This window comes from Lepisma saccharinum, chromosome 12, assembly GCF_977018435.1.
Source record: "Lepisma saccharinum chromosome 12, izLepSacc3.1, whole genome shotgun sequence".
NCBI lineage: Eukaryota > Metazoa > Arthropoda > Insecta > Zygentoma > Lepismatidae > Lepisma > Lepisma saccharinum.
Genome location: NC_139240.1, coordinates 63,195,368 through 63,414,034, shown reverse-complemented (window position 1 = coordinate 63,414,034; position 218,667 = coordinate 63,195,368). Strand labels below are relative to the sequence as shown.

At 37.9% G+C, this 218,667-nt stretch overlaps 8 protein-coding genes and 1 non-coding gene across 11 annotated transcripts; 5 read left to right on the top strand and 4 right to left on the bottom strand.

Moving 5' to 3' along the window:
• Nucleotides 1-5,001: 5,001 nt before the first annotated feature.
• On the bottom strand, nt 5,002-28,810 carry Pink1 (PTEN-induced putative kinase 1). The gene is made up of 9 exons (XM_083132499.1): nt 28,214-28,810; nt 25,351-25,507; nt 22,354-22,540; nt 17,894-18,073; nt 16,463-16,585; nt 13,989-14,160; nt 12,311-12,550; nt 7,721-7,819; nt 5,002-6,019 (listed from the first exon to the last, which is right to left on the bottom strand). The coding sequence occupies exons 1-9, from the start codon at nt 28,610-28,612 to the stop codon at nt 5,846-5,848; spliced, it is 1,731 nt and encodes a 576-aa protein (XP_082988625.1). The 5' UTR covers nt 28,613-28,810; the 3' UTR covers nt 5,002-5,845.
• A 180-nt stretch (nt 28,811-28,990) lies between these two features.
• LOC145996156 (ubiquitin-conjugating enzyme E2 J2-like) lies at nt 28,991-41,360 on the top strand. The gene is made up of 6 exons (XM_083132500.1): nt 28,991-29,311; nt 29,833-29,993; nt 32,760-32,885; nt 36,507-36,615; nt 38,046-38,174; nt 40,744-41,360. The coding sequence occupies exons 2-6, from the start codon at nt 29,878-29,880 to the stop codon at nt 40,969-40,971; spliced, it is 708 nt and encodes a 235-aa protein (XP_082988626.1). The 5' UTR covers nt 28,991-29,311; nt 29,833-29,877; the 3' UTR covers nt 40,972-41,360.
• A 3,796-nt stretch (nt 41,361-45,156) lies between these two features.
• LOC145996154 (U11/U12 small nuclear ribonucleoprotein 35 kDa protein-like) lies at nt 45,157-54,816 on the bottom strand. Of its 3 annotated transcripts, none has more exons than XM_083132496.1 (4): nt 54,728-54,794; nt 52,771-52,992; nt 50,369-50,582; nt 45,157-45,960 (listed from the first exon to the last, which is right to left on the bottom strand). In XM_083132496.1, the coding sequence occupies exons 1-4, from the start codon at nt 54,737-54,739 to the stop codon at nt 45,734-45,736; spliced, it is 675 nt and encodes a 224-aa protein (XP_082988622.1). In that variant the 5' UTR covers nt 54,740-54,794; the 3' UTR covers nt 45,157-45,733. The 3 variants fall into 3 exon arrangements, with proteins under 3 accessions (XP_082988622.1, XP_082988624.1, XP_082988623.1); XM_083132498.1 differs by having other exon boundaries at nt 45,158-45,960; nt 54,717-54,816; XM_083132497.1 differs by lacking the exon at nt 54,728-54,794 and adding an exon at nt 54,609-54,704 and having other exon boundaries at nt 45,161-45,960.
• A 192-nt stretch (nt 54,817-55,008) lies between these two features.
• Rrp6 (exosome component Rrp6) lies at nt 55,009-115,249 on the top strand. Its single transcript, XM_083132493.1, has 16 exons — nt 55,009-55,305; nt 59,309-59,442; nt 64,643-64,754; nt 70,678-70,788; nt 73,838-74,031; nt 81,880-82,066; nt 82,678-82,821; nt 84,901-85,091; nt 86,638-86,794; nt 88,647-88,795; nt 93,368-93,530; nt 96,380-96,610; nt 100,636-100,800; nt 105,354-105,524; nt 110,171-110,467; nt 115,126-115,249. The coding sequence occupies exons 1-16, from the start codon at nt 55,201-55,203 to the stop codon at nt 115,192-115,194; spliced, it is 2,580 nt and encodes an 859-aa protein (XP_082988619.1). The 5' UTR covers nt 55,009-55,200; the 3' UTR covers nt 115,195-115,249.
• Nucleotides 115,250-123,407: 8,158 nt separating this feature from the next.
• LOC145996509 (transmembrane protein 98-like) lies at nt 123,408-140,867 on the top strand. The gene is made up of 5 exons (XM_083133012.1): nt 123,408-123,521; nt 133,823-134,005; nt 136,001-136,229; nt 137,321-137,530; nt 140,677-140,867. The coding sequence occupies exons 2-5, from the start codon at nt 133,836-133,838 to the stop codon at nt 140,755-140,757; spliced, it is 690 nt and encodes a 229-aa protein (XP_082989138.1). The 5' UTR covers nt 123,408-123,521; nt 133,823-133,835; the 3' UTR covers nt 140,758-140,867.
• Nucleotides 140,868-146,640: 5,773 nt separating this feature from the next.
• Nucleotides 146,641-151,658, bottom strand: LOC145996151 (uncharacterized). The gene is made up of 2 exons (XM_083132492.1): nt 151,573-151,658; nt 146,641-148,776 (listed from the first exon to the last, which is right to left on the bottom strand). Exon 2 carries the CDS (start codon nt 148,766-148,768, stop codon nt 147,185-147,187), a length of 1,584 nt encoding a protein of 527 aa, XP_082988618.1. The 5' UTR covers nt 148,769-148,776; nt 151,573-151,658; the 3' UTR covers nt 146,641-147,184.
• A 261-nt stretch (nt 151,659-151,919) lies between these two features.
• LOC145996150 (uncharacterized) lies at nt 151,920-161,809 on the top strand. Its single transcript, XM_083132491.1, has 2 exons — nt 151,920-152,058; nt 157,704-161,809. The coding sequence occupies exon 2, from the start codon at nt 157,716-157,718 to the stop codon at nt 159,345-159,347; it is 1,632 nt and encodes a 543-aa protein (XP_082988617.1). The 5' UTR covers nt 151,920-152,058; nt 157,704-157,715; the 3' UTR covers nt 159,348-161,809.
• On the bottom strand, nt 161,691-196,692 carry LOC145996149 (methylmalonyl-CoA mutase, mitochondrial-like). Its single transcript, XM_083132490.1, has 15 exons — nt 196,439-196,692; nt 194,629-194,801; nt 193,617-193,811; nt 192,492-192,675; nt 190,325-190,459; nt 188,412-188,609; nt 186,608-186,739; nt 184,672-184,848; nt 183,225-183,414; nt 180,313-180,422; nt 178,384-178,536; nt 173,768-173,863; nt 170,788-170,934; nt 169,419-169,635; nt 161,691-161,975 (listed from the first exon to the last, which is right to left on the bottom strand). The coding sequence occupies exons 1-15, from the start codon at nt 196,490-196,492 to the stop codon at nt 161,899-161,901; spliced, it is 2,238 nt and encodes a 745-aa protein (XP_082988616.1). The 5' UTR covers nt 196,493-196,692; the 3' UTR covers nt 161,691-161,898.
• Nucleotides 196,693-197,397: 705 nt separating this feature from the next.
• On the top strand, nt 197,398-197,559 carry LOC145996619 (U1 spliceosomal RNA). Its single transcript, XR_014442808.1, has one exon. It is a non-coding gene; the product is annotated as a U1 spliceosomal RNA (small nuclear RNA).
• The last annotated feature ends 21,108 nt before the right edge of the window (nt 197,560-218,667 follow it).

The window sequence follows — 218,667 nt, the reverse complement described above, 5'->3', positions numbered from 1 at the left end:
TCTCATTCTCTCTCTCTCTGTGGTTTCCTCTTCCTTCCTGCTTCTTTCTTTCTTCTATTTTCCTCTAGAGAGAGAGAGAGAGAGAGAGAGAGAGAGAGTAGGAAAGAAAGAAAGAAGGTGATTTGAGAGAGAGAGAGAGAGAGAGAGAAAGAGAACTCTCCTCCCCCTCTTGGCCCTCTTTCTCTTCCTTCTCTCTTCTCTGGGAGAGAGAAAGAGAGAACAAAGAAAGAGAAGTATTGTTCTCTCTTTCTCTCCTTTCTTTCAAGAAAGAAAGAAAGAGAGAGTAAGAAAGACTACTCTCTCTCTCTCTCTCTCTCCAACCCCCCCCCCCCCCCCCCCCGGTGATCAAACCAAAAAAGAGGAAAGAAGAAGAAGCCTTTCCTTCCCCCCTCTCTCTCTCTCTATCTTCCAAGAAAATACAAGATAAAATGCTTTTTATTCAAGAAGAGAATAAATGGATAAAACAAGCAAGTTATCGTCAATTTTTGCGTAAATGTTTCATGTGAGAAATACGACAATATTTTTTACTTTTTCCGGGCCCCTTTAGGCTTGTATGTTACGCCTCTCATTTGACGTATTCATTAAAATTATAACATTAAACTAAAATTTAAAGTCAGAAAATAACTGCAGCTTTTAATTTTACTGTCCATAAAAATAGCCTTTTCCATCTATTTTTCTCTCTCTTCCATTTATTACATTTTTCGTATGAACCCCATCGGATGCGAGGACCCGTTCGGTTGCCCAATTTGCCCTTCCCTTGCTACGCCACTGCTCCCAATGAACATGCTAGAGGATAAGTGAGTATGCATGAAGGAGAAAATGTGACTGCTGCTACCAATTGTTTGCAGGAGCATGAGCTGCTTTGCTCTGTCCAATTACTTTCTCTCCTCCAGTTGTTACGGAGGGGCTAGGTTCACAGATCCTATACATGAACAGCACTTGTCATTAGATTTATTTCATCCATGAATCACGTGTTTGCTTTTGCATCACATGTCATTAAAATTGTTAGATGATAGGGGAGGGATGTGTGCTCAAGCCTTGGTGCAAAAATGGTTTAAGCAAGAAAATGGTATGCAATGGTGACAATGAAAACGGCAGGAGTTATATATTTTCACTTTGAACAGAGGCGTCTCATGAACGCATGCATCAATTATGGAAAAAAGGACAGCTTGCTCTGCGACGACATTCATGAATTTTCTACATTCTAATTTCTTCATATAGGAGAAGTATTTATTTTACACCAGAGCTCTGAACTAACTTTCTTGGATCTGAAGTGACGCATGCATCAATTGTGGGAAAAGAATTATATTACTTTCTTTCACTTCAGATCCAAGAAATGTATTATAAGCTTAGTTCAGAGCTCTCGTGTAAAATAAATACTTCTCCTATATGAAGAAATTAGAATGTAGAAATGCTCATGAATGTCGTCGCAGAGCAAGCTGTCCTTTTTCCCCACAATTGACGCATGCATAGCATGCACTGCATGCTTTCACGAGATGCCTCTGACTTTGAACATCATTATGCTATGCTATAAAATTGAATATTACATATTGATGTGTTTATATTATGGAGCTGTACTATATTTCATGAATGTATTCTTGTTTCATGTATAAGAGCAGTGTGATAATAATTTGAAAATTTTCTAGTGTGTATGTGGGGGATTCCACTATCTACTCTTGAGTTTTTGTTTTCAGTCTACTATATGTACAGATAGACTAATCGGGACTGTGCCTGTAGTTTAAAATGGAATCTGGGCCTCCACTGGGTATCGATCCTGGAACCCCTTCATTACAAGTGGAGGATGAAGGAAGTAAGTGACAAAAGATAATCTTTCAGCATCTCAAAGTATAAAAAATATTTTTCTACAGGGTGGAAATCATGAATGGACAGGTTGGAGTAATTGCTGAATGTAACTCTTTTACGATTTGTTTTCAAAACCAATAAATGATGGATAAATATAACTTCTTCTGTTGGTGGAGCCATGATGGTCTAGTTGGTAGGGTGTCCGACTGCTACACAGGAGACCCGGGTTCGATTCCCAGAGCAGGTGATCTGAGTTCTGATTTTTTCCAGGCTTGTCCCTGCATAAAGGAGGTCTGGGGCTCACCTAGCCTCAATCAAATGGGTACCCGAGGGTAACCCTAGGGGGTAAAGGTGGCCAGTGTGGTGCTGATCACATCACCTCCAACGTGGCACATTTATACAGAATGTGTGCAGCCCACTCCCACTACATATGGTTTGGTGCATAGTGGACAGGGAACTTTACCTTGCATTTTATTTGTTAGTGTAAAAAAATCTACAGCTCCCTATGAATACTATGAAATTCTGCTTCTTCCATTGACGTTACAGCCCAGGGTGGGCCAAAGCCTCCTTGAAGAGCGTCTGCCATTCCTCACGATTAGTCCTTTTCTTCCAGTTTCTAGACCCTGCTCTCGCTGCATTCTCTTCAAAGTTTCGGCCAAGAAGTAATTTTTTTAATAATTCTCATATTAATAATGTGGTCTACTCGGTAGGGTGTTCAACTACCATGCAGGAGACCCATGTTCTTTTCCGTGGTGGGTGATCGAAGGTTGTAATTTTTCAGACTTAGTCTCTGCACAAAGCAGTTCTGGGTTTCACCACCCTCCAATAGGTACCTGGGGTACAGCACCTTGAATAACGTAGTGTGGAAAACGACCCAAGAAACTGGTTCCTGACACGATGACAATATAGATGGCAGTGCGATCCGTACAGGTGCTAATTTTGTTATGAAAGTAATGCGGCTTAGTTAGCTTTTGGAATATATTGTGTAGATTTGTTTGTCTTGAAAGGCGATAAGTGAATTGATGGAAACAGTTATATTTGTGGAGTGATTTGTAGTCACGAAATGGCATTAATTTACACAGAAAAGTAACATAAATACGTTTTATGTGCAACGCAACACAAGCAGCAACATCGCAATGTGAGGCTGGACATCGAACGTTTGTTTACATTTTTCCAGTAAGCGGGAAACGAAAAGTGTCACATTTCACGCTTGCGAGTTTTTGGGCAGTAAGTTAGAAAACACGCGAGTAAATGTAAAGCAGATCTTTGAAAAATAAACCAGTATTGTCTGTGTGAATTTCCATAAAAATAATGTTTGTGACAATGACAATATTAATGAACCTTTCAGGATAATGCATACACAATATTAATTCTCGCGGCAATTGTCATATTACGAGTTACGACTAACAATCCATACCTATGTTTTCTTCCGTATTGTCAATAAAAAATTCAAGGACGACAGGTCATGATCGACGGTTCAGAATGTTTTAATATTTTCACGACTACTGTACCAAATATTATAACAATTTTCTGATACAAAGAAACGTTACAAGGAAAAGAATCATATGTTGCAGCAAAAACTCTATTTACTTCCATTATAAGCAGACGAATGCCATGCACCTGTACAGACACCAGTGCCTCTAGCGGTATCATTTCAGACTAGAACCTGCCCGAGAGGCCAGAACCGTCCATTTTCCACACTACGTTATTCAAGGCACTGTACCTGGGGTAACCCTGGGTGGTAAGGGTGACCATCACATCACCTCCAAAATTGGTCAAGATCAAGAATGTGTAGGTGCCTACTAGTGTGCTGCATCGAAGCCTTTTTGCTCGATCATTTAATAGTTTACACGGATGACACTAGATGGCTTACGGAATGGACAGTTTCTTCGCTCAAACATTCAAAGGATCAGCATACGCTCGACGAAACCCAGTAGTTCACATGCAACCGTAACTTTTCTGTAGTATTGACCCTTCAAACATGGATCATGTAGTGAAAGATGCCGTGAAATTGAAACTGAAGTGAACATAGTCATCATCTTCATGTTCAAATGAAATTTAGTCCATCTTTACAACACATGAAAATAGATAATTATGGGCTGAAACTACCAAGATGGATTTTTACACACATATTTGTACGATTATTGTCCCATTAAAATATTTGATATTCGAGCTAATTATGCTTGAGCGTGGGAGATTCGATCAAGTATTTTCGAGCGAAAGTGGTCCAATGCAGTACTCTAGTGACTACCTTACCATCCCCTATATGGATCTTCACGACATTGTGCAATGTGAGCCAGCCTCGGTGTCTGAATTGTTAGCACAGTATGCTATGACTGCAGGGGTCACGGATTTGAATCCAAGGCAGGGTTGGGTTTCATCATATCACTCATCACCATCTTTGCGATTAGCCAAAAGTGGCAGAAAAGTGAAGTAAAACAAATCAATCGACAGTGCAATGTGTACGGAGAACTTTATCATGCTACAAAATATGCTGAAGGTAAAGTGTATCTATCGTTACTTATCCAAACTCTACAGAGTGTACCAGGAGTGATAGCACAAATTGAAACTGAAAAGTACACGACAGTACAAGCAAAGAAGTCTCAGTAAACATGGAGTCGCAAACAAACCATTTACGAGATAATTGTGAATGTATGGTTATGATTTGGCACCGATTTGTTTGTACACATGCTTTTCAGGTATGAGGTGCCATAGTCCTACTTAGTAACAAATGGCAGAATTAAAGGGTTCAATATGTTCCAGTTTTAAGCAAAGAAACCTCGGAACGTGCAAGGAGACAAGAGTACAATGTGTACAATCAACTAAATGGCAGATCGTAACCATACGTTCACAATTATCTCGCAAACTGTTTGTTTGCTACTCCCATGTTTACCGAGACTTTTTGCTTCTACTGTTGTATAATTTTCAGTTTCAGTTTGCACTATCACTTCTGATACACCCTGTATACTTGCTAATAACTTTAAGACATGTAAACTGTAAAAAAATGACTGACATGCAGAAATAATTCTGAGGTGGGGAGTGGACACAATATCCCTCCCACGAGGGGAAAGGGTTAATTTTGGATACACTATACATACCAAGAACGTTGAAAGAACAGATAGCATTATGAAGTTTGGTATTTTTTTTTATTTGCTTCTTTTAATATTTACATCTACTAAGTACATAACACTTCATAACACTTCACCACCTCTTTAAGTTTTTCTGTCAAATTCTATTAAGACACTAATGTCTTTTACTTGAAAGGATCTCTCAAAATATTTGGTACAACAATCAGATTACATTATAATATAACAAAGAAACTTTCCATAGCATATACATATATACAAACTTCAGTCATGGTAATGACAGAAAGCAATTTTGTGTCAGAACAATGCTTCAAATGTCATCACTAATTTCTCTCTATACATTTTGCCATACGTTCACTACATGTTGTTACTCACTGGTGGAAATTTTGTTTCTATTTTGTCAAATGTGCAGAATGTATTTCAAGACACTGCGGATATAAGTTTGAAACCTCTTACATTTATATCTACTGCAGCTACGGGTTTGTGCATTTGTGATTTTAAAATAAATAAAAAAAAGACTGCAAAATTAATTTTAAAAGTAGCTCATGTTGTGTACTGCGTTGAAATGTACACAATATCAACCACTGTTTTCTTGTTTGTTTGTTTGTTTGTTAAAGCACTTTGCACTTGCAAGGGGCTAAACAAGAGATTTCAAAATACTTTTCCTACATGTAAGAAAATATTTTAATAGGAAGTTCCATACATTTTAATCAACCTAATACCAAATGCATATACAATGCATAAAAATTAAATAACTCTATACAGTGTAGGTTAACATCATGTATGCACTTCAATAATTCAATATGATCTGTTCATATTTGAAAACTACATTAATAAACAAACCACTCATCGCTAATGAAAAAAAATATTCATAAAACAAAATGTATGCAACATGCCTACAGTGAAATGCATTTCACATGCACTCGACATTCAATGTTACACTTTATGCCAGATATCTATTCATAGTGAATCCAATACAGTGCTTCTCGAATCTCGTAGAGCTTTACTCTTTTCAAAAAAGTGGCAATCAGCTGATATTCTGGATAGCTCCTCCTCCCGCCTTGTTGGGGCACTCGTAATCTTCCCTCACACAGCACTTTCGTTGTGAGGCAAAGTATCCATTGCAGGATCTGCAAAAGTCAATTCAACTTTAGTAACCATTGGCAACGACGGCAGTTGGCGAAACAACTGTATGTGAAAGCAAGCAAAACACAACTATATTTTAAGATGCAGACCGACTACTGTATTATTGAGCAAGGCTCACTCTGAAAGAAGTGAATGGCGCTGTACAGAAAAACCTTGTGGTGTATTTTATGTAACCATAAAGCCAAAATGTAGAAAACTACATTACCAACTACAGGAAACCCTCGTTAATCCCGACTTTGCTTAATCCAGACAGGCAAAAGGAAAAAAAAGCAGAATGCAAGGTTTTAAATGTGGCTAGAAGTCAACTTTATACTGTACTGTATTTAGGCCTATGCCCTTTAAATACACCATAACAAATGTGTTTTGTTGGTATAAACGGAGTTTTAATGCACTTTCTACTGTTCTTTTAGGTTATTTCAGTTAATACAGACTTTCAGTAAACCGGTCAACTTATCCCCCCATTAGTCCGGATTAACGAGGTTTTACTGTAACTGCTTTTTTCTCTTTGCTTCAGTAGTTTAATTCATCAAACAACGCCTTTCTAATCAAATCATTCAACTACTCTCGTGTAATTTATGAAAAAATCAAGCTTTCATTTTGTTAATGAAAATTATATTTATGTCATTTTTAAATTTTTAGGTCATTCTATTGTTTTTTTAAAGATTTTTTAGTTCAACTTCCATGCAATAATTATAACAATAAGCATGAATGCACATGGAAAAAAACACCAATCGTAAGTGTTTACGCTGGTTAATTTTAGAAGTACAGCAACACCTCGTTAATCTGGACTAATGGGGGAGATAAGTTGATGTGTTTAACGAAAGTCCGGATTAACTGAAATAACCTAAAAGAACAGTAGAAAGTGCATTAAAACTCCATGTATAGCAACAAAAGAAGTTTATTATGGTGTATTTAAAGTGCATAGGCCTAAATACACTATACAGTACAGTACAAAGTCTGCAGGAAACAGAATTTCATCAGTGGTTGACTGCCTTTTCTTTGGGAAGTTCTCTCGTTGACTTCTAACCACATTTAAAACCTTGCATTCTGCCTTTTTCCCCCCTTGCCTTTTGCCTGTCCGGATTAAGCAAAGTCTGGCTTACCGGGTCTAGATTAACGAAGTTTTACTGTATAAACATATCAAGTCACTCCCAGTGCCCCTCCAGACGAATCTGAAAACTTGACCACGATATAAGCGAGCCTCCACAATAGTGTAGAGGCTAATTTTGTCACATTGTAATCAAGGAGTCCTGGGCTCAATCCCCATTTTGTATGCATGATGTAGTCTAGTTCTGGGCACAGTCAACCTAAAATAAACTTTGGCCATCTTTCTGGACAGTATTAACTCTTTGCTAACAATGTTCACAAGTATTTCACAAACTTCTTGTTACGTTTCACCAGTCACTACTTTGTGATCAAATATGGCAGCAAAAATGTCCCTCAATTTCTAAAACTTTAAAACTTAATTGCAATGTGTTATCTCGCTTTCTTCCTTCTGTTAAAAATAAAATAGGTACAGTGCAACCCCAATTTTACATTTTCCCGTACTATACATTCAACCTTGATGGTCCCAACATTTTTTACCACATTTTCAGCTTGGTCCCCTGAAAAACATAAAACTGAGGTTCTATTGCATATCCCTGATAATTAGCAGTAAAGTAATTGACAGTAAACATTATATTTACCTCAGCACTTGATGGTATCTTAGGTGAAGTACTCAACCAAGAACTTGGGGCCCACAAAAACAGCTGACATATCGTTGCCGCTAGTTCTGCAGTCAAGCGCTGAAATTGTACAAGAATCAGAACTTTGTGACAGAGATATAGTTAAATCATTACTAAATTTAAGAGATTTTACTAAACTAAAGTCACTGTCTAATTGCAGTTGAAAGTAACATGTGAAAGTGAGACTATTAAAAGTTTTGTTTCTTAAACAAATGAAAGATTCAAATAAAATTTACATGAATTTATTTGTGAAGAAATTAAATATCTTTTCCAACCAATGGAGAGTTTATCTTACATCTTACCTTAAGGGTTTTACGCAACATTAAAAATCAACTTTAAATTAAATAATAAACTTTCTCAATAATAATAAATATGACCAAAGTATCTCAATTCAATTTTACCAAAAAATTACAACAAAGGCACCATTATACTTCACTTAATCTTGTTTAAGAGATCTAAATTAATGGAAGGGGGACAAATTACGGATTCAGTAATGTAAGTGAGATGAAGCAACCTATGTTCACGTAAATAAAGGGAAAACGAAGGAAAGTAGAAACTCCAAAATAATAAGAAATCTACACGAAGGAAGTGCCACTTCACTCCATCATGCATTACCAAATCCTCATAAACCTGATGAAAAGCAAAGTGGCGTGACAAAGAGTTTGCATCGAAGGAGAGTGAGACCAGGAACAGCTACGTATTTCCGCACCTGCAGGTCCCGTGATGTCACTCCTTCCCTATCATACAAGGGTGCCCTTTCTCTTTACTTCTGAGAAACTTAAGATTTTGATTTGTTTTTGGAAGAATTTACCTTTATGGTGTATAAGTGGTTACAACTTCAATACACTAACATACATGTATACAATCTGAATAATGATAATATTTAATTGAACTATAAAATTAAATTAACAGTTCAAAAATGAGAGAAGAGCATTGCTGCTTCCATGGTTTCCCACATCATCTTTAGACGAAAGTAACAAGCAAGAAGAATTAAATTAGCAGTTCCAAACAGATTTGATACAAAAAAAAAATTATGGTGTGTACTGTAAAAGATCAGCCAATCTGTCATCTATTAGAGATGTATAACCAAATAAAGGTTCACAGGAATAAAGACTTCCAAAAAGGTTGTTACTAGCTGTTCTTAAGCTGAGGTATGTGTTGACTCAATGTACAACTCCGTTTAATTTTGACTAAATTCGATTTTAAAATGTTGGGTGCGTCACCACTTAGGTATACGGGGTCCAGCCCCTTACCGTTACAAATAACAACTTTAACGTTGCATAACTAAAAACTTAAAATATTCTAACTTCCGTTAAAAGCTTGAGGCTGTAAACAAGAACTCAGCACACATAAGGACAAAAAAAACAGACAACACATAGAATTATACTGGCCATAGGGGCAGTCGCCAGAGCCTCCTTTGTCTGCAAAATGCAGTCCAGGGTGTACTACGTGGAAGGTTACCCCTTACAACCCCAATTTTGACTAAATTGATTGATTTAGTTTATTTTACTTCGTGCTTTGTGCCTATTGGCTAATTTGCGAAGATGGAGATGAGTGATGAAATTGATGAATGGACATTCACAAACAACCAAGCCCGAGCGGGATTCGAACCTGGGACCCTTGGCATCGCAATGCGATGTGCTAACCAGTCGGCCACAGGGTCGGGCCCCAATTTTGACTAAAATACGAGGGTTGGAGCATAAGTCATGAACAGGGAATGGATTTATATGTAAATACAGGGTGATTCAAAAGTCTCTTGACATTTTCATCAAAAAGCTTTTTATTGACAAAATCGACAGTACTGCTGAAAAGAAGACAAACTCAGTACATTTCAATGTTGTTAGCCAGTAAGTCTAGGTATAGCACCCATCTCTCTTGCGTAAACCGTAACACATGCTCCAACATAGCTGGCGTGATCTCTCCCTGTTGCTGCAGCTATTCCCTGCGTCAGTTGCTCTATAGTGTTGATCTTTACTTGATACACCCTAGTCTTAATTAATCCCCAGAAAAAATGTCTAGGGGAGTCAGGTCTGAGAGCGAGTTGTCCAAAGTTTTGGTGAGCCACAGCCAATTCACCTATGGGGGAAGGTGTCAGTAAGGTAGTCCCGAACATTTCCTGCAAAATGGGGTGGTGCACCATCTTGGTGGAAAACAACAGTGTATTTTATACCAACCTCAACACGTTCGTTAGCGATATAAGGAAAATGTCAAGAGACTTTTGAATCACCCTGTACATATTTATGTATAAAGCTGAAATCAGTTATTTTCTGTATTATCTTTATGCATCATGGCACGTAGACTCGAAAAATTTAGTTTTCATTTTCCATATTTGCACATATTAGGTTTTGCCCACATTTTACTATATATTAGTTATTTTTACATATTATTTCCATATTTCAGGACAATTCTCAACATATATTCCATATTTGTGCAATAACTACATGTACCCATGTGACCAAAAGAGTTGTGTGAATTTGTTGCGAATAACTGAGGAAGTCTGAAGCAGCGTTAAGCAAACGAAAGTTTATGACTTTCTTTTACACCCTCCAATTGCGTTAATTACAAGTTTTTTGTCATCCGAAAAACTTTTTTTCCTCAATTTTACACCTCTCAATTGTTTGCTTTTGCTATTGTAAAATATTTCAAATTCCTGTTTATTTACAATTGTCAACAATAGAGAATGAGGACTCAAGCATTGGCTCCTGGTTGCTACAAATGTTATGTTGGCAATGATGGAAGAGAGCACAATGTAAGCAGCCCATAGATAATCTCAGCGGCGGCTCTAAGGGGAGAGCTGCCGTGCCATGGCTCTACCCTCAGAAAAAGAAATAGCATTTGCTTTGCCAAAATGTAGTTAAATTAATACATTTACGAACTAAGAGATTCGAATATCATAAGCGTTCCAGCTTACGGCCGCCTCAATTCCTTCGCTGCATTCCCAGCTGTTCTCTCACTTGCTCTGGGCCAGCATAGTCTGGCCTGCGTGCAGAGGCATGAAAAAGTCTCCGCAGTCAACGAGCGAGGAGGTGGGGTGGTAGCCCAGTGGCAGCCATGAGACAATCAACCAAGCCAGGTCACGTCGTGGCACGACGCGAGAGCTTTAGCATTGTGTTGACATAGTTGCAAACTTCACAGAGAAGTGACTAATCCTGACCATTTTGTAATATTCGTTGGAGAAGTAATTTGCTAGAAAGGTACTTTCCTGCATACTTGGCAAGAACGAACGTAATATCTTCCCCAAATGTATATAACCATTTAGATAGATGCGTCTAAAGAGCCATCCAGACTTTTTTGTTATTGATTTCTTCCTTACGAAAAGATATATCCCTTGCTCTCACGCACACAGACACTCATGTATTACAACTGACGTTGACAACATTGAAGACATATACTGTAAGTACAAAAGAATTGCCTAAATATCAAAGGGAATTCGCATCACCAGGGGATTTTTTACTTTAATATTCGTAAAAAATCACATGGAAAATCTATCAGTATAAGAATTTTACTTGGAGATATAATTCAATTTCTTGCATTGAATTCTAAAAATTGTAGATCTACAGTTCATTTAGCAGATAATCATATTTCAGTTGTTAGTAACACCAATCGTCTGCCGTTCTGGGGTTGCAAATTATAAACAAAGCAAGGCGAGAATACCGATCGACTCGGTGTCTCTAATTGTCCAGTGTTTTTCTTTTTAGTGAAGTGAAAGTGTCCGATGGTGTGTGAAAGGAAGGGTAGTTAGTAAAGATGAGTGAGATTAGAGCATTATTAAATACACTGTTTTCAGAGGAACTATACGATATTAAATTAAAAGTTAAATAACTTGGCTGTCCCATGCCAGATTTAAACATCAATTCTATTTAAAAATATCAAAAAAATGGTAAAGGTGACAGGTCGCATTTATTGCTTAGAAACTCTGGGCGACCTCCGCACAGCATGCTTCGACGCCAGGGATTGCGGGTTCGAATCTCGGCCTGGGCATCGGTGTTCTTTGTGAGTGTTCACTCATCCTTATCTTCGCGATTAGCCAAAAGTAGTACAAATGCGTAGTAAAATAAACCAATCTTAGGAACTCTTGAATTTTTGTCTGCAATTTTAGTAAACAAAGTTTCATTAAAATTACTTCTTTCATTAGATTTCTATGACATATGCTAGCGACAATTTTTCGATTTCTTGATCACGTTGGCACTACCCATCATACTAGGTGCCAATGGATAATCTCACCCTCGCTACTAGTATTGGATTCGATTCTAGTTTCTCTTCAAGACATTCACGTTAATAGTTACAATGCCGAGACTGTATTTTATATAGCTCATGTAGTGTCTTGTATTATTAAAAAGGCAAATTTTTACAATTTTAAGTCCATATTTAACCATATTTTGGTGAAAATAACTAAATATGTATTTACATATTACATATAAATCCGATCACTGGTTATAAACATGTATGCTTCGTGAACTTCTACAGTAGTCTTTATCTTGACTCTTTGAAGCACAAACTAGACGCAACCTCTCCACGCACCACAGTACTTATTCATACCCCAATACGTACCCTGGATGGATTCCTTAGCAGTAGATCGTTCACGAGTCTCTTAAAAAGTAGAGGAACTTCTTCCGGAAGAGGGGGGAGTTGGTCATCCTTGTACGTTCTGTTGGTCAGCCTTCCACTCTCTGCAGTTCCGTAAAATGGGTTAGACGCCCCAAATAACTCGTAGGCGATTGCACCAGCTGCCCACGCATCTGCATTGCTGTAGTTTATGCTTGTGAAGGGTCCTGGCACGGCACATACCACCTACAATTACAGAATGCAGGAACGTGAAAAGTGTACTCGCTACAATATGATTTGAAGGGCTTGGGAGAAAACATGGTGACATTTTGGTCATTATTGAGTTACAAAATAAAAAGAGCCACCCTTCAATTTTTAGCGTAATTGCCATGTCATGATATTTGCATTGGACTCATTGAACCCTTCTGAAATTGGTAAACACAACATGAAAACAATTAATGTACAATATATCTTTAATAACCTATCTGCTTAATAAACTCAATAATGACCACGTTTTACTCCCGAGTTTTCATTTAGCCTGCGTCAGGAAAGACAGTTTCTCTCAATCTGAAAAACTATGATATTTGAAATTATGAAAAATTACACACGATTTGATACTAATCACTAGGGGCATGCATATTTAGTTTTTGACGAAAAAACAAAATGTCAAAAAAAATATTGTAGTGTTAATTTTTCATGTTTTTGAAAGGTGCGACATGCATTTTGCTATCATGTTTTGTCACGAAATAATGCGAAATGAAGTGCAAAATGCGAAATTAACTCTTAAACACGAAATTTATGGTTTATTTACCGATGTGACAACTTCTGAGGTCTGAATTATCCTGTGAGTTATGCAATTCACGGAAAATTGATTAATTCTGTTGTTAATATTGGAGAAGCAAGAATGGATTACTTTACACAGAAATAAACTTAATAGTCTGATAACTACATAAATGTGCTATTAGAAGTGAAATGTTAATTTTGTGTAATAAGTGTAGTTTTTAAATCAATTTTAGAATTATATTCACAATTTTAAAATCAAAATCTATTTTTATATACCACTTTTCATCCAATTTTTCACTGCTATAACACCGAAATTTTATTTTATTTACTGCTTTTGAACTCAAAATCGACTGTTTTTGTACTATTTTTATTTACCAAAAATATGTGCCTCTAGTAATCACAAAACTATCAAAAATATCTAGGCAACAGAAAACCACACGAAGATTCACATAAATGCTCTGGAAGGAATTCTACGCAGATGTTATCTTTCAGATTTTGGAATATCATAGTGGTTTTTCAAAGGGAGACGAAAATTTTAAAATAAGTTGTCCTTGCGAAGGCCAAAGGTCCAGCCAAACCTTAAATGAAAGAAACAGAGAATCACTGAGACTTATGTGCCCCTTCCCAAAAACTATAATGCGATGGGATAAGTGTATCAATCTTGGTGGAGATTATGTTAAAAAAATAAAAATGGTTCTCCAGTCATTATCTCACTTGCCCCCATATATGAAAACAAGTGACAGGACAGCATAAAAAAGGCTAATTACAATATTATTACTCTCAATCACACTACACAGTTCTCTCTCAATACATGCTCAAAACATATGAACAGAAACAAACAACATCTGGCACATTGTTCACTACTGTTCCTTTCTTCAGCTTAACTAATTGAAACACACACCTCTGGTGCCATGAGTGCTGTGTTCCCGCCTCTGTCGGTGTCTGGTGAATGGTAGGGAAGGGACAATCCGTGGACTTTATCAGCCAGGCAGCAACCAAAGTCTGTGATGACCAACACAGGGCAGTCTTCTCCCTCCGACAAGTCAAGCAAGATGTTGTCACACTTCAAGTCCCTTCAAGAAAATTGTCAAATTTTTCAGTATAAAAACAAAACACTTTTAACTATATACTCCAATGCTTCCAGTTGCACAGAAATCATTAGAACAAGATAAAATATTTAAAGCATACACAAGATACTAATAAAAACTAGGACGGAGCCGATATTAAAGTCTATAACCTTTCCGATTCTCACCAATTGAACAATTCAAATTAACGTTTAAAAGTTTCTCCAAGTTGTTACGTATTAAACTGCAATTACACGCATCGATATGCAACAGTTTTCATTAAAATATTCCAAGAATTACATAGAAATATTAAAATAGCTGTCTTTAATCACAAAATGACCGGTGCTGTAGTCATGCAGTCAGAGATGTACGCTAGTTCGAGTCTTCTGGGGGTAAAGGTCACAACTTTTCTCCTGAGATTCCGGCCAGTCTATGCGACCACCGTCAGGAGGAAATTGGGGAGCTATGAACGAGTAGCATAAACCTATAACATCAACTGGGGGGGGGGGGGGGGGTATGTCATGCCGACAACACCGCAACAGGTTGGATGAGTTCCCACTTCTGCTGAGGCATGTGGAAGTGAGGCCGGCAGTTGGTAGGTAGGCCCTGACCTTCAAGGGTTGATGCACCATGGAGTTATCACAAAATACATTTTCCACACATTGCTGGTGTAAAATTAATGTAAATTATGAATTTTGCATATTTTCAGGATAATCAGACACTGCAAAAGTGTTGTTCATCATATTTGCAGAACTTACGACATACCCAGACTCCAAGAAAGAATTGGCTGGTAACAGTGAATCAATTTCGATCTATACTTTCTGATACGAACACCACTGATATTGGCTGATGCTGATGCTGATATATCGGCATCAGTATCAATTCAACCCTAATAACAAACTGTGAGCATATTAACCTTTACTAATATTTTGGTCGATATATCGACCATGCAGCTGATTACAAAATTCCTGTTTTTTATCATCTTGATACTTTTCTGTTCAGTCGGAAACACTTACAGTGGGTTAAACTAAACTTTGGCACGTCATGTGGATGCACCCCCCCCCCCCCCCCAGTCCAAAGTTACATATGGAAGTTGGCGCGAATTTTAAATTTGTACACTTATTTGACAAAAATGTTATAACTGGTAGACTATTTGACCAATCTACTTCGGGTAACTTTTGTTTTGCAGATAAAACATCAGGGCATGCAACCGTGCAGAAATCAAAATGCTAAAGCCAATAAGAGAGATTTTATGGGCAGTGGCCACCAACTTTCAATGAAAAAAATCATAAAAATGGGGAGTTTGCCCCTCTTCCCCTGCTATTTTGGGAAGGAGACGCAAACTTTAGCCTTATTTTCAAAGAATGGTCCTTTCTCAACTGAATGAAAGTCATTTCATGTTCCTGGGTGCATTACATTATCGAATATGTGGAACAAGCTACCCAATTTTATGATTTTTTCATTGCCAACCCCTCTTATTGGCTCTGGCCTTTTGCTTTCTGCATGGTTGCATGCCCTGATGTTTTAGCTACAAAACAAAAGTTACCCGAAGTAGATTGGTCAAATAGTCTAAGAGTTATAACATTTTTTGTCAAATAAGTCTACGAATTTAAAATTCACTCCAAAGGCCTCGGCGAACTCAGGGTTACTTTCTGACGACTCACTCGGCAGAGTAAAGGTTAAGCAAGACTTGAGAATTGCAACAGCTCCTATGGATAGCTAAAACTACCAAAACTTAATGTGATCATCCCCTTGATATCTGAAATTAAGTAATCACTCCTTCCCTTCCCAAAGACATAAAAATGGTAAAAAAAAAATTACCAAAGGACATCCTTGTTATTACTCTTTCATGAAGAAAGGTTGAAACAGCTGAAATATTGTGTTACAGCTAAACACGTGCATGAAATACCAATAAAGGTAAGTGTAAAAAATCACTTACACTATTCTTTAATAAAAATGTTTCTGCTACAGGTAAAAAGTGTGCTGAATGTACCAACTGTCAAATCTACTGAACAAAAATAAATTTCAATCTATTAAAATATTTTTTTGCATTGCAGAATTTTCATTTTTGATCAACATTTTTTACAAGTAAGAAAATATGTATTTTGATGTAAGATTTCGGGAGAATACAAATTGCAAATCTTCATATAATTATTTGAAATTTGATGCAGGAAGTGTAAGTTCTTCCAAAATATGTTTACTTACTTGTAACAACCATAAATTAGAAATAAAATGACTGATACCTAACATGAAAATGAAAAACAAGCACTTAGCATTTTCCTTTTGATATGTAATGGATACAGCATCTTACCTATGAGCAACTCCATGGGCATTCATGTGTGCAATTCCCTCAAGGAGCTGAGTAAGTAGCAAAATGGACACTCTAACAGGCAGGCGCTTCTCTTGCAGGAAATGCTTCAGACTTGTTTCATACCTAAAAGATAAGGTAATGTCAAATCTGACATGATACAATTACAAAATAAATTACCATGAACTAAAAAGTACACCCAGGAGTAGAAAAAAACTAAAAATAATTGAGGTGCCAGTCCTTTTTTCAGGAATCAGAATATTACATACGTGACATTTCGTACTTCCAAGTTGCACAATTTAATAGTTATTTCCTAAGCCTTCGAAAAAAGTAAAGTGCTCCGTGTGCTTTGCACCATGCCATGAAGGCATACAGAGGGTGTGGAGTTAGGGCCCCATACTTTCTTGATCACAGCCGAAGGTGGGAGTGATGTGATCAGCACGATGCACCTGGCTGCCTTTACCCTCCCGAATTTTATCCAGGTGCCCACTTTGTATGATGCTGGGTGAGCGCCAGAGCTGCTTGAACAGGTGGAAAAAATCCCGGTTCTCCCCCGCCAGGGATCGAACCCGAGTCTCTCGCATGGTAGTCAGATGCCCTAATGACTGAGCTACCGCGGCACCCTGAGCCTTTGAAATTAATCGGAAATAACTATTCAATTGTGCAAAGTGGAAATATAAAATTTCACATAGTTAATACTCAAACCGCATCCATCATGAAATCTGATTATTATTATTACTATTTTGCAAATACAGACAAGGAAAATCAATGAATCAAATTAAGATAAAGCTACACATTTTAGATGAGACCTTAAAACATCTAATTTATTAATTAATACAAGATTGAATTAAAAGTAAATTTTTAAGACACACTTACGAATATAATCATCAGTCAGCTCCGAGTTATTTCTAACAAAATTACATTATGTGTGTATTTGATTTTCCAACAAAGTATAGAAAATACACAAACAATAAAAATCAATACTGGACTCCACCAAGGGTTCCAGGTTCGAATCAAGTCCTGGCCAAGGTTGTTCTTTACAAGTATTCCTTCATCAATTTCATTATCACCACTCATCCTCATCTTTGCAAAAAAGTGCCAGAAAAGTGAAGCAAAATAAACATACTGTAACAGATTTTTTTTAAAAAAAGCAATGAAAATATCTATAAGCAAACTCAAAATATTAATAAAATATTTTTAGAACTAAATTTAAAAATTCAGACACATGGTGACCTTGTATTTTTCTACCCTTGATTATACCCAATATTATTTTTAACACCGAGAAACAGATTAATTTAAAAAAAACTTCAAACCCCTTCTATAAATTAGATATTATGGGTTAACACACAAAATATAAAAATTCCAGCAAGGAGATGAGCAAGCAAAGGAAAAATGTAGAAGTTGTAGGTCTCCAAGTACCTCTAAATATATTACCTCTTCATGACGAGAAACAGGCTCATGTTTCTTCCTGAGCCATCAGGATTGATTCGTACAGGAAGTGCATCAGGGTAGAGCACAAACGATCCAGGTAGTTCTGGCACTCGGTCGGCAAAGACGTAGTACATTTCGACAATATTCGAGTGAATGGGAAGGCTTTTATTTCGGTCTTGCACACTGAAAGGGAAAGGAAAATTGTTATCAACTGTCTGTAGATACAATAAAAAAAATCATACTACAAAGTACTGGAATGTATTTAACACACGAAACCTCTTTACGTCTTGTGCTCGAATAAACAGGGTTTCATGAACTTTTTGTACATGCAAAATAATCTAACAGTTATTTTTAGTGGCTTTTATTGATTTTATGTGACGTTTCGTTCTAGTTTCCCAGAACTTTCTCAAGCTACACCAAGATATACATACAAAAACACAACCTCACATGGCTAGTCACTCTACACTTCTAAGGCTAAACAGAAGGAGGGATTAGCCATGGGGAACCCCTTATCATGTTTGTTAGCCAATATATGTATACATTGGATAGAGAAGGGAGCAATGGAAACCTTGAAAAATGAGGTGATACTGTTCAAGAGATATGTGGATGATGTGATCTTCATAGTCAAAAGCAAAGAAACAACAGAAGAAATGTTTAGATTATTGAATGAAGGCCATGAAAGAATAAAGTACACAAAAGAAGAAATGGACAATGGAAAAATTAACTACCTGGATATATCCATTGAAGTGAAAGGGACTGAAACCAGGGTGTACCATAAAAAGTTAGTGGAGAGAAAGTATAACCACAAGGAATCTGCACATGAAAGGAGAACCAAAGACAACATTTGGGGAGAATTTTGTACGGAGAGAAACGAGATTATGCAAAAACAAAGCAAGCTATGACAGAGAAATGAAGTGGATAATGGAGGCAGCACAGGAAAATGGATACAAAGCAGGGGATATAATTCACATCATAAGAAGAACAGAAGAAAATGCAAAGAAGACAAACAATAAAGAAAAAGAAGAGGAGGAGAAAGTGCATCAGTGCAGGAGAAAACTTAATGTGTATCATCAGACCAAGCCAGGGTGTGGAATCCTGGGGGGACAGTAGGATCTCCCCATAACAATTTTGGCCTCAAAAATCCCCCAATCAAAAACTTTCGGGGGGAGAGTCTTTGTTACAAGAAACAAAAAAATAAACAATTACTTTTAATTTCAAATATACTGTACTAAGAATAATATTGAATACATACACAAATTAGTGTAGTTGTGAGTGTTCAATGCCTTTTCTCTCTCAAGAGATCATTAACAAATCTACATCAATACGCACAATAAAACAAGAATGCAAAACCATAAAACCTAATTGATTTATATTAACATAAAGCAAAAACTTAATAAAAACTTGCACATAATAAAACCACTTCAATTATTTCATAATTTATTAATATCTTTAAACACTTACTAAAGGAAGTAGTTTGCTACTTTATAATATCTGATGATATAATACCATATAATTTATATGTATGTTTGCGATGAGGGGAATTTGTAGATTAAGATCTTTCTCCCATCCACCATTCTTAAATGATTTCACACCCTGAACCAAGTCACCAATTGCTGTACAATGATGCTTTTGTAATAAGGTGGTGGTCGTCCATATTCCCTCCTAAAATTTAACTAGAGAAAATAACAAGTAACGAATGCATACCAATGAAGTGCAGGAAACTACACAGAGAAAAAAGAAAAAAGTTTATTAATACTCTTTTTCAGTAAAAAACAAAGACACACCTAAAGCAAACACAGCCTTGTTTTGCATTTCAATATCTGCTACATATTATTTTCTTTTAAAAAAAAGGATTGTTTTCTTGCCTTACATAATTTTGTAAAATAATGAAAACATTGTGAATAATTAGAAAAAAAGATTCTTAATAAATATTTGTTTCGCTCTAGTTTTCTACGCATCATTGGTTTGGCAAATGGCAAATTACAGACCAAGACAGGGGTTCCCAAACTTTTTTTGTTTCACGGCATCCTTATTGTTTCAAGATTTTTCCGCCATGCCCGAGTCAGAATGTAGGCCTATCTAACACTTGCAATGCTCAGTTACTGTGGTTAGGTTGCTTGCCTTAAGTTAAAAAATAAATACGAGGTTTATTTTTTAATTAGATGCAGTTTTGCGCTTAAGTTGGCAACACTGCGTGCTTAGTGTTTTGCGCATGTGCGTTACTTAAAGACATGCCTTGCATGTAAACAGACTCCATTTGCACGTTGTGAGATGCTTGTTGTGGTTGTGGTGGACAATGGAAGTGGTGCAGATGATTAAAAATCCCGCCGAGTGTGAGATACGACCAGTGATCAGGTTTTTGACCGCAATAAATGTGAAAGCGGCAGACATTTATCGCCAGTTACATGAGGTATATGGTGAGAATGTCATTGTTGAAAGCTAGGTGCACGAATGTTCATGACGAACCACGATCAGGATGCCCCTCAATCATGATGTTCTGGGACAGGTTCGGGGTGCTTCTGATTGAGTTTCTGCCGAATGGACAAACAGTTAATGCAGCCATGTATTGCCACACCCTCAAGAAACTTTGCCGATCAATACAGAATAAACAACGAGGAATGCTGTGTTCCAGTCATGTCGCTGCACAACAACGCATGGTCACACACTGCAGCTGCCACACAGTCGCTCATTGACTCATTTGGCTGGGAGCGGATGGACCACCCTCGCCCCTAGCAATTATCATCTATTCCTCCACTTGAAGACTTTTCAACAGAACCGATGAAGCCAAACAGACCATGACTGATTGCCTGTTTGACATGGAGGCAGATTTCTTTCATGAGGGTCTACAAAAGCTCATCTACCGCTATGACAAGTATCTCAACAACCATGGGAACTACGTTCAGAAGTAGCTGAATGTATAAATCAACAGCCACAGAGGTAATTAAATTTCTTCCTTTGCATGTTTTAGTTTTATTTCAAAATGGCCCCTAATTAAAAAATAAACCTTGTACATATTTCAAATTCAGAAATATTTTAAGGTATGTGTAAAAAGTACTAAATAAATACAAATTTGGAACATTTTGTGGTGCCCAGGCACTGCAGTGCACACTTTGGGAACCACTGGACTAAGCTGGAAACTGACTCTTGCTGACCCTGGACGAAGCTGGAAACTGACTCTTACTGACAATTTTCCACCCCCATGATCTCTTTCTGACTAATGATGTAAAGAAAAATTAAGGCACAATTCGAACGTCAGTTTGTACACACCCTGTTGTTCCAAGTTGTGTAAAAAAAAGTAAAAAAATTAAATGCTCCTATGTGCTTTGCACCACGTCCCTGGCTGGCTGTATCCCCCCATAGTTTCCTCCATGTAGCCACATTATACGATGCTGGGTGGGCACCAACGCCTCTTGAACAGGTGGAAAAAATTCAATTCTTCTCCACCGGGGATCAAACCTGGGTCTCTCCCATGATAGTCAGATGCCCTAATGACTGAGTTACCGCAGCTCTAAGCTGTGAAGTAGCATTATTGAGAAGTTGCAGCACCACTGCTTTCATGTAAAAATAGCTGTAGGAGCACTACATTCTGGACATTACAGGAGCTGTCACACACCCACACAAACAATCTTATTTGTTGCTTTCCAATCACTCTCAGGGCATCTACAAGTTTGTAAAAACAATATTCCTAGACTTTTCCAGATCAAGTCATTATGGCAATTTATGTATGTAAACATGTGTGTAAAGTCACTATATTTTAGCTAACCGCCAGACTTAGTATACCATATAACCAAGTTTTTAGAATATTAACTTCGCAAGTTCAGTGAGTTATTATGTAATACCTGTCACATATTAACTCAAGGTTAAACAAAGATAGCTTTTTTATTTAAAAAATTGTAACAATTAAAGCATAAATGATAACAAATACAGAAAAATTTAGAAATATATGTACTAATCCTACTATCAACCAAACACAACTCAAAAATTGCAAAAAGAAAATGGTAAATGACAAGAGCCACTTACTGTCTTACATTTCTACTTGAAAATAGTTCAAAACACGACTCATTTTCCTACAGCATTTTAGAGGTAATTTATACTATAACTACCGACAATATTCAGTTTAATGAACTTAAGTATAATTTGTCCACAACAAATTGAAAATTTCGCACTTGTCCCCCTTTTTCTTTGTTCAAAAACCTTCTTTTAGCGCACTACTACAAAAACAGTGATTCTTTCCAGAAACAGTACATTTCCCTGCCTTTCCAGATGGGTACACATCCCGATTCTTCCCTTAATGTGGTACTTCTTGCGTGTTAGCAAAAGGGTTGGTAACTTTAAGAATGCTATGAAAAAAATATATGTGCATATTTATTCTTACATCAGTACTTACTACAATGAGGTTATACTTCACCCAAGCAAGATTTCAAATATATAAAAAACTGATACTAATAGTTAATTTTCCTAACCTTCTCTCCCACTCGCTGATCTCTTCATTGCTGATGTGGTACTGTGCAGGAACTGTTTCTCTGTGCATTGCCCTCAAAATTGACATCGCATTGGACTCTGCATCATAGTTGAACATCATCTTCACAGCCAGAGGAAAAGACTCCACGCTTTCATCTGAGACTTCAATACTTTTAGCAGAATCCTCACCTGAAATGAAGAACAGGTAATGGCAAAGAATGAAAAATTGTAGTGATGTCAACATTAGCATTTAGCACGAAATCAGGCAACACTTTGTCAACTAACAGAAAACATCTGTGGAGACTTTTGGTTCAACCCTAGGTCACCTGTGCTGTACAAGAAACTCTCACCTGAGGGAACATGGCCTCATAGGCCCACACCTATTTCTATCATTAAATTAAAAAAACATTGTGTTATTGAATCACTGCTTCCTTTGTTGCTTACATAGGTGCAGTTATATATTAATTATAATAATTACAAAAATTACCTTCACTAATTAAAAAAACAATTATTGTATGAGTGTCGCATATATAATTATCATTCACTAAACCTCAAAAGCACAATAATAATTTAGCATTTATGCTTTTATCTTTATTTAGGTGTGGGCATTATAATAATTACAAGAATTACCATTAATTGTACACTCGCACTGGCATTAGTGTCTTGAAGAACATGCATCACAGTGTAAATTTTGCCCCACATGTACGTTATCTTTGTTTTTTTTAAAACAAAAGTAATATAGAAACATTGGAAACACCTTAGGTAAAAAGGTAAAGTGTTCCCCTGTGCATAGCACCACGCCATGAAGGCGCCCCACACTTTCTTGATCCGGTCGTGAGTGGGGGTGATGTGATCAGCATCATGCCCCTGACCGCCTTTACCCCCCAGGTACCCATGTTATTCGATGCTGGATGGGTGCCGGGGCCGCTTCCACCGTTAGAAAAGTTCCCGCATTTGAACCGACCGGGGATTGAACCCGGGACCTTGAGCATGGTAGTCAGACGCGTTACCGACTGAGCCACCGCGGCCACTCTTAGGAAACCATGTAATTTATTTTCATTTTTTAATTTACAATATAGAGAATGTCTCCAATTTAGTTTATATTTGGTATACTAACTAAATTTGGCCTTCTAATCACGAATCTGTTGTTGAAACGTGGGAGTCACATGTGGAAATCGGAAATTTTTAGAGCTGTATCGCATTGTTTTACGAACAAAATTTTAAGTAAGCTTGCCTTCATGGGGCTATCCGTGTATGGTTTGTGGGGCTACCTGTGCATAATGTACTGATTAGAAGGCCAAAATTAGTTAATATACCAAATATTAACAAAACTGGAGATTCTTTCTTACCCTAACCTTACCGAAAATTGTTCGTGGGGATATCAGTTAACTGTTTTACCAATGAGCACATATTGTAACAAAATATAAGTTTTGTAGCACTAGCTTCTTCACTGCGCAAGATGCCATTTTTCTAGAAGCACGCTCTAACACCGTTGCCAAACTTACATCTAATCAAAGTTCGCATTCCACATCCTCTTCTACCTCGTCGTTCTCTATTAATGCTCTGCAAGTAACAAAGCAAGTGTGGGAATGCTGTAGACAGCGCAACGAATACCGAACGTCACTTGTTCATATCATCAAACATGGTTTCTATGAGAATGATCGTGGTAATGAAGAATGTAATTTTGCAACATATATAGACGTAAATGTACAATTTCTACACGCCACCCCAAAATCTTAACTCCAGATACGTTACCAGGACTGCATATTTGTAAGTATAAGAAATTGGAAAGAAATTCGAGACATTCTCTGTGTTGTACATTCTTACCAAAACAAGATGTGGTGGGCCTGATAAGACCCCACAGAACCTTTACTCAAAGTGTTAATTATTTATGGTAAATGTCTGTTATATCGGAGACACATTTCTTCATTTTTACAGAGGAAACTACTTATGGAAATGAGTTTCTGTAGCATTTTGAAAGTTCGTGAAATGCTGCACAACTAGAAATAAGCACTGCGGAAATAAACTTGCATTTTGTGCAAAGCGACAACATTATGCCCTTGTTTCCATTATGTACCTGCAGACGGTGCAAGCGTCGAAAGTCACGTGGTCTCGCCAGTGTTTCCAATCGTGCCTTTTTTAACGAGATTTTTTCTTTAATTATGCTTACCTAACCTAACCCAACCTTGCCGGAAATGGTCCATGAGGCTATCGTGAATGGTTTTGGGGGCTTTCCTTGAATGGTTCATGGGGATATCGTGAATGGTTTTTGGGACTATCCGTCAATGGTTTGTGGAGCTATCGTGAATGGTTTTTGGGGCTATCCATCAATGATTTGTGATGACATAATGAACACGAAAGTAGGTATTTTTCGATTAAGAAGGTTGAAACAATGCATACCTACTCCAAATCGACAAAACACAAGCACGAATTGCAATGATCCACAACTTGTATGTTCCGCAAAGGAAGAAAGGAACCAAAAGAATTACTCGTAATGTGAAAAATTGGAGTTATTTTTGTGTAAAAAGCATAATGGCACCTTCAACTATGTTCCGCAATACACAATTGGTAAGTACGAACCATCCAAAACACAAAATATAAGATTTTAACGTCTCCGATATAACAGACATTTACCTTGTTTATTGCATCACGATTTTTAACCTAATGTGAAAATTTTCCTGTTTTTTCTAGTAAAACCAACATGGGTAAATTAGGCTAACCACCCTTGCAGACCTTGACCAAAAGGAAATCCAACAAGAGCCTTTGAATATGATCCCAAGATATCAGAAGCATACATTTTATTGAAACGTTCTCTTATGCAACTAAATGGCCAGTGTTTTTGTTTTGGTGAAGGGGATTCAATCTCAAACTGAAACTCGCAAATTCTTATGTTGATCTAACATCATGACAAACCAGAAGCTATTGGAAAAGAAGCTGCTATAATAATCATGCCCTGATATTTTCTCACATGTAGACCAAGATTTGAATTAAAAACTCACCATTATTCCACCTTGCAGCATGCACAACAGCACTGCAACCTTTAGCAATAACTGGTCCTAAGGTTAAGTTTTTAAGACCAATTTCCTTTCCTTCAACCTCAAGAAAGCAACTCAAGTCACCCTTTTCCTTTGGTAGCTTAAACCTTGACACTGCATCCTGTAAAATATAAGTTTCAAATCAAAGTTATTACATTTGCTCAATAATTAGAAGGACTAAATATACTATGTATTATTTTTCTAATATTCCACTGTTTCCACGATAAGAATTTACTATCCTTCGGACACCTATAACTCCTTAGTTTCGTCAATATATTCGACATTCGTACTTACCTATCTGCTTCGCGGAACATTCTTTAAGGTGTATTTAAGTTTTTTTCATCAAAGTAATTGCAATTTTTCACATTACAAGTATTTCTTTCTTGTAGTCTTTTCACTTGCCTGAGACATATTATGGTGCGTACACCTTCCCACATAATCGCGCGTTGTGCTTTTGTTTTGTTGATTTTCATTCATTATGCAGTGTTTCAACCTTCGGAACCCAAGAAATACCCGTGAACAAAGCTCATCTGATCTTTTTTTTTTTTTTTTTTTTTTCTTGAAGAAAATTGTAATGTTTCGTGGCACTATCCGTGAATGGTTTTTGGGGCTATCCATCCTGGAATCGGTGGGAAATTTAAACTAAAAAAATATTTTCGTTTGAAATTTTTTAATCCAAATTTCCCACCGAATCCGGTCTCTGCCTCTGGGGTAATTGACCTACCGCCCCCAACCGGTAAAGTGGCCCCGCCGTCTCTCCGCTCCATTAAGACTTTCTCTATAAAGTCCCTGTTAAAGGCATGTTAGAAATTGGCCGAAATCACCTGCCCCCAAATGAGACCCAAACTTTTAAATTTGAAGAAATCTGTTTCCAGGATATGGAAAACTAACCTGAATTTCACCACGCATCTACGACATGTCATATTAGGCATATACCCAGAGCCCATTCCTTCGAACAAGTCGCTTACATTCACTGTCACATTTTCGACATTCCTTTCCTTCCTTCACGATTCAGTGTTCAATTAAATCAAAAAATAAACTGGATCTTCCACACCCGGTACCACGCATCCACGACACGTCATGTTTCTAACTTTCGTTGCAAACACAGACAGTTCGAAACACTGGATACCCAATGAACATGAACAAAACACAATCACGACGCATGATGATGTACGAAGTTGTACGCACCAAAGGCTATTGTCAGTGGGAGAATTAATTTTCAACAATGAACATGAATTTCCCCTATCATACATTCCCACATCACACAAAACACCTTCCCGATGTTAAACAATACTACAGGAACTTATTACGGTAAGTAGTTTCTTCTGTAGAAATGAAGAAAACTGTCCGAACAATAGAAAACTAGTACAGTTTCCACAAATCTAATAATTGTTAACTTATGGAAAGTACTGATGAATACATCTGGCACTAAAGTTGGCTCGGGTACCCTTTTCTACACCCTCCATTTTTCGCACATTTCAAATATTCTCGTTACGAAAATTAGTTCTTCATAAGAAACGATGTTTCTAAATAGCGCAGAAAGTAATTTTTTTAGATCTACGTGCTAGGAAACTTACGTTTTTCAATATTTAGATTCCTTATGTAACGTCGAAACGGTTTTGCAGGGATTTGATCATGGCGCATCTTAGATTCATGTCACAGGCGCACGTCTGAACATTTTCTTTTTCTTCTTATCTTTGACTTGTGCAATGGGATAATTTGCAATTTTTTCTTGTTATGAATGACTTGTGCAATGGGATAATTTGCGATTTCAATATATTATTTATGTAATTTATTGGCGGATTGGATATTTGAGACATTGCAATTGTTTTGTGCGACTTTAGACATTGGAATTGATTTGTGTGACATTGAATTAAGACAAAAGGACTAAATATGAGATTGACACACGTTCAACGGATGAAGGTCATAGAGGACTTTGTTCGACGAGACATACGGGACATTGTAATTGACTTACAGGGAGATGGTCTGCTGCCCCACGAACCATTGGCGCTAGCCCCACGAACCATTGGTGCCAGCCCCACGAACCATTGGCGCTAGCCCCACGAACCATTGGCGCTAGCCCCACGAACCATTGGCGCTAGCCCCACGAACCATTGGCGCTAGCCCCACGAACCATTGGCGCTAGCCCCACGAACCATTGACGCTAGCCCCACGAACCATTGGCGCTAGCCCCACGAACCATTGACGCTAGCCCCACGAACCATTGGCGCTAGCCCCACGAACCATTGGCGCTAGCCCCACTAACCATTGACGCTAGGCCCACGAACCATTAGCGCTAGCCCCACGAACCATTGGCGCTAGCCCCACGAACCATTGACGCTAGCCCCACGAACCATTGACGCTAACCCCACGAACCATTGGCGCGTGGATAGGTTAGTTCAGTTAGGTTGAGATCGATAGTTAAAATTTGGTGTCGTGTTAGTATCACGATCTAGAAATTGGAAATAATTGCGAACCATTTCAAACGACAAAATTTCAACTTTAAACGGCTGTACAGTCGTAAATACTTCTTTCCGCGCTCCAATTTTTTGTTATTCACAAATAGGATCAAATAATGTTCATAATGAAAAAAAAATAATTTCAAAATTCGAGGGTGTAGAATAGGGTACCCGACCCCTAAAGTTTGACATACACTATGCAATGTCATGTTAAAACACACACACATAAAGAAAATGAAGCAATCATACACAAACATTTCATCATATAGGAAACCTATTTTGCTGTATGTAAGAATGAAAGATATGATTATGTTTCAAAAACACGGGAAAATATTTAATTACTAGTTGTTTGTAAACACAATACTTACCCTCACTTCCCAGCAAATGCCTTCCAGTTCATCGTCCTTTGTTAATATCCCAGTTCCTGACGCAAGACTAACACCTACTAATGCAAAAAATGGTGCTGAATCTCCAAATAGTAATCTTTTTGCAGCCCTTCTTCGTAAATCTGCTGCTAAAGAATTGGTGACACGGTTAAGTATGCTATCAACAAATAACCGACGGGCATGGGCTTGAACCTGTAGGCCGACATTTCGTACAGCACTACTCCCAAAATTTGTAAAAGTGGACTCTGATTTTACTCCCCACGGGAGATCATTTCCTCTGGCTTCTTCCACCACGTTTCTCGGATTTCTCTGGAATCTAAAATTTCGCCAAAGAAAACGTCCATTTTGTAAGAGTCGATTTACGACAACTCGAATAGACATTTCGGTGTCGTCAAAATGTAGCACCCGAATGGGCGCAAGTCTTTCAACTAGTACCCTCAGCTTAATGTTTGCGTCTGTCAACTTGACGATAATATATCAAACTATGACACGAAAGATAAACCAAATTTTTATACAAATGCAACTCTTCACTACACCTCTTGACCTTCCCCAATCTTCTCCAATCAAATGCGAGTCAGCTGTTAACGGAAATGGCGTCACAGGGGAAAGTAACTTTTTAAAATTAATTAGGCCACATAATTCAGCATTGATAGCAATCTCTGAAAAAATATTTTCATTATTAATACATATAAAGATTTATAATAGAAAATTATTTCGATTAAATACTTAATTACTAACTACCTCGTCTAAATAGTGACATTGCAATCGCAACTTCCGGAGTTGGGAATAGTTCCGTGCCTATGGGTCTAGGTTTCCTTATTATTAGTAGTTTAATGCAAACGTATCGTATGTTTGTTGAGAAACAGTATTTGAGCTTCAAAGCAGTATAAATTAAGTACCTCTACAGTTCTCTTGGCAATTGGTAATAGTTTTTATCCGTCGAAATGGTGAAAAAGACTGGCGAAAAATGGGTGCTGTGATAGCATAATGACACATTTGGCGTGTAGTTAATGCATATCATTTTGTCGGTGATGCAACAATAAACTTTGCTGGCATTAATAGGTGACAAATTTGCGTCAGGTAAGTCTTTCTTGAGACATTCAATTGTATAGTGCGTGACGGGTGTTGTGCCAAACAATAGATAGATTCGTATCGTAACCTTGAAAATTGCCTACCTACTCACCTTACTTCCAACCTAATTTTTTCGGCAATTGGGTCATTATATTAGACTCCCGATTATTGTTATTTAATTTTTGAAATTTGCTGCTTGCACATATGATTGAAAATAAAGGTCACTATATTTTATGCCATAGTCGAAACTTGTATCACTAGCCAGTTACACCTAGATGAAACTAGTAAAGTAAATACTCTGTTGTGAATAATTTACTCAAATTAGAACACGCTTTTAGGTTGAAGTGATTTCATTTTTTTTCCCCTGTTAAATTCTTATTTGTGAAGGTGAGAGAAGAGTGAAAGTAGATTATGATTTCATTAAATTGATTAGCCAATTAGCTCTTCTGCACAGAACTTAAGTAACTGGAATAGGAGATACTGCTTTTGAATACAGAGATATAATTTTAACATGTTTATTTTTGTTATAGGTAGTGCAGCTCAGAATGAAAAGATTGTAAAGTGTTTTCATCACCATGAGTCGAAAAACAAACAGTGCCACAGCTCGACTGAAGCAAGACTATTTGAGGCTAAAGAAGGATCCAGTACCATATGTCGTAGCCGAACCTCTGCCATCTAACATCCTAGAATGGTAACTTTTTGTGATACTTAAATTTGCATAATACCATATTCAGAGAATACTGATCAAGGTTGTTCTTACGTATGTCAGACAGATTACATCAAAATCAGCTCAGACATAAGAGTAAATATTTATTGTTCCATAAAAGTAATCAGTCTTTATTGCGTTCTTCAAAGATATGATTCGGGTTCGAATCCCACTGTATAGTGAAAAAAGAGACAAAATCGGGGGAACACTGGTTCATTTCACTTATTCCCACACCAAAGCTGATGTATTTGAAAGAGCTAAACAGGACCATATTTTGAAGAATTACATGAAAGCTAAACTTTAGTGTTGTAAGGGAAACGTCCAGATTAGAATCACCATGAATCTTTCAGAATATGACCAAGGTTATGAGAGTGGTTGCAGTTCACTGGAACTCCTTGAACTTGGTCAGTGTATTTGAGGGGTGTATGTACAATGTATGCTACCACATATAGATGAAGTCAATTATGACATAAGTGTATGTTTTCAAGAAGGGGTGGTAAATTTGGCAAAGGTTTTTGAAAACATTGGAATGCAGGAAACTTCCAAATATAGAATATGTCTGTACTGGCAAGAAGTCCATAGCTCAATGTGTAAAGTACTAGAACCGGAAATGCAGGACCATCCCTTTTGTTACTTAATTGATGGTCTGATTAAAACGACAGTATTTTGCCTGCTACAACCTTTAGAAACTGGAATTTTAATTTGCACACAAAGATCATACCACAAAAGATACGGCATGAGTTTACAATACTGGACCACTCTCCAATTGCTATAAAATTTCACCTACTTACTAATTTCGGTGTCCTGATGACGTATCTGTAGTTCATATTTGGCGGTCACTTGTTAAAATTGTACATTTACATGTAGAACTTGTAAAATATCCTTGCGATTTACCACGTTCATTGTCCATACACAGCAATTCGGAACCATCTTTCTTTTGCAGTTCGTTAATGCTCTTCCTTTACCCACAACAATCTTGCAACCTTGAATATTGACGTCAGATGAGGAATGCCTACAAGGTTAGGTTAGGCATGTTAGGTTAGGTTCCATTAGCATAAATACAAAGAAAAATTAATATTTTCGCTAAGAGACGCGTTACCTTGTATTGCCTAACATGATAAAGTTCTCTCCCGTGACGTCAGAACACAATGTTTCTACAGTGTTGTGCGATAAGTGACACCCATTCGGGGAAAATGGCATGTTCCGTGGGGCTGCTGTTCTTATGGTAGGGTTACGTTACATTAAGAAAACATAGTTTATTTAGTTTTTTATCGCTTTCCATACTTGACCGCCAATTATTACATGCAGATTCGTGATTAGGAGGTCTCAATTAGTAAGTAGGCGAAATTTCATAGCAATTGGAGAGTGGTCCGGTATTGTAAACTCGTTCCAAAGATACCAAGTATTACCAGCCTCTCGATATCTACTTCTTTTACCACAAATTGTTTGCACGATGCATGAAAGAGTACATACAATATTATGAGAAGGATGCTGTTAATCTGCATTCTTCATTTCCAACTTACATTCTGTTATGCATGGAAAGCATCTGGATACATGTCATATGACAGGCTGGTGTCATTCTGTAATGTTTTCGAAAAAAGTTTTACACAGCGAGTAGTTTTCAATGTTGCTGACTGTAATGTGAGTTCTGTCATTATCTGCTCCTGGTGTGAAAATCTGCTGTGTATTTCCATCTTATCACAACACATCGCCTTGAACTAGAATGACATAAGTTTTGATGGATTGAATTTTTACAGAGATAGGTTGCTCTGAACTGGACCTACAATTTAGAGTGGGATCCAAATGACTGTGCAATGTATGTTGTGGGTGAATGACATAATTTTTGTGTATTTCTTTTATAGATTTCAAACCATGAATGGTAATTTTCATAGTTTGTTATGTAACTTTAACCACCTAAATTTGTCATGAGGCTTTTCACATAAAAAATCCAATATTTACAATTTGGTATGACTTGAGATGACCGGACCCCTCTCCGATTTTCTTCATATTTGACATACTCACTAATTGAGGCCTCCTAATCACGAATCTTAAGTTAAAATTTGTCGGTCACGTCTAGAAATTGTGAACCATTGATACTAGTCTCACGAACCATTGGCACTAGCCCCATGAACCATTGGTGCGTGGTTAGGTTAGGCAAACAGTTAAAATTTGGTGTCGTGGTAGTATCAGGATCAAGAAATTGGAAATAATTGCGAACCATTGGTGCTAGCCCCATGAACCATTGGCACATGGTTAGGTTAGGCAAACATAGTTAAAATTTGGTGTCGTGGTAGTATCAGGAATATATATATTTGGTTGTGAAACAAAAAAATTCGCGAAAATCGACAGTTTTCATTCTGAAAACAAATGCCTTATTTTCGCTTATTTTGCAATTTCTAGACGTTTCAGACAAATTTTAACTTCAGATTCGTGATTAGGAGGCTTCAATTAGTGAGTATGCCAAATATGAAGAGCATCAGAGAGGGGTCCGGTCATCTCAAGTCGTTCCCCTGGTTTCCACATATTACACACTATGTTTCACGCTAGCACATTCCTTCCTTCGGTTATTCTGCTAGATTACCAATTATCTGAAATATATTTATTTTATCTACTATCAAACACAAGGTTTTAACTTTTTCCTGTAATCAAATCAGCGCTGTCAAATTCTGGGTGGAGGGTTCTTATAGTTAATTTCCCAGATTACTAGTTAACACAGAAGTTGAAATGATGAAGTGTTGCTTTATTCCGCAGGCACTATGTAGTTAAAGGACCTGAAGGTACTCCATATGAAGGAGGCCTGTATCATGGGAAATTAGTGTTCCCAAGGGAATTCCCTTTCAAACCTCCAAGCATCTATATGATCACACCTAATGGAAGGTAAGTTGATACTATATTGTGATAATGTACAATTTGCATCTTGTGTGAACTTAAAAAATAATAATAAATAAAATGCAAAAAAATATATACATATATTCAGCTTCAATGTTCGTACCATGTCAAAATGTTACAGAATAATTCTCACTAAAGGTTAGTCTTGAAGCTTTCCTGGCAACGAATGATGAAAAGATTCTCTCGGGCTATCGACCAGGTGAATTGTGGAAAAGATTCCAAGCTTTCGAGAGCTAACGTCACTCATCTTCAGGGTAGAAGTGCAGTCCTGAGCGTCAACCCGGTGTATATACACGTTCCTGGAAGGGGGGGATCCTGGTGAAGATGGTGGACCAATCTGGGTACAGTGTCTGCGCTTCTGGTTAACTATTGCCAGCCAGGCTGGGTCCAGTTTAAGACCCGTCTCCCGATTAAGATTATCTTTTTCTTCATGAATGGCTGTTGCTTCCTTGATAATGCGGTCCCAGTAGTTTCAACTTTTGGCTATGATTTCTGTGTTGCTGAAATCTAGTCTATGGTCTTCGTTGATTGAATGTTCAGCTAGTCCCGACTTTTCCGGATGGAAATTCACAATTGTCACTAAAGTTTTTATCCCCAAAAATGACAAAGGAAACAGGTTTGTCACGTTCCCCAAATCAATGGATACAGTGGGCGGGGTGGCTACTCACCGGGAATTCTGGGAATTATGCGTGATTTATTGGATCCAGGAATTGTGTGTGAATTTTTCTCTATAGAGCATGAAAAATTGCAACTTTCGTCAATCCAAATCCCATTTAATTTATATATATTTCTAAATGCCCTGAGGCAAGTTTTTCACAGTTTAGTTTTATCGAGGAAGGAAAAGAAAAGAAAGCTGCGTGGAAAATTAAACAGAAGTCTCTCAATCTGTTTGCTTTGTTAGCGTCCTTTGCAGAACAATCTCTCTGACAGATGGAAGATTATTGCAAGATATTTGAAGTTGATAGGTAATTTGAGTTTGAAATTCTTATACAAATAACAATTTTGCATAGATTAATTTCACTCATAACATTTGTAGATTTATTTCGAGTCGTTGGGTATATGAAGTCGCAAATATAAACTCCGCAACTTAAATTAAGTATTTAAAATATAAAGCATTAAATTGATACAATTAGGATTTTTGGATACATACACACACACACAGACCCTTTATATTGTTAATATATTTTCCTTTGTATGTGTGAGGGAGGTGAGAGGCGATAATACATAAGGTTGAAATAGAGAAAACATCTGCTTGTAGCCGTGAATTTTTTCATGGTCCTAGAGTGGACGACCGGATCAAGAAAGTGTGGAGCGTTACCTCCACACCCCCTATACGCCTTCATGGCATGGTGCTATGCACAGGGGAGCACTTTACCTTTTTACCTTTCTTACCTAGAGTGGCTACCATGGGGGACATTACAAAGTCTATATAGGTGAGGGAAGATCATGTAATGAAGAATAAATGGACATATAACTATAATGATAAACCAATATCTAAAATTAAAACTGCTTGTTGCCAGCCTAGGATGGAGTAAGAAGTCAGTAACAGGTCACTCTGGATTATCTTTCTTTTTTAACATCTTTTAACCCAACTTAACCTTTTTACATGTGTTAAACCTCAACAATTCTTTCCTTATCTGCTGAGGAGCCCACATATTAACCTGAACTGATCCATTTGACAGTTGATATTTTTTTTTAATTACTATTTGTTATAACTATAACACATGTGCACCATTGCATCGCAATTCGTATGATGATAAAGTTGCAGAATACATACAGATCTGGCTGCCCTTTCTTCTTAAAACATTTAGCCATCTCTAACACGTTCACGGCCAGAGTGGTTCACCAATTTTGCCTCCCGCGCCAAATTGGTTATTGGACTTCATTTCGAAAATTTCAGTTTTTTGCCTGTAAAACACTTTTGATGTGCACTCGACTCCCATGTCTTGTCAGTCATGCCTTATGCGCATCATTGTTATACTAGTCACAAACGTCACCCTAGGAACAAGAAGTCAAGCCACATGTTTCGATCATAATGACCGACATGATTGGTGTGTGCCAGTTTCGGTCATGTGACCAATGTGGCAGGTAACGTGTTGATCATGACAGTACATTTTTTTTAACGCTCTTTAAGGTTTTGCATTTATATTGCATAAACTATCTGGCATTGTCCATGCAAACTATTTGGTGCTCAAGTGAATTGCTTTTCCTGCAGCATTCTGTACATAGTTTTTATTGTATGTACGCATTGCTTGCATTATAGAATTTCCTGTAGTTTACGGTTATTACAAGCATAAGAAAACTGTCAAAATGAAAATAAATGTCTGATGGAAGGAGCGTGTGTTCTCCTGAAACGTCACAAAGAAAAACTGTTTTCTTATGCTTGTAATAACCGTAAACTACAGGAAACTAATTCTGTACATATTTTGACAACTTGGAAATATTTTTTCTTTTCTCAGCTTAAAATGTTGAAAGTTGACAAGCCATAATTTTGATAGTGAAAATAGTTCTCTTCTCAGTACCATTAAAAATAGGCCTTTATATTGTAAAGTTGCAAGAATAAAACAAACATTTTAAACAAAGGACAAACCACTTGACAAGTAATGTTGTGAATATACTAGTTTTAACTAAGTTGAACTGTAAATATTGTATCTTTTGACAAGCATGGTAAATAGTTTTATTTTGTGATTTCTAAGCCCCCTTAAGGGATGACCCTTTGCTAAGACACCCAAATATCCCTTCCCTGGACTGCATTTAGCAGACAAGCGTTGCTTAGGTGTATGGAACGGCCAGTATAAACTTCCGTAGAGCCCGTGATGTGTTGTCCATACATGTTTGCGATTCTTTTAATCCATTTCACTTTATCACCATTCCCTCTCATCTTCCCGATTAGCCAAAAGTTGCAGAATAGGGAAGTAAAATAAATCAAATCTCCATACCCCCTCCAAAAAAAACACATTCTTTCTAATCATCTCATTTGTCACAAGTGAATGAAACAGGATGAAAAGAACAATGCAAGTTACATTTTTTCAAAAATCATATTTTACATCGTATTTTAACACTCATTTAAGCTGATGTGCATACATTGGAAGTTAGCAATGAAAAATCTACACTCTTACCCAAGTCCACCCTCATATTTATGTGGATTTTTTTTATAAACAACGACATATGTATTTGTAGTTCAGTTTAAAAGTTGCAAGGGCACATTTGTGTGCATTTTCCTTTGTTTTCCTCCTCTGTGGTATCTGATCTCAGCACTAGGTTATCAGTTACAGTTATCAGTTCGTACAATGTAATATTTATGAACCAAGACAGTATTATATTCACATTTATAAGTGAAATCTTTTTCCTATATGTAATGTCAGCAGAGAAAGTTACTGGCAAGAGACTGAAAATGTATCTATAGTAATGAATTTTAACCATGGCAGCCTGTGTGGTAGAGTGGTTAGCATACCATGCTACGACACCAGGGTGTTCTCTGTGAGCATTCCTTAATTTCATCATATCATCTCACATTCTCAACTTTGCTATTAGCCAAAAGTGGCAGAAGAGTGAAGTAACATAAATCAGATTAATAAATTAAATTTTAATTTTCCTTTGCAATTTCAGGTTCAAGACAAACACAAGGCTGTGTTTGTCCATCAGTGACTTTCACCCAGACACGTGGAATCCAGCGTGGAGTGTTTCCACCATTCTAACAGGACTTCTTAGTTTCATGGTAATGTTAAAAATGCAGTGAGCGCAGATTGAGACTGGCATACTTTGAATATCAATAAGTAAATTAAAAGAAAGTAAGAACTTTTCTTCTGAGATTTCGGCCAGTGTATGGGACCGGTAGCCAACCACCTTCTTTAAGAAATTGTGGAGCTATGAATGAGTAGCGTAACCTGGTCATGAAAAGGTACATCGACTGGGGGTTCATCGTGCGGACTAGAGCCTGGATTTGTAAGCACAATCAAACAGTAAAATAAGCAAGTTAATAAGCAAAAAAATGAAAAAATAAGCACCAAAATAAGCATAAACAAATACAGGAAAATCTGAAAAAATATTTGTTTATTAGACTCTTACCTTATTCAAAACTGTTACAGTATGTAAGGAAGGTCATCCTGAGCTTCCTCGTGTGAAGCTCCTGCGTCTGGCAGTGAAGAATGATTTGTACAGTGAAAATGTTCTTTCCACGTAGCATGACATCACAGGCGCATGTGAAAAACACCACAGTTCTTCTTCGGTGAATTCCTCTTCAGTGTTTGTTTCTTCACCAGAAATCTTTTTATAGATTTGACACAGTGTTTTGTAACCGGGATTTTTCAGTAATACCTGACTGAGCTTGTCGGACACAATTTTACCAACACAGTGAGTTTCTGAAGACAACGTTACTGAAATTTCATCAATAAGAGAAAGCGAATGTTGCAATGTATTATTCTAGCTTTCAACTGTGTTATAATATCGGGTAATGTGGAAAAATGATTATGGATATACTGTATCTTTTCTTGGATGCCGTTTCTCATGTGGCTATTTAGAAGTATTGATCTTGTCATCGTCGTGTGATTGAAATATGACAGATTTGGGTAAAATATGCTATTTTAAACCAAAATCATAAAATAAGCAAGCATAACAGTTTCCTGCAGAAATAAGCATTTATAAGCACTTTCAACCTTAGTTAAATAGCTCATCAAGGTATGTAATACAAAGTATGACCTTTCTTCTTACCATTAGAAGTCTGGAAAAGAATATGCATATCGCTTATAAATCCGGGCTCTAGTACTGACCATGTCGTCCCATAAATGATTGGATGATCTCCCACCTCAGCTAAGGCATGTAGGAGTGAGGCCGGTACCTTGCAGGCCACGTGTTAAAATTTTTACTGATAATTATTTACTATAATGTGAACTCTTAATGCTGAAATCATGAGACGAATAATCATGATCATAATTTCAGTTAATTTATTTTTAAGTAAATTACATAAACATTTTTCTTTAGTTTGCTTTGTGTAACTGGCTGAAACAATACTCTGGATACTTTTAAAATAAAATAACAGCTTGAATACTGGTTACACAATTGAGTCATGTACATTGCTTGTATATTGCATATTACTCGAGTACGTAATGTAAAACAGTAGTCCTAAAGCTAAGCAAAATCTGCTTTCAGATTGAAAAGAGTCCAACACTAGGAAGTATTGAGACTTCAGACTTTGAGAAGCGACAGTTTGCTGCTTTGAGCCTCGAGTACAACTTGAAGGACAAAATATTCTCGGAGCTCTTTCCAGATTTAGTGGATGTAAGTAATTTAGTTCTTTATATACTTGTATTTTAATTTGGGATTGGTGCCGACTTCCGTGGCAGACTGGTTAGCATAGCATGCTACATCAGGGTTTCCGGTTAGAGTCTCTGCCTGTGCATGGGTGTTATTTGTCAGTGTCCCTTCATCAAATACATTGTATCATCATCGATCCTCATAACTGCATTCGAAAGCACTGAAATTCTGCTTCAAACCACACATTCTTAACCCTTAGATGCCAAGGCGGATTTTTCAGGTATTTCCACTAACGCTGGGCGTGTTTTCAGCAAGCAATTTTAAATTCTGCATGCTTTCTAAATGAAATTTTATATTTTCTGAACTAAGAACGTTAGAAGTACAAATGATGCCTTGTTTTGTTCAGCATACTTTGGCCTATAATCCTGATGAGGAAAAAAATATTTTTCCTTAATCAGAAGAAAATAAAAAGGGAAAGTAACTATTTTTTTTTACACAAAATTTGAAATTCATCGGACCCCCATGCAGGCTACGCCAGGATGTGAATCTCCAAAAGGTACTTGCATAATGCCTGGTATGTTTGCCATTGATGTTGAAAAATTTATGCACTTATTGCCAATACTTTTGGAGAAAAGAAAAAAATTCAATCCACTAACACCGAGCATGTTTTCAGCGTGAGATTAGAAATTCTGCATACTGGGGAACACACACACTGAACGAAAGTTCAAACTCTTAATAATTTCAATTCGTTCAACTCGCTTCGTTAGCCTGTCATACCCTCGGTACCTAACTAAACACGTGATGCTAAAAATAGCACAACCAACAGAAACCAGATCAATCATTCAACAATACTTCCTTTGTAATCCTATGGTGCAGTTTTGTGAAACAGCAAAGAGCAGTCGGCTGTTTTCCAACCCTTTGTTGGCAGCTGGTTTTTTACTTTCTTTCCCTGCCGCCTCCCTCCCACACCACCCCCAACCATGCTTTTGGCACCAGGAATGTCGTACTTCTATTGCCAAAAGTGTGTTTTGAAACACCAAAATTGAGAAAGAAGCAATGTTTTCAATACCAATGAAAATAATTTTATTTTCAAAAAAAGTCTCAATTTTTCGGACATCACCACCCCCCTCCCCAAATAGTAACAATGAAATTAAACTTTACTAATTGTTAATTACATACCTCTAGACTCATGCAGAACTGAAAATATGTATCTCCGATCATTATCCAAGTTAGAGTATGTTAAAAAAGTAACACACTACGAGAAAAAGCAGCTTGTGAAACCATTGTCGCAAGCGGTCCTTAAAGGAAATACCTGCTGTGACACCCATGTCACTGCCCATCCTTTAAGGGTTTAAGCTCGAAACAATTCAGATTTCCTCTTGTATTCGATTTTTTCAGCCATTAGTGCTGTCTTGGCAATTCTTGACTATTTGTTTATACTTTTTTGGCTACAGTTCTTCATTCCTCATTGATTGAATTGGTTTACTTTGCTCTTCTGCCACTTTTGGCTAATTGTGAAGATGAGGATGAATGGTGATACAGTGTAATTGACGGAGGGACACTCAGAAAGAACACCCATGCTCTGGCATGGTAACACACTGTGCCAACCACTCAAGTACAGAGGTGTCTGGTACACACGTGTCCTTAATGTAACCCCACATGAAAAAGTCGAGTGGCATGTTGGACCATGCAGATACTCATAAACAACTTTAACTCGGTAGCCCAATCCAGTTGAAAACACTTTGTACGCCCTTCTTTTATATTCTTATATCAGGTGTCTTCAGCCTGCCTGAAACAATTCCATGCTGTGACTGGTAATTAGGTTTTGTGAAACCACAGCGCACACTTAATTTACATGCTATAGATTTTCTTTATCAGGGAAAGACTTCATGAGCATGCTGTGCTTGTAGACAATATAAATCATAAGCCTCCCAGATGGTGTAGTGGTAATGTCGTCACCTTGTAATCAAGGGATCCCGGATTTGATACTGGTGGACACAGCGATTCAGATCCCATTTAAAACTGTAGGTCCAGTCCTGATTAACCTATCTGTGCAAGAAGAAAACTTAAAACAACAACTCAAACTCAATATAAATCATATGTAGCTCACAGTAGTGTAAGAAATGTTGAATCTGTGGTGGGTATATACACTTGAGTACTGCACGGGACCACTTTCACCCGGTCGAACTCTTCCATGCTTGAGTGTTTACAATAGAATATCATTTTTGTGTGACATTAATCAGATGTAAAATATCCACACTGGCAGTTTCAGCCCACAATAAACTGTTTCATTTTCTTGCGTCACTGTAACAGTAAGATAGACAAATTTTAACATGAAGTTAATGTTCATTTAAGTTTCAACTGCACTGGCATCTTTCACCTCACGATCCATACTTGAGGGCAGAATACCCACAAATTACGGTCATATATGTATGACTAGGCTTCGTGCATATACTGTCAGTTCTGCACACTATCTAGTGTCATTTGTAAACTACTTGACACGAGCGAAAGTCACACATTGGAGTACTCTTGTATACACAGTTAATAACAATTGCATTGCTTTGTTTTAATTTAATATTATTCTTAATTTCAGATCATCAAGAAAGAACTTGAGAGAAGGGCGGAAGCAGAAAATGCAGCTCGGAACAACCCACAATCCATTCCTTCAAATGATGTACAGTCGGTTCTTCGAAATCAGTTTGCACAAAACCAGGACCAAAGCCCTTTGCAGAGTGCACTCACAAACATCTTTGTTATCATTGGATTCGCAGCTTTTGCATATACTGTAAAATATGTGTTAAGGAGCATAGCAACGGACTGATTCTTTCCTCCTGTTATGGTTGCTTTTCTTTTTTTTTTTCCTAAGAAAAGTAAAAAAATAAACTATACAAAAAAAACAACTGAATGGTGATGTTTGATACTGAAAAGTGGTTCCCAAGGCCGAGCACGGTTTCATTCCAACAAAAGGGACTTGTACTTGAATTCCTGAACACTGATCACACTTTTGTGTCTTTTTGTTGTGATAACTTTTTATTTCAAGTAAATATACTTCCCAGTATGTTTCCAGGTGGCATTGTATTCAAGTATATGAAATAACATTTTTTTTAAATGAAATTTTGTTGCTATTTTTTAAATTTTGTTGATGAAGTGAGAAAAGCTGGTGTGCCTTACATGTAAATTGGCTGTTAATATAAAAACTTCTTTTTGTTATCTATGGTAGAATCAATTTTATCTATGAATTTCTCTATTTTACAAATTGTAGCAATGGTAATTAGTAACAGTATTTTTGTTTGGATTGTTTCGATGACGGTGTGTATGAGAAGAAAAAAATCTAGTTTCCTGGCCAAAACCTATTATTCTCATGGTAACTCTATGCTTTTTAGTTTTTTCCATAGAGCAAATACGTTTGATTAGTGTTTTTAAACAGATTTTAACTTAGTGTTTGTTTTTTGCTTTGGAATGCAATCTTTGAAATTATAATAAAAATAGGTTGTGAATTATTGTTTTACTAAGAAGCAAGTTTTTAAAGCTTTAAAATTTCAAAGAATTTTTACTCCAGTTGCAAACATGTTTAGAAAGGCATTTAAATTGTAGAACTAATATATCTGTCCAAAAAAAAAAAAAAAAAAAAGATTGGCACTAAATTTGCTGCTGTGTTTTAAATGTATTTAATGAATGGCCTAAAGTAACAGCTATCACAATGGAAGACTATGCATTTAAATTCATTTGTACAGAAGTGTGTATAATAATGCCCAATTACAATTACATTTGCACTTCATTATAAACTTATTTATATTTGAGTTACATTTGTGATCTTAGGTGACAAAGGTGATGAACATTAAGTACATTTTCATTGCATGTCATTTGTTTCCAACTGGTAGTGACCACTATAGCAAATATTAACACAAGCCCAGTGTTATCTCAAGGTGAAGTTACTTCATATTGAACATTATGTTCTCAAAGAAGGATAGAAGAACAAACTGTTGCCATAAATCCATGTGAAGAAAATTTTACTGTTTCTATTGTATAATTTATGTATCTGTATACTGAGTAATAAAATATTCCTATGTATTTTCCTGTTTTCCAAGCATGTGACATGGTACAGTTATTATACCTTTCAAATTCCATCTGAGTAATAAAATATTCCTATGTATTTTCCTGTTTTCCAAGCGTGACATGGTACAGTTATTATACCTTTCAAATTCCATTAGGCACTTTGGGTACCAATGTCCTCCATTGATATTCATTGCGAGATTGCAACAATGTGAACTGTACTGCCATGGGTGCTTTTGTACTACCTGTGTGTTAGTAATGAAAGTGAAAATGACACTGTTTCGAGTGTTATAAGTGCATGCGACTGACATTAACTTCAAATGCATCACCTTATTGGTGTAGATTCCAGCAAATTACCTTAAATGCATCACCTTATTGGTGGAGATTCCAGCAAATTACCTTAAATGCATCACCCTATTGGTGTAGATTCCTGAAAATTAACTTAAATGCATCACCATATTGGTGTAGATTCCAGCAACTATACAATATGGCATGTGGCATAAGATAATTAATCATATAATTTAAATGTTAATCAAGTCAAGCTGACCTCCATGGCAGAGTGGTTAGCACAGCGTGCTTTGATGCCAGGGATTCAGTGTTCAAATCCTGGTGTGGGTTCTCTTTGGGACTGTCCCTTCATCACTTACATAATATCACCAGGGAACAGATTTATGTATGAAACTCAAAACAATTATATTTTGTATTATCTTTGCGCATCATGGCATGTAGACTCGAAAGATTTTTACTTTCCATATTCGTACACACATTAGGTTTCAGTTTATATTATAGTTATTTTTGCATATTTCATAACATTTCTCAACATATACATACTCTATACAGGCGCAGATCCACGGGGAGGGTGATAGGGGCGATCGCCCCTCCCAACTGCCAGAGATGATGATATGCCCAATGTTTCTGAAGACTCAAATGTTCTGTATTTTGCTTAACAGGCTAGTGAATATTTTTAAAGTTTTCATGCCGAGGATAGGCTAATCAGAACTGAACCTACCTAGGTACAGGTTAAATTTGAATCCGAACCATTGTGCAATGTGCCTCCAAAGGAGATCGAACCCGAGACTCCATGATAATAGTTTTTTTTTTTTTTTCTGTTTATTCACCTTACTCTTCATATATGATCCTTCAGTTTACCATGGCAATGATAGCATTTATGACGACATTCAATAGTAACCAATTCCAGTCGTGAACCTCTAATTTTAGAAAACCATAATCTCTAAAATGTGGAAGTCAACTCGATTTTTGTTCACAGTATCATATATTGTTTACAAGAAAACAGGCAAACATAGGTTGGAACTTGATTTTTTGGTTAGGTGAGGCACCCGACTGAAATTCGCCCCTCCCAACTGCAACTTCTGGATCTGCCACTGACTATATAAATACAGAGAAATTAACACTCACTTTATCCGCGAAACTGTTTTTACTTTTTCTTTTTAAACAGTTTCACGGATAAAGCGAGTATTAATATCTCCGTATTTATTATAGTATCGTGTGTCTCTTCCCAATTATGAATCTACTCTATACTCACGCAATAACTACATGTCCCTGTGCAACTTTTTTATACCCTCCAATTGTGTTAATTACAAGTTTTCTGTCATCTGAACAACATACAGGATGTACATGATGCATCTCCGGGGTTTCGACGCAATGTTAAAAATCAGAAAATAAACTTACTACAATCCAGTCTTTTGTATTTGGTGCCATATACGTTCAAGTTTGTGTTTTTTTTTCGTGCGTCATGCTTCGCAGCGCTGTCATCACTTTTGTGAAAATGTCATCTTCTCAAGAGAATGCACACGCTGTGGTATGGTTTGTGGAGTCAAAATCAATTGTTAGGGTGCAGCGTAAGTTTCGGTGTGTGCGTGAGAAAACGCCACCAATGGGCAAGAGCATGTTACAGAAGTTTTCTGGAAACTGAGTGTGTGGAAGAAGCCAGGGGGAGGAACGCCACGCATCCCCGACTAGAGAGTTGAACAAGTCCGTGATGTTTCATCCGCAGCCCGGAGAGGTCAAGCTGCAAGAGAACTGCAAATGCCTCCTTCAACAGTTCATAAAGTGCTACGAAAATGGCTGTGTCTGTACGTGTACAAAGTTCAGATTTGTCAAGAAATTTAAAGTGAATGACAAGCCGAAAAGGACTGACTGTGCAAACGATGTTTGTTCTTGCATTGATGGTAACCGCGAGTTTCTGAACATGGTATAGTTCTCAGATGAAGCACGTGTCAGGCAAAGTTAACAAAACATTCGCATATGGGGATTAAACTCACATGTCGTTTAGGAGCACATCAGAGACAGCCGAAACTGAACGTTTGGTGCGGACTGATGCATAACAAGATTGTAGGCCCAGTTTTCTTTCGTGAAGACACTGTGCACTCTGACAATTATCTGGACATGTTGGAACAGTTTACCTTTACGCAAATTTCACGTCTGCATCAAAATATTGTGTTTCAACAAGATGATGCCCCTCCTCATTGGAGTTTACCTGTTTGCTGTGTGTTAGATGAAACTTTTCCAGATCACTGGATAGGGCAAGGGGTCCCTATCCACTGGCCACCACGTAGCCGAGATGTCACTACTCTGGGGGTATGTTAAGGATGCAGTTTACTCAATGAAGGTGCCAAACGTGAATGCTTTGTGTGACCGAATTGTTGCTGCAATTGATACCATCCCTGACAACGTACTGCTGCGTGAAATGGAATTCCAGCTGGACGTTCTGTCACTAAAAGTGCTCACATAGAAGTGTGGTAATTTTTTGAGTTGCTGTTTGCAATAAAATTACCAAAAAATGTGCAGGTGTGTTCGTTTTAATTTCCCACCACTTCAAAATCCCAGAGGTTCATCATGTACACCCTGTATATATAATATACACACCTCCAAACTTCCCTGCTCCCCAGTTCCCTTGCCAGCTTCTAGAGTGCCCGCCATAAGACTAGAAAAGACCTATAGGATTATTAACAAAACTGGTTGTTGGATCATTTCCTATATATGCTGTCATCCACATTTATCAATTCAACAAATCCAAAAATCATGAATAAGGAGGGTCAACAAACAAAACCCTAAGACAATTTTTACTATGATACTTAAACTTTTCTCAGTACAGTAAAAACAAAATGATACAGTATGTTTAAGCATCATACTTCTAAATACTAACCATTTATTTTTACATGGTTTAACATAAAATATCTATTTTACAATAAAATTCATCACAAATCAGTCCCAAATAACTGGGGCAAATTAACATCTTCATTTTGTTCTGGCCTGCCATTCTTTAGGTTACTGTGTCACAATAAGCTCAAATATTTTACGTTATCAATCCACCTGACATGGTAGCAGATAAATATTTCATCAAACTTCCCAATTGTATTCGAAACTCATTTCGTCTTACATTCCCAAAATTTCTTGCCACCCAACACAGTCTTCACAAAGAACAGTGTGTTGTTCTCAATAATGAAATTACTGTATGTTCATTCACTGTAACTGTACAGGACAAAATATTCTGTAAATCACCTTTATAGTCATCTCACGCCATATGCTTCTTTCTCGTGTGACGAGTATGTTTTCTTTTTTCTGCGGAACTCCTTCCCTGCACTTGCCTGGCTACCTTCCCTCGATCTGTACTGATCTGACAAATCACCTGTCACTATCTCTTTCCATAATTCAAGGTTAAGGGGCTTCTTGAAGGGCCGGTCTCTTCCTCCAAATCGTAGCTGGCCTGATTCCTTTCTCCCTCCAAATCCACCACCTGTAATAGAAATACAGAAAAAATGTATAGGGTGCACAGTGTTATGAATATACAGTGTTTAAAAAAGAATGACCCAAATGATTTTAAAACCTTATATCTGTGCAACCATGCACTGCTAATGAATGAAAATTGTGCTACTCAAACCGCCATGGCCTAGAGTTCAAATGGCTGCCACTAGATACCACTAGTAGCACCCAAATAGACGCTAACCTTAGTCGTTCACAAGATGGCATCTATGCAACAAGAGGCATTTTGTGTTCACCAATTCAGCAAGACTGAGTCCGTAATTACAGTGCAGCATGCATTTCAAGATTGATTTACCAGTGGCAAAGAACATTTGTCGTAGAATCAACAATTTGAACAAACAGGGTGTTTATGTAAGGGGAAAAGTCCAGGGCGATCACGCAGAGACATTTGGAATGAATTCAGCTACCACACAGAGCATTATTATATGGTGAGTAAAATTCGAGGACTTACTTGATAGTTAGTAATTTGTGGTGTAACTTTGATTGATTGATTGAGTTGGTGTTTTAAGTTCACTTTATGCACTATAAGGCTAATTGTGAATGGACCGGGAATCGAACCCAGGACCCCTTTATTAAACGGCGACGACATTACCACTGCGCCATTGTTGTTGTGTAGCTAACACATTTTCATTATTAAATATGATTTGAAATTGGGTCATTCCTTTTTAAACACATTGTATGACATGTAATAAATAGGGCCCGGGACTTTATGTCCTATAAAACTAAAATATGTATGTAATTATGCCATATAAATTGGAAAATATGTCATGAGAAATTACAAATATGTCGGAAAAATGCAGAAATATTCTCCGTAAAGTCAAAAATATGCACAACAGTACTCTCGAATTTCTCCCATAACTGATAGAGTAGGGGCTGTAATGTACCGAATATTATTTTTACTTTTGACTGATTTTTGTGAAAAGCGAAAAAGGCAAAGAAATGAGAACGAAACTTCTTTACTTCCCGTGCAACAATGAAGGAGAACGTTTTTCCTCAATAATGTTTGCATGGCTATCAATTGTCGGCGGGATAAAAAAAAAAGTGGGGTATTATTTTTCTGTACTAAGAAAAGACGGGACCTTTCTTCCTGCCATCGACGATATGAACTATCTGTTGTGCTAAAGCTACGAAGAAAAATTTATGAAATAACCGATTATGTGTGAGAGAATTACGAAATTATACAGAAATATGTCTTATTACAACAAAATTGAAGAAATATGTTGAAAAAATGCGAAATTGGTGACAATGTCAAAATATGCTTTGTCAAGTTTGTCTATTTCGGATGATTTTCATCAGATATGTAAAGATCTCACCCCAGTATTAGATCCGAAGCCAAATGAAAAATATGTTATAACAAAGTCCTGGGCCCTAGTTACAACATAAAGTCCTGGGCCCTAGTAATAAACCTTTTGAATGAATTCACTGACATTAAGGTGACACAGTATCAAGAAATACAGACTTGGTTCAATATTTTGGCCTTCCAGATGGGATGGTGATAACACTGTCGTCTTGTAATCAAGGGGTTCCAGGTTCGATCCTTGCCAAGGGCACATTTGGATCCCACTTTCAACTGTAGGTCCAGTAGTCAATTTGAGCACAGACTGGACTTAAAACACACTTTTGTTTTGTTGTTGAGTTTTTAAATCCACTTTATGCACACAAAGTCTAATTGGGACTGGACCTACAGTTTAAAGTGAGATTAGAATCACTATGTGTGTCCACTGTGTATCGTACCCGGGATCCCTTGATAACAAGGTGATGACATTATCACTATGCCACTGGAGAGGCACTAAACATACAGAAAAATACAACCACAAGTGATTTGGAAACTTGTTTAAAGTTTATTTATTTTCCTATCTTGGCTATTTTACATCAACCAACAATGAATATGAACAGATGGAATGCTTGAAAGACAAACACAATAATACATACATGCCTTAACCAACTTTCAAACCTGATACCTCTGGATTCACAGCATAGGATGTCGACCATTCTGTCATAGATGTCAGTGAGTTAATTTCACAATTATAAAGACAGATTTCTATGGATTTCTGGAGATGGGGCAAAGCATATATTTGAATAAGCAACATGGAAAGCAAAACATCCTTGAGTTGACTGAATATATTATTGTCATTATTTTATTAGTGTAATTTTCATTAGTATCCGTAAAGAATAATAATATAAACAGCCCCTCTAAGGGCCAAAGCCTGCCAGAGCAGCTTCCTCCATTCGGTAGCCCATGGTCAGCGCATCGAGTCCCATCGCCAGCTTTTGAAACCGAAGCCGCTCACACCGAAGGCAATGTGACAGGCCAAATAACGATAATAATACACATACCTATTATTAAATACAGAGAAACTAGTACTCACTTTATCTGCGAAACAGTTTTTTCTACTTTTCAGTGGCCGCTGCCACCATCCTCGTTGGAACTTGATGTACTGTACTGAACTAAACATCGATAGCGGACAAGCGCACCACACTTGGATTCCCGTACTACAACAGTTATCATCCGGAAATAGCAGATGACACGGACCCAGATGCACAGTTAACAGCGCACCTAGCGGCAGCTGAAGAACTACAAACAAAAGACGCACGCCAAGCAACAGTGCAGCAAGTTCCAACGAGGATGGTGGCAACGGTCAATGAAATTAATAGAACGAAGAAGAAAAAAAAGTGAGTACTAGTTTCTCCGTATTTATATACTACCGCGTGTCTCTTTTCCCAATTATAAATACCTATTATTATTGTGAACTGTGGTGATCCAGTCGGTAGGTCATCTGACTTCAACACAGGAGACCCAGGTTCGATTCCCGGAGTGGGTGATCTGAGATCAGAATTTACCCAGCCTTCTTCCCGCATAAAGTGGCTCTGTGGCTCACCCAGCCTCAAATCAATTGTTACCTGGGGACAACCTTTAGGGATGAAGGTGGCCAGAGTGCAGAGCTGATCACACTTCTTTCAAAATTGCCAAGATCGAGAATCTGTGGGGCCTTACCTCCACATCTCCTAAATGTGCCTTCATGGGGAACTTGACCTTACTAATTGTGATTATGGAATTTTTATTTTGTAAAAATTTAACGTCGCTCTTCTGACTTCTTACATTAGTGGTGGAAAAATGTGTGAATTACGATTAAGCTGGCGCCCATGGTGGAGTGGTTAGCACAGCATGCTACGATGCCAGGGGTCCCGGGTTTGAATCCCAGCCTGGGCATGGATGTTTGTGAGTGTCCATTCATCAATGCCATCACTCATCCTCATCTTCGCAAATTAGCCAAAAGTGGCACAATAAACCAAATCAATCGATCAATCAATTATGATTAAAAACGTAAAATAACATTAAATGATTTTGCATGTTACTGCTGCTATCCTAGCTCCTCAAGGTTACAGATGCTGGAATAGCAGTTCTGACAGCAGACTGCTAGAGGTTCAACAGTTTCCCTACAAATTACACAATTAGATCGAGTCAGTGGCGTACCCAGGATTTTCAAGGGGTTACCCGGTGTGCCGGTTAATAATTCTTAATTTTGTTGCTGGATGGTGCTGGGAGCAAGGGTTGGTGCACAGTCTCAACTGTTACGTCAGTGTCTTGCCAGGACAGTACTTGTCAAAATGCCGTAGATGTGCAACCGAGTCCAAGTGATCGTGATATTGGGTTTGTGTGGTAAACATGTCGACATTCAAACCAAGTAAGGAGCATGTGAGGCACGTCCTGCTTTTCTTGTTCAGTCAAAAGAAAAACGCGAGTGAAAGCCATCGTATCCTTGTGGAAACGTACGGTGACGATGTCCTAATCGCCCGGGCCAGCCGAAAAAATTACAAGACACCGAATTGCAAGCACTGTTGGACGAAGACGATATGCAAACTCAACAACAACCGGCAGAGAAGTTAAATGTTGGTCGCCAAACCATATCTGATCGTCTTCATGCTATGGGAAAGATCCTGATTGGGCGACAAGACACGGAAAAGTGATTTTGCAGCACGATAACGCCTCATCACACACAGCGAAAGACATCAGACACACCATTTCTGCACTTGGCTGGGAATCCTTGCCCCACCTGCCATACACACCAGACTTAGCCCCTTCGGACTACCACTTGTTTTCATCGATGTCTCACTCACTTTCCCAGCAACACATCAACAATAGCTTGCTGACTAGATCACCTCAAAATGTGAACAATTTTTCTGGTAGGGCATCCACAATTTGACGGACAGATTGGCAAAATATATAGCTAGCGATGGCACATACTTTGAATAAAGCATTTGTTACCTTTCTCCCCAGATACACTTGTTTTCTTTCGGATCAATTAAGAATTATTAACCAGCACACCTGGCCCCTTAGGCACGCCACTGGACCGAGGCCAAACAACAAAGAAGCAGCATACCTAGCCTTCTTGGGATCCATCCAGGAAGTACTCTCTCGCTTTCATAATCTACAAATATTTCTTTTCCATCAATCATCAACCTATTTGCTTCGTGAACAGCCTTTCTGGCAAAATCCACATCTTCGTATTCAACAAATGCATAACCTTTTGAGAAGCCAGTCACAATATCCCTTACTAATCGGCATTTTCTGATCTTGCCATATTCTGAAAAAAACTGAAACATCAAAATTGATTAGAAACAAATATTTTTCAGCACAACAATATATATAAATTCTTGAAGCTTTCCTGGCAGCGAATGATGAAGAGGTTCTCTCTGGATATCAACCAGGTAATTTTCGGATAGTCTTCCAAGCTTTCGAGAGCTAATGTCACTCTCACCTTCAGAGATTGAAGATGAGAGTGACATTACCTCTCAAAAGCTCAGAAGCCTATCTGGAAATCACCTAGTTGATATCCCCAGATAACGTCAACAATATACGAGGTATGTTCATAAAGTAATAATTTATGCTTTTTATTTGCAAGGTTGTTTCAAGAATTTGCAGAGTGGGGAAACCTTTTGTCCTTAAGCTAACAGATTGGTACACATTCAGTGGGTAGTAGTCCTGCGGAATACCGCTAGAGAGCCAGAAAACCAAGATGGTGCAGCCCGTGAAGCCAGCTGATTTCTACAACAATGGCATCCGCAAGTTGGTACATCAATGGGAGAAGTGTGTCATTCTGGGTGAAGTCTATGTGAAGAAAGACTGGATCATTCACAAAAACTCATTCATGATAATCTATTATTTCTTGGCAATAATTATTACTTTATGAACGTACCTCATATTTGTACAATTCAATCATAAATAAAAAACAATACATACAACCAATGCTAGTAAACTTTGCAAAGAAATCTTTTAAACCTCACATCAAAAATAGGAAAGCTCTTCCACAAATGGTAATTATGGTTCTTTCAATTTCATTTATTGCATCCCTTGTCTCTACCATGTACATTTAATCACAATGATGATATGCAGTGCTTGAAAAATCTTCTTCAGAGCTAGGCGCCAGGAAACCACGTACTAGCAATTGTGTATACTATAAGAACTTGAGCATCCTTATTCAAAAAGTCGCTAAATCATGTGAGAAAGCAGAAAATTGTGGATTGGGGGACAAAGAGTAAGGAATAGTTACATTTGCTAACTTAACGCTGTACTGCAATTTGAACTTAGAATCTTCAAAATTTCGTACATGCAAACTTAAAAAAACGGCAACATTACAGCAAAAGATCACAGTCGCCAGGATGAAATTTTCAGTCGCCATGGCGACCTTTCGACTGGGATTTTTCGAGCCCTGATGATATGGATGATGGGATATTCTTACCCAGGGTTGGTTGAGGTTCTAATATAAATACACTTTATGCACAGATAGTCTAATCAGGACTGGAACTAAAGTTAGAAGTTGGATCCAAACTACTATGTGCCTCCACTGGGTATCGAACCTTGATTACAATGCGACAACACTACCACAATGCCACAGGGAAGGCCCATACACACACACAGGCTCTTTTGCCTGGGGTTCTAATATAGTAGTGAGTAGTTTCTTAAGGCGTTGTTAGGTGGTAGCACAATCCAGGTTGATGATATTAAGTTAGCAGTTGCTGAAAAGAAAACACATGCATGAGCAGCTCAGTTTAAAATGCTGACCATACTTGAGGAGTGTACGTTAGAAGAGTAGAGTGTTGTTTTGCATTTCTGTGGGCAAAGAAATTCCTTCCAAAGGATATTCACAAAGAAATGATTTCTGTTTATGGTGAAAAGTGTTTGTGAAGCAGTACACAACTGGATCAAATTCTCGCAAGGACGGTCAAACGTTTTTGTTTTTTTTAAGACCGATCTCGTCATCCTGTTCAGACTGCGACAGTGCAGTGGGTGGAGGAAACGATACAAGCTGACAGGAGAGAATTGATAAATTAGGTTTGCCGCTCCTTGAACATACACCTTATAGTCCTGACTTAGCCCCAAGTGTAATTCACCTGTTTGGGCTGTTAAAAGATCACCTTGGCGGCAAACGTTTTGCAGATGATGATGCAAAACGTGAGGTGCGACTGTGGCTGAGACGGCAGCCCAAAGAATTTTATGCAGCAGGTTTTTAGGGGTGATAGAGCGATAGAACAAGTGTATCAATGTTGGTGGAGATTATGGTGAAAAATAGAAGAGGGTTTCAAGTCAGTATATCACTTAGCAGCTTTCTAATTAGCATTTGTGATCTACTTACTGACTTACGCTCGTATAAACAAACCAGCAAGCATGCAAACTTAATTAATATTTCCAATACAAGTGGTCCTTAATATGATTCCAACACAGTCTAAATAAAGTAAAAGTGTAAAGAGATTTCAAAGCTGATTTCTATGAACACACACTTACTTTTGTAATTGTACTCTTGGTAGTTTTGAGATTCAAGCGAGCTATAAACACTGTGCACTCAGGCTTTCCGGTAATACTTCGATCAGGTACATACTTTGCAGAAAGTGCCCGAACCACCCCATGATCATGGGGCTCTGTGTCCGTGGCATCTCTGCTTCCAGCTTTCAGAGGATCATATTCCCTGGCGTACGGAGACCACCCACTTGACATAGTAATCAATGCCTGTACAAAAGTAAAGTACACAATCAAATACATTGTTATGATTTTGAAATGGAACGTGATGTAGATTCTGACAGGAGAACAAACTGTCCATAGAATAGATTAACACATTACCTTGCCCACAATATTCACATACATCATTTCAAAACAGCACACAGTGTAACTAAAATACATAAAAAAATTGTTACATTTTTTCTACTCCAGGAAAATTCGCTATTAACATTCTGTTAATCATAAATTACATGGAACTGTTTTCCCCATACTTAACTACTGTGAGCTTCTGGCAAAACTATTCAATTTTTCTCAGACACGAATTCATGACTGTGTTCGTGACTGATACTAACTATCTGCTCACTGTAGTTTGCAACAAAATAAAAATGTGCTGATAGAGCAGATAAAAATTTGAGATACACACATCTGCATTTTTAACCATAGTACTTATCACATACAAAGCACACTGGGCATACTACCATCACGCAATTATGTAATGAGGTGTTAGGGATTGAACTCTAGTGATAAAAGTAATTTCAACATCTTATCTTGTACGAAAAGCACTGCTGGCTAAAGTTTTTTTGTTTTATTGCAATTTCATCATACTACGAATTCAATTTTAACATGGTTCGATTTTGATTTACTTCTGTTAACACATACTGTGGAGTTCTAGCGATTACTTAAGATTTTGTTCAATATATGCTTTCGTAGTTAGGTTAGGTTCTCTTAGCATTAAAATAAAGTCCATAAATGCATTCTACTAATGTTCTGATTTACTTCTACATTCATTCCCACTAGTCTACGATACGAAGGCAAGGGAACAATTTTTAATTCTATGAAATTATCACAATAAAATGCTGCTCCTGTTTCTCCTAGTGGTGATTTCGTAGCATCTCTCTCTCTCTGTGTGTGTGTGTGTGTGTGTGTCTGTGTGTGTGTGTGTCTCTCTCTCTCCCCCTCTCTCTCTAGGGCTATATATATGGAATTAATATTGTAATTCCGATTGGATGTAGTCTTGATATGTATTATTTGAAATTGTAGGTATTGTCTTCCTTAAATCTCTATTTGGGTAGGCAGGAAAGTGAATCCTATGGGGAGTTATCATATTAAAATAGTCTGTCAAGAAGCATTTGGTAAACAAAATACCTCTTCGCACCAAATGCACGTATGAAGTAGATGCCAGCAGCAGTCCGAATTCAAGACGACAGTAAACGAATGACTGCTTGCAAACAAATAATCATGTGAGTGTACAGTATGAGAAGTCACTTTCCGTACAATGCACAGAAAGTAACTAAGACTCTGAAATAGGTGTTAACAGACATAATTAGAAGTCGAACCATGCCATAAAATGCATGTACATCATTATAAATTCGGAATTAAACAATCGGAACTTGGGCCATTCATTATTTTCTTACACACTGTTTAGTATGGTGGAGTCTTAGTTTAGCATCTTGGTTGGGAGCTACACGAACGTAATACATAAAATCGGTAACAGTAAGTACGAACCATGCGAAACCCAAAATATCCGATTTTAATGTGTCTCCGATCTATGAAACTGTTACCCAAATCACCGTTCCATTGTCTATGAACACAAATGTCTATCTTAGTGTTGGCAGTCACGTACTTACTTCAAACAATACTTTCGAGTTTTTGGAATAATGAACCTCATTTCAATTATTATTTCGAAATAGCACATACAAGACACAGACACTGAAAAATTATGCTGTATGAATTACCTAGTACCTACAGTTGAATGCATAAGTTTTATTAAGCAACTTATCCATCCCCGGTTTTTCTCCTCGTCATTCCCATCCCGGCCGCGTCCGAATCAACAGCTGGAAGAATCACGATCATTTGGCATTAGGAATTTCCCGACTGTTCGGAGTCCCGAAAAATCTAGAAGTTATCCAACCAACCCCGGTTCATTGTTTTCGGGATGCTACGCTAGTTGGTTTATTCTACGACTCGTCTAGACCAAAAAATAAGATATTCACGATCTAATATCTGACACGAAGGAAGTAAACCGTATCACTCACACCAATGTCACTGTATTTTCTGCATGTGTTCCGACTGGCGTTAGTGTTTAAACTGTAAACATAAATTGTGTTAATTGTCAGCAAAAATGTATTCATTATATTTTTAATTGCTGCGTGTGCATTATAAGAACTGGTTAATTATTTGTTCTGACTCCTGTACACACTTCTGACTACAAGAACTACAATGGAAGACCAATCTGCTAGCACAAGTGGTGCAAACGAAGAAGTTTCTTGTATTGAAGAATCTGATATTATTCCAGGCTTCAAAACAATTGATGATTTCATCAAGGTAATGTTTCTTTGCTAACAGTTTCGTATAGCGGAAACACATGAAAATTGAATATTTTGTGTTTCGCATGGTTCGTACTTACCAATTGTGTATTGCGCACATAGTTCAAGGTGCCATTATGCTTTTTACACGAGAATAAACTCAATTTTTCACATTCTGAGTACTTTCGGTAAAATTTTCGGTACTATTCGGACAGATTTCTTCATTTTTATAGAAAAAACTGAGCGAATTGACAATATAGAGAAAGTCTCAAATTTTGTTAATTTTCGGTATACTAACTAATTTTGGCCTGCTAATCTCGAAAATGTAATCTATCATTGTTTTGGTAAATATGCGATATCGCCCGAACAGATTTCTTCAAATTTACAGGAGAAACGGTACTTGTTTACTATCCTTCGGACACATTTATTTATTTTTACAGAAGAAACTACTTACCGTAATAAGTTCCTGTAGCATTGTCGAACATCGGGAAGGTGTTTTTTGTGATGTGGGAATGTTTCATAGCTGAAATTCATGTTGTTCCTTGAAATTTAATTCTCCGACGGAGAATAGCGTTTGGCGCGTACACCTTCGTACACCATCACGCGTCGTGACTGTATCAAATCCAGTGGATTTGAATTGCGAACCATTGGCACGTGGTTAGGTTAGTTCGGTTAGGTTAAGGAAACAGTTAAAATTTGGGTACTACTTTACTATACCAGAGACACCTATCAATGATTTATTTCGCAATTTTTTACATTGCTAACGTACTATTCTGCGTTGCAGAACATTTCTTTAGGTGAAATAATGGATTTCTAACTAAAATAATGTCTATTTCTTACATACGATAGCCCCACGAACCATCACGGGGACGAGGTATGCCTACTAGGTTAGGTTAGGCCTGTTAGGTTAGGTTCCATTAGCACTCCTTTTGTTCAGTTAGGTTAGGCCTGTTAGGTTAGGTTCCATTCAATTTAGCATATACAGACAACATCGGAATTACAAATTCCACGGCATCTTCCACACCCGGCAACGAATGTCATGACGCATCCTCGACACGTCGTGTTGTAGGAGCAGCAATAGCGCGTATTGTGCTCTCGTGCAGAAAGCAAATGGCGGCAGCAGCAATAGCACGTCGGAAATAGATTTTCGTAGAAAACCACATGCATTCGCATTAAAATGGATCAAAACTACATTCCCGAACATCAACAACGCTACAGAAAATGATTTGCGTAAGTACTTTCTCCTGTAAATTTGAAGAAATCTGTCTCCGGTATAGTAAAGTGTTACCAAACTTTGGTGTCGTGTTAGTATCAGGATCTAGAAATTGGAAATAATTGCGAAAAGGCCTACCAGAAAGACGTACTGGTAATGTGAAAAATTGCAATTAATTTCATCAAAACAACGTTGATACACCTTCAGGAATGTTCTGCAAAGCAGATACGTAAGTACGAATATCAAAAATTGACGAAACGAAAAAATTAGAGGTGTCCGAAGGATAGTAAATTTTTACCGAAAAGTTCACCATAGAATGCTGACGAACAAGAAATAATAACTTTTTATGTAAGGAACTTGCATTTTCTATAAAATGACAACATTATGCCGTTGTTTCCATTATGTACCTGCAGATGGCGCGAGCGTCAAAAGTCACGTGGTCTCGCCAGTGTTTCCGAACGTGCCTTTTTTTTTTTACGAGAATTTTTTTTAACTATGCTTACCTAACCTAACCTCGCCGGAAATTGTCCGTGGGGCTATCGTGAATGGTTTTTGGGGCTATCCGTCGATGGTTTTTGGAGATATCGTGAATGGTTTGTGGGGCTATATGTCAATGGTTCATGGGGCTATCCGTCAATGGTTCGTGGGACTATCCGTCAATGGTTCGTGGGGCTATCGTGAATGGTTTTTGGAGATATCGTGAATGGTTTGTGGGGCTATCTGTCAATGGTTCATGGGGCTATCTGTCAATGGTTCGTGGGACTATCCGTCAATGGTTCGTGGGGCTATCGTGAATAATTTTTGGGTCTATCCGTCAATGGTTTGTGATGACATAATGAACACGAAAGTAGGTATTTTTCGGTGAAGAAGGTTGAAACACTTGCATACCCACTCCAAATCGACAAAACAAACACGGCGCGCGATGATCCATGACGAGTGCACGCCATATTGTCTGTTACCCAAGTGGAACAAGGAAAACAAATAATGACTCGTAATATAAAAAGTTGACACTGTTTTAGGGAAAAAGGCATAACTTCACCTTAAAGAATCTTCCGCAATGCAGAGTAGGTTGGTATCAATTCTAAAATTAACGAAATAAACGAGTGAGAGGTGCTTGGGCGATATCGCATAATTACCATTGTTTCCAACCACGCTGTTGTTTTACAAGAAAATCATTTATGATGTTCAATTTTAGTACGAACCCTATTTTTTCTATGAATTTAGGGGTGTGTGTGACATCGCAGCAGAGGACACGCTGGGACTGTGTTTAAACAAAATAAAAACATGTTTTTTTCCCTATTCAAATACATATAGTTTCCCATTGCAAAGGGTAACTTTAAGAATTGTGACAGCAGTTACGAAACAAAATTGTGATGTGCATCGTTCATCAATGCAAAGATGAGATTTCGGAGAATATGTCTATATATAACATATACCTTACAGATGAGAATGTAAAGAATAAATGGAGTTGGAAAATGAGTAAACTTAATGTCGGAAAGGAAACCGATCCGGAATCACAGCCAATGGGTGACGCCAGTTTAATCTCCTGAGGCTGCTGGTCTTCCATCATCCATAGCGGCAGCATGACCAACTTGAGATCGGGTGACTTCAGCTGTGCTCGGAAGTGGAATGTTATGAAAATGCATGATTTTCTTACTCCGGTTATTCTTTACCTTATTATCTGTAAGATATATGTGATATAAAGTCGTATTCTTCGAAATCTCATCTTTACATCGATGTACGACACGCATGATAATTGTGTTTCATAACTGATGTCACAATAATTAAAACTACCCCTTCCAATGTAAAACCCCATTATTTGAATAGGAAGAAAACACGTTTGCGCATTGTTTAGACTCAGTTCCAGCTCGTCGTCTGCTTGTGATGTCACTAATGGACACCATATCCAGCAAAAATGAGACCAGGGAGGTGCCACACCGTCTCTTTGGAAGAAGAAAGTTCTGCCGGAATTAGGTGCAAACTGACCTCCAATGTACTCAAAAAAACTACGAGTAGGGAACATTATTGGAATACTTTGAATTGTTTTTTGATGAAGAAATTATTGGTCTTATGTTGACATGTAATAATCAATATGGTAGGGAAATTGTTTGGTATGAATTTACAATACCGGAAGTATCTCCGATTGCTTTCAAATTCGGCATACTCACTAAATTTGGCCTCGTAATCATGAATCTGCAGTTAAAATTTGGCTGTCACGTCTAGAAATTGCAAAATAACCTTGTCAATTACCGCTATGATTCTCCATACACTAACATGGAAACCATGTTTTCTGATATGAAGACGTCTTCCTTTCTGCACAACGGTTATGACATAGTCATAACACAACGTTGCTCAAGTGTTGTGCAATAAGTGAGACCTGTTGCATGGAGCATTGATTTGCATGTGAGAAAATGACGTCTTGCGTAAAGGTGGAAAACATGTTTGCCCCACGAACCATTCACATAATGTTAGGTTAGGTTAGGCAAGCATAGTTAAAATTAAGGATCATCATAAACATAGTTTTGAAATGCTAATCATTGGAAGAAAACAGTTGTTTTCTTCATAAATCAAGGGTGTTTACTCCGTTCACGGACCCACTTTTTTCGACTTACTTTGCAATTTCTAGATGTGACTGCCAGATTTTAACTACATATTCGCGATTACGAGGCCAAAATTAGTGAGTATGCCGAATTTGAAAGCAATTGAAGATACTTCCGGTATTGTAAATTTGCTCCAATTGTTTCTCCATTTCTTTGTTGTGTTAGGGGGGGTTTTGTAAGTGCATTAATAATCTAACATTTTTTTATAGGCTGGATACAAAGCTGTTATTGAAACAACGAAAGCTGCTAATAAGCTTCCATTTGGAGATGACTGGAATTTTTACACCAGCTACCCAAGTTTCCACAGGTTGATGGGAGCAAAAGGCAACAGTGTGCTGCAATTGTAAGTTAACTGCCCCCCTTTTTTATAGTTGTAGTCTATCTAAAATCTACTTTAGTAGAACAGGTTGACCAAGATAAAATTGTCCGAGATTTCTTGAGTGACATTTTTTGCTTTATTCTTTAAAATTCATCAAAAGTTCCAAATTTTGAGCTGCATTTGCAATATTACACACCGGTAGCTTCAAGCTACACTCCAAAACATTCTGAGAAAAAACAGCACATCTGGTCTCGGAAGTGAAGCATGTGGCACTCTTGTGACTACATTTGCCCAAGTTTTAACATGTAAGTTACAGATGTACTTAATCAAACACTACAATGGAATTCCGATTTTACATTCCCCATTTTCATATTTTCCGCATTAAATATTCAATCTTGATGGTCCCAATAGAGTAAAATTCTATAAATTTTTCCTCGATTGTACATTTTCCTCTTATTTTAAGTTCTTTTGCCATGCTCTCTTGAAAAACATAAAATCAAGTTTTACTGTAACACACTTTTGCTTTGGTGGTCATAGTTTTGTTTGCATCACTCTTGAGTTATTGTGTTTGGTTTGAATACAAGATGTCATTAAATGTAAGGTGCACCTTAATTATTGTCGAAGGTTGGGTTTTTTTTTTTAAATGCTTCCAATTTAAAGTTCACAGGTGTGTGTGTGTGTATGTGTATATATACACGAGGTATATTTTTAAAGTAAGTTCTGTTTTGATATTACATCAACACAAGGACACATGTCGTAATAATTTTATTTTTACATGAAAGCCTGGGCCTACATCTACTTTTTGACGTCTACATAATTGCCACCTACATTAAGGCACTTATCGTATTGTACGACCAACTTCTGAATGCCATCTTCATAGAAATTGGCCACCTATTGTGATAACCACTACTGCACCCACAGTGAGCACAACTTCCGGTAATTTAAGTGTACTGTCACAATTTCATACAGAACACTGCATGACATTTCCGGAAACTCCGTAGATAAAGATGAAATCGTAAAGCATCTGTTTTTGCGCACTTTTTCATCAACTTGCTGCACCAGGTCATTGTTATTGACAGACGATCACCCACTTCGTCCCTTGTCATGCCCATTTGTACGGCCATCTTTAAATGCCCTCACCCAATCTTCTTACCATGCTATTGCTCATAACGTTGTCTCCATACACTTCTGCAATCTGCGAAATATTTCGGCCACTTTCACATCTCTTGCATCTAATGACAGCGTGTAGTTCACACTCCGCAGGACTTTCAATCATCTGAGGCATTGTAACCACACATGAACAACTTTGTACTCGGGCAAACAGCTGCATACTGCCATCTGTGGCAAGCCCATAGATGCAGGTCCTCAGCGAAAATGTACGAAATGGCGAGTGCAGCGCTACAGCAGCCTAATTGCAAAACGGAACTTACTTTAAAAATATGCCTTATATATCAGTATTTTTCTTAGATCAATACCATAGTAAGTAATGAGTGGACACTTTATTCACAGTAAACCATCAACCAGCATCCAAATGCCTCAGCATACAAAATAACTTTATAATTTTTATTGCTCTTTTGATGTGCAATTTACAATAGCTGACTCAAAGTCTGGGTATTTTGTGACCTCTCCAAAATGTACCAAATACTTAATGAACTTAAATAGCATGGAAATTGTGCAAAATGTGCAATTTTCATGAATTTTGCACCAATATTGTATTTCCAAAAGTAGATTTCATGGTAAAATATTAATGGGTGAACCTATGAAAACAAAATGTGCTGATACAAGGGCCACTATTTATATTTTGAGCGTTGGCAACACTGATTGAAGTTAGGCACGATTTGACGTTTGCACGGAATCGTCTGGCATTATTGACCATAACGTACTTCAAATGTTTTGTCAATAGCTTGATTTGTGTTGTTTATGTTGCCTTGGAGATTGCGCGACAACAATAAAATGGAATTAACTCGTGAACATTTTCATGCGATGATTTTTTACAATTTTCGACGTGGATTATCAAGACAAGAGTGCATCGATCAACTTACTTCCACATTTGGCGATGAAGCCCCATCCTTTGCCACTGTGAAACGCTGGTATAACGAATTTAATCGTGGCCGCCATTCGCTCACCCACGAGATTCGCGAAGGTCGCCCAAAATCAGTTGTTGTTCAAGAAAACATTGATGCTGTGCAAAACCTAATACTGCAAGATCGTCATGTGACATACTGTGAGATTGAGGCAACCATAGGCATTAGTTCCACCAGCATATATAAAATATTACATGATCATTTAGCTGTGAGAAAGGTATGTTCTCGTTGGATCCCACACAATTTGACAAAAACTCAAAAAGACGCTCGCGTCAATTGGTGCAAACAAATGCTCAATAAATACAATCGTGGTGCTTCAAAAGACGTATATAAGATTGTAACAGGTTACGAATCATGGATATATGCATATGAGCTGGAACGTAAACAGCAGTCGACCGTATGGGTGTTTCAAGATGAACCCAATCCAACAAATGTTGTTCGCGCTAGAAGCACATCGAAACAAATGGTCGCCTGTTTTTTCGGGAAAACTGGTCATGTGGCAACTGTGCCTTTAGAGGAACGTAGAACGGTCAACTCTGAATGGTACACAACAATTTGTTTGCCAGAGGTCTTCGGTCAAATACGGAAAACAAACAAACGCCGTCGGATCATTCTTCATCAAGACAATGCCAGCTGTCACACATCTCGTCTAACAACTGCCTTTATGAACAGTCAAAAAATCGAATTGATGGGTCATCCACCGTACAGTCCTGATTTGGCACCCAATGACTTCTTCTTGTTCCCGAATGTCAAGAATAAATTGCGTGGACAACGATTTTCATCAGCGGAAGATGCCGTTGATGCGTTCAAAAACCATATTATGGAGGTGTCTCAAGAAGATTGGAAAAACTGCTTTGAAAAATGGTTCGATCGAATGCAAAAGTGTATTGACCATAAAGGAGAATCCTTCGAAAAACAATAAAGCAGTTTTCAATGTCAAATTCCTGTTTTTTCATTGTTAGGCTCAAAATATAAATAGTGACCTCGTATTACATAAATTCAATTTTAACGTTTATTCACATTATTCCGTACATCCTAATCTTGCAGCAAAGACAGTTTACCTAGTAACAAATTATTTTTTAAGTACTAGTAAAAAAGAAAACAGCTATGCTTCTATTCTAGTAAAAAGTATGTTTACAAAGACGTATTTAGGGGGTATGGTGTCTGGACTGCCGGCAGTCCGATCCACCCCCCCTCCTCAAAAGCTTTACTACACTCTGTAAAAAAAATTAGCACCACTTCATTACTTTTGGTCGTCAGCATTTCGCTCGTGAATTATCAGTTGTTTTATTGATTTAATTCGACTTGTCGATTTGCTTTCCTAACAATTATATAAAACACTCTATCTGTACAATATATTTTTATTATATAAGTCATAGTTACGTACATAATGCACTTTACAGAACTAATAACAAAATTATTGCAAATATAGATTGTGGAACGTTTTCGCACAAAGACAATTTTTACAAGTATAAAGATTGAACAAAGGATTTAAATGCATCATGATATGTCAATTTGTAATGATAGTAAGTAAATACATTGACTAGTACTTAGTGTGGCCACCCCTGGCCTTCCTAAGTGCTTCCAACCTTCGAGGCATGCTATGAATGAGATATTGACAATATTCAACCTCAATTTCGTTCCAAACATGTACAATGGCTGCCATAAGTTCCTCTTTTGACCTGTACGTCTGATTACCAAGTTTTTTGCACATCATAGCCCACAGGTTTTCTATAGGATTCATGTCTGGAAAGTCTTTCAATATTCATATGATGAAACCAGTTATTCACCACCTGAGCACCGTGACAGGTTGCATTATTGTCTTGAAAAATAAAGAAGTCCAAATTCTGTCCAGAAAAATGATCTCCTGCAGTTTGTAGAACTTTCCAATTCAGGATTTCCAGATATTGATCAGCCTTAAGGGTCCCTGTGCAAATATGCATCCTGACAATCCCTTTTGCAGAGAAACATGCCCAAATCATAACACTACCACAAAACATTTGAGTTTCTAAAATACAAGATTTTGCAAGTTCTTTTCCCTTTTGCATCCACGACTAACTGTGGATTGATGCATTTGAAGTTGTCGACCAATTTCTCTCTGAGAATGACCATCCATATGCAAAGCAAGAACCATTCCTCGCTTACGTGGTGAAATGTCACACTTTCTGCCCATTTTGTTTTCGAGAAAACATGCTCAAATACACTACACACCACCAGAACACTTCACAAATATGATAACGTATACAAACTGTCAATAATGAACATGTATGTAGTTTGCAACTTAAAACACGTCACAAGTTGCACTACTAACAATCATTTTACAGATTCCTGACAATTGATTACAAAGCCTTGCAGCAGTAACTGATTCCAACACCCTCTAGCGGACACTCCAAACACTAAATCAACAAAAGAATAACACCACACTACGCAGTGATACCAGACCAAAGCTTCAATAAATTGATTTCAAGTTGTGCAGGAAAAATGCATGCATGTGAAACTCAAAATTGTCAACATCCGTAATAAGAATACAGTGATGCTATTTTTTTTACAGAGTGTAAGTACCAGAATTAATTAAATAATGAAAATATACTTGTTGTTTAATCGAGGGTTATTTATTTCTGCAAACTTATTGGAAGGCAAGATTCAAAGAAAATGTATTACTACGTACAACGTAACATTCATAAAATGTCACTAGGGACTTTACTTTTTGTAAACTGTATCTAACATCCTTTTTTAATATTCAATTCTTTATCTACTTGACACTAAGTTCATTGCCAGGTTGTTTTTTTTTTTTTTTTTTTAATTTTGTCCACCTTAACTACCCGTAAGCTAGATAATGAATACATCCTGTTATATCATTATTCGTATGTCGTTCTTTTACCTATTCATGTAATAGAAATGTATTAATTAATTAGATTTAATATAATTAGTATTTAAATTTAAACATTATTATTTTGAGACACTTGGTTTACCCCTGACCCCCGAAACATATTTCTAGATACATGCCTGGATGTTTACACTATTTTTGTGTTGCCACCGCTAAATTGGAATTGTATTTTGTGTTAATCAATGAAAGTTTGTATTCAAGTTCTTTCCAATAACTTTCTATTTCAATTTCCTTGTTTGTCTTTTGTTTGTAGAATGACACTGATGCTTCGGTATCAAGGCGTGAGAGGAAATATTATGAGAAGAGACCTTGAGGAAAAGTTTGATTTGCTGCTAGACGCAAGCGACATGATTTTGGAACGAGTAGTGAGTAGTTCATTTTCATTATTTCTTCAAATTATATTTGATCTTTTTTATAAAATGATCATTATATAAGTTGTAAGAAAGAGTACGAAATTCACATTCCTTTTGTGTATCGATTACAAGTACGACAGATTAAGCTGATATTTTTATCTATATTGTTGCCCAATGTAGGTATAGCGGTAAGATTACTGATAATTTTCCTGGTCCAGTATATAGTGCAAAATTCGGTGCGAATTTACAATACCGGACCCCTTCCCGATTTTTGTAATATTTTGCATACTCACTAATTGAGGCCTCCTAATCACGAATTTGAAGTTAAAATTTTTGGGTCACGTGTAGAAATTGCAAAATAAGCGATATTTAGTTGTCCGCAATCGGAACTGAAACCCTGGATTTCTCCACGAAAACAATGGTTATTTCAATATTTTACGTTTCGGAACAAAATGTTAACTATGTTTGCCTAACCTTACCGTGAATGGTTTGTGGGGCTATGTCTGAATGGTTTTAGGGGCTATGCGTGAATGGTTTGTGGGGCACTGTAGAAAAATATCAGTTTCATAGCACTTGAGCGACAAATTTTAACTACACGATCGTGATCAAGTGTCCTAAATTATTGACTACACGAAATATGAACGAATGCCCTGTATTATTAATATTTATCCAACTAAAAGTTACTAAAAAAACTTACGAAAGAAAACTTTATTTCCTACCTTCAAATTCGCCATCTTCCTCAAACATGCAGATTACTGAACAAGTGAATGCTACGTTGATCAAACATGGTTTCCATGCTTGTATACGGAGAACGATCACGTTAATTGAAAAGCTTATTTTGCAACTTCTACACGTCAATTAAGAACTAGGATAGAAATTACGGATGGGTCCGGTATTGTAAATTCTTACCCAAAATTCTGCCAATTTGCTATTTGTAATAATGTACACACATTTCCATTTGTTGCCAATTACCTTCTGCCTTTGGGACCTTAGGTTAATCCATGTAAAACCCCTTATCGGACTTCTCATCTTATCGGGCATTAATGGGTTTGTAGGACCGAGCCCCTGCATCTGCATGGTCTGTGGTGTAAGATTTGTTCTTACCTTGAGTTATTTTGAATCGAATATTATCATCTCTTCTTTAGAGCTTTATTCAAGCTTTCGTCAATATACATAAACTTGTAAACAAACAATTCACCCAATATAACTTGTAGGCTGAAACCTATCAGTTATACAGCAGTTTAAAACCCTGGTCTTCCTGTGATGCACCTTTCAGAATCTGGGTTAGAAATATCCACTTTGGTGTTCACCAAAGCCTCCCCGAAGAGCGCAGCAAGATATTTCCCCGAACATCCCATGAATCACCAGGCTTTCAACAACCAGGAGATTGCCCCCCAGAGTTTACAGGACTTTCATTTTTTATACAGCACTTTTACAATGATTTACAATTTTCTTGTATTTTAGGAAAATACAGGGTGATTTTTTAAAACTCATGGTTTTCTTTGTTGTGTAAAATTTGTAAATGAAGTATTATTTCCATGCGGTTTGTGGCAAATGAATAAGGAAGGATGGGAGATTTATTGGAGTATGTTTACCGGTTTATATGCATCCCGGGTAATATTGCCCATGCCTCAACAAAAACAGCAAATATTCATCAGTGTACCCTACAATAACATTGAAGTATTGGATTTTTGCTAAACTGAATTAATGAAAATGAAAATAAGTTGTTTTTTTTGTATTCACTCAAACATAAATAAAACATAAAAATTATGGCACAGACATATGACATAACATCTCACCATTAAAGAAGGTGCTGAAAGTGTCGACCTCCTTTCTGCAAACAAAGTCGAACACGCCGTTCCATGTTAAGGGCTGTCTGACATAGTGTTTCTGCGCTAATGTTCGCAATTTCAGTGATAATGTTCTGCTTCAACATTTCCAGGGATGTAGGGTTGTTTGTGTACACACGTCCCTTTAGGAAGCCCCACAGAAAGAAGTCAGGTGAAGTTAAGTCTGGAGACCTCGGAGGCCACAATCCCTTTGAAATAACCCTATTCGCAAAGAAACTTTCAATCACTGCCATACTGTCATGCGATGTATGGCATGTAGCACCATCCTGTTGAAAATAACCCTGTGTGAGTTCAATGTCGTCCAAACTTTCAACAAATTCCATAAATATTGCCCTGTACCGCTCTGTGTTCACTGTTTCATTGAAGAAGATTGGACCCACTATACGTGATGCTGAGACAGCGCACCATACCCCAACTTTCTGTGAGTGCAACGGAATTTCGATTACACTATGTGGATTTTCAGCTGCCCATATCCGTGTATTCTGAGAATTAACATACCCAGAGAGATGAAACCAAGCTTCATCAGTAAACCATGTTATTTTCAGAATATCAGGATTACGCACAATAAACATTAAAAACCAATTACAGTAATCTACACGTTTAACTTTATCTGGATCCTTCAATTCTTGAACAGCTGTAATTTTGTACGCCCTTAGTTTTGCAGTTTTCGCTGCCTTTTGACATGTTGAATAGCTATAGCCGGTTTCTTGTGACCAACGACAGAGAGATTTCTTGGGCGACCTCAAGAGTCGAGCACTGACATCTTCCACAACACCTGCCCGCGGGGTCCGATGCTTCCCTGTCTCACTCAGAAGCGATCCTGTTTCTTCCAATTTCTTCACTAGCGACAATATTGTGTTCCTGTCTGGGGCAGAACGTGAGGCAAATTTGTTTCTAAATACCCTTTGCGTGGCAACAACAGAATCAGTTTTCCAAAAACTTTTCACGATAAACACACGTTCCTGCAAGGAGTACACCATTCTTACTGTGTGTCCTGATCACAATAACACAACTTTTCAGCACAACAATTATGCGAAAGCACACAACTTTCCAGCACAACAATATAACAGCTCAGTTTCCTGGTTATTGTTGACAATGACAACGATGCTATCTACAGGAGGAAACTTAAACCTCCGCACTGCATCCAAACCCCCAGACCATATAGACGCGAAAGGTACACTGGTGAATATTTGCTGTTTTTGTTGAGGCGTGGGTGATATTACCCGGGATGCATATAAACCGGTAAACATACTCCAATAAATCTCCCATCTTTCCTTATTCACTTGCCACAAACCGCATGGAAATAATACTTCATTTACAAATTTTACACAAAAAAGAAAACCATGAGTTTTAAAAAAATCACCCTGTACCAAAACCTTTTACAAGAGTTTTAGTAAGAAATCAGTTGCAAAAACTGTTACACATGTGATATTAACAATAAAATTTTTTTTAGACATCTTTTGAGTTGACCACAGATTATTCTTATACAGATGACTCACTTAGTTTTTGAAAAAAATATACAGTTCACTAGGACGATACAATGTCTTGGTTTTGGAAAGTAAATGCCTGAATATGCAGTGTCCTTTTCAGAGACACAAGATGTTATGAAGCGACCACAAACAAAAGAACCTTTGGCTAAAATCCTTCATGCACCTTCCGCTTGATCCATTCAGCTCAAGCCATAAGGAAGCATGGTCCACTCTCCCCCTCCCCTCGTCGTGGGAGTGCGGTGCACAGGAGTTGCTGGTCTGCGCAGATTTTTTTTTGCTGGTGGTTCCACTATACAGTCACCTGGTCATAATCATTAAGGCTTGGTTTGACCTTGTCCAGAGCATTCGCATGAATCTTAGTGTGGATTATTTCTGCTGTTGTTTAGATATTTGCAATAATTTCATGGCTAGGTAAGCAGATTAAACTATTGCTAATATCTAGACAATTGCAATATCAAACCACTCGAATATTCACATGAGTGTTCTACAAGGAACACTTATAAGAACAGTAGCTATCTGTAGAGCCATGCATATTTAGTTTTTGACAAAAACGCGAAATGTGAAATAACGAACACATTGTAATGTTAATTTTTCATGTTTCTGAAAAGTGTGTTGTCCATTTTCCCCACCCTGTTTTGTCATGAAATAATGCGAAATGAACTGCAAAATGCGAAATACACTTTTAAACACGAAATATACAGTTTATTTACCACCACGACACTTTCTTAAGTCAGAATTATCCTGGGAGTTATGCAATTCACGGAAAATTGATTAATTCTGCTGTAAATATTTGAGAAGCAAAAATGGGCCCCTTTATACAGGAATAAACTTAATATTCTGGTAATGACATAAATGTATTATTAGAAGGGATTTTTTTTTTTTTTGTAGTAAGAGCAGTTTTAAAATAAAATTTAGGGTTATAATCACAGTTTTAAAACCAAAGTGTCATATTTATATACCGCTTTTTCACCGCTATAACCGTGAAATTTTATTTTATTTACCGCTTTTGAACCCGAAATTGACTGTTCTTGTACTGAAATTTTGCTTTTATATTTACCAAAAATATGTGCCTCTAACTATTTGTTCTCACATGCCACGTTTCGAGATTGCAAAAAACACGCTTAGAGTAATCACGACTGACAACTGAGGGCAGATAAGAAGACTTTTACAAATCATTGGCTAGTGCAGGGCATGAAATTTCAAGTTTGAAATCAGTCGCCGGACCAAAATCCTTGGTCGCCACTATTTTATATGGATAAATAATAAAAATATGAGCAATTATTAAAAAGTTAGGAATTAATGTTTGTAGCGCTGTCGTTCTGCACTGAAGTACCACTTATCAATCGCAGCTGCTGGGTCAAACTCTGACAGGGATGATGGGGGGGGGGGGTTACTCTGAGCAAATCATCCAGTGTCTCAGTCTTCAGAGTTCCTGTAAGTAGTCTTGAGTCTGTTCTGATAGCTGAAACCTTCCTCTCATGAGGCTGTGCTCATTGGTAGAACAGCACAAAATGTCAAAATCTGGAGCAAATTGGGGAATCTTGCTGAACACTCCGCACTGTGGATCTTCTCCAGCATCTGATTCAAAGCTGGAGAAGGAAACAAAAGTTTGTATTCTGTCCATTCTGCTGACAGAACATCCATTTTCTCATTATAAATGCTCGGGTTCAAGTATATGTAGAGCTTCTTTATTTCTTCTATCCCAAACTGAAGAATATTTTCTTTGGGAGGCCAACCTAAGGTGTCGAAAACATGCAGAGATGCAATCGCATCTGTCGACATAGACGGCAATGTTTCTGTGATGTACACCTTCACATTGTTAATTAAGTTTCCTCTAACAGTCTGAAACTCTTGCACATCCCTGATCTTCCCTGAAATGGATACATGGTCCAAGAAATCTTGTTCGCTTGGTCCAACATTAGATTCCAGGTCAGCCAAAACTGAAATACAGTGTTCAATTCTCATTTTCAGAGATGAAATCAAAAGATTCTTATTTTGTAGTGCCACGCTTAAAGGGTTCAATTTCCCGTAGAAATCCAAAAGGAAGTACAGAAGCTTAACAAATTTAAATTGCTTCAAACTTTTCAGCAAATCCTTAGCTTTAGCGCCATCATTGTCTTTTCTATGGGCCACCTGTTCAAGATGGGTCAAAACAGCTTTCCATGATTGCAAAAGAGCTCTTATTGCACGTTCTTTGCTGGCTAACCACATAATAGTGTGGATATCACTCAGTTTTAGAATTTCTTCTATAACTTCTGCCGTTTCTCTCAAGAGATGAAGTCTTGAGGTGTGTTTGACACACATTTGAAACAACGAAATTTTAGTCGCCAGCCCAAACCTTTTGGTCACCAATGGCGACCTGGCGACCGGAAATTTCGCGCCCTGGGCTAGTGGGTTTTCAAGGATGAACACCTGTACACAAAAGGGGTGGGCAATCAATCCCATGTTTTTGAGGAAAGGATGAAGGCTGTATACCAGAAAATTTGAACTTTCTCTTCCCTACATCTGTCTCAAGATAGCTTAAAACAAGTACACTGTATATCGAAAGATGTTGCCTAATCATGTAATAGTAACAGTAGTTTCACTATTTTCCAGAGTACAAACTTAGATGAAGTGGCGGGGATAAGAAGAAATCCAGAGCCGTTGATTGTTGAAGCTGTTAGTAATGATCGTGCAGTAAGTGGGAGCTGGAACAAACAGTTTACAGTAAGTAAAGTAAACTTACTTTGTTTTTTCTCTATTAAAGGTATAAATTACACATGTTGTGCATTATTGAAATATACTCTTTCAATAATTTGCACAAAAATGCTTAATAATTCAGGAGATTTGTCGTAATTTCTAAAGTATATTCATATTTTTTATACTATTAGATGAATTGTTTGTTTTTATAACAACATATTGCTTTATTTTTTGTTAAGGTGCATTGTAGTGTGTATTTTCCAAAAGTTAAGCAACCCTAATTTTGATCAGTAAGGTTTTCACAGACCTGGGATTGTCTGAAATATTGACCTACCACTAAAAAGATTGGGGAATTCCATTACAATATAACAAAAATGAAAGAGTAAGGTAATATTGGGTATGAGAGTTAAAGTAATGCTGAATATTTATGTTTTATTTATTTATAAACACTATATTTCTGCTCAGAAAATATATTATAACCTACATTCAAAATGTTACAGAATGGTCTAATTTAACTCAATTTCGGCTACAGTTCTAAGGGTCCTGGGTTCAAATCCCAGCCTGGGCACAGGTGTTCTTTGCTAGTGTCCCTCCACCGAACATCATCACTCATCTTCGCAATTAGCCATAAGTGGCAGAAAAGTGAAGTAAAACAAATCAATGAACTAATTTGAAAATATCTGGGAAGTGAGGGAAGTTGGGTCGGTAAAATGAGTACTGAAAATTGTAATAAGAAATGTGTACTTTTTTTTGGGTGGGGGGCATTCTGAAACCTTGTTCATTATTGTATACCCACATGCATGCACACAAACAAACAAAAACATAAGATTACTGGGCTCATTTTGACCCCATAGTACCAGAGTAGATATAGATATGTATGTAATAAATGCATATCTTAACTTTTCTCCCCTTCCTTGTGTTATCAGCTCACCGGAGATTGAATTCCAGATAATTCATCTCATGTGCCGAGTACCCCTACTCCCTCGGCATGTATCATATGTAGAGGCCATAAGTTTGGCAAAACGTCTTCTTTTCTGCTGAATTTATTGAAATACATTTTTTTTTGTTTTTGCTAATGTTTTAGATGCTTTTTCGTTTTGCCTAATTTTGCCCCTACTTCCTATTTTTAATTTAGTGACCCTTTTTTGTCATTTCAATGCTTTTTTTTAATAATATTTTTCTTTCAAAATCTTTATTTATTAACACATTATGGCATTGCCAGAGACGATTACTAAGCTGGAAAAAGTGGAAAAGGGATTCGCTCTTGTAGAAAAGTGTAATTATGGAATTTGGAAAAATTTAAATCAATTTGTGATATTCTTAAGCTACTCACGTTTTCCGCGAAGCTGTTTTACATTATTTTCTATTAATTTCGGTAGCCACTGCTACCATCCTCGTTGGAATTTGTTGTGTTGTTGCTTGGCATATTTCTGTTGTTTTTTTCTAAATCGCCGCTAGGTGTGCTGCTGTCACCTGTATGTCTGCGTATATGTCGTCTGCTGTTCACCAGTGTTAATTGCTGCAGTAACGGAAGCCAGGCGTGGTGTGCCTGACTACTATTTATGTTCAGTTCATGGTTGTAGTGCATGATGGCATGTTTTTCCTTGATTTTTGTGTCTATGAGAGAGTGTGCTTTGTATTTGACATGTACTTTCTCAATTTTATGGTTGTGGAATTTGATATGCTTGGCAAGTCCGGTGGTGGGTTGGGCCATTTTTGCATTTGATAGGTGCTGCTGAATTCTCTCACTGATGGGCCTGATGGATCTGCCGATGTAATGAGCCTTGCACTCGCATTCAGCATCATAGACGCCTGGATTGTAGAGGTGGAAGAGGATGTACCGTTTATGTTTGCACTACAACCATGAACTGAACATAGATAGTGGTCAGGCACACCATGCCTGGCTTTCATTACTGCAACAATTAACACCGGTGAGCAGCAGACGACATATAAGCAGACATAGACGCAACAGCATCACACCTAGTGGCAATTTAGGAAAAAACAACAGAAACATGCCAAGCAACAACACAACGAATTCCAACGAGGATGGTGGCAGTGGCTACCGAAATTAATAGAAAATAATTTGAAACAGCTTCGTGGAAAACGTGAGTACCTTAATTATCTATTACCGCGTCTCTCATTCCCATAGTATGAATTGTGATATTCTTAATGGTGGAAATGCTTTTCTTGATGATGTGAACCCATCTACAAAAGCCTGTTTCATGTAATGGTCCAATTACTTCTGTCGAAGTAGAACAGTAATTTTTTGTTATGAAAAGCATTCTTTCTGACAGATGGCTACCTATTAATGTCAGGGAAAAAACGAAGTGGTTATGTAATGAAATTATAGACATAGGTTACTTGGAATTGCCACATTTTGTTTTTGTTTGTTGTGCCTATTTTTTTTGCTTTCGTTGCCTATTTTCCCCATTATAAATGCCTTTTTTCCTGCCTATTTTAACCAAAATAAATGCCTGAACTTTCAGGCTCCAATCATAAGGAAGGAGAATAGTCTTCAGTTTTAGTGTCATTATTTTCCTGTAGTTTATGGTTATTACAAGTATAAGAAAACAGTTTTTCGTTGTGACGTTTCAGGAGAACACACGCTCCTTTCATCAGACATTTATTTTCATTTTGACTAAAGATACAGTTATAACAATGGTTAGTAATTTTTTAAACAAAAAGAATCCGTTATATAGTCAATGTTACATTGTTGTAATATAGCAACTTAACTGTGAATAATGCAGTCTGTTTTAACCGTAAACTACAGGAAAATAATTCAATAATGCAAACAATGCATACATACAAGAAAAACTATTAGTCTTATTGTCTTTGATTTTGCCAAGAAGTTGATCTTCCCACAATGATTTTTAATCAAGATAGTGGTTCTTGTAATTTCAGGAGCCTGACCTGTTTTGTTGTTGATAAGATGCCGTGTTGTGACACGACTGGTACAAATTGCCCAAGTAGTGTAACTGTTCACACTGAATTCACACCGTGCAGTCAAATTGCATAAATTTAATACAAACACTTTTTGAAGCAGTGTACAAATGCTTTTTGTGGTGATCCGTTTCAGGAAGATCGTGAGAGAAGTAAACGTAGCCCTCAGGTTGTGAAGTTGCTGGCAGCGAAGAATATTTTGAGGCCTCAGTTGAAGTTCAAGGAGAAAGTTGATAACACCCGTTCACCCTTCAAGCCTAAAATCAAGGAGAAACCCAATGCTCTCACACCTCTATCTCTTGTTCTTGAGGTTTCTGACGTAGGAGAAAGGTACGTTGCATTTGTTTGATATGTTTGGTATTTGTGGCTAACATGCACAACTTTGGTGCAATTGGTCCTATATTTGATCCCTGCTGGGAACTGCAAAATTTTGATGGTGATATTGTAATCATGAGGAAAATTGATCTATTTGAAAGCAATAGTAGAATCGGCACAAAAGTGAGGAAACAGTTGCAGTGATACGTGATTGATCAAGGGGTTGTTTCATTATGGAATTTGATTTTAACCTTCATAAGCCAGAGCCTCATGCGAGTGTATTCTCGTTGAAGCTGGAGTCTTTTCAAACTTGCCATGAAGTACCAAAAAGAATCATAGCTCGAGAACTAATTGTCATAGAGAGATGAAATTTGATTTTGTTTTCCTTCTTAAAGGCGGGACTTTTATTAGAGGTAAAATTTATCATTTTGTGCCTCCCAACAATTAGTGTTAAAGGAAGAAAAAGAAGACAATTGAAATATTAAAAATAAATTGCTCCCCCCCAATAATCCGAAGTGAATGAAAAAATGTAGTATGTAGCAGTGGCACATCTACAACTTGCAAAGTTTTGTTGAAATCAGCCTTGATACTTCCTTGCCTAAAAAAATATAACATTGTAGTATAAAGTGGTAGTGTTGCCAGCTAATTTCTGAATTTTGCTTCTAATGTCGGCCCTATGAATGCTGTATGGACCCAATTTGTATGGAAGCACAACAAAAGACATGAGGATATGTAATGCCCATGCTGCAAATTGGAGAAGAGAAAATGAAATTATGGCGATTGGAAATTTTGCATAATTACGGAAAATGAACTTTGGGCCTTTACCCCCACTTCCCCTATGTACACTTTATTGTAGCATGTTGCTTAAAATGTTGCTGTTGACTCATTCTTATATGTAGAATTTAAATTTTACAAAAAAGAGATACAATCGTTTAGAAGTTAGAGCCATTTATATAAATCCACCTCATGATATTATAGTGGAGGGTAACGAAGGGGAACAAAGCCCCTTTTCAAATGGTGCTTATTAATAATAGTAACAATGAATGTATTGTTTTGTAATTTGTATGCTAAAGATTAAAAATAGACAACTGAAATATTGTGCGTAGTTTTTAAGAGTGCTTGTTAATTGCTGCCACGTGCTGCTGGTCGATATATCCACCATCCGTTCACAACAGTAATATAGACATGGTCGAAATTTCGACCATCCGGTTCATAAACATTAATTTAATGTTTGGAACATGTACGTTGTTGTGCATTACTGTTCACGTCAAAATGATGCATGGACAATCTTCTTTCTCCCGGGTTTGATTCTCAGTGGAGGCACATAGTGGTTCGCATTCCACTTTAAACTGTAGGCCCAGTCCCTATTATCCTTACTGTGGATAAAGTCGACTTAACACATTCGGGTCTGGCCCCATAATACAGCATTTTTACCTCTGGCCTGTGGTTTTTGGTTGTTCTTCAAAAAATCATAGAAAAAAATATTTTTAATTTGTTTTTATTTACCACACATTTCTTAAAGCTACAAAACTTCCTCTTTTCAATGGACAAAAATTTGTTAAATTTTCTTTTCATTTTCAGACATTTTTGAATATCTTTTTCAGCAATGTTTTGTGAAAAAAGAAAAAGTACAACATTGTAACAAATGTTAATATAGAGATATTTAAGTTCGTAATCTGGAAATTTCTATAATTAACAATGCAAAAACTACATAAACTATCAATATATCTTTTGAATCTTGCATAAGAATACTTCTTGTGTGCACATATCAAAAAATAATTACAAATTACAGGTAATTAGCTTTTGTATGAAAAAGTTCGAAACATTCAGGAATGCAGAGAGCAACGTCACAGCTGGGGCAGTAAAATGTTGTGTCTTTTCTTGCCCACTTGCCAGTTTCTTTTTTGTGCATGTCTCCACAAACTTTACATGACCTACAGGGTCTTGGAAAATGGCAGCCTGTTAGCCTATCTGCTGTAGTTGACATTGAAGTTTGACCTTGAATATCTTCACCCGCTTTGATGAGTAGCGCTTCCCCTACTTGGATGATGAACTCTTCCAGAGACATATTATGATTTTCCCTGTTTACTTTCTTATAAATTACATGCGCATTCACCACTGACCTAATGAACAAATGGAATGCAGAATTTCCGCTATGCGGTCTGGATCTAACAACACCATTCTAAACAATGCAACGTACATTAACCCGACAACGAACAGTCGCAGGTGTGAGATAAAAATAGGACATGAGGCACCTAGAGTACCGCAGGACGGACGGACGTGCCCGTCTTTCGTCCACATTGACTTTAAGTGCACTGTGGGCTATGCCCATCGTGAGGCCCCAATGTGTTAAAATGCCAAATCAACCAACAATCTTCTTTCTGAAAAAATTGGGTTGTAGTCTTCCGCAAGACTTGCATGGATTAATACAATGTACAGTCAACTCTCGATTCTACGACCCCGGGTATAACGACCCTCTCGAAGTAACGACCCTTTTCCCGGGAACCGTTAAAAATTAGAAAAATTAGAAAAAAAAAGTTGAAAAATTGAAGGAAATCGGCCGAAAAAATGCGTTGTTTTTTTCCTCCACTCATTCCCTTTACGAGTGCTCTACCGCTCACAGTTAGGTCTGAACTAAAAATAGACACCACCACACCATGCTTGAGTTGTATCCAATAGCACTTGACCTCTGCCCTCCCCTCCCTCAAGTGCACCAATGTTACCCCGCACCCGACTGCCGCTACCCAACGTGCCAGGCTTGTTTTGCCACGCTTGCTCTTGGATACGCGAGAAGAGAAGATCGAATGTGCTTGGATGCTATTTTAAATCGACTTGACTTGTTTCCTTGTCCTAAGAGCTGCTGAAAACTCGCGGGGGGAGGGTGGGAGCAACCCGAAATGACTTCTGGACTTGCAGTCTTTGCCAATGTGTATGGCAGGTCAAGCTCTTTCATCGATAAATACACCACCTTGAGAGATAAGATCGCAGGAATGTTCGAAAATACAGGTGCGTGGCACCTGGAAGTCTGGCCCATCTGTCCAGCTCTGACCTAGAGTTCAGCAGGTTCCCGTGAGTGAGCAACTTTCGGCCTTGTAGCCGACAACTTCCTGTTGTTGTTCCCTGCAACACTTCATAAAAAGCGAGACTGTTAGAGATAATCAAAAGCACATAGGTGAACTAAAGATCGTCAACCCGCTTAATGCGTTGTCATCCAGGTTTGCACAAAAGTTTACTTCGATCTTACGTGCATTCATAACTCCCGTTTCCCATTTCATACGTTTTCCTAATTGTGTCGATGTCGTAATATCTGCCAAAAAAAGTGTTCTGTTAAACGACTGACTTCTCCCTCTTTTCCTGTCAGCAAACGTGGGGGGGGATGTAGATTATTTCAGCCAGGATTTTCTTGCTGATGCGGGCTGATTACAGGCGAGGGTGGAAAAGGAACCACCCCTCTTCCTTTCCTTTGACGTCTAAAATGGGGCAACCAGTTCTGGTTATATTCTTGAAAATGAACAAAAACCATAGAACAAGTAAAAAAAAAAGTGACCCTCTACCCTTTCCCCAGCTCATTCTCCGCCACTGGTGTGCACGGCAATGTTGATAATTGCAGATTTCAGTTTTTTTTATTTATTTATTTATTTCTTTATTATTATTTTTTAATGCTGTTGTCTGCATAGGAAATATTGCCCCTATTATTGTTTGTTGCATGGTAAAATGTAAAGCAAGGGTCATTTCTTTCTTCTTTACACTGCTGCTAAAAGTTCCGTCTTCGACAGTTGCGTTATCTTTAAAATGCTGGGACTTTTCACTTCCGCCACCTGTTGCTCCAGCCTGTCTCCTTGTTTTTACAATGCAGCTGGCGCCAGTGTTTTGTCTACTGTCTGCAAAGCTCTTGCTTGCGGATAACAGCGATGACTCATCCAGCGGGAAGGCAAAAGTTATTGTTTTGAATCTCGCAAAGCTGTTTTGATTTGATGATAACGAAATTCGATCTCCAGAAAGGAAAACAAGAGTTAAAATAACTTCATGTTCTGCTCCTTCTGATAAGCAAATCTGTAAATTTAATTTGCATCCGCTTTTCTTCAGAACCATTCATGTGGAGGAAAAAAAAAGTGTGTTCAATGTAGGAATGGTCGCTGAGACTGATTAAAAAGACATTATTCAAGGGTAAAACGTTTGGAAGGGTGGATGTTTGACATGGAGAATACTCCTAAATCCAACATTAAATCATCGATTAACGTGAGAGTAAATAACGATCTACCATTTTGATATGTGAAAATGCGGTTTCATAAAGCTTGTTTTCAGTTCATTTTATGCTGATGGGCTAATCGGGACTAAATATACAGTTTAAAGTGAAATTCAATTCCAAACCCGAATGATTATCGACTGCCACGCTGTTTAATGACTTGTCCTAGAATATGCATTGGGTGAAAACAGATCGCAAGTTGAGTTTTTCCTTTTTCATGCTGGATTACAATGCAAGTCAAGGAAGGAGTTTGGACTGCTCCCTTGAATGGGGAAAGAGGGTGAATGAAGTTGGTTGAATCAAAGAAAAGTGACTTTTTTTTTGCGATGTATTTTACACAGACGAACCAGAACAAAAATTACAGCCCTGCCTTTATTATTTTTTTTCTGGTACCTAGAGAGGTTGTGTTGTTTCTCCCGAGAGATCTAATATTACCAGTTAATCTTGTAACAGACAATGCTCCAGTAAACCCGTATAAAATTCAACATTCATTCTGCCCGATTATCTCCCGACTTTTGCTGGCACCAGTCTGACTGGTGTCAAGATTCTTCGAGTTTCGCTTGCAATAAGGGAGAGATTGTTTTCCTTTCCATTGCTCTCGGTGCAAACGGGTTTCTCATGAACTAGAATTGTAAGAATTTCCTGGAAAAGCAACGACTGTGCACAATTGAAACAAAGTAACATTATTTTAAATTATCTTTTGTGAAAACTTTTTCATGTTCTATTTTCCTTCTCACAACACGCATCCTGTGCATAACAGGTTGTATAACTACCAGGATAAATGGTGTTACCATCTCCTAGGCATCTTTGTGTCCGTTTGAGCTCCCTTTAAGCTGCAAATTGGTGCAAATTCCAATAACGACCCCTTCGAACTAACGACCCTTTTCCCGGGAACTGTGAAAGGTCGTTGAATCGAGAGTTGACTGTATCTCATTTATCTAATCACTGTATCATCTCACCTAATTTCACTTATCTAATCAATGCATTAACGTAGATGTTGAAATATGATGTGCTGTAACCAAAATGCAACGTTTCTATTGACATAAGTCACAAGTAATGTACTAATGAAAGCAGTAATGCGATTTACTTTATTTCTGAAACAAGCCCTGACTCGGCAGGCTTTATTTTTAATACTTTTCTTTTTCAGTTCTTAATCATGGGACAAGTAAATCAGAGTTACTCCTACTTGAAAAAGAAAATGTTTTATATTTTTATGTCAATCAGCAGTTATGAAGAGTTACCATACTTTCGTTTAATTAATTTGGTTAATAAGTTTGTGATTTTAAGTATGCAAACTAAATTTGAATCTATGTATTTCTAGATAAATAAAAAATATATGATTGGGTTTACAAAAATCAAAGTGACTTTATTTTTATTTAAGAAGTGCATGTTTTTAAATATGCAGGGAGTGACCGGAAAAGCTGACGGTTTTGAAGTTTGTATATAAATAAAACAATTAATGTAATGCAATTTTTAATAATCAAAATTCTTGCAAAAATAATTGCCATTTTCAGTGCTTACATTAATTTTTCTTTGTTTTTAAAATTGTGTCCGATAAATGATAAATGATTTCCATTCTTTACACGTTCATGTAGCATTGCCTTTAAGTTTAATGTCACCCTCACGAGCATTTCATTTGGAATTGCTGCTATTTCATTGCGAGTAGCTAACTTGAGATCACGAATTGTTGTTCAATTGGTTCAGATGTTCAAAAATGGTGTTTTCCTTTGACACAATTGAATTGTTGTGTGAGGTCTTTCAATGGTGGAGTGGGGGGAGTCATCATTTATTGGACACAATTTTCAAAACAAAGAAACATTAGTGTAAGCACTGAAAATGGCAATTATTTTTGAAGCAATTGTGATTATTAAACCTTGCATTACATTAATTGTTTTATTTATATACACATTTCAAAACAGTCAGATTTTTCTGCCGGTTCCTCTATAAATTATGTTTGTTTTATTTACTTATTTATAGATACAGGTGTTTATTACATTATGGTAATTATGAGTTGAAGATAATATTTTATAACAAACAAAGAAATTAGAGTAAAGTTTTCATTACATTTTTAAATGGATTTGTAATTTTTTCACAATATTTGTCTTTCATGAGAAAATTGTGGAGTGTACTGTGTACCTTTAATTTGATACTGTATTTCACTCTGCTGCCCAAATTAAATTTTTGTAGTCTTTTTAGAAATAGTGTTTTATCCCAGTGTTCAGGTAATTTGCAATCTTTATGGTCTACAGTGGAAGACAATTGTCAACATCGCCAACACAATGATAGGGGTTACCAACCCAGATAATACAACCGAAAGAGGTGACACCAGGGCCTCATACCCCTGACACTCTTTTGCATGTAGTGAGCTCGGTTTGTAGAGGAATGACTTGGTATGCCAGATACTTTGGTTCAAGTATTGGCCAAGTCTGTTTTTTTTTCTGCTAGGTCAGTCAGGAATGGACCTACAGTTTAGCAGGATCTGAGCCACTGTGTTATGTTCCTCTTTGGGGAATCAAATCCAAGACCCCTTGATTACAAGGCATAGTTGAATAGACCTTATTTTTTTGCTAGATTTCTACATTAATTTGTAACTAGGAGATAAAATTAACAATGTCTTATCTGATACCTGAAATTTGATATCAACCACATTAATTATTTCATCGCAAGAAAAAGGAAATGTTTGTTGTAGGGATGTGCCGAAGCCAATTACAGATGTATGAAAATTGGCCGAAATTGACACATCGGCATCGGTATCGGAATCGGCAAAAATCCGATATTTAAACCGGTACTGATTATATTAGAGTTTTACCTTCTAATAAGTTTTATATTTTAGTTTTGTAAGATTTATTGAAAATTAGGTTATGATCCATCATTATTGTAGAGTTTTTGTAATAAAATTATTGCAAACTCTCATTCAGAGGATCAACCTAACTATAAATCGGAAATAAAACAGTACATTGCTGAACCAGGATCTGCCGTTGTATTGGAAATTCAAAAATGAATATTCAAACCTGAAGCAAGTGCTGAAAAAATACTTGGGCATACCTGCTGCATCAGTATTCAGTGATTGAGTGTTCAGTGTTGCTGAACAGATTTGAGATAAGAGAAGAAGTAGGTTACTTCCTGAAGTGCTTCCAAATCTCGTGTTTCTGAAGTTGAATCTTGCAGAACAGGAATTCATTTTGCATTTCAAGGAACTGCTTGTGTACTAATGTTTAATCTCTTGAGAATCCATGTTCTTCTTAAAGGTTCACATAACATTTTGTAGATGCAAATGTACATTCGCATCTCTTGAGAATATATATGTATATACATATGATATGCAATAGAAATGTACATAGCAAATTTATTTTTGTCATGCTGAAAATAACATCCCATTTCTGTTTAATAATGTTATGTATCGGAATCGGTTAAATATCGGCATCGGTATCGGTTCCAAAAATTATCGGTGAGTACATCGGCATCGGTAAATTTTCAGCTTCGTCACATCCCTAGTTTGTTGTCAAGCTTACAGAGGAAATAAGGCTTAGAGAAACCACTCGCTCAAATCTGACTTTCTTATTTTTGATAATTGTTTGTTAATATGCATATATATTAAGATCTAATGTTTTCTGCAGTTATAACCATCCATACACAAATGAACTGGAAAAGTTTGAGCCATCGGAAGAACAAGTGAAAGAGGTGGAACCTCAGTTGTACAAAGATTTGGACTCCACTCCATTAATCATAGTTGAAAGGCCAGAGGACGTGAGCATCATGATGGCCGATTTGGAAACTCAAAAGGAGATTGCTGTTGATTTAGAGGTAAGCCCCATTCTTTTCATTAAAATACAGGGTGATTCATAATGAATCTGGGGTTCCATACGTTTATAGTGCAAGAACTAAAATGGCATTTACCATGTTTTACACCCGAGCCTTTCAATTATGACAGAAAGTCTACATGTTAATTTTTTCAAAAATCATTAAAGCGCTTTCATGGAAACTTTTGTAAAATATATGAAAACTAATTTTGCATGGAAGGAATCACGATGTGTAAATTATATCTTGTTGGCCATATATAGAAAAGGCAAATTGACAAAAACGTTGCATAGGAAAGAGAAATGGAATAAAATAAGTATTCTGTGTTTGTTTATGCGTGTCGAATACCTTGCTTTTTACGAGATATTTAGCATGTTTTGCATGTGCAAGTAATAAAAGTGTGTGAAATCACTAATTTTGGCTTTTTTTTTAAAAAATGAAATTGTGTAATTTATTTAAGCTTGAAAGTTAGAAATCTGTGCAAGGAAACTGATCTCCACTCTTGTTGATCTGCAAGCAGTATAACGGGAAGATAAAGCAGTCATAATATAATTTGTTGCATAAAGTTAATGATTTCTTCATTGTGAATTGATGTAACCAGTAATGTCTTTTTCCAGCATCACTCATATCGTACATACCAGGGTATTACTTGCCTGATGCAAATATCAACACGGGAAACGGACTACATTGTGGACACAATAGAACTCAGAAATGATCTCCAGTGCCTCAATAAGGTGTTTACAGACCCATCTGTTGTTAAGGTAAGGAAGCATTGATATAAATACAGGATGTTTCATAATTCACTCCGGAATTTGGGTGTTCTTAGTGAGTGTCCCTTCATTAATTTCAGCTTATCATCACGATTGTGTCAAAAACAGCAAACAAACTGTAAAATAAAGAAGCCGTATAGGGGGTGTGGAGTAAGGCCCCCACACTTTCTTGATCACGGCCGAAGGTGAGGGTGATGTGATCAGCACCACACTCCTGTCTGACTTTACCCCCCTCCCCAGAGTTTCCTCCAGGTATCCACTTTATACGATGCTGGGTGGGTGCCGGAGCCACCTGAACAGGTGGAAAAAATCCCAGTTCTCCCCTCCGGAGATCGAACCCAGATCTCTCGCCTGTTAGACTCCCTAACGAATGAGCTACCACGGCTTGCCAGTGTAAATTAACAAGAATTCTTATAGTCTGCTTATGAAGTCTTTGATCAGTAACATTATTACCAATTTTAGCAGCAAAAGTTCTTGGGAATGTAAGTTTAGTAAAATCAAGATAATGGCAAAAGCAGTTGTAAGTCCACTTTATACTTAGATAGACTAATCAGGGTTGGACTTACAGTTTAACCTTTAGTGGATGAGAACTTGTATAGCCTTTTTGGATGATTAATATCCAGGCATACATATCGTACCCAAGATATTGGGTAGAAGGGACAAGTCTTCTGTCATTCTTAGCATAGCAGGAAACCAAGAAAGGAATGCCGAATAAGCAATTAGGCAAACGTTAGGTTATTGACTTGAGAGACGAGTATGGAATGAGCGTTGGGATCAAGGAGGAGCGAGGATACGAGACAGAGTAAAGATCGTGGATGGTGAGAGAGAATGGAAGGGGGGAACACGATTATTGGACAATGGTGCGTGAACAGAGTGAATTCTGACAGGGAGGTCAGACATGTGACAATTGAGAGGACAAGTGTGGAAATAACCTTCATCTAATTGTGAGGCAAGTAATATCCTTTTTTAGACAAATCCATATCGGTTCAGTCATGGAGAGTACAGAATTCCAATAAGTGTGAATTCTTTTGCCATAACTTTAAATGTAACCTCTCGCATATACGTATCACATTTAGGCCAAGCGAGTGATAACCATCTGAAAGATGAATGATGAATAACTACATCGCCCAATACAATCTAAAGGTCTCTAGTTTGATCCCAATGCAGTATTAGCATTGCATTATGCATACAGGCATACGCTGTCCAAACTTACCACAAAGTACAAAGAAAAAACATTCGAGAACATCGAAATTTTACAAAAAAAATGTATTTGTCAGTAGGCTAAGGTGAACAAAATAATGTTTGTTTGATTGATTGATTGATTGATGATGATGATGATGATGATGAAATCGCCTTTATTGGAGCGGGCGTGTTTCGGCCTCTAGGGCCGTTCTTACAACAGACCCTTGTCTGGGAGATTAATACAATTGAATAAAGAGTATACATTGAGAAAGAAATAAAAATAAAAACGTGAAAAGGATTACATATCAATACAAATAAGAACAATTAAATATATACGTGTATATGTATAGAATCAATAGAATGTGTGGACCCTGCCCTCCACATGCATCATGGCATGGTTCAATGTGAATGGGGAACATTACCTTTATAAGACTGGCAGTGCAAGAATAAAATATTGATTTAAAAGATCAATATATTGCACTTGGTCTGTTAATAAACAGGTACGTCTCCTTACTACTTTATTAATTTTAACAACAGACTGGTAATAAGTAGCATTTTTTTTCTTGTATGCGCGCTTTGCTTGCATTGTAGAATTATTTTCCTGTAGTTTACGATTATTACAAGCACAAGAAAACAGTTTTCGTTGTGACGTTTCAGGGGAACACACTCTCCCTTCATCAGACATTTATTTTCATTTTGTCAAAATTTAAATAAATGTGTGTTCTCCTGAAACGTCACAACAAAAACTGTTTTCTTATGCTTGTAATAACCGTAAACTACAGGAAAATAATAAGTAGCATACAATTAATATGTTGCATCCTTAATACCTGTAATTTTCTATAATTTTTGTTGTTCATGATAGATCCATAACTACTTTCTTCATTCCAGGTGTTTCATGGTGCAGAATCTGATATTGAATGGCTGCAGCGTGACTTGGGTTTGTATGTCGTTAATATGTTTGACACCCACCAAGCATCCAGGCTGTTGGAATTTAGTCGCTTCTCGTTAGCGTATATCATGAAACTTTACTGCAATGTAGATGCCAATAAGGTGTTCCAGTTGGCAGATTGGAGAATAAGGTAAATAATAAGGCTGAGCCAATAGTATCAGCCAATACTTTCCAAAATCTGTTGGTGTTCGAATACCTTAGAAATTGTGCATAATTTTCAAAATTTTTGCAACAACATTGTGGAGAGAAATAATCTATGTGATTATTTTACGTGAAATTATAAATACGTAAGTGGGATATTTAATAGTGGTAACTATTAATTTACAAATGATATGAAAGAGATTCCTCTGTGAAACTTTCACAGCCCTTTGATGTAGTCACCAGCATTGTGTACAACCATTGCTAGCGATGTGGAAGTCGTAGTATTTCTGTAGCAGTGAATAGAGCGGTCTATTGCCTGAAGAATCTCTGGAACAGTTCGGAAGAGAATGCCCTTGATCTTAGGGATCAAATCAAAAAGTCCCATCAAGCTATAGTCGACGCACTAGCTACGTTAACAGCTTTGAAGTCGATGGAGTGCACCCACTAGCTGCAACAATCACATTCAATGCACAGTGTTGCCACACATCTACTCTGCACCACCTTGTCCCTCCACGCACAACCACCTTCCCATGGTCTCCATATTGAAGTTGCAAAGTACAGCAACAGTGTATCCGCAGTCATGTGACTGAGACTCCACATGGAGTAGACGAGCAGAATGACAGCTGCACCCGCCCATTGGCTGAAGGTTGAGTGCCATTGGACGAAAACAACTCGCCCGCTATTTATCTCCACCCATGTTTGTGGTGGCAGCTTTCTTTAGTTTTTCCATGTTAACGAAGTAAACACTTGGGCTGTAACAAATAAGCCTCAGGTTGCGCTACATGCACCCGAGCATTGTCCTGCAAAATGACTGGAGGATTCAGTATGAAGTGTCTCTCTTCTTTCGCAACACAGTCACAGGTTGTGTTTCAAAATTGAACAGTAATACCACAGACAAGTATGGCAAGAATCACCAGAACTTTCACATTAGCGGGGTTCTGACTCTGACTACACAACATTAGACCGCCAAATCCAACAATACTCTATTCCTCTTGTCACTGCGCATTCACCTAGTGTTAGAAGGAAGAGTCCCTTTATCCCTTTACTGGAAGGTAGTTCAAACTATAACATTGTGAGAAGCACCAGTTCTGTTTCATGAGGTATATACAGCAGTGTTGCCACTATTAAATGCCCAACCCACATATTTTAAAGCAATGGCATAGTTCCACTGAATGCTTACATGTTTAAATTAATAAATATTCGAAACTGCCTTGAACCGTAAAAATTTTCACGTATCTGTATAAATGGGAATCAATAAAAGTAATAGCAAGGTTATCTCTTCAAAGTAGCATGAGATCAACCCTAGTAAATATTGCAAATTACCTCATGCCAGAACACAATTATATTTGGGCATTTTAAGTTATCTAATTTCAGTGATGAGTTTCAAGCACTCTTGTATTCATATACTCAAAATTCCTAATGTGCCGCTAGTGCAATTGTTCACCACATTTAATTACAAAACTGGTTGCGTTCAATACCAAACTATTATCTTATGTATGAAAGTGGCAATTTTTAATATCTGAATTTTATTACAGACCACTGCCTCAGGAGATGATAAACTATGCCCGAGAGGATACTCACTACTTGTTGTACATTTATGAGAGGCTTAAAAAGGATTTGTATGCTAAAGCTCATGGCCTACCCACGCTGGTGCAGTCAGCATTTCAAAGGAGCAAGCATATTTGTGCAATTGTAAGTAATTTAGGACTAATGCACATAGAAGTAAAAATTGATTACAATATTGTGATCTTACGCTGAAGATGAGAACAATCTCACGTACCACAGGTAGCTCAAGCAACAATGTTTTAGCTAAAAATAATAATTTTCCATGTATTTACTAACAATCTGTGCAAGACAAGACTAAAATCTATAGTAATCCTTATAGAATATACAATGTATAGATGCTCATTAGGTTATGTGGAACCTTGAAGTGACACCTAGCAAAGAAAAATATATACATAAATTTAATTTTAAAATGCCAACTGTGCTCCTATGTTAATTGTTTATACCTAAATGGAGCTTCATAGGAATGAACGAAGCTTTCATGGCATATGACAATATACTAAATAAGGTGATTCCATTTCAAATCAACAAGGTTCTCAACCTTACATTTTTTGATTCATTTGAAATTTGGGATCGGACTTTTGAATCACCCTGTATTTCTAATAACTGAATTTAAAAATCATATTTATGTACATTAATTCAAACAATATTGTATTTCATTTCTGTTAGACTTTTACTTTTGAATATTATGAATTTGTCTATCAAAATCTGTTATCATGCATTACCTAACCTACTCTACCTTACCCTAACCAAACCTAAATCTAACGTAACTCCGGATCCCATTGGCATCCTGTTTTTAAATTTTGTACAGTTATCGAGTAATAATGTATGTATGACATAATTCTTTGAAAAAAATTAAAAGACCAGTTTTTGAGAAAATGGCTACCATAATTTTATTTACACCATCTTCAATATCTTCACATAGGCATGATATATCGTGTGAAAGAGCCCTTGAAGACCTTTCCAATGCAGTTTGATTCATTTCTATAGGTGCCCTGATTGCGATTTAAATTTAACAAGATGTTGGAAAAAATTGTCAAAATCTCAGTTTGCAACACTGTAATTTCGGAAATTCAAACTATATGGATCTGCAAATTTGCATATTTTCCTACCTAAGGATACCCTTTCAGTATGCCAAATTTCAAATGAATCAAAATATATATGAGGTTGAAAAGTGCCTCGTCATTGGTTGATTTCACATGGAATGGCCCATAATGTCTTTAAGACACACGAAACTTATCCTAGTACCAATATTCGTAACAATTCCCATTAATACAGATATTTTAACATAGTAACAGGTCTAAGTTATTCAGGTTACTTATATTTTTTTAATGGTATTACAGCATTATGTATGCGACTCGCACATAACATGTAAGGTTCATGTATTTCACATTTTATGGTTTCCAAGTATCGGCATTGGCGGTATCTGTTCAAAGTGGGACAAAGCTGTTATCGATGCCAATGTATCAGTATTGGTAATTATTGGTTGGAATTTATTGACACTTTCCCGGTAATTGGGTCTTTCCGGGTGGCTCAAAAATCCCATGTGACACTTCCACGGAGTCTAATTATCCTGAAAATTATGAATTATTTTTATTTTGTACCATTTTTTTTGTGAAAAACCTGAATTTTGTGATAACGTAACACATAATTTAATATTTTCATTTAATTCTTGAATACTTTGAACAACTTTTAATTATTGCATTTTTGAAGCAATCTGTGAAAGCATGAGCTTAGTCCTAATAAGAATATCTACTTTTCAATATAATTTAATCTAACATAAATTTTGCGATTGATTTCGCCACTCGTCTGGTGGCTTCATCAGGCACCTGACGAAGCCACCAGGCAGGTGGAGAAATCAATCGCTGAAAAAACTTACGCTGAAAAATGAATAGTAAGTTTATCAGAGTTAATTACCTATCTCTGCGCAACCGCCAAATTGATATCTTTAGATACAATATAAATTTTGCTTTTCATTTAGACCTATCAGAAACCCATATTGATGGAGAACAGCCACATGAAACTGTATACGAGAAGCAAGAAGCATTTCAACTCGAGGCAAATGCGAGCCCTTCGGGATCTGTATCACTGGAGGGACAAGTTGGCGAGGCAAGAAGACGAGAGCATAGGGTGAGATCCTCGCTTTTTACTAATAAGTACTGCTATTGGGGTTTTTCATTGGTTGAATGTGAAGGATCTATTGATCCTATCATTCTCTTAATTTGAGAGGTTAAGAGCACAAGTGACATAACTCTACTTTTCATGAAAATTGAGTTACTTGTATAACTTATGACTAGGGAACGGAACTTAATGTGCTAAAATACTCAGAAATATATATTTTTTTATGTGTCATAAATGTTGAAAATATGTGATAAAAACAGGAAAATATGTGACAAAAATAAAAAACATTTGGTGACAAAAACAAAATATTACATGCATTTTAAACACCTGAAATCAGTTTCTCAATGCTTACCTCTTAGTGAGCTATTTTTTTGGAAGAGTTGCAGTGAATCACCATAGTTTTTTTCCAAATTCTCCATTGTAAATCTGTGACGATTATCTCTAAAAAAAAACATTTTATATTGTGAGAAAGATCGCTCCACGTCACAAGAAACAATTTTTACATATTTGAAGCACGAAATGTCACTAACACTGATGTTTTCCAAAGCTTCCTCTTCCTCTACTTCACCTTCCAAAACACATGCAATTTGGCACAAAGTTTGAAAACCTTGGTTTTTCCCAAAAATGGCTGTACATTTAGAGATTAGCACTTGTGCGTTAGAACCAGTGGGAGTAATATTTTCCCCCAACAGGATCGCAGGCGAGGCGCCAGAAGTCTGCCAGCGAGCGTGTTCAAAGACAAAACAAACCTAACATTCTCGATATGAAAGAGGTGCGGAGAATAAATATTTTTCCTTCGAGGATTTTGAGGTAGCTGAAGTCAATGAGTGATTTTATGTATTTAAAATGAAAATTCGCAAAATATGTATTTACATATGGAAAACTGGAAAATGTGTGTTTTTATGTAAAATAAAATTTGCTGTGTTGACATATAAGGCTATGATCAGAATTTTGGCAAAAACAAGGGGTCTATCTTATCGCAGAAAAAACATTTATTTACCTAAAGTTCCGTTCCCTACTTATGACTTTAAAATAGCAAATGATTTAGTTAAGAGAGATAAATTATATAATACATTAGTCAAGTTTGAATACCTATGGAGCTTCTTAATATGATAAAAGTATGCACAAGTGAAACAGAAAGTAAGATCCTTGTTGGTATTAATGTGTCTGACAAATTCAAAATTCATGATGGATTAAAACAAGGAGATGCATTATCACCATTGCTCTTTAATTTTGCCTTAAAATATGCTGGTAGGAAGCTAAGAAACTAACGAAGGACTAAAATTAAACGGTGTGACTCAGTCGTTAGCATATGCAGATGATGTAGACTTATCAGGGGATGATGTAAATTCAATGAAGAATAATGGTAAAGTATTTTTCAAAGGAGCTAAAGAGATAAGTTTGGAAGTGAACAAAGAGAAAACTAAATATATTCTTACAGACTGAAACCAAGTAATAGGTAATAATCAAAATCTAATTATTGATAACAACTCGTTTGAACCAGTTTCCAAATCCAAGTACGTACTTGGGAGTAATACTAACAAATGAAACTTATATTAAAGAAGAAATAAAAAGCCTGCTTAATTCAGGAAATAAATGTTACTTTTCTCTTCATAAACTTTTATCATCTCGTATAATATCTAAGATACTAAAAGTCAAAATATACAAAACAGTAATTTTGCCTGTAGTATTATTTGGATGGGAAACTTACATTGAAAGAGGAACATAAATTAAGAGTATTTGAAAATAAAATCCTCATAAAAATATTTGGACCTAAAAGGGATGAGGAGATAGGTGGTGGAGAAGGTTACATAATTTAGAACTACACAATTTGTATTCCTGTTCAGATATTACTAGATTGATTAAATAAAGAAGACTTAGGTGGGCAGGCCATTTGGCATGAATGGGGGAGGAAAGAAGAGTTTACAGGATTCTTGGAAAACCTGATGGTAAGAGACCTGTAGGAAGGCCAAGATGAAGATGGAGAGATACGTTGAGATGGACCTAAAGAATAATGGTAGGCATGGGGAAAAGTGGATAGATCTTGCTGAAGATAGGGACAGATGGAAGGCCTGGCCTGTGTTGTTGCAGCCATAAACCTTCGGGTTTAAGAAGGCTAGAGAGTTAGTTAGTAGAACTGTGAAGTGCTAGAAGTAGGTATCTTGTAAGTTTCAAATTTTCCAAAATCTAAACATCATACTAAGTTATCTAAATGTGCCTTTTTCTCAAAATCGTCATGAACGGAGTTACGTCCCTTGTGCTCTGAATTCCTCATATGTCCTTGAAAATGGATTGCTTTTCTACCATTTTTTATTATGGCGATGATGAATGGTGATTGGATGAAATTGAAAAAGAAAACACCCATGCCTGCTCCTAGGCTCAAACCAGGGACCATCAGGAGCAAGATTGTAAGTCCAGCATTCATCATTGTAATGATATGATATCGTTACTTTATCCTTTTTTATATATAATATTACGAGGGCCGTACCGAAAGTAATGCAAAAGTGGTCATAACCTCTTTATTAACTGATATAGATCGTTCAAATGGCACATGTAGTTGGAGTGACTCTTCCTCTATACAAACCAACCAGCTACACAACATAGTCTCCATATAAAGCGATGCATTTGCGCCATTGTTGAACCCAACTCTAGAATCCTCTTTGACAAAAGTCCGGTGTGCACTGTCCAACATCCACAGAAGGCTACAGAATGTGTACGGAGATGGCACCATTGACAAGAGCAATGTGCACAGGTGGATGAAGAGTTTACAGAAAGGGAAACCAACATTGAAGACAAACCGCGCAGTGGAAGACCATCAACTGTGACCACTGGCATGAATCGTGAGCGAGCGGATGAGTTGATTGCACGTCATTCTCCTTGATTTCCTGGAATGCAACCGTACCATCAACAGTGAGCGGTACATTGAGACACTCCATAAGCTTAGAGAAGCCATTAGGAGGAAGAGACGGCACAAAAATCTGAAAGCAATCTACATTCACCATGACAATGCGCGACCACACACCTCTTTGGTCCATGGTCCCCCATCCACCGTACATCCAGATATGGCACCATCAGACTTCTACTTGTTTGGTCCCATGAAGGACAGTCTTCGGGGACAACGATTTGATGACACATACGAGGTGAAAGTGGATGTTGGACAGTGCACAATGGACTTTTTTCAAAGAGGATTCTAGAGTTGGGTTCAACGATGGCGCAAATGCATCGCATTAAATGGAGACTACGTTGAGTAGCTGGTTTGTATAGAGGAAGAGTCACTCCAACTACATGTGCAATTTGAACGATCTACATCAGTTAATTGAGAGGTTATGACCACTTTTGCATTACTTTCGGTACGACCCACCTATGTATGTTTATTAATTACCTTAATCATGCTGGGCACATTGTAGGTTCATAAGTTTTTATTTAGTGAAATGTGCATTAATGTATTGTTTTTTTTTCTATAAGCCGTATTTACTCATGTATAATGCACACTTTTTTCCAAATTTTTTGCCCCCAAAAACTGTGGTGCGTATTATGCACAGAATAATTCGGAGTTCCAGCATGAAACCGTACAGGGTCATTTCATGATTTTGTGACACTTGCATTGATTTTTCATGTTTACGAAATCCTATCATGTTCTGTATCGTTGTAAAGCTTAAATTCTGTAGTTTCTGAATATCGCAACGGTATTCCATTCAAGATAACGACACTACTGTGAAATGCAGTTGAAATAAGCTCATCACGAAATGAAGAAATGTGATTTCTGTGGTACTTTGGATGAAATTAAAATGTATTACTGGCCAAATAATATGACACCTATGGAGTGTGTAAATGCCTTGAGGGTCCTGAATGTGCCTCTTATGTTAGTCATGGAAAGTATATAGAAAAAGTAAAGAGAAATGAGCAAAACCATGTGTGAAAGTTGTACTCCCCTTGGTCCACATAGCAACAGGTGACTCATTCACTTTTGATCGGCATAGCAAAAGCTTTACAACATACAACTAAGAAAGCCATTTCTTGAACCTGGATTATACTACACATTATATACGAGATATAATTTTTTGTAACTTTTCTCCATCAAAATCCAGCGTTCGCATTATACATGTGTAAATACGGTATGTATTGTATGTGTTTTATATGTGCTGTATGCCGGCCCCACAGTGGTTTGCACAACACACAATGATGCCAGGGGTCCCAGGTTCGAATCCCGGCCTGGGCATGGATATTTGTGAGTATCCATTCATCATGTCATCACTCATCCCCATCTTTGCAAGGGAATTTCCTTTGTTGCCCCTTCCCCCAAGTAAATGAAGCAAATCAATCAATATGTGCAGTATTTTTAACCAGATTTAATATTGTAAAAATAGAAGTTGTAAAGCTGTAGCTTATGGCTGCAAATTTACAAATGTAATTGCCACTGGGTCTGTTACTATAATTGTCGCACCAGACACATTAGTGGCACAGATTGTACTATATCACTTTTAAATCTCTGATTATGAATATTTGTATTTATTCTTTATTATTCCTGCATTAGAATCCCTGTAATGATTACATAACTGCAATGAAAGTTTTCTTTTCCAGGTATATCCTTCCAAACCACATGATGCTGCAAATAGCCGCCACGCTGCCCCGTGAAATGCAGGGAATCCTAGCCTGCTGTAATCCGATTCCACCTCTTGTTAGGCAGAATCTCCTTGTAATCCATCAAATTATTTTACGGGCCCGGGATCTGCCACTAGTTGTGGTAAGTGTAATTGGTTCTTTTAACAATTGTTAATTTTTATTTCCTTTTTGTCTGTCACTTGCTCTGTCATTCAAGGCATTTAGGCACAAAAATGCACTAGAAAAAACGTAGAATTATTGATTAAATGATGCATAAATCTTAAAAATGTAACATGATGCAAACGCTCACTCTGACAGCACTCCTTACACACTATTGAATGCTATTGACTATTTCATCCAATATAAAAGAAACTTAAAGTCTATGATGAATTATTTTAAACAAGGATTTTTTTTGAAAAATCATTTCCCTTCATCTGAGAAACCAGTGCTTTAAAATTCATATAGGCAAAAAATTAATACTAGCGTTTGGCAAACATCCAATACTCATATTGTGCCGTGATTCAATTATTTCATACCCAGGTACATGCGTATTATGTTTTTGACTGAAACACGAAAATGGTCAGTTGACTGAAACACGAAAATGGCCAGTTGACTGAAACACGAAAATGGCCAATTGACTGAAACACGAAAATGGCCAATTGACTGAAACACGAAAATGGTCAATTGACTGAAACACGAAAATGGTCAATTGACTGAAACATGAAAATGGTCAATTGACTGAAACACGAAAATGGTCAATTTTATATGTTTCTGAAAGATGTGAGGGAGAAATGAAGACACAAAGGTTAAAAAAGAAAGGGAGTGGACCTAATCTTTTGCAACCCTCGAAAAAAAACGATCAAGGGAAGAATATTCGTCTACCTTCACCACCGTCTCCATGCCTTGTTTGGGGGAGGGGAAGCAAAGGGTAGTGGCAAAACATTTGGCAAATCCAAGCCAGCATTTCTTTGTCTGTGTACTACACGCAGAGATTTGGCTGTGTTTTTTTCTTTGATGGGGTAAACGAAGGACGTTCAAAATCGTCGATGACTGCAGACTGTACATTGAGTTCATGATGGTTGCGGTAAACATGGTTTAAAATTACTTACGTGAAATTTAGAAAATTTCGCACTTTCGAATTGCACAATTTTATGGTTAAATCCTATTAATCTTGAAGAACCACTGTCTTCATACACATAAGGGTACGCCGTTTGGGAATTTTTAGATTGTGTTTCTTGCGGATATTATGCCCGACCCTGTGGCCGAGTGGTTAGCACATCGCGCTGCGACGCCAAGGGTCCCGGGTTCGAATCCCGGTCGGGCTTGGTTGTTTGTGAATGTCCATTCATCAATTTCATCATTTCATCACTCATCCCCATCTTCGCAAATTAGCCAAGAGGCACAAAACGCGAAGTAAAATAAACTAAACCAATCAATCAATCTTGCGGATATTATGTTCGACCGAAGTTCTACGAGAGCAGATTTTATCAAACAAACACTCTTAAGTATTTTGTGCATCAAGGTATGTTTTAAGTATTTTCTTCTATTGTTAATGTTTAGCCAAGAAAGTTTCTTTAAGTAGGGGGATACATGTTCCTTTCTTCTTAGGTTAAATATGAAACGTATACAACAGTTCTGAACTTTTTGAAGTTTATAGTTTAGGCCCTGGGAGATATTACTGTACACTGGAGTGCAATAGTCTAGTGTAGATAGAACAAGTGCTTGCATAAGGCGATCTTTAACATTAGCGTCCAGAGCATAGGCGCAGACTCCATGGGGCAGAGCCCTCCAAATAATTTTGCTTGAGAGGATCTAATGTATTATTTTTCTTCTCTTGTAAAGTTTACTCTGAATTGTGCCACATGAACTTAACTTTAAATACACATTTGAAATGTGCTAGACCATGAACTTCGGGGACGGAGACTGCTAAACCATCAACAGGGGGGAGGGGGCATATGACCAGAGACAGCAAGACACATGACTTATTACTATATACTAAGCATGTAATTATGAGTATTGTTAAAATTTTTACTAAAAGAGTTTCAAAAGACTATGTGCATGAACTAGGGTAGTGGATGGGACATTCGGGCTACAAATTGCTCTCACATGACATTCAGAACGAAATCATTGATACATAAGGGAGATCTGTTTTGCGCTTCATGGTAGCAGATATTAAAAGTCGGGAATATTTTGCTATTATGGTTGACGAAACTTGTGACATATCCATCCATGGACAATTTAATATTTTGCATTCGAACTGTGAATAAAAATTTTGATATTTTTGAGGAATTCATGGGCTTTTATGAAATTCTGAACAGGCCAAAACTTAAAGAAGGGAGGGAGTGAGTCATTCATTAATTTATTTCAGTGATCAGAGCCCCCCAATAAATTTGACAAGTCGGTGCCCCTGGTCCGGAGTATCTTTTAAATGATACAAAATGTAATAATAGTGCAATTAATTTCTTGTTCAAGACATGCCAGCGATCATTTCCATGTGTATTTTTGACAATGTCCTGTACTTTGTTGTCCAGGGGCAGAGGGGCATTTTTTCTTAGATTTTGGATTTTTCCGGTTCCCTCCCCCCGCATCCATATATACACTCAATGTGCATAAATTTTATATAGTCCTATTCTATGGTTCATTCCACGTATAACGATATATCATTCGTCTGTCTAGGTCAATTAGCCTCCGATCTACAGTCATCTAAATGAAACTCTGCATTTTGCTTAAAATTGGCCCGGTACCAGGGAGCTTACCTGGCAAAATGGGCTTGGTAATCACAAGGTTAATAAATGTATGTTTCAAGGTGACTGCAGTGCAACAGAAGTTGAATATTTTTACATTACTTTTTTTTAGAAAGTAAGGCATCAAGATTATCAATATATTAGATCGGTAAAATAATCAGTAATTTTACCGATATGCCTATATCAGCCAATACCGATAGAGTACCGATTTATCGGTCCCATCCCTAATTTTTTGTTTGGTTTTCAGGTGGATTCGGAGGAGGTAACTCTGATCAGAGCCGAAGAGTCACAGGTGAAAGTTAACCTCGAAGGTGCACTGCATTGCCCCCACGACATTGCCCACATGAAAGACTACCGTGAAGATCTTCCTACGCTGCTGTATCCTAGCAACAACAAGGATGTTGGCTCAAACACAGGCGAAGTGCAGGAAAAACGACAGCCGTCAATTCCTTTGTCAAAGGCATCAGCTGCCTTTCATGTAAGTGTTTAAATCTATTCAGCTCTTGTCTTCATTAAATCCTGGTCCTGCTTCAGCTTTGATATCCTGTGACTATATAGTGTAACATGCTTGAATTCTGCAGAAGGCATTATGTATTCAGATCTCATAATGTATTTTTTTATATATAAAACTAGGCTGGACTATAATACACTTTGTCTCAGAAAAATAAACTCAGTTTTTGCGAAATCAGCTTATATGAGCTACAACTTTTACACATTCAAAGTACATTTTTGTGAGGACAAATTTTCTCATCTTTTAGATTTTGTTCAACATTATAGCTAAATGGTAGCTCATTATATTCAGATAATTCATCTTCATTAGTTTATGTAATTGTTAGGGGCATGCATATTTTGTTTTCAATGAAAAAACAAAATGTGAAAAAACATATGGTGGTGTTAATTTTTCATGTTTTTGAAAGGTGTAAGATGCATTTGCTACCATGTTTTGTCACGAAATAATGTGCAATGAACTGCAAAATGCGAAATATACTCTTAAAACATGAAAGTTATTATTTACCAATATGACACTGTGACGCTCCAGGAGACCTGAGAACTCCAACCAGTATTTTCCCTAACTTAACCAAGATGGCACCCCGTAGGCTTAAGCAATCCACCTGTCATCTCTATGCGACATCCACTACAATTTCCCTTCAAACCTGAGTTCTCACTGTTATCACCTTATTTTGCAGGAAGTCCCCCACAGGTCACACTCTCAGCGCCTGAAAGCGCAGGTGGGAGGAAATTTGCCGGGAGGATCAACTACCCCAAAGAATAATTTGAATTATTATGTGACGTCAGAAACCCCAATTTGAGTCTCCAAAGTCTTTAATATTTTCTGAGAAATAGACACATCAAATGCTAGCAAGCAACAGCTTTAGTCGCGAACACAACACACTCGAAGCATTCTACCTCTGTAAGGAACATAAAAACATTAGAACAGAATATCTCACCAAATATACATATCATGACTTGTGTATTTTGGGTTGAAATAGACATTAGATTTCTTTAAACATATTTATTGATATGAAACTTTACATATCCACCGCATTGGAATATGCAATACCACTACTTTGCGAGCTAATATTGCAATTTATATGCAACATGAACAGCTGATTCCTTTTACTTCAAGGAAACTGGATCAAAGCTGTGAATGGCTTGACCCACATGGCAACACCGCATCTAGTTACCCGTATTGGTCACTATCAATTACAGAATCACAAGTCAAACATTGGAAGATATATTCAACTTTATAACTCAACTACTTGCAAGTTATACGATAAATTGCACTTGAATTCTTTTAGTTTTGTTTTTACTGGAATTATACCCATATATAGTCACCTGACCGCGATAAAATTGAAATTACCATATTTCCTTAACCATTGATGGTTTTCAATGTACTAACAATGAGTAAGATACTATACAAAGTTCAAATATTTTTTTTAGAAATATATAAGATTCTTGCTTCTTTATATATGAATGGCTTATTGCAGAAAGGGACCTGAGTCACATTTTTGAGGTATCGGAGTTAATGGTAATTTTTATTTTCCTAGTTACAGACACATCTTTTAGTGCAGAAAGGACGTCAGTCACACGAGACTATAACCAAGAAAATGCACAGTGAAAAGTGTACTTTAATGCAGAAAGGTACCTGAGTCACTGACTCGGGTCCTTTTCTGCAATAAACCTAACTATATTTATACGTTGTACGAACTGTGTACGCTAATCTGTAATGCAGCTTGGGGCGGTAAAAGTACTGTCAAACTTATTTACACCAGTACCATTATTGGTCTCGCAATGTGGTGACCTCATGTCTACAAAAAAAAAAGTGCCATCTGTGAAAACTACCATGTGTTCCTACAAGAATAGGCAGTACTTTCAGATTTCCAAATATCATTACTTTAAATACTGTGTTGAACATGAGGGCACTGTCAAAGTTTCCGAATTCATCAAAGGTTTGATGTCTTACACCTTCTATCTGTCCAAAGGTGCACGAATTGTAATTCCTACGCCACGTACGTTCCCAGTTGCACGTATGACGATCAAGCTTACTAAATTGAAGGACATATGAACTGCCTTGTCGTATGTACAGACGACGTCAAAGGATTTTATGAAGATATTCTTCAGTGGCCAGCAATGAAACAGACTCAGATGTAGAATAACACACGCATGTATGAGCTCGTACATTATTGTACTTCAAACACCGACAATAAAGTGCAGAAAGTGCAATGCACTGTAATTTTTTTCCGAATCTATAATTTTCTGTTGCATATATAACATAACTTAACCTAACCTAGCTTATGTGGCAACGACAAACGGGCGTTTGTAGGATATTTCTCGTCTTATTTCTCAAAGTTTCCACTTTTATTGCAGAAAGGTACCGGAGTCACAACTTTTTCATCTCCACTGTCTCTAGCAGCATACTGCAGGCGGGTGCATTGAGAGTTGCAAAATTAACTATTCATTATGCTGAATATTTGAGCCAACAACGGCACATTCCTTTGTGACACTATTAATATTATACGATTTTTCTTGTTTTTCTCAGAATTGTGCAAAAGTGACTCGGGTCCCTTTCTGCAATAAGCCATTCATATGTGTACTTGAACCAAATAATGAAAGCGTCACCTGTCAATTAATATCCACCATGAGGTTCAACACGAAATTTGCGTAATTAATCCTGCGACACACGCTTCACACGAATGCATGCATTTACCGACTATGTCAATTTGGTAGATCTACCTATTTTTCGATGACATGAGCTCGTGCAGAAATGTTTAGATAACAACAGCTTACCTTGTGAAGCCGGGAAAAGATGCCAATCCACAGTCCCTATGCGAACTGTTTGTGTATGATATTTTCATCATTTAACTTACGCATCATCGTTCTCTATTATCTGCAGACATTCATCGTTCATTAGCGGTATGGAAACAATCCTCACTTTTCGTCCCGCAAAACGTGTGACCGCCGAAATTCCCCGGAAATCCTTTATTTCCTCTCTTCACCACAATGCTCTTTTCGTTACCATTTTTTCCAGCCAACTCCCGCTTTTTTTTTTTCCTCTTCTTCTACTCCTTCCCACAGTTTTTTTGTGTACAACACAATTAACTCGGATAACTTATCAATTTACATATTTATATAATATCGCAATACTTGCAGACGTTTGTGTCAAGGATATTTTTGCAATAAATGTTTGAATAAACTTTCTATCTTTATTTATGCGATAGCATGGAGAATATCACGCTGTAAGTTTTATAATTTATCGCCATCACTGCAAATTGTCCTTGCGTGCAGCCGCCGTCACATCAAAATGTCCTTGTGCATAAGGGACAGCAAACTTTTTGGCAGTAAATTTTATGACAATGCGATCTTCAACAACAATAGATCAAAATTTGTTACAAAGGCACGCTTATATAAGAATGACTTTGAGTTTAACTTCAATATAACATTCACGTAAAATGTGATTTAAGAATTTTATAATTTATAATAACTTTCAAATGCTGCCAAGTAGCATTATTTTCTGGAATTGACGTGATTATAAGAATGCTTTACCGCAGTTACGCTGTACAGGTTTATGGACGTGCGTTGATTATCTAAATGTTCTCAACATTCATTACATTCTTTTAACCTTATGATGCCATATGACAATAACCATCATAACACCTTCTGATTCCTGAATTATCCTGTGAATTATGCAATTCAAGGAAAATTAATTAATTCTGCTGTTAATATTGGAAAAGCAAAAATGAACTCCTTTGCACAGAAATAAACTTAATACTCTGATAACTACATATATGTGCTATTAGAAGTGAAATGTTAATTTTGTGTAATAAATGTAGTTCTTAAATCAAATTTAGGATTTTATTCACAATTTTGAAACCAAAATGTCTTTATATACTACTTTTCATCCGATTTTTCTCTGCTATAACACTGAAATTTTATTTTATTTACTGCTTTTTCATTTACCAAAATTATGTGACTCTAGTAATCATTGTCGTTTGTGATTTCTAGCATGAAGACGAAGACCCACTAGTAACAGAAGCAGTGGCCAAAATTAAGCAGGTGACGTTCCACAGCCCATTTGAGAGGTATAAATTGGTGAAGCCATTTGTTAAGAAAATGGAACATGAAAATGCACTGAAGGAAGAGATCACTGACGAAGAAAGAGTTCAAAAGGTAAAGAGAAAACTTATTATTACTCAGAATTAGTAGAATATTACCATGACGATGGTGTGTGCAGTTCTTCTTCCTGTATCTTCTCGAGATTGCATTATTATGATAAGACAGAGGATTTGTATGCACTAAAAACTACCAAATGTGCATGCAAATATGCTAAAAACATTAAAATTGCAAAAATAAATATTTTCTGGGAAACTTGTAAACACGAAATGTGAGTATGGTAATGTCAATGTAATTTTCAAGCCGTGTCTGACTTTCTCACGTTATGTATATTAAAAGTATATATAAAAATATATCATAAAATACTTGCGTTTTGTGAGTTTTATGAAAGAACAACGTTTTGGGATCCATCTGTTCCCTTCTTGAAGTTCTCATTCTAGGCCAGTATGATCAAGGCCGCGGTGGCTCAGTCGGTAACGCGTCTGACTACCATGCTAAAGGTCCCGGGTTCGATCCCCGGCCGGTTCAAATCCTGGAACTTTTCTAACGGTGGAAGCGGCCCCGAATAACATGGGTACCTGGGAGAAACCCTGGGGGGTAAAGGTGGTCAGGGGCGTGATGCTGATCACATCACCCCCACTCACAACCGGATCAAGAAAGTGTGGGGCATTACCTCCACACCCCCTATACGCCTTCATGGCATGGTGCTATGCACAGGGGAACAATTTACCTTTTTTTACCTTTTTTACCAGTATGATCACTACATAGTCACGTCAATTAAGACAAGGATAGAGGAAATAGGTGAAACTGGATAAAAATGGATAAAAAGTTGATTCGATACCATGTGATAGGTGACCCCCCAGCTCCCTGGTTTCTATCCGGCCCTCTGGATTACTTCCCTTGTGAAATCCTTCCTAATCTCTCCTTCCACCTCACCCTGGGTGCTAAGTGAGCAGATTATATTTGCGCCGGAATTATGAAAGGGAGGTTTCACATAACATTTATATTTTTAGTCCCTAGGTTCGTTATACATGTACATAAAGTGAATAAGCAACTGGTAAAAAAAGTACTATTGCTCAGGGAGTTCAATTCAACAAATCATAACATTATTTTAGAGGATTGATTACATGGGTTTATTATACGTTGTTTTATAGACAAATTTACATAGCGTTTCCATGTGTGCATTGACCAAATCAACCAATTTCCTTAAATCAACAAAATTGTGCACCTATGGCTTACACCATCGGCACTTCCTTTACCGCAGAGTTAGCATAAATATCTCTGCAGGCCTAAACAATATTACGTTCATTACAAATGTGTTTCCTTACGCCTTTACTCTTTCTTTTGGGCATCAAATTTTGATACGGAAATATCCAAGTATTCAAAGCTTTTCTAAGGGGGACTTTGGGATAGCAACAGGGGTTAGCTTACACCAAATGCTACATTCTTATAATCAGTCTAGCCACCAAAAGTGGACTAAACTCGAGGAAGCATTCCTCGGCATCGAAAAGATGGGGAAACACTGTTTTCTCTAAAGCCCAACTGGCCTTTTTTATAGTCGGGGTAAACATCCGTGAACATGGACCCCGTAGCACTGGAATTTTCCACTTCAACGGTATTTTGAAAGACAGCTCACCCAACTGGGAAGCTAAACAACAGGGAAATCTAATATCCAGTAAAGCACAATTCATTAAGCACAAACTTACATGCAATAATAACATAAAGATACACTCATGGAAACATATTAATTACCCCTACACCTTGTAGCTGACCAGCAATTAATTAATACAAAATATCAAAACCAGTAATGGTCAATCTGACCATTACAACCAACTGGCTCCATACACGTAAAACATCATGATCTATTCCTTTTCTTTATCCATTTTTATCCAGTTTCACCTATTTCCTCTGTCCTTGTCTTAATTGACGTGGATATGTAGTGATCGTACTGGCGTAGAATGAGAACCTGAAGAAGGGAACAGTTGGATCCCGAAACGTTGTTGTTTCCTAAAACAGATACTCACGAAACGTAAGTATTTTGATATATTTTTATATATACTTTTAATGTCAAGATATTCCTCTTTTACTGAAAATGTTTGGTAAAAGCTTTGTACAATAATTCGTGGAACAAGAAATAACCTAAATTCTTTTCTACATTTTCAATTGTAAATTTCCTTCGTTTCTTTCCAAACAAAAGACAACTTTGCCATCCTACTGTAACACTTTTCCTCATACCCATCAATCTACTTTCTTATTATAGAACTGTGGAAACTCTTCTCTTTAAGGCTTGGCGGGACCTTTGGCATTCGAATGGGTGCATTTTTTCAAAACCCCATTTTTAAAAAAAAAAGTATTTTCAGAGGATTTCCCCCCTTTCCCCCTCCATATATACGCCGAATGTGCATAAATTATATATCGTCTAAATCTGTGATTCATTCTGCGTACAACGGTATATCTTTCATATCTCTAGGGCATTTAGTTTCTGAGCTATAGTCATTTCAAGGTACCGCTGCATTTTGAAGCTTAAATCAGTGGCGTGCCGACCATTCCTTTTGGGGGTACAACTCAAGTTACATTGGTCATATGATAATAATGCAAATATTTGTGTGTTCCTTACATGTCATCGATCATTTCCATGTGCATGTCGACACTGTCATGTAATTTTTTTCTTGGGGGGAGGGTGCGGGAACCAATTTTTTTTTCCGAAATTTTGGAATTTTGAGAGTTAGTCCCCTCCTTCCACCACATATATGCCGAATTTGCATAAATTTCATATAGTCTGAATCTCTGGTTCATTCCGCGTACAACGGTATATCACTCATCTCTCTAGGGCAATTAGTCTCCGATCTACACTCATTTAATTGAAACTATGCATTTTGCTCAAAATCGGCTTGGGACAGAGAGGCTTACATGTGAAAAAGGCCTTGGGTCTCAAAAGGTTAATGGAAGAAATCTTGTGCTGCAAACTGCTAGTTTGAAGGTCCTGAATGTGCCTCGTATAAATGTTACATTTGTCACGGAAAAAGTATATATTTTGAAGTTCTTTTAGAAGGAATGAGCAAAACCACATATAAAAGTTTGAAGGCCATTTCACACGATTTTTCACTTTGTAATGTAATGTTCTGCGACACCAAGAAAAGCTGTGCAGCTCTGCTGGAATTCTAGCATGCACCTTCCCATCACATGGGATGCATATCAGCAGTATTTGTAGGGCGAGAAATAATGATAGAAAATAACCTCCTGAGCACTGCAAATCCATAATGTAATATGATCTCACATTCTACTATTACAGAATAAATAAAGTGGTTAAAGAGTGAAAGCTTTGGGATGCTAAACACAGTGGTGGGAGAAGGGGTGAGGTGGCATGGGTTGGAGGCTTATTGTTTACGCAAGAGGATATTCTCCTCTTGGTCCACATAGCAACAGCTTTACGACCCACAACTAAGGAAGCTATTTTTTGAAACTGGATTGTACAGCACATTATATATGAGATATAATTATTTGTAACATTTACCCATCGAAAACCAGGGTGCGCATTATACACGCATGTGCACTATACATGCGTAAATACGGTATTACAAATTTTGAACAGAGGAGAAACTAAAGGACAGAAGAAACAAGAAAATAAAGAAGTAACAAACTATAAAAGCTTGAGAATAATAAAGAAATTATACAAATACCACTATTTAAATAAGAAACAGCAATAATCAATAAAAAAAAAGGTAAAGTGCTCCCCTGTGCTTAGCACAATGCCATGAAGTCGTATAGGGGGTGTGGGGGTAACGCCCCACACTTTCTTGATCCGGTCGTGAGTGGGGGTGATGTGATCAGCATCACGCCCCTTACCGCCTTTACCCCCCAGGGTTTCCATCCCAGGTACCCATGTTATTCGACGCTGGGTGGGCGCCGGGGCCGCTTCCATCGTTAGAAAAGTTCCCGGATTTGAACTGGCCGGGGATCGAACCCGGGACCTTTAGCATGGTAGTCAGACACGTTACCGACTGAGCCACCGCGGCCACCAATAATCAATACAAAGCAAAAGTTCAAATTTTAATTCATTTATATGTATACAAAATGTAATTCTAGATATATGAGATAAATGCTATAAATTGTATTTCAGACTATAAATATAACACTCTAGAATTGGATCTGTTTTATTTGTATATTATATCTAATATGCTGTTTAAACTATATAGAAAGTTTTTAATATTAAAAGCAAAATCCAAATCAATTGCATTCGAGACAATATTATTATGTGTACTTAATAATCTAATGATTGAAGAATTTTGATGGAATTTTATGTTTGATTGATTGCAGTAAAATGGTTGTCTTACTCTTATCAACTGATGTTAATATTAATGTAATTTAATATAAGCTGGCCTCCGTGGCAGAGTGGTTAGCACATCGTGCTACGATGCCAAGGTTCCCAGGTTCGAATTCCTGCCTGGGCCTGGATGTTTGTGAGTGTCCATTCATCAATTTCATCAGATCATCATCACTCATCCCCATCTTCGCAAGTTAGCCAAAAGTGGCACAAAAAAGCGAAGTAAAATAAAGCAATTCAATTAATTTAATATAAATTCATTATAAGTTTTATTTTTATTTTTCAGCTAAAAGATCACTTCACTAACTTGAATGCAACAATACCTCAGAAGAATCCACAAAATCCTCAAGAGAATATTGACAATCACATAGAAGCACCAGAAGCTGGAAAAGATCATTCAAATGATCAGAAAATGAAGAAAGAAAATGATGTGGAATGTGTTCCTATAAGACAAGTGGTATGTATTTTCATTTTTTTTATGTACTTCCCTGTTTTTATTCCATTGTACAGTACAGTGTTCAAAAAAACACACAAAACCAGTAATGCAGGAAGATACAAGACACTTTTAAAATTTGTCCGAGCTTTCGACTCCATATCAGAGTCATCATCAGAGCTTGCTGACAGACTGCAAAAAAGATGAAGTCGCAGTTCTGATGATGCTATTGTAATAATTGGTCTGTATATAAATAATAAATTCAGCGCTACTGTAGCATCATCGGAACTTCGACCGCATAGAGAAAAGACAGAAATATACTGTAATAGCTAGTTGTTTGTCATACGAATGCTTCGTAATTGTCCCTAAACATTGTTATTTACACTGTAAGACCGTGTTTTTTTTCCTTTTTTCACAATGGTTAATCCATTGTTAATCACACGCTGTTGTTGGCACTTTGCTTTGATGATCGTCGCAAGGTGAGAAAAATGGCATTGTGTGTGAGATTCATTTTGCCATTGGCTACTTTCTTTTTATCGATCCTTAAAAAGGAAATAAAAGATGAAGTGAAAAAATGTATACTCTGGAGCAAGCGAATGAAAACATGTCTTTGGAGAGGGAATGGGATTGCCTGTAGGGGTGAAAGCGACTTCTGTTACCAGCCTTACCTCCCTTCTCTGCTATACGAGGCCTTCCTTTCGCAGATTCCGGGAACAGAGTATAAGTCTTTGTGCAATTTGGATTCAACTGTCCCATGTTATAGCAAATAAATTAATACCATTTGTCGTCCAGGTGGTCAAGATACATTTTACAGACGTGGTCAATACAGTGAGGTTGGCATATGCTGTATGTCCAGTCTACAAAAAATAGGTCAAAGTAGGGAGATGGTCAAGTATGGAGGTTTTACTGTATTTATACTAGGAATGGGATGGATTAATCTGTACTTGATCGGTATCAGCTGATATATGCATATTGGTTTACGAGGGTCACTATTTATATTTTGAGCCTTGGCAACACTGATTGAAGTTAGGCGCGATTTGACGTTTGCACGGAATCGTCTGGCATTATTGACCATAACATACTTCAAATGTTTTGTCAATAGCTCATTTGTGTTGTTTATGTTGCCTTGGAGATTGCGCGACAACAATATAATGGAATTAACTCGTGAACATTTTCGTGCGATGATTTTGTACGATTTTCGACGTGGATTATCAAGACAAGGGTGCATCGATCAACTTACTTCCACATTTGGCGATGAAGCCCCATCCTTTGCCACTGTGAAACGCTGGTATAACGAATTTAATCGTGGCCGCCATTCGCTCACCGACGAGATTCGCGAAGGTCGTCCAAAATCAGTTGTTGTTCAAGAAAACATTGATGCCGTGCAAAACCTAATACTGCAAGATCGTCATGTGACATACTGTGAGATTGAGGCAACCATAGCCATTAGTTCCACCAGCATATATAAAATATTACATGATCATTTAGCTGTGAGAAAGGTATGTTCTCGTTGGATCCCACACAATTTGACAAAAACTCAAAAAGACGCTCGCGTCAATTGGTGCAAACAAATGCTCAATAAATGCAATCGTGGTGCTTCAAAGGACATATATAAGATTGTAACAGGTGACGAATCATGGATATATGCATATGATCCGGAATGTAAACAGCAGTCGACTGTATGGGTGTTTCAAGATGAACCCAATCCAACAAAAGTTGTTCGCGCTCGAAGCACATAGAAACAAATGGTCGCCTGTTTTTTCGGGAAAACTGGTCATGTGGCAACTGTGCCTTTAGAGGAACGTAAAACGGTCAACTCTGAATGGTACACAACAATTTGTTTGCCAGAGGTCTTTGGTCAAATACGGAAAACAAACAAACGCCGTCGGATCATTCTTTATCAAGACAATGCCAGCTGTCACACATCTCGTCTAACAACCGACTTTATGAACAGTCAAAAAATCGAATTGGTGGGTCATCCGCCGTACAGTCCTGATTTTGCACCCAATGACTTCTTCTTGTTCCCGAATGTCAAGAATAAATTGCGTGGACAACGATTTTCGTCGGCGGAAGACGCCGTTGATGCGTTCAAAAACCATATTATGGAGGTGTCTCAAGAAGACTGGAAAAACTGCTTTGACAATTGGTTCGAACGAATGCAAAAGTGTATTGGCCATAAAGGAGAATACTTCGAAAAACAATAAAGCAGTTTTCAATGCCAAATTCCTGTTTTTTCATTGTTAGGCTCAAAATATAAATAGTGACCCTTGTATAGTGTAAACAATAAGTCTCCAACCCATGCCACCTCCCCCCCTCTCCCTCTACTGTGTTTAGCATCCCAAAGCATTCACTCTTTTACCACCTTATTTAGTCTGTAATAGTAGAAAGTGAGATCAAAATTATGTTATGGATTTGCAGTTCTCAGGAAGTTATTTTCTATTATTTCTCGCCCAACAAATACTGGTGATATGCTTCCCATGTGATGGAAGGTGCATGCTCGAATTCCGCCAGAGTTGCACTGCTTTCCTTGGTGTCGCAGAACATTACAGTACAAAGTGAAAAATCATGTGAAATGGCCTTCAAACTTTCATACGTGGTTTTGCTCATTTCATCTTTACTTTTCAAAATATATACTTTTTCCGTGACTAATGTAACATTTATACAAGGCACATTCAGGACCTTCAAACTAGCAGTTAGCAGCACAAGATTTCTTCCATTAAGGAATTTACACACTCCATATATATATATAATGGATAAAAGCAAGGAGGGCCAAAAGGGCTAAGTAAAAATCAAAGAAGGTAAAAGGAAACACTCATCGGACAGTAGAAAAATTCAAAATTTTCGCTAATTTCATAGCATCATCGGTGTGATGCTATGAAATTAGCGAAAATTTTGAATTTTTCTACTGTCCGGTGAGTGTTTCCTTTTACCTTCTTTGATTTATATATATTATTATTATTATTATTATTTGGCCTACAATACATTTTAATTATTGTTTCCTTTTTCCTTAGGTTTTCTTTCATCCACAGCACCATAGAAATCAGAACGTTCCTTCATTTTGTGATGAACTTATTTCAACCGTGTTTAACATTAATGTCGTTATCTTGAATGGAATACTGTTGCCGTATTCAGAAACTGCAGAATTTATGCTTTACAATGATATATAACATGATAGGGGTTCCATAAACATGAAAAATCAATGCAAGTGTCCGAAAATCATGGAATGACCCTGTACGGTTTCATGTTGGCTGTCTGAATTATTCCGTGCATAATACGCACCACAGTTTTTGGTAGCAAAAATTTTGAAAAGAAGTGACTAAATATATACATGACTAAATACGGTATTAGGCCTGAACTGATACCGATGCTGATGTATCAGTATCGGCCGATACCAGAGGTATCAGTATCGAAAAGTATCAGTTGGAATTCATGTACTGATACCAGCCGATACTTTCACGGAGTCCTCAAAAATGCTGTGCGACACTTTCGCGGAGTTCGGTTATCCTGGAAATAATGTAAAATTCAAAGTTTATTTTTATTTTACACCAATATTGCAGGGAAAACTAACAGTTGGACTGAAAAATTCATAGGCTGACTCATAGATGGCGTTACTAGAATTAAATCCATGTGATTTTTACTTAGTACTAACCTTCAAAAGATACGTGTATAAATTTCACAGCTGCCGGATAATTAGTTCGTGAGATATAGCATTGTGAGTGAAGCAGCTTTTGTTATTGTGAAAAAATGGATAAAAAAGAATTTCGTGTGTTAATACAGCATTGCTTTTTGGCGGAAAAAAATACTGTTGAAGCCAAGGCTTGGCTTGATAAACATTATTCGGACTCTGCACCAGGAAAATCAACCGTTGAGAAGTGGTTTGCTAAATTTAAACGAGGCGAAATGAGCATCGAAGACGATGCACGCAGTGGACGCCCCAAAGAGGCTGTTACCGACGAAAACATCAAAAAAGTCCACAAAATAATTTTAAATGATCGTAAAGTGAAGTTGATCGAGATAGCTGAGATTATTACATAGCGTTGTTGGAGCGTTTAAAGGATGAAATCACGAAAAAACGGCCCCATTTGAAGAAGAAAAAAGTGCTGTTTCATCAAGACAATGCACCGTGTCACAAATCAATGAAAATGATGGCAAAATTATATGAATTAGACTACGAATTGCTTCCCCATCCACCATATTCTCTAGATCTGGCCCCAGTGACTTTTTCCTGTTTGCAGACCTTAAAAGAATGCTCGCTGGAAAGAAATTTAGCACTGATGAAGAGGTAATCGCCGAAACTGAGGCCTATTTTGAGGCTAAAGAGAAATCGTACTATAAAAATGGCATCGAAAAATTGTATGACCGCTATAATCGTTGTATCGCCCTCAAAGGCAACTATATTGAATAATAAAATCGAATTTTGTCAAAAAAATATTTTTACTATGTTAGGCTACGAACTTTTCAGCCCAACTGTTAATTTTGTGATTACATAAGATCTATTTTGATATTCTGATGTAATTCTTGAATATTCTAAAGCTAATTTCTTGCTAAATTCATGTATATAATTGGAGAAGAATATTTACACACAATATTGTTCAAGTATCAGCATCAGTATCGGTTGAAAGTGGTATCAACTCAGCCCTAATATATATATATATATATTTTTCTTGTAGAATTCAAAGAAAAAGAAGCGTGAAAGGCAAGAGACATCTAGTGTTGAAGTGCCCAATGACGAACCTTGTGACGACGAATCGCAAGGTGAGAAGAGAAACGAGAAACCTCCTGCCAAGAAAGCCAGAAAGGCAGACGTAGAATCTGATCTCTCTGTTTCCGCAGACTGCCAGCCAGCACAGAAGAAGACAAAGTTCACTCCGTACAATTACGGAGAGGTCGACTTCTCAAGATTCCAGGGTGGAAGCAAGAATGCGATGAAGAGGCACAATCTAGTCATGGAGGATAAAGCAAAGAAGGTATGTGCATTCTCTTTCAGCATTTGTTTATGTTGCATGGTAATAAAGAAGAAAACATTCTGAGGTTGTATTCAGGCTTACACGTAAACGTGCATGAAAGTATTCAGTGGTTGTTAAAAATTTCACATCCAGTCGGTGTAATATTTAATTTCTAAAATTAGCATAATCCAATTTTATGCTCTTAGACTTTATGGAGTTGTACTCGTTGCCAACCTCCATGGTGAAGTCATTAGCACACCTCTCTACGATGCCAAGTGTCCCCATTTTCAAATTCTGTCTAAGAATAATGCTAAAATATTTTTCAAAACTGCTAAAGAGATAGGTTTGGAAGTTAACAAAGAGAAAACTAAATATATGCTTACAGGCCGAAACCAAGTGTTAGGTAATAATCAAAATCTAATTATTGATAACCACTCGTTTGAGCAAGTTTCCAAATTCAAATACTTAGGAGTAATATTAACAAATGAAAATTATATTAAAGAGGAAATAAAAAGTAGGCTTAATTCAGGAAATGCATGTTACTTCTCTCTGCATAAACTTTTGTCTTCTCGTTTAATATCTAAGAAACTAAAAGTTAAAATATACAAAACAGTAATTTTGCCTGTAGTATTATATGGATGTGAAACTTGGTCCCTTACGTTGAAAGAGGAACATAAATTGAGAGTATTTGAAAATAAAATCCTTAGGAAAATATTTGGGCCTAAAAGGGATGAGGAGACAGGTGAGTGGAGAAGGTTACATAATTTAGAACTACATAATTTGTATTCATGTCCAGATATTATCAGAATGATTAAATCAAAAAGACTTAGGTGGGCAGGCCATGTGGCACGAATGGGAGAGGAAAGAGGAGTTTACAGGATTCTTGTTGGGAAACCAGATGGTAAGAGACCTGTAGGAAGGCCAAGACGAAGATGGAGGGACAACGTTGAGATGGACCTAAGGGAAATCGGTAGAGATGGAAAAGAGTATATAGATCTTGCTCAAGATAGGGAAACATGGAAGGCCTGTGTTGCTGCAGCCATGAACCTTCGGGTTTAAGAAGGCTAGAGAGTTAGTTAGTTAGTCATCATTCATCCTCATTGTCGCGATTAGTCAAAAGTGGCAGAAAAGGGACACTAAACAAAAAATCCAATCAACTGAAAGGAATCTTACTCTCAATAATTAAGTTGCATTTGTAGGAGGAAACCCATTTTCATGCTTGAAATAAGTCAACTTACCAGATACTGCTATGTGATACCTAGAGCCACATATTTTTGGTGAATAAAAAACAAAATTTTGGTACAAAAACAGTAAATTTCGGGTTCAAAAGTGGTAAATATGAAAAAAATTCGCTGTTATAGCGATATATAAAATGACATTTTAATGTTAAAATTGTGAATATAATCCCAAATTTGATTTAAATATTATTACACAATATAAACATATCCCTTCTAATATCACATTTACGTCGTTACCAGAATATTAAGTTTATTTTTGTATAAAGGGGTCAATTTTTGCTTCTCAAATATTTACAACAGAATTCATCAATTTTCCTGTGAATTGCATAACTTGCAGGATAATTCTAACTCAAAAATTGTCGAGTCTAAATAAACTCTAAATTTAATGTGTTAAGAGTCTGTTTCGCATTTTGCATTATTTCATGACATAACAGGGTAGGAAAATGCACCTCACACCTTTCAGAAATATGAAAAATTAACATTACAATGTGTTATTTCACAATTTGTGTTTTCGTCAAAAACGAAATATGCATGCCTCTAGTGATATAACAGTAGGGTGACAGGCTCCTAGAGTATTTCCTGGTATCTCCCATTTTTTCCCTCAGGCTCCCATATTGATATACCAGGTGGTTATAATTAAAGTGACGGTGTTCAGAGTGGTACAGCACGGGCTGTAATGAGAGTAGCAGTCTGAAACTTCGTAGATATGCTAATGAAGCAATGCGCTCGCGAATTATGAAAAAAAAAAAAAAAAAAAAATAGTTCCAATTCTCGCCACCAGGGTAAAAAATGGCGCTGTAAGCAGTCGAAACGTGGAATTTTCCGTAACTCTGACGTCAAAGTCGGTGACATCGCCTAACCATTGTGTGAGCTCCCTGGTTGTCGTTGGTGACGCTTGTTGCTTTTTCCTTTAGTAATGTTCATGTAATTCGAATAGTGAAATTGTAGCGATATTTTATTACAAAGAGTATTGTTTTCTGCGATTTATAGTGTTTTTCCTGTAACTATACCACGTTTTGACTGCTTACAGCGCCATTTTTTACCCTGGTGGCGAGAATTGGAACTATTTTTTTTTTTTTGCATAATTCGTGAGCGCATTGCTTCATTAGCATATCTACGAAGTTTCAGACTGCTACTCTCATTACAGCCCGTGCTGTACCACTCTGAACACCGTCACTTTAATTATAACCACCTGGTACAATTTCTCCTATATATTTCATTAACAATCAAGATCCTGAAATTTCAATTTCTTCAGACATAATACGAGGTCGGCAAGACATACAAAACTTCAAGTCAACTGCAACATCTTGCACATTTAAGCTTTGCAACCTTAGTGGACAAATAATGTGGGTTAGGACTGTAAATTTTAACTCACTTATGATCTGTATATTACATAAAATATAAATGAATTCTTTTGTGTAATATTACCATAAACATTTTGCTGGAGTGATATTGGACCACTAAAAAGGTGCAAAATGTGTTGTGACTAAATCTCCTGTAAATTCAATGGCAAAAATTTGAAATGTGCTTACTTAAAGTAATGGCCACAATCCTGTAACACACATATTCCACCAGATGTGCCATTTATCCACAGCTCGGAAGGTGGTGTTCAAAAAATTTTAGGAAATGGCTTGCACTTGAATAGTTGAACAAAATTGTGTGTTTAGTGGTTTATTGTGAAATTGAGTAGATACAATTATGTAAGTGCTCTTGAAGAGTGCTTTTAATGAGCAGCCATCTGCAATATTACATCTTAATATACCGTGGCATAACAGCCTGTGAGGACCAAAGGCAACCAACCGATTTCCGACCTCACTCCTACATGCATCAGCAGAGGTGGGAGATCTTCCAGACAGTTACAGGGTGACGTGTAGTCAGCACAACGAACCCCCTGTTGTCGTTCTATCTTCTCATGACCGGGATATGCTACACATTCGTAGCTCCATAATTTCCTCGCGGTGGTGGATGACCACCAGTCCCATTCACAGGACGAAATCAAGAAAAGTATTTACGGTTCTCTCAGGAGACTCAAACCTGTGCACATCCCAAAGCCAGAGCCCAAAGCTGCGAAGCCACGATGCAGGACAATATTACATCTTAGATTCATTTGTAATCACATAAACAAGTTACTTTTTTCATGAAACTTACTTGTAGACGTTGTATTAATTTTGGTGGCGAACTTGTTTCTTCGCTGCTGGGCTGGTTTCCAGTTCCGGTTGTTTCCCTGCATGCAGCTAGGAGCACTGATGTAGCCTGTTCATCTGCTACATTTGCTGCGTGCATTTGGTTTTAGTTGCTGCAGTAGTGTGCAGCAAATGTAGCAGACAAACTTGGTACACCAGCGCTCCTAGCTAAGAGCGGCAGAAATGCAAAGTAAAATAAATCAAGTCAATCTTTGTTTTAGAGTGGTCCAATTTCACACCACTTCACAGCTTCATATTCGTCCTCACGCACTGCACTAACGACAATGAGTGCATTAAATAGCTATACCTTTCCTCTAGACCTACTGATGGAGCAGCAATGCCCTCTATTGATCACACATGACATGATGACAGTGTTGCCACTATTTTCTCAGGGTGTCTACCAAAATAAGAAATCCAAAATTCTTGATTTTTTCATAACCTTTCTTTCCTTTTTCTGAACATTTATTTAATTGCCTCTTACTTAGGTTTAGCTGGAAATTAAGAAAATATATATTCTTATTCAATGAAAAACCTCTACCACAAGGCCGGTTAAGATGAAAACTGAAGCTGTGCTTCAAAATGTAAATGCTGAATGGCCACATTACTTCATTTAATATTTTTACAAAACTTCACGCATACAAGAATATAATTCTTAACCACTTAAGTGTGGAAGGCGTATATATACGCTTTATGTTTGTTTCAACTATATTCAATTTACTGTGGTGTATATAGTCACATAGACGTTTGGTGAGATAGTTCTAGCTGTAGTAGAAACAAAAAATAGTAGCAAGAGAGGAAAAAGAAGAAGACAACTAATTTTTTCCTTCTTCTTCTTTCTTTTTATCTTCTTCTTTTTCATCCTTTTCCTCTCTTGCTACTATTTTTTGTTTCTACTACAGCTAGAACTATCTCACCAAACGTCTGTGTGACTACTGAATTTGACAAAAAACAACTACATTTTCCAGTAGCAACATGTACAATAAATTCCACACTTATGGGGTTAAGAAAGAACCTGAACAAATCTTAACCACAACTAAATACAATTTTAGATTTTTAAATATTCAATTTTATCAAATCCCAGTACAGGTATATAACAATGTAAATTCACTATACTGTAAAAAATAGCACAAATTCTTGACAACAAGCATAATTTCTTGACATTCTTGACTGGTAGACACCATGTTTCTTTCCAACTCGTGTATTTCATGTAATGGATGCTGATTTACAATTCCTCAAAGAATGTTGCATTTCTTTTCAGGGTAAGAAGAAAAGAATTACCTGCAAGGGTAGTGAGAAGAGCTTCACATACAGTAAAGGAAGGAGATAACATTCACATTTTGGGCTTATTGTGTACGAATTTGTAATAAACATATTTTCCTTAAGTGAATTGCATTTTAATCATGTAAAATATGTATTTTTCACATGGTGATGATGAATAAAAAAATGACATTCAGGGGCCAAAATATTCCCTCACTGATCTCAACTTGTGTGATTACTTCTTCACATTCTTCATTGTTATGAAGTGATGAGTGGGGAGCCAATTTTTAGTTGTAAACTTTTTTTTTTTGCACAATTTTACGTTTAGCACATAAAGACATATTTCTAGGGAAAACATAAAATGTACATATTGAAGACAAAAAAAGTTTCCACATTCTTTGTCTAAATACATATTTAATGCATAAAATGGACAAAATATAGTGTAAATTAGTATCCTATTTTGAATTCCATAACACATGGGTCACTACTGCCCTCTACCAGAGTGCTACTGAAGTGTGAAAGCTTTAAGTTTTTTTTCGGTTAGTGGATTGTACAGGGTGGATCAAAAGTCATAGGACAGTCGAATAAAATAAGAAAATACGCGACAGACAGGAATGAAATGTCCCTACACATGTTACAGATGAGGGGGAAAATGTCGTAGACCATACCACGTTTCCGGCAGCCACCTTGAAATTTTGAAATTGTGAAGTTGAATCCAAGATGGCCACCGGAAACGCGGTATGGTCTATGATATTTCCCCCCTCGCCTATAACATGTGTAGGGACATTTCATTCCTGTGTGTCGCATATTTTTTATTTTATTCGACCGTCCTAAAACTTTTGGCCCACCCTGTATATTTTGGAGACATAAAAGACAAAATAGTCACGCTTTGGGCTTCAGCTATGGAACGTGTGCAGGTTTGAGTCTCCTGGGAGAAGCATAACATCTTTTCTCGTGAGATTTCGTGCTGTGTACGGGCCCGGTGACTACCCACCATCATGAGGAAATTGGAGGAGCTACGAATGAGTAGCATAAGCTGGTCATGGAAACCTACGACTGGGGGTTCTTTGTGCTGACCACACATCACCCCGTAACTGGTTGGATGATCTTCCAGCTCAACAGGTGGGGGTGAGGCCAGCAGTCGGTAGGTAAGCCCTGGCCCTCATGGGCTGTTGCATCGTGGGTTATTAGAAAAATATGCTGTAAATTAGTAAATTACTATCCTATTTGGGACTCGCAACATACCGGTCATTACTCCCAGTGTTGTTTGTTAACCATTTAATAAAGCAATTTGGTAACCCTTCCAAAATTTTTACACAGCATTCTGAAATCACCAGTATTTATCAGCAAACCGATATTGCGATGCAGTTTTACATGTGCATTTACTACAATTGCTTGTAGGAGCCCCAGTGTGTTTAAATGAAGGATGTGGTAAGTGTTTCTTGTATTATTCAGATTAAAGTAGAGCATTTGTTGCAGCGGACATCACACTGAAGAAAATAAACAATCCACTGCTGAAAAACTTCCTGTCATAATACATACAATTTCCGCCACTCTTTGTATCCATGTCAATGTTACATAAGTACAGTTAAAGCTCAGTTATACGTGTGTCAAGGTGAAGAGAAAATAATAGTACAACTGAGAATTACATACAAATCAGATTTAGATACCATGTCATATCGTTATTAAAATACTGTAATTGTATCTATTTTAAGGTTATTTCTGTCATGAAGTGGTAAATTAACGAATCTAAAAGTTTGATTTGTAAATACATTACATTTGCCACTTTATTAGTGAACACTTTGCCACTGAAATACTACAGTAGACACTAGTTTTATTACCCAATTTTAAAAAGTCGTCCAAAATAGCATCTCCTTTACTAATTACTGTGCAAAGTGTGGTGTATGCGATGCCTAATTCTGCAACTATTTCAGTTTTAGTTTTGTCTGGATTAGCGTCCACTTCCCATATAAATTTTAGTTTCTGGTCAAGCCTGTAACTTTTTCTCTATCTGTTCTCCATGGGCAACCAGTAGCAACTGAAAACGTTCACTGAAGAACCGCTGTTCTGTTTCTATTATGGAACAATACAAACATCAGCTAATGTGTCTACTTCCGTACTTTCTCTTCTGATTTCATGCTGCGTGCCGCAACTCGAGACAGACTGCCACCATGCTGCCTATCCTGTTTTGTATTTGAAACTTGCTTTGTGTTTTTGTAACGACAAGAAATCTGAGATGCTGCAATGACAAAGGAAAACAATACAAATATTGCATTTTAAATATTTTAGAGAAGAAGTGAAAAAATAAATCAGAATACTCTCATATTTGCATGAAATTCGTCACTTGACACCATGAAACAGCTAGAAATACGTAACCCCAACCCAACCATCCCGCTACATTTCCTGTTGAGTACAGTTGTCAGGCAGCTCAGGTCATCGCAGAAATTGTGCAAATCCAAAATCCTTCGACTGCTTGTCCCCCACTCTTGAAGGTCTGCTCATAAGAGTCCTTTTTTTCAGCCCCTATCTTTACCACCACGGCAGGGTTTCTGTGAGGTCATCAAGATGAAACTTCTCCGAGTGTCTGCTATTTCCAGCACTGTAAAGCATGCAATACTCCACGTAGAATGCATGAAAGTAAAGGTGCATAGAAAAAAATATAAGTAAGCAAAACCATAAATTTACACATGGTTAGTGTAGGAAAGAACTGGTAAAAGAGCAGTTCTAGATCCATTGTATTTCCTTCATAGTATTTCTCCTTTTAATTTTCTTGGATGCTGCAGTTCAAATATCGATTTCGGAAAAAACATTCTTGCTTTACAAAACACGAAGTACTTCCTGTTGTTTTGTGTTTACTATGTGATTTAGTTTATTTTACTTCGCTTTTATGCCACTTTTGGCTAATCATGAAGATGAGAATGAATGGTGATACTAAAGGGTCTCTCAGAAACACCCACTCCGCCACGGAGGCTAGTTTGTATATTACGTCGTTCGGAAAGTAAGTTCCATCATGCAATGAAATGAAAAATATAAATAGTAATATCATGACATTTATAGGGGTGAGAATATATACATGGTACAACATTCACACATAATCACCATAAGAATTGAAGCACGCATCACAGCGAGATACCAAGTTTGTTATACCCCTGTCATAGAACGTTTTTGCGTGAATGGAGAACCATTGCACGTTTCAGTTCTTCGTCAGTACCATAATGTTTTCCAGCAAGGAATACCTTAAGGTGGAGGAACAAATGAAGATCAGGACTGTGAGGGGGGGCGGGGGGTGGTGGTAGTTTTTCTAATGGAAGGTCGTCAGGAGTTCGTGAGTTGCATTTGCCACATTCGGACGAGCATTGTCATGGAGGAGAATGATACCCTGACTGAGCATGCCACGTTGTTTGTTTTGTATCGCACGACTCAGGTTTTGAAGTGTCAGACAATAGGTTTCGGCATTGATGTGCTGTCCACGTTCCATAAATTCCACAAGAAATACTCCATGCCTATCCCAAAACACAAGTGCACATCATTTTTTTGTTCGTAAGCTTTGGTTTGGGTTGCGTTTCCCACGGTGACAATCCTATCCAACTCTTCCCCCTCACTATACCGTGTCAAAAACTCTAATGCACTTCCCATTCTTTCCTTTTTGACATTTTCGGAGAGCTGATGAGGGTCTGTCTGAGTATGTCTGTCACCTCGAGGCCAAAATAATCGTGATCAGTTTTGTCATTTGTGAAACATAGTATTACGTCGTTCGTAAAGTAAGTTCCGCTGATGAATACTGTGCCGCTGCAAGCGGGGCAGTGTGAATGCGCATGCGCCTTGTGTAGCCACAACATTGATGAAGTGCAGAGGTCAGTCTGAGGCAAGTTGGTCTGGAGAGTAGTGCGTTGTTGTTATGTTTCGAACAATCCAAACTCCCGCCACATGTGAGGTGTGGTCCGTGATCCATTTTCTGGATGCACGTAATGTTCCAGCTGTGGAGATCCACTGTCAGATTTGTGAGGTGTATGGAGAAGGAATAATGGTAAGAAGATGGGTGAGATAGTTTCGTGGTGGACGGGTTAGTGTTCATGATGAAGAACAAAGTGGTCGACCATCTGTTGTGAATCCCAATTTGGTTCGTTTCGTGGAAGAGCAGATTAGGGAGAACAGACGATTCACTTTGTCTGAGCTGTCATTAGAGTTTCCACGAATCTCCAGAACTGTGCTGTATGAAATTGTAACAGTGAATTTGAAATTTCCCACATTGTGTAACCATTGGGATATCGCAATATTCGGTGTATTTTTTCGTCATATTTTGTAACTTCTTTCATTTTGGTAATATTCTTGAGTCTATTCACCAAGGTGAAATATATATCTCGCAGGATTGCAATTTACGAGCAAAGGAAATGCTGAACTGGTGACAGTCTTTGTTGTGTCGGAGAAAACCACCAGGTGTTCCATCTCGGGCAAACTCAAATCTAAGATCAGATAAGGAGATTGCATTTTGTTTAATTTCCTATTCTTTTAAATTTTTAACCCTAAACTAACAAATGTAATGATCATTTTTTTGCATTTTTTAGGACATTCTATAGGTCATATACCTATATTTTTTAGGTCATAAACTTCCGCTCCGTACTTATTAGATAATGTCACTGCCCTGAGGATGGATGCAGAATCAGCATCCGAAACGTGGGTACATAGAGATTTAATACAGTGATTCTGTGACATTGTTGTAGCTTGGTTACGTATTTAAATACATTACGTACTAATGAGGTTTAATTAATACATTTTTAAAAAATGTTGCTGCGACCTACAGTGCAGCGGTAGCGTCGTCGTCTTGTAATCAAGGGGTCCCGGTTTTGATACCCGGTGGAGGCACAGTTGTTCGGATCCCACTTTAAAATACACTTTTTTTTTACACTTCTCAACTCAATTACGCAATCTCCTTCCCAGAAGAGTGCCCTCTCAAGATAATAGAGGAAAGAAAAGAAATTACTTTTTCTCTTTTCCCTCTCTTTCTTGACACGGGGTGAAGTTTCTCTGTCTCTCTCTCTCTCTTTTGAGACAGAGAGAGGGAGTTCAACTTTCCTATGTTACACCCCCTATCATATTGTTGAGGTGTGAGAGAGAGAGAATGCCTCTCTTTCTCTCCCATCCCTTCAAGAAAGAAGAGAGAGAGAGGGATCTTTTCTTTAGAGAAAGAGAAAAGGGAAATTTCAACACTTTCTCTTTCATGGGGGACTAAGAGAGGGAGAGACAAAATCTCCTTTCGGTTTTTCTCTGAAAGAGAGAGAGTGATGGTCTCCCCCTCAGGCATGGGCATCTGGAAGTGGGGGCCATGCCCCCCCCCTGGGAAATGAAAGTCAACCAAAAATTATGTATTTCACATATACGAGGGCCACTATTTATATTTTGAGCCTTGGCAACACTGATTGAAGTTATGCGCGATTTGACGTTTGCACGGAATCGTCTGGCATTATTGACCATAACGTACTTCAAATGTTTTGTCAATAGCTTGATTTGTGTTGTTTATGTTGCCTTGGAGATTGCGCGACAACAATAAAATGGAATTAACTCGTGAACATTTTCGTGCGATGATTTTTTTACGATTTTCGACGTGGATTATCAAGACAACTTACTTCCACATTTGGCGATGAAGCCCCATCCTTTGCCACTGTGAAACGCTGGTATAACGAATTTAATCGTGGCCGCCATTCGCTCACCGACGAGATTCGCGAAGGTCGTCCAAAATCAGTTGTTGTTCAAGAAAACATTGATGCTGTGCAAAACCTAATACTGCAAGATCGTCATGTGACATACTGTGAGATTGAGGCAACCATAGGCATTAGTTCCACCAGCATATATAAAATATTACATGATCATTTAGCTGTGAGAAAGGTATGTTCTCGTTGGATCCCACACAATTTGACAAAAACTCAAAAAGACGCTCGCGTCAATTGGTGCAAACAAATGCTCAATAAATACAATCGTGGTGCTTCAAAAGACGTATATAAGATTGTAACAGGTGACGAATCATGGATATATGCATATGAGCCGGAACGTAAACAGCAGTCGACTGTATGGGTGTTTCAAGATGAACCCAATCCAACAAAAGTTGTTCGCGCTCGAAGCACATCGAAACAAATGGTCGCCTGTTTTTTCGGGAAAACTGGTCATGTGGCAACTGTGCCTTTAGAGGAACGTAGAACGGTCAACTCTGAATGGTACACAACAATTTGTTTGCCAGAGGTCTTCGGTCAAATACGGAAAACAAACAAACGCCATCGGATCATTCTTCATCAAGACAATGCCACCAGCTGTCACACATCTCGTCTAACAACCGACTTTATGAACAGTCAAAAAATCGAATTGATGGGTCATCCGCCGTACAGTCCTGATTTGGCACCCAATGACTTCTTCTTGTTCCCGAATGTCAAGAATAAATTGCGTGGACAACGATTTTCGTCGACGGAAGACGCCGTTGATGCGTTCAAAAATCATATTATAGAGGTGTCTCAAGAAGATTGGAAAAACTGCTTTGACAAATGGTTCGAACGAATGCAAAAGTGTATTGACCATAAAGGAGAATACTTCGAAAAACAATAGAGCAGTTTTCAATGCCTGTTTTTTCATTGTTAGGCTCAAAATATAAATAGTGACCCTCGTAGAGGGGTGGCCGATGGTGTTCCAGCTCCTAACGAAATTTTGAGAAAATCAGAATTTTCAAATTAAAATCCGTTAAGAACTTTAAAAAATCAACATGTGTAAATGCGAAACCTCTTTTCAAGTGAGTCCCGATTACCATTTTTGGCTTTGAATACAATTTTAATAGACTGAAAAGCTCCAAAAATACGAAATATTTTATTATGCATCCTGCCTTCCAAAACGAAGGCATGTGCTATCCACATTTACTATTCCAGCCCCTCCCGAAAAAAAAATCCTGCGTACGCCAGTGTATTGAACATTGTTGCAACTGAGATACAAAACATTTTTCTTCTCTTTTAATCATAGTTACCCTCATATTTTATTTTCAAGAACTTGTATTTATTTTCAAGGCATCACTCTGAAAGACGCGTGTCTTTGGAATGCTGTGCTCTTCTCATGCTGCATGGAAATAATAATTCAAATTATTATTATTATTAGTATTAGTAGTAGTAATAGTATTGTCCCAGATCATTGACTGTGATAAATTGGCCATTTAATTTTTTTTCCACGGCATTTTTCATAATATTTCACAAGCTCGAGGAGGGGGTTTAAACCCCGTAACCCCCCTTGTTTGCCACTGGTACATAAAGTAGACTTCAAACACCAACTCACGAAGGGATAGAGAGAGAAGATATCATAAAGGGGGAGCAGGTTGAAAGAATCCCTCCCCCTCCCTCTCGCAGAATGGGAAGAAAGTGAGAAAAGGGAGAGGCAGGATCTTCTCTTTTAAGAAAGAAAGGCAGGAGAGAGAGAGAATGGAAAGATGGGGAGAGAGCACCTTTCTCTCTCCCTTGTCGTTTTTTTCCTTCCTTTTTTCTGGGGCAGAAAAAGAGAAAGTTTCTTTATTCCTCCCCTTTCTCGTCTCTCCCTCTATGAGAGGGGGGAAAGAGAGAAACTTTTTCCTCTTCTTCCTCCCTCTCTCTCCTGGCACTCTAATCTATCTGGCCGGTACCCGTGGTGGAGTGGTTAGCACATCTTGCTACGACGCCAGGGGTCCTGGCCTGTGCATGGATGTTTGTGAGTATCCATTCTTCAATTTCATCATATTATCACTCTTCCCCATCTTTCCAAATTAGCCAAAAGTGGCACAAGAAGCGAAGTAAAATAAAGCAAATCAATCAATAACAATCATCTATGTGTGTGGGTGGATATGCACCCTTTCTTTCTCTCCCCAGAGAAAGAGACCACAAAGAAGTATAGAGAAGAGAAGATAGAAAAGAAAGAAAGCAACCGCTCGTGACCGAGAGAGATCATGGAAACCTCTCTGGTGAGGAAGAGGCTTTCATTCTCTCTTTTTCCTGAAAAAGAGCAGTGAAAGAAAAAAGGAACTAAGACGAAATACGTAGAAATTCGGGAGTGAAAAGGACAGAGAGAGAGAGAACATGTTTTCGAAGGACAGAGAGAGAGAACATGTTTTCGAAACTAAAATATGTGTACATTTACATCTGTCCAGTGGTCCACCCTAATTTATACGCATACAGCTCCTGCCCACAAGATCACAAATTTCTAGCGCTCCTGGTTGGACGCGGACATCACTGTGTAAGGATAAATACGAAATGCATGAACAGAACTTAACGGAAACAGACACTCGCTCACAACAGCAGTACTGCGATAGCGAACTTCACCAAGCTGGCATCGTTTACAAGGTCTGCATCGAGCCTGGATCGTGTAACTGGTAAACTGTTTTGCCTGTGCGATATAAAGGAGGTAAGTTATGATTTCAACGAGTATTTACCTTAGCTGGTACAGATGTGTCATAGTCTGTGTAAACATGCTGAAATGTGTTTACGTTTCGCAAGCAACACGGAATGTGGGCGTGTTATGGGGCGTTCGTTACGAAATGAATAAGTGCGTTGTGTATGTGCGGTTTGAACGAAATTCTTGTCAGGATTGTTGAGTTTCGATGTCATGTTATGTGCCATTGTATGCAACAGATAATTACTTTGTTTAGTTTTGAGGAATTCTCTTCCACAATCTTTAAATTGCTAGCGTATATTTTGTTTCTTGTTTTACTTATTTAACGAGTTTTGAGTTTGAAGTCAGTTTTATGCACAGTAAGGGACAAGACCTACAATTTAAAGTGCGATCTCTACAGGGTTCGAACTTCGAACACGGGATCGCTTGATTACAAGGTGACGATGTTACCACTAACCCTACGGGGGTGGCCATTTATTTACGATTACGATGATGGCAGATATCTCCGAATACATAGGCGTAACTGGGCGGGGGTAAGTAGGAGCACTTCCACTTCCCCAAATGTTCAGGTTTATGAACGTTTACAAGTTAATGGTACTTTTTGGTGGTTTACGGGGCGATAAAGTTTTGGTTAGGACAGGTAATTGTTTTGAAAATCCCGACTTTCGGGACAGGAAAAAGTCGGGAAATGTTCCACATTTCCCGACAATATGAAGATCTCGAATTTTACACGCTTTTTTCCTTCAGCTAATTATTTTTACATATCTACAATAAAAACGTTCCATTTCCAAGACATTTTAGACATTCCTTGCACAAAAACCATCCAGAATTAACAACTTTTAAATACTATCATGTCAGCCACGTATCTAGAAATATGTTTCAGTGGACCACAGCGGAAGAAATGTATGGTAGTGATCATTATCCCATTTATATTCATTCACATTTTATATCCTCACAACCAATTCAACATATCATATTTCCCATAAATCGCTGGAAAATTAATAATATATCATGGGAATCATATACAATTTTAATAGATTCTTATATACTTAAAGAACAAATAAATTTCTCTCAATCGGTTTCATACTATACACTACTCCAATATATCACAGAAGTTTTAGACATTCTCAGTTCACGAAAAAGAGTAAATTTTTCACGACTAATTTTTCCAAAAATTCATTGGTGGACTTCGGAGTGCGAGACAGCAAAAGCCAACCGAAAAAGGAGTGAGAATCATTTTGCTTCATATCCTACCCTTGAAAATCGAATATTATGGAAAAAATCAATAGCACAAGGAAAAAAAATATTTCTACAAGCAAAACGTGAAGCGTGGATTAAATATTGCAATTCAATAGACATGCAGGAATCATCCCGAAATGTGTGGCATAAATTTAATTCCTTACGTAAACCATGTCCACCTCGTAGAAAACCTATAGATAATAGTTGGCAAGACCAATTTTTAATGCTTTTGGCTCCACCATCAGTACACCTTCCATATAAAAAAATAGAGGAAAATATTTCTAACTTTTCACTTGAATTCCCTCCCATTTCTACAGAGGAATTAAAAAACATAATTAATAATATTAAACCCACTGCACCAGGTTTAGATGGAATACCATACCAAGCCATAAAATATCTACCTAAAGCAGGTTTAGATATTCTTGTATCTTTTTACAATAACATATTCCGTACCGGTATAGTACCGAGGGAGTGGAAAGATTATATAGTTCTCCCAGTTTTAAAAGCAAATAAATCACCACATTGTGCTACATCTTACAGACCCATAATGTTAATTTCAGTTTTGGAAAAAATATTCGAACGAACGATATACCTCAGAATTACCTGGACACTAGAACGTCAACGTTTCTTTTATCCTACTCAACTTGGCTTTAGAATCAATTATGGCAGTCAAGATGCAATAGCTATCCTAAGCACTGCAATTCAAATTAGCAAAATTAGTCGTTCACACTGTTATAGTCTTTTTATAGATGTGGAAAAAGCATATGATTCTATCAATTTACATATGCTTTGTAACAAATTAGAAAATCTTTTCATTCATCCTCAATTATCGTTAATCATATGGAACCTATATTCCAATAGAAAGATATATGGATGGTTCTCAGAAACAATTAGTGACCCCCGTTTCACTAGCATAGGAATTCCTCAAGGTGCACCTTTAAGTCCTTTATTATTTAATATTTACACAAATGAAATTCACTCCTTACCTCTTTATCCGTTCCAGTTAGTACAATACGCAGATGATTTCTGTTTTTACTGTACTACAGATGATGCAACCCAAGGTATAATTAAAACACAGAGATTAATTAACACCATTAGAGAATGGTTTCATAATGCAGGATTAACCCTTAGTGAAAATAAATCCAAAATCATTTGCTTTAATAACAAACGCACAGATAGTTATCCCAATAATATTTTACAAATTTCTGACATCCCAGTGACAGATTCTCACAAATATTTAGGTGTACATTTTGATAGACGTTTTACATGGAATACACACATTTTATATTTATTAAACAAAGGTCAAAAGTTTTTAAACATAATTCGTAGCATGACAACAACAAAATGGGGAGGCCACCCAAAAATTTTACTTCTCTTTTATAGAAATTGCTTTCGCTCATTTTTCGACTATGCAGCTTTCAGCTACGGGGGAGCAAAATCCAATCTACTCGACAAAATAGATATATTACAAAGAAAAGCATTGAGAATTTGTCTAGGTCTTATGCAATCAAGCCCCAATGTAAGTGTTTATATGGAGAGTAAAGAGACTTCTTTGAGTCACAGGCGGATTCAATTAACAATAAAATTCCTCCTTAAATCATGGGAAAATCATCCTCATCCATTTAATAAATTGTTTGAAATACAAAAACAATGGGCTGAAGCCGATGTAATAAATCCTCATACCACCTCATATTTCCTTGTATACTGTCATTACTTATTTCCAGAATTTCGATCTAATACTTTCACTCTCTTACATCCTTTGATCTATCAACTAGATATTCCATTATATACTCAATGTTCAATCCACTTCAGAGATCTAGGTTTACATGCATTGTACAGAGAAAAATGGCCAATGCATGTAATGATTTACACCGATGGTTCTAAGAATAACAATAGTGTAGGATGTGCCTATTACATCCCAGAGAAAAACATTTATCAACAATTTAGATTACCTATAGATTCATCTATTTTTACTGCGGAAAGTTACGCCCTATACAAAGCCTTACAATATGGAATAGCGGAAGACTTTAAAAAAATTCTTTTCCTTACAGATTCGCTTAGTGTTCTTCAAGCATTATCTACATCCTATCCCAAATTATGTCACCAATCATATCTTATTATTTTAATTATTCAACAAATTCAACTTGCTTGCAAAAGAAACATTGACATACAATTCAGTTATGTCAAAGCACATGATATTAATGTAGGAAATGATAGAGTGGACATGTACGCTAAACAGGCCAGAGATTTACAACTCATAAGTTTCAATAGGTTAATGTATACTGATTTATTACCACGAGTAAAAATAAAACTTATGGAACAATGGAATGAATGGTGCAAAGATCAATTTAAGTTTGTGGGCAACACATATAGATGGATTGCAGAATTTAAATCTAAAGTCCCTTGGTTCAATTCATACACACTCCCACGGCAAGTCATAGTTTTTATTAATAGATTAAGAACAGGACACGTACGTACACCAGCACATTTAGCAAAAATAAAAATTAAAACTCAAGAAAATTGTAAATGTGGCAATAATAATCCTGATGCTCAACATTTAATTCTAGAATGCCCAATCTATTCAGATCAACAAATCATACTCTACAAAGGTTTTCAACGTTTAAAAATTCCATTTCCAATATCACTATCATCCATTTTAACAGATTTATCCCCTTCATTAATATGGATGCTGTATGCATATTCTCGAAAATGTAGACTTGAAATATAAAGTGATTTTTAAGAAACAGCAAAATGGACAAAAAAAAAAAGTGAATTATTTATAATAATTGTTATATATTTGTGATTCCGATTAATTTGTGAGACTAACTGCCAACTTTAGAAGAAAACATTAAAAGAAATAAAAAAAAAAGAAAAAACAATAACGATGTCCAAAGTCGACAAGATAATGCTGACAGGGACAAAAAAAAAAGAAGAAGAAGAAATTCGGGAGGGCTCCGAACAAAGTGTCTCAGGAATAATTATAATAATATTAATAATAATGTTTAAATTAAAACAATTATTTTTAATCAAATTAATACTAATTACACTACATAAATAAATATTACACTTTATTACACGAATAGGTAAAAAGACTGTATAAGAATATAGATATAATAGCGCATATTCATTACGTAGCTTACCTGTAGTTAAGATCGGAATAATTTACATAAAAAAACAAGTGCCCTGGCAATGAATTAATGTCAAATAGATGAATAATTGAATATTTATCGAATAACAAAAATTATGTTACATGTAGTTGGAGAAAAGTAAGTTTCTGATTAATATCTTTTTCATGTTATTTTGAGTAGTAGTGAACATAAATCTCCTTTGTAATGTCATTGAAAGCCGTATGATACCAATATAATCCTTGCCTTCTAAAAAGTTCATAGAAAATTAATAACAATCGATTATGCAACAAATGTTAAAATTTTCATTACTTAATTTTAGTACTTGGTAAGTCTTTCGGGGGGTCCGGACCCCTGAACCCCCCCCCCCCTAAATACGTTCTTCCTGTCCTTCAAAGCCATATGATCCCAATATAATCCTGTCTTCCAATAAGTTCAGAGGAAATTATACAACAAATGCTAAACGAGCATATTTTCATTATTTAATTTTAGTACCTAATAAGACTTTCGGGTAGGGGGGGGGGGGTCCGGACCCCCGAGATACGTCCTTCGTGTCCTTCAAAGCCGTATGATCCCAATATAATCCTTGTCTTGCAATAAGTTAAGAGGAAATTATATAACCGGCTAAACGAATATTTTTTTTCATTATTTAATTTTAATACTTGATAAATCTTTCGGGGGGGTCCGGACCCCCCCTAAATACGTCCTTGTATCATGTGGAATTTCCAGACTTGTCGGGATACCGATACTTTTGTTAACCTCCTGGAACCTGAGGAGCAAAGAAACAAGCAATTTTTATGATTTTGCAACTGCAAAGGGCATGAAATCTTTTTGATTCTTCCCCCACCAAAGTTCAGCTCCCAAGTTCGATTCTGCCCCCTATGTCCCAAGTTACGCCCATGTTCGAACATACTGTATGTGAAAACATAACGAGTAAGGAAGTTAAAAACGATAGTCATACTAACCTCTGTAACCAATCACCGAGTTCTGGGCTCACGATCTCGCCACCGAGGTCCCAGGTTCGACTCCTGGCGTAGGTATGGGTGTTCCTTCGACTGTGTCTTCGTCACTTTCATGCCAATTTAAATTCAGGGGAAGAACAGTGACGTAAAATAACGAAAATTCAGCTCGGACGGGTCCCGGGTTCAAGACCGGGAGTGACAGCGCCAAAAGGGGAAAAGGGGGCGGACGCCACCCCCGATCATCAAGTCACTTCCCCAAATAAATGTTTTTTGAGTCCTTACGTGCATTTTGTATGGTGTTTAGGAGCATGTTAAATGCAAATACCCCCCCCCCCCCGCGCCCCAGAAAATATTCTTGCTCCCTTCCCATTTCTTTCTGACCCGGCTGCATGAATAGGCTTGCCAACCTGCTAGGAATGGTCGGGAGTCTCCCTTACAAACTTTGTTACCTCCCGGAATGACGAGAGCAGCCCTCATTCTGCTTTATTTTCATGCCTTTATCTTTATTTTTAGGAATATACCCTCCCTTGGGCCCGCCACTATGAAATGAAACTATAATTCCCCCGCGCTGTCCCTGCCCTGACTGAGTATTCCTTTTCGAGTATCCGTTCATCTTAGCACGTTTGCACACGCACCGATAGCATCTATCTCGATATCGTCTGCACCAGAAACCAAAGAGGTTCATGACACAGCTGCACACGTGGTTCCACAAGACAAATTTCCCGGCAGGACCATCGAGGTTCGGTATGCGGCCGGAGCTCGCATCGACAAGTCGAGGCGGACCCACCCTCCCCTGCGCCTGAGGTAATGAAAAAGAGGGTATAGACCCAAGACATAAATTTTAGTTGTGTCAAGGAGGAAGTTGTTCTGAAGGCAGGAGCCCGTCTGCGCTTTCTTATAGGCTTTGGCCAGTGGTTGGTGGGGGTCATAACCCTCACCTTTGGCCCAGTATTCCTTTATTTTATATATATATATATATATATATATATATATATATATATATATATATATAAACGTCAAATGTAGAAAAAGACGGCAAAATGAGGGTTGACTACCAAAAAAGTGTACGTAACCCCTCCCTTTCGAAAATCCTGGGCATGGACGCCCGCAGGATTTTTTCCAGGGAGGGGCAAGGAAGGTATTGTTTTCCAGGGGGGCAGAAACGAAGGCAAATTTTCAATAGTGTTGTTCCATAAAAACATTGCTTTAATTTGAATTTTCTGGTGTTCATGCAATAATTAACACAACACATAATATTGTGGCTAAAATGAAATTATATGTGTGAAATACATATTTCTTGGTTGACTTTCATTTTCTGGGGGGGCACGTCCCCCCCCCCTTCTCCCCCCTTCCGGACCCCCATGGGCACGACGCTACTGGCTTTGGCCATCACATCTTGCGCTCCCACCAAAGTTTCGATGAGACGCAAGAACCTTCATTTTGTCGCTCCGCGTGCAAAACTCGCTGCCGGCGTAGGTGGTCGTGATTAGTCAAAAGTGGAAAAAAGCGACATAAACACAAATTCCTGAGAGCGTCCCTGGGCCGATCTCTGTGGCAGAGTGGTTATCAATCACAGAGAGCTACAACGCCTGGGATCCCGTGTTCGAATCCTCGCCTGAGCACATGGCTGTTCTTGTGAATGTGAATGTCCCTTCATTAATTTCGTCATATCATCACTCATCGTCACGATTAACCAAAGGTGGCAGAAAAGCGACGCTACATAAAAAAATGTGAAACGGTGTCGCTTTTCGTTGTTACTTAATTTTATAATGCTCGACACTTCGACGTGGCAGGTACTCTCAATGGCCACCTTGTTATCACGCCTGTTGGCATGCAGCAAGCACGTAGAAAACGTGTTTACGAGATCGGTTAAAAGATTATGGCCTTTTGTTTCGCCTTTCACTCAGGCTGTGACCAAGAAGCTTGGTATGTCACATTAGTGTGGACTCTAATATTGGTTTTAACTAATACCATTGATAGACAACGGCAAATTTATTTGGGGGTGCCTTAAGGGGAGTTTCAATTGCCCATCTAGACATAGGGCCCGTTCCGAAAGTCGCACGAGTTTAACGCGTTAAACGAGTTATGGTAACTGACCGTTCCATAAGTTCTTCCGTGCGTTTCGTGAGTTTCATTATGCTGTCCCAAAAGTCGCATTCCGTGCGTTTCGTGCAAGAACGAGATTCACCAAACGCACGGGCCAGGATGCTGGTTTGTTCCGTGAAAATCGTCTGCTCCTTGCAGACAAAGCGCGTGCTGATGGATTCAAACTGCACTAGTTCGGAAAATGTATTATAATTTTAACAGATAGCGATATGAATCAACATGCACAAGATGAGTATGCCTTGACCGTTCTTAGAATGTGATTAAAATGAGTAACAGTGGCCATAATAGAGTTTATTTTTGCCATAAGGACATTCCTTCCGCTGACGCCATGCGGAAACTTTCTCTAAACAAAACGCTGCGCCTGCGCTTTCGCCTAGAGTGTCCCATAAGTCCGTAAAATAACTGGTTTCACCAGATTCACGAGCCCAGTTATTTTCGTTGAATGCGTTCGTTTCGTTAAGACTTTCGGAACGCACCCAATGTTAGCTTATGTTCCTTTTTCACAGAAACGTATGGAGATGAAATGTTAACATTATAGTTTCAGAGTATTCGTTATATCACTTTAGTACAGGTTTTATTTTGTTATATTTAAAAATGAAAGTAAACAATACCATAGGCGTGCGCAAGGGGGAGGCAAGAGGGGACAGTTGCCCCCTAATACTCTTAGAAAATGGTGTAGAGGAATCTCATCATGATTAAAAAAATATTATGCTAAATTGTTATTAACACTCCCACATACTTTGTGAGTTGTGTTACTTCTATATGTTTTCAGAATAAATTGCCCATACATTGAAAATGAATAAATAGTGTGTGTAGTTGTTTTGAACATGCAATACAAAACCAAGGTTATCTGTAAATTAGTCTCTGAACTGCAGAGAGGTGAAATAAACCAGGGACGATTCCTCCATGTAGGAAGTGAGGAACTTCCTACAGTTCATTTTTACTTATTTCCAGTTCTCTACTTTTTAGGACTTTAATGTGTGTTATAAAATTATGAGCACATTGTACGTACAATTGCCTAAGTTAGCTACTGTCAGGAGTTGACTGCTCTCGGTCGCTCCAGCTCCAGTAGCAGTCCAAAGACGATAGATGCGAGCTTTTCTACCGCTCGCTGAGGAATCTCAGCTGTCTCTCAGCGGTCATCCTACAGACAGATGGGTGGAAAGGGCAGTTCAAGGGAGTGGGGAAAGATTACGAAGATCGGCAAGGACCGAGGAACCAGCAAGACTTTCCTCAATCAGCAATGCCAACCCCAACAAAATGTTACTAAACCAAGCACACTTTGATCTTTGTTGGCACTTAGCACCGTTTCTAGCATAATCTGCAAACGCCAATCCCTGGGGAAGGGAAATCGAATCCAAAGGAATATGTGTCAGGAAATAAAAATCAAATTACAAATCTTATTTCTACTGCACCAGCGGACATGTTTCAAACGAAAGGGAGTATGACGATCCAGCGGAAAGCTTTTATACAACCATGTCACAATCGATCCTCTACTTTATACTGCCCGATTTAGTTCGTCAGAAGATTTTATGGTAGGAAATCGGTAGAAAGTTGGGGGTAAACAATTTTCTCAAACCTTTTTATGTTCGATGTTGAACCCATGTCATTTGTTGCACCATTTTACAAAATTTTGGTGGGAAATTTACACTATTACATAACTGTTAAAAATAAGTAACGCAAGTTCAAAACTCTAGAAAAGCAGATGCAGAATTACAATTATCCGAAATAAATTAATAATTAATAATAAATCCTACCACAATTTAGAAGCATTTAGCATAATTTCGAAGTTTAAGCAACACTTTTTATTATCGTCAATCCGCACGATAGGGAGGGGGAAGAAAATATAAATTCTTGCAAAATCTGAAATATCGTCGATTTTTATAGGTTCACATTTAAATATTTCGAAGTGAGGAGCAAGGGCCCCTTGCCACACCTTGAGCATGGGCCTGTAGCTAACATTCTAAATGCAATGGGTCGTACAAGCAAGACGTGTCAATGTATTTGAACCAATTTTTCAAACCTTCCTCGGTTTACCATAACTTCTTCCTACACTCCGAAAAAGCCACGAGTCGCCACTGGGCAGGGGGTAGATAACGTTGGTGCCACGGAAGTTTGAATTCTTCTAATACATAATTTTGTGTATCACATATGTGCATTATGTAAACATCTTTGATGTTTTTATACTGTAATCTCTCTTATAGGCTACTATATTATACATACAGGGTGAGTCTGTAACTTCGTAGCAGTCTAATAGTTTCAAAACTAAGACAATTGCAACGAAACTACATTTACTTGATTGTGCAACCAGACACCATGGATACAGTGGTCGCTCTCGGCATTGGTGTCCTGGGTGCGGTATTCGTTGGATCACTCCTCGTGCTGATTGTCATCTGTCACCACAAGTTCTGTACTTGTGAACATACTATATTATCTATTTTTACATATATCTGATGATATCCATACCCATGGAAAAATGGGTTAACGGATAAATAAAGATTATGATTATGACATGGATTTTCGATGGGTCTGGACATACACTACATACGCTCGTTTCGTGCCCATCAATGCTATAAAATACTGATATGAAATGAAGTTTTTTCTTTCCTCGACTGAACTTTCAAGGCTTTTGCCCCTCCCCCTTATCAGAGGGTCTGCGCATGCCTATGAACAATATAACTATAAATAAAATGTGTGATTTATCTGTAAATAAATCAGGTATGTATACTTCTAGTGTGTGAGAAAAAGTTGCACAATCAAGTAAATGTAGTTTCGGTACAATTGTCAATATCATACCAGTCTTCTCTGTATTAGCTATTTTGAAACTATTAGACTGCTACAAAGTTACAGACTCACCCTGTATGTATGAATTTACTTCAAGGTGAAATGTCAGCATGAACGTGCTATCCTTCATCCTACCGGACACCATGGAAACAGTGGTCGCTCTCGCCATTGGTGTCCTTGGTGCTGTATTCGTTGGATCACTCCTCGTGCTGATCGTCATCTGTCACCACAAGTTATGTCGCCAAGGGAAGATTTTCAGCAGTTGTGACCCAGACATGAGGCAAGTAGATTAACTGAGCAATTTAACTAAAAGTTAAAATATACAAAACAGTAATTTTGCCTGTAATATTATATGGATGTGAAACTTGGTCCCTTACATAAAAAGAGTAACATAACTTATGAGGATTTGGAAATAACATCCTTAGAAAAATATTTGGACCAAAAAGGGATGAGGTGACAAGTGAGTGGTGAAGGTTACAAACTTAGAACTGCATAATTTGTATTAACGTCCAGATATTAGAATAATTAAATCAACATGACTTGAATGGGCAGGCCATGTGGCGAGAATGGAGTGAAAAGAATCGTTTACAGGATTCTTGTTGGGAAGAGACCTGTAGGAAGACCAATATGAAGATAGAGGGATAACGTTGAGATGAACCTAAAGGAAATCTATAAGGATGCAAGGTTGATTTTACCTGCGATAGGGCCAGATGGAAGGCTTGAGTTGCTACAGCCATAAACCTTTGGGTTTTAGAAGGCTAGAGAGTTACTTATTCATTTAAACCAGTGCTCAAAGTGGAGGGGGATATGAGTGGATGGTATTCTGCCACCTACGAAGAATTATGCAAAGCATATTAAAAACAGTGGCCGCGGTGGCTCAGTCGGTAACGCGTCTGACTACCATGCTCAAGGTCCGGGTTCGATCCCCGGCCGGTTCAAATCCGGGAACTTTTCTAACGGTGGAAGCGGCCCCGGCGCCCACCCAGCGTCGAATAACATGGGTACCTGGGGGAAACCCTGGGGGGTAAAGGCGGTCAGGGGCGTGATGCTGATCACATCACCCCCACTCACGACCGGATCAAGAAAGTGTGGGGCGTTACCCCCACACCCCCTATACGCCTTCATGGCGTGGTGCTATGCACAGGGGAACACTTTTTATATTAAAACACAGGTGCATCCTCCCTGCTAGTGCTATAGTTCAAGCAAACATTCCCCAACTAACAATTTCCACTTTGAGTATTGATTTAAATGATATGCTGAAATGTTCAATTTGGTTACAAAGTGGACGTACCCACTTCATTTTTGACGCTGCGGTGGCTATGGTTGAGTGATTGATTTAAACACATACCTGATATTTTTAAGAGTCCAGAACAGCGGTATGGAGACTGTCATGTTTGCAGCATAGCTGAATTCTGCACCATGTTCTGGCAGATTTTTTTGCACAGATCATCCAGGATCACATGCGTGAAGGCATCTTCCACAGCTGCTAGCAACCCTTGCATTTTGCAAAATCGGTTGTGTTCGCAAATCATCTCCCAGTAGATGCCACAGAATTTGACTGAGCTACAAAAATGATGTCTTCATACCGATGTTCTGGACTCTTAAACCACCAGGTATGACAAGCATTCAACAATAACCATGGTAGTGTTTTTTAGTTTAGTTGGTGTTTTAAGTCCACTTTATGCACAGTAAGGCTAATCGAGACTGGACCTACAGTTTAAAGTGGGATCCGAACCACTTGTGCCTCCACTGGGTATCAAACCCGGGACCCCTTGATTACAAGGCAGCGACACTACCACTGCGCCATCGAGGAGGCCCCCCATGGTAGTGTCAAAAAATGAAGTGGGTACACCCACTTCGAGACCACTCTGTATACTCTGAAAAAAAAAAAATCAGCATTATAGTTTAAATCAATGCTTGAACTGGTATCTTCCACGGCTGGTTCCGGACTTTATGAGCACCTTGTAGATGAAAACAAGTGGCTCTGGGTCTTACCTAACAACTGGAGCATGTAGAGACTGAGAATGTGTTGCCATGAAGCTAGTTTAAACATTCTATTGGCATTTTTTTTTTAGCATGAAATGTCTCAAATATAGACTTGCTTTTCAAGCTAGTTCCAGACTTTTATAAAACAGGAAAAAAGTACTTTTTTCTTCTTTTTTTTAATATCGAAAGGATGCCTTGGACATGCCTCTGAAACGGGACTATCCCACTCAAAATGACAAGTATGGTCACCCTACTTCTTGGTGCATTATATATGGCATTCCTCTTGCAGGGCAGATGTGCATTTGATCGAGGCTGAATCTTCTGTCCTTGAACTGGGAGAAGTTAGGCTGCACCCAGACATCGAACGGATTCTGGCCGACGAGCAATGGATTGGAGATGCAACAGGATTGGTCCCTCACTGCCTGGCCATATTAAAGATATGCCACAACCTCACAGAGAAATTGGCAGCTATGGCAATGAAGTCACTGCAGCACCAGGAAGCTCAGGAAATAATTGAGGTAATTACATTATTTCTGTTTTGCTTATTGTATATCATTTTTCTCATAACTCGCATGCAATTACTCTCATGAATATGAATAATGAAATAGACGATGATTTGAATGTGCAACTTTTGACCTAGCATAACCACTTTGCTGCAAAAGATGGCTACATTTTACTTCAGTCCGCCTTGAAATAACTGCATTTCATCATCTTGGAGGTGATGTGATCAGCATCATGCTCTTGACACATTTACTTCCAGGTACCCATTCATTTGAGGCAGGGTGACCCACAGAGCCAATTTATGCAGGGAGAAGGCTGAAAAAAAATCCTACCTTAGATCACCCACACTGGGAATGAAACCCAGTTCTCCCGCGTGGCAGTCAGATGCCGTACCGACTAGACCAAAGTGGCTCTTGGATATTCTGAAAATTTGACCTGATGTACTGCAACAATTCTTATTTATTTTATATATTTATTACATATAATAGAAATAAATTTCTATGTACTAGGGATGATAAAAAAATATAAAGCTTATAAATTCCAGTATACATTTATTAGACGAATAAAAACGGATTCACTATTTCTCTATATAGTACTAGAACTAGGGGTCATGTTGTCGGAAGCCCAACCCCTCATGTTCTGGCCAGGCAGTTTTGGGTGGCATGTGCTCCATCATCCAGCATACTTCCCGGAGCTTGCTCCAAGTGATTACCATCTCTTCGCTCCTTTGAAGAAGCATCTCAGAGGACTTCAGTTTCACTCGGATGATGTTGTCAAGCACGAAGCAAGTGTTGGCCTCTGACAACAGGACCCCCGAGTTCTATGAGACAGGTGTCATGAACCTCGTGAAGCACTGAGATAAATTTTGTTTATATTCGTCTAATAAATGCCTACTGGAATTTGTAGTCTTTGTATTCTTTTTTCCGATCGTCCCTCATATATGAGAAAAGTTGGTTTACTGGCGATAAACCAGTTAACATGGGAGAATACACCACTGCCATTATATGAGAAAGTAGTGTGTTAATTGTTGAGCCACTTGTGCAACTCGGAAAGTACATAGTGACATGAAGGAGCTGTAGTTTTCATTGCAAAATTTCCATTTTTTTAGGTGGCTCGCTCAATTTCTCCCAGAGTGGACGACGTAGTTAGAAGCATGTATCCACCTCTGGATGCTCGTGTATTGGAAGCAAGGGTCTCTGCGATGGTTCTTGCAGTCAGCCATTTGGTGCTGGTGACCCGCTACGGCTGCAGCACCAACCAAAGAAGCAACTTGAATTGGGTGGATCACGGTTTGGCAGACACAGATCAACATCTCTTGGTGAGTACTAAACAGTGACTTATTCTGAAAATGTTACCTGCTTTACCGCAATTGTTATTTATTATGATCTATATGTATCTTTATTATACACCTGGTCTACATAGATTAATTAGATATAATAGAAATAAAACACCAGTGTAGGCACACAAGTAAAACAAACACAGAACTCTGACAACTTCAAAATTTCTGTCAATTTCTATACCTTTCATAACATTTTCCTTCAAGTAGCAACTCTGCCTCTGCCGAACGTGGCACAGAAATAGAAAGAATGAGAAGTGTTCTTCTGCCAGTGCTGTTTGTAGCAGTGAACTGAACACATACACCATGGGCCCATTCCGAAAGTCGCACGAGTTGAACGCGTTAAACGAGTTATGGTAACTGACTGTCCCATAAGTGCTTTCGTGCGTTTCGTGAGTTTCATTATGCTGTCCCAAAAGTCGCATTCTGTGCAAGAACAAGATTCACCAAACGCACGGGCCAGGAGGCTGGTTTGTTCCGTGAGAATTGTCTGCTCCTTGCAGACAAAGCACGTGCTGATGGATTCAAACTGCACTAGTTCAGAAAATGTATTATAATTTTAACAGAGACCGACATGAAGCAACATGCACAAGATGATTATGCCTTGACCGTTCTTAGAATGTGATTAAAATGAGTAACAGTGTCCACAGTAGAGTTTATTTTTGCCATAAGGACATTCCTTCCGCTGACGCCATGCGGAAACTTTCTCTAAACAAAAGGCTGCGCCAGCGCTTTCGCCTAGAGTATCGTTAAGACTTTCGGAACGCACCCCATGCGTTATTACATAGCCACCCGCTCACTTTTTTTCAGCCTGGTCGTCACATGGGAGCCTTATACAACGATCAGTGGCATATGTGCTATATGTATACATATCATCTGTAAGTTCTTTAAATACAAGGGTGATCGAAAAAAAATACAAAGCCTGTAAATTCCAGGACTCACGTGAAAGGATACTTCATACACTACTTTTCAGTATAGCGTAATGCAACCTTATTGATGCGTTGAGATCAACTAGACCCTCAATCATCTCTTGGGTGACTTAGCTATTCATCATTCATCTTCCAGATGGTTATCACTCACTTGGCCCAAAATATGATGTGCGAGAGGTCGCACTCGAGAAGAATGGCAAGAATTGACATGTACAACAAATGGGCTTATTACTCTCCACGACTGAACCGATATGGATGTAATTAGGAAAAGGACTTGACCTGCCTCTCGTCCGGATGTAGGTTATTTCCACAGATCATCATCTCAATTGTCACATATCTGACCCCCTGTCAGAATTCACTCTCCTCACTCCCTTGCTCTCATCATCCCTGATCCTGTCATTCACTCGATCCATTCACTCGCCAGCTGTCGTCTCCCCAAAACACAGCCGTCTCTCAAGTCAGTAACCTAATGTTTGCATAATTATTTCTTAAGCTTTCCTTTCTCTGCTTTCTGCTATGTTAAGGATAATAGCAGACTTGTCACTTTTACCCAACGCCTTGGGTACGATACAATACAACAGTCTCCTCCCTGGTTCAGGCACTTCATGAGATTCATGATGCCGGTCTCATAGAACTCAGGGTCCTGCTGTCTGCCAAACCCTTACTTCATGCTGCGTCTACGTACAGTGATTCGGAAAAAAAGGCCTGGCCTTCTTACTAGATCTCTATGCTCCTTTGAAGAAGCATCTTGGAGGATGCCAGTTTCACTCGGATATTGTCAAACCCGAAGTAATTGCTTGGCTAACACAACAGGACCCCCCCCCCCCCCCAAGTTCTACGAGACAGGAATCATGAACCTCGCGAAGCACTGGGATAAAGGCCTGAAACGAGGAGGAGACTATGTTCAGAAATAGTGTATGAAGTGTTCTTTCACGTGAGTCCGTTTGTATTCATCCAATAAATACCTACTGGAATTTACAGGTTTTGTATTCTTTTTTTCGATCATTCCTTGTAGTTGACTTAAATTCTGGTTTAAAAACTTGTACAATGTAACAAGCAATTTTCCATGCACAGGGTGGCTGCAGACAAGCAGAAATGAAATTCTCTGTCTTTTTCATTTTTCCCTGACAATCCGTAGCAGCGATTAGGGGTGAGGGGCAGTTGCCCCCTGCTTTTTGCCACTCTTGCCTTTGCACTATGCTAAACCTAATCTACGAGGGAAAGTAAACTGTCTTTGCCCCCTAGTTTTGGAACGTAATCGCCGCCACTGCCGACAATTATATGCTAAATCCATGTTTTTGCAAATGGAAATATAAAAAAACCTCATACAGATCCAGGTATGGATTGTATTAAGAACCTATATTAGCTTCCAACAAATTAACTTAATTTTTCTATGATTTGTATTCAAACTGCAAAATAGTGAATTTGGAAAATTATTACAATTCACAAGCTAGGAAGGGATTAATATAGGATTTTCATATGCAGCCAGTTTTCAACAATGATTATTTTTCAAGTTACAACCAAATGAGATTAAGTGTGAAGTGCCATTGATGAAATATAAATTTTGTAATTTATCAATCTCCTTAGCCTTTTTCATTATTATGTGTTGACATTTCCACGGAGGTTTGGAACTCTCTGCTTGCACGAACCATGAGTACAGACTCATTTTCTATGTATTAACATTTCTATACTACTTCTCTATTCTCTGGAAAGCAAACAAGTTACCTTTGCATGTATGAGCGAGATTTAGACAGGGTAAATTTGCAACTTATTTGATGCCCACCAGACAACATATAGTGTCTGCTTGACACCAAAAACCCTAAAATCCCTTAAACCTGATTCTCGGGATTAAATGTTCTGAAAGTGAAACAATGGAATTGTACAAAAAAAGTGTCACATTTCCTTACATTATCAACTTGACTTCTCCTTCAGTACAAATATTGACAGTGTATCCAAATACTGTGAACTGACAACATGCAGTTCTACCATTATTGCTGGCAGAAAGAGTATACATGCACAGCATAATGAATAAATAAATACTATGCTAGCTATCAAAGAGCCTCACATGATTATCAAAAATAACTATTTTTTATGTTACTCCATGGAATAACCTTAATCAAATCACTATTACATGCATGTTGTGAAATATATTATTCGCTGCATCTATGTAAATGTAGTATTTTGTTTGTCTATACCTAGGTTCTGAGAGAAGCTGCCCTAGCACAGGAAACTTCGTGCCGTCTCTTGAATGGTCGAGCTTCAACTAGCACTCCCTTGTAATACACCCTATTCCATTTATTAAAATGGACATGAATTATGCTTTTGTACAATAGACATTAGAATTATTTACACATTGTAAAAGTAATGAAAAATGATAAATAAAACTCATGTTCAAATAAATCATTGTTCATCTCGTGTTTGAAGACAACAAATTTTGACAAATGTTTACCCTGTGACGTAATTTTCATTAGAAAAGTCTCTCCAGACTATATTTATCTGATACTTGAATTTCAACCGGCATCCCTACCAGTCAAAAACATTGAAGGTGTTTGAAAAGTCAAATATAATTTCCATAAGTACCAAAGGCTTTGCATCAAAGATCACTTATCAGATATCTAGTTGCACTTTCTGCATTTTCAAAGTGAATTAAATTTCACATAGACTACATAGGCTGATTTTTTAGTAGTGGCAACTATGCTATAGCGACGCCGTGCAATGGAGCCAGGCAATGTCATGTATACTAAAGGTTAGTTACATGCGTACCCTCCCTCAGACCAAATGAACTCACCCATCTCACTCCATGCCCGTGCACAGTGACAACAAGAACAAAACAGTTGTGAGCGAGCGGTCGCGTTGTGCAGTCGTGATGTTCATGAAGCAGGAGCAGCGGCGCTGGTTAAAAATTAAATGTGCTAGAGGTCGCACAGCACGACAGTGACACCATGGACTGCAACAGGCTTAATCCCTAAGATGAAGGAACCACTTTGTGGGATTCGCTTCCGATCAGTTCGAGACATTCTTTTGTCAGTAGAACGCTCTCTTCATACTATCAACAGATTAGGCAGTGCCAACGGCATCCGATGGCTTCCACATCGCTGGCAACACGTTGTGCGCAATGCTGGGGACTACATCGAAGGCCTGTAAAACTTAGAACCATGTATGTGTGTCTACAAAATAAATAGTTGCCACTACTAAAAAATCAGCCCTTGTACTTTGCTCTCCAGCTTTCCACATGATGTGGCTTCCTCAGGAGTGGACAAGCCTAGTCAAGGTTTAAAACATGGGGAAGGTAAGTTGAGGTTAAAATACTGAGTTGCTAGCCAGAGATGAAGTAGGAAGGAGTGACAGGGCACTGCATTGTCTTTTATCTTTTAACCTCAACTTGCCTTCCCCGTGTTTTAACCTTTTGGATCCCAAGCGTCTCGATCGAGATACCTAAAAGTAACCCTCACGGTCCCAAGCATCTCGATCGAGACGCTGTGTCAAGGTCGTAGTTTTTACGTTATAACTTTTCTATTTTTGGCTAGAATTTCGATTTTTTTTATATTGTTCCTAACACATGTATTTAACAGAAATGTTTCTTGCATCTTTTTTTTCTTCATGAAAATGGAGGTGAAAAGGCGGGAAAAGGGACTTCTCTTTTGCATCTCTTTTCAAGGGAAAATATAAATTTCAAACATTTCAACAATTTTTTAAAATAATTTTTTGGGGTTTTCTCCCTTCCCCCTCCATATATACGCCAAATTTGCATAAATTTTGCATTTTGACATTTTTTCGGGGGGACGGGGGCGGGGGGAAACGCCATTTTTTTTTAAGAAAAGTATTTTTGAGGGGATTTCCCCTTTCCCCCTCCATATGTACACCGAATGTGCATAAATTATATATCGTCTGAATCTGTGATTCATTCTGCGTACAACGGTATATCTTTCATATCTCTAGAGCATTTAGTTTCTGAGCTATAGTCATTTCAAGGTACCGCTGCATTTTGAAGCTTGAATCAGTGGCGTGCCCACCATTCCTTTTGGGGGTACAACTCAAGTTACATTGGTCATACGAAAATGATGCAAATATTTTTCTGTTTCTTACATGCCAGCGATAATTTCTATGTGCATTTTGAACTTTTCATATCCTTTTTTTCAGGGGGGGCGAAACCCCATTTTTTTTAAAAAAAAGTATTTTCAGGGGATATCCCCCCTTTCCCCCTCCATATATACGCCGAATGTGCATAAATTATATATCGTCTGAATCTGTGATTCATTCTGCGTACAACGGTATATAGTTCATATCTCCAGGGCAAATAGTCTCTGAGCTAAAGTCATTTCAAGGTACCGCTGCATTTTGAAGCTTGAATCAGTGGCGTGCCGACCATTCCTTTTGGGATGTACAACTCAAGTTACATTGGTCATATGATGATAATGAAAATATTTTTGTGTTCCTTACATGTCAGCGATCATTTCCATGTGCATGTCGACACTGTCATGTACTTTTTTTCGAGGGGGCGAAACACCATTTTTTTTTAAAAAAAAAAAGTATTTTCAGGGGATTTCCCCCCTTTCCCCCTCCATATATACGCCGAATTTGCATAAATTTCATATAGTCTGAATCTGGTTCATTCCACGTACAACGGTATATCACTCATCTCTCTAGGGCAATTAGTCTCCAATCTACACTCATTTAATTGAAACTCTGAATTTTCCTCAAAATCGGCTCGGGACCGTGTGGCTTACTTGTGAAAATGGCCTTGGGACTCAAAAGGTTAAACCTTAACTAGTCTTGTTCACTCCTGAGGAAGCCACATCATGTGGTGAAAGCTAGAGAGCAAAGTAAGTACGTGCCAAAACTGGTCTTTATTACTTAGCGAAATGATGGCACGTGATGTAAGTTATGCCTTATCTGAATTAAATTTTATTTTTCGACAAAAAAATGTAAAGTTTTAGTAGCCTCATGATGATATATTTTTACTGCAAAATGATTCATTTGAAATTCTAATTGGTCAAATAATTTCATATTATTCACATTTAAAATTATTGTACTATAATGTGAATGGCTCTGGAGTAAAACGTGATAACCTACAAAAGTACAAAACCGAGAAAAACAGTTTCGCTTATGGGTTACACAGATGTTCCCGTACGTTTCTGGCTATCACCGGCTACTGAAGGAACTTCATTCACTGTTGTACAGCAATCGTATCAATGTTAACTTAATTTTGAACGGAGTGTGGGTTATCAAGTTCTACTCCTGAGTCGCTCATATTACAAGTTCACGTGCATCAATAATATTTATTCACATGTTTAGTCATTCACTATGTTATAAATATAATTAAAGTGTGAATTTGAAATAAAATAATCCCAATCATTTTAATATACTTCATTCAACTAAATACATAAACCCATACAGACATATACATGATCATATCTACATTTGACTAGAATATATATTCATTAAACTTTCACAAATCATTTTCCTGTAGTTTACGGTTATTAAAAGCATAAGAAAACAGTTTTTCATTGTGACGTTTGAGGAGAACACACGTTCCCTTCATCAGACATTTATTTTCATTTTGACTAAAGATATTGTATTTAAAATTTTAATGTAACAGAAAACATCAAGAGACTTTGTGAAAACAATAATGAATTTGAATTACCTGATTATTATTACTATTATTTATTATTTGAAGTAGGGTGATATTTGGAATTCATAATTTTAAATAAAAAAATAATGTGATCAAATTTTTTTTTATCTGAAATAAAAATAAAACAGACTGCTTCTTTTCAGTTAAGTTGCTATATTACAACAATGTAACATTGACAACATCCATTATATAACAGATTCTTTTGTTTAAAAAATTGCTAACCATTGTTATAACTGTATCTTTAGTCAAAATGAAAATAAATGTCTGATGAAGGGAGCGTGTCTCCTGAAACGTCACAACGTAAAAACTGTTATCTTATGCTTGTAATAACCGTAAACTACAGGAAAATAATTCTACAATGCAAGCAATGCGTACATACAAGAAAAACTAAGTTTCACAAGTCATTACACAATACGTATATTATTTGTACCAAAGAGCCGATATAAGTATAAAAGCTTACATACAGAAATTTACACATCATGTCAGTCTTTTCAGCTCTTCATCTACGAAATACACACTCTAGTTTACTGCATTTGAATTAGACAGTTGCTATGATGCAGTACTTATTTTTCCAATCCAATACACGGAATGCTTTAAACTATTTGGCACAGATGCAAGTCCACGGCACAAGCATGGCTAGAGTTTGAGATGAACTTATGGGAAGGGGGAGAAACTACTTGTTCCATGGAATGAAAATTGTTGATCGATTTTACATATTTTCTGCCAACTTTGGCTAATTGTGAAGAGGAAGAATGGTGGTAAGATGGATGAAGGAAAATCACAAACATATATGGGTGATACATTGCGATCCCAACAGAGGATTATAGAGGCTGTGATTCCAGACGCCAAAGCCTCGATAGTCTGTAAAATGAAGTTAAGGGTGGATTGAAAAATGTGCCACATGCTTGCTTCAATTAATACAAATTAGGAAGAGCCCATAATTTAACCAAAACAACACCACCAGCATGGATTGATAGAAATTATATTCTGTGTGGATTCTAAATGACTGATTTGGTCTATTTTACTTCACTTTTCTGCCACTTTTAGCTAATCGCGAATATAAGAATGAGTGATACGTTGAAATTGATGAAGTGACACTCACAAAGAACTCTCGTGCCGGGATTTGACGTATTTTACTTCGCATTTCTGCCACTTTTGGATAATCAATGAAGATGAGGATGGGTAATGATATGATGAAGAGACGGACGGAACAACCACACCGAGGGCAAGATTCAAATCCGAGACTCATGGCCCAGTGGAGAGTTCAGTGAGTGAGTGAGTGTGTGTGTATGTGGGGGGGGGGGGGGATTCTGTGTAGACAATAATATTAACTTCATGATCCATAGTGTCATTTCAATCAGGCTTTAGTGATCTTGTTGGCACATCACGGAATATCTCCAAACCAACAACGGACAAGGGAATTACCTACAAGAATAAGGCTGTTGGAGAGGAGGGGGGAGCATACTTACAAGCAACCGACTATTAAATCATCATGTTCAAAATTTTCAACATAGCTCTCTCTCTCTCTTTTGCGATACTTTAACAGACAGTTGCATAAAGCAGCATGTCTTCATCTTGCCAGTAGTTTTTACTACGCAATTCCCATTTGCCTAAATGTACAATTCATCTTTCACCATCACTATATTCATGGTTTCAACACATGCAGGAAACTTTTTGGATCATATTCCCAACTTGTTTTTCTAATAGTTTCTAAAACTACTCAGAAATGATAAAAGGAATAAGTAATATTATCCTTGTTTACAAACGTATTTACAGTACTTTCTGAAAAACAGTTTCTCTCCTTTGCATACTCCAGTGGTTCCCAAAATGTGCACCCCAGGGTGCCGTGGCTGGCTTACAGGGGCACCACGAAATGTTCCAATATTTTCACTGAAATGCCACTTGTTAGCCAATGATATGACACATGATTGTTCCAAATATGTGCTTATTTAGTACGTTCTACATATAAAATGTTTCTGAATTTGAAATACATGTCTTTTTTTTTTTTTTTTTAACTTAAGGCAAGCAATCTAGCCACACTAACTGATTGTCCGCATAAAATATGATAAAATTGGGATAAGTATATAACAGGGTGCCTAGAGCAGCTAAAAACTCATAACAGAATATATCCAGAGTTTCGGGGAAGTAGTAACTAAAAAGAAATTGAGAATCTGCATGCACTGCTGCTACACTGTGCTACGTGGCATCTGAATACACTACATTTTCAATGACATAACAAGAAAACAGAGTCCAAGGTGTAGAGGAAACACGGCTGAGCTGTTCGTATGCCCAATCCAGGGTGGATTCTTCATTTAAAAACAACGCATATGCTACACAATGTGAGAGATTCACTATAGCTCCTGTCCATGAGACGTAACCATTATATTTCTTATTCCTGTATAGAAATACAAATCTACTCACAGAGTATTAATAACACCAAAGAAGCATATCTAAACAAATAAAATCATTATTCAAAGGCAAGTGGGGAGGAATTTTAGTGTGCCCACTTGAAGTGGTGTATGAGTTCTGGATACTTTTGTCATTGTCATATTTATTGGCAACTGTTTATCAACTTCATTTTCCAAGCCACTTACAGATGAACACGAACATTTCTTTGAAACATGCATTGTCGAATGTCACAGGCCAACAAATTCTTGCAGTTATGGGACACACTGCTTTATAAACATAACAAGTAAATTCCTTTTGAGAAATTTTGGAAGGGGATAATACAAAAAAAGGCCAGCCTTTGAAAATACTGAGAAATGTTACAAATCAGTGGTTCATTCAATTTTCCAATGCACGTTAAAATTTGGATCAAAAATTGCGACAGAAATAAAGTACTTCCATTGAAATGGCAGAGAACAGCAGCAAGATCTGGGCAAGTAGTTTTAATTATGCAAGAATTACTTCGTAATGATAATTTCATGATTCCTGAAAATAATATGTAGACTTTCAGACTGTAATTCTAGGGCCAGTAGTAAATTGGATAAGAAACATGTCCAAATGACCAAAAAATTAAAATAATATCCACATCATGCAGTCCTGTTACATAAAACCCTATTAATACGCACTTGGTCAATCAAAGAAATCATCGTCGTCACCAGCATAGAGCAGATGGATGCTAACATCCATGTTCTGAGCTGATAAAATCTCTCTAAAGCTTTCTACTTCCTTTTTCTGAATGTTCCACTCCCCATATATGCCAATGTCTGTAACGTTAGGGCAGTTCTTGATGATATGGTGCAGTGATAATTCTGTTATCCACTGACTCTCAATGAAGAGTCCTCTAAGACATGGAAAAGTCTGCTGGGTCAACCGAAAAACACTGCTGTCATCAAACACGACCGGAGAGTCGTACAGTTTAATGACAATCACTTCCAACTTCAAGCACTTTCTCAGCAAAAAAGTAATCACCTTCTCATTGCGGATCGGTCCACCCAGGGTAAAGTGTCTAAGTTCAAGGAAATTAGATGACGGATTGCCGAGCAAGTCATCGTCATTAATAAAATTCATTCCGTCCAGTTCGAGCACCTTGACGTTCGGACACGTGTGTTTCACCAATGCCACATCCGAGTACCTAATTTGCTCAAAGTTCACCAGACCCAGGTTCTGCAACCTGGGTCCACACTGCGAAAGGCAATCTTTCAGTTCGCTTGTGAAAGTGTAGAACATGAGATACAAATGGGTAAGATTATGAAACTTCGGCACGAGAGAGATGGTACCATGTTCTTTCAACTCCATTGTCCACAACTCTAATCTCTCAATGTTCGGGCACAACGAAATTGCAGCACCAATGGAATTCAACGTTGGATACAGGTCATTATGCTTCATCAAATTCAATTTGTGAGTGAACTCTGCATTTTCACTAACCCAACCTTTGTAGTCTTCGAGCACCTCTCCTAGATGTTCATAGTTTACAATGGAAAGGGACGGTAGACACACTAGGAGGGTCGTTACTCCCTGCACAGTCACGCCTTCCCTGACGTTCGGTATTCTCTGCGTGTAAAACAAATCAATCACTTTCAAGTTTAGGCAACCCTGATTCACTTTGATATACTTATGTTTTCCGACCAGTACATGCACAGTTTCGCCTTCCGGCATTTGCTCAACTGCATCAACATCGCCATCATCGATTGCAGCCCGAACTCCACACAAAGCGTGCAACCCCCTGTCCGTAATTTTAGAAAACGTCGCATCCAAATGCCTCAAATTTCTTGCAGTTTCTCCAAGTATTTTCAGAACCTGATCAGTACACTTTGCAGGAATGATTAAATGGGTCAAGTGCTGAGAGTTTTTCATGCTGTCCAACATCACCATTTCTTCGGCTAATGTCCACTTCCGCCTCTTACTGTAAACAGCATCCAGTATCAGTTCCTCCGTTCCGCTATTAAATAACACAGCTAAGGTTACAATGTCGCCTAGTTTTAATTTATTCTTCTTGAAATATGAGCACGCAGCCTTCATCAAATCATTGGAAACGTTCCTAGTCAGGTTGTCTGCTAGAAACGACCGCACAGGCTCTATGAGCTCTATCAATGCATCCCCTTTGTTGGGTTTCTTCAGGGTCCGAAGCCATAAACAGACTTGTTGGTGCAGGTACTTCAAGATGAATGAACGACAACATTCTTCTAAAGTCTTGGGTGGTTTTCTTCTTACCATTTTATTAACTGAAAGTAAAATAACATACGTGAAAGCTGTAACCAAACACACTGAAATGGAGAGACAAATCTATGTGTGTAAGATGTGGTGCTCTTCATCAAATACACACTTATGCTCATGGAAAAATTTACAGCAACTTTCCACATGATGCGAACAAAACAGGGATACAGAAAATAGTCTGATGAAACAGGCTCTACTCCAACATACTTGTGATAAAACAGTTATTTAATTTGTAATACACGGACAATATAATACATACAGTAACAAGTATGAACCTTATTGCTTTGTCAAATGCAAAGGAGAAATTGCAAACCCTAAGAGTGAGTCACGTTTTGCAAAAAGGGTAATTGAACAGAAATGAACCAGACAAAGAGTATTGCCAACAATGCTGTATTAACTGTTCATACATGATATTTACATCATACTTAGACTTACACTAACTGGAGAAATTTTACACAGATTAAGAATTGCAAACAATACCATATTTATTCGAATTCAAGATGCAATTGAATGTAAGGCACATCTTATTTATTGCTTCAGCTTTTGAGGTGCAAAAAATATTTAACATTTAAGGTGCACAGATGTATATACTGGTATTTTATTAGAACAATATTGTGTGTGCTACATTTACATCGTTGTCACATTGTTACGTTTACCATTAATAATACTACCATAAGAAAATTTCTTCAAGGCTGATTCTTTTTATCAATACCGGTATTTCAGTAAAACATCGAGCAAAAATCAGATTACTGAAATTGGAAGTACAACATTCTATGGTACCAGTCTGTTATAGGGAAAACACATTTCACTCGTCCATTTAGTCTTTTTTTACATTCGAACTTACCTATTATGCATTGCAAATCCTTGTGTTTCAAACCATCTTAACCGAAAAATTCCTACTTTCGTGTTACAGATTTTTTTTTCTTTCAGGTTCCAAAACCCCACGAACCATGCACGGATAGACCCACGAACAATTCATGCATAGCCCCACACACCATTTACGGATAGCCCCACAAACCATTCATAAATAGCCCCACGAACCATTCACAGCAAGGTTAGGTTAGGCGAACGGTTAAAATTATGTTCTGGGAAAACAATGGCGTCGTTGGAAACACTGACCGGGGGTTACGTCATCAAACACACGGAACATTTTGTTCACGTAGTCGAAGGTAATGGAGGCAAGAGCTTTTGTGCATCACTGAGACATTAATGTCGAAAAATACATGTTTTACGGGCTGATTAAATTGAACGAAGAGAGAACACACTTCCACGACCTTTAAAAAGTCTACAGAAACGCGGTTCTGTAAGTACTTTCTTCTGTAAAATTGAAGAAATGTGTTTTCCCTATAACAGACTGTTACCCATTCTATATTACACTAATACCATTGTGTATATATATATACTCGAACAAAAGATGCCATCGAATACAAGGTGCATCTAAATTTTCTATGTCCAACCCCCCCTGCTGAAAAAAAAATAATAAATGGTGCACCACCTTACATTCGAAGAAACACGGTATGTCACTAACTGTAATATGTTTGGTAATGCGTCAGAAAAAAAAAAATGGTATGACTTGAGATGACCGGACCCCTCTCCAATTTTCTTCATATTTGACATACTCACTAATTGAGGCCTCCTAATCACGAATCTGAAGTTAAAATTTGTCGGAAACGTCTAGAAATTGCGAACCATTGACACTAGCCTCACGAACCATTGGCGTTAGCCCCACGAACCATGGTGCATGGTTAGGTTAGGCAAACGTAGTTAAAATTTGGTGTTGTGGTATTATCAGGAACTAGAAATTGCAAATAATTGTGAACCGTTGACGCTAGCCCCAGGAACCATTGTCACGTGGTTAGGTTAGTTTGGTTAGGTTACGCAAACATAGTTAAAATTTGGTGTCGTGGTAGTATCAGGAACATATATATTTGGCAGTGAAACAAAAAATTTCGCGAAAATCGACAGTTTCAATTCCGAAAACTAACGCTTTATTTTCGCTTATTTTGCAATTTCTAGAAGTTTCTGACAAATTTTAAGTTCAGATTCGTGATTAGGAGGCCTCAATTAGTGAATATGCAAAATATGAAGAAAATCGGAGAGGGGTCCGGTCATCTCAAGTCGTTCGAAAAAAAGATTCTGGCCTCTAATGATGATGCAACCAGAGTTCTTTTAACAAAAAACAAATGAATAACTGAAACAATATGCTTTTTCTAGAATATGAGGAATTGGACAAACAATGGAGCTAAATATCAGAGTTTTTTCTGGTTCCTACATCTTAAAATAAATTTTATGGTATGTTTCAAGCATATAGTCACTAATTCAAGGGGTAAACACTATTTAGATGTGTTTCAAATTAGCTCAGATTGGGTCCACATTGACAGTCGACGTGTAATAGCTGGAGCAGCAGCAGAAAAATGCAAATAGTGATTCCTTGGAATGAAGACATCTGATCTATTTCAAAATCTTACTTGGAAACAGCTGCAATAAAGGTACGCCCCTGTGCAGGACAAACTTACTTGTCTGAATCATGGTATTTTGTGGAATCGTTTCCCTTATAATGTCATTACGTTTAGACGATACATCAAAAATAAATTAAGATAAAAAATAATGGCAACTTTGCTGCTTTTTAATGTTATCTACTTCAAACATATAACATACACCCTCTTACATTGGGAAATATACTGACTTGTTGGGCATTGTACTTTATGTACTTATCTCGTGCATACATTTTATAAACATTACTTAAACACGAGAGTGCTACTTTATATGAATACTATTATGATAAAAAAACAAAATCTAATTACCTCCTAGATAGATCAATTAGTACTTTGAAAAACTCATGTGATTTGCCCTTTGCCGACACATACCAGACACTGTTGCAAGCACTCGTTACAACTTACTACTGGTGTTGATTGTTTTGACAGTTTTCCATAAGAAAAAATACCACTTTTACTTCTTTTAAAGGTAGCTACCGACAACCTTTTTCCAAACAAAATACAATATAAAATGAATCAATGTTCTGAGTTAATGGTTTCTTCTTCAAATGCAATGCGTGTGATGTTCCAGACATGCACAGCTCTATTTTCGTTGGCACGTGTATTTTTTCCTAGGTTGACTTGTCCACAATGTAACAGAGTTGCCAACTGTGGTTTATTGCGTGCGTGTACTTGTTTGATGGGGTCCTGTTGGAAGTTTATAAAGCCTCAACAGGCTTCGGATTAATTTGTTTTGCGATAATTGATTTAATGGACTCATTATACTAACGTTTTTTGTTATTCAAGGTAACAGACGTAAGTACAGTTTTGTGATAATTTGAAGCAAAAATAATATCTCTTGTTATTGAAAGTAGAAAGTTATTTAGCTAGAATTGCAACAAAATTTGTTTTAATTTTTCAGTTTATCATTTATTGATGTAAAACATGAACATATACGCAGAAAAAAGCAGCACCGGGGATCTCTGTTGTCTATCTGTTAAAGGCAAGATGGGATTTCCTGTAACGGTAAATTTTTGTTCCGTATAAAACTGTTTACTTTGCTGTCGATGGTGTGCAGGATACAATTGTCCACCCCATATTTTGGACACTCGAAGTTTTTGGTAACAGTTTCTTACATCGGAGACACATTTTTTCAATTTTACACTTACGGAAATGAGTTTCTCCAAGGTTTACAACGTTCGTCGAGGTATTTTCTTTGATCGTGGAATATATTTGACCGGGAAATCATGTATTTTTCAAGAGAAATATCTCACCGACGCACAATTGCCATTGCTTTCATTTGCTTGCCCTACGACAACCGGATGCTGCATACGTTTGATGACGTAAGCCCCTGTCAGTGTTTCAACCCCCCCTTTTTTTACTATGTTTGCCTAACGTAACCTAACCTTATCGGAAGTGGTTCATGGGGCTATCCGTGAATGGTTCGTGGGGCTATCTGTGAATGGTTCGTGGGGCTATCCGTGAATGGTTTGTGGGGGCTATCTGTGTATGGTTCGTGGGGCTATCCGTCACCTACCCGTGCATAATGTATAATTTCCACCAGTGACAAACACAATAGTAGGTATTTTTCGGTGCAGATGGTTGAAACACTGCATACCCACAACGTGAGTCAAAATGTGCCCGCCATATAGTGTGTTCCGGAAGCGAAGAAAGGAATAAAAAACAAGCACTCAGAATGTGAAAAATTGCGTTTGTTTTCATGTAAAAAGCATAATGGCACCTTGAACTATGTTCCGCAATACACAATTGGTAAGTACAAACCATGTGAAACACAAAATATCCGATTTTAATGTGTCTCCGATCTATGAAACTGTTACCAAGTTTTTTCCTGCATGAATTTGTGTTTTAACATCATTCTTAGTATCTTTTTTAGGTCGAAAACATGTATTGGGTATGTAAAAGAGGGCAGGTGGCTAGGGTAAGGAACGTTTTATAGGCTTAACCAGGAACACAACCGGAACGAGTTTACAATACCGGACCACTCTCCAATTTCTATGAAATTTCGCCTACTCACTAATTGTGAACTCCTAATCACGAATCTGCATGTAATAATTGGCGGTCAAGTATGGAAATCGAGAAAAAAATGAAATAAACTATGTTTTCTTAACATAACGTAACCCTACCATAAGAACAATAGCTCCACGGAAGACGCCATTTTCCCAACATGAAGAAATCAACAGGCAAGATAAGGTATAGTTCTCTTAGCTAAAATATTAATTTTTCTTTGTATTTATGCTAATGGAACCTAACCTAACAGGCCTAACCTAACCTCGTAGGCATTCCTCGTCTGTCGTCAACAAGATTGTTGTGCGTAAAGGAAGACCATTAGGTAATTAATTGCGAAAGAAAGATAGTTCCGAATTGCTGTGTATGGACAATCACCGTGGTAAATCGCAAGGTTATTTTACAAGTTGTACACGTAACTGTACAGTTTTAACAAGTGACCGCCAAATATGAACTACAGATACGTCATCAGGACATCGAAATTAGTAAGTAGGCGAAATTTTATAGAAATTGGAGAGTGGTCCGGTATTGTAAACTCATGCCACACAACCTTACTAGAAAAAATAATAGAAGTTCTAATGGCCAAAATTTCCATTCTTGGTGTTTTATTTAGTGATCAGAAAGCTACATTTTAAAAATAGCTTCGTTGCAGCTACAACTATTCTTTAACCCATAACGGGCATGGTACCAAATTGTTACAAAGGGCATGGCCCCATAGAGCACCAAATTGAAGTTATTATTTCCATGAGTTATCAAAACATTAGCGAACTTTTTCACAAATTACTCATGTATTTTGGACTTCCGTATGGAACTGTGATAAAGTGGCTGGGCAAATTTGTCTTTTACACATGCAGTACAAATGCAATGTTTTCCTTTGCAACTGATTTGGGCATGTGTAGCAAATTTTTCTCTGCGATCCTTACAAGACTTCTGCTTACAACTTCTTCAGGTGTGGCAAGGATATTTACACTAAAAGATGCATTGTCAACACGAATTATCGCACCAGGTTTCATACCGAAAGACTTAGGCAAAGAGTGTCACATGATCCATGGGACCCCACGAATGTCTATTACTCTGAAACTAAAACCTAGCAAGCAAAGTGAAGCTGGTGGGTCACGTAATATTCCAAGATGTGAAGCTACCGAAAAGGTGACGGAAGTGCATGTTATTGCTTCCGACAATGATAATGTTGTTCTAGGTCTCAGGGAACATGCCACACCCGTTACGAGTTAACACTACAGTGGTCACGCGGTAAAAGCTCTCATCGTTGGTCATGTGGATCACTATTGTGATTGATAGAATATTACAGTTTCTACCCGTTGTTTGTCCAAATTTATCTGGTTTTATAGCAAGAATGTTCTTTTTTAAGTTTTCTGGTTCACTTAACAAAAAATTATAAGTTATTTCACTCAACACATTAGAGGGGGAAGGAAATTCTAAATCTAGTGAATTACATTTGGATATGATGAAACCAAACAACAATACATCTTAGAATGTTACTTTTGATACAAATTAGTTATCATTTGAGGTACACAAATAAATGTTGAAAGGAGCAAATGTTCAAAATGATGACCGTATTCTCTTCAATGCATTTCAAAACACTGTGTCTGAAGCTCCACACTGTTCGTCCCAAAATGTCAGGAGTGATAGAGGCACAAGTATCAATAATTCGTTGCCGCATGTTTTCTGGCGTTGTTGGAACAATTGTTTGAAGACAGGGTTTTGTACACACACCCAAGGTCATCCTGTTCATTTTGAACATTTGCTCCTTGAACATTTTATACATTTATTTGTGTACCTCAAATGATACCTAATTTGTAGTAACATACTTAATTTTGTTGTTCATATGAAATTGTTCCTTGAAACCAAAGAGTTGGAACAAATTAATATTATTTATTGTTACACAAAAACATAAATTGCAAACAATTTTCTTTTGCCGAATTCTTTGCACACATTTTTTGAATAAAATTCGTTTTTGCAATGTTCTCAACGGAAACCAAAACTGGTATTACATAAAGGGAACGAATTGAAACTGAAACTACCAAATGTTTATAAATGTTCGAAGGTTGCAATTTTTTTACAAAATTTTTCGAACAAAAAATACTTCTCTTTCAACACGGAATCCAAATATGTAAAATGAATGGGGGTGTTCCATTTGAAATTTAACATTTACCCTCCTGGGTGGCAGCGACGAAATTTTTACGGCATTGACTTACCCCCTCAATAGTATCAAACTTTTCTTCTGTGCAATTTTTCAATTGGATGCATTCTGCATGAGATATTCCATACTAGCATTATAAATGGTCCACCCAGTATATACGAGGGTGAATCAAATATGAACGAGCCTTGTGCGGAAAAACAAAATTTATTGAAGGAAACAGATACATTGCCACATCCTATTTTTCTACATAGTCTCCGCCCTTAGTGATACATTTTTCCCAAAGTTGTGGTAGGTTCTTGATGCCGTTCTCATAGAATGAAGCTGGGCGGGTAGCCAACCAGTTGCGCACAAAGGTTTCCACCTGATCGTTGGTCGCAAATTGCTCACCCCCAAGTGCTTCTTTGAGGGGTCCGAACAGGTGAAAAGCACATGGTGAAAGGTCTGGGCTGTACAGTGAATGCGGAAGCAGTTCCCAGTGCATTTCCACCAGTTTCTGCCGCATAACACCTGCTGTATGGGGTCTGGCATTGTCGTGGAGGAACAAGACCTGGCGGATGGGACAGCCTCGTCGTTTGCGTCGATACTGCACCTTAACTTGATCCAGGAGGCCGCAGTAGTAGGGTGCGTTGATGGTCCGACGTTCGTGTAAGAAATCCACCAGTAGGATCCCCCTCCAGTCCCAAAATACCGTGGCCAACACCTTCTCCGCAGGCCTTCACGGGATTTCCTTCGCCTTTCCTTCTCCACTCCATGCTGGCACGCTTGGATGCTGGGGTGTAATGATGCACCCATGTCTCGTCACAGGTAACGATGCGATGCAAAAACGCTTCCCCTTCCATGTCAAAACGAGTGTGAAGCTGGCGAGCAATGCGAACTCGGTCATCTTTTTGAGCAACATTCAGCAGCTTGGGAACCCACCAAGCTGTGATTTTGCGGAAGCCCAAGTGCTTTGTGATGATTGATTGGACACTTCCATAGTTCACACCAAGTTCTGCCGGAATTTGCTTCACAGTGACTCGGCGATCCTATTCGACAAGCTCACGAACACGAGCCATGTTGTCATTCGTCAGACTGGTGGGAGGACGACGGGGGTGCACTTCATTTGCAACACGTTCACGGCCTTCCTGGAATTCCTTACACCACACCTTCACTCTTGCCCACGAGAGGGTACCATTCCCAAACTGGGCCTGCAGTCTCCAGTAAATTTCGGCTGGTTTGACATTTACCTGGGTGAGGAACTTGATGATTATGCATTGCGCAACAGACACTGGCACACATTTCACACTTATCGTGAGAGCTACTGAACGAAGCATGCAACACGCCGGCAGTTCTGGTTCCTGACTCACGACACACCCACCTATCGGCCGCACATGCCCAATCACACCCTGCTACCCATTCCAACGCTTGGCCAATCAAGGCTCGTTCATATTTGATTCACCCTCGTATATATAAAGGTCCATTTGAGAAAAAAAATGTAGTTTTGTGACTACATAAACCATTGTGAATATCTAGACAACAGCAAAAGTAAACTGCACGAAGATTTAAATTTAAGTGAATGCTCTAGAAGGAATTCTAAAGAGACATAATATTTCGGAAAGTCATAGCTGTTTTGTGACATTTCGAAAAAGACTTTGCTTGTGTCAGCCAAATGTCCAGTCGAGCCATAACACTACGCCCGTCTAGTTTGCTACACTTTTTGACACCAGGTGTTGTGCAGGTGCAACCTTGCATCAGGCTGGTGCAAATAAATTACATTCAATTAAGTAGACACTGTATCCAGGAATAAGGGTGTAGTTTGAACAAGTACCTGTCTGATGTTTTCATTTGTTAGGAAGCACCACATGATTATACACCACACTGTACACCACTCCAGGACAAAGTGCAAATGGTGCAGCCACCAAATACACTATGTGACACCAAATCGACTAAGTTGATGGCTCTGTGTTGCACTTTCTAACCAACTAGACGCGAGAGTGCTGAGAAAATCATAAAGTGCAGCGAACTAGGCAGGGCTACTATTCTCTTTCATTGTGGATGTGCACTTTTTTTTTATGATACTTAATAGTACCTGACATGTTGTTGAAGTAAATTTGGGCAACGAAGTTCTCATGGTATCTAGATGTGATCTATCACATGCCAAGTACAACTTAAATTTGAAAGTTTTGAACAGCAAGATTTACGGCCACAGTTGCTGCATGCAAATTAAGAATTACTATCTCTAATGTTATATAGAATAGGCTGTGCTTCCATATTTCTTCATTGTTTTCTTTTGCAGGATTGCTTCAAGATGATGAGGAGAAAACAACCGAAAAGCTTGCAGGAGTTGAGTGAACGGGCGTTCCTTAATTACTTGTATGAGGTCATTTGCGTGTGGAAAAACCAAGCTGCAATTGGCGTTTATCAGCATTATCCTGCACAAGTTGCTCGTATGAGAGCATTCATAAGATCGTCGCTGAATCCATTTATCTTAAATGACTTGATGAAAATGGCCAGAAGGTATTTGCTTGAAGTGCCACACAACTGGGATGTGTACCCATTAATGATGAGTACGATAATGAATGAGAAAACGGTGGAGGCAAGGTTCAGGACGTACTTGTTTGCTGTATGCAGAAGCGGAGAGGAGATACTGATTGCATGCATAGCTAATGTTTGTTTTCACAGTTTAAATTTATTGGAATTACCCAAGGATTGCAGCAACGAACTGTTGAAAACTGTGGCTGTGTGTGCACCAAACTTATCGCAGCTGTACGTGACTGAATCTAAGGTTAACAACACTGGACTTCTGTCGTTATGTGGCATGGAACATGTGTGTCATTCGCAAACAACATGTGATGGTTTTGAAGATTCTGAAAAAACAAGACTGCTATCGCTTGTGTTGAAACTTAGGATTTGCTTCGAGCATGAGCGATGTATGTTTAAATCCACCGCTAACGTGTGCTCGTCACTAAAAGTTCTCGACATAAGACAGGACCTACAGTATGTTAATACTATTGCAGCTCCGGAGATGATTACACAAGAAGGTGTTGCTGCACTTCTCCTGTGTTTGCCACAGTTGACTGTTGTGGAAACAAAGTTGCTGAATCCAGCCATAACCACGTACAAATCAATTCGAGATTCCGAGAGCGGGATCCCGTGTTTAAAACTCACCAAGTACAGCGATCCCTTAGCTACAGAGCCGAGAATGAGTACAGTGTTGGCCGTATGTCCAGATATTAAGAATGTCGAAGTGGGGATTAATGCTCCTCCCCCTGCTGTAGGGTTCTTCACCCAGTTTGGCCAACTGACACATCTGAACATGACGTCTCTCTTCGAGCACTTCAGCCCCTCCATGCAACGATACTTGGAGGTATACGGACATAATTTAGAAAGCTTGAGGTTGCATCTGATGTCGGCAGATCACAAAGATTTGAAGCTTATCAAAGAGAGTTGCAGCAAATTGAAGCGTCTAGAGTTGGAAATATGGAACGTTGGACACTACGACCTCTCCCAAGAGAGTGATGCTTCCCTCGAAGAACTGAAGTGCTTCGTCTTGAAGGTGATGTTCATCGAACGAGACTTGCTACTCTTCTTGCTGAAGAACACACCGAAAGTGGCAGTCCTGCAGATTATTAAGCGCGATAGTGTTCCGAGTCACATCACCTTCCTGCACCCTTACCTCGACGATGCGTTCTTCTGTGACTTAATCAGCAAATATCCCAACATTCAAGAGGTATATGTCGATGCGTCTTCTTTGACAGCTGCTTCCTTGTATTACATGCTGAACAATTGTCCCCATATACAACACATTGGTATAATAACTCATTGGAACATTGGGAACTTTGAGGCCCATCGTTTGTGTCATGAACTTAAGCAGCAGAACGTAGATATTTGTCTGCATTTGTCATCATTAAATTGTTACATTCAGAAATTCTGTAGATAGACTTCGATCGCGAAGAGCGAACATTAGTATTTTTATTTTATGCATCATTGTTCAGAACGATTCATAGACATGTAATGTTTCTTATAATTCAGTGAATGTGTGGTGCGTGCATATATACATGTATATTTACAAAAGTAATTAGGTGCATATTCTTGATTATACAAGAGAATGATCAAGAAACAAGATGGTTAATTTCAAGGAAACGATAATGCCAAAACACACTGAATTATTCAAATTTTTAATGTTTATAACTATCATGTTATAACTCATTCGAGAATGTGTTTTTTAAATATTTACACCCATCCTGTGTATGTAACTTTTTAAAATGTGTGTGTGTGAGTAAAAGAGAGAAGTGAAATTTATTTTAATTTTTAGTTCTTCTGTGTGCCATTTCCGTAGTTTCACACCAAAGTGGCCAAAAAATTTAAATATTGCATGGGAGATAATTTTGTGAAAGCAAATTAAACCGGCACCTTGTAGCAGTATTGGGTTATTTGTTAAATATTTATTAAAAATATAAAATTACAGAAAAAATTGAGAATAAGGAAATATACGAGGGGCGTATCATAATTATGTACAATTGTGTATGTCTTGCATCCCATGGTTGATCATTGGACTTGCAATGGCAGTCATAAGTAGCTAGTACCTTGGTCTATCACCTGATATCTGCAATGGACAGAAGCAGAGCAATTCACGTGAGCCATGACACATATCCTGTACTGGTGTCCATGTGTGCTCGGGCTACATGGAATGAAAGTGCTGGATGATGTGGTCCCTCCTTAGGGGAGTATGGTGTGTGTGGCAGCAGCTGGAACTCCATCTTGGCAATAGCGGTGGTTGTTTACAGATTGGTATCCGGATGCATGTTATAGTATCGCAAAAGCACACATTTCCCTGGCAACATCTTTTGAATGGTGCGACACAATCTGCGGAGAGTGGCCACTTACGTTGTGTTGTTAATGGAGGTCCACAGTTCGAGCCAGTTGCTGAGGCTGACACCCTCAGTGTCCCAAGAGATTGTGGCCATGTGCTTGCAAGCTGAGGATGCTGTCCGGAATTTCTGGTGCAGTGGGAGGACTTTTGTCTCCGGCTCATGGTATTGGAGCCATTGCCAAGATGGGGTTCCAAGTGCTGCCACACATGCCATACTCTCCTAACTATTGTCTCTGATTTTCTACAGTCTAGCGCTGTCCTTCCATGTTGTCTGCGCACACACTGACAGCGGTGCAGCAAATGTGGCTCACTTGGATTGGCCCGCTTCTGTCCAGTGTTATCAGGTAATAGACCAAGGCCAATCATCAACTTTGAGATGTATGGCATTCGGAATTGTAAATCATTATGATATGCCCCCTATAATTCTTTAGTGATCTCTTTAGTAATGACATTTTACACTAATGTCAGTCTTGTGACATGCTAAGATTTGGCTGTATCTGCAATTTAGTTTTAGAATAAAACTCCCTATTCTTGGTACTTTTCATACTATATAAACATTTGTGTTGGTGTTATTGCACATTACTGCTATGATGTAGTGTCTATTCATAGACACACGTGATAACAATCTTGTTTTTCCGAATCTTTGCAAATAGCACACATGTCCTATACCACAGAAGGTGGATCAGGTGCATATTCTTGATCATAATGGTGAATTCGTAGAATGATCTAGAAATGAGGTGATTAATTTCAGGGAAACTTTGTGTATCATGATAATGTACATTGCATTTTTGATATGCCAAACACATGTAATTCTTCAAATTTTTAATTTACACCTATCATGTGTGTTTTCAAAAACAGCTCATTCAAGAATGTGATTTAATATTTATGCCCAACATGTGTATGTAATGTGTTTCAGAAAACATTCATTGAAGGACGTGTGTCAGTAAGAGAGAGAAGTGAAATTTTAATTTTTAGTTCTTGTGTGTGCTATTTCAATATTTTCACTTAAGTGGCAAAAAAATAAATATTGCATGGAAGTTAATTTTGTGAAACCAAATAAAATAGCAGTATTGAATTATTTGTTAAATATTTATGAAAAGTACAAAATGATAGAAAAATGTGAGAAATAGGAAATACACTATTATTCACATCTCTTGAGTGTACACCAATTTATGTCAAGATTTGACAGTATCTGCAGATTTTTAGAATAAATAAAACTCTCTTTGTTTTGTACTTTTCAGAATATATAAACATTTGTGTTGTGGTTCCTGTTTCTTTATTTATTTGTTCATAAGTATGTGGTCCCATGAACATGGAACAATCAGAATGTGTGTTTATATCAATTTGTTAAAATCAAACCAAAAATGAGGAACAGTTGAATGCCTCAGTGATATTATACAAACCAAAGACTACAATGTTTGCATATTTTATTTTTATAATACAAAAATATAATTTTATATAAATCAATATTGTTACAATCAGTAAGTTTTCCCAATATCAATAACAAAAAATGTATAAGATCCTTTGCCTTGTTAAAACATGAATAAAAAAAATCTGAAATAACTCTGTGCACAAAAATTAATTACTTTCACATGATCACCTGAAAGGAGCTGTATTTTCATATTGCCTGTTTCTTCACAAGTTTTTCAGTAACGATATCCAAGAGCTGTGTGGCGGCTATGGGTATTTTTGTACCTGTTGGGGAAAAAATAAAGCAGCTGATTACAAAATAATTAGCTGTAAAGTTTACAGGCATATTAATTCTTCCTTTTTTTCAATTATCCATTGTAAATTACTAAGGATTCAGATTGAATTAGGTTATGTCATGTCACTTTTCGCTAATTGTGATGAGGATGAGTGATATGATGAAGGGACACTCACCGAGAACACCTATGCCAGGATTCTAAGCAGAACCCTCGGCATTGTGACTATGCTAACCATACCTTCAGGAGGTTGGCATAAATTACTAAGGGTGTGCAGGATCCCAAATAATCATGAAATTCTGAATGATCTTGCTTAAAAGGGGTTAATTCTTACTTAGTTTCTACACTAACAGTATCTGAAACTTACTGAAGAGCTAGTTCTATGCCCTTGCGTTCTCTCTTCCCTTAGGTTTTCAGCCTAGGCAACCGTTCCCAACATAAAGGAAAAGTGGTTTACCTTCCCCTACCATCCCATTACATCCAACCAGTGATCAGAACGCTACATTTTTAAAAGCTTCGCTACAGCTGCATTTGCTTTTTCATTTAAAACAATATTGGTATTCAAAAGAAGCCCCTAGCAGTTGTACTTGCTAGGAAATAGATTCTGTTATATAATTATTATGATAACCATCATTCTATCATTTTGATAGCAGTATTGCCGCAGTAACCTATTTTATTTTTTTCTTTGAGTTGTTGAGTTGGTGTTTTAAGTCCACTTTGTGCACAGTAAGGCTAATCGGGACTGGACCTACAGTTTAAAGTGGAATCCGAACCACTATGTACCTCCACCGGGTATCAAACCCGGGACCCCTTGATTACAAGGCGACGACGCTACCACTGCACCATCGGGGAGGCCCGAGAGAATGATGTGTGTGTGTATAAGTGGCAAATTAGTTCCAATTTGATAGCCGAGTATCACAATTAGAGTGTTACTCAAATCTGACATATTTTTCAATTAACATATATTTTTTTATATATATATAACAAACTCCTAATCATTGTTTTAGGTTTCCGTGACCAAGTTCCACTACTCATTCGCAGCCCCCCAATTTCCTCACAATTGTGGGTGGCCACTGGTCCCATACACAGACCGAAATCTCAACAGAAAAGTTTTTATGTTTCCCCAGGAGACTCAAACCTGTGTAGTTGGAACCCAAAGCATGATGCCTTATACCGCATAGCCACGGTGCAAAGACCCTACAACATCAAGGTAGCTCACAAACCAAATGCTAAACTTTCCGACAAACCCAAGCAATATTTCCTCTCCCTTCTTTAAACCATGGTGTGTATGATGCAGAATGTGAGTGCAAGGCACATAACATCGGCAGATTCATCAATGAAAGAATCCAGCAACACCTAACATATGCAAAAGAAAAAGCTGCACCCACCGCCGGACACTCTAAGCAATCAGATATATATATACAATAACCACAAAATCCAAAAAGTACATGCGAGACCAACTGTGCACACACTTATACACACTCAAATCAAAGATTGATTGGTTTATTGATTTAGTGTAATTTACTTTGCTTTTCTGCCACTTTGGCTAACTGAAGAACACCCAGGCAGTATTCGAACCTGGGACCTCTGGCATCGTAGCATGTTGTGATATCTCCGCCAACTAAAATCAAAGAAACACTTCCCACATGAGTTGAATGATTGGGAATGAGCGATGATATGATGAAATTGAAGAATTGACACTCGCAAGCATCCATGCCTAGGCCGGGATTCCAACCCAGGACCTTTGGCATCCTATCTTGATGTGCTAACCACTCTGACTTGGGGGCCGGTGAGTTAAACCTTGACAGTGGTCAAGTACACCATATATGAATCCCCCCCCCCCTACTACAGCAGTTAACACGAAGGAGCAGAAGAGGCACAAGTGCAGGCAGGAGAACAACAAAAATTCATATAATTAAGTACTTCGGATCGTTATGTCTATCTGGAAGCATATTATTACCACTTGGTAATGTTCTCTTCAGAACATAAAGTGAACATAAATAAATAATAAAAAGTCCTCAATTTTCCAGACCAGGTCTTTAGGACAATTTATGTATTTAAGCATGGGTGAGGTCACTACATTTTAGCTAAACATTACATTTAGAATCACACTTAAGCCCTAAGCAAGTTTTTAGAATATTTACATATTAAAATAAAAAACTATAAATAAAGCTGAATGCTGCATAGTGGCATCTAGTGGCAAGCTTTTACATAATACATGCCATTTATCCACTAATAATACACAAATATTTATTTTTATATAAAAAAATAACAATTGTAGCATAAATAATACATGATTATAATAAAATTTAGTAGCATATGTATCAATCCTAATATTAACCAAACATGGTCCAAAAATTGCAACAAGTAAATGGTAACTACCAATAGCCACTCAAGTGTGAAAATAATTCAAAACATGGCTCCTTTTCCTAGAGTATTTAATGTGCAAGATGTACTGTAACTACTGGTAATACTCAATGTACCAAACTGAAGTATAGTTTTCTTGGAATATCAACCAGGTGATTTCCGGATAGGCTTTCGAGATTTCGAGAGCTAACATCTTCAGGGATTGAAGTACTCTCGATTAGCTCTCAAAAACTAGGAAGAATATCCCAAAATCACTTGGTTAATATCCATAGAAAGCATGTTCATCATTCGCCACCAGAAAAGCTTGAAGAATTATTTGAAGTATAGTTTGTCTACAACATATTAAACATTTCTTGCATTTTTTTTCTATGTTCAAAAACCTGCTTGTAGTGCACGAGTACAAAAAAAATGTTGATTTTTCCAGAAACTGTAAATTCCCTGACTTTTCCAGACTGATAGACACCCTGATAACTAGAGCCTGGATTTGTATGTAATTACATACTCCCTCTGTCCCATAATTATAGTCCAGTATGCCAAAATGGTAGTACAGGAATGACAGACGAAGAGGCAGATGGAAAGCACAATTTGTAATGATCCTTGAGTAGTAAAGTTGTATGACTAACTCCCTTGTTTCATGTTCTTCTTCTGTATACACCAATGTCACAGTTTGAATGTCGGACAATTATTATGAGACAACAAACAAAGGTGTACCGGACAATAATTATGGGACAGAGGGAGTAATATTTTTACAGGGAATTGCCACGTTGCTTTACTTAACATTTTTACAGGGAATTGCCACGTTGCTTTACTTAATATTTTTACAGCAAATTGCCATGTAGCTTTACTTAATATTTTTACAGGGAATTGCCACGTTGCTTTACTTAATATTTTTACAGGGAATTGCCACGTTGCTTTACTTAATATTTTTACAGGAAATTGCCACGTTGCTTTACTTAATATTTTTACAGGGAATTGCCACGTTGCTTTACTTAATATTTTACAGGGAATTGCCATGTTGCTTTACTTAACATTTTTACAGGGAATTGCCACGTTGCTTTACTTAATATTTTTACAGCGAATTGTCACGTAGCTTTACTTAATATTTTTACAGGAAATTGCCACGTTGCTTTACTTAATATTTTACAGGGAATTGCCACGTTGCTTTACTTAACATTTTTACAGGGAATTGCCACGTTGCTTTACTTAATAATTTTACAGCGAATTGTCACGTAGCTTTACTTAATATTTTTACAGGAAATTGCCACGTTGCTTTACTTAATATTTTACAGGGAATTGCCACGTTGCTTTACTTAACATTTTTACAGGGAATTGCCACGTTGCTTTACTTAATAATTTTACAGCGAATTGTCACGTAGCTTTACTTAATATTTTTACAGGAAATTGCCACGTTGCTTTACTTAATATTTTTACAGGGAATTGTCATGTTGCTTTACTTAATATTTTACAGGGAATTGCCACGTTGCTTTACTTAACATTTTTACAGGTAATTGCCACGTTGCTTTACTTAATATTTTTACAGCGAATTGTCACGTAGCTTTACTTAATATTTTTACAGGAAATTGCCACGTTGCTTTACTTAATATTTTTACAGGGAATTGCCACATAGCTTTACTTACTCCCTCTGTCCCATAATTATAGTCCGGTATGCCAAAATGGTAGTACAGGAATGACAGACGAAGAGGCAGATGGAAAGCACAATTGTATTGATCCTTGAGTAGTAAAGTTGTATGACTCATTCCCTTGTTTCATGTTCTTCTTCTGTATACATCAATGTTACAGTTTGAATATCGGGCAATTATTATGAGACAACAAACAAAGGTATACCGGACAATAATTATCGGACAGAGGGAGTATTCTATTTCTTTGTACATAGCTTGAACAGGAAAATGTCAACAAATTGTATAGTTGACATGATTTTGCATAAGTTTTAACATATTTTCACATATTTGCCAGGATATTACATATTTACTAAGGTACTTCACATAGGGTTACCAGATCGCTGTAAGGGAAATGTATGACATGCTGTCCCAAAATGTAGAATACAAAACATTCTCAAAAAATAATACATATTTCTATAGAACACGTTAGAAAGTAGTTGAAAAATGACACTTTTCAGTTTTAAAAAATTTAATTCTTAATGAATTTTTAAATTCAAAATTTCAAAACTTGCAATCATACTAATCAATGCACCTCTTACTACATGATTTAAGTAGTACTTCTCAGAGAAGACAATTTTTATCAAATTTCAGGTTTAGTCAAACTATATTTATGTTAGAGTGGAAAGTCAAACTCTGAAATTATAGGGACCAGTACCAAACATTTTACAGACTTTATGAAAAAATAATTTCTCTCGTGAGTCTGTTGTGCTGATGGTAATGAAGTACTTTCTCGCCATTTGAATTATGACCTGTAATGCCAAACAAATATTCAACAATTACTGTAATTTAAAATGGTTCCTGAAGTTTCATCTTGGGTAGTTTTTAGTTCAATAACAGGGTGTCAACCAATAAAAACACATCCAGAATTCTGGACTTTTCTAAGACCTTTTTTTATTCGACCCCTACTTACGAAAAGTTGGAAATTAGTAATTAAGAAAATAAATATTTATTTAATAAAAACCCCTACCAAAAGGGCCAGTTAAGATAAAAACTGAAGCTGAATTTAAGAAGCGATTTAGATCTGCTTTCTCATATTAATGCATCCTGAACTGTGTTTGACAGACAAGCGAGGCTTTGGCATCTGGACTTACGGTCAGTATAATTCTGCTCAGGATTTGAACAATGACGTTATCAGAAAGTGGTCCCAAAACTTTGTTCATTAATTGCTTCCGTTTATTTAATTTTATTTTTATAAATAAATAAATTTTTAAATTTTTTTTTTTCTTTTGGGCAATGACTGAATCAAAATAAATTTCACTATTGATTTTGGAAGCACAGTCCATAGACTTGTAACTTGCATAATTTGTTTCTGTTACATATTTTCCTAATTAAAATTTGTGATGCTCAAAATGTAGGACATTTATGATATTTTTCAAATTCCTCCCGGACTCCAGGCATAAGGCTAAAATGTAGGACATGTCCGGGGAAAACCGGACGTCTGGTAACCCTAACTTTACATAAAACAACATATTTCAGTATTTTTTCCCTAAATTTTCAATCTCTGCCAAGTCGAAAGACAGGCTGAAGACAAAAAAAAAAAATACAGAAGGTTGTTTCACGTTGATGGTAACGATTTCGATCACCAGGGAGCAGCACGTAGGCACAGCACAGAGCAGTCAGAGCCAGTAGGACGAAAGTACTGTGTGTTGACTTGCAAAGACTATGGTTGGTGTGTGAGTGAGTGTTTATATTGCACCAAAAATTCCAGTCTTTTGGGAGGGGTACATCTGTGCCCTTTCCGACGTTGGTTATAGTTATAGCCAGATAATTAAACAGTGCCACATGAAAGCATTCCATGTGTCAAAGAAGGGCATCAATGCAGTGTTGAATCGCCATAAAGCTTGCACCGTACCTGTTGCTTGAACCAGTCAAAGTGAGCCTCGGACATATCGGAAGCCCAAGCGTTCCTCCGATGCTGTGCGACCAGTGAGATCCTTGGTGCGATGTGAAAACCCTGCAACGCAAAGAGTGATTGCACAGGCAGTGCAATGTTTCCCTGCAACTGTAAATCGCATCATAGCCCAAGATTTACAACTTGTGCGGAAGCACAAAGCTCAAGTTCATAAGTTGCGTGCCTCACATGTCCAGGAGAGGAAGACCAACAGTCGGAAGCTCTACGAACGCCATCTGGCAGGGGACCGCTGGAAGTATGTGGTGTCCCAGGATGAAGCATGGGTGTATCTGTCGGGATGTGATAAAAAAGGGCCATCTACTATGGTCCACGTGATGCAAGAGGTCGATCTGAGTGGGTACGTGAATGTGCTGAAAGTTTTCCGCCCGGGTTCATGGTTGTTGGTGGTTACTGCCATAACGGCAAACTTCCACTGCGCAGAATGGAAAAAAAGGCTAAAATAAATTTAGCCTATTACCAGACGAATATTTTGGAGCCACTTTACAGACATGATATTCCTTCTCTCTATGGCAGCGACACATCTCGTGTTGTCATCCACCAGGACAAGGCTTCCAATCATACGGCAAAGTCCACGCAGGCATACATGGATCGGATGGTACGTGAAACGGGCATTCATGCAATCCCCTTTACAGACATCCCTGTGAAATCCCCCGATGCCTCTTCCATGGATTTTTGAGGGTTTCCGTTGTTGAAACGAGCCTTGGGAAGCAGACGGTCCCGCACAATTGAGGGTCTTCGGAAAGCTTGTCAGGAGGAATATGATCGTTTGGACCAATGTGTTCTTCAATTCAGTCTCCTCCAATGGAAACTCCGCTGCAGGGCCATTGCTGCAAGACAGGGGTATCACGTGGAGCACCACCGCTCGTGGCGTCACGGTTTTTCTGAAGGTGAGGTGGGTTCTAACTTCGTTACCATGGACGTGAAACGACCTTCTGTACGAGGGCTGTTATTTATCGAAAGATGGTGGAGTTTCTCCCCCTCCCCCACTTTCTGGTTACACATTTTCGTTTCACTTTCAGGTTTAGGCAATGCATCTAGAAACTTGGCATCGGTAGACAAGAAAGCTACTTTCCTGTACGTAGCGATTTACACAATATGTTTGTTCCCTTGTACAAAAAGTACAAAAGTAGCTATGTATTTTCATTCGTTTGTTCTTTCTTACACACTTTTTTTACAATATTTACATATTCTACAATAATGTGCAATGTGAAAAGTAATTAATAGTTTACAAAATTAGTTTCGCAAATATGTACACATTGCTGTGCTTTTTTAAGTTTATAAATTTGATACAAATTTTAATTTGAATAACTTATGTTGAATGTGTTCAAATAAAATAAATATCTAGCAGAATTCTTGAAATTGCTTGGATACATGATTATTATTAATGTTACATATTTATGTACATATTTTGTACACAAATCCAAGCTTTACTGATAACTGTATTTGAGAGTGCATTTATATTCAGGATGTCACTTACCTGGACCAAAAATTGCCGCAACTCCTGCATTGAACAGATATTCATAATCCTGGGGAGGAATAACACCTCCACATATTACAAGAATATCAGGTCGTCCCAGTTCCTTCAAGGCCTTCAGTAGCTCAGGAACCAAAGTCCTGTGGCCTGCTGCCAAAGAGGAAATGCCAACAACGTGTACGTCCGAGTCTATTGCTTGCTGGGCCACTTCAGTTGGGGTCTGTAGATGTAAAGAACATAAATATTAATTCATGTTTGGGGAATAAAAGACACGGTTGTGTAATAAATATACGTAAGCGGATTACTAACTTCGCTTACGTGTATTTATAAATATTAGGTTTAGAAGGCAAGGACATTTGTGTTTTTTTTTTCTTTTTTTAATTTATAAGTACAGTGTGAAAATACCACATGGATGTTGGTCACGTCATTTAACCATGACAAAAGATGGATCAGTATCAAGAGAACCACCATTGTGCCGTAAGCGTATCTGCATACACTCTGACATGCAATCTTTGAACTTGTGACATTCCTCCATGGGCATTGCCAGAAATTTTTGTAGCGGGGAGTCAGGTCATTGATAAAACTTGAATAGTAGAAATAACAACAATTATTGTTATAATGTAATACATAATATAATCATTATACACTCCTCACAAAAAGTTTGGAATATTGTTATAAGGCAATAGGTGATGGACACTATGGCGTATGTAGGCGAAAACACAGGAACGTCCAACAGACAGACAGTAGCCATGTGTTGTTGCATTCCAAGAGAGTGTCTATCTCCTAAAGCCTAATACAACAATATTCCAAACTTTTGGTGAGGAGTGTATATTATTAGGTGCATCCAGAAAGTAAGTTTCCCTGGGGTCGTGCACAAATCATTTATTTCATTAAATGATTTATTGCCACACATACAGCACTTGTCCAGTTACTTGTCAAGATAATTCCCGCCGGAATTCAGGCACTTGTTATAGTGTGGGACCAACTTCTGTATACCTGCATCGTACAAGTCTGCCGCCTGGGCACCGAACCACTGTGTGACAGCCGTCTGAACCTCTTCGTCGCTGTGAAAATGAAGGTGCAAGAACAGGTGGTAATCACCGAACGAACCTCGCACGTGGCAGGAGATGGAAAAAGAGTTGCCATGTTTCATCGCTGCCGCGATGCTACTGATAACTTTCGGGAGAGGTCTTCTAGGACATTCACTAGCCAGGGCATGTGCAAAACTGGTTTCAATATGCATGGCCTGCCACCTGTGGGCGACTGGGAAACTTACTTTCTGGATGCGCCTAATATTATATCCTTTCTGTCCATAAAGTGAATTTATGTGACCCTTAAGCTGCCCCCAAGAGTACAAGAAACTGCAACGTACCTGGAAAAGTGGTCCAACATCGACATCGAAGCCCAAGTCAGCGAAAGCAGTGGCGATGACCTTTGCTCCCCTATCGTGGCCATCTTGACCCATTTTGGCAACAAGAATACGAGGTCGCCTTCCTTCCAGCTTAACAAATTCTTCAACCTGAATTTAAGAATAAATAATTATTTTCTTCAGTATAATGCAGTATATTTTTAGTTGTGTGAAACTGTGACACTATTTGGATTCATGACTTCAGATTTTTCAGAATGTTTCATTGACCCCCTCCAAGAAAGAAAGAAAAAGAGTTCTCCCCCACCTGTCTTTCTTTCTCTTACACTCTTCTCCTCTTCTCTTTTCTCTTTTTTTAACCCACCTGAACCCCCCCTCTCTTTCTGGTCTCTATTTCCCCTGGGTGCTGGGGGGGAAGCACTTTTTTCCATCTCCTCTGGGGGGGGATGGAGAAAGTGGTAGAAAGAGAAGTGGAAGAGGATATTTTTTTCCTTTCTCTCTCTTTTCCTTCTTCTTCAACAAATGAAAAGAACGAGGAAAGGGAAGAGAGATTTTTTTTTAAGTAGGAGAGAGAAAAAAAGAATCTATCTATCTATCTCTCTTGCTTTGGGGGTTTGCCCCCTGTGCGGTCGCAATTGATTAACAAATTCCAAATATTGAAATGGCATACTTAAAGGTAAAGGTCCCCATGCATATGGCACTGTGCCATGAAGGCACATTTAGGGGATGTGTGGGTAGGGCTTCACACATTCTCGATCTCGGCCATTTTGGATGTAATGTGATCAGCATCACACTCCGGATGCCTTTATCCGCAGAGACTCATTGATTTGAGGCTAGGTGAACCCCAGAGCCGCTTTATGTGGGGACAAGGCCAGAAAAATTCCAACGTAGATCACTCACCTTGGGAATCGAACCCGGGTCTCACGCATGGCAGTCAGATGCCCTACCAACTACACCACCACAGACCATTTCTTTTTTTAATAACATTTTGTAAAAATTTACACACATGCAATTAAAGCTCACCTTATTAATCAACATAGCTTTCAAAGTTTATACTGATAGAGCATTCTTGTCACTTGTTCACAAACCATTCATGTACGAAAACTCTTGTTCAGTGGGGGCAGGTAAACAGAGAAGTAACTCCAATATATACATACTCATCCTACAAATCAATATAATTTATAATAGATGAAGGAATGTTACTGCAACTACACTCGTGTCCAAAATTAAGGTGACAAATGAAAAATGCAAGAGAACAACAAAATGATGTATAGAACGGGGTTGTGGGTGATAGAGGAGACAGAAAACAATAAAGAAGAGAGAGGATGCACCAAATGAACAGAGAAGAAAGAGCATTTAAGGAAAAAACCTGTATTACTGGATTGGGTACAAAACTCATACAAAGGAATACAATGATTTAATTCCATCCTGGGCATTCTGGTGACCAGGCACTACCCCTTAATAAGGAATATGGTCACCACGAACAGCAATACATGCCGCACAACGGTTTCCCATGCTGTTCATGAGGGTGTCAATAAGTTCCTGGGGCAAGGCATCCCATTCTTCCAAGAGACCACATCGAAGCTCGTTGAGGGTTTGTGGAGGGATAGGACGTGCTGCAAGCCGCCTCCACAATGCATCCCACACATGTTCGATTGGATTTAGGTCGGGTGAACGTGCGGGCCATGGAATCCGTCGAATATCCTCACCTTCCAGGAACTCATCCACAAGTTGAGCACGATGTGGACGGGCATTATCGTCCATGAACAAGAATTCTGGGCCAACAGCCCCTCGGAAAAGTCGCACTATTGGTTCCAGAATGTCATCCCTGTACCTCTGGGCAGTGAGTGTGACGTGGTTTAGCACATACAGGGGCGTACGTTCACCACTCATTATCCCTCCCCAGACCATGATGCCACCACCGCGGTATTGGTCAACCTCCTGGATGCGAGATCGATGAAAACGCATCCCAGGCTCTCGCCATACACACATTCGCCACGAGTCACTGTGGAGACTGAAGCGCGATTCATCTGTGAAGAGCACAGATGACCACTGTTCTTGGGTCCATTGTCCGTGTTTGCGACACCACATGTATCGCTCGCGTCGGTGATAGGGGGTGAGGGGGATGAACACCACTGGTCGTCTTGCAAAGAGTCCTGCCGCATTGAGTCGTCTGTACACAGTTTGACGCGACATTGAGGCTCCAGTCGCAGCATACAGGTCCAGGGAGAGCTGAGTTGCAGTCCTGTTTCTATAGCGACGGGCCGTAATTGTCAAATAACTGTCATCGGCTGGTGTTGTCCGTCGTGGCTTCCTTTGCCCTGGTCGTCTTGTTATGGTTCCTGTCCTCTGGAACTGGTTCCACATTCTGGAGACCACTTGGCGTGACACATTCAACCACCCTGTCACGTCGGCCTGTGACTGCCCTGCTTCCATTCAACCGATTGCTCGCCATCGCATTGCATCGTCCAGACGTTGGTGATGAGCCATCATGCTCGTTTGCCCACCTACAGCTGTCTACTGACGAGGTTTCTGCCGTCTGCAAATTGCTCACCTGCGGCGCAGCTGTTCCCTTTCCACAATTGTGCAATGATGTCACGCACTATCCTTCCCTGGAGTGTTTCGATAGAAGTGTTGCGACGTGTTGCATATTTCCCGAAAGTGTTGTCCATTTTCATGCACGTATTTGCAACTTTTCCCACTTTTCCCTTTGTCACCTTAATTTTGGACACCAGTGTATGCCATAGTTCATAGTAATAGTAGAGAAGGTGTACTGTTGCACTAATTCTATGACAATAAGTTATTGGCACCAAAAAAGGGCATTTTGGCATCCTATTTTGTGTTTCTTTAAGAAAATCAAAACAGACTCAAAAAAGGGACTGTCCGAGCTATTACAAGACATCTTGTCACCATAAAATAGTTCTATCCTTAAACAAAGCAATACAGCAGGCCCGAAGGGCTAAAAGGGCTTCATGTGTGTTCTTACCTTCCGTATCACAGCATCCAATTCATCCTGTTTCGCATAGGCCTTCTGATAAGCTCCAGACACCATTTTATCTGAAGCCGTATGCCTTCCAAACGCCTTGAGTAAATAAAAATGAAATTGTTATTAGCAATTACATGGCCAAATACAGGGTGACGCAGAGCCGACTGACACATTTTAAATGGTCATGGATAATACATGGAAACTGGAAAATAAATTAAACGTCCAAGTATGCTATTTATTACAGATTATAAGTTTCTTTTTTTTTAAATTACATCAGACAGATGGCCTCCCGTTTACATCAATGCTGTTGCAAGTGTGTTTGGAAGTTGCTGTACACGTGCCTCCATAGGTCTTCATCAATGGTCACAGCTTCGTCAACAATGGCTTGTTTTAGTTTTTAAAAATCGTGGCACATTTCTTCACCCAAGCCAATATGGTATTCTGAGGCAGTGCATGTCCATGTCTACCAACATTGAACTGTCATCTAAAGACACAGCACTCCTGTCACAGACATCATCTTGTAGTAACTATTTTATAACGCTTCATTGCAACTGACTCTACCATTCTCCTTCCTACCAACCACGAGAAGCTATCATTCTGGTGCAGTATTCATATTTGAAATGTGTCGGTCGGCTCCGTGCCACCCTGTGTGTGGTACATCAATCCCAATCAATAAGACCAAAATCGCTGGAATATTGTTATGGACAGCTGAATAAGAAAACGGTGACATTGTTTCCTTGTAATCAATGGTTCCTGGGTTCGATGTGGAGGCACATATTGGTTCGGTTCCCCCTTATACTGTAGGTCCAGGCCCTATTAGCGTAACATGGACTTAAAAACACAAGAAGAAAAGGTGGGGAAATATAATTCACTTCAAATGCTTTTGCCAAATATTAAAGCTCGCACAATAAGTAAGAGTACTGGCCTATACTTTTCACCTACAGAGTTTCCAAGTGCAAACGTTGCCACATGCCTCATTTTAGCTCAGTAAATAACACCTAATGTCAACATGCACCCTTCGCTCCCAGTTCGGGGGGGGGGGGGGGCAGTGAATTGGAGACCCATTAGACTGAGCCACACCTTGGACCCTAAACTATTGCTCTGAGGCATAAGTTTGGCAATGCCACAAGAATTTCCTGTCACCATGGCAACTGCACCAACCTGACTGGTTCAAGGGTTCACATGACCCTCCCAGCCTTCTGATGCAAAAAGAAAAAATAGAATTCCAGGTCAGTTCTTTCATCGTGTGACCTTTAACTTTTGCAACAGAAAAAGAGTAGTGGGAAGGAAGGTTGTAGTAAAATTAAGGGAAAAAAATACAGTACTCTTCACAAAATAAACATTAAGTAAAATACAACAAGCGAAATGAAACTATTGGGTTGATGCATCAGTTCGTAGGGTTTGTGTTTGGTATGGCAACACTGCGGTGTTTAACATCGTTTAATGTTCATCAATTGGAGTGGCATTGTTGTGCTTGTGAATACGCATTGCATTTTATAGATTTGAAGAGAGACTATGTTATTTATGGGATAAAGAACAATATGTTTCCAGTGGGAGAAAAAAACATTTCCGACATATTCTTCTGTCTGAGTTTAACATAGGGACAAAGGCAGCGGAGGTGGCTCGAAACATTTGTCCCTTGTACGGGGAGAATGCCGACAGGGAAAGCAGGGCAAGAAAATGGTTTTGTCATTAAAAAGAGGGCATTTTTGACTCAAGCGTTTCTCCATGTTCAGGGAGACTATCGTGCTTTAATGAAGACAGTTTAAATGCTTTAATCCATGAGGATCCACATCAATCGACTCGAGAATTAGCAAATGTGATGAACTGTGACCATTCAACCATCGTGCGACATTTGCATTCCATGGGTAAGGTTCAGGATACCGCACGCTTTAAATGAAAACAACCAAATCGGCGAGTAGGCCAGGAAGACAGCATCAAGTGCTGCATCACGATAATGCACACCCACACTCCGCTGACATGACAAAAGCTGCTATCCAGGAGCTTGGTTGGGTAGTTATTCCACATCCTCCTTACTCCCCCGATCTTGCGCCCTCGGATTGCTAACTTTTCAGCTCTCAATCCATCAATCTTCACGGAAGCTCCTTTGGTGGTGACGAAAATGCTCTTCAAACTTGGCTTGACGACACTTTTAACTCCGAATCAGCTGATTTCTTCAGGCGATGAATTGAAAAACTGCCCCAGTGTTGGTAGACAGTCATAGACATTGAAGGAAAATATATTACTGGTTAATTTATGTCTTTTGTTCATCTCAAATTAGTATCAAATAAAAATACTTTTGCCATGGTGAAAAAAGCGCTATGAACTTCTGCATCAACCCAATACAAAAACCAACATGACACCAGGAGCTGACAAAATAATAATAATAATAATAATAATAAAATTATACTTCTCAGGTCTCCCAAGGATAGTCTATGTGCAACATACGTAAATTCTTTTGTGTATGATGCACTGTTCAACAAACACTAAGACGACAGGCAGAGATTATTTGAAACGTCATATGAGAAGGACAATGCCACTCAGAAGATGGCATGTCAGAAAAAAAAAAGTATCACGAATAAATAAAACAAGCGAATTTTACTGATGTATCAGTATAGAAAAGGATTTGTTGAAATTTAATCACCCATACCAACCAATATTTTTCTGGCATCTGAGTATGTTACAGAATCTACAAAAATGCCACATGAAGAAATATGTGCTGCATTATTCATAAAGTGCATATTGTTGATACATGAGAAATACTAGGGTAAGTCAGAAAGGTTAGTTGCACTGGCATGAAAGAAATAGCATATGGAATATGGACAACAATTATTGTATCTATCAAAACTACTTTCCTACATAATCATCACGTCTGTTCAAACAGTTGTCATAGCGTAACATGAGTTTCTCCATAACTTGTTTGAAGAAATCCCATCCAACTTTCGATAAGCATTCTTAAGTCGCAGTTTTAACTTCCTCATCAGCAGGGAAAGGATTTATATGTAAATATATATTTATGTACGAAGCTGAAATCAGTTATATTTTGTATTATCTTTGTGCATCATGGCACATAGACACATATTTTCCATATTTGTACATACATATATTAGGTTTTGATTCATATTTTACATATTTTAGTTATGTTTACATATTATTTCCATATTTCAGAACATTTCCTCAACATACTCCATATTCGTGCAATAACTACATGTCCTTGTGTGACCGAAATAATAGGGTGAATTTCTTGTGAATTACAGAAAAGTTTTAAATACACTCCCATTATTTCTTGCTATATTGAACGCAGTTTGAGTCAATATAAATCCATCTTAAAAGACAAAATAAAATTCACGTTTGAACACTTACACAACAAAATTTTGTTATCTTTGTTTTCGAAACAGAAAATGAACACACATTATGTGTTGTTTATGTCAATGTAAGCGTACTGTCATATATTACTAAAAAGGTAATTTTTTACAATTTTAAGTCCATATTTAACTCCATATTTTGATGAAAATAAGTAAATATGTATTTACTCATACATATTTCAGCACATTTTTACTACATATAAATCCATTCCCTGCTCATCAGAAGGATATCACCACTTTTGCAAGTTCTTCTTTCATAGGGCCAAAGACATGAAAATCGCAGGCCATGAGGTCTAGACTACGAATAAGTTCATTAACAAGTTCAACATTGTCCCTATTGTTGCAGTTGACAGTTACTGGTAGTCATCCTCAATATCCCAACGCCTAATCTCGAACAATGCACACCATTTTGCGGCGATCGCGTTAGATGAAATTTCTTTATCAACATACACTTCAACACTTCATGCAATTGGCGTTGAATCTCAGTAGGGTTACACCTTCTTGCCCACAGAAAGCGAGTCACTGTGCACACTTCCATCTGACATGGCATTTTCACCACTGATAACGTCCAATCCCTAACAGACACAGCGCATTCGTTACTCCACCTTTTCAAGGAAACTTCGAGCAGTATTGCTGACCACATTCATCAAAATATATCTTTCAGACCAAATGTCACAGAACTTTTTGACTCTCTCATGTACGTTTAGAATACAGTATCTCCACTCAAATAAGAAACAAAGTGTTGATAGTTTTTACTAGGGGTGTGCGGGACAGAAATTTTTGGGACGGGACGGGATGGGAAATTTTTTAAATCCCGACATTCGGGATGGGAAAAATTTGCAATTTCCCGAGAAAGTCTGGAAATTTTCAGGAAGGGAAATGTTTAAAATTTCCCGAAGCTATGGAAATCTCGAATTCTACGTGTCATTTTCACTTTAAGTGATTGTTTTTGCATTTCTGGTACAAAAACTAACTATTTCCGATAAGTTCCAGACATTTACACTGCAGAAAATGGCGAGAATTAACGACTTTTTAAAATGACCACTCGGTATATCCTGACTGTCGGGAATTCACTTTCCAAAGTTGGGATCGGGATGGGAAATTTTTTTCCCGATCCTGACTTCTCGGGATCCCGCACACCCCTAGTTTTTACATAAGCAATGATTAATAAACATGAAATCCAAAAGCAAGTATTTTAAATCGAAGTTAATTCTTCAACTTAGATTAAGGCTTAATCCGAAGTTTGCCCACCTTCTCCATTGATGCAGTGATTTCCCCTACTGTGCAGCGAGCCCGTGCGGCGGGCACTGCTAACTCCAGTAAGTTGCCTTGACCACTCCTAGCACACTCCACAATGGCATTGAGCGCCTCTTGCACAGCCTTGTTATCACGTGCTTCCCTTACCTGCAATATAGAATATTTTTATTAGCACTGTCGATGTGTTCAATTAACTGACCTATTTTTAAATTCTATTAACTGATCGAATGTTAATAAAACATTAAAATGCTGACCATGGCAAACTTTTATAGTATAAAAAATATACATATAAACGTAACGTTTCCATCCTCTAACAGGGTCGTCTTCAGATGAAACTTCATAACAAAACTGTTAGAGGGTGGAAACGTTACGTTTCTATGTGTATTTTTAAACTATAAAAGTTTGCCTTCGTCAGCATTTTAATGTTTTATTAACATGGAAACAAGGCTTAACAGTGTTACCATTGATCGAATGTGTTAAAACAGGGTGTCTACCATGGGTGTTGCCAGAAATTTTTGCAGGGGGGGGGGGGGGGGTTGGGCAAATGATAAAAAGTTGAATAGTAGAAAAATAATATGTAGCAATTATTACCATGGTTATAAACGTTATTATACATTAATAAATATAAACTAACAAAAATACATTTTATTTGAAATAATAATAATCATCATATATAAATAGGGAAACTCGATCTACCAAACGAATGAATACCAGCACAACTATTTTCCATTATTTCTTTTGCATTTTATGCAGTTAGTATCTGAAATGCATCTTCATATTGACTTTTGCACGTCTCGTTCAAGAAAAAGCTTTTAATGTTAGGGGATATTTTTTTCATAAAGTTTGTTGTGTGACCTTTCTACAACTGTAATTATTTTGAAAACTGTGGAACCATTTGTTCTTTAGATAAAATAGTTGAATATAACCTTGTTCCTCTACTTTTCAATCATTGTTTTCGATCCAATGCATTTTTAGTTAGATTATTCTCTTCAAATACTGATTAAATTAACTTTATTTCTATTCTTAACAATAAGAGTAACAAACTTTGGCTTTCTTGTATCTTTAAATGAACGATGTCAATTTCCAGGAGGGGTCCACCAACCTGTTCGACCCCCCCATGGTGTCTACCAAGATAACAAATCCAAAATTCTTGACTTTTTCTTGACTTCCCCCATTTTTTAACATTTATTTAATTGGCCCCTACATTAAATTACATTGTTTGTAAACGTCGTCCTAGTTGGTAAAATGCTAATAATGTGTGCGAATGTTCTGTTTGATTGCAACGCCACCTCTCAGAAATGTTCTGTTTGATTACTACGCCACCTCTCGGAAATGTTCCGTTTGACTACGACACCTCTCGGAAATGTTCTGTTTTGTAAACAAAGAGCAAACCTCGGAACGCACAAGGAGTAAAGCACTCAGTGTTTACAAAATGCAATCACTGACGGCTTCTAACCACACACTCGCACACATTATTAGCATTTTACCAACTAGGACGACGTTTACAAACAATGAAGTCTGTGGCAGCTTGTAATCACACATTCGCGATTATCTCGAAAATGGCTAGTTTGCAGACCCATGTTTACCGAGACTTTTTTGCTTCTATTATCGTGTACTTTCACCTGTGTCAGTTTGTGCTATTACTTATGACACACCCTGTATAACAAGATAAATTCACTATTACTGTAAAAAAAAATAGCAAAAATTCTTGACCACAAGCATAATTTCTTGACTTTCTTGACCTACCTGTTGATTTCCTGACTTTTTCTCGACATTCTTGACCTTGTAAAATGATTAATCGATTTGATGAAAATGTAATGCGAGGTGGAGGTAAATATTTTGGAAAAACAAAAGTGCACGTTATACATGTGTAAATTTGGTAATAAGCACCAAATATCCCATAAACATATGACAAGTACAGACCTTTTTGATTTTCTCAATCTGCGAGTTTCTCACTTCATTGTTGTCTATGATCCGAACTTCCAGAGGATCTTCTTTTTCAAGTTTATACTTGTTTACACCAACAATCACCTCTGAAAAGAACGTTTTACATTAAGTTTTGGTGGTTCTACAATGTAATTGATATTGAAGGTGCAATATATGTAATAGCAATTAAAAAGAACTTCCAAACATGCAGACAGAAATTCTGCCAAGAAAAGTAATTAAAAACCAGAGGGAGCATAAAAAGTGTAACAAAAAAAAAAGCTTTAAGAATGGAATCTGTTTGTAGCTACTACACAGGTCATTCAATATAGAAATTTCCCTATGGTGTAAAATTTGTTAAAAAAAATTACAAAACATTGACACTGTAACCTTTATTCATTGGAGGAAGTGCTCCTTGGAAATTAATAAGAAAAATCAATTTAATTTGCAACTTGGAAATATGTAACATAACCTGCCGAATCTGTCTTTGTTTGCAAGTATAAGATCTTAAGGAACATGCCACAATAAGATTAAATGTGTGATTTATTTTTCATTACAATCTTTCTCGTGTCCTGTGGAAATTACATACTGATTGTTGTTCTCCCTAGAACTGAGCTGATAACAATGCTGATACTCTCACCGATTCCTACCAATGCTGATACTCTCACCAATTCCTACCAATACTGATACTCTCACCGATTCCTACCAACACTTATACTCTCACCAATTCCTACCAACACTGATACTCTCACCAATTCCTACCAATACTGATACTCTCACCGATTCCTACCAACACTTATACTCTCATCAATTCCTACCAACACTTATACTCTCACCGATTCCAACCGAAACTTATACTCTCACCAATTCCTACCAATACTGATACTCTCACCGATTCCTACCAACACTTATACTCTCATCAATTCCTACCGACACTGATACTCTCACCGATTCCTACCAATACTGATACTCTCACCAATTCCTACCAACACTTATACTCTCATCAATTCCTACCGACACTGATACTCTCACCGATTCCTACCAATACTGATACTCTCACCAATTCCTACCAACACTTATACTCTCACCAATTCCTACCGACACTGATACTCTCACCGATTCCAACCGAAACTTATACTCTCACCGATTCCTACCAATACTGTTACTCTCACCGATTCCTACCAACACTTATACTCTCACCAATTCCTACCAACACTTATACTCTCACCGATTCCAACCGAAACTTATACTCTCACCGATTCCTACCAATACTGATACTCTCACCGATTCCTACCAATACTGATACTCTCACCAATTCCTACCAACACTTATACTCTCACCAATTCCTACCAACACTTATACTCTCACCGATTCCAACCGAAACTTATACTCTCACCGATTCCTACCAATACTGATACTCTCACCAATTCCTACCAATACTGATACTCTCACCAAATCCTACCAACACTTATACTCTCACCAATTCCTACCAACACTTATACTCTCACCGATTCCAACCGAAACTTATACTCTCACCGATTCCTACCAATACTGATACTCTCACCGATTCCTACCAATACTGATACTCTCACCAATTCCTACCAACACTTATACTCTCATCAATTCCTACCAACACTTATACTCTCACCAATTCCTACCGACACTGATACTCTCACCAATTCCAACCGAAACTTATACTCTCATCGATTCCTACCAATACTGTTACTCTCACCGATTCCTACCAACACTTATACTCTCACCAATTCCTACCAACACTTATACTCTCACCGATTCCAACCGAAACTTATACTCTCACCGATTCCTACCAATACTGATACTCTCACCGATTCCTACCAATACTGATACTCTCACCAATTCCTACCAACACTTATACTCTCACCAATTCCTACCAACACTTATACTCTCACCGATTCCAACCGAAACTTATACTCTCACCGATTCCTACCAATACTGATACTCTCACCAATTCCTACCAATACTGATACTCTCACCAAATCCTACCAACACTTATACTCTCACCAATTCCTACCAACACTTATACTCTCACCGATTCCAACCGAAACTTATACTCTCACCGATTCCTACCAATACTGATACTCTCACCAATTCCTACCAACACTTATACTCTCATCAATTCCTACCAACACTTATACTGTCACCAATTCCTACTGACACTGATACTCTCACCGATTCCAACCAAAACTTATACTCTCACCGATTCCTACCGAAACTTATACTCTCACCGATTCCTACCAACACTGATACTCTCACCTATTCCTACCAACACTTATACTCTCACCAATTCCTACCGACACTGAGACTCTCACCGATTCCAACCGAAACTTATACTCTCACTGATTCCTACCAACACTGATACTCTCACTGATACTCTCACTGATTCCTACCGATACAGATACTCTCACAGATTCCTACCAATGCAGATACACTCACCCATTCCTACCAACACTGATACTCTCACCAATTCCTACCGACACTTATACTTTCACCTATTCCTACTGATATCGATATTGATGTTTGAAAATTGTAATAATTAATAATTGTTCAAAATATAGATAGTATTAGTCTGTAAATATTCCACTCTGATTACATGCATCAACTTAGCAAGATGTTTGCTTTAAAGTATTTGAGAATTACATCAGAATATTAAATTACATTATATGTTATCATAAAATTTATTTTTTCACACAAAACTTGTGCAAAATTAAATGAAACTTTGAATTTTGCATAATTATACTCCACACGAGTGTGGCACGGCATGTTTGCGGAACCCGAGAAAGACCAAAATGCCATAAAACTATCGGCAGGTATAAGTAAACAAATTCCAACCGATACATCAGCATCATTATCTGCTCAGCCTTAGTTCTTATTACCTTTTCCACTGTCAATGAAGGCCTGCTTCTGAGCAGCGCATTCTTCAATTTTCAGCTTCGGATACCCTGAAGCCACACATTTCGCCATTCCTCCCATCTGTTCAACTTCATCAACAATTGCTCGCCCTTTCTTGTAGAGTTCATCTGTCAGAGTTTCCATCATATATGACCCTGCCCAAGGGTCAATTATCTACAAGAAATAGTTAAATGAAAGCTATTTCCTTACTAATTTAATATAAACTCAGATATAAAGAAAGAGATGTTTATATAACTATTTGTCAATCACATAATCACATCTTATCAAATGCCTTTATCAATTAATAGAGAATAAACATTTTTTGGGTTGACTGCTTTATTTTTCATTGTTCTGTCACTTTTGGCTAATTGCGAAGATGATGATGAGTTATGGTATGATGAAATTGATGAAGGAACACTCACAAAGAACGCCTATGTCCAGACTGCGATTCGAATCTGGAACCCCTGGTGTCATAGCACACGTGCTAACCACTCTTGCCATAGAGGTCGGCAAGACTAAATGTTGGACATTGCAATTTGGTAGTTAAGGATACTTCAATGGCGAAGTATGTTGATGTTTAAATTGTAAAAAAAAAAAAAAAAATCTCAATTCTTTAGTAGCAATTACATGTTAAGCTCTTGCAAAAAAATGATCTAATGATAAATTGATCATTCTGAAAACTGAACTAGCAATATGTATAGTGCAATGGGTTGTACGAGTTAGTTGTGGGGCATCTGAGTGCCACATGGGAGGCTGATCTAAGGTCAGAATTTTCTAGCCTTGTCACTGTATAAAGTAGCTATGCAGATCACCCAGCCTCAAATAGATGGCTGGAGCATGATGATGATCACATCACCTCCAAAAATAGCAACGTCGAGAATGTGTGGAACCCTACCACCACATACCCTCTATGTGGTTTGGTTTGATTTGAGTTTTGTTAATTAGCATTGCTTTCCTGCCACTTTTGGCTAATTGTTGAGATGAGGATATGTTATGGTTTTATGAAATTGATGAAGGGACACTCGCAAAGAATGCCCATGCCCAGATTTGAACCTGGAACCCCTGGTGTCGTAGCATGCTTTCTAACCACTCCACCAAGGTGGTTGGTGCACCTTCATGGAATGGTGCAATATTCACTGGAAACTTTGCTTTACTTACCTAACCTTACTGGGTTGTACAGAGATAACAAACATTATGTTTCCTTTGAAATATGGTTTTAAACTTTAAACCTATACTTAGCCAATGCACACCATAATCAGCATGGAATTCTTAGTTTAATACAAAGCTTTTCAAAACCCTATCGCTAAAAATGCCACTGAGGCAAGCCAAAACGGAAAGTATATCACGCATATATTTTTTTTCAATTTAAAATGCATGTAAATGCAAATGGCTTATAGGGAGAAAACACTGAAATAATAGGGCTGTACATACTTTGGGAATACCTGTCTCTTCCTGTATGATTATCTGGGTATTCCTTGCGATCCTAGCAGAGAACTCGGTGGGTAGGGCTAGGGCTTCGTCAAAGGAGTTTGTATGTAGAGATTGCGTCCCTCCAAACACAGCTGCCATTGCTTCTATTGTTGTTCGAATTATATTGTTGTACGGACCCTGAAAATTGAAAACAGAAGACACTTGCTTTATGCACAAAATCTTGATATTAAGCAGACTTTTCAATGTATGCAGTAAATAAGTTTTATGTATGGGAAAATAGTTCTAAAGTCTATCATTTAATTCCATAGGCGAATTTTCACAAAAAAATGTGCAATATAGATCTTAATAGTAAACCACTTAATTTATGACACCATATTGGATATTGCTTCAGGCATGAAGTATATATTTTAGCAAGTTATTGTATTATCAATAGGACTGAGCCGATACAGATACTCTCACGGATTCCCATCAATACTGATGCCGATACCGATTCTTATATAATTCCAGTTATCGCGTCATACTAACTAATCATAACACATTTCTTTGAAAAGGAACAAATGTTCCTCTTGGCTGTGCTTCTAGACTCGAAAACAATGGTATCATTGCAAAAATGTCAATCGATACGCAGTGGTATCGGCTCAGCCCAGATTATACTTAAACAAGTTCTTGCTTCTATGAGAATACTTTATACAGTTTTTAAACAGGAAACAAGAAACTGTTGGCAATTTTTGTCTAATAATTGTTATTATCCTACACCCCAATCCCCCCACCCCCACACACACCATATTTGCCGGCATATAGAACACACCTTTTTCCTTTAAAAATAACGACCTGGTTTTAAAAATTCAGGCACTAGGGCATAAGCGCATACCCCTGAATGTATGCAGGTGGAGGCTGGGCATATTCGGGGGTTCCCCCTTTTATTTAATAATATGAAAAACACTGTGTGTTTTATTCGCAGATATTCAGTTTTTTATTACCTACATACCTGGAAATTTTCTCAGTTCTGAGTTAGACTATTTATTTCTTGCCTTCTTGTGGTGTGTGACGAAGAAGATTAAAATGTATTCTTTCCTAGTTAGATTAGGTAAGTTATTGTTGAAAGTAGACTTAACCTTTTGTGTCCCAAGCATCTCGATTGAGATACCCAAATGTAACCCTCACGGTCCCAAGCATCTCGATCGAGATGCTGTGTCAAGGTCGTAGTTTTTACGTTATAACTTTTCTATTTTTGGCTAGAATTTCGATTTTTTTTAATATTGTTCCTAACACATGTATTTAACAGAAATGTTTTTTTGCATTTTTTTTTGTCTTCATGAAAATGGAGGGGGAAATGCAGGAAAAGGGTACAACAGTATATCACTTATCTCTCTAGAGCAATTAGTCTCCGATCTACACTCATTTAATCGAAACTCTGCATTTTGCTCAAAATCGGCTTGGGCACCAAGGGGGTGACATATGAAAATGGCCTTGGGTTCCAAAAGGTTAAATATTACTTTATAATTGAAATGCAGCAAATTAATTATAGAATCAATGCTAAAGCCTTTTCCTCAAAAATGTGTACAAAAAATATGTAATACGCCAGCAAATACGGTATATACATATATATGCATCAGTGTTTGGAAGTATCTAGTTATTGATAACACAGTTAGACTAAACTAGCTGAGCACAATTACAAGTAACAGTTACTTTTCTTAGTTATTTTTTGCAATAGAAGTAATGTTATCAAGAGTTACTTTACAACACAAATTGTTAACTTGAAAATTTGTAACGTGGTGGAGAAGTAACTCTGGCATCTGTGTTTCCAACCTTGCATCTTCTCTGGATGATAAGGTGAGAGGATTTTTTACATGATTCAAAATAAAATTTGAAAACTTCTTATACACTCTTTACTTTGTATTTATAAAGGAGATGAGTCAAGCAACGATTGTATTACCTGTTCTGTTAAGGACCATCCCGACGTCTGTGAATGAGTCCGCAGCATCATGGACCTTGGATCTTTCGGTTGGAACATCTCATTTATCAAAGTTGCCCACAGACGACGGGCTGCCCTCATTTTTGCTATCTCCTGCATTAGGAAACAAAAAAAAAACAAGTGTTTTTTTTAAAAACAGGTTGCTCTACCAAATTAGAACCTATTATTTACATAGAGTAAATCTCCCTCCTCCTCTGTTCATTGACAGTATCGTGCTTCACACCCAATGTGGTGGATAGTGTTCTTGCTTTGGTGCATGTGGTCCTAGGTTCGATTCCAGGTGAGAGCCACAAAGTTTTAACTGTTCACCCAGAAGCTTGATGACAATTTGGGAGCTACTTGAAAAGAAGAGGTGGTAAGCTTCGTTCTTGAAAGCAAGAAAACATTGGTGATGGGACTATGTGCTAATGTTGTGTCACCCAATGAAAATGCCCCTTGGTAGGCCCTGGATTGATTGATAGATTGATTTTGTTTATTTTACTTCGCTTTTTTGCCACTTTTGGCTAATTGTGAAGATGAGGATGAGTGATCTGATGAAATTGATGAAGGGACACTCACAAAGGACACCCATGCTCAGGCCAGGATTCAGACCCGTGGTGTTGCACCAAGGAGATTAATACTGTTGGCTAGTAATCACGAGAACTCGGGTGCGAGTCCCAATGGTGAACATTGCAGTGGTTCCACTTCCACTCTAAACTGTAGGTCGTAGTGTCTCCCCGATGGCGTAGTGATAATGTTGCACTGTAATGAAAAGTTCCCAGGTTTGATTCCCCGTACAGGCACATAATTCTAGTTTTTTTGTACTTTTAACCACTGTTATTTTTTAAAAGAGATTTACCTACGTTTCGGAGGCTGAATCTGCCGTCTTCAGGGTAGTGTGTAGTCTGTTATGTCACAACATGCAATCCGGGGCGGTCCAGTCCCCAGAGATCAAGGTGGAAACCTAACGGTGCCACACGAAGCCTTGATCGTGACCTTGACGTGGTGATCTGACAAAGTGGAGCCTGGGCCACTCATAATCTTACCTGGCAATTTTTTGTATATAGAGGTCCTTGTGACCGACAGACGCGGTGAAGCCTAGGCCACCAAGAGTAATCCTCCTAGGCAACCATTTATGTGACCTAACGGACTACATGCTACCCTGAAGACGGAGGCAGATTCAGCCTCCAAAACGTAGGTAAATCTTTTTTAAAAAATAACAGTGGTTAAAAGTAAAAAAAACTAGAATGAATAAATCACCACTGATTAGCTACAAAGGCACATAATGGTTCAAATCCTGCTTCGAACTGTAGGTCCAGTACCAATTAGCCTTTCAAACATGTACATAAACTGTAGGGCCATTTACAGTTATCTATGCACCCAATTGACAAAAACCTTCTGTGTCAAACATGATATACTGCATACATTGTTAGAAAAATATATTAAAAGAAAACTGATGTTTGGGAACTTAAAAATACACAATGAGACAGAATCCAGCATTCAAGAATCATGATGATGCTCTGTTTACATTATATTTACATTCAGATACATTACAGTATGCTACACAGTGGCCTCCCCAATGATGTAGTGGTAACTAAACTGTAGCAAGATACCCGATTAGGCTACCTGTGCATAAAGTGGACTCCAAACAAACGTCGAACTACACTACAGTGAGTGAGAGACACAAGATGATAAAAGCAGATTCCAAAGTTTCATAAATATACAGGGTAACCAAAGAAAAATATATAAAATTATGTTTAACGGAATAATAACTAGCATTACTTACCATGTAGAAATTCATTCCTATCGCCCAGAAAAAAGATAGCCTTGGGGCAAATTGGTCGATTGTCATTCCAGCTTTCAATCCTGTTCTACAATATTCCAAACCATCTGCTATCGTAAAAGCCATTTCCAGACTAGAAGTTGCACCAGCCTCTTGCATGTGGTAGCCAGAAATGCTGATGCTATTAAACCTAGGCATATTCTATGAAAAGGAAGAAAAGTCTGCGTATAATGTAAATCTGTTACATCGATCTGCACAAAAAAAAACAATGTTCCTTTTGTGGTACATCTTTGCTACAGTCTTGATGTTTTGATCTTAACATTATTTTTTTTTAACTGATTACAAAAAGCTCTACGATAATTGTAAAGCCATTAATTATTGTTTAAATGTACTAGGGATGGGACCGATTAATCGGTACTCTATCGGTATCGGCCGATATAGGCATATCGGTGTATCGGTTTATCGGTAAAATTACCGATTATTTTATCAATCCGATATATCGATAAATATCTGATAGTTTAGTGCAAAATTATGCCATTTTTGTTGTAATTTTTATGGATAATCTCCATGCCCTACTTTTTAAAAAGTAAATGTCTAAATATGCAATTTCTCTTGCACTGCAGTCACTTTGAAACACATTTTTAAGGAGGTCAATGAACTTTTCAGGTTCTTCCAGGACCAATTTCTAATTTTATATCGGATCGGTAGAATATCGGTTATCGGTATCGGTAAATTTTATATCGGTACTTTATCGGTATCGGCCAAAATTTCATATCGTCCCATCCCTAAAATGTACTAATGCATCTCTTGAATGATTTGGTTTTCTGCCACTTTTGGCTAATCGTGATGATGGGAATGAGTGATGATGTGATGAAGAGACACTCACAAACAACACACACCCATACCAAGACCGGGATTTGAACCTGGGACCCCTGGCTTTGTAGCATGATGTGCTAACCACTACCGCACGGAGGCTGGCTGCATATCTTGAAAAAGATGTACGTCTGGAGCATTAAAATGTAGAGTAAAGAGTAATATCACAGAAGGAACATTGTTTTTACATAAACATCAAAATTCATAATGTTCTGCAATAGATTGCATGTTGTGTTTTATTATATTTTTCTACACAGCTCATCTGCCAGTTTTGGCAAATAACTACACTGAGAATGACTGATTTGTTTCTTGTTATTTAGTGTTATGATGAAAAAGACTTGAAAACATATGTAGAGTCAGCAATGAGTCTGTGCTCAATGGCAATACATTTGTGGAACCTTACATCTATACAGGGTGTATCAGAAATCCCTTACCACCCCTTGTAAAATCCGCAGTGATGTATTTTCATGCAGTGATACAAAATAGGCCTAGGGGGACACCTTTTGGAGTATGTCACAGGGACGGCCGCCATCTTGGTTCCACCATCTTGAATTCAACTTTTTTTATTTAAAATTATAGGTGGGTCATGTGATACATGACCTTAGGCTAGAATTTCGTCAGGATGTCAAATCTGAAATCAGATTTCATGTAACTTCATTTGGTGAAAAGTTACTGGCAACTTCCGTGAAAATACATCACTGCGGATTTTACAAGGGGTGATAAGGGACTTCTGATACACCCTGTACTACATAAAAAAAACTAAACAAATTAAGGTTTACAATTGACTCTCCTTTATACATGAATTCCCACTTCTACAAGTAATTACAGTGAGTACATTTTTTCACACACAGTACCAAAAACTGATGGCAGTAATGCAAAGGCATTTGTATTGAATGAAGCTGGTGTGATGAAATCACGCACAGAGAGTTGGTATGGTCTCAGAAAAGGATTTACAGTTTTAGACAAATGAAAAACCACCAAACAGAAAGTAACGCATAAAATTTATGTATCTTTCTTTCTAAAATAGAAGGAGGGATACTTACTTTTGCTGTATAACTAAATATGTCGCCAATAATTCTCATTGATGGTTCTGGTGGATATATGTACGTGTTTCTCACCATGAATTCCTTCAATATGTCATTCTGAATGGTTCCCGACAACTTTTCTTTTTCCACACCCTGGAAAATATATAAAAATGAACATCAGAGTACAATAAAATACTTGTGTTTTTCTAAGCTAAAAAACAATCTGAAACTTCCATTGCATTTTTCAATTTGCATTTATACTAAGGTGCTCAACCAATTAGCATGTTTAACTTTAAATTCTAACATAATGAAAACGTTTTCTAGGCACATCAGCAGCAATGAAGCTATTTGCATTACGTAACATAATAATTAGCGTAACAGCCCATGAGGGTCAGTGCCTAACGACTAGTGTGCTGCATCGAGACCTTTTTGCTCGATCACCTAATAGTTCACATGGATGACTGTAGATGGCTTACGGAATTGACAATTTCTTCGCCGAACAGGCAAATGATCAGTATACTCTTGAAGCCCGGTAGTTCATGTATAGCCGTAATAGTGGGCTCTCAAATATGGATCGTGAAGTGTAAGATGCAGTGGAATTGAAACTAAAGTGAAAATGTAATTTAGTTTATGTTGCCAAAACATAGCAATATATGAAAATGAATAGATGATTATGGGCTGAAACCAGAACGAATTTTTACATATATAAGTAAAGTGCTCCCATGTGCTTAGCACATGCCATGAAGGTGTATAGGGGGTGTGGGGGTAACGCCCCACACTTTCTTGATCCGGTCGTGAGTGGGGGTGATGTGATCAGCATCATGCTCCTAACCACCTTTACCCCCCAGGCATGGACGTCCGCAGGATTTTTTCCAGGGAGGGGCAAGGAAGATATTTTGTTTCCAGGGGGGCAAACGAAGGCAAATTTTTCCCAAAAATAGTGTTGTTCCCTAAAAAACATTGCTTAAATTTGAATTTATGGTGTTCATGCAATAATTAACATATTATTGTGGCTAAAATGAAATTATATGTGTGAAATACATATTTTTTGGTTGACTTTCATTTTCCAGGGGGGGCCATGGCCCCCCCTTCCGGACGCCCATGCCCCCAGGGTTTCCTTAAAATACCCATGCCATTCGATGCTGGGTGGGTGCCGGGGCCGCTCCCAATGTTAGAAAAGTTCTCGTATTTGTACCGGCCAGGGATCGAACCCGAGACCCTTAGCATGGTAGTCAGATGCGTTACTGACTGAGCCACCGCGGCCACTATATATTTGTATGATTATTGTCACATTGAAATGATGTTTGTTATTCTATATATTCGAGAGTGGGAGATCCAATAGAGTATTTTCGAGCGAAAGTTGTCCAATGCAGTATCTACTACGTACCGACTGCCGACCTCACTCCTACCAGAATTAAGTTTGTGTTTTAAGTCCAATTTATGCACAGAGGCTAATCAGGTCTGAATCTACAGTTTAAAATGGGATTCAAATCACTATGTCTCGAACCCAGAATCCATTGATTATAAGGCGACAACGTTACCACTAAGCCATTGGGAAGGCCTCTCACTCCTACCAGAAGTGGGAGATCATCCAATTAGTTACGGGGTGACATGTGGTTAGCACGACGATCTTCCAGTCGATGTTCTAGGTTTCCATGACTGGGTTACGCTACTCATTCCTAGCTCTCCAATTTACTCATGATGATGGGTGACCACCGGTCACATACACAGGCCGAAATCTCAGGAGAAAAGTTGTTACGCTTTCCCCAATAGACTCGAACCTGTGCGCGTCTTGTAGGCCAGAACCCAAAGCTTGCACCTTAGCCCACACAATCACAGTGTGACAGTGTGACATTTGCATTAAGTATAACTTATTTAACTTGCACAAGCAGAGTCAGTTATAAGCACCAAGAAATTATACAAATATGGACTTACAGTGTGAACCTTATAGGATGTGTAGTGCCAACATTTCAAAAACCACTACACACACACAGAGCTTAAGATACATATTGTTTTTTTTATCGAATAGTCTGGTCAGAATACAGTGGTGAATTAATCTGAAATAACATTCACATGGCATGTAAATTATGCATTATCAACAATTTCTATTGTCTCGTCTATTAATCATGTGTAGTTTCCATTGTTGCCAATACACATTTTATCTTTTCAGTGTATGCACACGTACCTGTTCCTCGGCTGCAGCAATAAACATGGCAAGAACTGGAATGACTGCACCATTCATTGTCATAGAGACAGACATTTTGTCCAAAGGAATTTCATCGAATAACACCTTCATGTCTTCAATAGTGTCTATTGCAACACCAGCCATCCCAACATCCCCACTGACTCTTGGATTGTCAGAATCATAGCTGTACGAAGTAGAATACAGAGTGAATACAATATGGCCACGACTAATGTTCAAATTCAAGTCAGGGGAGAGGTCAGTGAAATTTTAGCATGCAACGTTGATTGCAAATTTTATCCATTTCTATTGTTTTAAACTATACTTATTCTAACACTACGTTTCGAGAGAGAACCTCTTCTCTCATCTTTGGTGAACTTTATTTTGCCAGTGGTGGGAATTGAACCTACGACAACTGTGGTTTTACTACAAATCTATTGCTTTCACAAATTCCTCCATGGCGATGCCAAGAGTAGAATTATATATTTATAAACTTATAACAACAAAATAACAGAATTTTGCATAAATTACAGGTTATTTATGGTACTTTAGTATTATATGGAGTACCTCATTTCAGACCGTCTGTTCTAGCATCCAAAATAACATTCCACAACAGCAATTATAATTTTACATAGAGGTTAAGATTGCTATATTTGGTACCAATAGTTATTATCAACATGTTCTTTCGCTGTCCCAGAAAGCAGATGGTCTGAAATGAGGTAGTCTGTATAATACTAAAGTACGCTATTTATAGATACATTTGTCAGTATGATAAACCAATGTCCTCATCTGATAGTGAGAGAGTACTGATTTTTAACCCATCCTATCTGTATATACCCACTCACACTCAACATTGTGTGAAATGAAAGATAAAGTGTCATAAATACTGGCATAATACAGAAAATACATACATACTTGATGTTTGAAGGTATAATGGGGATGCACATATAAAAAACTTTTACAAATACCAATAGTAAAAATTAACATTCATAACTTAATTCTTACATCCTTATAAATTCCTCTGTATAATGTTATTTCCAACTAGGTGCATTTAGATTTAATTAGAACATATTATATGTGTACTCATTGGGGAGGGGGGGGATGAAGATATGAACATAACATACATACCCACAGTGCGTAGGTAGATCGAACGCCACACTCAATCCCTGAACTCCGGTCTTTATGTTCTGCTTGTAGAATTTGTTACTCTCCTCCACTGTGCTGAAACCTGCATACTGGCGGATCGTCCACGGTCGCTGGGCATACATTGTTGGATAAGGGCCTCTTGTGAATGGATACTTCCCTGGAAGTTCATTGTCTATCCTGGAAGGTAGACCACCTTTTGTTACTTTCAACCAATTACTTAATAGCTTCAAAGAACACATTTATACTAGGGATGGCCAAATTCTGATATTGGATAGGTCTATTCAGATATCAGGTTTCCGGATATACATGGATTATCCAGATATCCAAATTGTCTGGATATCCAAATCAAATATGTGCATATTCCTTTATTCATCATGTTCGTATTTTACTGAACGGATTTTCTACAAACCCTTTATCAAGTCTGTACTATCTGGATATCAAAAATGGATATCCAAATTTTCTGGACATCTCTACTATCTGGATATTTGGATTATCCAAATAACTGTCCAATCCAGATATCCAAATTAACCAGATATTGCATCCAAAATGGATAACAGATAATTTGAATTCTGGACTTTGTGGCCATCCCTAATTTATACAGGGTGCCTTCTAAGTCATTGCACTTCGGGGACCGGTCAACAACCATACTCCTTTGAAAATTTCAACTTTAAAAATTTAATCAACAGATTTCAGTGTTAATGAAACAAAGTTTATCTTAAGATGCAGACACCACAAATAACATAGATATTTAGCCCCAAAGTGTCATTGGCATTCATCCAATTACTAGTATTCTAGAGCAGTTTTATAATTTCTTTTAAATAGAATATCATTGCAGGGCAAAGATGTCCATTTAAAAATCTTTAGTGATGGACTAATTCAGACAAGATTTTTAAAAACACCTTGCATTTCAGGTGTAAATCAAAAAGATCATAGCATACTGCATATTCAAATATGCATTAACAGACATGCTAAGTATTTGTAATAATTCACACACCCTTCAGTATCCTCCTTTGTGTAGATTGGCTTAACAAGTATATCTTCAGGCGTATTCCACACGAGACTCTCCTCCGGGCTCTTCCCTCGCATTTGTTTCTTTGCAAGCTCCACCCATTCTGGATGTAGTGGCTGTTGCTGGAGGTGCCGAACCTGAATACATGCCCATCCAATCTGAAAATAAAAGTTGAAAGAATTGTTCACTCAAGAATGATCACTCCGAGTCACTGAGATTCAATGCTCACATTTTCCGTAAATTCCCCATTACCTTTGTTGACATATGATCCCCTCTCTTCAGCACCTTATCAACTCCTTACTCTCTAAACAGCACCATAGATATCACTAACTTTAAGGGTAACAGTTGTTCTGGAAAATTACATGCAGGTCATTTTAACCATGGACATCGGAAGGGGGGTCGATCCAGTCCAACGACCTCCCCTGGAAATTGACAATTTATTTCAATTTACAAAAAAAGCAGAAACTTGTTATTTTTATTGTTAACAACAGAAATAAAGTTCAGTTATTTTGTATTCGAACGGGATAACCAAAGTGAAAACTGCCTTAGACCAAAAAAAATTGTGTTCACAATACAGAAATCATTGTGTTTAAAATACAGGAATCAAGTTTTATGTGACAACATGAACTTTATGACTTAAAATTTCCTCATAACTTTTAAACTTTTTCTTTAACGAAGTATGTGAACTTTACAACAAAATAGAATAACTGTGCATTTCAGTACACTAACTGTGTAAAATGTAAATATACTATATATATATATATATATATATATATATATATATATATATATGAAAAATCTGGTGAAGGCTTGGTACCTCAGTTGGTAGAGAAATGACACTGGATGCCAGAGACCCAGAATTGAGTCCTGGTCAAGCCTGTATTTTTTGCTGAAATTTCTAGATAAATTATGCAAGCTTTATAGAATGCATTGTAAATAAGCTACTGGCATCGATTAAGAATGCTGGTCTATGATCTATTCCCGGTTATGACCTTTTAAAGTAAGTTGAAAGTTTCTGTATGTTTTTTCTAAGTAGTCAGCCCTCATTTGGAATTCTTTTCCTATTTATGACATTCTTCTTTGGGGGGAATACTGGGCCAAAAGGGGGGGATGACTCCTACCAACCCTCCTTGGGCATGCCACTGCAAGAGCCTAATACCATATGCACCTAACCTAAAAACAAATGAAATTACGGACATAATATCGCTTCGCACCTGATGAACGTACAGTAGATGGAAGCAGCAGTCTGTATCCAAGACGACAGTAAACGAAAAGGCTGCTCGCAAACATATGAGTGTATGGAAAGGAAAAAAACGTGCTCCAAACAAGACGCAGTAAGTATTTACTTACGACTGTGAAGTGTGTGTGTTAATAGACATCAATATAAATCGAATCATGTAAGAAATCCCTGTGTAGCATGATTAATGCGGAATTAAACAATCAGAACTCTGGCCGGACGCAGCTTTCATGTGACCATTTTTTTAATTGATTTGATTTGATTTAGTTTATTTTACTTCGCGTTTTGTGCCTCTTGGCTAATTTGCGAAGATGGGGATGATTGATGAAATTGATGAATGGACATTCATAAAAAACCAAGCCCGACCAGGATTCGAACCCGGGACCCTTGGCGTCGCAGCGCGATGTGCTAACCACCCGACCACAGGGTTTTTTTCATTGAAAATTATGCAACAGACAAACAGATAGTTTTGAATTTAACGATGGTGTCGGCTTTGAATTGATGCAACGAATTGAGGTATTTAATTACCTTTCAATTTTATCTTTTATTTCAACTTACCACGCGAATGTTCCTAATTAATGATAAAGGCTGATTTAAACATACGCTTCTCATGTTGATTTTTGGGAAATAACCTGTCTGTTAACTGCACGTAGCATATCTTTAACTATATCTAATTAAAATTCTAACAATCCTTGCACTATTGCATCGTCATGTCCGCAGGTCATTTTCAGCGGCCGACGAGATCAGTTTTCTTCCAGCTGATTCTCGATTCTTGGAAATCGACCAATTTAGTAGATCGATCAGATAATGAAAGTTCGAGACTTGACTATGTCCGGGTCTCACTTATCGCACAACACTTGAGCAACCTTCTATTCTGATGTCACGGGAGAACCCTTTTCAATTTTAGGCTAATTGTCTACGTTATTAGATTAGGCTAGATATGCTTAGTTATCTTAGCGTAGATAATAATTTTTCATTGTATTTTTGCTAATTGAACCTAACCTAACCTCGTAGGCTTTTCTCATCTGACGTCAGAACACAAGGTAGCAATATTGTTGTGCGAAGAGGAAGACCCCTATGTCCGTCAAGGGAGCTGCTGCCTTAATAGTGCTGCCATCTGCACGTCAGGTGTGTTTTGATTTTTTATTGTAATTGCGAACAAATTATATTTTAATTATTAACAATGACTAATATTAATAACAGTATTAACAGCGAAAGATAGCAAATAATAAAAGTTCAACGTATTGTTGAAGGGAAGCATAATGAAAGATTTATCAACAGATGGCAGCACAAGATTTCAAACATTATAACGTTATTTTTGCACAATGTACTATAATATTTTAATGTATACAACTGGTTTCAGCAGATTTTATTGAATAAATATGAATTATATGAAGTAGACGTAGTACTTGTGAAGTTTCTAATATCTTTTTACAATAATATTTATATGTGTTGCAACTCCCACAAGTGATTCATTTAGACAAAATGGTAAGGCAAAAGCGCTTGTTGAGCCAAGCATACTTACCTGGCGTAGGGGCTACCGTGATCAGCAAGGCGGTTCCCCCGGGGTGAGGCTCTTCCATTGCACTTCGGTTGGGCTGACCCCCGCGAATATCCCAAACGTGGATATCTCGGGCGCGTAATTTTTGGTAGTAGGGACTGCGTTCGCGCCGTCCCTTATAAATAAATTGAAAATATATTATTTTTTAATATTGTTTTTCATTTCACATATTTTGTGATCAGTACTAACTTCATTCTTTATTATTTTGTTACATTGCACATTGTCTTCTCTGTACAGTTATTAATACTCACTCATCGCATTCACCTTGCGATCCATATTGTGTTGACTATCACTAGCCCACATTTCATTCACCCTATATTTCCCTTCTCTATACATCAATTTCTAGAAATAGTAGGACACGTTGGTGCAGAATGTTAACATTTTGGTACCAACACATATTCCTCACTTTATTAAAGTAAAATTTGAACCATTTCTACCAATAAGAAAAAAACACTAGTCACAAAATAATTCTAAAGTTATTTATTTTTAAAGAAATACAGTTATTTTCGAAATGTAGCGTTTCTTTCTTACTGGTTTTAAAAACAACGTGGACTTCATACTGCGTCCATTGATGGAAAATAATAGTCTGAAAGTTACGAGAAACATGCAAGTATTTATTTAACATGTTAAAAGTGATATAGTCTACATCATCGGGAACGTTTGAATCCATGGGTTCATTGTTTCCAGAAAGTTTAACTAGAGAATTAGTGACGCAGTATAGTGTTTCCCTATCACCAATGCCATTATTCCAAGTTAACACTTGTTTATGCACAAGATGAGGAAAATATATACGGTTTTTTACTCAAAATAGGAGAAAATGAAAAACTACAATTTATGTAATTTTCGTGTGTGAGTATAGTAATAACAATAGCACAATTACATATTTTATGATTATCACTATTTTAAGAAGGACGTAAGGTAGAAAGAGTTGGAGTTTCTGTTTTAACTCGGGACCTCTTAATTACAAGGCGACGACGTTACCACTACGCTATCAAGGAGGCACTATAAAGATAATTCTGTATTGAGAATTGTTTAAAAGACCTTGAGGTGGCCATCCCCTTGACTGCGTTGAGTCACCCATATTCGTCTAATAATAATAATAGTGACTCATACATTCAAGCAAACTTTATAGGCCTATAGTGGTATGCAATCATAGTCCAGAACAGTTATTTTGACAAAATCCTGTTTCCTGGTTGCTTTGGAGAGGGGGATTTTTAAAGTTGTCGGTTCTTAATTGGTTGTTTGACCGCGAGTTCCTTCGTATGGAAACGCGGCAACAGAGGGTCACTGCCAAAAAGGCGGTTACCGCGCCGGATATAAGAGCGCCGCGCCTGTAGGATTTCATTGAACTGGACATATAGATTGTCAGTGTTGACCCAACATCACAAAGTCGGAATCTACTACTTAGAAAGAAATGGAGCGACACTGATCAATTGCCACTCGATGAAAAGCTTATTGGAAGGACTTGGGTCACAAATACTTGATGTCACGCCTTTCCTGCTTGCCACATCTATAACCAGCGGCGAATCCAGAATTAATCATCTAGTGGTGAGAGAAGAAATTTAGAGGGTACGATGTTGAAAATAAAGAAAACATGAAACATACATGCAAGTAAATCAAATACCAATAAACTTTTAATAGGTTTCTAAGAACCACGTTTTGTAATTTGATTTGAAGCGAACAAAGCTTTTTCAAGGCAAGCTAATGATATACTATATTGCGCCTTAAAGTCTGGTCACACAGTGTAAATATAATGTCACAAATTATAATCATATTGTACTAGGTTATGTTAGTGGCCGCGGTGGCTCAGTCGGTAACGCGTCTGACTACCATGCTCAAGGTCCCGGGTTCGATCCCTGGCCGGTTCAAATCCGGGAACTTTTCTAACGGTGGAAGCGGCCCGGCGCCCACCCAGCGTCGAATAACATGGGTACCTGGGGGGTAAAGGCGGTCAGGGGCGTGATGCTGATCACATCACCCCAACTCACGACCGGATCAAGAAAGTGTGGGGCGTTACCCCCACACCCCCTATACGCCTTCATGGCGTGGTGCTATGCACAGGGGAACACTTTACCTTTTTTTTTTTTACTAGGTTATGTTATGTAGTAAAATCAAGGTAGGTACATACAGGTTGGTCGATTAGGGTACTCCTTGATGGGATATGACGTCACGTAATTGTTTATCATGAGATTTTAGTTGTAAGGCTATGTTCTTATTGAAAAAAAAATTATCAGCAATGGAAGATAGTAATAGTCGTAATAGTAATATAAAATCCCTTGTATTGTATTATGTATTTCTTTTAATATTTCAAAAGCAGAAGCACACAAAGAAAACCTAAAACAACTCATAATAAGCTCTACTGTAGGATTAAAAATTATAGATACTCGAGTTTGGACCCCGATTGAAATGTAGCCAGTAGACCTGCATAAAAAAGAGTTACACCAAAATTTAGCTTATTCAATTATTATTTTTCGAGTAGGCCTTCTATTTATTATCGTCGTCAGAACAGAAAAAGTGCCGATTTTTTCGAGTTTTGCAAACAATCTTTCTTTTTGAAATTCGATAAATCAAAAACGGGTGATCCGATCGTGATAAAATTTTAGAACGGTGCAGGCAGAAAGGTTTTAAACACAATTCTTCATTTTCAAATTTTCAAGTTTAGTAATTAGTAAGAAAAACCGTTCTTATCAATTAGGCACTGACGTACGCAGAGGGGCTAATGAGGCTACAGCCCCGTCCGTAATTTGAGAAAATCAACATTTTCTAATAAAAACTGTGAAAAACTCGGGAAAAACCACAGTGGTAAATGCAACGCATCTTGAGCCGTGATTGCTATTTTGAGAGCGGAAATTTTTAAATATACGAAATATCTTATTGTTTATTCCGCCCCCTTAGGAAGCCGCTACGTAACTATTATCCATTTTTACAATTCCAGCCCCTCCCGAAAAAATCCTGGGTGGGCATGGATATTTGTGAGTGTCCATTCATCAATTTCATCAAGTTATCACTTATCCACATCTTCGCAAATTAGCCAAAAGTGGCACAGAAAGCGAAGTAGAATAAAGCAAATCAAATCAAAGTTAATGGTATTGGGTAGTCCTACAAATACAATATTGATCTTGTTTTGAAGCTCTTTGCATCTGTTTTAAAAATCCATTATGATTGTCAATTCACATTGCGTAACTGATTTTATGCAGGTTTTTATTCAACAGAGTAAAGATGTACGTGGAACTTGGCAACACTGCACACAGCGATGTCCGTTGAACTGTAAAACCAGTAAAACTGTAGGCTGTCACTGAGAGTCAAAATGGGAACTCATCGCTCCATATGACGACATGGTTTTAATAAGTTACAACGCAATATGACACTGTAAGATTTAAAGTGTTCTCGGTTGTAAATATGTTTTGAAAAGGGGATGCGCAAGCACCCTGCCGCCGCCCCTGTCTACAGCTGCAGGGTGCAGCCATACCCGAACACTCTATATGCGTTCTTGAAAACAAAGGCATAATATATTGCGCAGCTGGTTGAGGAAGTCGATTGTCCACCTGACCCCTCGGAAGGTTCGTTAGGGATGACCCCCCTCGAAGAGGTTCCTGTTGACCCCCAGTCTTTCCCCTCCTTCAAGTTTTCTTTTTATTAGCTCGTGGACGTGTGTGCGTCAGGTACCGAGGTTTTACATTGTAAAGTGACTTCTCTGAAGCTAGCTCCGCCCACTTCCAAAGTCTTCCTTCTTTGTATCATTCCTCTACTTCCATTTGTCTTTTTCCTTCTTCTATTACAGACTTCTTCATTTCATACAAGCCGACCGCCACGGTGGAGTGGTTAGCACAGCGCTCTTCCTCGCGATTAGCTAAACAATAAACTAAATCAATCAGTCATTTTATGCATGATTGTTTTCATCTCTAGCTTTAAATTTTTTTCGACATTTTTTATTTTGATTTGATTTGGTGTTTTAAGTCCACTTTATGCAGAGTAAGGCTAATCAGGACTGGACCTACAGTTTAAAGTGGGATCCGAACCACTTGTGCCTCCACCGGGGATCGAACCCGGGACCCCTTGAGTACAAGGCAATGACGCTACCACTGCGCCATGGGGAAGGCCCGACATTTTTTTATTTTTTTTATTTCCTTCCACACTATCACTGTGTCCTTTTCGTTTTTCTTTCAATTCACTTCTGCCGGCCCCCGTGGCGAAGTGGTTAGCACATCGCGCTACGACGCCAGAGGTCCCGGGTATGCATATTTATGAGTAAAATAAAATAAAGCAAATCAATCAATTCATTTATTTTCTTTCCCTTTCTTCTTTCTACGATTCTCTCTCTCTCTCTCTCTCCCTCTCTCTCCCTGCTTCTCTCTTTCTCACTTCTGTGTTCCCACTATTCTTTTCAACCACATTGAATGCAGAAAACGACAACAAAATATAGGTATGGAAACAGGAACAGACCCAGATCGTAGCATCGGAGCCTGAGATAACGAAACCAATGATAGCGGCGCAGAATCCTCGGACACAGAAGACAATTCAATTTCAAGCGTAAATGGGTTCTGGACCGTAAGAAACCTTTTAATCTGTAAAGTATTCCAATTCGATCCAGTAACCTTTCTTTGATCAATTTAAATACGGTTCAGGAACCTTTTTCAGGATCAGTTAAATAGGGTCCAAGTTCCGTAGTGGGATGAAATAATAGGTAGGTTTCATGTTACGTCAGGATGCGCACAGCCGCCATGTTTGAGGCCAATTTTATTTGTCTTTTCCAAGGAAATATCCACCACGTTTGTTTTCAATCACGAATATCTGCGTTAGTATTGCCCGCCCACCCGTTGGAATTCCGTACGCTTACAAGAACTGGCATCAATCATCGCTGCTCGAAGCCGCCACAATGCAACACCCAAAGTGGTTCGGATCCCACTGTAGGTGCAGTCCCGATTAAACTTACTGTGCATAAAGTGGACTTAAACACCAAATCAATCAATCAATAAACAATAAGCCAGAATGCAACAGTTCGTGACGTAGGTGAAACACACCTATACGCAACTTGGACCGAATTGAAATTGTGCGAGACAAAAGGTTCCGATTCTATTACAGAACCCAATATTGAACCCATTAGAATTTATGGGTATCTGGACCTTTAAAAACCTTGCCAGAAGATAACTGCGTACTTCGCAACACTGTCGAAAATTTTCTGGAGTGTAATATTCCGACTATAATACACAAATCAATAGTAACTAATGTGTTAACTTCTCTTTTCAGACCAGGTCTCATCGATGGCGTAGTGGTAACGTCGTCGCCTTGTAATCGAAAGATCCCGGGTTCGATACCCGGTGGAGGCACATAGTGGTTCGGATCCCACTTTAAACTGTAGGTCCACTGTGTCTCTACACTTTAGCCATTTTGATTTTTACTCTGCAACACTGGTCATTGTGCTTCCGTTTTTTCATCAACTCAATTACCCACAATTCCTTTGCCCTAGTTTGGTTTTGACTTGGTTCGGTAAGGTGTACTGCGTGATAGCACATATCGCTTGAAAACGTTTAATTTGACGCTGTTATCCATAAAGATAGAATGTATATGTGGTAATTTTACAGTCTGTCTATTTCCTGAACCATATTCTAGGAGCCTAGGAATAAATAGAAGAGTAAAGACCTACGAAAACACATTAGTCGCGTTCATCTGGACATGAAAGTTTGGAACGACTGCTCTACGCTGTGAGTACATTTTCATTTCTTGCTATAAACTGCAGACTGTTCTGTCGATATTAAGCGTGTATGCACGTGTTACACACAGTATATGTTTTCTACTTGCTTTTTGTGGGGGGAGACCGGAAGGGGGGGAGATTGCAAAGTTACAAGACAATTATGGTGATTATGGTGACATAACCCGTTCATATTATTGTCTGAACATGCCTTCAGTCTTGTTAGCAGACTGTCTTATTCGAACATGAACTGCACTAATGCTTACAGTAAGAACAAGCTGTTGAATGCGAGGAAAGGAATGCATTTCTGTCAAAAAAATGACGTTTGTCTTCTACACTGACGAATTTATAAGTGTGCAAGGGCTGTTTTCACATTTTTAATCCACACAAAGCTAAGAAGCTGAGATGGTATGTTGGGAAACTTCAAACATTCGTGTTCCAGCTTTGTTCCCAAATTGTCTGTAATCCTCACCATAAGCATTGCTACTTTGCATTGCACATTGTCTCAAATATTTGAACATTTTTGTAACGAAATAGCAGAGCATAGAAAATGTAAGTACAATGTCGTAAGAAAAACTTCCTAGTGCACGCCGCTACTCTACTATCATTTCTCATAATAAAGCTTGCAACGTGTCTGTAAATGATAGCTATTTTTGCAACATGCTGTTTGCCCTTGCACATAAATGTATGGACCGAATGAAATGTAAGAAATAAGTAAGTGAGAATAGAACTTCGCCATTCACACATTATCATTGGTAAATATATTAGGCTTGTAGCATTATCTGTAACTATTGTTTTCGTGTCCTTGTATTTTCTCTAATCGTTTCGTCGTACATGAATCTATCGTTTTTGTGTTGAAGTAGTGTTGTCCTTACACCCAAAATGTGTTGATGGAAAATCTATCAAACATTTACTGAAATCATCTACGAGAAAGTGCCTAATTAAAAATGGGTTGGTTGGAAGGAGGATGTTGTCTTGATTATTTTGTAATAAATTCTTAGGAGTTTCAACTGATGGTTTAAATGCCTAATTATTCTGCTAAACTTGCTCTTCTCAACGGGGAGAGGGAGGGGGTAAGGAATATGCCTCCCCGTATGGATTTTTTTTTCTTTCTTCAGGTTTCGGGTCTCATCTTTTGACCATTTAGCCAGAGGACTCTGGTTCATCCCCTGTAAAGGCACATTGAACAGTGGTTCGGATTGCAGTTATCGGGGTGTACTATTATACGTGGTAGAGAGCTTGACTTTTGGGTGACTTCAGCGAAGGTCTCCCGTAGCCAGAATTTTATTTCGGGGGGGCTCATCCCTTATCAGCCTGGGCGTCGCCAAAAATATTTGTAGAAGGGGTCAGGCCATAAATAAAACTTGAGTAGTACAAATAGTAATAACAATAATAATTATTGTTATTTTACAATAATAACTATTATAAGTTATTAAAATATACCAATTTCACTCCAAATGTATTGTTATTATTACATAAATGGAGAGGTTTGCTACTTGATCCCCCGTATCCGTGAATAACTAACACAATTGTGGTCCATTATTTTTGTTAAATTTTGTACAGTTAGTGTACTGAAAATCATAGTTATTATATTTTGTTATTGACTTTTACACAATCGTTAAAAACAAAGGCTTTAACAGTTAGTAGTAGATTACAGTATATTCATAAAGTTTATACTCTGTGACCTTTCACAAAGAAAGCTAAAAGTTTAGGAAGCTGTGGATCAATTTATTCTTTGGATTAAATGGTAGAATATAAAACTATAACCTGGTTCCTCTATTATACACTAAACGTTTTTCGATGTAATGCAACTTTTACTGTGGTTAGCTATAACTTTTCCCTCGTTCTGGCTACGTGCCTGCCTCACACCTCTTTTTGAAACATAACATGTTGTAGCCTATGTCATTTTCTTAAACTAGAACGTCGTTGCCTTGTAATCAAGGGGTCCCGGGTTCTATACCCAGTGGAGGCACATAGTGGTTCGGATCCCACTTTAAACTGTAGGCCCAGTCCTAATTAGCCTTACTGTGCATAAAGTGGACTTAAAACACCAAATCAATCCAATCGAATCTTAAACTAGAAAGATGAAGTCGACTTGCTCATTAACACACCAACAATCTTGGCCTCAAAAATCCCCAGCACTAAAAAAAATCGGTGAAGGCTGAGTTTTTGTGATAACAACAATAGATGAGCAATTAGTTTTGTCTTGACCTCAAATATACTTTACTAAGGATAATATCGAAAACACACACTCTCTTTCTTTCAAGAGATCATTATCAAATAGCAAAAATGCACAATAAAAGTAACAACAATGCAAAACAAATATAAGTTTGAAATCTAATTTGCTTTATGTTAATAGAATGCAAAAACTAAACAAATCATATTCCATTTCAACTATTACATAAGAGAACTATTTCAACAATTTTGCAATTTATTGATAGACTATCTTAGCCAGTTAGTAAAATATATGATTGCTATTTTATAAATATCTGGTATGCATAAAAGTAACAAATTAATTCCTTAATGTATTTAATAATAATGCATTTCTAAATATTCAGTAATTTATTTTATTTTTATTATAATAAATATTGATTGATTTGTTGTTTTAAGTCAACTTTATGCGCAGGAAGGCTAATCGGGACTTTACCTACAGTTTAAAGTGGGATCCGAACCACTATGTGCTTCCACCGGGTATCGAATCCGGGACCCCTTGATTACAAGGCGACGAAGTTACCACTACGCCATCGGGAAGGCCCTAACATAACAAATATGTATATCATATATTGCGCGCACGTGCATGTGTGTATATTAAGATCATTCTCCCCACCCCCCAATCAGTCTTCAATGCTGGATCCGATGCTGGGGGAAGGGAGTGGCTGTTGCCAGAATCGAAACATAACTTTCTGCTCCGTTGGTTTCAGATCGCTTGCTGACTAGAGTATAGGAAATGTTACGGAAACAGAAACAGCACTACACGTATATATTGCTCAACTTCTTGAGTTGAAATATCGAGATTTGGGCTCTCCATATATATATTTCGATGCATTTTCTGATAAATTTGTTTCCCCTTCTTGCTCTATTGATGACGTTAGGGACGATTTCGTCGTCTGCTTTTTCGTGAGTCTCGTAATGAGCTGCTGATGTATGACGCGTCGTACTTCAAATTGAAGATCGAGTTGCGTAAAGTGGAACAAGTGTGCAAGGGCTCTCACTAAGGCCAGGGAGACAGGCAGCAACAGCTGTTCTCCAAAGGGTTTGAAACGTATCCAAACTTCAGCAGGGGACGTGGTGCTTTCGCTGTATGCACCGAGATAAAAAATGGACAGAGAACACAGAATAAAAAAGGGCAGAAAAGAAGAAGAAGTGAAGAAACAGAAGAAAGAAGAGAACTGAGGAGTGAGAGGGTAATATCTGATGTCAGGGCCTGGTTTGTTCTTGCTTCAAGGTTTCTGGATTCTTCGTGGAAGGATTGTGTTGTAGTACAATGAGCAGCGGCCATTTGTTGAAATAATGTAAATGTATATTATGCTTCTCAACCAGTGTTTTTCAACCGCCGAGCCCCGAGAGGTTCTCCGAAACTTTGCGACTTGCAGCCCGAGCTGGCAATCATCTGAAAATATTACCTTTCGTTCTGGGTTCACCGGGGATCAGAGGAAATCCTTTCCCGTCAGTGCTGGTTAGAAATCAAAGCCGCTGAGAGGGGACTCTCACCCGTGCAGCCCTAGCTGGCAACCACTGCGATAATAACGTTAAATGGTTTCGCGACAGTGGCGGTAAGGGATCGAATTATCTAACGGGGGTGAGGATTGCATTGCTTTCTACCACCACATTTGTAGGTTGACGGATAGGTAACACGGTCAGTTTAGTTTACACGGCAATTTTCTTTAAGACATTTATTGAAGTGGAAATATTCTGATTATAATTCTAATTTCTTGGTGTCTGAAATGGAACATGCCAATGAATGATATTGGCAAGAGGAAACTCAAAGATCTCAGTCGCTGTCAATAATGCAAACCAAATTTTACATTTGTCAACAAGCCTAGACATCAAGGCCAGATTAACCTATGGGCAACTGGGGCAATTGCCCCGGGGCCTCCACCAAAAGAAAGTTGTGAAGGGCAACCACAAAAAAAAAAAAAAAAAAAAAAAAAAACCTAGCTTGTGAAAAATTACATAAGGAGTTGTATTTTAAATAACTCTTTAAATAAAACTTCAATGTTGTCGCATGTCTACATTCTTCTCGGTCCAATTGTAGCACAGCTCTCAGTCGATCTGTTTGTAGATATCTGAAGCTCAGTATACTTTATACCATGGATTGATTTGGCTGTGGTGTGGAAATAAGGCACACCTATTCAAACAATCAATTCTCAGATACGATTAAGATAATAAATAATCCTACGAAGTACATAACTTTCTTTCAATAATAACATCGTATTAGAACTGTGAGTTTTTCAAGGGGAAAAAAATTGTGGAGATACTAGCGCTCTCTCTCGGTTCATCAGTGAACTACGGGACACCTAACTTCAAGCAGCTCTTTTGTGAACCGCGCTATCATAAGCTAACGGACGGCGGAATGAGTTGATTGTTTCCTTTCGGCTTTCGGCCATTGCGTACTTTTCTCAACAATGTGTGACTTACGTGTTATTGTTGAGTACTGACGTGTTCGTAACTGGACATTTAGACGCAGAATTTTACTGCTGCTATAGCGCTACAATTTTCGTCCTGTAACTTAATTTTACTGCGCTATTCTCCCTGCAAACCTATCTGCAATATGTTCGATTGTGATTGACTACTAATTCTAAAATCAGGTCTACCATTTCAACTGCTGAAAATTGGTGGTTAATATATTGAGCTAATAAAGCTCCTAGTGTAAAAAAAAAATAGGGACCCCCACAAAACATTTTGCTCAGGGGCCTCCACAAACCTTGATACGGCCCTGCTAGAGTCAACTTACCAGTACTGAAAACAGGGAAATAAAATTAAACCTTCGTGTAAACTTGTAGGACCAACACCCAGCGTATGTTTGTTGTGTGTGTGTGTTTATTTTTTACGTGTATTTTTTTACTTTTCTTAGTGTGTATGTACAAAGTATTTTTCTGTTTTTATTTTTTATGTTTTTTTTGCTTGTTTTTCTTTTTTTCTTTTTTTGGTATCTTAATGTTCTTAGATTTTATATATTTCATTGTTTGGTATCTTAAGGTTTTTTGGTTTTATATATTTCACAAACAGTTAGCTATAAAATTCAATTTATAAAATGTAAAATAGAGATGGTTAAGTGGAAGAAAAGGCTTGTGTCTTAACTTCGTCATCCAAAACAAGGAATAAATAAATAAAAAATAAATAAATAATTCAACTTATACTCTGTATGATTATGCCATAATTTATTTAGTAATATTAAATTCCAAAGATACATATTAAGGTACGTAAGGTTAAAAGTAATGGAAACCTATTCACGAGTAAAATTGTTGGGATCGGGGCATCGACTTTTAGAAAACAAATTTACCGGGCTGCAGGATCATTTGCTTCCATTCAATACTTCACAACATTGTATGAATTCACAACATTGAAACACAACAATATCGATGTAATAATTATAAGGTTCACAATGCAAACATACACAATAAGGCACAATTTGTTTGAAACAATAGTGGTCTCAACTATAACACTGAAAACATTTTGCGTTTGTAAAAATTCAGCAACCAACGACAAAATAAACATTTCTTTTTGTTTATTTTACCTTCGCATTTCTGCCAGATTTTGCTAATTACGAAGATGATTGTAATTGATGATATGATAAAATCGATGAAGGGACACTCACAAGCATCCATGCCCAGGCCAGGATTCGAACCCGGGACCCCTGGCATCGTAACGCGATGTGCTAACCACTCCGTCACGGGGCCGGCAATGTAAACAAGTACACAACAGGTAATTTAAAATTAGAACTTTAGACGTGAGGTAGGATGCAGGTGTTTTAAAGGTTAAATATAAAAAGGCTGTTTCCCGAATGATTTTCAATTGTGAAAAGGTATACTACATTCTTTCAATTCCAATAAAAACATCATGGCAGGGATCAAACTAATTTTATTTTGCCTGGGATAAAAGTTTTTGTGGGGGGAAATACCCCGGCCCCTTTTAATTCGCACATTGTAAATATTGGTTAGAATTGACTTCCCAGGGAAAATCGCCCCTTCCAAGTGCAGTTCCTGGATCCGCCACTGCTGGCGCTACAAGTTGCGGAAGTGCGTACGATAAAGGGTTTTAATACATCACCTCCGTGCCAATCTGTGCCTCATACATTACTTTCTCAAACAAGCTCTTGATTCTTCAACTGCCGAAGAATCAAAAGCAGTCTTTTTTTTCTTCTTCTTTCAACGCAGCGAGATTCGTCGAATCTGTGTTCCCTCCCTTCTCGCACGGCTGCCAACCTCCACATAACAGACAACTTCCTCACCGTTCCTACACTGAATGACAAGCGTGCAATCGTTCTTTTCAGGGTTCTAAACCAGAGCCAGGCCGACAGTTATTTTCGCTATTCAGTGGCAGCATATCACTTCAGTCCTCGTTTCCGTCTACTAGAGAGACTTTATGTTTGTTTACGCTACTAATGTACACCTGAATCAGCGTCATAGCTTGTTCGCCCACATTCACTCGTGTTAGTGGCAGAATGTATTTCCTCAATGTTAATGTTGTGATGTATACGTTCTGTAAGTGGTACATTCGAGAAGTTAATATTCGCTCACCATAAGTTACTAATCCCCTTTTCACTCCTTATATAAGAGTGTAGATTCTGAGAAAAGAAAGTTTGAATTCTTAAAAGCATTTTGGAAGCATGAATGAATGAATGACAAAGGAATAATATCACAGTTAATTCGAGGTAATAAAACGATGACTTGGACCAACATTCGTGCGGAGTGGTTAGAACAGTGTGCTAAATAAATATAATTGTTATTATACGATAACAAATATTATAAACTAATACAAATAAATCAATTTTAATCTAAATTATTATTATTATTATATAAACGAGGAGACTTGAGTACTCGATCCAAGAGATGAGTGAAAATCCAGCACAACTGTTATTTTTTTCTTATTTGTTTTCTTTTTACATTTCATACAGTTGGGGTACTGAAATTCACAGTCATTGTATTTTGTTATTAACTTTTGTATACCTCATTCAAGAAAAGGCTGTAAAAGTTAACGGATTTTTAATTATTTTTTTTTGGAATAAATGGTAGAATATGGAAATAAGGTAAGTTACCGCAATAAGGCCCGGACCACAATAAAGCCCACTGACTGTTTCTCTGAAACTATGAAGAGCGACTGCCAGATGGCAACATTGTATGAGAGCTGAAAGTACTCAAGGAAGAACATTACCCATAATTCCCGCGTAGTATGAGTCGTCGCGGAACTGGAGCAGTCCGAAGTTTTCTTGCTGTTTCAAAAAGAGTGAGATATAACTTTCAAACCACATATTTCGTCTTATATATGTTCATGTATTGTATACAGTAGGATAATAGGTACTTGGTCTGCATGTAACATTAACCGTGTCCATTACAACAACAAAGTGTTTCTCGTTGTACTTTTATTGTACTGAGCTGTAATATTACGAAACGGCATGTCGTGCCATGTTACACAACAAGGCCCAAGAGGTTGTGTGGTATGCAGGACATGGTGTCATGAGGAGTGTGCTGGGATACTACCTCAGGACGAGGCCATTTTCACTTGCCCTCGCTGCTAGATGGACTGAAACTGAATTGTAAGCTTAGACTTTTATTTCGTAAGTGGTTAATAATCTGATGAATGTGATCTTATTGCTTTTTTGTGCTTTGAAGCATAGTTTTGTAACAATATACCATCGAACTTTGAGTGTTGCCACGCGGGCCTTATTGTGAAATAGGGTACAAAATACGGACCTTTGCAAACATTTTTTCATCACATTTTATTTTGTATTTTGAGGAATTGTGTGACTGCTATATATTGATAGTCTGTAACCAAAATAATAAAGTTTCATGTCCTGTAACAATAATTGTCAATTCTTCTAAATTGACAGTTTCAAAGGCAAAATTTTTTAGGTGGACATTATTGCGGTAACTTACCTTACAACCTTGTATTTTTTATTTAGTTCTTTCAATCTAATGCAGATTTTACTTTCGTTGTCCTGTTAGAATACTAACTAAATTAACCTAACTTAATTTCTGTATTTAACAATAAAAATAACAAGCTTTCTGTTTTTTTGTAACTTCAAAGGAACTAGTGTTGCCCACGAGACGAGACTTTGGCCTGCCTCGTCTCGTGGAAATGCTGTGAAATGCTGTCTCGTCTCGAAAATATTCGTTTGTCTCGGGACACATGATCAATCTCGTCTCGTCTCGAATTTTTGAAAGCCTGTCCCGTCTCGTCTAGGGATGGCCAAACGGATCCGGATCCGAAAAATCCGGATCCATTCGGATCCGGATCCGGATCCAAAAGTTACGGATCTGGATCCGGATCCAAAAGTTATGGATCTGGATCCGGATCTGAAAGTTTCGGATCTGGATCCGGATCCGAGAGTTCCGGATCCGCGGATCCGGATCCGAAAGTTCCGGATCTGGATCCGGATCCGAGAGTTCCGGATCCGCGGATCCGGATCCGGGTCTGAAAGTTTCGGATCCGGATCCAAAAATTTCGGATCCGGGTCCGAAAGTTTCGGATCTGGATCCGGATCCGAAAATCCGGATCCGAGAGTTTCGTATCTCAATCCCATTATAATATTACCACACCTTAGTCCTACAAGAATTTTTTTCAAGTGTTGTTCCTAAAATACTTTGCTACGCATCGGCTAACACACTCGTGCACAAATGTCCGAAGTGATTTTGTAAATGCCATTGAAACGAATATGTATTCATTCGAATGTATTGGAAATGAAAACACACATAAATGTGAGACATTCCATTCCAGGATGAAACCTTTAACACATATAACAAGATAGAAATGTTATACAAAAATTATACAATTGTTCTACAGTTACAGTTTTACAAATTAAAATAAAACATTATAATATATGCAGTGTTAAATAATTACAAAGTGTAAGACTAACAAGGGAGGTATTTAAAGGTCCCCCTCCGATTTCCATGAAACTTGGCAGTATAGTGGGGCCCAAAGGAAGAATTACGTGTTTTTTTGTTTCAGCTAAAAAACGGTTTTAGGGGGCAAAACCCCCTCAAATGTCAAGATAAGGACAAATTGAAGTGAGGATCTGACCCCTGTGTCTTTCCGATTTCCATGAAACTTGGCAGGTGTATAGTGGGGCCCAATGGAAGAAATACGTGTTTTTTTGTTTCAGATAAAAAACGGTTTTAGGGGGCAAAACCCCCTCAAATGTCAAGATGAGGACAAATTGAAGTGAGGATCTGACCCCTGTGTCCCTCCCATTTCCATAAAACTTGGCAGGTGTATAGTGGGGCCCAATGGAAGAAATAAGTGGTTTTTTTTTGTTTCAGCTAAAAAACGGTTTTAGGGGGCAAAACCCCCTCAAATGTCAAGATGAGGACAAATTGCAGTGAGGATCTGACCCCTGTGTCCCCCTCCGATTTCCATGATACTTGGTAGGTGTGTGTATAAACGGGCCCAAATGAAGAAATACGTGTTTTTTTTTGTTTCGGCTAAAAAACGATTTTAGGGGGCAACCCCCCCTCAAATGTCAATATGAGGACAAATTTAAGTGGGCATTTGATTTGTGTGTCCCTCTCCGATTTCCATGAAACTTGGCAGGTGTATAGTGGGGCCCAAAGGAAGAAAAACATTTTTTTTTTGTTTCAGCTAAAAAACGGTTTTACAGTGCGAAACCCACTGAATTGTCAAGATGAGGACAAATTGAAGTGGGGATCTGACCCCTGTGTCCCCCTCAGATTTCCATGAATCTTGGCAGGTGTGTGTATAAACGGGCCCAAATGAAGAAATACGTGTTTTTTTGTTTCGGGAAAAATATTGTTCTACGGGGCAACCTCCTCTTAAATGTCAAGATGAGGACAAATTGAAGTGGGGATCTGACCCCTGAGTTCCCCTCCGATTTCCATGAAACGTGGCAGGTGTATAGAGGGGCCCGAAGGAAGAATTACGTGTTTTTTTGTTTGAGCTAAAAACTGTTTCAGGGGGCAAAATCCCCTCAAATGTCAAGATGAGGACAAATTGAAGTAAGGATCTGGCCCCTGTGTTCCCCTCCGATTTTCATGAAACTTCGCAGGTGTATAGAGGGGCCCAAAGGAAGAAATACGTGTTTTTTTTGTTTCGGCTAAAATACTGTTTTAGGGGGCAAAACCCGCCTCAAATGTCAAGATTAGGACAAATTGCCGTGGGAATCATCTGACCCCTGTGTCCCCCTCCGATTCCCATGAAATTTGACAGGTGTATAGAGAGGCCGTATGCCCCCTGTTTCTTCCTATGCCATATTTACGTGGTTTCGGGGACAGATCCCCACTTCAATTTCTCCTCATCTTGACATTTGAGGGGGGGGGGCTCTATACACCTGCCAAGTTTCATGGAAATCGGAGGGGAAGACTTAGACCTCCCTAGTAAGTAAGTGTATTAATTAATTACAAATCGCGCACGCGAGCACACACACTATATATATATATATGTGTATGTATATTATATATATATGTATATTAGCAGGTAACAATATGTTATAAGCACATTCTTACTTTCCAAAGAAGCGCATGTGGGATGGCAAAACGGATCCGGATCCGAAAATTCCGGATCCGGATCCAAAAGTACCGGATCCGGATCCGAAAGTACCTGATCCGGATCTGAAAGTACCGGATCCAAAAGTTTTGGATCCGGATTCGAAAATTCTGGATCCGGATCCGAAAGTTCTGAATCCGGATCCGAAAGTTCTGGATCCGGATCCGAAAGTTCTGGATCCGGATCTGGCCACCCCTAGTTCGTCCCGTGGGCAACACTAAAAGGAACGATTCCGATTTCCATAGGGGTCGACCCCCCCCCCCTCTCCCCCAACTCCCGACGCCCATGCTTCAGGAGTATCCATAACCAGCCCTGTACTTAGATATTTTGGCGCCCTGGGGTGTAAGGGGTACCTTCCACGTAGGCGCCCAAAAGTCAACCTCACTTCCACGTAGTACACCCTGGACTAAAGACTAACGAGGCTCTGGCGACTGGCCCCATGGCCAGTATAATTTTGTTTGTGTTGTCCTGCGTTTTGTCATTATTTGTGCTGTGTTCTTTACAGCCTCGGCTTTTAACGAAAGTCAGAACATTTTAATATTTTATGATTTTAATTAAACAACGTTAGAGTTGTTATGTGTAAAGATAAGGGGCTGGACCCCGTATAGTGTGACGGGTGCAAAATAGCCTTCGTGCTGACGCACCCAAAATTTTAAAATCAAAATCAAAAATTTTGGCGCCCTATAGGCAGCATTGTGGTTGTCCCCTCGCACCGACATTTTATGTGCTCCCTTCGACATTTTCTTTTTATGCCATGGTTTGTGATATTTACATGCTACAAATTTTGAAATGAGGACGCAAAGAAAAACTCACTCACAATAATAAGATTATAATTATAGATTCGTAGCTTGCATTTCTGATTTTAAAGAAAAATGTTCAGCATATTTAAGAATATTTGTTATCTTAATGTCTGAATTCCAGCAGTGTGTTGCCAGAATATGAGAATATAAAGAAGAAAAAAGTTGAATCATAATAATTAAAATAAATATAGCATGCATTAAGTTCACAGTAGAGAAATGTGTAATTTCTTTTATTAAGCTTTCCTTGAAAAAATGACACCATAAAAACTATATATTGCACATTATTCTAAGTAAAATTTACAAAATATTTATAAACCCCGACTGATATCAGAGAAAGAAAATCATTAGAATTTAACTTGTCTTGCTTTGAAAGAAGGAAACTCGCCAATTATCCTATCAAAATTGACCATTTTTAAAATTCCATCTTTAATTGACAATATTAAGGGATTATTTAGTCTTTCCTGATACGTGGACGATCTCAGGCAGCTTTTATTATTCTCCGTCGCATATTCTGACTTTGTTGGCGCTCTAGGCTTCAGCCCCCGCAGCCCACCCCTCGCTACGGGCATGTCGATGACTGTACTCAACGATCGTCTCTTAGTCTAGTGGCTCTGCACTTCAACTGTCAAGACTTTCATTATCACGAACAAGCAAAAGAAGTGTAAGGGGCTGTCTTTTACAGAAAAGAAATGTTAAAAAAGAAAAGGCACGGAAATGGGGCATGGCTGTTATTGTCAACTTCCACAGTACCACAGTCTCTTGACACTGAGCAGAGTCGTCGATGACAGTATTCTGTGTTGCAACATTATGGAGAGAATGACGTCATGCGAAGATCTTATCGCAAATGGGAGATACAATCTGCGAGCTCAGAGAGCAGAATTCTGTCATGTTGGCAAACATCAGCTTTTCGTTTTATGACGGTGGGTTGGCTAGCTGTGTGTTCCGTACCATGAAGAATGATGATTCATCATCAACGAATGGTCATTAATCACTGCTGATGCTGCTGCACTTAAAACAGAAATAAGTCTGCCTCTGTGGTGGAGTGGTTAGAACAGCGCGCTAAGACGCTAGGGGTCTCGGGTTTGAATCCTCGCCTGGGCATGGGTGTTCTTTTTGAGTGCCCCTTCGTCAATTTCATCCTATTCACTTATCCGCATCTTCGCGATTAGCCAAAAGGGGCAGAAATGCGAAGTAAATAAGCCAAATCAATCAATTGAAACAGAAATGAAGACCTAACCTTGCAGGAGGGCCTATGCATAGGCGTAACTTGGCCTACGTAATTTTCGGGTTTATTAAAATTTAAAACTTAGTGGAGCAAAGTAATAAAGATTAATATTTGTAATTTCAGAAATGTCACAGTTATTTAGTAAATAATCCTAGACGCTGTTTTTATGGACGACTCTGCTCAGTGTCAAGAGATTGTGGTACTGTGGAAGTTGACAATGACAGCCATGCCCCATTTCCGTGCCCTTTTTTATGGAATGGAAAACTTTTCGAATCTCTTCCCCCAAAGTTAAGTCCCAGGTTTGATTGCACCCCCTCAAAATTAGTCCCAGTTTCATTCTGCCCCCTCAAAATTAGGTCCAGTTTGAATCTGCCCCCTCAAAATTAGGCCCAATTTTGTTGTTCCCTCAAAATTAGGCCCAGTTTAATTCTACCCATCAAAAATTGGACCAGTTTAATTCTAACCCCCTCAAAATTTGGCCCAGTTTAATTCTACCCCCTCAAAATTAGGCCTGTTTGATTCTGTCCCCTGAAAATTAGGCCGAGTGTAATTCTACCCCCTCAAAATTAGGCCCAGTTAAATTCTACCCCTCAAGATTTGGCCCAGTTTAATTCTACCCCCTCAAAATTAGGTCCAGTTTAATTCTACCCCCTCAAAATTAGGTCCAGTTTAATTCTACCCCCTTAAAATTACGCCCAACTTTGATTCTGTCCCCTCAAAATTAGGCCCAGTTTAATTGTGTCCCCTGAAAATTAGGGCCAGTTTGATTCTGCCCCCTCAAAGTTAGGCCCCAAGTTACGCCCATTGGCCTATGGGTGAATGTACAGTCCCGTGCAAAAAAGGGACACCTAGATCCTGAAATACTTGCTTTCCTGCAAGGCGTTATGTGTCTTGCAAGTGGATTGTAATAGCAAATTTTCAATGGGGACTTCTAAAACCGACGTGGAGTTAGGCAACACACATAGCGCCCTGCAGGGAAGCGAGCATTTCAGGATATAGGTGTCCCATTTTTATTGCCGCTCACTGTACACTACCATGAATTACGGCAGAAGAAATTCTGAAGGGTTTGAAATAAAACTATGTTCTTAATTGGGAGATTTTGTGTCCGAGTACTGTTAAAGAAAGAGAGAGAGGGAGAAGAACAGAGAAGAATGAAAGAAAGAGAGAAGGGCGAGTGAGAGAGAGAGAGAGAGGGAGGAAGAAGACCAGAGAAGAATTAAAGAAAGTGAGAGTGTGAGAATGAATGAAAAAGAGAGAGAGAGGAATAAGAACAGAGAAGAATGAAAGATAGAGTGAGAGAATGAATGAAAAAGAAAGAGAGAGGAAGAAAAACAGGGAAGAATGAAAGAAAGAGAAGGGCGAGTGAGAGAATAAATGAAAAAGAGAGAGAGAAAACAAGAAAGAGACGGGAAGATAGAGCGATGAAGAAAAAGGAAGATAGAAGGCAAGAGTGACATCTTGAATAAGTGATCGCAATTGTCCAGGAAGGGTAGCTTATGCTTTAAACTGGTTTTGTTGCAATGTACAGTGGGATCCACTAGTATCGCTCGGCAAATTGTCCATTACTATTTTCAGTATTTTTTTTATCTTACATCCTATCATAGACGTGCGCAGACCCTCTGATTAAGGGGGGCAAGAGCCTTGATGAAAATTCAGCCGGAAAAAGAAAAACCTCATTCCACCTAACTGTTTTATTCAATTGATGGGTACTAAACAGGGGCGTGTATAGTGTGTGTCCGGAACCATCGGAAATCACTCTATTAGAATAGAATAGAATTTATTTCCAGTATGAGCCTTACAGCTATACATACCATATAAGTTAAAAATTTTCGTGCACTTTCCCTACACCCTTCCTCCTTTTAGACTGCTTCCACCTTCACACTGCTTGGGAGTTCACAAACACTATTTCACTTCAAATCTTTCCCTATACTTGCACTGTTACCTGAGTGGTTCCTAAATTTTCTCAAATATATTTATTACTTTATTTTCCGTGGCACAAAAGTTCTCTGTTCCCATCCGACTTTATGTTCCTTCTCTGTGGTTCAGACTTATTTACATATAAACATGATTTCGTACTGCAGATTTAAAACAACTAGTACACTCGCCTCAATTAGTATTCCAGCCAGGCACGTAGCTAGAGGGGGTCAGGGGGGGATGATGCACCTGCCCTTCCCTGAGAACTTGCTTTGCCCCCCCCCCTGTGAAAAATACAGAATACATTCCTACCTGGAATTCTCACTAATCTTTACAATTATATCCTGTATTATTAGCAACATGTTTTTCATGGATGTGTTGCTATGAACTTGGAACTGCTTACATTTTTGTTTCCCAAGTCTACCTTTTGGTAATAGTGATTCATGTGGTAGAGAGAGGGAGTGGATATTTGATTTTTGTTACTTAGCGTTGCTTTTCTGCCACTTCTAGCTAATCGCAACAATGAGTGATGACGTGAAATTGATGAAGACACTCATAAGCAGTGCCGCAACCACAGGGGGGCAGGCGGCATTGTCCCTCTCCCCCCGCCCTTGGACGGAAGTCCATTCTAGGGGAAGCAAACATTGAAGTAAAAAAACAAGACTAGGAGAATCTGAGAATAGCAGGACAATTGGATACTCAGGATGGAATTAATTCTTACGTGTTACTTGCATTTTTCTTCCAGACGGCCAAGGACACTTGCAAGGGGCACAGAGGGGCAATTGTCCCCTCTCGATTTCCAATTTTAAACAAATAAAAATACATTTCGTAAAATTTTCTTGCTCTCTTCGCTCGCAATCCCTGCTATTATTTTATAGT

Excerpts from the sequence above, each read along its gene's own strand:
- LOC145996156 (XM_083132500.1), top strand. The coding sequence starts at position 29,878 with ATGAGTCGAAAAACAAACAGTGCCACAGCTCGACTGAAGCAAGACTAT. Across the intron at positions 32,886-36,506 it reads ATGATCACACCTAATGGAAG|GTTCAAGACAAACACAAGGC; the intron begins GTAAGTTGATAC and ends TTGCAATTTCAG. Across the intron at positions 38,175-40,743 it reads TCTTTCCAGATTTAGTGGAT|ATCATCAAGAAAGAACTTGA; the intron begins GTAAGTAATTTA and ends TCTTAATTTCAG.
- Rrp6 (XM_083132493.1), top strand. The coding sequence starts at position 55,201 with ATGGAAGACCAATCTGCTAGCACAAGTGGTGCAAACGAAGAAGTTTCT. Across the intron at positions 74,032-81,879 it reads GTTTCTGACGTAGGAGAAAG|TTATAACCATCCATACACAA; the intron begins GTACGTTGCATT and ends TGTTTTCTGCAG. Across the intron at positions 82,067-82,677 it reads AGATTGCTGTTGATTTAGAG|CATCACTCATATCGTACATA; the intron begins GTAAGCCCCATT and ends GTCTTTTTCCAG.
- LOC145996150 (XM_083132491.1), top strand. The coding sequence starts at position 157,716 with ATGATGAGGAGAAAACAACCGAAAAGCTTGCAGGAGTTGAGTGAACGG.
- LOC145996154 (XM_083132496.1), bottom strand. Across the intron at positions 50,583-52,770 it reads CCAAGAGTACAATTACAAAA|TTTTTTTCAGAATATGGCAA; the intron begins GTAAGTGTGTGT and ends TTGATGTTTCAG. Across the intron at positions 45,961-50,368 it reads ATGGATCCCAAGAAGGCTAG|GTGGTGGATTTGGAGGGAGA; the intron begins GTATGCTGCTTC and ends TTTCTATTACAG.
- LOC145996509 (XM_083133012.1), top strand. The coding sequence starts at position 133,836 with ATGAACGTGCTATCCTTCATCCTACCGGACACCATGGAAACAGTGGTC. Across the intron at positions 134,006-136,000 it reads AGTTGTGACCCAGACATGAG|GGCAGATGTGCATTTGATCG; the intron begins GCAAGTAGATTA and ends TTCCTCTTGCAG. Across the intron at positions 137,531-140,676 it reads ACACAGATCAACATCTCTTG|GTTCTGAGAGAAGCTGCCCT; the intron begins GTGAGTACTAAA and ends GTCTATACCTAG.
- Pink1 (XM_083132499.1), bottom strand. The coding sequence starts at position 28,612 with ATGTCTATTCGAGTTGTCGTAAATCGACTCTTACAAAATGGACGTTTT. Across the intron at positions 22,541-25,350 it reads TGCTGCAAGGTGGAATAATG|GTGAGGATTCTGCTAAAAGT; the intron begins GTGAGTTTTTAA and ends TCTTCATTTCAG. Across the intron at positions 12,551-13,988 it reads CAGCACTCATGGCACCAGAG|GTGGTATGTGCCGTGCCAGG; the intron begins GTGTGTGTTTCA and ends CTGTAATTGTAG.
- LOC145996151 (XM_083132492.1), bottom strand. The coding sequence starts at position 148,768 with ATGGTAAGAAGAAAACCACCCAAGACTTTAGAAGAATGTTGTCGTTCA.
- LOC145996149 (XM_083132490.1), bottom strand. The coding sequence starts at position 196,492 with ATGAGAAGCGTATGTTTAAATCAGCCTTTATCATTAATTAGGAACATT. Across the intron at positions 180,423-183,224 it reads CTTCATTGACAGTGGAAAAG|AGGTGATTGTTGGTGTAAAC; the intron begins GTAATAAGAACT and ends CGTTCTTTTCAG. Across the intron at positions 178,537-180,312 it reads AGATTGAGAAAATCAAAAAG|GTAAGGGAAGCACGTGATAA; the intron begins GTCTGTACTTGT and ends TCTATATTGCAG.